This window comes from Orcinus orca, chromosome 16 (assembly GCF_937001465.1).
Source record: "Orcinus orca chromosome 16, mOrcOrc1.1, whole genome shotgun sequence".
In the NCBI taxonomy this organism is placed as follows: domain Eukaryota; kingdom Metazoa; phylum Chordata; class Mammalia; order Artiodactyla; family Delphinidae; genus Orcinus; species Orcinus orca.
The window spans coordinates 39,967,562-40,255,919 of NC_064574.1; the positions used below are offsets into that span (position 1 = coordinate 39,967,562).

At 42.2% G+C, this 288,358-nt stretch overlaps 2 protein-coding genes and 2 long non-coding RNA genes across 11 annotated transcripts; 3 read left to right on the plus strand and 1 right to left on the minus strand.

The window, feature by feature from the left end:
- Nucleotides 1–5,513: 5,513 nt before the first annotated feature.
- SPTLC3 (serine palmitoyltransferase long chain base subunit 3) lies at nt 5,514–134,019 on the plus strand. Of its 3 annotated transcripts, XM_004276475.3 has the most exons (13): nt 5,514–5,628; nt 5,758–5,931; nt 27,125–27,307; nt 33,741–33,895; nt 34,535–34,683; nt 54,102–54,226; nt 56,695–56,788; nt 81,157–81,262; nt 90,083–90,302; nt 98,848–98,974; nt 122,164–122,299; nt 127,396–127,525; nt 132,883–134,019. In XM_004276475.3, the coding sequence occupies exons 2-13, from the start codon at nt 5,824–5,826 to the stop codon at nt 132,994–132,996; spliced, it is 1,647 nt and encodes a 548-aa protein (XP_004276523.1). In that variant the 5' UTR covers nt 5,514–5,628; nt 5,758–5,823; the 3' UTR covers nt 132,997–134,019. The 3 variants fall into 3 exon arrangements, with proteins under 3 accessions (XP_004276523.1, XP_033296215.1, XP_033296212.1); XM_033440321.2 differs by lacking the exon at nt 132,883–134,019 and adding an exon at nt 132,490–132,855 and having other exon boundaries at nt 5,557–5,931; XM_033440324.2 differs by lacking the exon at nt 27,125–27,307 and having other exon boundaries at nt 5,556–5,931.
- On the plus strand, nt 100,696–115,276 carry LOC117203900 (uncharacterized). The gene is made up of 2 exons (XR_004486851.2): nt 100,696–110,815; nt 111,188–115,276. It is a non-coding gene; the product is annotated as an uncharacterized LOC117203900 (long non-coding RNA).
- A 47,977-nt stretch (nt 134,020–181,996) lies between the features above and the next one.
- Nucleotides 181,997–273,665, plus strand: ISM1 (isthmin 1). 6 transcript variants are annotated; one of them, XM_049699220.1, is made up of 6 exons: nt 181,997–182,137; nt 241,486–241,725; nt 250,717–250,981; nt 258,908–259,051; nt 262,883–262,999; nt 269,088–273,665. In XM_049699220.1, exons 2-6 carry the CDS (start codon nt 241,498–241,500, stop codon nt 269,603–269,605), a joined length of 1,272 nt encoding a protein of 423 aa, XP_049555177.1. In that variant the 5' UTR covers nt 181,997–182,137; nt 241,486–241,497; the 3' UTR covers nt 269,606–273,665. The 6 variants fall into 6 exon arrangements, with proteins under 6 accessions (XP_049555177.1, XP_049555175.1, XP_004276524.2 ...); XM_049699218.1 differs by lacking the exon at nt 181,997–182,137 and adding an exon at nt 182,569–182,835; XM_004276476.3 differs by lacking the exon at nt 181,997–182,137 and adding an exon at nt 182,569–182,835 and having other exon boundaries at nt 262,910–262,999.
- Nucleotides 250,629–255,089, minus strand: LOC125961425 (uncharacterized). Its single transcript, XR_007472139.1, has 3 exons — nt 254,956–255,089; nt 251,612–251,744; nt 250,629–250,747 (listed from the first exon to the last, which is right to left on the minus strand). It is a non-coding gene; the product is annotated as an uncharacterized LOC125961425 (long non-coding RNA).
- Nucleotides 273,666–288,358: the final 14,693 nt, after the last annotated feature.

Here is a 288,358-nt window from a genome sequence, read left to right on the forward strand (position 1 = left end):
TGGTGGCACAATGGTTGAGAAACCGCCTGCTGATGCAGGGGACACGGGTTCGTGCCCCGGTCCGGGAAGATCTCACATGCCACAGAGCGGCTGGGCCCGTGAGCCATGGCCGCTGAGCCTGCGCGTCTGGAGCCTGTGCTCCGCAACGAAAGTGGCCACGGCAGTGACAGGCCCACATACCGCAAAAAAAAAAAAAAAAAAAAGTGTGAAATTGGGTCATTTGTAGAGATGTGGGTGGGCCTAGAGACTGTCATATAGAGTGAAGTAAGTCAGAAAGAGGAAAAGAAATATCATATATTAACGCATATATGTGGAATCTAGTAAAATGGTACAGATGATCGGGTTCAAAAGGCAGAAATAGAGACACAGATGTAGAAAAAACAAATGTATGGACACCAATGGGGGAAAGGGGGGTTGGGGGGTGGGATGAATTGTTAGATTGGGATTGACATATATACACTAATATGTATAAAATAGATAACTAATAAGAACCTGCTGTATAAAAATAAATAAATAAAATTCAAAGAAAAAAAGAAAACCTAGTAGGTAAGTCCTTTGCCTTTATACAAAGAACCCCCTATGGAAAAAAAGAAAATCATGTTGACAGAAATAAAAATGCTTGAGGGGTTAACAAAATTGGGTAGCTGTCCCCTGCCTCCAAAATACAGTGACTTTGAGAAGCTCATCCCCAAGTATCTAGAATTATGATATTGGCTTTCAAGTACTTCTTAGAAGTACCAAGTCTATGTTTTGAGAGAGTCTGAGCCCTAAAGGTTTTTGGGTTTCTTTAATAGATGTTTGGTTTCATAAGCAAGCAGTTGGGACATCCACTGGTAGGAGAAGCTGCCTGTTCTTTGGTAAGGGACATTCTGAAGGTAATTGCTACTATAAGGACTTGGGTGACACTTGTCCCTGGAGAATTATTCCAAGAAGAAAAGCAGAATTATCCCACTGTTGCAGACATTGGGGTAGTAATCAATGACTGGTTTGTGGTTTTTTTTAACTTAAAATAGCATTGTCATCCTATTAGCGAATGTCTTGATAGAAAAAAAAAAAAACAGACTAATATCTGATACGTGTAATGTTGGTATCTAGCCTCCTTCTGTCATGGTGTTTACAAACTATGGATAAGAAAAGCTTTGCAACTGAATTGTCTCTACACTGGTAATTTTTCCAGACTGAATTCTTTGAGAAATGTACTTCCTTGTAGAGGAATCCCAGAGTATCAAATTCCAGTAGATATTATGATGTCATTACATCTTTTTAATAAATCACAGGATTTTAATGGATCAAGAACGCAAAATAAAATATTTTTTATTATTTGGCCAATTCAATGAAATTTCCCAAATCATAACAATTTCTGTTTTCCTTTTCTTCTTGGTGGTTGATGATTTTCAAGATAACAGCTGAAAGAGAGATATCATATCTAGGACTTGCTCTGGACCCAGAAATTCTAGATTCAAAACATACCTCTGTCACATAACCATGTGGCTTTGGAAAAGCCACCTAACTTGTTGGAACTTTAGTTTTTGCATCAGCATCACCCTCTATTATATGAGTAAAGATTGAATCACTGAGAATTAATGGATTACTATACATTGTATAATTCTGACCATTTGCTTTGTTTGTTCCCTCCATTTTCTGCTAACTTTCCATCTCTAAGTTGTTCCCAGAGCTTTTTCAGAACACATGATCAAGCCTCTGAGCACCCCTTTCTTGTCTACCCCTAGAAGCTGGTATCTAGGCAAGAAAAAACGTCCCTTCAGGAAATACCACAAGGTCATCATTAACTAATTAGATCTTTGCCTCTAATACACTAATGGGCAGGTTGATTTATTTATTTTTTACATCTTCATTGGAGTATACTTGCTTTACAATGTTGTGTTAGTTTCTGCTGTATAACAAAGTGAATCAGCTATATGTATACATATATCCCCATATCCCCTCCCTCTTGGGCCTCCCTCCTACGCTCCCAATTCCACACCTCTAGGTGGTCACATAGCACCAAGCTGATCTCCCTGTGCAGTGCAGCTGTTTCCCACGAACTATCTATTTTACATTTGGTAGTGTATATATGTCAATGCTACTCTCTCACTTCGTCCCAGCTTACCCTTCCCACTCCCCGTGCCAAGTCCACTCTCTAGATCTGCATCTTTATTCCTGTCCTGCCCCTAGGTTCTTCAGAAACTTTTTTTTTTTTTAGATTCCATATATATGTGTTAGCATATGGTATTTGTTTTTCTCTTTCTGACTTACTTCACTCTGTATGACAGACTCTAGGTCCATCCCCCTCTCTACAAATAACTCAATTTCATTTTTTTTATGGCTGAGTAATATTCCATTGTATATATGTGGCACACCTTCTTTATCCATTCATCTGTTGATGGACACTTAGGTTGCTTCCATGTCCTGGCTATTGTAAATAGTGCTGCTTCGATTAAGACATCTCTTAAGTAGAAGATATGCAGGTGCTGCTCCTGGTCCTGTGAGGGTGGAGATTGCAACAGTCTTTTTCATTGTTGTGTAAAAGGGCTGAGCAAATAGCTTAATATATAATAGTTATTCAAACGTCTGTTGAGTTTACTGGTTGATCTGAAATACATTTAGTTATTCAGAGACACAGAATCATACTCAATATTTAGTTTGTGTTGATTGAGTTCTTAGCCTACTCGGGCTGCTGTAACAAAATACCATGAACTAAGTAGCTGTTAAACAACAGAAATTTATTTCTCACAGTTCTGGAGGCTGAGAAGTCCGAGATCAAGGCATTAGAAAATTTGGTGAGGGTTTGCGTCCTAAGCAGCCACCTTTCCGAGGTAACCCCAGATGGCTGAAGGACCAAGGGAGCTTCTTGGGCCTCTTATAAGGGGCCTCCCAAAAGCCTCACCACCTAATAGCTTTACCTTTGCGAGTCAGGATTTCAACATGTGAATGTTGGGGGGATACAAACATTCAGACCAATAGCAATTGATATCTTAAAACTGAAAGCCACCACTCACTCAAACAGACCTCCACACTTATTTTGACTGGAGGTGATATGAAACAATAGGCACACTGATTGTACACATCTACGGTACCTGATACCAGATGGTTGGAGTGTTAGGATGATTCTGTGCACACAGAAATTCACATATTCCAATATGGCAAGTAGACAAGTTTCAAAAGTGAGAACATGTAGTAGATACTCCCTGAAGGTTAATGTATGGTTACCTAAGTTTGGCAATTGAGATTAGGAATGGAAAAAAAAGAAGATTTCAGCATTTTGACATGCTTTCATTTCTTTCTTAAAAAAAATTTATCAAAATACAGTTGATTTACAATGTTGTGTTAGTTTTAGGTGTACAGCGAAGTCATTCAGTTATACATGTATATATAAATATACATATTCTTTTTTACATTATCTTCCATTATAGGTAATTACAAGATATTGACTATAGTTCCCTGTACTATAGAGTAGGTCCTTGTTGGTTAACTATTTTGTATATAGTAGTGTGTATATTTTAATCCCAAACTCCTAATTTATCCGTCTCCCCTCCCCTTGACATGTTTTCTTTATTTGTGGTTTTTGCCCCCTTGTAAAAAAAAAAAAGATAAAGAAAAATGAGAAGAATAAGATGAAGAGGAGTAAGAAGGATGAAAGGAAATTCAAAAGAGGACAGTGATGAGGGAAGAAGAGGGGGAAAAAAGGAGAAGGGGAGGAAGCATATAAGGTTCATAAGTTTTATCTCAAAATCCTTATTCAAAAAATAACTTTGTACGGGTCAGTAGAGCTCAGTCAAAATAACACCATATCTTCAGTGTGTCTTTCTAAATGGAGGCAGTCACGCCGGCAGTTATCAGTGCCCCCTCTTCCCTTTTCTTCTCTTTTTTGTGTTAAGTCTAGAAGGAAATAAGCCAACACAGGTTCAACTCCCAAATCCTACTGTAACGGCCACTGAAGAGACAAGTTCTGCTCTGATGACAAAGGTTGGGAGAAATGCAATAAAGATTCTCATCTTGAGACATGAAAGGGAGGGCACACTTGGTATTTATTCCATCATTTGGCCCAAGACCTTATTTTATTCCTCTAGGTTTCTGTGGGATGGGGGAAAAGGACACCTTCACAGGCTAATCATGCTTGGGAGAGGCATTATGATCATGTCCTCTGTTTGTCACATCTTCCTAGAGGGGAAACAAACCCTGCCCAAGAGAACCGAGAACCAGGAAATGAGGCTCTGACAACAGGACTATGTCTGTCTTTTTGTTGTGCTTCTTGTTTGTTTGTGCCTACTGACCCAATAAATGGGTTTCTTTTCTGAGTGTCTGATGTTAAAGAAGCCTCCATTCAGGAGAACCATGAGGGCGAGGATTCAACAGGCTGTAAATGATTGACACTGTCCAACCAACCATGTCACCACAATGCCTTTAGATGGTGAGAGGAGAAAACAGAACTCTCTGGTGACTGGTGCATTGAGAGAATAGGAGTTGATGAGTAAACCAGAGGTGTCAGGACTGGGATGCTACCTCACAACACCTATGTCTGTAACAAACTACTTCATCAGATGCTAGCCCACAAAAAATGTTTTATCTCATCTTATAGCTGGAGAAACTGAAGCAAAAAGAGAGAAAAATCGCTCTCCCAAGGTCACATGATCAAGGTGATGCAGCTATAATGAGAAACCAAATATCCTGTCTCCCAGACTTCTGTCTTACCGGAATTCTGGATGAGTCAGTACCTCTCATTGATGTCACTGGGTTTTTTGTTTTGTTTTGTTTTTTCATTTTCACCAAGAACTTTTTTTTAATTAATTAATTAATTTTATTTTTTGCTGCATTGGGTCTTTGTTGCAGTACACGGGCTTCTTATTGCGGTGGCTTCTCTTGTTGCAGAGCACGGGCTCTAGGCACGTGGGCTTCGGTAGTTGTGGCACGCGGGCTCAGTTGTTGTGGCACACGGGCTTAGTTGCTCCACGGCATGTGGGATCTTCCCAGACGGAGGCTCAAACCCGTGTCCCCTGCATTGGCAAGTGGATTCCTAACCACTGAGCCACGAGGGAAGTCCTGATGTCACTGGTTTTAACATAAGGTGGGTTCTGAATTGTCTTTTTGCCATTTTTGTATTATGGTAAAATATACATTACATAAAATTTACCATTTTAACCATTTTGAAGTGTATAGTTCAGTGGCATTCACATGGCAATCATCACTACCATCCGTCGCCCCAACTTTTCCCATCTTCTCCAACAGAAACTTGTACCCATTAAACAGTAGCTTCCTATCTCTCCTCCCTGTGGCCCCTGGCAACCACTTCTGAATGTTACTTTACCGCAAAAAGAAGTGTTGACTTTGACCTTGGTTTACAAACAAAAATGTAATTAGATGCAGGAGGGAGGTGAGAAGGGATAGACGTCAATTTGGCACTGACTGTCCTCCGTAGGAGACACCTGGGGAGTGTACAGTGGCGTGTGTGTGTGTGTGTGTGTGTCTTTAAAAGATTCTCCACCTCCCTGCTGGCCTCCTCACAGTTTGCCACTGGCTTTGCAGCCTCCTGGTTGCCTCAGTCCAGGCAAGGAGCTGGCAATCTCCTTTGTAGTTTCAGGAGCAGTTCTGTTACCATGGAGGCCACATTCTGATTTCAAGAGTGTAAAGGTAATCATTTGTTTTTAGCTTCAAAGATCTTCCCAAAAGATAGGCTGTCGCTCTTCTTCTGGAAAAGCCTGATTGGTAGGATTCCTTCAAGCACTCAGTCTGAAGTGCTTTATCCCATTCCCTCACCAGCTTCAAAAGTCAAGCTTGCCAAGAGCCTCTGGAGGAAAATCTGCCACTTCCATCAATTTCACACAAATGGTTGATCCTGGAGGTGGTGCTATTTGCAATGGAACACTTCACAATCAGAGTGACCACTGTCACAGAAAAAACTGCACAAGGAACGGGATGGTGAAAGAAGCCCAGGTAAGAGGCAATCCCTCCCCCTTACTCTGAAAGACCTGAACATTTCAATATCTGTTGTAAAGCTATTTGAAGCTGTCCTAGCTGAAAGTTCTTGGCAGGAAGTGTTTTCTGTGTTTTGACTCCTTACTTCAGCTAATTTCAAATGCTTGGCTATTAAAAAGTTTGGATGTGGGTTGAGGAGGGAATTTCTTCTCTGTACAAGACAGGACACACGTAGATCCAAGAGCCTTAAACCCTTAACATAAAAACGTCCCTGCTAGACTGTTGTTTTCTCTCAAGCATTTTGGAGAAAACAGTTGTGAAGGCTAAAACTCTCCAGCTAAATTTCAGTCTATCAGGAAATCACAACAGACTGCATGCATCAAACTTCATAGGGGAAAAAAAGAGGAAGTGAAAGTAAACGCTGCTGAGATTACGTGGAGTAGGTTTTCCCCTGGTACGTGAGGAGTGCCTCTCGGATTAAAAGGGGACTTCTTTTTGGTGTTTGGTGGGGCCTTGTCATAGCTTACAGCTTGATTCGGGGCCAAAGTCTTTCTTTGAAACTTGACATCACAAGCATTCCTTTTTAAGACACTTCAGAAAGTGCGGCTTATTGTTACAGGCTGCACACAGGAACCAAACAGACTTTGAATTGTTTTCCCATGTGATACTTTTTGTAAAAATTTTTGGCTCCTGCTCTGACAGAATGTTTGAGGGGAATGTACTGAGGAAGGGGAAGAACCCAAGAAATGTTGTCAGCTCATTCAAAGAGGGAGCCGGGTCTGCAAGCTGCTTACGAACAGGCTGGCCATTGCCAGCTTCCCATTGGATGCCCAGGTCCTCTGTTCTGAGCAGCAGGGGTGAGTTCACCTGCTTGGGAGCAGGTTAGCATAGCCAAACAGGCAGCTTCACCATTGCAAAATGAGAAGCTGGGCAAGGAATCTGTGCGGGAGAACTGGGGTCGGGGGTGGGGAGGTTGGGCAGTGAGATTGTTCTAAGATCACAGGACAGGTGGGGCTGGCTGGGGGACAGCCCACCATTCAGTGAAGGAAATTTGTGTGTTCAGTGGAATGAAAGAGGTGTGTGGGGGGGGGCACTCTGGAGCCTGGGTTGTGTGTGAATAGGCTGTGGTCCCCCAAATAGGTTCCCCTCTTAACAAAAGACATTGCCCTAGCCTTGGAATTGTCTACCTAAAACCTCAGGTCTGGCCTCATCGCTGTATCGAATCAGACCACTACCACTCAAGACACTCTTTGCCCCTAAAATGGCTGTAACACTGGCCACTGGCCTTCTCACCCTCTGGACCTTTCTGACCCTGAAGGCTCTCATTTGGGTAGAGATGCCCTCAAAGCCATTCTCTCTCTCTCTCTCTCTCTCTCTCTCTACTTTATCTTGGTTTTGTAACCACCTTCTAGTGTCTGAGGTTAGAGACTTAGCTAAATGGTTACAACCATTCCTAAGGACACGAGCCAGGATCCTAAAGGTTCATTACTAAGTGCTCCTACAAGACTGTGAATATCTTTGGACACTGAAGCTTCCCTAAGAGCAGCAGGAAATATCAGGGAGGCTACTGCCTTTTCCAACAGCTCTTTCTGAAGGAAGGACCATCCAGAACCTATTTGCTCAGATATATTTAGGTGTTACTTAGTTGAAATTGGCTCCCACTGAGAGCCTCAATTATGGCTTAAAAAGTATGTTCCAGAAAGAAGAAACCCTGCTGAGTTCTTAGTGAAGTCGGGCAGACAAAGGCCTGTTTTCCCCTCTGTGATATAGATGAAGTTGTCTTTACTGTCATGATCCTTAATCACTGGTTTTAGTCCATTTTGCTTTGAGGACCTTAAACAAACTGAGTCTTTACCAAAAACCTTGAAGCTTGAACCCAGTCCTCGTAGAACACTCACTCTTGGAACCCAGCCACCACATTTGAAGGAAGCCCAAGCAGCTCAAGAGAAGCCCAAGTAGAGAGAAACCAAGTATCCTTGCTGTGCGCCTAGGCAAGATGCAGCACCAGCTTGTAAACTGTGTGAGTCAGCTATCTTAGAAGTGGATCCTCCATCCCTGGAGTCTATCTGTTCCAATTATACTTCATACTATCTGTTCCAATTATACTTCATGGAGTATACATGACTTGTCCCCACTGGGCTCTGCGCAAATTACAGATCCTTAAGCAAACAAATGATTGGGTTTTTTTTTTTAAGCTGGGTTTGCTTATCAGACTTTTAATATCTTTATTTATTTATGGCTGCGTTGGGTCTTCATTGCGGTGTGCGGGCTTTCCCTAGCTGCGGCGGAGTGGGAACTACACTTCGCTGTGGTGCGTGGGCCTCTCATTAAGGTGGCTTCTCTTTGTTGCGGAGCATGGGCTCTAGGCACGTGGGCTTCAGTAGTTGTGGCTCGCAGGCTCTAGAGCGCAGGCTCAGTAGTTGTGGTGCACAGGCTTTGTTGCTCCGCGGCATGTGGGATCTTCCCAGACCAGGGCTTGAACCCGTGTCCCCTGCATTGGCAGGTGGATTCTTAACCACTGTGCCACCAGGGAAGTCCCAAGCAAACAAATGATTGTTGTTTTAAGTATGGTGGTGGTTTGCTAAGCAACAATAAACATGTAAACACATGTATATTCTATTTCTTTAAAATGCCTAGAAAAATCATTGTACAGTCTCATTACAACCATTTTCAGTGCTTTCATTTTGAGGAAAGAGTTTGTTTTGGCCATCAATCTTTGGCAAAGATGCCTTTCCCTAAGCTTTACACTTTTGTTGTGTTTTGTTTTGTGTTTTGCATAAGGACTGTATGCTTAAGATGAGTGTCCGGCTGGTAAAACCAAATACAATGAACTCAAATATCAACTATACAAAAGCACAATCACTTGGATGCTGTCAAAACTGAAGTGTAATTATTCAATCTGAGGAGGTCTGTAACTTGTTGCCTTATCTATGAAGAAAGAGCAGGCAAAGAAGCATGTATGTGTTCTGGTTCAGATGTTTTGTTAATTAAATGAATACGTGTTTTAAAGTATATTTAATATCTGCCAATTATAAATTAATTTTACCTATTGGTTAAAGTTTCCTAGAAAATGATTCTCTTTAGAAACACAAGTAGAGGTAGATTGACGTTAACCTAATTACTCTCAAGAAATCCACTACATTTATTTTGAAATACACTTGATTTAATCTTTCTACTAAGTATTGTCAACTTGTCTCAATTGGCCTGAACTAATGCAGTTTTACTGGAATTCTAAAGTATATCAACCTGTAAATTCATGTGAGAAGAAGTTGTTGCCACCATATTAGAAAGAAAGTCATTGGCCCAGTAATTCACAATTTAGATTAAACCTTTGGAAACAAACAAACAAACACTATGAACATAGTTCAGAGAAGTATTCAGAATTGTTCTCCACAATGTACTTCATCCATCACAGTTCCCTCTAAATCCTGCTTCAACCACATTGAAGATCATTTGATTACAGCAGAGGTTAAGATTACAAATGCCCAGCAGGCTGGTAAGGCCTGGTGTGGACAACAGGAAGTGGTAAGCATGGGTTTACCTGAACAAAGCTCATTGTCACCATGAGAGAAAGCAGGTCCTATGTTGACAGATCTTATGATTTTCAAAAGAAACTGGAAATCCAGATGGAGTGGGAGGGAGAGAGAATATCCTGATTTTTAAAGTATTGGCATCTAATGCTTCAAATTTCCAATAGTGTAGAGTTCAATGAGACATTGCTACCAGCCACAAATCTGTAATCTCTGAACTATAGGCAAATAGGATGAGAAAAATAAGAGGTCATAAATAGAGTGATTCAGGGAATTTGGATCTTCTTAATTTACTTTATATTTTCTAAAAGCAATAGATGTATCTTACATCTTAATTTTCCTGAGTTGTTACATTAATACTTGATCCTGGAGTATGGAAGTTTTAGGAACAATTATGACCCAACCAGTTGTACTAGATTTCTCTGACTAAACCTGATTTCAAATATTAGATGACAAAATGTCATAGAACTGATACCATTTCACTGCTCAAACTTCACCTCTCAGACTTTGTAGGAAGTGACACACAAACCTTTTGTTAGACAATGCACTCATATAGCTTGGTCACCATTATTATTCTCTAGACGTGGTATAACTGGGCCTTCAAAAGTTGCCCAGGAAAAGGCTATGTGTAAATTATGATTATCCAGTCAACTTCAACTTATACCTGACTGTTCTTTCTCTGCCATGTGGAGCTTATCCTTTTGGAAGTCAAAAATCCTTTGAGAAGCTGATAGATACTTTCTGTATTACAGAATTTTCCACGTAGAGGATTCATGTGTTTCCTGACTTTCTCAGATCCTCAGGTTAAGAACCTCAGCTCTCACACCCTGCTCAGAAAAACCAACAAATCAGGCTTTCCAGAGAAGACAGGGTAAAGGGATTAATAAATTGATCTACCAAGGAGAGAAAACCAAACATAAGCCAAAGTGACTCAGACCACAAGCCCACATGTATTAATTTATTTAAAAATGTATATTAGAATTTTGTACCCCACTTTATAATACTATTTTAATAATATTTATTTTACTATAAAACTACTTTTATATCCTCCTTGAAAACCTTGAGTATAAATGAACTCCCCAGGAAGATATTTCTTTCCTGGTGGCTTTTCATATCCCAGCACCCCTCAGGATTTCCCAGGGAACCACTTAAGGAAGAATGATAGCAGGAAGACAAGCTTTGACATCAGCAGAAATGGGTATGAGTACTAGCTTTGCTCCCTACTAGCTGTGCCACATTGGGGAAGTAGCATCACGGCTCTGATCCATACCTCACAAGGCAAAGGTGAAGATTGGATAAGAGAGTGTATGTAAGACTCCCAGTAACTATCACATGTGTAGTAGATACTTGATAAATAGTGACTATTATCTATTAAAGTCTGCCTGCAGCTCTTACCCCTCTACTGCTATTGTAAGACCGTTCAGTACAATGCCTGGCATGTAATAGGTGCTCAATAAATGATAGTCTTAAATCCTTGAATTCCCTCATCCAATGGTGGCTTCATTTTACTTGGTCTGTCAGCAGCACTTGACACAAGTAATTACTCCTCCTCCTTCAAGCCCTTTTCTCTCTTGGCTTCCAAGTTATGACCCTCCTATATCACCAGCTGTTCCTTTACAGTGTCTATTCCTGGTTTTCCTCAACTCCTTGATCTTTGAACAATAGAGTGCCCCAAGACTCAGTCCTTGTACCCGTTCTCTTTTCTAACTGCAGATTTCTCCTGATGATCTGACCTTGTCTCATTACTATATGTACATGTATATATGTGCAGCTGTGTGTATGTGCGTGTATGTGTATATATATATATATATATATATGTCATTTCCAACTGCTTCCTTGATCTTTCGCTTGGATGACCAAAGGCATCTCCAGCTTAACATGTCCAAAACTGAGCCCCCAATACTCCCTCCCTCCGTCCCTAACGTGTTTCCTTTATAGTCTTTCCCATCTCAGTAAATGACAACTCTATCCTTCCAGTGGCTCAAACCAAAACCCTGGGTATCGTTCATGACTTTTTCCTTCTGTATTCAATGAGTCAGCAAATTCATGATCCTACCTTCACAGGATATCCAGAATCTGACCACTCCTCACCTCCCCACAGCAACCACTCTGGTCTCAGCCACCACTGTCTCTCACCTTGATTGTTACAGGAGCCTCATGCCTTTTCCCTATGTCCCAGTTATTCATTACAGAGTGACAACCCATCCCAAAACAGAATGACATTAAACAACGACTATTTTGTTATGCTCATGGATTCTACTGGGTAGGAATTCAGAAAAGACTCAGTGGAGACAGCTCTTCCCTGTTCCAGGATATCTGGGGCCTCAATTGGCTGGACCTAGAACAGCTGAGCCAGGAGGATTTGCCTGCAAGATGGTGTCCTCACTACCATGTCCAAGCTGGGTCAGCTGAAAAAAAGGACAAGCCAGGATTGTGGGCAGGATTGCCTCAGACAACTTCTACAGCAGGGAGGGCTCTAGGGAGTTTTCTAGTAAGTGAAAACGTCTCAGGGCCTTTTGTATCCTAGCCTTGAGTAAAAGCTGAAATTCTTACAGTGACCACAAGGAGCCATGGTTTGATCCTCACTGACTCATCTCCTTTTTCCCAGGGCTCAGTGTATTCCAGCAGCCCTGCATCCTCCCACCTCAGGACATTCCCACATCCTCCCCCATTTGCACTTCCCAGAAATCCAGGTGCCTGCACCTCCCTTCTTTCAAGTCAAATATTACTCACAATCCTATAAAAATTGCAACATACTTTCTTCCTGACTCCCTTTCCTGATCTTGCTTGGTTCTTTAGTACTTAACACCATCTACACACACACACACACACACACACACACACACACACACACACTTGAATTTATTTCCTATCTATTGTCTGCCTCTGGCTCTAGAATGGGAATTCCACCCAGGCAGAGATTTCTATCTCACTGCCAAATCCCCAGAACATATACCGGAGCCTGTACACAATAGGTGCTCAATAATAGTTGTGCAATGATTAAAGACCACCTGTTTTTACTAATCTAGTGTTTGTTAAAACTCGGATTTCAGTTTGTTTTGTTTATTTCAATTGCCATTTGCTGTTCACAGGCCTGGTTCTTTAAAAGACTGAAAAGCCCCACTCATACGATACACAAGCTTCTTGCAGATTTCAAAGCGTATAACCTCTTATTAATTAATACACTGATTAATTACTAATTTATTAGTAATTTACCTAATATTAATTAAAGGTTTCCCACCCTTTGTTGGAGAACATAACCACTATTCACTGCCTTCTTTTTAAAAATCACTAAATCACTAGATTTTTGTGTGACCAGGTAACTACGAGCTTTTATATCGATATCCAGATATTATGTATACTCTAAGTTTGGGGTCAGGGAATATGCTTTAAGGAGGTGGAACTTTTTAAAGGAGATGAAAATAGAAATTAAATATTATTGATTTATCCTGATGATTCTACTACCTCTTAATAGGAGATGAAATATGCCTGGATTAGAAGGAAAATGACTAATACCTCAAGGTATATAGACCTGTCATCTGGTTTTAATAAAATTCTGCATTCTCAGGGTTGAATGTCCAAGAAAAATCAGAATAATCTGCTTCCCCATTCATGACCCTGTATATGAAATGATTTTTAAAATTTCATTTAACAAATTTTCCATCACACTATATGCTAGGAACTTTCTAAATACAAACTTATTTGATTCCCACAACCTTGTGACTTTAATGCTATTACTATCCCTATTTTTTATATGAGGCAACTGGTCATAGAAAAGTTAAGTAAGTTTGTCTAAGATTAAACCTCTAGTTAGTGCAGACTGACCCCAGGGTCTCTGTCTTTATCACTAGAAAAAAAAAAAAAAAAAGCCTTTTCCTCAAACATTTTATTGTAAATATTTGCAAACTTACAGAAAAATTAAAGAGTTCTACACTGAATACTCATATACCTACCACTTAGAAACTGCAGTTAACATTTTACTATATTTGTTTCATCACACGTTTGTCTGTCTATCCGTCTCTCTATTCATCCATCAAACCATATGTTTGGTGCATTTCAAAGAAAGTTGGAGAATCAATAGACTTCACCCCTAAACTCTTCCACATGTGAATTATTAACCAGATTTCAATATTTGTCCATCGTTCTTTCTTTTTTCTTCTTTTGAGACAAAATGTGCAGATAATTCCATTCAATGAATTTTGACCTACACTACCTTTCGATTTTTCTTGCTGGGAAAGGTTTCATTGTATAGTTTTGACTGTGCAAAGATTTTATAAAACCGTGAGCTGAATCAAGTGTAAATTCATCTATGAGATGAAAGACTCAGCAGGAGGCTACCTCACTCGAGAAACTCCCCTGTTGTACACCTAAAATCTGACGGGTTCAAGAGCCATTTTCCCTTTTTGTCTGGAGTATAATCCAGCTGGCAGGAAGGGAACTCACTGTAGAAATTCTTAAAATTCCATACCATGCCCTGTCTTCTTACACATGGAGGAATGAGTCTCAACAAAATGAAGTGACTGTCTCAGAGGTCACACCAGTGTGAGGCACCCTCCCCCACTCTGGTCTCTTGATACCCAGACCAAGGCCCTTTCTGGAAAGGTGCATTTGTTTCTGAAACCTCCAACCTGTGAAAGCAAACAGCCAGGGACTACAGTATTTGATGGCTCAGAGTGGTATCTGCTATTGCAAATTCTTTAGCTTCAATTTCAAAATTGATGATGCAAAGCTGCATTTGTCTCATGGAAGATGTAAAGACCTCTCGTATTTCCCAAAATAAGAGCCACGTGGAGAAAGCCTCCTTCTTTGCTTATCTTAGAAAAGCATGTCAGAGAAATCAGTATTAATTACAGTTAATGATTGCTGCCACACACAAGGTCCCACCACGTATTTACGCTTTTTGAAGTATTGTGAATTCTCACCTATCGCTTTCAAATTTCACGTATAAGCACCCAAGGTTCAAAGAGGTCAGATAATCACCCACACAGGCGGCAAGTAATAGGAGGATTTTCTGACCCCTAATATCACATAAATGGTTGCCATCTCCTGCCCTACTGTCCTAGTAAACTGAACCATCATATAGAGGTTGGGAGCCCGGCCTCCCCTTCGCACTGCCTGGGCTTGAATTTCAGCTTCACATCGGTCGCTCTATGACCTTGGGCAAGCAGCTTAATCTCTGTGCTTCAGTTTCCTTATCTGGAAGATGAGGATAATAGTAGTGCCTGACCAATGGAGTCGTTGTAAGAAGTAAATATGGTGGCGCATGCATGGCTTAGAATGATTTCTTTAAAAAGCAACCAACGTTTTGCCCCTTTAACCTTCAGCATCAACTATAATGATCCTTATATCCAACGTCTCATTGGACTCTCACAGCAATGCTGTGAAGTATTGAGTGCTACTGACCCATTTTGGGATGAAAAAAACAGAGCTAAGAAAGATAATGAGACCAAAGACACATGGATGATGGGGACAGAGCTGGACAAGAATCCCAGACATTTTTAACTCTAAGTTCAGGAATGTCTCAAAGGACTGGATACGTAGGTATTTTTCAAGCCCTTACTCAGTGCATACAACTCTGTCAACTGTTCCTTTACAAGAACAGGTAGGAAGTAAAAAAAAAAATCAGCACCTCTATTCTTCAGCAGATTAATTCACAGCAAGAGAAAAAGTGCTATTTTGGTTATTACACTTACTCAGAAGAGCAGATTTGGGAGTCAGTTTTAGTAATTTTTAGAAATCTGTAAGATTCTAAAAGTCTTGTAAAATGTTAGTTTCTACCTTAGATTTCCATAGCCAGGCAGCAAAGTGGTTTTACATGGCACACCAGACAGCACAACTTCCTATAAATCTTCCTTTAAAAATCATTGACCTTTGTCTTTACATCCTCACGGCATGTAGCATGTGTACTCCCCAGAATTACCTTCTTCTGAGCCCTTGTACAGCCTCAACTTCATTTTCAAACACAGGCCATCATGAAAGCTTGCTTCCAGACCCAGCAGGGGAGCACAAGTCAATTAATTTCTTGGTTCCTTTGCTGAGTCTCCCCGAGGCAATGACATTGATGATGCGTTAAGGATTCTTAGGTCTTGCAACATGGCATGTTTCCCAGTCACCTACTCTGATAGCCTGAAGGAAACTAGGCTCCAGATCATCTCAAATACTGGAATAATCATGGTAGAAATGATCTCAGATCTCAGAGAAGCATGTTATCTCATTTTCTAGATCTTAGTGACACATTTCTCACTTAATAGAATAGAGAACAGAACTGAGGCACACTTGCCCGTATCTCAAAATGGCCAATCCAGGGCAAGACGCACACCTGTCCACTGCCAGTTTCTAGAGCCTCTACACAATACTGCTTTTCATAGTACAGAATCCAAAACAAACCCCGAAGGAGCCCTTGGCAATAACAGCTTTTGCCAAACCATGCAAATAACTTAGGGGTACTTGGGAAAATCTCACAACCGACGTAAGTTTTGACGGATTGGTTTGTAAGTTTATGCAAAAGGGGCTGGCATTTTGTCTATGGGGCTGTGCTTCCCATCGGTCAGTTCTTTGCAAAACCACTGAATCAGGTGTCTACAGACTAAGATACAGAAGTTCTCCACATAGGGACCTGGGAAAATGAGACAATGGCTGAAATAAATAGGTCACGAATGTCAGTTTTCTCTTTTTAAGTGTAATATCAATCTTTATACCAATCAGATGACCCATGCCTTGCACCCAGCCATTACTTAAGGCTCATAAATTATGATGGCTAAAAAAAAATGCCTGGAATTTTTAAATGGTTGATTCAGGAGTACAGGTAAAAATTAGTCAAGGCTAGCACTGCTCTGGGAGAAGTTACTTTTATTTCAACATTATATGCCACGTAAGAAAAGTTAATCAGATAATTATAGCTGTGACCATGGATGTTATCAGATGTTTTGGAAGCAAAGAAACAAATTGTTATGTTGTCATACTCTTGGGCAATTGGTTGCTTGGAGACATTATGCTTACTTTCCCAAGAAGCAAAACGTTTTCATGGAAAATCAAATATGCTCTGCCTTCCATGAACACCAAAGATTCCAGCCAAAAAAACTGTATACATTCAACTAAGCATCATCTCTTTAAGGACACATTCTGTCTTCAAAGGCAAGCAAAAGATGAGTCAGGTTATAGGTTGAAGATGAACCTAGGCTGCTCTTGATGTGCATAAATTGTGAGTGGTTTTATAGGGTGATAGGCAGAGGAGGGAAGGAGGCAAGGAGAATAGGTCTGTACAGCCATGAGCCAAATCCTGATAAACACACAGGGAAGGAAGAACAATGGAATCCTCGGCAACTTTCTCTCTTTCTGGGTAGGGGGATTTTCTGCTCCTTCAGGTTGTTGAACGGCAGGCACTCTTTGGTCCATGTTCAGGGGATGAGAAGTTTTGGTTGGGGTCCAGAGATGGTAGTTCAGCATCATCAAGGTGCAAGAAGAAATTGTTTCAATTTGATTCGAAGAGAAAAACCATTGTTTCTAATCCAAGTTCAGTCCCCTGAGCTCAGCCAACCACGTTTTGTGTGCTTCCAGAGCCCCACCCTTTTTTTAACTCACCTATGAGTCATCAGCTGCCTGGCACGGGAAGGAGATGCTACAGTACACACTTCACTTCCATGGCAAAGCACATCTCTGGTGTTGGTTCATTCTCATGCAGCTCAGGAAACACTTTCCTTTTGATTTTTGATCATAGGTTCAAAAGTTCAGGATCAATGGAGCGAGTATGTTTCATCAAATATTCTTCTGCAAGGGATACAAGAGAAACTTTATTTTATTTTATATTGGATTACAGTTGATTAACAATGGTATGTTAGTTTCAGGTGTACAGCAAAGTGATTCAGTTATACATATACTTGTATCTATTCTTTTTCAAATTCTATTCCCACTTAGGTTATTACAGAATATTGAGCAGAGTTCCCTGTGCTATACAGTAGGTCCTTGTTGGTTATCTATTTTAAATATAGCAGTGTGTATATGTCAATCCCAAACTCCCAATCTATCCCTCCACCCCCTATCCTTTTTCCCCCAGTAACCATAAGTTCATTCTCTAAGTCTGTGAGCTCTGTTTTGCAAGTAAGTTCATTTGTATAATCTTTTTCAAGATTCTGCATGTAAGAGATATCATATGATATTTATCTTTCTCAAAATTACCGACCATACAGCCATGAGTCACTGTGAATCATTGGTATGTCAGGGCTCCCTGAAGACCCATTCACATGCATGGCTTTGCAGGGGGCCTTTTGAAAACACGTATCAGATCAGGTTTTTAGACCGGCATTTGCTTACAGCTCGTCAATGGCTTCCCTTGTCAGGATCAAGGCTATGGTCCTAAGCTCAGTTTACGAGCTCTGCACAACTTCCCCGCTGATTCGTCCATTGATTCATCAAAGATTTATTGGATACCTACTTCGTATCAGATGCCCTTCTAAGCCCTGGAGTACTAATGATGGACAAAGTGGATGGAGTTCCCCTTTTAGAACTGACCTACAGCCATGCCTGCCCCCTCACTACCCCTGCCAGCCCACCACCCTACCCGCTTCCCTCCCCACAGTTCTTTGGGTTCTTCCTCCTGCTGGGAACACTGCACCTCCTCAATTCCTACTGACTATTCAGATCTTATTTTAAGCATCATCTTCTTTAGGGAGGCCTTTCTCTTTTCCTGGACTAGGCCAGATCCCATCCTATCCGCTCCATAGGTCCCTGACTTATCCTTCATTTCCCTTTTTGTAAGTATTTGCTCTGGTCTGTATTTCCATCTAGACCAGGGGCTGGCAAACTTTCTCTGTAATGGGCCAGACAGTAAATATTTTCAGTTCTTTGGGACACGAAGTCCCTGTCTCAATTACTCAACTCTGCCTTTGCAGTGTGAAAGCAGCCATGGACAACAATAAACAAACGGGTGTCACTGTGTTCCAATAAAACTTTATTTTGAAAGAAAATAGCAAAAGCAAGGAGTAGGCCAGATATGGCTTGTGGGCCATAATTTGCAGACCTCAGAACAACGGGACCTGCTGTGATGATGGAAATACTGTGTGACTGTCCCACCCAGTAAGGTAGCCACCAGCCATGTGTGGTTGTCCAACATTTGAAATGTGGCTCATGCAACTGTAACCTAAATCTCTAAATGTATTTAACTTGAATGATTTTAGTTTGAATGTAAGTAGCCACATGTGGCTAATGATTATTGTTTTGGACGGTTCACATATAGACTATGAGTGTCATGAGGTCAGGGGTTCTGTCCTTCCTGGTCACCACTGTGTCACCTGGACAGAGCACAGCAGCTAGCACAGAGTAGGTACTCAATATGTATTTGTTGGATGAATGAATGAACAAATATGCCTAGAGATGATCATACTAAGTGAAGTAGGACAGAGAAAGACAAATATCATATGATATCACTTATATGTGATATCTAAAAAAGGATACAAATGAACTTATTTACAAAACAGAAATAGACTCACAGATATAAAAGACAAACATGGTCACCAAAGGGGAAACGTGGGGGGGTGGATAAATTAGGAGTTTGGAATTAACAGATATACACTACTATATATAAAATAGATAACCAACAAGGACCTACTGTATGGCACAGGGAACTATATTCAATATCTTGTAATAACCTAAAATGGAAAAGAATGTGAAAAAGAATATATATATATATGTGTGTGTGTGTGTACAACTGAAGCACTTTGCTGAAACTAACACAACACTGTAAATCAACTGTACTGCAATTAAAAATGTAAATAAATAAAGGAAGGGAAAAAATGAACAAATGTATAAATATGGAATGACATTAGACTTCTGGGATGTTGCCACTGGAGACTTCTTGCTCTCTAATCCTGAAGAGTTGTATTTCTGTACACACGTTTTATCCCCACCTTAGTCCATGAGTTCCATGGGGATGGAAGCCATAAGAGAAACTACCTGAATGACCCAGTGCCTAGCACAGGTACAAGCACATGGTAGTCAGCCGTCCCATGAGTGTTGACAGCTGCCAGTACCCACCTGGGAAGGACAAGGAGTCAGCCCCATGGCTATTTCTGAAACATGTTCCAATCTGTCACATCTCAAAGATCTAACTTAGAGCTTCTTTCTGATTCAACCCTGGTGCTGTGCACTTTAGAAATTCAACTTCATCCTGACTTTGCCTGCTTTATAACCTTGGGGAAATTGCCTAATGCCCTGTGACTATCTTATTAAGTGAAGATAATTCTAATTCTATTACAGTTATCCACAACCTACCTCTTAGGAATATCATGTAAGTAAATAAAATCATGGCCACAAAAGCTTTGAGCACCTCAGAGATAAGCGCTGTTCTCACCTGGACTGAGAACATCATAACTGAACAAGAAGATAGTAGGTAGTAGTTAATTTCAATGATATTAAAGCAACAATGCATTGTTTTCTCTGGTTTATCAGGATAACTTCAGAAAAGCTCTGTGCCTCTCAAGTGATCCAGCTGGTTGTGAGTAAAATTAGAAGATTGCAGTCATTGCAGGGTGGTGAAGGACAGCCACTTTGTTCCAAAGTTCAATTATGTCCAACTGACTTTAGGGCCTCCACCCCAGCTCTCATCCCAGGTAGGATCCTGGGATCCTACAAATCTTTCTTCCCTGCATTTCTTTTTCACTGCTCTTTGAAACAGAAAGTCTGACTTATCCTGCAGAGAAGGCCTGTTCAATTTCAGCAGGCACTACACACCACATCTCCAAGCAGGCAACACATGAGGTCCAGCCAGAAGTCCTTGCATGGTCCCATTCCCCTCGTTTCTACTCACTAACAAGTGCCCATGCTGGTTCTCCTGTCCTGGAAGGCCCTCACCTCCTTCCTCAACATTTTCCAGTCTTGGCTCTCTTTTTCTCTCTCATTCACTCAGTCCTACAACAGATTTTCATGGGGCACACTGCTAGGGACTCCATTTAGTCCTCTCCAAGCCATCCTACCTTTTCTGTGAATCCCTGACTTCCCAATCTGGAAGTGTGGAAGGTGGGACTCTTCATGGGCTTCCCTGACCTCTTTGCTAACTTCTCTGGTGGTGGATGGGAAAACCATGGGAAAGCAACTGAGCCTCTCAACGACTGAACTTGGGCATCACTACAAAGAAAGGTTGGAGTAGTTAATACATAAAGAACTTGTCCCCTCAAAAAGTTCCATGTTTATAATCTGTCTGTCTCTCTCGCTGACTTCTGTACTTCTTTCTGTCATGCACCACCTAACACTCAGAGATGCTCAATAACTCAAGAATTGAATCTTTGACAACTTCACCAGATTTATTGATTGACTGATTGATGATCCCATTCTATCTTTTTTTAAATTAAAGTACAGTTGATTTACAATGCTATACTAGTTTCAGGTGTACAACATAATGATTTGATATTTTTATAACTTATACTCCATTTAAAGTTATTATAAAATATCAGTTATATTCCCTGTGCTGTACATTACATCCTTGTGTCTTATTTATTTCATACATAGTAGTTTATACATCTTAATCACCTTCCCCTATCTTGCCCCTCCCCACTGCACTGGTAACCACTAGTTTGTTCTCTGTATCTATTAGTCTACTTCTGTTTTGTTATATTCATTTGTTTTATTTTTTTAGATTCCACATATAAATGAGAATATACATTATTTGTTTTTCTCTGTCTGACTTACTTCACTAAGTGTAATATCCTCCAGGTCTACCCATGTTGTTGCAAATGGCAAAATTTCATTATTTTTTTATAGCTGAGTAATATTCCGTATATATATATATATATAGAGAGAGAGAGAGAGAGAGAGAGACACTCATACATTGGGGTACATATATCTTTTCAAATCAGTGTTTTCATTTTCTTTGGATAATTACCCAGGAGTGGGACTGCTGGATCATATTGTTGTTCTATTTTTAGTTTTTTGAGGAACCTCCATGCTGTTTTCCATAGTGGCTGCACCAGTTTACATTCCCCAGATTTAAATTTGAATGTTGGCCAGTGCAGACAGGTCCTGATGCACCCTTTTGCTTGGGGAGGTAACTCAGTTCTCAGACTTCTTCCAAACGCTTCTAAACAAGATTTAGACATGAAAGAATTTTAACACAATTCTTATAGTATCTATTCATTAAGGTAATACTAGATGACATAAAAAATGAGCCACCACATCTCAGTGGCATAACCCAATAGAAGTTTATTTCTCACTCATATTAAGTCTTATGGGCAGTGGCAGGAAGCTGGAGGGGGAGGAGGTGAAGACTCTGCTCCACACGGTAATTCAGGGCACCTGGCTGACAAAACTCTGCAGACGACACTGTGTGGCTTCCAAGGTCACCTTGGCCATCAGAATTCAGATGACAATAGGGGAGAGAGAGAAAGAGATGGATCGTGAGAGAAGCTCTTGTGGGCCAGGCACAGAAATGGCACATTTCACTTCTACCAACTTCACATTGATCAGTCGTACACGTGTCTGCAAGGGACGTGGGGCATGTAGCCTGGCCATGAGAAAGAGGAGAGGGAAATGGTCTGATGCGCAGCCAGTCTCCACCGCAATGGACAATAGTGTGAAAATATTTGAAATATTCAAAAGGCCTGAGTGAGAGATAATAAAAGCTATTATTTTTTGCAAGTGATCCTTTATTTTCTGTCCTTTTATTAAATAATTTGTCTTCCTAAAAATAGTATTGTAATACAATGTTGTGAGTGTTATAATGGTATTATGTAGTGATAACGCCTAGCCTGGATCTTTTTAAGAAGTGAAGCCAGGAGCTTCCCTGGTGGCGCAGTGGTTGAGAGTCCACCTGCCGATGCAGGGAACACGGGTTCATGCCCCGGTCCGGGAAGATCCCACATGCCGCGGAGAGGCTGGGCCCGTGAGCCATGGCCACTGAGCCTGCGCATCCGGAGCCTGTGCTCCGCAAAGGGAGAGGCCACAGCAGTGAGAGGCCCACGTACCGAAAAAAAAAGAAGTGAAGCCAGAACTGGGTCTTAAACAGTGGATATTAGGCAAGCCAAGGTGTCTATGTGTGTGGGGTGGTGGTGGGGGGGGCAGCAGAGGACAGTTAGGAAAAGGACAGTTACCTGGCTACAGGGCCAGGTAAGGAAAAGAGGAAAACCCACTGATCCTCACAGGATGGCGTTGAACGTCCTGGAAGTTTCTCTTTTTATATGTGCCTATGTGACTTAGCCATCCTCTAAGTCAGCCCAAGGGGTTCATTTGTGAGCACATTAAATCAAGGTTCTGAAGTCACCCACACTGGATGCCCTTCACTCACCCTTCTTCGTCTACGGTGCCCTTAAAATCAGGGGGTCCCAAATTTTGGTCCCAAGCTTCCTGCTCTTCTTTTTATTTTGTGCTTTATCACATTTGCCTTTAACCGTGGTTCACGCTGGGCCTCAGAGTAGTTGAGTCCTAGATCGTATACGTCAGCTAGGCCTTTCTCTTTTCCTGCATCTCTAACTGCCCCCAAATACCCCCACTTACGCAAGCAGACACAACCCCAACTCAGCAGGTCCCGTGCACACTCATTGTCTTCCCCCACAAGCAGTCCTCCTTCTAATCTCCGCTTTCTTCTTATCCACATTCCTATAACACTCCTCGCAGATACTGTCATGACCTCTTCCTTGACCTCATACCGAACCAGTCACAAAAGTTAGTCAAACCTTTTTCATGAGGCTCTCAGCCCCTTTTGCTAGAGTCTGGACAACTCCAGGAAGGAGGTAAGCCCCTTGGGTATCCCCATGATGTGGAAAGAACCAGAAGGTGGAGCTTAACTGGGCCAGGAAGTCACCAGGCATGCTAGAGATGGATGCAGTTCAAAGGTCACAGACAGAACAGAACCCAGGAAGGGAGCCAAAGTTTCACACTAGACTAGGAAGATTGGCCATCCATCAGACCTACGACTGGTGTGAGGGCATAGAGGGAGGTCAAGAACTCAGGAGCAGGGACGGGGTCTGTCATCTTGGAATTCCCAGAACCTAGCATGTTGATGGTTCATGCAAGACATCCAATTAGTGCCCTATGTTCCCAAATACAAGGTATTTGTTATATTCTTTCCTTCACCTTCCATTCAAGACCTCATATTATGCAATGCTCTCTCACTTTAATTATTTTAAACCACCCGGTAGCATTTGGGGAAGATATTAGACAAAAGCAACATCCATTAATGTTAGCTTGGTTTGTCTGGAGAAGACATTGTTGCCAAAACGCGGCCTCTGTGCTCTGGTGCTGAATAGAAACGTGGAGACAGACTTTTGGGTAAAGTAGAAAATAACAGCTTTATTGCTTTGCCAGGCAAAGGGGGTCACGGCGGGCTAATGCCTGCCAAACTGTGTGTCCCACCCTGGAAGGGGTAGTGAGAAGTCTTACAGTGTTCAAAAAGCAGGGCATGGTCAGCTCATGGTCGTTCTTCTGACTGGTCGGTGGTGAGGTAATGAGGAATCAGCATCATCGACCTCCTGTTTCCAACTGGTCTGGGGTCTACGTGCTGTGGGCAGCATACAGTTAACTTCTCCCACCTGCTGGGGGCTTCAGTATCTGCAAAACAGCTCAAAGGACATGGCTCAGAATACTATCTATAGTCCTTGAGGAAGAACTAAAGGTCCTTGAGTTTGTTTAATGACTAAAGTATTATTATTTTGTCTTGCTTGACTGTTTTCCTTTCTGCATTTTCTCACTTCTCTGATTAAATTTATTCTTTGACTAAAGTTTTCCTACAGAAAAACAGCAGGTGGATGACATGGGATGGGTCTATTCTGGGAAGGCCGCATAGGGCCCTGCTCAGTTACAACACTGATATAATGGATAATAAGGAGTTAAGGAATGTTAATAAGATTTAATAATATTTTGTGGGTTTTTGACTGAGCAATTCAAGTGTAAAATCTCATTATAAAAGGGCTTTTTAAAAGTTACTTTAAAAACAAGTAATATAAATAAAAAATATTCATCTATCAGATAGATTGTTTTTTTGATTGTCACATATTTTGTGGCTTGGGATAAAACTTCCAGGGACTGTCACACAGATTCCAAAAATACTGCATCTCAAATAGAATAGAGGAAATAAAGGCAATATAGTCTAGAAAACTGTGTTTGTGGAATCTAATAGTGCTTACAGTATGAGAGTAGCAAAAACATTATTTCTAATTAACATAATTTTTATATAATACATCATTTAAAATATATATGTGTAAGCTAAATTAATAAATTAAGTATTAGTAGAAAAATGACACTGTAAATCACTAAAAATGGTCAAAACACTTCTTATGGATCATCTCATTGGGAAATAGGGAATCCAAGGATTGTATTATATTTGTTGAATAAAAATATGAATAAATGTATAAATATTTATTAAAGACAAAAACTTAATTAGCAGTGTTAAGAATAATTTATTCACTAATGCATTGAGCAAACATTGAGCTACCATGTGAATATCAATTAAGCAGGAATAAGAATGGTTTGATATTAAAAGTCTACTTTCCACCGGCATGGTGACACCTAAAATAAATGAGAGAAATATTTACTTTGACTTTTTATTATGAAAATTTTCAAACATGCAGAAAAATGAAAAAATAATATAACAATCGCCCACCCGTATAACCTCCATCTAGATTCAACATTTTCCCAAAATTGCTTTATGTATGTGTTTAATTTTTGATGAACCATTTGAAAGAAAATTAGAACTGTTATAACACTTCACCCTCCTTAATCCTTCAGCATGCATTGACAAAGATTAAAGCATCCTCCCACATAACTATACTACTACTCTCACTCTTAACAAAATTAACTCCTCAATAATATATATTTCCAGTACACATTTGGATTTCCACAGTTGTTCAAAATATGGTTTTTTTTACCAGTTTTTTTTACAAAAAACAGAAAAAGAGGATCTAATGAAAGAATACACAGTGCACTTGGGTGTCTCTTAAGTTCCCTCCCCCACTCTTTACTCTTTTTTTTTCCAGCTTGATTGAGGTATAGTTAATAACTAATAATTGTATGTACTTGAGGTGTACGTGACTTGATATATGTATACGTTATGAAATTATTACCGCAATCAAGCTAATTAACACATCTATCACCTCACCTACCTACCTGTGTGTGTGTGTGTCTGCGTGTGATGAGAACACTTTAGATCTACTGTTTTAGCAAATTTCAAGTATACTATACAACATTACTACCTATAGGTACCATGCTGTACATTAGCTCCCCGGAACTTCTTCATGTTATAACTGAAGGCTTGTACCCTTTGACCAACACCTCCCTGTTTTCCCCACCCACTGTCTGGTAATCACCAGTCTACTCTCTGTTTCTGTGAGTTCAGCTTTTTCAGATTTCACATATAAGTGAGATAAGGCAGTATTTGGCTTCTTGAGTCTGCCTTGTTTCACTTAGCATAACATACTCTAGGTTCATCTATGTTTTACAAATGACTGAATTTTCTTTTGTGTGTGTGGCTGAAAAATATTCATGTGTGTGTGTACAAAACCCACATTTTCTTTATCCATTCATCCGTCAATGCACACTTAGATCATTTCTGTATCTTAGCTGCTGTGAATAATGCTGCAGTGAACATGAAGTGCAAATATCTCTTCAAGATACTGATTTCATTTCCTATGAATATATGCCCAAAAGTAGGATTGCTGGGTCATATGGTAATTGTTTTAATTTTTGGAGGAAACTTCATATAGTTTTCCATAATGATTGTACCAGTTTACATTCCCACTAGCAGTCCACAAGGGCTCCCTTTTCTCCACATCCTCACCAACATTTGTTATCTCTCTTTTTTTTGGTAACAGCCAGGCTAGCAGGTGTCAGGTGATATCTAATTGTGATTTTAATTTGCATTCCCTGATGATTAGTGATGTTGAGCACCTTTTCATATAACTGCTAGCCACTTGGATGTCATCTTTGGGAAAATGTCTATTCAGGTTCTCCTCCCATTTTTAATTGGATTATTTGTTTTTTACTTGTATGAGTTCCTTATATACTTTGGGTATTAACCTATTATCAGATATATGGTTTGCAAATATTTTCTCTCATTCTGTAGGTTGCATTTTCATTTCATTGATCATTTCTTTTGCTGTGCAAAAGCTTTTTGGTTCGATGTAGTCCCACTTGTTTATGTTTTGCTTTTAAAGACCAAGCCAATTGTCATATAAAAAGTCCCACATTGTGGATTATCTGTTTCCTCATGAAGTCATTTACCTGATATTTCTTGTAAAATGGAAGTCAGATATTAGAGCTTGACTAAATTCAGGTTAAATATGTCATCAGTGTATTAAATATTACATCACGACAAGAGCATAGAGTGGTGAGTTGTTCTAACATCTGTGATGTAATTTGATCACCTGGCTGAAGTGTAACCCCAAGTTTGTGTTTGGGGAGTAACTAATAGGGTTATACATTGGCATCTTGCAAAAGCCCTATTCCTTATTAATTTTTCACTTAATGGATTTAGAATCTGTTGAGAATTTTTGCCTGAATTAATTATTTCATTAGGATTTGTGAAATAAAATGTACATTGCTGATTACCCTCTTCAATGATCAGTTTCCAATTTTCTCCAAGCAGTTTTTCAAATCTTAAATATGTTCTTTGAAATGTAAAAGGTCAAAAGTCCAAAATTTTTAATATCATAGTTTATTGTAATGGAAGAGTAGTAATTTTCCACTTTCTTTTGTCTTTTCAGCAAAATGGAAATTCAAATTTTTATAAGCCAATGGTTGAATCCTTTGAGGAAGCACCTCTACATGTTATGGTTTTCACTTACTTGGGATATGGAATTGGAACGCTGTTTGGCTATCTCAGAGATTTTTTGAGAAACTGGGGAATAGAAAAGTGCAATGCAGCCGTAGAGAGAGAAAAGCAAAAAGTACGTATGAACACCTCCCTGGGTCTTTGTCAATGCCAATTCTTCTGTAAAGTGTTCTCACAAGTGGTGATGTGTGTACAAATCCTAAAAAGAGTGATACTCTCAGGAACTATCCAGGGTAAATTCTATTCCTCTGCACCCCATAAACCCCCAAACATTCCCTGTGTATTCACGCACTTGTTTTTTACAAACATTTATTGAGCAACTACTATTTGCCAGACTGAACTAAAGGTTTTCTTGTACATTATCATATTTAATTTTTATAACGATCCCATGATATAGATATTAAAATAGCATTTTAAAGGTGAAAAATCAAAATATAAGAGTGAGGACACATGAGTGGAACTTTATTCTGGTCTTCTAGGTGTCAGTTGAGTATTATTTATGTTCTATCCTGGAAGAGGAAAGAGTGTTTGAGTGAAATGTGGGACTTTTATTTCATCTAGGTCAGAGTTTCTCAACTTTGGCACTACTGACATTTCAGACTGGATAATTCTTTGATATGGGAGACTGCCCTGTGCATTGTAGAAATTTTAACAGCATCCCTGACCTTTACCCACTAGATGCAATTAGCACTCTCCCACATACTTGTGACAATGAAAAATGCCTCCAGACATTGCCAAATTCCTCACAGATTGCAAAATCACCCTGTGTAGAACCACTGATCTAGATACTTTCAATAATTAACTTATAAAAATCTACATCATCCCCTTTTCACATAGAGCTAACAGGACAACCTGGAAAATATTAAGAGACCTGTGAGCAGCCTGCATCCTTTTAACATGTTTTCCAAAATTGGTTCAAATGATTTATGATGCCATGAATCTCTTTTTCCTAAAACTTGCTTTGGAATATACGATTGTGGCCATAGATTATTCCACATGATGGAGCCTTGAACACATCTGAGCAAAGAACATAGGTAAGGCATGAACTTCAATGTAATGAGAGAACCTCAGATCTTGTAACTTAGTGACTAGTACCCCTGGTAAGCTAAACTCTTGTTACAGTAACATAACCATGAACAAATCATGTAGAACACTTACTTTGCAATTACCTTAAGTCAAGCATATCACCTTCAGAAGAAAATCAGGCCCAGCTTTATTATTGTACTCTCTCCTACCTTTAGCAAGTATTTGAGTATATGCTGTCTACCAAGTAATGGAGGCTAATAGAGAAGAAACTATAGGTCCTTCCATGAGAGAATTTGAAGTCTGGTGTACAAAACGGACTCACCAGCAAAACAAATGATAAAAAGTGATGATGGGGTGGAAGGTGACAAAGGAAACAGGGATCTGTGCCCTGTGATTCTCTTAAGGAGTCAGGAAGGCATGATATTGGGGCTTGCACGGTGAGCAGGAGTTTGCCTAGTGAGCAAGGGTGAGAAGGAATACACTCTCTGAAGAGGGCACTGCTTGTGTCAAAGCATTCATTAACTCACTAATCAAGTCAGGTTTGTTTGGAGCATGTATCTTGTGCCAGGCACTGTATTACAGTCTTGGAATATAGGAATAACTAAGGCAGATAATGGTTCTTGCTTTCAGAGAGCTAACCATAAAAAAAAGTAGTTCCAATGGAATTTGGTAAGAGGTACCATAGCGGTAAGTAGATAACATCAAGGAAGCAAAGAAGAGAAACATTTAACCTGAACTTGGTGTTCAGGGAAGACTTCTGGGGGGAAGGGAAAGTTAAATTGACATCTAAGGGCTAAAGAGTAAGTAGTAAGGCAAAGGGTGAGGCAAGATGAGCTGGAAGGAGTCTTCAGGGAGAGGAAATGTGGTGCAAAATGGCCCAGAGGTCAGAGAAAGCATTGTACATTTAAGGAACCAATGAATTCTAATGACCAGAGTGTTGCGAGTGAGAGTGGGAGCATGTGGGGAGAAAGATTGCTTGAGAGGCAAGCAGGGACCATACTATAATGGGTTTTTATAAGCCATGGGCATTTATTCGAACAATGGGAAGGCATTGAAGGATTTCAGGCAGAGGAATGCAGATTTGCAGATTAGAAAGATCATGTTCACTGCCCTATAAAAAATGGATTTACAGGACAATATAGGGGCCAAAAAAACCAGTTAAGAGGCTGAGGCAGAAGTCCAGTTTGAAAAAAAATCTAGATGAGCCCTTGGGCTGGGACCAAGGTAGTGATAATAGGGATGGTGATAATAGGTGAGGCCAAGAGAGGTTTAAGAGATGGAGTTAGGACTACTCAGCTATAAGAAAGAAGGAAACCATGCCATTTGCAGCAGCATGGATGGACCTAGAGATTGTCACACTAAGTGAAGTAAGTCAGACAGAGAAAAACAAATATCATACAATATCAGTTATATGTGGCATATAAACAAATGATACAAGTGAAGTTATTTACAAAATAGAAATAGACTCACAGACATAGAAACAAACTTATGGTTATCAAAGGGGAAAGAGCCAGTGAGGGATAAATTAGGAGGTTGGGATTAACAGATACACACTACTATATACAAAATAGATAAATAATAAGGACCTACTGTATAACACAGGTAACTATATTCAATATCTTGTAATAACCTATAATCTGAAAAGAATATATATATATATATATATATGTGTGTATAACTGAATCACTTTGCTGTAAGCCTGAAACTAGTACAACTTTATTTATTTTTTTAATGGTGTGTTAGTTTCTGCTTTATAACAAAGTGAATCAGTTATACACATACATATGTTCCCATATCTCTTCCCTCTTGCATCTCCCTCCCTCCCATCCTCCCTATCCCACCACTCTAGGTGGTCACAAAGCACCGAGTTGATCTTCCTGTGCTGTGCGGCTGCTTCCCACTAGCTATCTATTTTACGTTTGGTAGTGTATATATGTGCATGCCACTCTCTCACTTTGTCACAGCTTACCCTTCCCCCTCCCCTTTTTCTCCTTGTCCCTGTTAGGAAGTTATATATAATATATCCGTCACTGTTTTTTTAATGGTTCTCTTAGAATCTTTAACACATATATTTAGAATTTAGTTACCATTATTTAGTAACTAGAGTCTTCCCCTGACCAGGAGAAGACTTTAATAAAATTGCACTTTCTTTCTCCCACATACCCATTCTCCATGTTGTCATTTATTTGTGAATTTTTAGTTTCTGTTTCTTTATACTACAAATATAACGCTACTTGGGCTAAACCATCTTCCATCAGTTTCTTCACTCACTATTTTTTCTGGCATCTGTCTTCCTCCATAGTTATTTCATTGTATTATTGAGGTACATGCTCAATTATTATAGAAATGGGAATTCAACTCAAGACTTCTTACATATATTGGAAAGTTTTTACCTGGATTTTCACATTTGTTTGCTGGTTTGACTGATTATAGGATTTTAAGTTCAAAATAATTTTCCCTCATACTCTTTTCCACCATTGTCACCTAAGAAAAGTCCGAAGCAGTCTAATTCATATTCCCTTGTCTATAAACTGCCTTTCCCCCTTCTCTGAAGCCTTTTGAGATTCTTCCCTTTGATTTCTGAAATTTAACCGGGATGTAGCTTGGCGTGGGTTTTTCCTTATTTGCTCTATTCAGGACCTGATAGACTATTTACATCTTAGGATTCAAAACTTCCTTCCTCTCTGGAACTTGCCCCTCCTCCTCCTCCTTTTTTTTTAACTTCCTTTTCCTCCTCTTTCACCTCATCTCCTCCTTCTCCTCCTTCCTTCAATCTTGCAAATCCTTCTAGGGAGATATTGGACCTTCTGAATCTGCCCTTCATATCTCTTGACTTTTCCTCCATATTTTATTTTCTCTGTCCTGGAATGATTAGTCTATGATTAGACTATGCTAGTTCATTAATTTACTTCTCAGCTGTGTTCATTGTACTTTTGAACGTTTAATTTTTTAAAAGGATCCATTGTTTCGTTGTGTCTTTCTAAACACGTTACTTACATATTTTTAAATTCTTTTTCTGTTTGCTCTATGAAGTCTTTTCACTAAATGTCAGTTCTACTTATTGAATTTGGTGCCTCTTATTGTGCTAGTTTTCCTGTAATAGTGATGACGTTTTGTTTTATGCTCATTTTTTAATTTAGGGATCCTTATTTGCTTACACATTCACCTGTCTTGAGTGATTGTAGAAAGAAAATGGAATGTGTTGCCTGGACCAGGGGCTTGTGTTCTTGCCGTGTGGTCTCCCCACCTCTCTACAGTGGGGTCTTGTTCTTCCAGTCAGTTCTTGCTGCCCATCACAGTGCTTTGTGCTGTGGACAATGCAACTGCTTCCTACTTATTAACCCAATAAAAGAACAAAGAGATATTGCTTCATTAATCACCCAGGGTATCAACTTCTTGTAGTTATCGACTCTTGGCTTTAAGGATCCCTACAGTTAGTGTATGTCCATACCAGTCTTCTCTGCAAATGTTTTAGGGCTATGGTTTCCTGTGGTCTTATTTCTGCATTGAGCAGATCTTATTTATGTTCTATCTTTTGTGATCCTTCAATATTTCTGATTCATTGATGATTTATAAATTTATAAATTTATTTTGGTTTTTAAGTATCTACTTTTTGTCATTTCACAGAGCTTTTAGATGATTGGTAGAATACATACAAGCACTGAATCTGCTATCTTTATTCAACCTTCCTCTAATTTCTTAATAAGAAAAATTAAATTTAGCCATCCTTACTTTGTGTTTCTCATACTTCGAAGAACTGTCTATAATACAGTTACCCTTCCCAACAAAAAGGAAAACACAAACATATTTTATTATTATTCTGAGCTCAACCCTGGTAGGAGAAACAGCTGTTTCTCAAGAGGAAATAATGATAAAAAAGAAATATTAGGTGAGAACAGAAGCGTCAATGTAGGCACAAATGAAAAACTACGATTGATAATGATTCTTTCTCTCTCTACAAATCCATGATTCTATTTGCTACTGAATGGGCAAGTAGTTAAACCAAAAAAAGAAGGGACAAATTTGGTAGCATTTTTCCAAATTTGGTAGTATTTTTTACAATGTGCCATGGATATGTTCTCTTCAATCCCTTTTAAATACCTATCCCTGCAGCATGATTTATTCAAAAGAGCATTGGTTATAGAACTGGGTACAAATCCCAATCTGTCCACTCAGATTTTCTGACTTTCTGTTGAATTGTCTATAAAAGTAGGATTGCTATATCTATAACACTTGGAAAATGATAAGGTACCCTACAAGCTTAACAGTGGAAAAAGAAAGAGTGTCATATTGTAGGAGAAACAAAGGCATTTTTGTGGCTGCATTATTAGGTTTTGTTCAACTCTCCTATATCCTGCTCCCAAAAATGATTGTGGCCTGGGGTTCACTTTCACACTTAGCCTTTTGTGTCAGGAAGAAAAATATAGTGAGTTGCTCATGTGACGAGTTAAATCTACAGCTAGATAAGGATAGACCCCATTGCAGTGCTTCTGTTTTTGCAATATCTAGTCCAGTTTCATTTTTCGGTATAGTTACAAAACTGTGGGAGGCTTACCTGAGACTAGAAGACAGTGACCTTTGGAAGGCATTGACTGCTCCTGAAGAAACCTCACTGGTGCTCAAAGGAATGGGTTGGGGTGAAAATACACCCACACAGAGGCAGGACGCTCACCTGTGCAGAGGAATAGGAGAACTGTACCCTCAAAGCAGGCCTTCTTCTCTGGACCAGATCTTTTTTTTTTTATTTCATACTGGAGTATGGTTGATTAACAATGTAGTGTTAGTTTTGGGTATACAGCAAAGTGGTTCAGTTTTATACATATACATATATCTGTTGTTTTTCAAATTCTTTTCCCACTTAGCTTATTACAGAGTATTGAGCAGAGTTCCCTGTGCAATACAGTTGGTCCTTGTTGGTTATCTATTTTAAATATAGCAGAGAATACATGTCAATCCCAAACTCCCAATCTATCCCTCCCCCCAACCCTTCCCCCGGTAACCGTAAGTTAGTTCTCTAAGTCTGTGAGTCTGTTTCTGTTTTGTAAATATGTTCATTTGTGTCTTTTTTTTTTTTTAGATTCAGCATATAAGCAATATCATGTGATATTTGTCTTTCTCTGTCTGCCTTACTTCACTTAGTATGATCATCTCCAGGTCCATCCCCGTTGCGGCAAACGGCATTATTCTTGAATTCTAAGAAGGTTCCCAAGCTCAATTCTCCCTCTCGGGAACACTGGGATTCGTTGTCTCCAGCACTCATTTGGGGACTTGTATTTTGCTGTCATTTTTGTTACTTTTATTTGCCACAGGTTTTACCTCCCCCACTAAAAGTTAAGTTCTTTGGAGGTGGAGGACTCACAGAGTTATTTGTGGACCCCACCCAACCCCTTACCCAAGAACCTTACTCAAAATATTTGCAGATGGAATATTTTCATGGTTCCTCCATGTCTTTTAGTGTTCAATTGCAAATGAACTACAAAAAGCGAGAGACCAAAGGTAAACTTCTGCCTCTGTTATTATAGGATTTTGTGCCGCTGTATCAAAGCTTTGAGAATTTTTATACACGGAACCTTTACATGAGAATCAGAGACAACTGGAACCGGCCCATTTGCAGTGCCCCGGGGCCTCTGTTTGATGTGATGGAGAGGGTGTCAGATGACTACAACTGGACATTTAGGTGAGGCGGCCACCTGGAGGGGCTTGGTTGAAAGAAATGCTTTCAAGGAAATTCTAGCATGGGCACCAGATCACAGATCTGAAAAAAGCACAAAGCAATAGAACAGCTGCTCTTCCATCATTCAGCCCTTTGCAAGCCCTCGTGATGCCAATGGGAGAAGTCACAGTAATTAAATTGCCAAGGGCAGCTTACTTGTATTGCGATTAAAGAGGAATCAGTGGCAGAATGTGCAGGATACACAGAGCCAGCCGGGAAGAGTCCTTTTCAGCTTTATTGACAAATTGTACCCTCCTACTTCCTGCTGAGGGAGCCAGTGATGACCATGGCTCTTTCTGATTTAGAAAGTCCTTGCTGAAATTTAAACCAGAGCACAGGTGTCACGAAAGCAAGCACCCGAGACAAATCAAGGCTGAGTAACACTCCATGGCCTGGAAACCTTTTCCCAATGCTCTACCCAGGTTCATTATGAGGTGACTCTCCTCTAAGGACAAATCATTTTGTGGTGACAACAAGGCAAATCAAAAAGAAAAGACGTGACTTGGGCCAAACCCAAGGTCTCTTTGTGAGAGTCTTTTCTGGAGCAGTAGGATGATATTAAATGAGAAAGCCCTTTGTGTTCACCTGCCCTTCTCTCTGCAGGTTTACTGGAAGAATCATCAAAGATGTCATCAATATGGGTTCCTATAACTTCCTTGGCCTGGCAGCCAAGTACGATGAATCTATGAAAACAGTAAAGGATGTTTTAGAGACATATGGCTTGGGCGTGGGCAGCACCAGACATGAAATGGGTACGTGCATTCACTATTTTGAAATTATTTTCCAGTTGGGTCTCAGATTCCTTGTGGCTACTTCTCAAATCTAGATCATATCTAGACGGTGTGCCTCAAAATGCTGTTATAAAACACAAAAAGGAAAAGGTATATAACGGTCTTTTTGGAAATTTCAAACATTATGCTCTTACTTGGCAGTTTTTAAAGATTTTAATTCTCCAGAGTAAAAAAAAAAATGTTCTTTCCTGACCACGTTATCTAAAAAAGCAGCTATAATGCCTCTTCCATCTGGTCCTTTTCTGGGTCTTTTCTTTTCCACTTTTCTTTTCTTTTTAACAGCTTTTTTGAGTTACAATTGCTATTCAAAGAAAACCATTGTACTTATTTAGTATATATAATTTAATGAGTTTGGACATATGCATATACCTGTGAAACCATCACCACAATCAAGGTGATAAACATATCCATTACCTCAGAAAGTGTCATATCGCCCTCCTTTTTATGGTAAGAATGTTTAAATGAGATCGATCCTTTTTTCTATTTTTTCCCCTAAATAAAATTTTATTTTATTTTTACTTATTGAAGTAAAGTTGACATAATATTATATTAGTTTCAGGGGAAACCCTAGTAATTCTGTATTTAGAGATCTACCCTTTTAACAAATGTTCAAGGGCACAGTACAGAATTGTTCCAGGAACTGTGTGAAAGGGCAGGTCTCTAGAACTTACTCGTCCTGTATCACAGAAGCTTCGTACCCATTGAACAACAACTTCTCCTTTGGATTTGGCTCTTTCTCCCACTTTTCTTAATGATGCCTATCACTTATCTTGCTTTTGTACTTGTATATTGCCTGTCTCTGCTCCTGCAACATAAGTTCCATGAAGGGAGGAATGGGTCCTATTGACTTGTGTTGAATGAATGAATGAATGAATGATGAATGAATGAATGGTAAAGATGAAACAGACTGCCTATTTATTTCTCTTTTAGCTGAAACATTTTTCTCTTAGAGGAGTAAGATCTTTGAGAAGGAAACTTCTGCTCCCCTCACTTCCGGGAGGATGAGCAGAGCAAGCTTGTTCCTGTGGCCTGCTTCGCTCTTCCTGGCCCACTCTCTCCTCCTATATTATCTCATGTGTTCCTCACAAAGCCCCATGCTGTGCAGGGCAGGACAGGTGGTGTTATTCCCATCTTCCAGAGGAGGAAACTGAGGACCACAGTGACTCAATGATGTGCCTATAGTGGCCGATGACCCATCCTAACTCCCGGGGTTGCTCAGCTTTCCTACTAAGCAGTTTCCCAACCAGGATAATACATGCAGAGCTCACTAGGTCAGTTTCAGGCCTAAGAATCAGAGGTAAATCTGCTAAAAATGGATTTACCATTCATGAAAAATGAGCCACATGCCTCTCTCAGATAACCCCTTGGCAGAAGGCCTTTAAAAGCATGTAATTATTCAGACCTGTGCAATAAATAGCCATTCAGATGAACAAAGTCACCTTCTTATCCACATAGCCAGTAAATACTTAACTAAAACTCCAGAGTGTATAAGTAGTTGCCCAGATTTCTTAGGAAAGACACGGTATCTTTATTTTGACTCATGAGGGCTGGAGAAATAAGCAGGGAGTGGAAGAAAGGTTCTACTCCTTTAGAAGAGCTGGGTCACCCACAGGACCCTACTTGGTGGTGGGACCGAGACTGGAAGGACACACCGTCAAAAGAGACACATAGGCAGCAACCTTTGGGGATGTTGCCTCTGGTGCTGGTGACACCAAATACAAGGGTTGTTCGTCAGGAAACACACTCCTGAAGATGAGGACCCCCAACTCACTGAGACAGAACAGTCCCCAGTCACAGCACCAGAAACTAAAGAGAGGCAGCCTGACACCGGCAATGGTTTGCTCCCAGTGAAGACAGATACAGAATAAGGGTCCCTGATTCTGCAGACTCAACAAACCCAGAGAAACCAGGCAGAGACGAAGATCCCTGTTTAGACTGCCTACAGCCTACATGCTTTCTCCACCTACTCATCCTTCTGAATCACTGGGCTTTTAATACTTACTTGCTTCATTGTGAGCTCTCCAGCTCAAGCTCTAGGAAGATTTTAACAGCTTCCAAGGAAACAGTGAGACAGCAAGGTAGAAACCACCCACAGTAATTTTAGGCAAATAGAAGAACTGAAAACAAGAATATAAGCAATCCAAAAATAAATGAATAAACAGGGTACATCTGAAAGTCTTCTGCAAGATAAATGGTAAACTGAACATAGCAGTCAAGAATTGGTAATATAGTTGGGTTTTTTTTAACATCTTTATTGGAGTATAATTGTTTTACAATGGTGTGTTAGTTTCTGCTGTATAGTTTTGAATGCCATTTACTTCAAGATATACAACTAACTTTTGGAAAATGTATACTACATAGCCTTAAGAAAATATTTAACAGGGCCAAAGGACTAACAGTGAAACTTTGGTAATATAGAGGCTTAAGAATTTTTAGTAACCAAAATAGCTTCTTGAGGAACCCAAAGTAAATGTTTAGGGACGTTTAATCACTTAAAATACTTCCTAGAGCTTTTAAAAGTAGTTTCCAATGTTCCAGGGGGAAAAGAACACAGAAATCATATTCCAAAATAGGAAAATTCAATGAAAAAGAAATCAAGAGGAAACACATAAAATATAGTAAAAGGGACTTCCCTGACGGTCCAGTGGTTAAGACTCTGCACTTCGATGCAGGGTGGGCGAGGGTTCGATCCCTGATCAGAGAACTAAGATCCCACATGCTGCACAGCATGACCACAAACAAAAAGTAACAAGTAAAAAATAAATAAATAAAAATAAAATATAGTAAAAGGATAAAAGATCACATATTTTATTTTTACCAAAAATACATAACTAGAACATATTTGCCTACTAGAAGCAAAGGACTGAGATTTGGCCAAAAACTAAACTCAATTATGTGCTGTAATCAAAAATAAATACAACTAAATTAAAGTTATTCCAAAGGATGAAAAGCAGAAAGATAGGTCCCAGCCAGGCAGCTGGTTCCACCTCCCCATTGTAACCAACAACAAAATACCCTCAGTGCCCAAGAGGGAGCTCAATTCAGTGGAAGGAGCAGCAAAAAGTGCCCTAGAGTAAGGTTGTTTGCCAAATCTACACCTGCAAATGTTAAAACTAGGCCCAAAATAGAACTGGAAATGACACATTTCCAGACAGATATGTACAGAATTTTAAGTGATATTTTAAGATGTAAAATGATGTGCTACTGTTTACTTTTCTGTACAACTAAAAGATAGCAGAATATGGAATTAGGGGAGGCTTTGACCCTTTTGTGGGTGGATTTAACATTTCACATGCTGATATGGGTGGGATGATTGCGCTTTTCATACATCCTAAATATGAGACAGAGTGAAATGGCAAATCGGAGTCACCATCAAGCATTTAAATATCTGACACATTTTAAATTCCTATCTTCTATACTCATGTTGGTTTTTGTTAAAATGCTCCCTGATCCGGGCTGTCTCCCTGAAACTGCATGCCTTATGTGACATCTTTGGTAATTACAACCTAGTTTTGTTTTGTTTGTTTTGTTTTAATAATGTTGTTAATGTGTTGTGAAAGATTAGAAATTTTTGAGTTTAGGTGTGTGTGACATTACATTGTGAATTAGGGACCTCTGGAGTGAACAGCCTATCAAGTGTTGAAATTGGTACTCTTTAAGCTGGCTTGCCTTCAAATTTTTAGCTGCAAAGTCTGTAGATTAACTGTCTTAGCTGAAAAACACTAGAATAACTACTATAATTTGTTTAGAAACAGATTCTAAAACTACATGGATGTTTAGATTTTTAGCACTAAGATTAAGAGTTGTGTAAAAATTGTTCATAATGTCTGAAAAGTAACATCAAACAATCAGTAGTATCTTCAGGAATTCCCTGGTGGTCCAGTGGTTAGGACTCAGCACTTTCACTGCCAAGACCCGAGTCTGATCCCTGGTCAGGGAACTAAGATCCCACAAGCTGCTTAGCCTGGCCTAAATAAATAAGTAAATAAAATGAAAAAAACAATCAGTAAAACTTCATTATGCAAGATATTTCTATATCTGATCTTTGAGTTTCGTTACTGGAAAGAACTATTTAATTTTGCTGTATGTGGAAGGTGCTTGTTTGAATATATTGATTTAACAATGGAAGACGTTCATGCAGCCACCCCTAACGTCAATGCAGAATTGCTTGTTCTTCCTTCATATGAATTAAGCTTTAAGTGAAGAATAAACTGAAACTTTAAAGATAAATAAACAAACAACCTAAAGGTGTGGTGCAAATGCAAACAGAAAGAAAAGCAGAAGTTAAGCTTAGTGTATGAATTATTAAACATAAGGAGAGATTCACCTTATAAAAATTATGTGGAGAGCCCATAATGAAGATTGATGCAACTCCTATAGCCTCTGTGCATTAAGTAACACAGCAGAGACATATATGGCTCTTTATTTTTCTATACAAACTGGAAATTAGTAGGACAATGAATTATGGGAGGCTTCAAAAATCATATGGGTCAACTTAACATACTTGATTAAAAACAAAAGTGAGAAAAATAAAAAGTGAGATAGTAATAGGAAACCCTAAAGTTCCTCCCAGTCCTTGAAAAATGAAGAAGACAAAAAAATAAGCAAATAAAGACACAGAAAACATCAACAATGTAATTGTTGAGTTTAGTTTAATATTTATATATTGAATGCTGAACTTTAAAACATATTACCAGTAGACGATATCTTTTTAAATATTTATTGAATTTTCATATAAATTTACTATATATTATGCACAAAGAAAACCTCATTGAATTCCAAAAAGTGAAATCTACATAGGTCACGTTCTTGGACCACTGTGAAATAAAGCTAAAAATTAATACCAAAATTAGAAATGAACCCTTTTTAAAAATCACTTGAAACTTTTAAAGCTCTCTCACAAGTAACTCTTGAATCAACAGGGAAATGAAGTTACAGTTACATCATGTTTAGAAACTAATTATGAGAACACCATAGGATCCAACTAGTTGTGAACTCAGAGGAAAATGTGTACTAAAAAATGTGTTACTAAAGAAGTAAGATCGAAGCTAGTAAACTAACAACCAATGGAGTAAGGAATAAAAGGAAAGCAAAAGTATTACACTATTAAAGATATAAACAGGAACTTACAAATTAGAGAAGAGTAATTTCTATTGGGCTGAGGCATCTAAATTTTAATAAGTCACTAGAGGTGATTCTGATGACCAGCCAGAGTTGACAACCACTAAGCTAGCATAACCCTGATCCCAAAATTTGACAAACAAGCATTTAATAAAAGGAAAATTATAAGACAATATTACTTGGGAAGAAAATTATACAAAAAATTGACATTGCAAATTCAACAGTATAGTCAAATAACATGATACCATGATCAAGTAGTTCTATGCAGGGACTATAAGGATAGTGAGTTCAATAAGAAAATTTGTAACCTTGAAGGATCCAAGAAGGAAAACATATGATTATCTTGATAGATGTCACTAAAACATTTATAAAATTCAATATCCATTCCTTATAAAACTTTTAATAGAATAAAAATAAGAGGTGCTTGAATGGAATAAAAAATATCTACTTCAAACAATGAGACTTGTACTACACTTTGTGATGAAACTTCTAGTTAGAAGTTTTCACTTTGAGTCAGGGAAAAGATGAAGATGTGTTTTTACCACCATTTTAATAACCTTTGGAAGTACTAAGCAATATAATTATTCATTTATATTTTACTCCTTACATCAATAAATATTTATTGAATAACTACCATGTGACAAAATAAGAAATATATGTGCAATAAAAGAAGAGGTGATCTAACCATTATTTGTAGACGATCTGGTTGTTCCTTTCTCTATTTTTTAAACCATGATCTGTGAGTAGTAAAGTGATCCTCAGAAGGGGCTGCTCTTGAGGCCACTGTAGAGATGAGGGGCTGCTGAGCAGGAGGGACAGAGTTTTAGTCCATTTTCTTCCATTTTACATATTAAACTATCAAGAATTTATTAGAAATAATAAACATTTAATAAAGAATTCAATAAAGAGCTACATTCAAAAACCACTAATTTTTAAAATTCCGAAAGTCTATAATCAACAATCAATAAGAGGATATACTGGGGAAAATAATATTATTAGTAAATATGAGGGAAAATGGCACAGACCTAGGGAATAAGCTTATTTTGAAAATGTTGGGTTTTTGGTTTTGGTTTTGGTTTTACATCTTTACTGGAGTATAATTGCTTTACAATGGTGTGTTAGTTTCTGCTTTATAACAAAGTGAATCAGTTATACATATACATATGTTCCCATATCTCTTCCCTCTTGTGTCTCCCTCCCTCCCACCCTCCCTATCCCACCCCTCTAGGTGGTCACAAAGCACCGAGCTGATCTCCCTGTACTATGAGGCTGCTTCCCACTAGCTATCTATTTTACGTTTGGTAGTGTATATATGTCCATGCCACTCTCTCACTTTGTCACAGCTTACCCTTCCCCCTCCCCATATCCTCAAGTCCATTGTCTATAGGTCTGTGTCTTTATTCCTGTCTTACCCCTAGGTTCTTCATGACATATTTTTTCTTAAATTCCATATATATGTGTTAGCATATGGTATTTGTCTTTCTCTTTCTGACTTACTTCACTCTGTATGACAGACTCTAGGTCCATCCACCTCATTACAAAATGTTTAGAACCTATTTGAAGAAAACTAAGATTTTTATAAAAGACCTAAAATAATACTTGAAAGAAACAGAGAGAGACACCAATATCCTAGAAGGGAATGGCTCAGTATTACAATTCGATCAAATCTTCCTTAAAATGAATATGTAAATTGAACACAATCCAGTGGCATTAATAGACAAGATGGGTGGTGGGAGGTCTCAACCGAAAGTCTGGAGACAGTTTGGTCCACTCATCTGTATATAAAAAGAACAACATTTCAAATCAGCTAGAAGAGGACCAATTATATCACAATTAGTTTTGTGATAACTGGCTGATCATATAAGGAAATAAGCCAGATTCCTATCTCACGCATTGTATCTAGGTAAGTTACACTTAGGTAAATTGCAAATGCATTTGCAATTGCAATGCAAAAGCAATCACCACCACAAATAACTATATAAATAAAATTGAAACTGAGTGAATGACTAAATGGATGAATGAATGAACAAATGAACAGAATAAAACTACTCAGACAATTCAAATACAAGATGCACTTGTGTGTGTTCCTTGGTAAAGGCCCTCCTAGAAATATCAGACTACATCTCCCTTTATGTGAGCAATGCTTGTGTCTTAGTCCATTTGGGCTGATATAACAAAATACCACAGACTGAGTGGCTTATAAACAACAGAAGTGTATTCCTCACCTTTCTGGAGGCTGAAAGTCCAAGATCAGGGAGCTAGCATGGTCAAGCGGGGCCTCTTCTGTGTTACAGACTTCTCCTTGTATGTGTCCTCACATGGCAGAAGGGGTGGGCTAGCTCTTTGGGCCTCTATTGTAAGGGCACTAATCCTATTTATGAGGGCTCCATCCTCAAGACCTAATCACCTCCCAAAAACCCCACCTCCAAATGCCATCATTTAGGACATTAGGTTTTCAATATATGAATTTCGGGGGGACACAAACATTCAGACCACAGCAGCCTCTTCTCTAGCTTGTCACTTCTGATCACCCCTCCATTCTACAACCTATAATGACCTCCAGTTTTTCCAGCAAAACTCACCTCACCTGGCAAGATGCCCTCTTACATGGCAGGGATGCATTTTAAATGATGCTCAGGCTCACTTCTTGCAACACAGGCCACTCAGGTCCATGGAAAACAAGCACTCTCCCTGTTAGGAGAGACAGCTTGTTCCCAACCCAACCAGTAGCCACAGCTGTTTGCCCTTCAGATTTCACAAGCCTGATTCAGACAGTAGTCTACTGTGTACTCACACTCCAGGGAACCAGAGAAAGCTCTCCCAGAAACATGGAGGGAAAAGATCCAACAAAATGAAAAATTTAAGCTGCTGTACAAAACAAAACAAACAAACGAACAAAAGCCAACAACAATGTCAACAAAGTTAAAAGTCAAAGAACAAAATTAGAAAAAATTATTCACATATATTTAACAAAATGTTAATATTCTTAACGTGTAAAGATGCTTACAAATCAAAAGGAAAAGAACATCCCAGTTTAAGAAGTGGGCCAAGATTTTGACAAAGTTCAAAACAGGCAAAACTACAGAGTAGGATAGTGTGATGTCCCTCAAGCTTTTTTTTTCATTATCACTTCCTCTCATGACACTTGAATACCACAGATACACTATATATTTGTTTATGTAGTACATGGATATCTCTGCTTTACACATAAATAGAGTAAGATATTCCCCCTCCAAAAACCAATTTTCACCTCTTTGAAAGCAATATCACCCCTGTTTAGAATGCGTACGTTGCCTTTGGGGGAGGTGGATGGTGACCAAAGAGGGCAAAGCTGTTCATATTGGGTTTTTTTAACCTTGATACAGTTATGTGAATTCACTGTATGAAACTTCATAGAGCTCCATATGTACAATTTGTTTCCCATTTTCTATGTATGTTCTAGTTTAAATGAAAGTTTTACGTTTAAAAGTAGATCCAGTACATAAATGGACAATTAAGGAAAATAAATAAATATAAATGGGCAATGAGCTTGTGGAAAATACTCTGCCCCTTAAATAATCAAAAAATTATTAAGACACAGAGTTACCATTTTCACCTAATTGGCAAAATAATATCCCAAAGTTTCAAAGGAGTGAAGAAAAGGGCACCCTTATATACTATTGACAGAGTAAATTGCAGGGCAATTTCAAAATGTATCAACTGCAAGCCATTTAACTCAGCAATTCCATTTTGAGAAATTTTGCTTTGAAAATTTTGAGTAAGTATTCAATGATGTATGATCGAGAATAATCATTGCATTGTATTTGATAATAGAAAAATTGGGGAAATGAGGCATTTCCAGCAAGGAAAGTGATTGAATATACTTGGTAGATCTGTTTAACATAATATTATTTAGCCATACAAAGTTATAATGTAGTTGCTCAGCACCATGATTTAGAGCAAAGGCTCTGGGATGAGGCTGCTGGGATTCAAATCCTAGTCCTTACTTTTAACTAGCTAGGGCCTGAGATAAACTATTATATATACCTTCCTAGTCTTCAATTTTCTCTTCCGTAAAATGGAAAATACATTGTTAATGAACTTATATACGAAACAAAAACAGACTCACAGACATAGAGAACAGACTTGTGGTTGCCAAGGGGGAGGGGAGGTGGAGGAGGGAAGGAGCAGGAGTTTGGGATTAGCAGATTCAAACTATTATATATAGAATGGATAAACAATAGGGTCTTACTGTATAGCACAGGGAACTATATTCAATAGCCTGTGATAAACCATAATGGAAAAGAATATGAAAAAGAATGTATATATATGTATAACTGAATCATTTTGCTGTACAGCAGAAATTAACACAACATTGTAAATCAACTATACTTCAATAAAAAAAGAAAATACATTGTTAAGAGACTAAAACAAGAGCAGTATGTATATTATGAGTCCACTTTTTAAAATATATTTTACATGAATATCTGTATTGATAAAGATGGTTATATTTTATTGTGTAGTATTTTCTATTTTTCCACAATGACCTCACATTTTTTGGTTTAATTATTTCCTTAAAAGTCACCAGGAGCCTAAGATGAGGGCACAGTCTTATGAAAATCGTTATAGTACTTCTAAGACATTATCACTGAATCAGACTGACCAGATTTTTTTCAGTGTACTGGAGGGTTTCTGCTGCAGGTTATGTGGATTTTTTACCTTCAACCAGTGGATTTCAAACTTTAGCTCACATTAGAATCACCTGCAGGGCTTGGAAAAACACAGATTGTTGGGCCCACCTACAGAGTTCCTGATGCAGTCAGTCTGGAATAGGACCCAAGATTTTGCATTTCTAACAAATTCCAAGATGATATTGATGCTGCTGCTCTGGGGACCACACTTTGGGAACCACTGGAAACTATCTAGCATGGCTGACTTTCTTGACCAAATTTTCAAAGATTTTCCAAAATGCAATGGTCTTTCACCTTGTGTGGAATGAATACCACATATACCTCGGGGATGGAGCTTATAAATAAAAACTGGAAAGTAGGTAAGATACACCCAGAAATCAGTGAAGCAATTTGATTTTTATCTCTGAGTCTATTCTGACACACATTGCTGGTCCAGATTTCCAAATTTAGGAAAGGATAAACTCAGGCAAACTAGAGAGAAGCTTTTGTTTCTGTTTGTTGATGGAAAGAATCAATAAACAATCTAATAGCAGGAATAGAAAAGAGTTTTATTCCAGCCCAACTGAGGACTATAACCAGCCTGGGAGACACAAATTCAAGAAGCACTAGAATTGTATCCCTCCAGACTATGAAATGCGGGAGACTTATAAAGGCAAAAACTGCAAGGTTCCAGTTAGTTACATGAGTTTTTTATCAAGAATTATAACTAGAACTGGCAAGAGGTAAGGGTGTTTTTAAGTAAGGATTGATTGAGGTCTGAAATGGTTGCGTAGTTACAAGGGCAGACCGTGAGACCATAAGTCTGCAGCTGGCAGCTCTTAGCTGATATTGTTTTGAGGATGGTTGGTGGTGTCCTTGAGTTTGATAAAGTTCAGAAAATTCAAGTCTCAGTGATGCGGGAACACGTCTGAAACCGCATCCACAATAGCTGCCTGGCTCCATTTTTGATGCCTGAACTACAGTTACTCCATTTTTTTTTAATGCATTCTTTTTCTAAATGGTTAAATCAGATGTACAATGCATGTTTGACAGGCCAGAGACAGATTGTTCTAGGTAGCATAAAGTTTGTTAAATCATGTATAAGCCAGAATGATTTCTCTATACCTCAATATGTAGAAATTTCTTCCTTCACTTTCTCCCCTCTTCTCTGCTTTTGGTCAACAAGGAAGTGTAGCTTCTTGGTCTTTCTTTCCCTAAGCAATGGATGGTTAAAAGTGGATGTCTAGTAACAGTACATTATCTAAATCTATATGCTCTATAAGTGCTGCCAGAGTTTCACCTAGCAACTGTTAGTCAGAAGTTCACTTCTAAGAAAACAGACTCATGGGACGCCAGAAGACTAATTCTGTGCCAATGAAAGATCATTTCTACGTGGAGACTTTTTTCCTTTGAGAAGGAAAGCCTTGTGCTTGAATCATCACATCAGGAAAACCTGATTAGTACGTCTACTTAAAAACTGCCTAGTTGAGAACCTTCTTTCAAATTATAGTTGCAATTTCAAGAAGTAGGCTTGAAATATTTTCATCTTAAAAACGTCAGAAAGAACACACTTAGGAATTAATGAAACTGGATATAATAGGATATTATTTTCCATTCTCAGCTTTCGGATGTGATTTTCACGTTAGTTATGTACAAATTTCCTGAAATTGCTATTTCTCAGTTTGAGAACATTGTTCTTAGCCGTTAGACAGTGTGTCTCCCTCTTTCTCTACATGACAAGTTCTCTGCTACTGTTTCATTCAGAGTACTTAGACTCTTCTTGGGTTTCTTTCTCAAACCTTTGTACCTAGATTCCAGGAATGTGCAACCTTGCTGACCTAAATATTGAAGAAGGGGTCAGCCTCAATTTGCAAAATGTGTAACTTAAAACATATTTCAAATAAATATCAGCTTCAAATTCCTATGGAAATCGCAGTTTCAAAGAAATTGCTACCAAGTAGAGATCTTGCTTCCTTTTTTAAAAAAAGCAATTTTAATTAACAGGATTTTATGCAAATCAATGCTATAAATACGCTTTAAAGCAGTGGATTCAGTTAAATAGGCTATAAAGGTCTCCATCTCAATTAGTATTACCTTCTTAATTTACACAGCAAAACCTTTATTCATAGACAGTGCCAGCTCCTTTCAGACTAAATTGTTGTAAATTCTGATCAATGAGATTTCATTGCATTTTTCTCAAGCCTTTTTATTTTCCTTTAAGAATATTTGTAAAGGAAGGTGGACCCTCAGGGGAATAGTTTGGGAGGAGGAAAATGAAAGTGTATCTTGGTTTCTGAAAGCCTTTTGGCAATTTCCTGATACCTGTTATAATTCTGACAAGGTAATTGCCCTTCTCTTGAGAGTGATAGAAATTACAGCACAGCCAAATTTCAACTAGCAGAGATATTTCTGCAAGTGAAGAATTTGGCCCTGTAGGTTCAACAAAGCCAAGCAAACACAACAACTTAACAAGATATGCCAGTGATTTTACATAAGTATAATACTTGCCAGCAGGGTAACACCTGGGATGATCGAAAAAAGTTGAAACTCACAGACTTCCAGAATACGTAGATCATCTACCACTTCCCTTCACGTAGGAAAAAACCATAAGATACATGAAGACTAGAGTTTTTTTTTTTTTTTTTTTTTTTTTTTGCGGTGCGCGGGCCTCTCGCTGTTGTAGCCTCTCCCTTTGCGGAGCACAGGCTCCGGACGCACAGGCTCAGCGTCCATGGCTCACGGGTCCAGCCGCTCCGTGGCATGTGAGATCCTCCCGGGCACAAACCCGTGTCCCCTGCATCGGCAGGCGGACTCTCAACCACTGCGACACGGGAAGCCCTCCTTTACTTCATTTAGACTAAAAATCCTGTTACATCCAAATATACTAAGGATATAGATTAACTTTCATAGACATCAGTACCTGTGTATATCCTTTAACCACTGGTAATATCAAACAATAATTAGTTTCAAGGCTGCCAAGAACAAAGAGCTTTATTTTGTGTGTTAAGAGTTGTAATTCAGAAAACGCAGATTCGGGTAAAACCGAAAGAGTGGGGGACTTCCCTCGTGGCGCAGTGGTTAAGAATCTGCCTGCCAATGCAGGAGACACGGGTTCGATCCCCAGTCAGGGAAGATACCACATGCCATGGAGCAACAAAGCCCGTGCACCACAACTACTGAGTCTGCGCTCTAGAGCCCACAAGCCACAACCACTGAGCCGGCGCGGCCCAATAACTGAGGCCCATGTACCCTAGAGCCAACGCTCCACAACAAGAGAAGCCACCGCAATGAGAAGCCTGCGTTCCACAACAAAGAGTAGCCCCAGCTCGCCGCAACTAGAGAAGCTTGCAGCAATGAAGACCCAACGCAGCCCCCAAAAAAAAAAACAACCCAGAAGAGTGTTCTGAGGAAGGGAAAGAGTTATCTCTCTAGAGTCACACATGCTGAATCTGAACCTTGGCTCTAGACTTACTAACTGCCTGACCTTGGGCAAGTGAACTAAACTCTCAGGCTTTGGTGTACTTATCTATAAAAGGAGATAACAGCAGTACCAACTTCAAAAATTTGTATGACAATTAATTGAGATAAAGTTTGAAATGTTTCAGCAGGGTAGGTTGTCACGTTGTTAAGTAGGTGGTCTGCACTTATTAGCTCTATCTCCTTTGGGTAAGTGGCATCACTTCTGCATCTATTTCCTCACTGGTAAGGACCAGGATGCCTATTTTATAGAGAGTGTGGAGGTGTAATGATTAAATAACCATATACATAAGTGGACCCTCATTATAAGTTGCTTCATTCCCCCTCCTTCATCTATCTTTGTTTCCAGAGGTGGGTTTTTTGTACTTGAACATTCGTTACTATTTTTTTTTTTTTTTTTTACTGTATTGGGTCTTCGTTTCTGTGCGAGGGCTTTCTCTAGTTGTGGCAAGCAGGGGCCACTCTTCATCGCGGTGCGCGGGCCTCTCACTATCGCAGCCTCTCTTGCTGCGGAGCACAGGCTCCAGACACGCAGGCTCAGTAGTTGTGGCTCACGGGTCTAGTTGCTCTGCGGCACGTGGAATCTTCCCAGACCAGGGTTCGAACCCGTGTCCCCTGCATTAGCAGGCAGATTCTCAACCACTGTGCCACCAGGGAAGCCCCAGAGTTGGGTTTTTAAAGTGAGAGAATCAAACATGAATTAGCTCTGTACAGTAGTACAGTAGATAATAGTATTATATCAATGATAATAGTACTGGCGTTACATAAGAGAATGCCCTGTTTTTAGGAAATACAGAGTGAAATATTTAAGAAAAGAGGGGGCATTATGATCGTAATTTATTAAATAGTTCAGCAAAAAATTTCATATAATTGTATATATTATATATAATTATATACACACGTGTGTGCTTATATATATATATACACACACATAGAGAGAGAGAGAATGATATTTAATGAAATGTACTAAAATGATAACATATGGGGAATCTGGATGAAAAGTGTTTGGGGATTCTTGGTACTATTCTTGCAACTTTTTAGTAGGTCAAAAATTACATCAAAACAAAATGTTAAAGAAAAAAAAGAAGGGTGAAACATGACTCTATTGAGTATGTGGTCAGAGGTGAGGTAGAGGTCATCATTTGGTCCACTTAAAAATTCTTCTCTTATCAAGATGATTTGTGAGAGGAAAGCTCATCATAATTACATATCCACGCCTCAAGGTTTTTGTTTGCATCAGATTCTAATTATCTATTAACATTTTAACCTGCCAAGAGATGGCAAGTGGTTTGCTAAAAATAAAGGCCTGGGAAGTTGGGCAGATAAAAATTGTTTCTGCTGTTTTACTGAACTTCATCAGGATGGGTGGTCTCTTGACCCAGCACTGGTGGCCTCTGCTCAGCGTGACAGTGTGTCCTAGACCCATTTCAGACAACCCATCTGGCTTCAAGACTTTTCTCTGAATGTTTCACAGGAAAACAAAGGTACTCAAGAGGCTTAGTAGCTCCGTAACCCCTACCAGACTGTACACAAGCGGAATAAGCAGAAGAACAGGGTATTCTAAGTGCTTTTGGGTGAAGAGCTGAAAGGTGGACTCCTTTGGGCAGAAGGGTTGATGCTGATTTTAATGCAGGAATCACCAGTTCAAGCAAAGTGGCTCAGAAGTGTGCTGAGAGCCATAGCACAGTAGGAACAGCCAGATGAAATGGCTGGCATGTTGCCACAATAAATGACCACCTACTCCTAGGTCACATCTAAGCAACTATCAACAAACAAGATATGCTGGATGAAAAGACACTACTGTCACAGTTTGGAAATTAGTCTTCACATGTGCTACACAGGAAGAATAGGTGGTTGTGAAACAGGCTTGTTAATAACACCTACACCCTTTACTATTAATCAGTGTCAATATGAAGGCCGATATCATTAAAAAATCAGCTGAAATGTAGGGTTCATAAACATAATATTGCTACTTTTTCCTGAGTCTGATTTTTATTGATTTGACTGATGGTGGCATACCCTGTGCTTGGCATGTGAAAATACTGCTGAGAGATCTGGCAAGAGGATACACCCAGCTTGTATTTATTCTTTTATTCACAAAGCAGATTTTCAGTATCCACTGGATAAATAAACCTTCAGGATAAGAACAAGTGTCAATATATGCACAACACTGAAATTCGGAGATCCGTTCTCACCAGCCTATATGTGACTTTCAGAGACTAAAGAAAAAACAAAAGTCACAGAGAAATAAAGATTATTGTGGATATATTTGTACCTTCAATTAGAACTATAGCTCTGCTTTCTTGAGATTTAAAAAAAAGGCCCACAGTTATATGTCAGCAACAAAATGTTGAATATGATTTCTAGAAGTCCTCAAGTACTCAGACCACCAAGGGCAAACTTGACAGGACTCAGGCATCTCCATTCAATCAGGGTATGGCTTGAATGTTGGTGGAAACAAGCTAGTTAAGTTTCTAGTGACAGTTTTGTTTCCCCAAGGTCCTTCTACATTTTCATTTCTTTTTTCTTCAGTTTTAATATTTTTTATTGAAGTATAGTTGATTTACAACGTTGTGTTAATTTCTGCTGTACAACAAAGTGATTCAATTATACATATTTTTTCAGTTTTGAATTTTTTATTGAAGTATAGTTGATTTACAATGTTGTGTTAATTCCTACATTTTTATTTCTTGAATTTGAGGAACAGGAGGCAGAAAGCAGCAGTCCATTAATATGAAAGAGACATATTATCTATTCTTCCTTAAAAACCCCACCCCATCCCAGACCAGCCCAGTCTAACGTTGCAAGGCATGGCTTCTTAGAGTAGAAAATATCCAGCCATCCTGGGAATCTCTCATATCTGTTGATGAAATCTGAGCTATGAACACTAAACAGAGAAACTCCATGATCATGGGGTTTGGGAGTGGGAACTATTATTTTCTACAAATTGAAGGTAAGCCCCTAGATGCAAAACAACTGACAACTCGTAACCCAGCTGTGAGACATCCATTTGTAGAAACTGATATATTTGAAAATTACTTTACTAACCACCTGACCACTGGAAATCCAGAAGAAGGCTGGTTTCTGGAGACCTAATCTGGTCACCTGCTTTCCCCCACCTTCTCCCTCTCTTTAAGTCAAGATAATGAAAGAGACCTCGTAGAGGGGGATTCCTCAGGCTGTTCTTAGACACACCCATGTCTAATTAGTTGGTTGGCTGTTTAATCATTTACAAGACATCCTGTATTATCCTAAGGACTTTTAGTGATGTAACTGTCATAGACAAGGCCTTGGAATGGCAGATTTGGGGAAGATGTAGGTGGAGGAAGACATCACGCAGATTCATCGTGAACGTCGACTCATGCACTTCCGGGTGACTGGGCCAGGACACAGTTGTCCCCTGACATCTGAGCAGGGAAGGCTCATGGGGAAAGTTACCAAGTTAACAAAGTTTGGGCACCCTCCATCCTTGCTGGAGACCTTCTTCAGGTATCGGTGTTTCCAAGCTGGTGCTCACTGCCTGGTCGCCTTGTTGCCCTGGCATCGCATGACTTCTTGACCTTTTTCCCTGTGCCATCCCCTCCTCTAGCCTCAGTCTTGGCCTCCTTCTCCATCAAAAGACAGAATGCAACTCAGCAAGCACCTACTACATGTCAGTACTGCAATAGGAGTTGCAAGCACCTACTACCTGTCAGGACTGCAATAGGAGTGCCAGTATCTGCACACCCAGTATCTGCACTCCAAGGGCTCTTTCTGTAATAAAGAAGGTGGCCCCATGAACATCCCCAATGAAACTTACTAAGTGCTATAATCATTATGTGATGAGGCTTATGCGACCTCAGAGGAGAAAATGACCGAGTTTGCCTGGGGAAGCTGAGACTGCATCTGAGAAAAGAGGCCATGTTAGGTGGCTCTCAAAGAGTGACTAGGAGCTGCCAGAAGACCATTCTAGGTGGAGGAAAGACCACTCCCAAGGTCAAAGATGCCTAAAACAGCACCTCTCCCAGTCTCTCCAGAAACTGCCGGAAGGGGCAGCCAGAGGCCACCCAGCTGTTTAGTGGAAGAGCTGGGGTCAGAACCAGCTCTCCTCACGGCCAGGCCGGTGGACTTTTCATTACCTGTTCTTGGAGGTGTTCCCTTTGGAATGCAGTCTCTGCTGGGTAAAAACAAATCTGACAAAAGATTATGTGCCCACGTTTTATCTTTAAATTTCAGTTTCTCTTTTCACACTATAGTGTATCTTGGATAATAAAGTTTTAAATTACAATTTAAATTTCTAACTATTCCCCACCCCCAAATCTTGAATACAATTGACTCTGCTAGAATGTTTGTTTTACTATGTTTTCTGACAGTTTGGAGCATAAATGAATTCTGATTTGAGAAAAAGGCTACCAGCCAGCAGCGTGAGAAGAGGGGAAGGGCAAAGATGGGCTATCTCATGTTCTCTTTTATGTTAAATGCAAAATAAAACTTCAACTCACCATGCAATGCCTTCTAAAGTTCAACTCCTCACCATTTTAGCTCAATAAGCAAGCTAATTTACCAATTTAAATAAAATTCTGATATCCCGCTTTGTAGTAATATATGTTAATCTTTAGATTAATAGAAGCTTGTTTATAATAGTCCTGAATATGCCAACAACATTCCTCTAACTTAAATCTGAGTTAAATCTGCATATGGATGGATACAAATTCCTGTCCACCCATACATTTTTTCTATTCTGTTAAGTGTATCATCTAGACCAATAAAAATATAATGCAAGACACGTGGAATTTAAAATTTTCTAGTAGCCACATTTTAAAAAGTTTTAAAAAATCAGGTAAACAATGTCATAATACATTTTATGTGATCCAGTATATCCCAAGTATTGTCATTTAACCATGTAATCAATAAGTGAAATATTAATGAACTATGCTGTATTATTTTTATTGTTTTTGTTCTCTCTTCAAAAAATGATGGGTATTTTACCCTTACAGTACATGTCAATTCAGACACCAAATTTTCACTGGTTAAAGTGAAATAAGTGGGAAATAATCCTACCAAAACAGTAAAGTTGTGTTTATTGGAAAAAAATCACTAAAATTAAATAAAATTTAAAACTCAGTTCCTCTATTGCACTAACCATATGTAGTTGGTGCCTACCATATTGGACAGTATAGATCTAGAAGTTAGAGTGATGGCAAACAAGACTATGGGAAGCATTAGTATTTACTCTCAGTAAGGCATGAGGGATTATTTATAAGAAGGGGTCAGAGAGTAAGCATTTAAAGGTAGTAGAGTCTTAAAAATATGAACTTTGGAGTTAGACTTGAGTATCTCTGTTGCTCTTTATCTGTGACCTCTTCCCACTTCAGTTTTCTTATCTGTAAAGTAATAATACCTGCATTATTGGGCCCTTAAAATTAAATGAGATAACCTAAATAGTGGGCTTTGAAACCTAGCACATTCCAAAGGTTCAATAAATTATAGCTCAATGCACGTATGGAAGTCATGAGCTCTGTTTGCATTTGAGTGTCGGGAACCCTCTGAGGGAGTTAGAATTTAATTAATTATTCGTGGGATGTAAGGTGGAAAGAAAGAGGAACTGTGGCATTTTTTATAAATTTTATTGCATTATAAATTATATATATAGAAAAGTGCACCAATCGTAAGTATAAAATGGATTTTCACAAAACAAACATACCCACATAACCAGCACCCAGATCTAGAAACAAAACAGCATCTCAAAGTTCTCTCCATGCTCTCAACAAAAGAAACCACTTTCCTGACTTCTAACACTACAGGTTAGTTTTGTCTGTTTGTAAATTTCATATAAATGGATTCATACGGTATGAGTGTATACATGTCTGACTTTTTTCTCTCGACCACATATTTGTGAGATTTTCCATGCTGTTGTGTGGGACATTAGTTTGTTTTTTCTCACTGATGTGTTGAATTCTACTGTATATGTATTGATCCATTCTACAGTGTGTGGTTATTTGGGTTGTTTCTAGATTCGGCCTATGGCAAATAGACCTGCTATGTGCACTCCTGTATGTGTCTTTTGGTGATGGGTAAGCACTGGAATTTGAGTTTTCAATCTTGGACTTGTTGAGAACAGGAGATTCACCCATCCTATCATTTCATGAGCAGGAACCTTGGATAAACATAAAGAGTTGGAGGACCTTGTAGCTGAGTTCCTGAATGTAGAAGCTGCTATGGTCTTTGGAATGGGATTTGCAACGAACTCAATGAATATCCCTGCACTCGTTGGAAAGGTGAGAATTTGTTAACATAATTGTCTTCTGCTGTGTTATTCCTAAGACATAACTGAGCAGGTCCTTTGTTAGACGTATGACTGAGAAGTTTCTTTTCTTAGGCTTGGATCTTCAGCTTTTTGAATACATGTACTGTTACCGACCAGGATGCCTGGCCTCCTTAATTGATAGAAATTGATAAGAGGCCAGACAAGAGATTCAGGCAAGGCTTTATTGGGGCCCCTGCTGCAGCAGCGGGGGAGCTCGCCCCCAAGGAGGGGGGCGAGCTAGTTCCTCATATGGGGTGAGGGTAGGGGCAGGTCCCAGGGTAAGGCCAGAGGGGTGGCTTAGGAGGTTTGCCCACCGCTTTGGTGGTGTTGTGTGCAAGAGGCATATGCGGTACCCTGCTTTTGCTTCCAGCTCTTCAAAAGTGGCAGTTGGGTTTTTTGGTCTTTTTGAATCTTGTTGTCCATAATTTGCCCCAACTGCACAAGCATACAGTTAATTTTAGTCCCATATAGTTTCTTTGTATTTTGTTGCACAAGGAGATGAAGCGGTTTGTCCAGGTGCAAGCATTGCAGCAAAGGGTCCCAGGTCCCAGGTCCCAGCCTGTCTAAGTACCAGCTGAGTCCAGCAAATCTCTTCATCGTGATATCTGGTTATAGAATTGCAGCCCTAGATGGGAGTCAAGTTTCCTCTTCAGTGACAGTTTTACAAAATCAATTAAATTTTTAGGCCCCCGAGTCACCATGTTCAGCATAACAAATGCTTATTAAGCATTTATTTTAACAAAACGTTTTTCTTGGGTTGTTTGTCCCTTTATTCATTCAGTAAGTCACTTATTGAGAATCTACTGTGTTCTCATATGAGGCAAGTTACAGAGTATACAGAGATGAACAAGACCTTTGCCCTGTAAATTCATGTAGTTTCTAATGGGGGTAATAACACACCAAGTAACAGAATAAATACCACAGAAAAGGGGTGCCCGTAAATGGGGAAGGACAAAAGAGTTGTCCCCTAACTCTTCTCGAGAAAGGCTGAGATGCTTGTGCAAAGTAGGTGACATGAGAACAGAATCTGTTACTTATCTGTTTAGATAAGTAAGTTATTTTCTTAAGACAAGGAAGAGTGAGCAGCCTGTGTGAAGCACTGAGGTTTGGAAGAATTAGAACGTAGGAGAGTGGATGAAGAAGAGACCAGAGGTGAAGGCAGTTACCAAACTGTAAAGAGCCTTACAGTGTAAATCATGCTAGAGTGTTGGGAATTCTCCTGGAGAAAAATGAAGAGTTGGTTTGTTCATTTTAAGTAAGCAAACGCCATAATCAGATTTATGTTTTTAAAACTCTGACTCATGACAACTAATATAATGCAGTGTATGATCTTTGATTGGATTCTGCATTGAAAAAAATAGGAAAGGAAACATCTGTAAAAGGCATCGAGACATTTTTAGGACAGTTGGAAAAATTTGGATTTGAACTGTATATTAGATGATAGCATTGTATTAATGTTTAATTTCAAAGGTGTGATAATTGCATTGTGATCATGTAGGAGAATGTCCTTCTTCCTAGTAGACACGTGCTAAAGAATTTCAGGGTGAGGTATCATGAGGTTTACAAGTAACTCTCAAATGTCCACCAAAAAAAATTATAAATACACACACAATGTCTGGGGTATGGAGATGTGAGAATTTTGCTGGCTTTGCCTCAAAAACTTAAAAGTGTATCATGTGTGGGATTTCTAAAATATAAGGGAGAACTCTAAGATTCTGGGTGGCCATAAAATAAAGGTCTTTATTTTTAATTTTTTTGCATGTCTCTGCATTTTGAGTCTACTTGAGCAATTTCATAATTTAGAAATCTTTAACTTAATAAAGAAAAATAATTTTACAAACAGTAACTTATATAAGCAGTAAATTAGAGTGACCTTCTCTCCTTGTCTCAGACTGAATTGCCATCCATACTTTTCCAGATGCAAAGTTTTTAACTGTAAAGCAGTGATGCCTCTGTCTACATGGATGTTAATATAGTAGGGAATGAGAATCAGAAAACAAGAGCTTGAAATGTTTTGCGGAAATTATCCCTGCCTACCAGTAAGAGTGCCCCGAAACCATTCCAAATAATCCAGCATGGGACTGAAAAGCCTCAGCAAATCCACAACCCACCCCAAATCATGTTAGTTTTCCTGCCAACCATCAATCCTTTAGACTCTACCCGGTGCTTAACCAAGATCTTGGATGACCTCCTCTGCTGAAAACTATATGCAAATGTTTCAAAAAGGTGTTAACCCTTAACAGATCCCCAACTCCATCAGCAAATTGCTCTAGAGGATTTTATCCACGAAGACACCAGTTTAAACTCTTGGACTTTTAAAATTAAAGAGGGTTTTGGAGAATCTGTGTTATAGATCTTAAAGTGAGTTCCTGTTCCCACATGTTGTTTTCCCTTCATTTTATTTATTGGCCTATGTTTCATGTGCTTGTTTTCTACCAGGGATGCCTCATTTTAAGCGATGAGTTAAACCACGCATCTCTTGTGCTTGGGGCCCGACTCTCGGGTGCAACCATAAGGATCTTCAAACACAACAGTGAGTATCAGTGTTTTTATCCAATAGATACCTCTTGCTTCTAGACAAAAGTAAAGATTATTGATGGGGCTTAGTCCTTGCTCTTCGACCTGGGAGCTTAGCTAATGAAACACAGTCATGTTTATACTCACTACTGGCTTGTTAACCTCTGGTGACCTGGAACAAATGGTTGAACTGCATTAAACACCCAGATTGCTAAGTGTAACCCAAACACATTAGTGTCTCTGTCATTAGTGATCTTCCAGCGCGGCCTCTGAAGCCATGACTGAGCTCTTAGACTGCACGTAATTATCAGAAGTGTGATAATGCCTCCTCTTTTGTAACTGCCTTGAGAAAGTTTAAAAAATTAAGTTCTTTTAAATTTATTTTTTCATTGAAGCACAGTTGATTTACAGTGTTGTGACAATTTCTGCTGTACAGCAACGTAACTCATTTATATATGCATTCTTTTTTATATTCTTTTCCATTATGGTTTATCTCGGGATGTTGAATGTAGTTCTCTGTGCTGTACAGTAGGACCTTGTTGTTTATCCATTCTATACATAATAGTTTGCATCTACTAACCCCAAACTCCCAGTCCACCCCTCCCCCACTCCTCCTCACCCTTGGAGAGCCACAAGTCTGTTCTCTATGTCTGTGAGTCTGTCTCTGTTTTGTAGATATGTTCATCTGTGTCATATTTTAGATTCCACATATAAATGATATTGTATGGTATTTCTCTTTCTCTGTTTGACTTACTTCACTTAGTATGATAATCTCTAGTTGCATCCATATTGCTACAAATGGTATTATTTCATTCTTTTTTATGGCTGAGTTGTATTCCATTGTGTATATGCACCATATCTTCTTTTTTTTTTTAACGCTTTTATTGGAGTATAATTGCTTTACAATGGTGGGTTAGTTTCTGCTTTATAACAAAGTGAATCAGTTATACATATACATATATCCCCATATCTCTTCCCTCTTGCATCTCCCACACTCCCACCTGTCAAGCTGGTCACAAAGCATGGAGCTGATCTCCCTGTGCTATGCGACTGCTTCCCACTAGCTATCTATTTTACATCTGGTACTGTTTATATGTCCATATATACACCACCACTCTCTCACTTGGTCCCAGCTTACCCTTCCCCCTCTCAGTGTCCTCAAGTCCATTCTCTAGTAGGTCTGCATCTTTATTCCCGTCTTGCCCCTAGGTTCTTCATGACTTTTTTTTTTTTTTTTAGATTCCATATATATGTGTTAACACACAGTATTAGTTTTTCTCTTTCTGACTTACTTCATTCTGTAGGACAGACTCTAGGTCCATCCACCACACTACAAATAACTCAATTTTGTTTCTTTTTATGGCTGAGTAATATTCCATTGTATATATGTGCCACATCTTTTTTATCCATTCAACTGTTAATGGACACTTAGGTTGCTTCCATGTCCTGGCTACTGTAAATAGAGCTGCAATGATCTTTGTGGAACATGACTCTTTTTGAATTATGGTTTTCTCAGGGTATATGCCCAGTAGTGGGATTGCTGGGTCATATGGTAGTTCTATTTTTAGTTTTTTAAGGAAACTCCATAGTGTTCTCCATAGTGGCTGTATCAATTTACATTCCTACCAACAGTGTATGAGGGTTCCCTTTTCTCCACAGCCCTCTCCAGCATTTATTGTTTGTAGATTTTTTGGTGATGGCTATTCTGACCAGCGTGAGATGATATCGCATTGTAGTTTTGAATTGCATTTCTCTAATGAGTAATGATGTTGAACATTCTTTCATGTGTTTGTTGGAAATCTGTATATCTTCTTAGGAGAAATGTATATTGAGGTCTTCTCCCCATTTTTGGATTGGGTTGTTTGTTTTTTTGATATTGAGCTGCATGAGCTGCTTGTAAATTTTGGAGATCAATCCTTTATCAGTTGCTTCATTTGCAAATATTTTCTCCCATTCTGAAGGTTGTCTTTTCGTCTTGTTTATGGTTTCCATTGCTGTGCAAAAGCTTTTAAGTTTCATTAGGTCCCATTTGTTTCTTTTTGTTTTTATTTCCCTTTCTCTAGGAGGTGGGTCAAAAAGGATCTTGCTGTGATTTATGCCATAGAGTGTTCTGCCTATGTTTTCCTCTAAGAGTTTGATAGTGTCTGTCCTTACATTTAGGTCTCTAAACCATTTTAAGTTTATTTTTGGGTATGGTGTTAAGGAGTGTTCTAATTTCATTCTTATACATGTAGCTGTCCAGTTTTCCCAGCACCACTTATTGAAGAGGCTGTCTTTTCTCCACTGTATATTCTTACCTCCTTTATCAAAGATAAGGTGACCACGTGTGCGTGGGTTTATCTCTGGGCTTTGTATCCTGTTCCATTGATCTATCTTTCTGTTTTTGTGCCAGTACCATACTGTTTGATTACTGTAGCTTTGTAGTATAGTCTGAAGTCAGGGAGCCTGATTCCTCCAGCTCCGTTTTTCGTTCTCAAGATTGCTTTGGCTATTCAGGGTCTTTTGTATTTCCATATAAATTGTGGAATTTTTTGTTCTCGTTCTGTGAAAACTGCCAGTGGTAGTTTGATAGGGATTGCATTGAATCTGTAGATTGCTTTGGGTAGTATAGTGATTTTCACAATGTTGACTCTTCCAATCCAAGAACATGGTATATCTCTCCATCTATTTGTATCATCTTTAATTTCTTTCATCAATGTCTTATAATTTTCTGCATACAAGTCTTTCATCTCCTTAGGTAGGTTTATTCCTAGGTATTTTATTCTCTATGTTGCAATGGTAAATGGGAGTGCTTTCTTAATTTCACTTTCAGATTCTTCATCATTAGTGTATAGGAATGCAAGAGATTTCTGTGCATTGATTTTGTATCCTGCAACTTTACCACATTCATTGATTAGTTCTAGTAGTTTTCTGGTGGCATCTTTAGGATTCTCTATGTATAGTATCATGTCATCTGCAAACAGTGACAGCTTTACTTCTTCTTTTCTGGTTTGTATTCCTTTTATTTCTTTTTCTTCTCTGATTGCTGTGGTTAAAACTTCCAAAACTATGTTGAATAATAGTAGTGAGAGTGGACAACCTTGTCTTGTTCCGGATCTTAATGGAAAAGGTTTCAGTTTTTCACCATTGAGGACGATGTTCGCTGTGGGCTTGTCATATATGGCCTTTATTATGTTGAGGAAAGTTCCCTCTATGCCTACTTTCTGGAGAGTTTTTATCATAAATGGGTGTTGAATTTTGTCGAACGCGTTCTCTGCATCTATTGAGATGATCATATGGTTTTCTCCTTCAATTTGTTAATATGGTGTATCACATTGATTGATTTGTGTATATCAAAGAATCCTTGCATTCCTGGGATAAACCTCACTTGGTCATGGTGTATGATCTTTTTAATGTGCTGTTGGATTCTGTTTGCTAGTATTTTGTTGAGGATTTTTGCATCTATGTTCATCAGTGATATTGGTCTGTAGTTTTCTTTGTTTGTGACATCTTTGTCTGGTTTTGGTATCAAGGTGATGGTGGCCTCGTAGAATGAGTTTGGGAGTGTTCCTCCCTCTGCTATATTTTTAAAGAGTTTGAGAAGAATAGGTGTCAGCTCTTCTCTAAATGTTTGATAGAATTCGCCTGTGAAGCCATCTGGTCCTGGGCTTTTGTTTGTTGGAAGGTTTTTAGTCACAGTTTCAATTTCAGTGCTTGTGATTGGTCTGTTCATATTTTCTATTTCTTCCTGGTTCAGTCTTGGAAGGTTAAACCTTTATAAGAATTGTCCAGTTCTTCCAGGCTGTCCATTTTATTGGCATATAGTTGCTTGTAGTAATCTCTCATGATCCTTTGTATTTCTGCAGTGTCAGTTGTTACTTCCCCTTTTTCATTTCTAATTCTATTGACTTGAGTCTTCTCCCTTTTTTTTCTTGATGAGTGTGGTAATGGGTTATCAATTTTGTTTATCTTCTCAAAGAACCAGCTTTTAGTTTTATTGATCTTTGCTATTGTTTCCTTCATTTCTTTTTTATTTATTTCTGATCTGATCTTTATGATTTCTTTCCTTCTCCTAACTTTGGGGGTTTTTTGTTCTTCTTTCTCTAATTCCTTTAGGTGTAAGGTTAGGTTGTTTATTTGAGATGTTTCTTGTTTCTTAAGGTAGGATTGTATTGCTATAATCTTACCTCTTAGAACTGCTTTACTGCATCCCATAGGTTTTGAGTTGTTGTGTTTTCATTGTCATTTGTTTCCAGGTATTTTTTGATTTCCTCTTTGATTTCTTCAGTCATCTCTTGGCTATTAAGTAGTGTATTGTTTAGCCTCCATGTGTTTGTATTTTTTACATATTTTTTTCCTGTCATTGATATCTAGTCTCATAGCATTGTGGTCAGAAAAGATACTTGATACAATTTCAATTTTCTTAAATTTACTAAAGCTTGACTTGTGACCCAAGATATGATCTATCCTGGAGAATGTTCCATGAGCACTTGAGAAGAAAGTGTATTCTGTTGTTTTTGGATGGAATGTCCTATAAATATCAATTAAGTCCACCTTGTTTAATGTATCATTTAAAGCTTGTGTTTCCTTATTTACTTTCACTTTGGATGATCTGTCCATTGGTGAAAGTGGGGTGTTAAAGTCCCCTACTATGATTGTGTTACTGTCAATTTCCCCTTTTATGGCTGTTAGCATTTGCCTTATGTATTTTTTTTTTTAATTAAAAAGTACTTTATTGTTACAAAATGCTAACCATCATTTGTGTCTTTTTTCTAGTGGAAGGTCTTGTTTTGATGTTGATGGCTGCTGACTGATCAGGGTGGTGGTTGCTGAAGTTTAGGGCGGCAGTGGCAGCTACTTATAAAAAAAGGCAACAATGAAGTTTGTCACATTGATCGACTCTTCCTCTCACACATGATTCCTCTGTATCATGCAATGCTGTTTGGTAGCATTTTACCCATAGTAGAATGTCTTACAGGATTGGAGTCAAATCTCTCAAACCTACTGCTGCTTTATCAACTAAATTTATGTAATATTCTAAATCCTTTGTTGTCATTTCAACAGTCTTCACAACATCTCAGGTTCCTTCTCAAGAAACCATGTTCTTTGTTCATCAATAAGAAGCAACTCCTCATCCTTTAAAGTTTGATCATGAGATTGCAGCAGTTCTGTCACATCTTCAGGCTCCACTTATAATTTTAACTCTCTTGTTATTGCCACCATATCTGCAGTTACTTCCTACACTGAATCTTGAACCCCTCAAAGTCATCCATGAGGATTAGAATCAGCTTCTTCCAAACTCTTGTTAATGTTGGTATTTTGACCTCTTCCATGAACCACAAATGTTCTTAATGACATCTAGAACGGTGAATCCTTTTCAGAAGTTTTCAATTGACTTTGCCCAGATCCATCAGAGAAAGCACCATCTATGGCAGCTCTAGCTTTATGAAATGTATTTGTTAAATAATAAGAGATGAAAATGGAAATGACTCATTGATTCATGGGCTGCAAAACGGATGTTGTGCTAGCAACAGTGACAAAAACAACGTTAATCCTGTCGTACATCTCCATCAGGATTCTTGGATGACCAGGTGCACTGTCAACTAGCAGTAATATTTTGAAAGAAATCTTTTTTTTTTTCTTTTTCTGAGCAGTAGTTCTCAACACTGGGCTTAAAATATTCAGTAAACCATGTTATAAACAGATGTGCTATCATCCAGGCTTTGTTGTTTGAGGGATAGAGCACAGGCAGAGTAGATTTAGCATAATTTTTAAGGGCCCTAGGATTTTGGAATGGTAAGTGAACATTGGCTTCAACTTAAAGTCAGCAGCTGCATTAGCCTCTAACAAGAGAGTCAGCCTGTCCTTTGAAGCTTTGAAGTCAGGCATTGACTTCTCCTCTCTAGCTGTGAAAGCTCTAGTAGCATCTTCTTCCAATAGAAGGTTGTTTTGTCTACATGGAAAAATATGTTTTTTAATGTAATTATCTCAGATCTTTTGGATAACTTGTTGCAGCTTCTCCATACCCACTTGCTGCTTCACCATGGTGCTTTTATAAAGATATCTTCTTTCCTTAAACCTCATGAAACAACCGCTGCTAGCCTTAAACTTTTCTTCTGTACCTTCCTCACCTCTCTCAGCCTTCACAGAATTGAAGAGAGTTAGGGTCTTCTCTGGATTAAGCTTTGGCTTAAGGGAATGTTGTGGTTGGTTTGATCTTCTATTCAGACCACTAAAACTTTATCCAAGTCAACAATAAGGCTGTCTAGCTTTCTTACCATTGGTGTGTTCACAGGCGTAGCACTTTTAATTTACTTCAAGAACCTTCCTTTGGATTCACAGCTTGGCTGACTGTTTGGCACAAGAGGCCTAGCTTTCAGCCTGTCTCAGCTTCTGACATGCCTTCCTCACTAGGCTTCATCATTTTCAGCGTTTGATTTTAAGTGAGATGTGTAACTCTTCTTTTTACTTGAACACTTAGAGTTCATTGTAGTTAACTGGCCTAACTTCAATATTGTTGTCTCTCAGGAAATAGGGAGGCCTTCTTCAAATAGTGAACTGCAGCATCAAAGACTTGAGTCAGAATCAAAGGATGGTCCTCTGTTCATGGTGAATGGGTTAGAGATGTGAATGGTTCTTTGTATCAGTTGATCAGCTATTTTTCTCTCCCAGTCAGCACATTATAGTTATTTTCACAAACATAAGACACTCCAGTGGGTTCCCCTGGTTTTTAAATCTTCTCTTACAAATGTTGGGGATTAAAAGGACTCATCCAATAGATTTCAGTAACCTAGCAAGAGAGACAAGGAGAACCCTCTTCTGCTTCAACTCAGCATCAGATGAGGAAAATTTCTCTTAAAAATGTATAACCATTGTCTTACACTCACATAGGATTCTGACAGAAATTTCATGATGCCGTCATCCAGGAATCCACAAATTAATTAAAATGTGAGAGGCTCTGAGACGGTGGTCTTCTACAGCAAAATGCAAAAACAAGCACAGGTGCTCTCTAAGGAAAACTTCCTCAATTAAGTTTCGTCAGGATTCCCACAGACAATGGTCAGCTTTATTCTTTAATGAAAGAATGGAGAGGCACGAGCTCACGCTCTAGCACACAGCGTCTCCCCCATGGGCCACGGTCACAGCCTGCCTTATGTATTGAGGTGCTCCTATGTTGGGTGCATAAATATTTACAATTGTTATATCTTCTTCTTGGATTGATCCCTTGATCACTATGTAGTGTCCTTCTTTGTCTCTTGTAATAGTCTTTATTTTAAAGTCTATTTTGTCTGATATGAGAATTGCTACTCCAGCTTTCTTTTGGTTTCCATTTGCATGTAATATCTTTTTCCATCCCCTCACTTTCAGTCTGTATGTGTCTCTAGGTCTGAAGTGGCTTTCTTGTAGACATAATATATATGGGTCTTGTTTTTTATCTATTCAGCCAGTCTATGTCTTTTGGTTGGAGCATTTAATCCATTTACATTTAAGGTAATTATCGATATGTATGTTCCTACTACCATTTTCTTAATTGTTTTGGGTTTCTTATTGTAGGTCTTTTCCTTCTCTTTTGTTTCCTGCCTAGAGAAGTTCCTTTAGCATTTGTTGTAAAGCTGGTTTGGTGATGCTGAGTTATCTTAGCATTTGCTTGTCTGTAAAGGTTTTAATTTCTCCATCAAATCTGAATGAGATCCTTGCTGGATAGAGTAATCTTGGTTGTAGTTTTCTCCCTTTCATCACTTTAAATATGTCCTGCCACTCCCTTCTGGCTTGCAGAGTTTCTGCTGAAAGATCAGCTCTTAACTTTATGGGGATTCCCTTGTATGTTATTTGTTGTTTTTCCCTTGCTGCTTTTAATATTTTTTCTTTGTATTTAATTTTTGATAGTTTGATTACCATGTGTCTTGGCATGTTTCTCCTTGAATTTATCCTATATGGGACTCTCTGTGCTTCCTGGACTTGATTAACTATTTCCTTACCCATATTAGGGAAGTTTTCAACTATAATCTCTTCAAATATTTTCTCAGTCCATTTCTTTTTCTCTTCTTCTTCTGGGACCCCTGTAATTCGAATGTTGGTGCATTTAATGTTGTCCCAGAGGTCTCTGAGACTGTCCTCAATTCTTTTCATTCTTTTTTCTTTATTCTGCTCTGCAGTAGTTATTTCCACAATTTATCTTCCAGGTTACTTATCCATTCTTCTGCTTCAGTTATTCTGCTATTGATTCCTTCTAGAGAATTTTTAATTTCATTTATTGTGTTTTTCATGATTCTTTGTTTGCTCTTTAGTTCTTCTAGCTCCTTGTTAACCATTTCTTATATTTTCTCCATTCTATTTCCACGATTTTGGATCATGTTTACTATTATTATTCTGAATTCTTTTTCAGGTAGACTGCCTATTTCCTCTTCATTTGGTTGGTCTGGTGGGTTTTTACCTTGCTCCTTCATCTGCTGTGTGTTTCTTTGTCTTCTCATTTTGCTTAACTTATGGTATTTGTGGTCTCCTTCTCACAGACTGAAGATTTGTAGTTCCCATTGTTTTTGGTGTCTGCCCCCAGTGGCTAAGGTTGGTTCAGTGTGTTGTGTAGGCTTCCTGGTTGAGGGGACTAGTGCCTGTGTTCTGGTGGATGAGGCTGGATGTTGTCTTTCTGGTAGGCAGGTCCACGTCTGGTGGTGTGTTTTGGTGTGTCTGTGACATTATTATGATTTTAGGCAGCCTCTCTGCTAATGGGTGTGTTTGTGTTCCTCTCTTGCTAGTTGTTTGGCATAGTGTGTCCAGCACTGTAGCTTGCTGGTCATTGAGTGGAGCTGGTCTTGGTGTTGAGATGGAGATCTCTGGGTGATTTTCACTGTTCAGTATTACATGGAGCTGGGAGGTCTCTGGTGGACCAATGTCCTGAACTTGGCTCTCCCACCTCAGAGGCACAGCCCTGAAGCCTAGCTGGAGCACCAAGAGCCTGTCATCCGTACAGCTGCTGGTGTTGGAGACTCCCCCGAAGAGGCGGAGTTCCCTGGGGACCAGGCACCAGTGGAACTCTTTCTACGCAGGAGACACTGGTAGCCGCACAATATCTTCTTTATCCATTCATCTGTCAATGGACATTTAGGTTGTTTCCATGTGAAGACTTAAGTTTTAAGTTATAGTCAGGTAAAAAGTGATCTTGTTCCTTAGCCTAAACGCCTCCTTTCACTATCCCAACCCCCGCCCCCCCACACACACACAAACCATCTAGTCAGTGTCATTGCAGTGCCCTTTCAGGCTCCTGGGTGTGAGGTTTTGTGATGAGGTCAAGGCAGCATGGGAAATATTAGGAAATACTTAAAAGGAGGTGGTGGTGAACACCTGAGTTCTCTCGTCCAGCTCTGCCCCTGACTTTTTGCATCACCTTGTGTAAATCCTTTCCTCTTTCTTGTACTCAGTTTTCCAACTGTAAAATGAAGGTGTTCAACTATATGATGTGTAAGGATCCTCCTAGTTCAAAGTTCCTGATCCTAATTCTTTATTACTGTCATCAGAACTCTCCTTTCTTTCTGTGTGCATGCATGTGTCCACACACACACACACACACACACACACACACACACACACACACACTTGTTTTCTCTCTCTTCTTTCTCACTGCTATTCTCTCCTGCTTTCCCTCCCCCTCTACTTTTCCCTGTTCCTCTTCCTTGGCACTCTCCCTTCATTCTCCAAGGAAGTAACAAAGATTGAAGTGAGAAGAAGAAAACAAAGAAGTGAGGAAGAATTGTTCCAGTTCTGTTATGCCCACCTCACAGAAACCTCAAACCGTAAAACAATTATCCCCCAGGAGAGGAAAGCCAATGCATGGGAGCATTCCAAAGTGACCCCCCTTTTCCAACTTGTAGAGTTATTCTGATGAAAAATTTCCTCTCACTGAGTGGAGTGAGTTCTGGTTATGCCTTTACTGAACCCCCTTCAGCGGCTGTGTGAGAAGAACACTCTGGAGTGAAGTTCAGGGCCAGTAACTCTGCAAGAACCAAACTTGAGGCCCCTCAGACCTACAGCTCAACTCTGACCATTAGCTCAATGCTAATTCAAAATATGTTGACTCCATTTCTTAATGTTGCATCAACCACTCAGTCTTTGCTTTCATCTCTGATAAGCCAAGTTTAGTTCCTCCAGTTCTGTTTCTTTTTCTTCATTTATCATCAATTGTCACATCCAGATTCAAATTATCTTCACAGTGCTGGGAATTCATATTTGGAGTAGACATCTTTCAGTGGTTCAAAAAATGAATTTATTAGGAGATGAAGGAAAATGCTTTTGACATTAGCACAGTGTGCTATGCTTTTTGATTCTTTGGCAAGGCAGGTAATTGGTGATCAAAAATTCTGTCTTCTTGAGGAAGGATAAAGGAAATAGTGGATAATTATTCAACTGTAGCTGCATCCATGGATATGATTAAACGTGATGATCTCACTCTTGGAGAGAAACATCTATCAATGGCAGCCACTCATTTCTTCACTCAATCCTACTGAGGGCAATGGAATGTCACAGTCCTAGTTGCACAATAGAAACATCTAAGAATATCTATGAAAGGTCAATGACTCGGTCCACCTACAGACCAAGTGAATTCAAATACTCAGGTTGGGACCAAGGCAGCTGCATTTCTTCAGAGTTCCCCATGTGATTCTGATGCATAGTGAGGGATATAAGCCCTAATATAAGGTTATTTTCTAACCTCATTTAGTCTAAGCTGACCCTAGATCTTGCCAGTATACCCGGAGATATATCACCAGACACACATTGTCACATTAACTATCCTCAGGCTTCCTGTCACCATGATGAGCACTTTTTTATACTCCTGGTCTAAAGTTGGTAAAGGGAGTCACAAAATGCAGAAAAAGTGTTCTAAGCCAAAACTCACTAAGCACTTATCGAACAACTTTCTGATTCAGGCACTATGTTAGGGCTTTGGAGAACTATAAAAATGATAAGGTAATAACTTAGCTAACTGAGAGCTTACAATCTAGTAGGAGGAGCAGATATATACAAAAGTAATTACCATGGGTTGAAGCGAAAAAGCGCCATGTGGTATCGTGCAGTGGTTAAGAGTAAAGGCTTTGACAAATGTACACTTTCACATCCACTGGAATAGTTAAAATCCAAAAGATGACAACATCAAATGTTATCAGAGGTGTGGAGCAATTAGAACACTCACCCATCCCATAACTGGAGTGTAAGTGGCACAACTCGTTTAGAAAACCCTTTGGCAAATCTTGTAAAGCTAAACACATCCCTATGCTATGACCCAGAAATCCCACAGCTCAGAATTCCCAGGAAAATGAAAGCATATGTCCACTAAAAGTTTTGTGCAAGACTGTTTCATAGGAACTTTATTCATAAAAGTTCAAAACTGGAAACAACCCAAATATCTATCAATAGGAGAATAGAAAAAAAAAAGCCTTATTCATATAATAGAAGACAATTCTACATAAAAAAGGAATAAACTACTGATACAAAGTGGATGACTCTCAAGAAGCATCATTTTTAATTAAATAAACCATATACAAAAGAGTACACACAGTATGAATTTGCTTATAGAAAACTCAAACCAGATAAAACAACTCTGTGGTGATATAAGTCACAACAATACTAGCCTCTCCTTGTAGGGGAGGAAAATTGGTAAGAAGAGGCATGAAAAACTTTCTGGGGTGATAGAAATGTTGTTATTTTGAGTGGGGTGATGCTCACGTTCTTATTAAAATTCATTGCATTGTGTACTTAAGATCTATACATTTCCTTGTAAATAAATTTTCTAACTTGTTAATTATCATACAGCATATATAAATTTAAAACCATCAATTTGGTATTTTTTCTAAAAAGTATAGGCCTTGATCCAAATGTTAGTGTCCTTGTTCTATAGCCTATTATCATGTGGTCCTAGGAAAATTACTTAACCTTCTTGGATCTCTATTTACTAATTCCAAAAATAATCTCTATTATGATGCCTGATTCATGGTATGCTGGAGAAGGAATATAAAGTGCTTAGCACAATACCTGGTAATAGAAACTACTGAATTGTTTGTACCTGCTGTGTTATTATGATTATTATTATCCTCGTCATGGTCATCACCAGTGCCACTAAGGGATAGTAGAGAACATTATGGTGACCCAGAAGAATGCAGAGGTCATCTCATTAAGGGGATTGCATGAAATGCATAGCATTTGCCATAGACTTTGAAGGATTGGGAGAATTCTAATCAGGGGTGAGGGAAAGGACGTTTCAAACAGAAGACTAATCTGCAGTGTGCAAAGATAGCAAGACCCCCAAGCGTGTCCTGAGTGTGGGGCTGAACTACTGGAGAAGAGCCTTAAAATTAAGGCCTTCCTTGGCCAGTTAATATAGAGCCACAAAGACATGTATATAAGCCAAGATGTATGTACTTCAAGAAGCAAGGAAAAGTGCCTGTTCTGCTGTGTGCCATGCTGTCCCTTGGAGGGATTAGCTTTGCTCACAGCATTTAGTAGCCCTCCCAGGTGTCCAGGGGAGATGAAAACAGAGATACAAGCACCTTTGAGTTAAAACTTTGAACAGCATCAGATGGAAAAGATGTGTCTTTATGGATTGTAAAGATCAGCTCTCCTCAAAGCAGTTCTCTTATCCCTTTAATGATTCAGGAACCAATTCGAATGTGTGTGGGGTTCTCTACACCACCAAGAAATTCTGCAACACCAGCTGGGCATCCAACAATTCAACTTAATTCTGATACTATCTACCTGGTGACCGCATCAGACTCCACAGGTCTGTCCCCATTTCAGATGCCAATCTCACGTCCAGGTTGTCACCTGTGTTTCTGAGTGACCAGCTAAAAATCAGAAGTTCCCATCACCCTCTCCTTTAGGTTCAACTAATTTGCTAGAGCAGTTCACAAAACTCAGGAAACTAGTTTACTTACTAGATTATCAGCTAACTATAAAAGGTTATAACTCAGTAACAGCCAGATGGAAGAGATGCACAGGGCAAGGTGGGTGGGAAAGCATGCAGGAGCTTCCACAACCTCTCCCTGAATCTCCAGGTTTGTTTCATCAACCCAGAAGCTCTCTGAACCCCATCCTTCTGAGGGCTTATGGAGGTCTCATTGGCACAATTGATTAAATCATTGGCCATTGGCCATTGGTGATTGAACTCAATCTCCAGCCCCTAACCCTCCCCAGAGATTGGAAGGAAAGACTGAAAATTCCAACCCTCTAATCACTGGTCAGTTCCCCTGGCAACCAGCCACCATCCTTAGGTGCTTTCCAAAAGTCACCTCATTAACATAACAAAAGACACCAATATAGCTTTCAGCACTTAGGAAATTCTAAGTGTTTTAGGAGCTATGTGCCAGGAACAGTGTAGCGGATGAAGACCAAATACATCATTTCTTATTACAAATCGCAATATCTCACCTTCTCTATCTGGATTTCATTTGGAATTCAGCCCAAATTGTACCATTCACCAGTCTTCCCTTGGAAATTCTATAGAGATGATGATGATGGTAGATAGATAGATGATAGATAGTTAGGTAGATAGGTAGATAGATAGATAATAGATAGATGATAGAATGATAAAGTAAATGGGATTCAGTGTTAATAGACGAATCTGAGTAAAATGTATCTGGGTGTTCTTTGTAGTATTCTTATTCTTGCAAATATTTTTGTTAAGTTTGAAATTATTTTCAGACAAAATTGTAATTCCTTAATCCTTTGCCGAAATTATAATTCAAGGATTTCATTTTATCTTCCAATTTTACACATCTCTTAAAACACTCAGTAACTTAATCCTCATGCTCTCTCTTTATACCCCCAGAGGACAGATAACAGTTTTTATCTATATCTTTACAGTACGTGTTTGCTGTGGTTATTTTATACCAGCAAATAGCACTTATTGAGAATTTACTCTGTGCCGGATGCTGAGCTAATAACCTTCTTTTATGTATTTATTTAACCCTGTGGATGGTCCTCATTTACAGGTGAGGAGATTCAGGCCTAAATAGGTTGTTGAATACCTGTCCAAGATCATAGAGCCCCTCAGTGGTGAAGCCTGGCACTGTCTGTACAAATCCTGCTTTTCCCAATTAAGAATAGCATGCGGTGAGGGTCAGAGTCCATCATTTAATCCATGACATTCTGTTATGCATGAACTGCTGTGGCGCTTTAGTTCTCTGTGGGAGGTAGAATAATGGTCCCCCAACATGCCTGTGTCTTAATCCCCAGAGCCTATGACCATATTATATTTTGTGATAAAGGGGAATGAAAGATCCAGATGGAATTCAGGTTGCTACTCGGATAATCTTAAAATAAAGAGATTGCACAGGGTCCAGGGTAATCACAAGGTCCTTAAATGTGGAAAAGGGAAACAGAAGAGTGAGTGTCAGAGTGATGCCACGTGAGAAAAACTTCAAGCCATTGCTGGCTTTGGAGATCAAAGAAACCACAGCCAATGAATGCCAGAAGCCTCTAGAAGCTGCAAAAAGCAAGGAAATGGGTCCCCCCCGACCCAGCTTCCAGAAAAGAAAGCACCTCGACTTGGTTTCAGCCCAGTAAGACACATTTCAGAGTTTTGGCCTCCAGAACTGTAAGATAATTTGTGTTTCGTAAAGCCCTACGTTTGTGTTAATTTTTTCCAGCAGCTGTAAGAAACTAATAAATACACTTTCATTCTCGGGTACACAGATCCCTTGTTCTCACTCACTAATGTGCTCAACAGGACTTTTACCCATGAACAACTCTCCCTGCTGTTGTATTTACACCACAGAAACAGCCACCTTTGAGAGCAAGGCTACCTCCAGGGTCCTTGAAACGACTTCTCACTTGAGAGGTCCTGGAGGTGAGATGGCATATGGAGGGGAAGATAATTAAATGGAGTCCTAATAGCTAAGGCATCAGTTGCTGCTGGCGCTCTTTCTTGCTTTACTATTCCCAGGATAATACTAAACACCTCAGTAAACAATGATGCTTTAATCCTTAATACATATCCACGCAGATTAAAATGATAACGTGGAGATTTTTTGAAGGATCTGGAGAAGATGAAAGTTACCTTCCTATGTGTACAGCAGGCATGCAACCAGCCCAGATAGGAGCTAATAACTTATGAGACGGAGTTTAAGAATGGCTTCCTAAACTGGAATGTTCTTAAACATCAGGATTACGGGATTTCATACAACCACACTTGCTCTGCTTTCCTGGACTTTGCTCCACCTGTGTCCTCTGCTTATATCTTAAGGATACTCTCCTGACTTTGGGGGGAGAAGAGGTCCTATTTTTACGTAGATCAATACTAGAGGATACCCACTTGTTATTTAGAGCCATAGTAAATAAATCAGAATTCTGGGCCCTTGAATTTTTGCATTCTGTATGCAAAAAATATACCCGAAGTGTAGTCAAACCATTGCAGACCATCATAATAAACTTTGAATCCTATGTGACCTGGATTGACCAACAACTTCAAGCGATTCATCATTTCTTTATTTCCCACAAAATCAGAATGAGGAACTGAACAAAATCAGAACACGCAAAAGCTATACTCTCTAAGGAAAAGTAGACAACTCAGAAGTGCAGTTTTAGCAGAATTTATCACCAGGGATTATTTCTTCCTGGATTGCAAATGTTGCAATTACAGTCAGCCCTCCATTTCTGCATGTTCCACATCCACCAGATTCAACCAACTACAGATGGAAAATATTTGGGAAAAAAATTCCAGAAAGTTACAAAAAGCAAAACTTTATCGCATGCTGGCAGCTACTTACACAGCATTTACGTTGTATTAGGTATTATAAATAGCCTAGAGATGATTTAAAGTATATGGGAGGTTGTGCATAGGTTATACGCAAACACTATGCCATTTTACATAAAGGACTTGAGCGTCTGCAGATTCGTGTGTCCACAGGGGCTCCTGAAACCAATCCCCCCTGGATACCAAGGGACGACTGTACTGAGATCCAAACTCTCATTTATTCAGCGTTCACTGCTGCCAAGCACTACATTAAGCCCTTTGTATAATCAACCGTTTAAATTGAACAAAAATCCAGATTCCTGTTTCTCTTCATTATTCCTACTTATTAAGAGAAAACAATGCTCAAAGTGATTGAATGACCTGCCCAAGGACACACGCATGACATATGGTGATGAGAGTCAAAATTCAAACCCAAGTCTGTTGCTCTTGTCTTGGTTCATTTCCCCTAGGAGCAGACCTGAGACATGGATGTGAAGGCAAGTCGTTTATTTAGGAAGTGATCCCAGGACGCAGGCAGAGAAGCAGGGGATGAAGACAGAGCAGGGGAGGCGGCCAATAAAGGGCGTGTTGTCAAGCATGTTAGCACAGTAAACACCTGGAGCTCAAGCTTACTAGGAAACTCTGGGTGCCAGTATAGACATGCCTCAGTGTTATCCCACCTGAGGGGTGGGAACTGGGGTATTTATGCACCAGTGCCCGCTGGTGGTTGGTTGAAGGCTGTCCTGACTCAGGCTGAGTATGCTCCCACAGCCAGAAAAATATGTCTTGGACAAAGAATTGCCTGTGTCTGCAATAAGGAGCTGGGCTGAGAGGATTCAGGTACCTGGACAGCTCTAGACGGCACTCTTACCCACTCGCTAAGTCCGGCTACTGCCAGACCACATGTAGAACACAGAGAGCTGTGGGTTCTTGTGTGAAAATCAATCTAGCGTGATGCCTTATCCTGTTAGTAACATGAATCTTAACTCAGAAGCTGAAGTTTGGCCTCTGAATGCCTCTGGCTACGTGCTGAGAATATCTCCTTGCACTTTCTTTGGGCAGCTTCAGGGAAATAGCCAACCCTTAGTTTGCCTTTGTGACTCATCGGTACCACAAAACAGACTCTCCAGCCATTTTACAGCACAAGCTGAGGCATCATCTCCAACCAGGGACCCACAGGCTTGGTCTCCTTCATGATTCTGGTGCATTGAGGAAATGGGTCCAAGCACCGTGGGGTACCCGGAGGCCTTTGCTAAACATGTCCTCTGGGCTGAGTATATTAGCACCCTGAGAATTCCAGGACCTCAAACCCTGGGTGAATTTTAACTCTCTGGAAAGGTCAACCACTTCTTTCAGAGATTTGGGGAAATCAGAACTGAGTTTTTTTTTCCTGTAACTGCTCACTTTACTGGTAAATGCTTACCATGTAGATCCTAGAACCATGTTTCCCAGTCTCTAAGGTACAAGGAGTCACCGTGGGGGTTCTTGTTGAAATGCAGACTTGGATTTGGTGGTTCTGGGCGGGGGCCTGAGCACCTGCATTTCTGACAAACTCCCAGGCGATACTGATGCGGCTGGTACAAGACTGTACTTGGAGCCGCAAGGCTGTAGGTGATCTCTGGACTCAAGTGAGTCACAAAGGGCTTCTTGAGCTGGTCTTGAAGAGGAGAAGCAGTCTTTTGAGCTAGGAGAGTTGCCATAAGGTCAGAGGAATGAGCAGGCCAAGAATTTGGAGTGGTTTAGGGGGAAAAAAAGTGGAGAGGAAGAACCCGGATTCTATCTAGAGGCATTTAAAGGCCAAGAGGAAGAAGAACAAAGGATGCAGTGTTTGTGGGAAAACTCTGAGCCCTACCTCTTCTGCGGAGTGAGGGCTCATGAGTGTCATTTGAGTGGAAGGTCAAACCCATAAACATCACTTAGATTACTTTACAAACCACAACATTTTCAATCTCAAGACTCCTGAACTAGGTTGTTTAACAAATGAAGCAATTGCCCCTATATCTTTTAACAGTAAGAGTATTCAACCCTTGTTGTAATGAAACTTTCACATGCACTCACTCCTTTTAGCTCCAACTTCACAACAAGTCACCTACCGATTATCCCCTTTTTACAGATGAAGAAAGAGGCACAAAGTGGTGAGGTGACTTGTTTAGAGACAGCTGGAAAGAGGCAGAGCTGATATTAAATAGAGGAGGTCTGACTTCAGAGTTCCAATTTCTAAACACAATGAACTTTGACCTCCTTTCCACTCCCTGCCTCCCCCAGATGGTAGAGTGATGCCTCCATCTCCCATGCAACTGTCCCGGGTCAGGGCAGTTGGGTTAGGCGGACGCAGCCAGCATTCACTGGGCGCCCTTGACTGCATCCTGACCTGAGACACAGGATCCAGGTGCTGAACCCTGGGCTCCCACAGTGCTCCCTGAATCAAGGCTCACCTTCCTGCACTGACCCCACTCCCCAGGGATCCTATTCAGCATTCTGTCTAGGCCCACAGGCCCTTCTCTAAGGATCAGAGCCCCCCATGCTTCATCAGGCCCAGAGTCTGAGTTCATGGGACCCTCTGTCCCTGTGCATTAGGCTCCACCCATTCTTCACCTCATGTGCCCAAGGCCAGAAGTTTCTGGGATGACCCTCTCCCCTGGGTAAGCAGGCCCTGCCCCTAGCACCTACCTCATCCTCTGCCCAGCCCAGCTCCTCTGCTCCCAGCTGCCTTTTGCCTACTTCCAGGAAGCTCACCTTGCTTCTTTGACCTACAAAAGGCCATGTGACACCTGCAAACATATTTGCAGACCCATTCAGAAGACCTGAACCAAAGTATGTATCCAAACTGCCTTGCAAAACTGAAGGCACCCATTTTTCTTTCTTTTTTAAAACTTTTTTTTAATATTTATTTATTTATTTGGTTGTGCCGGGTCTTAGTTGTATCAGGCGGGCTCCTTAGTTGTGGCATGCAAACTCTTAGTTGCGGCATGCATGTGGGATTTAGTTCCCTGAACAGGGATCGAACCCATGCCCCCTGTATTGGGAGTGCAGTTTTGTCCACTGCGCCACCAGGGAAGTCCCGCACCCATTTTTCAATGCATCAGAAATGCCCTATTGATCTCATGGAGGAGACTCTATAAATGTCCCTTTGAGAGAAATATTTGCTTTGCTGGCCAGAACTGGACATTATGATTATGTTTTCCCCCAAAGGCTACACAAGGGGGCAGTTCCCCACAAACCATCTTAAAAATAAGAATAGTTTATCATCATTCACAGTTGTTTAAGTACCTACTGCTTAATAGTTCACATTTGGGCTCAATATTGAAGGATGAAACTGATTATCCCTGAAGGAACACGAAGAACAGGAAAAAGAAGGGGGGAGGGCAAGGAATTAGAGTAACAAGTAGTATTTCTTCATCATCCAAACATCTTTTCACTTAAGAAATAGCTGTTGAGTGTCTATCCTGTGTAGGCATGAAAAGATTTTGGCAAGAAGCCCACGGAGCAGGGAACAAGAGGACATATCTAAATGCAGGTGGAGGCAGGTTTCCTGGAGCTCTGAGCGATGAGGGTGAACCAGCAAGCACACTGGGCAGCACAAGGAAAGTGGAGGCTGCCCTTCAGCCCTGAACACGGGCCCTAGATGGAGAGCAGGGCAGGGCACAGAGGGATGGCCAAGTTCTCGTGTCTCAACAAAAGCTCAGTTGCACAAGAGAGGAGGAAAGAGGCAGCCGAGGCAGGAGAAACAGTGTTTTTGCTGTACAGGAAAGTAAGAAAGAAGCCAGAGACCTAGTTCTTATCTTTAGGAAGACACTTTTTGAACTGCACCAACCTCCCTTCTGAGAAGGTTAAGGCTTCCTTGTTGACTTGGGCTCTCTTCTCACAGGACTGTATGTGTAGTTTCCACAGATCCCGGGGGCTTGCTGACATTATGAGGGTTTTGAATTTAAGGACAGGTGCAGGAACAGGCTCGCAGAGCATCATTGTCACCTAAGCCTGATTGGAGCTTTGGGCACATAGCTGGACTCTCCCTGGGATTTAGTAATTCCCTAACCCGTGGCAAACCAGGGCTGCTTTGCACCAGAACGTGGACCCCAGGCCATGTCTCATCACCCACCATGCCAGCTCCCTCCTCTCAGCCCGTCACAAACCAAAGGACCCCGCCTCGATGAGCCAGACTTGGTGGTGAATAATGTCTAAGGCGTTGTTGGTACTCAAATTTGTGGTGATTACAAATCCACAGTGTGTCATTATAACTTTGTAACATGATGGTACAGTTAGCACTGTGTGAGTGCATCTTGATGGCATCAACTGTATTCTTTTAATTTCTGTATCTCAGGATTTTCTGTATACTCCAACAAGAAGCTGGTTTGTTTGGGCTTAGGGTCTTTTTTTTTTTTTTTTTTTTTTCGGTTGTTATTGGTTTTACAAACCTTCTGGCATGAGTTTGCTTATCTGAAAAAAAAAACCAAAACCTAATCGTTCAGAGGTGTCATGAGGATTAACATAATGCGGGTATAAGTGCTTTAATAAGCATCATTATTTGAAAATCCCTTGCAGATGTTAGCATGTGATTTGCTGAAACTGTAGAACCTCATAAGGCCTGCAAGAACATAAACCACAATCCCCTGAATCCTATAGGTCTGTGACCCACACACTGTAGAATTATAGAGCAAGGACCTAAAAATCAGAAACTACCAGATGTTAACATGGGTCCAGAATCCCACAGTGAGTGAAGTCATATCTTTCTCTGTCTAGCTTCTGTGATTCTAAGAGGTTAGTGAGTTTGTCTCCCATGGCAGAACAATGGCTGATTGATCTTCCCTTTGCTCAAGGATCCCAGTGTGTGGACACTGAGGGTTTTCTGAAGTTCCGCTAAAAAACTCTCCATTCATGACAAACACGATGAGTTACTGCCATCTGCAAAATACAAAAAAACACATCAAGGTCTTTTGCAGGCTTGTTTTCTGTCCTGCCTGATATTAAAAGAATGGAGAGAAATTTATCTCTTTAGTGGGGTTCATTTAAACTCCCAAACTCAGGCTCTAACATGTATGTGACCCTCTTGATTGCATAAACAGTACAATAATCTCTGCATGTATAGATTTTCAAAAACCTTAGAATATTCACTTTTAAGTGACTGCTAATTTAGTTCACTGGGTTTGCTTTTGAGTTTATTTTTGTGTATGGTGTTAGGGAGTGTTCTAATTTCATTCTTTTACATGTAGCTGTCCAGTTTTCCCAGCACCACTTACTGAAGAGACTGCCTTTTCTCCATTGTATATCCTTGCCTCCTTTGTCATAGATTAGTTGACCATAGGTACGTGGGTTTATCTCTGGGCTTCCTGTTCCATTGATCTATATTTCTGTTTTTGTGCCAGTACCATATTGTCTTGATAACTGTAGCTTTGTAGTATAGTCTGAAGTCAGGGAGGCTGATTCCTCCAGCTCTGTTTTCTTGTTTGTTTGTTTTTTTGTTTTTTCTGTTTTTGTGTGGTACGCGGGCCTCTCGCCATTGTGGCCTCTCCCGTTGCGGAGCACAGGCTCTGGACGCGCAGGCTCAGCAGCCATGACTCATGGGCCTAGCCGCTCTGTGGCATGTGGGATCTTCCCAGACCGGGGCACGAACCTGTGTCCCCTGCATCGGTAGGTGGACTCTCAACCACTGCGCCACCAGGGAAGCCCTCCAGCTCCGTTTTTTTCCCTCAAGATTGCTTTGGCTATTCGAGGTCTTTTGTGTTTCCATACAAATTTTAAGATTTTTTGTTCTAGTTCTGTAAAAAATGCCATTTGGTAATTTGATAGGGATTGCATTGAATCTGTAGATTGCTTTGGGTAGTATAGTCATTTTCACAATACCAATTCTTCCAATCCAAAAACATGGTATATCTCTCCATCTGTTTGTGTCATCTTTGATTTCTTTCATCAGTGTCTTATAGTTTTCTGAATACAGGTCTTTTGTCTCCTTAGCTAGGTTTATTCCTAGGTATTGTATTCTTTTTGTTGCAATGGTATATGGTAGTGTTTCCTTAATTTCTCTTTCAGATTTTTCATCATTAGTGTATAGAAATGCAAGAGATTTCTGTGCATTGATTTTGTATCCTGCAACTTTACCACATTCATTACTTAGCTCTGGTAGTTTTCTGGTGGCATCTTTAGGATTCTCTATGTATAGTATCATGTCATCAGCAGACGGTGACAGTTTTACTTCTTCTTTTCCAATTTGTATTCCTTTTATTTCTTTTTCTTCTCTGATTGCCGTGGCTAGGATTTCCAAAACTATGTTGAATAATAGTGGTGAGTGTGGACATCCTTGTCTTGTTCTTGATCTTAGAGGAAATGCTTTCAGTTTTTCACCATTGAGAACGATGTTGGCTGCTGTGGCTTTGTCGTATGAGGCCTTTGTTATGTGGAGGTCGGCTCCCTCTGTGCCCACTCTCTGGAGTCTGGGTTTGCTTTTATTACTATAGCATCGGAGTCACACTCACCGTGTGTCATTTCTGTATAAAAACTTGTAAATTCCAAGTCCCAGAAGGAAAAACTCTGTAAGCAGGTATACTTATATTCATCAGCTCTTTATTCCCTTCAGAGACTAACGGGTCTGCGGTGGATTATAGAAAAGGGAGCTGCTTCCCCCAATCACATGGGTTACTTCAGCATTTTAGGAACCCAGCCGAAAGCAGAAGGTCTAAAGATGAACGTTTGTTATCCCTGAAATTCTCAAAATAAGAGAGCTGCTTTCTGTTTCCTTGGCTGCCATCTAGTGGTCAGTGATGTAGTGACACTAAAACAACACTACATCTTACGTGAAGACTCAGAAGATATAGCTGCCTGTCTTTAACCTAGAGGGGTGGGATAGGGAGTGTGGGAGGAAGACGCAAGAGGGAGGAGATATGGGGATATATGTATATGTATAGCTGATTCACTTTGTTATACAGCAGAAACTAACACATCTTTGTAAAGCAATTATACTCCAATAAAGATGTTAAAAAGAAAAGCTAAAAACACAGTTAATTAAAGAAATATTACTGCAGGTATGAGGCAATTATCCTTTCTCATAATTCTTATTTAGATCCCAAAGTGTCATTCCCTTTCCTGTTTCCTGGTCTACAATCTTTTCCATGAAAAGACAAGCGATTCAACTATCATATATCGCTTTAGCTCTAGCACTGTGCATTAGGACTAGGGCTAAAAGGATGAATAAGTTAAGGTCCCTGCCTTCCCTGGAGAAGAGACATGAACTCAAATAATGAGCAGTGTGATGAGTGCTTAAATCCAGAATAGATGAGTCATCAAGGACACAAAGAAGAAAGAAAGTCTGTTCTATTGGCCAAAAGAGTTTGAGTGGAGGCTTGCGTGGTGGGTGGAGGTTCTCCAGACAGACAAGAGCAGGGAAGCATGTAAGAGAGATGGGAGGCTGTGTGCTGGGGAATATTGAGAAACCATATGAGGAAGATAGCCAGGGTCTAGAGCAGGAACGGCCTTTGGAGACTGCATTCTTTAGCTAGTCCCGTAACAAACAACCTCGAAACCCCAGTAGCATCCAACAAATATCACTTATTTCTTACTCATGACTGCAAGTGGGCTGGGCTAACTGTGCCCTACTTGTCTCTCAGCCTCTCCTGGGACCCTCCCAGGACCTGTGGACTAGCCTGGGAGTGTTCTTTTCATGTTACTGGTAGAAGCACAAGAGGAAAAGCAGAAACGTGTAAGGCCTCTTAAGGCCGAGGCACGGAACCAACCTGCTCTCTCTTCCCTGGATTCTATTAGCCAAAGCATTGGCTGAACCCAAGCCAGAGGCAGGGAAACATCTTCCGTTCCTTTAGTGGGAGGGCTCTGAGGTCGCATATCAAAGGACTCAAATTAGGGGAGTGTAGGAATTGGGGCCAATGATGCCATCTGCCACAAGTTCTACCTTGGAAATGCTTATTTTGAGGTACCCACGGTTTTGTCTAAAATGTGGTTGGAAAACAGTTATGTAGCTCAAAATATAGGTCTGGCTTTGAGTGATGGACCCAGGAGTGCCAAGACCCCAAACCTGAACCCTTGTGGACCCCATCCCACACGAACTGGTCCAGAATCTCTAGGAGTGAGAGAAGGAATCTACATTTTTACTGGTTCCCCAAATGATGATTCTTTCAAAAGTTTCTTGAAGTTTTGAAAGAAACCAGGACTGCTTTGTACCAGAACATGGCCTCCACACCATATCCATTTACCCACCTCCCAAAACTTAGGCAGTGAGACCCTGCCAGCCCAAAATGCTGCCGTTCTGTGCAAAACCAGCTAAACTCTACCATGCTGGTGGCTAAACCATCGATTGGTGAGTGTTAGTTAATGATATCCCTCAGGGCTAATTTTCACCTGGCAACAAAGCTTAAGTTTAAGAAGTGCACTTAATGTAAAGCTGCAATCTCTGCTAAGGCACGTGAGGACAGCCTTTGAAGAGCCTGTGAAACTATGTGCTCCCACTAGAGGTTTATTCTGCTGGCTTTACAAACCTGACTACTCAGCTTGTCAGAGTTAACTTTTACTAAAAACTGGACTTGTCTGTCCCCCAAGGTGTTCTCTGACTTCGACTTTGCTCTCTGAAAGTTTGGGTCAGAGGCTGAGCCTAAAATATCTGCTGCCTTCTGCAAAAAGAAAGTGAAGGAGGAAAGGAAAAGCCCTCTCATGACTCAATTTTCTGTGTGTATTATTTAAAGACATGCAAAGCCTAGAGAAGCTCCTGAGAGATGCTGTAATCTACGGCCAGCCTCGAACCCGCAGAGCCTGGAAAAAGATTCTCATCCTAGTGGAGGGCATCTACAGGTATGTAAATAACCGGAGACCTATTCACACACTGAGGCCCACAGCGAGCTGACAGATGGCGCAAGGCTGACCTCTCCTAGTTAAATGGAAAAATGAGTTAGATATAGGTGTTATGAAGGGACCTGAGTCAGAGCTATCAATGTGAACCATCAGGTCTTGGGTCACCTGTCTTTTCAATGACCATACGTATGGCGGAGCACCCTGGAGGCTGGCGTACTTAAGAAGGTGTCTTCAGAAACGTCCTGACAGAGCATTGCTAACTTGTATTGATTCCACTACTTTTGGCTGCCCCACAGTTTCAAGGGCTTTTAGGGGATGGATTATTCAACCTCAGAACACTCTTTGCCTTTATGACAAAGGCAGGAAAGTAGATACTGCTGGTGGGCACCCAGCTGCCCCTAACTCAATAGTGCACCCAGAGTCCAGGCTTGCTGAACTTGGCCAATTGTTAGCATCAGACTACAAAAAGCTTGCACATTTTCTTCAAGGTAAGGCTAACCTGGAGTACAATTCTTGATGCAGAGCTGGGAAGAGGGGGAGACGGTCTTAGCACCTGAAGGCATGCTCAGTCTTCCCACAGCTTGTAGGCTGAGCAGACAAAACACCCACTAAGCCAGTCAGAGCTGCACTTTCATATTGCTGGTTGTGACTGAATTTGCTTCATTCTATGTCTGAATTGATGATCGTTACTAAGGTAGGAACTGCTCCCAAGTTTGTCTTCTGTTGGATGCCCTAGTCCATGAGTCAAGGAAACATTACTCAGAGTTACTCACTCCTAAATCAATTCTCAATCTTAATGTTAGAAGAAGCAAGAGCAATATTTCCTATGGGTTAATTATGGGAAAGTGAACAAGATTAAAAGGAAGGGAATGGGGCTTCCCTGGTGGCGCAGTGGTTGAGAGTCCGCCTGCCGATGCAGGGGACACGGGTTCGTGCCCCGGTCCGGGAAGATCCCACATGCCGCGGAGCGGCTGGGCCCGTGAGCCATGGCCACTGAGCCCGCGCGTCCAGAGCCTGTGCTCCGCAACGGGAGAGGCCACAACAGTGAGAGGCCCGCGTACAACAAAAAAAAAAAAAAAGGAAGGGAATGAGGGCTTAACTTCCCAACAAGGGGAAGCATGGCTGCAAAGGAGGCTTGAGATTAAGAGCAGCCTTTGTTCTGCAGCTAATGGAATCCGTCCCTGGGGCACCACACAAGCACATCCGGCAATTTTCATTGTCACAACTGCAGTAAAGTACTGCTGGCATCCTGGCATCTGGTGGGCAGAGGCCAGGGATGCTGCGAAGCCCCCTACAATGCACAGGATAGTCCCCTGCAACGGAGAATTATCTGGCTCAAAACGTCAACAGCGCCGAGTTTGGGCAACCCTGCTGTAGAATAATGTAACCACTCACTGGCCCTGAACTTGCTACTTTTAGGAAATAATCTCATCTTGACTCTGGGCTGTCATAGCCTCAAGCACGGGTCTTTCTCCCTGTGTGATTCGTGCCAGATGCCAGCCTGGGAGGGGAGAACTTATCTAAACACCTGTCAATCAAGCCTGGACTGGTGGGAGCACATATCAGCGGAGGGAGAGCAGACGGGCATCTCCTTTAACCAGAGTAAACAGAACCCAACTGCAAATAAACAGAACTGGGCTTCACTAAAGAGAAGTTGTGTTCTAAGTACTTTGATCATGGCTGAAATTAAGTGGACCACCAGCGTTTCACTGTCAAATATTCCTATCAGTTACACAAAGAAACCCCTCTGCTAATGGCTATGTTGGGCCTAGGTCCTACCATGATATCAGGAGGATAGGGGAGACAGGTGTGGACTTCGGCTCCAAAACAGGGTGGCAACAAACCACAGCTTAGGGTTCACTAGCAATGGTGACTGCCCAGTGACCTACTGCTGTGAAACGAGCCACCTCAAAGCACGGTGGCTTACACAGCAATGAGTTAGTATTTCCCATGCTACTGCGGGCTGTCTGGACCAACTGGGCAGCTCTGCTCCATGTGACATTGGTTGGGGTCATTCATGTGGCTGCTTTCTATGGGGTGTTTGGCTGGGTCTGGAACATCCAAAATGACCTCACTCACACACGTGGGCTCTTGGAACTGGCTGTTGACTGAGGTGCCTTATTCTCTCCTCTTCTCTGGGGTGCTTTCTCTATATGTAGGTTTTTCTCGTTCAGCAGTCTAGCTAGAGCTTCCTTACAACATGGTGGCTGGCTTCCAAGAGAATGAAAGCAGAAGTTGCCAGCCTTTTAAGGGCTGGGCCCAGAACTGGTACAACATCACTATGCCATAGTCTATTGGTCAAAGCATGACACCAGTCTAGCCCAGATTCAAGGGGAGGAGAAACAGACCCCACCTCTTGATCGGAGGATTGGCTTGTGTATACAGGGAGGGGAAGACTTACAGGCAACCATCTTTGGAGGCAATCTACCACAGCAGCTCCATCAACCCGACATGTATACAGGGAGAAGTCTCCACTGTCCATGGACTTGCCTCCTCAGAGATGTTCCTTTTTTCTCACCTGCGCAGGAATCTTGTCTTTAAATGAGACTGTGACCTAAAGGCACTCATTCATAGATAGGAAACAGGACCCTTCTTAAAGAGGCCTCAGTACCTTCTGGGACCTCAGTTTCCTCGTCCGTAAAATGAGACTAGCCTAGAGTAGAGTTCTGGAACATATGGATGTTCTCATTTGCTGCTCTCACCAGAAAATGAAATTATTTCCCACAAGATTTTCCAAAGGGCCAGGGTTACGAATGTGAAACCAGTGGTTCACAAATGTACTTTTACTTTCCAGAGATGTATTATGGATGTATACCTTGTTAGAATTTACACAAAACCTCCTTAGAGTTTCACTCCCAGATCTTTCTTCTCTCTGGCTGTGGTTTGCCCCCATGGGCAAAGTCTCCCTACCACAGACAGCTCCCATAAATCAATTTCTTCAAAACTCCAAAAAAGAGCAGTCAGCCAAATCAGACAGTTTCAGGTACGTATCGAGGTAGAAAAGGCTAGATACCAAATCCAAGAAGTCAGTAAACTCCACAAAAGCAGTTATGATAATAATAATAGCAATAATAATATCGTCATCCTTAGATCATGTATGTATTAATATTTATATACAGACTATAGGGGAGTCAGGATTTGGAGGGAAGCCTGGGACATAGGTGTAGATCCTGTGTTGCTGCCTATAACTATGTGCCCTTCATAGGGTTCTTTTGTAAGAATTAAATGAGATCGCATAAGCTAGTGCTTCGAGAAGCCCAGCGCATCGTAAACCCACAACCAAGGGTAGCTGTCTTCATCATTGAATTTATTTTCAGTTGAGGAAGTTGCAACTCAGAAAGCAATAGGCCATCTGCATGCCGAAGCTGTTTGACTCCTGAAGGATGGGTGTCAGAGGACAGGGTTCACATTTTTCATGTGTTATTGCTAAACGTTTCACATGTGCTGTTTTGAGTAAGCGCCTCCAGTACTCCTAAGTTTATTGTGAGGATGAAGAAACTCGGGTTCCAAGACCTAGATAACTTGCCCCTGGGCAGATAACTGAGATAAATCCGAGCTGGGATTCAAACCAGGTGGCCCTGCTGGGACAGAGGCCCAATGGAAACAGAAGAATCAGCCCATGTGTCCACATTCAATGAAGTCAATGTGGAAAATGCAAGGTCATCCATTTGCCTTTCAGCATCAACCTGTCTAGGGCTCGGTTTCTTCATCGGTAAAATTGGGAGATTGAAACTTGAAGTGTAGAGTTCCATGATTCCATAATTTGGGGTTTAGAAGTACAATAGTATTATTTTAGTGTTCTCACCTGCATTTTCTTTTAAGTCTTGTTTTAAAGTCACAGTCTTCTAGTTTTGTGTCTCTGAGAAGCCTAGTGGTTGATTCATGGTGGTCAAAAAATCTCAAAATTATTCAAAAATACACTAGAGATGGGCAGAGAGGTCCCAAATAACTGGGGGTATAAACTAGCATAGCTGGAGCCCAAACTTTCAAAATAAAATTAATCAAGAAATACTATCCAACCTTTTCCAAAAATACACATATAAACAAAGGTTGAAATCTCAGAATGCCATTTTCTCTAAGAATGTAAGCCATTCTCCTGCCCCAAATAATGTAAGTTTAAGGACTGAGATCTTCAGTGGTAAACTCTCACCTATACCTCTGTGGTTTAAACAAAGACAAAGAAAACAGTAGTTACTTTATTTTTAATTAAGCTTAGTTCCTTTTTTCCCCTTTCTTTCCACCTTCCTTTCTCCCCTTGGATTGTACTCAGGGCCCACCAAGGAGATTTTTCCACCATGTAAGTTGGCAACCCAGTGGTTTAAATCCCAATCCTGCCAGTGGGTAATATGGTTTATAGGTGGAGGAGAAGGTGGTGAGAGGGAGATTTCAAAAAGGAGTCTTGTTACTTAGCTAATACATTATGTAATAGAAAAGATATAAAGAAATTATTCACTGACTTGCTGGTTTAAGAATCATTCAAGTCCCTGCACAGAACTTCACATTAACTGGTGGAATTATCTTTACCTACAGTTGTATTTTAGTTGTTTTTTTTTTTCTATTCAAGTCAAAAGAAAACACAACCTTCCACTCAGGAAGAAAGAATAAAACACTGTTCTTAGGTTTGTTTGGGTTTTTTTTAAATCGTTTCTGGCACAGTGTTCTTTGACAGCAATCTGCAGCAATAACATAGATAGCCTTTTCATGTAAACACCACACTCAGTATCTCACTACAGGGAAAGGTTCAATTCAAATTTGGTCACATTGAGAGAATGAAAACTTAGTGTGGGTAAATATAGCTCTTTATGAAAACTGAATTCCCTCTAGGACTCATGTGTGCCCTACATTAACTCCTGAAATCAGCAGTATTGTGGAGTCATTAATCTTCGAGGAAGAAATATAAACCAGGTGAGCGGGCTCCTCACATCAGCTAGATCGGCCCAAGCAAAGATGGCTAATTAGCTGCCCGGAGTGTCTGCAAACTGTTCAACATTAACTCCGGTTCCTGCCAAACTCAGTTCCAGAACAAAGAATGGCTATTTGTGACATGTCAGGCTTTTAGCATGTTTGTGTTACCAATTTAGAACATTTTAAAAGATGAGAAGATTCTAGAATTTTGAGGGCATACAGCCATTTATTATGTGTGACACCCATATGCTTTCTTCCTGGAAAATTCAACACAGAGCGTTGTCAAGGGCTCCCAATTTCTCAAATTAGGCCTCGTTGCTACCATTTCCTCCTAAGCTCCACCTGAGAACAAGAACAACCCAATGGGAGCTCGTTATACGTCAGACACTTTACAAATATTATTTCTAGTCATTCTGATAAAGGCCTTATGAGCAGTGTGTCATCATCATGCTTATTTTATATCCGAGGAAACTGAGGCAGTGAAGAGCAAATAAGCTGCCCAAGTCCTCAGTTAGTAAGTGGTGTGGCTACCATCTCAGCTTAGGCAGTCAGCCGGCTGGACCTCCTCCCCGTCAATGGAAACAACTTTAACAAGCAATTACTCTAAGAAAATACTGGAATTAACTTGCAAACTTCTATAAGAGAAGATGACTCTATTTGGTCTTCATGTCATTAAAATCTGAAAACAGCCTTTCAGAATGACCTTGTGAAAAGCACAAGTGTAATAAGCTGGACTTCATTAAAATTAAGAACTTTTTCTCTGCAAGACAATGCCAAGAGCATTAGAAAGACACGCCACAGACTGGGAGAAAATATTTGCAAAAGATACATTGGATAAAGCATCATTATCTAAAAGATACAAAAAACTCTTAGAACTCAACAATAAGAAAACAAACAACCGGGTTAAAAAATGGGCCAAGGACCTTAACAGATACCTCACCAAAGATTTACAGATGGAAATAAGCATGTGAAAAGATGCTCCGCATCATATGCCATCAGGGAAAATACAAATTAAAACAATGAGATACCACTACACACTTGTTAGAAGTTCACAATCTGGGACACTGACAACAGTAAACGCTGGCAGAGAATGTGCAGTAACCCAGAGCTCTCATTCACTGCTGGTGGGAATGCAAAATGGTCCAGCCACTTTGGATGACGGATTGGTGGTTTCTTACAAGCATGCTCTGACCATACAATCCAGCAACCATGCTCCTTGGTATTTACCCAAAGGAGTTGAAAACTTGTGTCCACTCAAAACCCTGCACACGGATGTTTGTAGCATCTTTATTTATAATTGCCCAAACTTGGAAGCCACCAAAATGTCCTTCAGTTGGCAAATGGCTAAATAAACTGTGGTCCATCCAGACAATGGAATTTTATTCAGCACTAAAAAGAAATGATCTGTGGAGCCAATGAAATGATGTGGAGGAAACTTAAACGCATATTATTGAGTGAAAGACGCCAATCTGAAAACGTTACATAGTGTATGATTCTAGCTACATAATGTTCTGGGAAAGGCATTACTATAGAAACAGCAAAAAGATCCCTGGTTGCCATGGGTTGGGTGTGGAGAGGGATAAGTAGGTAAGCACAGTGGATTTTTAGGGCAGTGAAAGTAGTTTGTGTGATGTTATAATGATGGATACGTGTCATTATGCATTCGTCCAAACCCATAGAATGTATGATGCCAAAACTCAGCCTCTGTGCACCAATACCAAATCAAATCTTGGAGACAGAGTTTTGGGTGAAGTAGAAAAGAATAACTTTATTGCTTTGCCAGACAAAGGGGGACACAGGGGCTAATGCTCTCAAAACTGTGTGTCCCAACCTGGGGGGATTTGGTGAGGAGTTTTATAACAATGGTTCAAGGATGGAGTTGCTGATAAGGCTCAGGGTGTATGCAGGGCCTGCCTTCCTTTAATCTGGCCTTTGGTGGTCTTTTGATGAGCTTCTGTGGTTCTGGAGGTTATCAAACTGACCTCTCTGGAATGAAGAGTGCTTCATCAAGTAGTTAACATCTTCCATTGTTGGAGGTTTTAGTTCTGGCAAAACTTGGAAGCAACCAAAATGTCCTTCAGTTGGCAAATGGGTAAATATGAGAAGAGCTCGAAGATATTGTTATGTGTATCCCTTGAGGCAGAACCAGGACCCTGACCCAAGGCCGCACTGTTGTTTCTTGACTGCTCTTCCCTTGTCTCTACATCCCCTCTCTTCCCTGATTAGCTACTGTTTGAACCTGCCCTTTGGAACGCAGGGTAGGTCATGAAAACTGAAACCTATTTCCTACAAATGAGAAACAGGGGACAGAAGGCTTTTGTGCCCAGGAGCCCCACAGGGTCCTGCTTGGTTTCACATACAATGCCAAGAGTGAACCCTAATATAAACTATGGGCTTTAGATGATGATGTACCAATGTAGGTTAATCAGTTGAAACAAATGTACCACTTCGGTGGGTGATGTTGATAGTGGGGGAGGGTATGCATATGTCAGGCGGGGGTATATGGAAATCTCTGTACCCTCTACTCAATTTTGCTGTGAACCTAAAACTGCTCTGAAAAATAAAGTCCTGTAAAAAAAAGAAAAAGCATCCAACACCTGTTGGTCTGGGTAACTACGTAACAGCTGGACTGTTTTGACTGAATCGACCTAACACTTACATTATTTTTTAATACATTAAATAAATACATAAACTAATTAAGAAGAAGGGAGAAGTTCAACTCTGTTTGTGTCAACTGACTAGTTCTTGAACTAAATTGATGGGTTGCTTAAACTGTTTGACAAGCTCCTTCATGGGGGTGAGGGTGTGAGTCTGTGTGTTTTCATAGAACTCGCCTGTCAGTGCAGTCAAAACTGTGTGAGCTGTGGACACAGCTTAAGAAGGGTTCTGAGAACTGATTAAAGACAAGAGTTCTTCTAAATCCCTTGGGTTCCAAGAGGTGTCATGTAAATATCAATGTTCATTTCACTTGCTTATTTACTTCCTGTCTTTCCCTTTGCTGGAGGACTAGAAGTGTTTTTGCAATTTAAAATACCATGTAAATTTACCAAATTACAATAATACCATGAAAAATTAAGCACTTAGGCAACAAAAGTTGATCTATAGCAGTGGTTCTCAGAGTGCTGTCTCCAGCTAGCAGTAGGAGAATCTCCCAGGAGCTTGGTAGAAATGCCAATTGGAAGCCCATCCCAGACCTACTAAATCAGAAACTCTGTGGGTGGGACCCAGCAATCTGTGTTGTAACAAACCATTCAAGGGACTCTGATGCTCACTCAAGATGGAGAACCATTGCCCTAAAGGAAAAGAAGGGACACCACCAGAAGCCTCGAATAAGCCTTTGAGTTCAGTGAGGACTGAACAGGAGACCCTAAGGACTTTCTCCCATGCTTTAATAAATTTATGATGTCTTAAAGTTCTTTTGTGTGTTTTTAATTCCTTCTTTTAATCTTTGGCAATTCAAGCACTGAGTTTAGGTCAGACAGAACTGACCAGGTAGACAGTCGCAGGCTGATGAAGATACATCAACATAGAGCCATTTAATTAAAACTAGCAAAATACCTAGAATCCAACATGGTCAGTCTAGTTATGCTAGTTGGCTTTACTAATATTGATAAATTGATCAACAATGCAGTGAGCTGTTTACTTGGGAATTAGCTATAACAACTCAAAGCACTTAAATCCACTGAATGTAAATTCTTTTTTTTCCCCAAGTGAAATAATGCCAGAGCAGCCTTACAAGATTGAGAGGTTTGTCTCCACCAAATAAAATATGCCTTCAGAAGAAAGGAATGGCATGTCCCTGTCTTCCCCTTCTGGTGTCAGGGCAGACTGTCTGAGAAGTACTGAAAGGGAGAGTGACACAGAGTTTCCCTGGAGGGTACACACGGGTGATGAGCATTTCTCCTTATGCCCTAGCATGGAAGGTTCCATCGCGCGTCTATCCCAGATCGTGGCTCTAAAGAAGAAATACAAGGCTTACCTCTACGTAGATGAAGCTCACAGTATTGGGTCCGTGGGCCCGACCGGCCGGGGTGTGATGGAGTACTTTGCCATGGACCCCAGAGATATTGATGTATTTATGGGCACATTCACCAAAAGCTTTGGCGCCTCGGGAGGTTACATAGCTGGAAGGAAGGTAAGAGACAGATCCCTTGTGTCTGTTTAAAACCTGAATGCCCTCGGAAGGTAGTCTGCGGGGTCTTCTGATTTCCCTGAGAGCTTCAGTTCAGTTCAACACACTTGACTGATGAGGGCAGCCTTGCCACCGTGTGTTCACAGCCATGGCAGGCCCAGAAGGTCAAGGAGCTCATTCTCTGATAGCGCAGAGGAGCATGTGATGAGTAATCACATGACCATAAAAAGACAACAGCGGCAGTGCACACAGGCAAAGACAGTACAAAGGAAAGGGCAGTACCTAAGAAGTCTTAGAATGAATGTCAGTCTTGTAGACAAAGGATGGGGCAGCGGGGTTTATATTTCAGAAAGAGGGAATGATGTCTAACAAGCCACAGAAGTGAAGCTGCAGAACTGTAAGTCGTTTGGGTTTTGTGGCGTGAAAAACGCAAGGTGGGTGGTGGAAACAGTGAGCAGAGGTCAGATGCTAAGGACACTGACCCTGTGCTACAAGTTGTGGGTTTTCAGAGTTTTAATCAAAACAGTAGCAAGATCGGAAATGTCTTTTTTAGAGATTTTCTCTGCAAACTAATTCTCTTCCACAATTTTGGATAAGCCATGGGTCAAATCTTGTCATCCTCTGATACCTTATCTAGGTGACTTAAGATTCTGATCTGAAGGAATCAGACTGTTAAGTGTTAGCCCTGTCATTCCACTGCCAATGTCACCAAGGGGGTTGCTAAAATAAAACAAATGCTTGAAAGGATTTTAAAAGAAGAGGGAAGGGGTGGAGAGAAAGAAAATGAAATATTAAAACCTGGGTTTCAGGGCTTCCCTGGTGGCGCAGTGGTTGAGAGTCCACCTGCCGATGCAGGGGACACGGGTTCGTGACCCGGTCCGGGAAGATCCCACATGCCGCGGAGCGGCTGGGCCCGTGAGCCATGGCCGCTGAGCCTGCGCGCGACGGAGCCTGTGCTCCGCAATGGGAGAGGCCACAACAGTGAGAGGCCCACACACCGCAAAAACAAAAACAAAACAAAAAAAACCCCTGGGTTTCAGGGCTCAGAGAGCCAGTTAATCTGCTGCTTTATAGGACAGTCTAATCCAAATCCTGATAGCTGTCTCCCCCAGGCCTACACCTGTCCCAGAGAGACTGTGATAGTGTAGCTGGCTCCAGCCAGGAGGGCAAAGAAGGCTCAAAATCAGTGCATGCCGGTGGCTCGATGCCTTCTCTAAAATCCCTGATTCCTCACTCACTGTCCCCAGCAGGAACAGGAGTTCAGACTCCTGGTAAACCAGTTAGACAAAACCAGAGAGTATGGCGAAAACAGTCTGGTTGTGGAAAGCCTATGATTTAAAACAACAGATTTTATTACGGCCACTGACCCTGCCATGAGATGTGCAAATGCTTAAAATGTCCAGAGCTTTTAGTGGTCTTTACCCTTCAAGAAGCATCACTTTCTTCCGAGCTCAAAGCATTGTTGTTCAGCGTCCTTCCACTGGTCTGTGGGAATTCGCTGGGTGATGTTAAAAACATAGGGAATGCCCAGGATCTTACAAAACTCAGCTAAATCTGGAGAGAGGTTAAACTTTCCGTTTCTCAACTGTCAAAGCAATGGGATCAGAGGGTCTCAAAGGAGGCATGCCCCCGACTCAAGCTACTTGGCTTTGTGATTACTTTAGCAGAAGTTCTGAGCTACAAACTTTTTAACCAAGCGTAACTCTGTTTCCTGAACCAAAGGCACCTGAATAAACTGAAGCGAGTGGATCCTTGAAATGTCGTCAAACGTGGTAGCTGTCATCATGTCCCCCTTAGAGTTCCTTCAAGTGATACCCGCTTTAAACAAAGGCTCCTGACGGCCCCTTTAGGACCAGCTCAGTATGGTTCTCTCACATACTCTCCATCCTAAAGTCAGGTGGACTATTTTAAAAGTGTATTTGCTCTTGTCTATGTAACTTCTATTGATTTGGTGTAGATACTGAGCAATTGTGAAAATTATTTAGTATTTACATTAATCAAGAGGGAGATAAAAGTATGTAGATCATTTTTTGCTCTTTAAAAAAAACTCATTTTGTTCATACTTAGACCCAGAGGGCTTCATCATTTCCCCCTTTCCCCTCTCCCCCTCCCCGCCCTCCCCTTCACCTTCCCCTCTCGCTCTCCCTCCCCTTCCCCCTACTCCCTCCACAAATACTCTGCAGTCTCTGAATTTACCACTAGGTGGCAGCAAGAATTAGAGAGTGTTTGGCTGACCCATGCAGAGACCTACTGTCCTGAAACAGCAAGATGCAAAACCTAGAAAACACAGGGTAGTTTTCAAGATGTGGAGGGTGAGGAGGAGATAGGAGGTCACTTGAGAAAGTGTCTGCATGGGCCGTTCCCTGATGATTTAAAACTCAGTCACGTAAACACCTGTCTGGAATCGTTTTGGTGAGACTGTGGTAAACCCAGATAAACTGTGGTTTCCTTCTAGCCTAATAAGCCCATGAGTTAATGGAACTTATGCATCTGCTCCTCTGTGCATTTAATTTGTTAAATTAAGTTAATTTTATATTATGTATAGTTTCCATTTAAATCATAGTTTTTACGCCCCTGGACTTTGAAGAATTTTCACTTTCAGTTTGTTTTAAACTATGCTTTTTAATTGATAGGACATAGGATTGGGCAAATGCTACAGATTTGTTTGAAAAAATAATCTTTCTAGTATCTGTTTAAATAATTTGAGTTCAGAGTTTCATCATACATATTTTTTCTGGATATTTTAAAGTATATCCAGCATTCTAGATACAAAATACTACAAAAGCAACAAAATTAACCATAAAAAATGTTAAAGTGCACACACTAGGACTTTATATTTTTCTGGAATCTTAATAATTTCAAGTTCACTCTGCTCATGGGCTTCCTAGTAAATCTTGAGATTTGAAAATAATTACTTGAGTCCAAAAATCTAGAAAACTATAAAACTGTCTAGCTCGTAACTCTCTTTTGAAATGTCAAGGTCAGTGTTAGTGGCACAGGGACTATATTCCTAGTAATAGTTTCTAGGAGGCTCTAGAAATCTTTAGGGAGCAGGTGAAGGCAGATGCGTCACGTAAGAAAAAATATTCGGAAACGCACAAAAGAAAAATTGGTTTGCTGCTAAGATACGACTACAGAGAGTAGAGATTTTTTTTGTCCTCACTTCAGCCTTCCGGTAACAAAATGTCCTACAAATTCATCTCCACTCTTGGAGTTTACTGCCTTGGCCTGACCTACTCTCCCAACCTCAGGGAAACTGCTAAAACAGTCTCTCAAGGGCCAGCAAGGTTTTACTGTTTTGCCCACTGTGAGTTCGGAGCTGCTGTAGCTGATCCAGAACACCCCACCGTGAGTCTTTCTCTCCTTTCAAGACCTTCAGGTGGAATGTCAGGTACTTACTTCTCTCCACCTATCAGAGCTCCATGCCATGAACGGCTTCTTGGAAGAAAGCCTGAGCTGATGGGGCTAGTTTCCTTATTATTTTTTTTTAATTTGCATTAATTCCGTTGCTGAGGAGATGGGGTCAACACTGCAGACCCCAGCTTCTAGGATCCCGGGTTTGCTCAGGCAAGGATCCTGGGTCCTCTTGCATGCCTGGGGTTGAGCACTGGCTTTCACAGCCTCCACTGGTGACCAGAGATTTGCAAATGAATGAAGCAAAAGTGACCCTGCGGACTGATAGATAGGTTGCAGGGCTGAGATTCTGGAGGAGGGGACTGGGCAGCCAAGCTTGGCATGAGTGTTAGCCCAGAAGCCTGGGTGCCAGACGAAGGCAGAAGCCAGCTCTGCCCTGTGTGATCAGCCCTGGCTGTATTTAACAGCCTTTGAAGTAAATGGGGGTCATGGAATGAATGCCAAGATGTTTACCCTAAGAGCCTCCTGTCTAACTTTCTCAGAAAAGCCACCCTTGTCCTTGAACTCCAGGCTCAGGGTTTTGCATTTACTAATGGCCTTGGAAACCTCGGTCTGAAGAGACCTCTAACCCAGCCTGAAGGAAAACACAACATGGTCTCTCCTTAAGACCAAAGCTAACTCGTAATTCATGGCTCATGGCATCCAGTGGGCAAGTGATAGGAGGAAATCGGAAAACCAGGAACCGAGGCTTCCTTGGTGTCCTGCTGAGGGGACTCCAAGAGTCCCACTTTCTGAACCACACAGGTAAATTACCTCCCATCCACACACTCAGATTCTGAGAGAAATTGGACTCAGTCTGAAAGAAATAAGATTATGGGCAAGACAGTCTTACTGCTTAAAGGAAGTGATACTGTGCCGATGAGGCATCTATTCAAACTAAGGATGCATGTGACCTTGGCTTTGTGAAATTTCTCAATTTGATAGGAAAATTGGGGGTTGGGGACATAAAGACCCCTTTAGGGATCAAAGGCAGCTTTGTTTTGTTTCTTTGATCTTTGTCAGCAATGCCCCAAGGCTACGAGAATATTGCTATACCTGTTCCTAAGAATGTAGCTTAATACCTCCCTCTATACTTCAGGGACCCTCACCATCCTTCCTTAGCCCCTAAACCCTTCTGCTTTCCATTAGACCATCAGTATTTACCAGAACCCCACTAAGTACCCACCACTATGGATTATAAGAGAGTGTATAATAAAGTATATAACTCAGTTCTCTACTCTCAAGGAGGTTCCAGTTTCTTTGGAGAAATAAATGTAATAGACAGGAAATATTTTGAGACTGATACAATTCAATCTGTGGTTTAGAACTGTGAACACTTGAGTACATTAGGAATTCTCCTCTTCCCCTCCTCCTCCAGAGGTGCAATCTCTGTGGATTAGGGAAAGCACCACAGGGATAAGTAGCAGTGAAGGTGGTCTTCTCTGTGCTCCTTGGGCCATCCCCCACCCTGTGCCAAGCCAGCTCCTCTAGTCTGAAGAAGTAATACAGTGCAGAGCTAAGGGGGGTGCAAGGGGGGCGGTAATCTCGGGACAGACTGTTTGGGTCCAAATCCTTGTTATCCAGCCACTTTTTGCACTTTTTGGTTGGATAGTTTTCTGATCTGTTCCATGACTCAGTGATCCCACCTGTAAAATGGAGATAAAATAATACCTATCTCATAGCGTTATTGTGAAGCTGAGTTAGTACATGCAAATATACATGTAAAATACACATAAAATTCTCAAAATGGAGCTTCAAGCAGCCAGTGAATATCAGCTCTGGGTCTATCAATGAACTGTCAGCTCTACCATCTTTGCAGTCATGCAATCTGCCATCAGGTCTGGGTTCTCATTTCTTTAGAATGCCTCTCTTTTCCTTTCTTTTCACTCCTACTGTTAACCACCCAATAAGGATGGAGGAAGTGCTGGGCTGAAAAATCTTTGGTTTGATGCCCGGATCTACCAACATGCAATTATGTAACCTTATAGCATTACAAGGGAGCTGGAATAAAGACACTGTAAGAAGTTTTTACATTTTGGTCCCCTCCTCCCAACCCATGCTCCCAGTGTTAAGAACCTCTGAGATGGCAATCCATTAACAATAATTGCCAACAGCATCAGGTATTCACTAGGTACCAGAGGCTTCTTAAGCACTGTGTATGTATTAACTCATTGAATCCTCACAAGGACCCTGAGGTAAGTATTACCCTTATCTCATTTTTCAGAGGAGACGAAGGCACAGAGAGGCTTAGTAACTTGGTCACGGTCGCATATCACTAAGTGGCAGAGCCAGGATTTGAACCCAAGTGATCTAGTCTCCACAGCCTGTCTTGTAACTCTGCGGTCAGAACTCCCTTCAAGGGAACAACCCCTCATCACCTTTTCTTGGAGGCAGTAGCTTCTCCCTCTGCCCCCATTTGACTCCTCCATTCTGTGCTGATTAGGATGCCATCTTTATTACTAATTTTAGCACGTGTCCATGCCTCTCCCCTCCTCTCTCCAAATCTACCCATCCTTCAAGGTCAGATCATCTCCTCAAAACAGATCTTTCCGGACCACATGAGCCCCATGATCCCATTTCCTGCATCCCACCCGTTCCCTCTTCACTGGCTTCCCCAGCATCCTGCTGGAAGGCACCAGCTCTCAGCAGAGAAAGAAAACACCTGCTGCTGCTCACGGAGGATTGTGAAGAGCAGCTCGGCGGCGGCTACTCTGGAAAATGACCGCCTCTCTCTCCCTGACCCTCCCGCCACATCCTCCATCGTCAAAGTGAACTTCCTGGATACCATGTGGCCAGTGCCTTCGTTCAGGCCAACGTCACACACATCCTTTTCAGATACAGTGAAAACACTGTTTTTATGAGATTCACTAAACAAAATAATGGACAGAAACTTAATTTTGATTTTAATGTAAGTGGAGAATGGCTGCCAGGGACTAGGCTTTCTATCTTCCGCCTCTTCTTGGGCTCCGGCATTCAGAACATAGCCCAGAACACATCCTTGTACAAACTTGCTGAATGGAAAGATGGAAGGAGGGAAGAGGCGAGGGGTGGGGAGAGAAGGAGGGGAAGGGAAGGAAGGAAGGAAGGAGGAAGGAAGGGAGGGAGGGAGGGAGGGAGGGAGGGAGGGAGGGAGGGAGGGAAGGAAGGAGAGAGAAAGGAAGGAAAGAAATACTTAGAAATGGAAAGAAAAAGGATTTGAATGGAGAATTTAAAATTAAAATAACTAAAGAGAAGGAACTAAAGATGCAGACCTACTAGAGAATGGGCTTAAGGACACGGGGAGGGGGAAGGGTAAGCTGGGACAAAGTGAGAGAGTGGCATGGATATATATACACTACCAAACGTAAAATAGATAGCTAGTGGGAAGCAGCCGCATAGCACAGGGAGATCAGCTGGGTGCTTTGTGACCACCTAGAGGGGTGGGGTAGGGAGGGTGGGAGGGAGACGCAAGAAGGAGGAGATATGGGGATATATGTATATGTATAGCTGATTCACTTTGTTATAAAGCAGAACCTAACACACCATTGTAAAGCAATTATACTCCAATAAAGATGTTTAAAAAAGAGAGAGCGAGAGAGGGAACCAGAGTAGAAACGATGGGGATGGAAAAGAAGAAACAAACCAACAAAAAGGAATGAAGAGTGTGAAATGAAGGAGAAAGGAAGTCGGGGAAGCAGGAGCTTGGAAGAGGGGATTTAGGATGAAGGACATATTGAAGGAAGCAGGAAGGACAGGATGGAGTTACCTGTTCCCCCTGTGGGCCAGGTAGAGGCATCATGTCACCAACCACCTGTAAGGCAGGCCACTCACTTTACTATGAACGTTTAGGAAAGTTCATAGTAACATTAGGTACTCTCTACTTACTTACCTATTAACTTTAGTTACTAGTTCATAAGAAGATAAACTATGTACATTTAAAATGCTTGGGTAATGACCCGTGGTTGGGAGCAAACACGACACCCATAACCCGAGGGAGAAAAGTGGCAGGCGGGCACAGTCCCAGGCGCGGAGGTGGGAGTGGATGTGGCCGGTGAAGGGGAGTTAGGACGAGATGGGCCTGCTCGAAGCAGAGCTCTCCCCAGTTCATCCTCCAGGGAATGATCAGAGTAGATCCTAAGTGGGATCCTAAGCTGTGTCGTTATCCTGGGAGAGAAGGTGGCTGAGGCTTTACAGACCCCACTGCTGATGCAGAGCCACTATGGGCCCACTCGCTTTTCTGCAGCACAACCCCGAGGGTCCTGGGCTATGAGTCAGGAAAGGTGGGCCAATGGATGGTCTGCCTGGCCAGGGCTGAGTGCCTCCAGGTACCAGCTCTGAGTCCCCCACCATCGCTGTAGAATGAGGTGATTGGAGCTTCTTCAGGCTCTCAGCATGCTTACCTGGGACCTCAGGTTTGGCCTCAAGGGTCAGACATGCAGGTGGAGAATCATTCCTACCACTGTACGGGCCAGCATCCTGCAGTGGGTCAGCGCTCCAAATAGGGTTACACAAAAATCCCAACAGTTGTCTCCTGCTCAAGGCACAGCTAGAGTTTATCTGGTCCTCACCTCCACACTGGTTTAATTTCTCTCCTCTCCCTCCTGCTGCTCCCTTCCCCTGAAAGTTTTCTTTTTATCTTTGTCTGTCCTCTTTCTTCAAGACAATTCTACTTCCTCACTGGAGCCTCCCTTATCTGCTCCCGCTGGTAATATCCCCTCTCCTTCCTCGGCCATCTGGTAGCCCCACTGCATAAACTAGTCTGCATGTCTTCTTATTTTTCCTGCCATTACTCCTCCATGGGCACAAGCTAATGTAATACGCTCAAGGGCAAAAAACACATCCCGGATTTTTCTCTGGACTCTCCTGAATACTAAACCAGTGCTTGTGTGGGCTAGGTACCCAAACAAATGTCTAGGAAACCACTTTTCCTTTACACATCTGGTTTTGCCTTACAGAACTCCACTCCAGATTTGCAGCATCCCATTGTTGTATACCTTCTAGGTTGTTTAGGGAGAGACTAAGAAGAAGGGATAGAAAAAATAAAGAGTTTGGTGATGCCCATTGAAAATCAGACCACATTCGAGAATCAAATGTCTTGTGCGATGATGGGTGGGGATGGGGCCACTAACACTGAGATTTATTTGCCTTCTTTTTGGATTTCCCTCCTGTATTAAAGGACCTTGTGGACTATTTACGGGCTCACTCACATAGCGCTGCTTATGCCACCTCCATGAGCCCCCCGGTAGCAGAGCAAGTCATCAGAGCAATGAAACTCATCATGGGACTAGATGGGACCACGCAAGGTAAGAGGGTCTGCAGCAAGCACATCTCCTGTGAATTCCTTTCCTAGACCTCTCCCTGTCTCCCTTCTGCCCCATCAACCTCCCCCCTTTTCAAATATAAATTTCTGTCTTTTTTTTTTCTTTTTTTGGCCGCATCGCGTGCCATGTGGGATCTCAGTTCCCGGACCAGGGATTGAACCCACTCCCCCTGCAGTGGAAGTGCAGAGTCTTAACCGCTGGATCTCCAGGGAAGTCCCTATACACCTTTGTCTTAACCAATTTGTAAATCAAGCCATATGCACATCAATAGTACATAATACATAAGAGTACACAGTACATAAATGTACTAGAACTGCCATCAGCACACAAAAAAGCAGAGGATGCTCTTTTAAAGCAATGAAAACTTTCTCATTCACCTCTTAATGTGATCAGCAAATGTGGATAATTTTGTTTATGAAGCCAAACTTGGTGTTTGCCTGTGCTTTCTTGGAACTGTCACTTGTGTTTCCCTGGGAACAAACTAGTCAATTTAATATTCGTTTTTTTCATCCACCCACCCATCTATCTCATCATTCATTCATTCATTACCAGCCAGGAGCTGGGGAGAAGAAAGTCACCACTGCCCATTTAAGAATATATGGACAAAGCACTCACAACCATAACCTACCAGCCATTTCTTTGATGTTGGATCACCACAGCCAAGGTGTGCTACTTTGTTCAACTCAAATGAGCTTAACCTTTTTTTTGAAAAATGGTTTCATCAAAGGCTCTTGGAACTCTCCATCTTTCATATAAAGTTTATAGAGCTTCTACTATTTATCACAATGGGGAACAGTGATGGCTAGGGCAGTTCTTGCTGTCAGGCAGTCTAGTGAGTGTGTTTGTAGAAGCAGCAAATTACCCTGGCCTCAGACCTGCTCACTGGACTATACAATCCGTGTGCCCTGACCCACCTCTCAGCTGATGTGAAACCCTATACTGTCTAGTGCAATGTTCCAAGCCTACTATTTCAGTAGAAATATGGAGAGATCCATCATTTTTCAATTTTATTAAAACAGCAGAATACTTTATTCACATACACATTTTACCCAGAAGCCTACTATATATAAAGCAGATTAAAACAGGGCTGGTGCGGATGACGTAGTGTCTCTATGTACCTCCAAACCAATGGTCCCTGAAGCCATTCCACTGAGCCCCCGTGCTCCTCAGTCACTGGGTTGAAAAGGATAGACTTTTCTTTTTCACTAAAGCAAGAAAAAGGCTTGGAGGGTGACTTTGTTCCTCTAAGTAAAATGCAATGATTGACTGACCTTCAGGTCATTTCCAGCCATGTCTTTTGGGTTTTATGATTCTGTGTCTTATTGAATAGTCCGTGTGAAAAAGAAATTCGTCGCAAAACACCGAGCTGATCTCCCTGTGCTATGCTGCTGCTTCCCACTAGCTAACTATTTTACATTTGGTAGTGTATATATGTCGATGCTACTCTCACTTCGCCTTACTTCCCCCTCCCCTTCCCTGTGTCCTTAAGTCCATTCTCTATGTCTACATCTTTATTCCTGCCCTGCCACTAGGTTCATCAGTACCATATATATATATATATTTTAGATTCCACATATATGCATTAGCATGTGGTATTTTTTTTTCTCTTTTGCTTTGCTACGACCTCGAGGGGTGGGATAGGGAGGGTGGGAGGGAGGCTCAAGAGGGAGGGAATATGGGGATATATGTATACATATGGTTGATTCACTTTTGTACAACAGAAGCTAACACAGTATTGTGAAGCAATTATACTCCAATAAAGATCTATTAAAAAACAAACAAAAAAAAAGGAAATGCGAATCCAGTCCATCCATGGTGCAATGCTTAAGGGCATAACCTGAAAGCAGCTGCCTGGACTTGACTCCTGGGATACTACTTAACTTGCTGTGGTCTTAGGCAAGTGATTTCACTGATCTGCTCAACCCTGAGCAAGTTACCTGTCTGTGCTTCAGTTCTTCCAGCTGTAAAATAAGGAAAGGGATATTGATGAACTAAGGTTTTTGTGAGAATTAGGTAAAATAAGACATATAAAATGCTTCATTATGAGTGAAAACAATTCCATCTATAGTAAGCATTGTATAATTTCTTGCTGCATTACTTGGTATTACTCCTGAGGTGTTCAAGAAGTATTTGGACTATGTCTTGGAGAAGCTGTAGGAAGGATTCTTGTGATGCAGGTGAGGTAAAGCTAGATTTCCTTCAAGGTCCTGGATTAGTCAGGATAAGCTAAATTATGCCAGTGTAACAAATAAACCTTGAGAATCTCAAAGACTTACCTGAATCAAGGTTTACTTCTTGCTCGCAGATCTAATACCAGATCTAATACAAATCGGACATCTCCCTGCACACTTCTTCTCCGTAGGAAGTGACTCAGGCTTCTGCAAGCTTGAGGCTTGGCCATCTCAGCAACTGGCCTCCACAGTCGCCATGGTAGAAAGAAAGATCAGCCTGGAAGTGACACATCACCTTGCTTACCATGCATTGGCCAAAACTAGTCACATGGCCCACCTGAATTTGGGGAAATGGTGGTGGTAAACTAAGAGATATGGATATAGATATGAATAAGCAGATATCTTTAAACCTTCTAAAGCTGAAACTCTAAATAGACCTGTCTCCATTCCCACATGAGCTGTCCAGTTGTGTGAAAAAACTGGTCCGGAACCACTGGAACTCTCTCAAAGTCATCTTAATGATCTTCTTGACTATGTGCATTTCTTAATGGAAAACAATTATTTGAGACTAAAGCTAAAATGCCAGTTAAATGAATTGTCCTATGATGACCAGAATTATCCATTGGTCATATTTTCAAGATGAATAACTAGAAAAAAGTTACCCTGAAAATTAGCCTATGTCTTAATAAAGATCACTAATTTCTTAAGCCCTGTAGTGTATATATTATCAGCATCCGTTGATTAACATGTCCCAAACTTGACAATTTTTTCCTTCCCACCTCTGGATGGCTTTACCACTTCATCACAGACAGAACTCACTCTGTTTATCTGACCAAAAAGATCTGCAGAAAAGTTACATTTAAAGACATGATCATAAGAACTTTGATAGCTATCTATCGTCAGTTTTTCTTCCTCTGAGGGGAGAGATATTTCCCTTGGTTCTCTCTCTTACCTGGTCATTATTTTTAACCTCCCAGTTAAAGGGTCTCACTTCACCCTTCTTGCCATCTTAAGAGAAAAAAGAAAGAAATGAGAGAAGGATACGTGTTCAGTCTGTGTTCTCAGAGTCAAGTTAAGGGGAATCAGGGAGAAAGATCGGACAGTTTCTTTTCAAAGGAACTAACAAACGAAAGTGATAAAAAAGCAAACTGACTGAATCATCAGCCAAGTTTCAGATGGTTCAGCCTGACATGGCTTTTGAAGAATTCAAAAGCACACAGTGAATCATCACGCTGGCCTCATTGACAACAATGCCTGCTTTAAATAAGATAAACAAGTCTGGTTGGGAACGTTGCAGTAACTCACCCCTTTCTGCAAAGACAGAGCAACTCTCAGGGTAAAGTTGCCCAAAGCTCAAAGGGCTGCACTTCATGGAGCCAGAGCTGCCTTATGGGATCTGAGAAAGCACCCTGCTCCGAGCCTTGATCTCCGGCTGCTCCCCTGCCGCTGTGATTGGAGCCTTTCAAGGCTTTGTTTTGGGTTGAGTTTGGGGAGCGGTTGGCCAGATCTGTTGCTTGATGAATGTCTTCACTTTAATCTGCAAGGCAAAGCCATACGCTTCAAAGAAAGGCAGACTACAGGAATAAGGTCAGTGTTCTTTGAAGCCAAGGTTCAAAGATGAAATAGCAGTCCCAGTGAAATGACAATGTTTATGAACACACAACCACCTTGACTCTGCAGCCAGGCTGCTCGTGGAGTTCATGCACCACAAGCTGAGGGGCTGCAAGCCACCCAGGCCTTCCACAGGCACCGAGGCCCTTCTCGTCTCCTGGCCTGTCACTTCGTGCAGCACAATGAACCCAAAGTGGAGATTTGGTTTCTCCATCCTAATGGAGGTTGGGTGGTCCCCCAGCCAAACCAATGCTGTAAGCCCTTCAAGGGCAAGAGCTGTGTCATGAATTAATGTGGTGTCCCTCTGAGTGCCAAGCCCAGTGCTCAGCTTAATAAATATGCCATGACTCAAGTTCCATCTTGCAGAGCCACTCGATTTCAGGTCAGCGTTTATGCTAAACAAGGACCCTTGAAAGGCTGCAAGGTGGAGGGAATGTTTATCTCATAGGACTGGGGGCTGAGAGTCAGTCCCACACCAGTTGTGGCAGCTGAAGGGATGACTCAGTGATGGGGATACCTCAGTGATGAACACCACTTTTGAAGAGGTCCAGAAAGATGGCAGCTCTGTCATTTTCTTCATCGAGACATGGCCCAGGCAGGAGGGTGAGGCCCAAGCGACACCAACCACTCCCCTAAAGAAAGATCGTCAACAATTGTCTTATTATTTATTTAAATCTTTGATGCATATTTTTCAATTAATAAGTCAACATTCTTTTTGAACCCCCAGTTTGGGGTCTCTGTCCCCCAACTCTGGGTAACCTTTTACTTCTCAGAGAAAATAGAAGTTGTATCGCGTGGAGGGGTTAGGGCGCGTGCTTTGCAGCCAGACTGCATGGGGCCCGGTCCTCGACCCACCACGTGCTCCATGAATGGCAAGTTGCTTACCCTCTGTTAGCTTCAGTTCCTTCATTGTAAACTGGGGTTGTAGGGAGGATTAAGTGATGTGATGTAGATAATGAACTTAGCGTGATGCTTGATGCAAAGTAAGCACCCAATAAAGGTGGAAATTACTATTATTTTTAACTCATCTGCTTTCCTTCTTTAATTTTTCCAATAGTTTTTATGCACCCTGAAATCTTTCTGTCTCTCAGGCCTTACACCTACTCCATCAGCAAATCCTGCAGCACTTCCTTTGACATATCCCAGGAATCAGGTCCCTTCTCACCCTCTCCACCATCGCCTCCATCACCTCTCACCTGGATCACTGCAATGATCTCCACTCCCCACTCTTGCCATTTTATGACTTGTTCTCCACACAGAAGCCAAAATTATCTTTTAAAAAAATGTAACCCAGACTATATCACCCCTTCACTCAGAACTTTTCATTGTTTTCCATCTTTCCCAGTGTAAAGTCCAGACTTTGGCCTTCCAGGCTTCGCCTGATGTGGTCTCTTCCATATTTCCCACCACTCTTTCCCTTGCTTAGTCCACTCCAAGTAGCTGGCATACTTGTTTTTTCTTAGAACGCAGGGAACAGCTCCCACAAAGGGTCTTTGCACTTGCTGGCCTTTCTAGAACGTCATGTCCAGCCAACACATGCATAGCCCAATCCCTCACTTTCCTCACGTCTTTGCTCAAAATCAACCTTATGAGAGGAGCAGCTGTATCCTTAATTTCACACCCCTTCTTGTCCCTCTAATTCTCCTCACCTTGCTTCAGTCTTAGTAGCATTTATGAGCACCTGACAAATTATACACGTATCTGCTTATTTTCTGCTTTCCCACTAGGATGTAAACTCCAGAACAAGCATTTTGTCTGTCTTGTTCCTGACACCAAGAACAGTGCCTGGCAATGACAAGTTCTCAACAAATATTTGTTGAATCCTTCTCTCTTTCCCTCTTAGCTCAGCAAATAAAGGACCCTTATCTCTTCCACATCTCTGTGCTTGATTCTCTCCCTTCCCACCTTCTAAAGGCACCGGCCCCTTTTCTCAACCAGGAACCTGTTCACCTCCTTCATCGTAAAAATCCTCCCCTCACCCCTTCTGTTTCAATAGCTGTCAACTCGCACACCTTCCATTGCTGCAAATCTTCTCAGAAGAATGGCCGTCTGCCTGCCCCCCTACTGCTCCCTCTCAGCCATCAGCCCTCATCCTCTGCCCATTTCCATGGACTCTGTTCCCTCAGAGGTCGCCGCTGCCCTCTGACCCTGTTAGTCCTCCTCCAGCTGAACTTGACTGACCTTTCCACCTCGTCCTCTCTCCTTGAGAACAGTCTTCCCTTAGTTGTGGAAGATGCTGTTCTTTCCTGGTTCTCTTTTATTTATTTGTCTGTTCTTCCTCCCCTTCTCTGCTAGTTCTTCTTCCCATTTGCATTTGCCAGAATTCCATCCTCTGCTCTCTTTACATTCCCCTCTGCACATGTATGCCCCCCTTTTTCTTTTCTGTGATGTAGGAACGTGCTTCTCAAGCTTGAGCCTGTATCAGTGTCTCATGGAAAGGTGATGAAAACTTCTCCACTTCAGAACAGACAATAGATCACTCCACTGGCTAAGGCATTACTTATCTGACCAAAATGGCTCTAGGAAAAAGAATCTCTGTGATTTCATCAACTTTTCCTACTGTTTCTTCAGTGCTAGGCTGATGGGATAATCACCAATGCTGTGAATCACAAAACCGTTTTTTGCTGTCATATACATGGAAATATTTGATTTGTTTATAATTGAGCGGCCAGTAGTGTTTCCCTAGAGAGGAAAAGAGTAGTGGAAATTTACTTACAAGTGAAAATAAATACAGAGTTCCAATTCCTAACATACAATATCCAACTTCAGTAGAATACACCTTCATCTTTGCTAATAAAATCTCCTGTGCTTAAACAATAAAGTTAAGAAAAATAGAATTTTCTCTTTTTCTTCAAAGTCACACTTGTCCCTCTTTGCCTGTAAACAGAAGGAGTTTCTGGGTGACAGGGTGGGGGACATGTCTGGATGTTGTATAGGTAGAGAAAAACTAAAGGTAAAATCAAGGCGGAATAATGAATTGTGTTCTTCTGGAACTAAAGGAATTAGGTATACAGGATCCTCAAAAAATATAGGAATTTGACAGGATGGAATGCAATAGGCTGTTTTTCCTTTTTAATTTAATATATTTTCTGAATATAGTATTCTGGGATTATTGCTACAAAAAGATGACACAAATAGTATTACCATCATCCTTCCTCAATCCTATTAGATATTATCCAAATAAGTTCCTCAATTCTCCGCTTTCAATATTTCAATATGGAGACACAGGCTTTGGTGAACTATAGCAGGAAGACCAATAAGAGAAGGATGGGGAAACTGACTAGAAAATTAGAGCTCAGTACCCCAGCCATTGTGCCAGTACAGGAATTTTGCCTCAAGCTGAGCTTCCTTTGCCCTTTAGAAAATCAGAATTGTGATGAGCCCAAGATCTGAGGAGGAAGTATTAAATAGACATGCTCCCCAACAGAGGGCCTCCTCACACTAACTTTGTGAGGTTTTTTTTTTTATTTCTTGCATGACTTGAGAGGTATTCAAAACATTCCATCTGTGAAGAAGCTGTTACTTTGGCCCTAGAATTCTGCTTGCACATCTCATGCTGCCTTTGGTGAGACTGAGGAGTGAAGACCCTCAGCTAATGGGATCGTTCTTTTTTCTTCTGAGTATCGGCCTCTGGGGTAGCGAGGCTCTCCATTCCTGAACTGGGGAGGTGATGTCTTTTAAATGTGCATTTGGTTATATAACGGTGTCACTACTTTACGGTGACATTGCCCATTCTAAAATTAAAACTGAGTATTCTGTCCCTTCACTGAAAAATCCCTGGTTCTAGTCCCTGAGAATATCTGAGGGGTTAAAGATCACTGTGGTTTCTGTGCAAAAAGGAACAGCAGTGGAAAAGGGGGGATGCATTCTGTTAGTGGATGTAATTCAGATCATGTTCAAAAACACAGATAAGTCAAAATCAAAGAAAACAATTGGAGTCCTCTCTGATTTCCAGCAGCTTCCACCTTCCCTCATTTTTCACGCCTTGACCACCACCCAGACCTTCTTTGTTCCCGACCCTGGACACAGATGCCCTTGTATTTTCTGCTACTCCAGCTCACCTCTCAGAACAGGCTCAGACCCAAACTTGGAGACCAGATGAAATCTGGGCTCAGGACAGCTTGGAATGGGGGTTCATGCTGGAGTGACCCTTCTAGCACCTGCCACCAACCCAGAGAGACCATCCCTAACCCCCCTTTCTAAAATACCACACCCTCCCTTGTGGGTGACTATCTACTCCCTTATTCTGCACCATTTTCCTTCATAACACTTACCACCACCTGGAATTATGTACTTGTTTCCTTGGTTATTTTCTGTCTCCCCAGGAGAATACAAGTGACGTGAGGGCAGGGACACTGTCTCCAACTTCAAACAGTATATGTTGGCTGCATGAATGATCCCATTCAGTGTAAGGTTTGGCCATATCCCAGCAACGATTCATAAGGCATTGGTACCACCGATTGGTATTCCCTCTATCTAGAAGATTCTCATCTCTCCCCACAAACCCACTACACCCATTCTTTATCTCCTGAATCTCTGTTCAGCCTTCTAAGTCCTCTCACAGTGGCCACAGTCAAGAAATAATCCTTCCTTCCTCTGTCTCATGAAATCTTTGGCTCTTACGTTAGTCACACATACCCTAATCCAGTCCTCCAAATGGGTAGTGATTAATTAATTAATTGTGCCTTAAGCATCAAATATGTGAATGAATGAAAACTAAATGACCGAATTTGGGGCTAAGCAGATTTCCTGGACAAGGATTGAATTCTAATCACTCTCTATAAACAACTACAATATCATTTCTTTAGAGGTTACTTATGGAATTATTTTGGTTCAAATACTGGAGTTATAATCACTTCCTTGGTAGATATATGCATAAGCCAAAATGTAGAGTTCCTTTCCTATTCTTTTGAGAAATGAATGGTTTTGCATTATTACATGTGCTAAGGCTTTGTCTAGACACCATCTAATACAGAGGTGAGTAAGGCAGATAATTCAAGCCATTACTACCAAATAGCAGAAGCAAAAATGGAGTTTTTCCTTTAATTATCCAAGCAATTAGCTGAATCCCTCACTTAAGGTTTCCTAGGGAGACACCATCCAAATCTCATAAACGCATTTGACTCACACAGTAGTCAGCAAAGACTGGGCACCAGCTAATCCTCTCTGTCCGAGTTGAAGCACATTTCCAAAACAGAGGTGAGCAGGTGTTCTTAAGCATCCAAAAATGGCATTTTCCACTGAGTATGTTGGAGGGACCTCCTCCCCTCCTCTTTTCCATCTTCATGATGATTTGCACTTAGGGTCTTTTTCAATCAAGAGACTTCACGTTTTCATGACATTATTTGGTGACTAGTAATGAGAGGTTGAAAAAATAAAATTAACACTGAAAAATTAGAGTTTCCCTTTATCAGGGCACCATTTAGCCAATGAAAAGTAAAAGGGCATTAGGATTTTGAATCCTTGAAAATTTTTCATGGTATCTTTCTTACAAGGTCAGTATTAGTTAAGGTTAATTAGTTGTTGTAACAAACTCCAACATATAACACAATAGACATTGTTTTTGTTGCTCATATAGTGCCCAAAATGGGTGTAAACACGGCCTCTTTTCCATCTTGTGACTCCTCCAACTTATGGCTTCCAAGGTTGCCATCAAAGGGGATCGTGTGTATGAAGTTTTCAGGGGCCATAACTGGAAAGGTATGTTTCGTTTCTGCCTACATCCTATTGCTGGGACTCAGTTACAGGAACTTGCCTAACCACAAAGCATCCTGGGAAATGAAGTTAACCGCCTGCCTAGGAGGGGGAAATGGGATTGGTCTTTGCCACAGTCTTTGCCACAGGACTTAACCTCAGCCCAGGACATTCTTTCCCCGGTCTTTCTGATGGACGTATACTGTGGGAAGACATTGTATGTTTTAGACAGTTTCCCAATCTTTCTCTATTGACTTAAAAAATAAACTCTTGACCTGGAGTGGAATAAAAGTAGCTCAAGGAAAAAGAAAAACAAAGTCCAAAAGACTGAAGACAAATCTCTTCCTTTTATAGGGACTCTGGGGGCTTCTAGTCTGGCTTTTACATAACCACTTCGGCTTCTTTCTCGTAGAACATAGTCCCAGGCCATGGCAGGTACTGAGATCATTATCATTATGATGGTGCTCAATTCCCCAATGCTATGTACTTTTTGGAGGCAGAAAATGGACCCTGGGCATAATGCTTCCCCCGAGGAAGCTAAAAAGACATGAAATTGGAACAGCTCTGGAAGTCAGACCAGAACAGGAGAGAATGTATATTTTGGAAGTAGTAACACACACTCAGAAAATCAGGCCATTTTTCTGAAAGAGAGGATGTGATGAGACAGAAAATTATAAATTGCATCAGTATCAGAAAATTATAAATTGCAATGGAAAACATACAATTTAAACACATGGACATTTCGGTTCATTATCTGAATCAGATGGGTTTATTTTGAGTCACCCCAACTCTCTTATTCAGCCACACTTTGGTACTTTTGAGACCATGGACTAAAAGGAGGCTAAGAGGCTTTAAAAAGTATCAAACTTCTGATGTTCATCACATCAGCACCCAGCATGTGACTAATCAAGGTAAACTAGTCACAAGGGAAAACTGAATTGTAAGCGCAGGTAGAAAAATAAAACTAGCAACTTCGTATCGAGATTGAATTTATATGAAAATATGATTCTACTCAACATTGCCTTAAGTATTCCATCTACTTTAGGAAGCACTAAAAGCTGTGTGCTTCTGTTATGTACATGTGGGCAAACGCACTCCACATAATTCATTCTGTACCATATCTGGGATTTTATAAAAATGTTTTCCAAAGGCTTAAATTTCTGTTCTGTATTCAGTTCTTAGGAGAAGGAATTGAATAAAATGCCAAGGTCTTTCAAATAGCTTCATTAATTTATGAACCTCAATCATTTTTCTTTTCTTTACCCTCTGGAGAGGAAACTGAAGATAAAAGAAAAAAGAGTGAGACTTAAAATATAATGCATTCGCACTGGAAAATACGACCATGCCTCATTTTTAAATTATTTTGTCTGGATTATTTCATTCATCCTGATCATTTGTGAAATTTTATCATGAGATTGGCAGGTGAGGTACTGACCCTGCTTCTAACCCAACATGGACTTGGAGAAAGTGGCCCCCGCGCCTTCCAGCTGTGACCTTGGACCTTTGCTCTGGTCCCTGGAACAGGGCACACATATTTTTACACTTGAGTTTGATAGGTTTAAAAAACGGGAGTGACTAACTGGGAAGATTTAATGCTTTGAAGGGGGAAGGAAAGGAGTACACTGGGTGACAGCAATTCACTCTCCAGAGTGGAATTTTCTCACTTTCCTACTGTTTATATTTGACACGAGATCCATTCACAAACATCTCTTGTAAGATGCTGCTTCTCGGCAGGGCAAGCTCTTTGGGGGCTGCAAACTACACTTATCCATCCAACTATCAAGCTTATCTCGTGGCTGTTCTTACTGACTTACTCTTCACCCAGAATCTCTGTGAGGACGAGACAGTGAGAACCAGAAAGGACTGTGATTAGGGAGATGATACTGTGATAATTAGACACGGAGTTTTCAAAGGTCATCTCAGCATCTACCTTGGCATAGAGTTCAGCGAATACAAACTTGACTTCCTCCAAGTTCTTTTCTCCCCCTAAACCCAGCCACACATCGTTGGTTCTGTCCCTCTGAAGTCCCTCCATGAATGCAGAGGAGCCCATAGAGAATCCCACCCATAATGGGCCGTCTGAGGCCCCTGGCATCCAAGGCCCATGGCATTGTTGAGGGAGGACCCAGCCGCTGCTTCCTAAATATATTTGCCACTTGGTTACCAGCTGGAGATGCAAAGAGAGGCAGAGAAAGAGACAGAAGGCACGGAGGGCTGCGTTTTCTAAATGGTTTCAAGCCACTGGCCTTTCAACAACAGCTAACGCAGAACAGATGGCTGTGCTACGCTCGGCTGGCTTTCAACTGAGGGGCTGCCTCTGTCCATGATTAATCACCTGTGCTGGGGGGTAAGAAAGTTCTACCTGGTTTTTGTGGGGGGGGGGACCTAAGGTTGGGGTCAGCAAGCAAAGTGACAGGTGTTGCCTCTCTGCCCTATTGCTGCTCACGTGCTTGTAGGACCACGCTGCGGGGAAGCGGGTGGGCATCCAATAAACACAGAATTAGCCAACCTGTGGAGCCCCAGCTAGGAGGGGACGTTTGTCTGGTTGTGCAGAAATGGCTTGAAAAACGTTCCACAACGTTCTGTCCCTTCATTTACTTCGCCTTAAGGGTTAGCCAAGCGTAGAATTTTATGGCAGTTCAGTAACTTCTGCACTTGCTTTGAGGCCTTTAAAAGATTTCCCCAGCAAGAGTGTAAAGAGAATCTGTTTGTCTTTTAGATGGCACTGGGGCAAAAGGATAACATGGCCACTTCCTTCCTCCCGTCCTACAAACAAGATATCCTTTTACACCATGAGTCCTACAGAAGTTACCTCTTCACTCTTGTTTCCTCTGTGTGGATGGGGTCTGAGATGGGGGAGTTGTGATGCAGCACACATGGAATTCTCTGCTGGTTCAGCCCAACTGGAAAAGAACATGATTCCAGCTGCAGGATCTTTGAGGGTGAAGGGGAGTTACTCTTCCACATTGATCTTTGTTTTCTCCATCACGGGTTCATTTTCAGCTCAACAGCAAAAACCCCAAAAGCGGGGGAGTGTCGTACCCCATACCAACTCTTGTCTGGAGAAGTTTGGGGAGAAAATCAGGTCAGCCACAGCCAGGGAGGATTAAGCAGGTGGATTTGTGGCTGGAGAAGGCCAGCGTGTGCTCTAGGCTAGACAGAATGTATTAGTTCTCTATTTCTACGTCACAGATGACGACAAACTTCGGGCTTCAAATGACATCCGTTTATTATCTCACGGTCTCCTGGGGTCGGGAGTCTGGGAAGTTTCTTCTCTGCTCAGGCCCTGGCAAGGCAGAAATCAAGGTGTCAGCAGCTTTTTTCTGCAGTTCACACTCCTCTCCCAGGCTCACATGTGGTGGTGGCAGAACTCAGTTTCTGGGGGTTGCAGGACTGAAGTCCCTGTTTGCTTGTCAGCTGCCAGCTGGGGCCCCTCTCAGCCCCTGGAGACTTGAATTTCTTACCACGTGACCCCCTCCATCTTCAAAGCCAGCAGTGGAGAATCTCTTTCTTCAGAAAGAACCCAGTCCTTTCTAAGAGCTCATGTGATTACGTCTTAAGTACTGGTTAATGTCGCTAAAATGTATTTTGTTTTTGTAAATTAGGACTTTATGTAGTTAGATTTCCAGTGGTCATATGCTTCAACTTGAATACTGAGAATGAACATTATTCTGGTGAATATTTAATTCTGGGGGTTAAGAAAATATCAAAAGGCATGTCCTAGGCACCAAAACAAAAAAACAAAAGAAACTGAGGAGGGTACAGGCACAACCAGATTGGCTGTAGACACCACAGGTCACTTCCATTGATCACAGAGGCCCAGCCTTAGAGGGCAAATCCAAGCAAGTCAGTTCAGTCTTTGGTGGAGACTGGAAATGAATAGCTTTCAATATGTGTTTGAACCACAGAATTTTTTTTTTCAAATGAAATGTACGTGGAAGTCCATTTTATACAAATTTTTTAAATTTTACAACAGTCTTATAGGACTTATTGTGTGCCAGACACTGTCCAAAGTGCTTAAAATCAAATCCTCATAACAGTATGAAATGGGCATCCTTCTCATTATTGTTGTCATTGTCATTATTCACATTTTACAGGTAAAGAACCTGAGCTGCAGAAAGATGAAATGCCTTGCCCAAGATGGCAGAGAGGATTTTGAACCCAGGAAAACTAGGCTCACGGTCCTTGAGCACTTGGCAGAGATGTTGTTGTCATGGAGACAGCTTGGAGGGTGGAGTGGTCCGATCTCCTAGCTGCTGAGCCCCTCCCTCCGTTTTTCCCTGCACCCCCTCCCTGAGGCTTCCTCAGTGCACACCCCGCCCAGCAGACACTTTGAAAACCAGAGGTTTGAATCACGCACACGCTGCCTCCATGGGGCCTCCTAGAGGCTACTTTCGTTTGCACTGTTTCTCAGAGCGCTTTCAGGGGACCCCCATTAACCCAATTCCTCAGCCAGGACCTCTCCTTTGCCTTCTTGCCACAATCTTTGCTGAAGCACATCTCACCCACTTCTGCTGCCACTCTGGCCTCCTTACGTGTCTGGCCACCTCTGGTTTTCCCCTTATCCTATTCCACGTACTATACACTATGACTTCCTCTTCCTAAACCCCCTCAGAACATGGCATATCCTGTTCGTGATGCTGCCCTGGTTCCCTAGTGCCCACCACCTCTTAGATTGGCATCTGCAGCCCTCTGGGTCTGATTCCACTGATCTTTCTCATGACTGTAAACCAAATGTTCTAGGCAAGTGAGATAACCATCCCTCCTGGCGCACAAGGTGTTCACTTACCACCTCTAGGTCTTTGCTCCAAACTCCCAGAGCATTTCTTCCATGGGGCGTTCAATTTTCTACCGGCTGTGATTATTACATACTTTTTCTAGGCTACAAGCTCCTTGGAAATAATAGACATATTCATCTTTTAATTCTCCCCTGAACACAACAGCCACTCACACGGAAAAGTATGAGACAACATTCTCCCCAAAGTCCTGGGAAATAGATTGTTATCATCCCCATTTAACAGATCAGTAAATTAAGACTCAGATACGAGTGACTTCCTCATCTCCATAGAAAAAAGAAAAGGGCAGATGGGAGCTGACACATGGACCTGTTGATGGAGGGGAAAAATGCAAAAATACTTGGAGACAAATTGCTCTCTGGAGGCTTCAGTTAGAATCAGCCTTATTATCTTCATAGAATCAACAACCACAACAGTTTATGACTACGAGTGATGGTTCAGAACTGGGGTGCACACCGCAGTTACCCAGGGGTAGCTTTTGTAAAAGGTCCACACCAGTCCTTCTGGAGCAGAATCTCTGCAGAAGAGGCTTACCTGTGAGTGTTCCAGAAAAAAAAAATTATTCCCTGAAGACTCTGGTGTGTTCCCCTGTTTAAGAACCACCAATTCGCAAGGGTCCCAAAGGCCCCAGTCTCCCAAATTACCCCATTCGATGTGTAAAACTCCATCATTAGAGACTTGCTAAGATACTGCTCTCTACTTAAATGCAAGTTAACGTTAAATCTTATCACTTATTCTGTAAGGATTCAAGAAGCACTACTATGTGACAGGCCGGCTGACTCTGTCTATATCTGTCTTATGGCTCTTCTCATGTGTATATTATCTGATATCTGCTCTCTCTACTGTTAGGTTATTTCTTGCCAAATAGCCCCAGAATTTTTTCATCTTCTCCTCCATCTTAGCAGCTGGCTCTTGTACATAGTGAGTGCTTTTCATTTGTGAAATGTATGAATCCATGAATCATGGGACTCACACCTCATCAGGAATGAGTTTACAAGCTTCTTTCAAGGAGCAGACTTTGATAGACTCAGGCACCGCCAATTTCCAAGCCAGCTGTGCAAGGCATGAACAGTCTCCCAGCCTTGGTTTCCTCATCTGTGAAGGGGGCCCAAAAGCACAGCTCCTGGCTCATCGTAGGTGCACAAGACATGTCCATTGTCACCTCTCCTTGTGGATTAAGCCCCTGATGGTGTATCTGAGCAGTGGGTGGGGAGGTGGAAACAGGGGCGTGAAATCCTGTCGTGTAGACAGCCGTCCACCCTGACGTCCGGCCTGCCCACTCCGCTCCTGTGTGCATTCCACAGGGGCAGGACTGAGCGGCCTGGACCGTCCTTGGCACACGAGTATGTGACTATAAAGCATGCCGTAACCTTGGAATCCAGACATCAAAAGGGAGAGCTTCAGTGCCTGATAAAAATATGTGTTCCTCTCAGCAAACCACTCCAAACGCCGTCTTCTCCATCCCACTGGGAAGCTTGTCACTGCTAATGCGATTCTTATGATTCTCGCTGCTCAGTACCCTCTTGATCTTTCCTGAGATCTCTCTGCCCCGAGTGTGTAGGAAACAAAATGTCCTGTCTGCTGTCCAGAGCTTAAAATAACAGATGCTGGGTTCCTGCTGCCACATTGAAACTTTACTCCAAGGTCTCTCCCCAGCACCCCTGCTCCCGCCCCTCCCCATGCCCGGAGCAGAAGTCTAGTGTGAGCACCAGACAAAGAAGGGGAAGGAGGCAAGGGGGCAGGGGTGGGGGGAGGGAGGCCTTCTCAGACCACCGCGGGCACTCTTGAGGATCAAACTGGTTGTTCAGAAAGATCGACTTCTTAAGTTGTGAGACATGTTTTAGGGAAAGATTCTTCCTATCTCTAAAGAAGAGAACCGCATTTCCCAAGCGTCACTGCCTAGGAGCATGTTCGAGGTTGCCCAGCCTGTATTCCGCACTGGTGAAAGGAGGGCGGTGTGTATTTCTGTATGTGCCTTTTTCTGCCTGGGGAATAATAAAATAAGTCCCCCCGTGCCATCTGGGCCTATGCACGTTTCCTCTGTTAGAGAGCAAGCTTGCAAAGTCTGCAGAAAATAGAGTGTCGTTGGTATTGTCTTGCAAACTCATCAAATCCGCCTCTTTCACTCAGTCTTACAGGGGGAAATGCCTTTGTCCTCTTTTGCCAGCAGGTGATGTTTCGATGGTTCGACAGAGAAGATATTTTCCTTCTTTAGCTTTTGACAGGTCATTCTGGGAGTGTCTACTGTCCACAATTCCTTCTGGCCCTCTGGAGACTGAGTTTACCTGAGCATATTTTTGGAAATGCCACAGATGATTGTTTTTATTTGGGGACGGCATGGCTTTGTAGTGGTGACACTTTGGGTTTTATTTGTTTTCCTTCCCCTGCCCCAGCTGTTTTTGTTTTAATAACATTGGAGAGAAGGTTAAACCTAGTCCATCTCTCAAGTTGGCAGAGCTAGAAATCCAAGTGGGAAGAATGGCAACCTACAGGTCATCCGCCCAGCTGGGTCCATCCCTGATTTTATCCAGCCTCATGAGAGGGGCGAGGTTGACAGTGAGGTTGGTCTCAAGTCGAGTGAGCACTTTGGAGCCAATAACTGTCAGGGGAGCAAGTGAACCCACAAACATACCATTGGAGACCTCGAGCACTCAATAAATGCTGGGATGTCATCTTACCCAACAAGAGGCTAGGATATATGCCCATCTTTTACTTTCCATGTCCAACCAAGGAGCATGACTCAGCAAGACACAGTCAGGCACCTAACACAGCCATGCATGGCCTTGGGGGTGAACTGGTAATGGCCATTGTTTCTGAGACATCTGAGTCTCCGTGGCTGCACCTGGTGAAATCCGAAACTCATGCTTGATCTCATTACCAGAGATGCTGATTTCATTGGTCTGGGGTACAGTCTGGGCATGGGATTTTGCCAAGCTCTCTAAATGATTTCAAGGTGCCACTGAGGCTACCCAGAACTATTGCTAACAGAAAAACGTAACTAACCTTTCAAGTACCTTTTTCCCAGACACAGTACTAAGCATGTTCCTGCATTAACCCTTTATTTCTCCCAATCTTCCTGTGAGATAAGCTTACGTATCGCTAGGTGAAACTGAGGTTTCAAAGCCTTACGTTGTCCAGGTGGAGTTTGGTTCCTAGTCCATTTAACTCCAAAGCTTATTCCTTTTCCAGAGAACCCAGAATACAGCAAAATAAGATACTCGTATAAACTCTCCAGCACTCTACATAAGAGATCTGATCCTTCACTTATGTATCTGTGCGGAGCCTTCCCTGAATTCTATGTATTATAATAGGTGGAAGGAGAATCAGAAACTAATTAGGGACTTTGTGTATTGCAAAGGGAAGGTCACTGCCTTGCCCAGTCCCCATGCCATGCGTGGCCATCCCCGTACGAAAGAACAAGTGCTAAAAACTCCTTCTACTTTTATAAAGCACTCTTCAAACAAGGATCTCAAAGCACAATATAATTAATAAAATCACCCACATCCTGTAGGTGAGTAGCGTTTTATATGTACAAATTTCTCTCTGCCCCCAGGCCCTCCAAGAAGAGGAGAATGTTTCCAATTTTCCAGAGTGAGCAATAGAGTAATTGAAAGGAGCTGTGTCTTGGCCAACTCAAAAGACCTCAAGGCATTTATAGTGACCCTATGTGAGAAAGCATGGTGACCACGAAGTGTGTCATAATGGCTTGTCAGCCATGCTGTGCTAAATGGTTCAAAGAGGAAGAAGACAGGGCAAGAATTAAACATTCAGTTCTCAAGAGTCAGCTGCCCCTGTGATCGATATTCTGATCTGTTTGGTCAGCTCTCCAAAGGATCTAGAAGCAGTAAAATGATGACATTAGCTAGTGATCCAGTTACTTGGGTTAATCAAGGCAGAGAGGACAGACGGGGCCAATTAAGTAGCTGGGCAGCCCAATGATGGATGAGTCATTATGGGCAAGTGCAAAGATAATGCCACTGGGAAAAGCAATTTAAGTCATTCATGCACTTCCAGGCCAGGAAATCCTTCTAGTCTGTGAGGGGGATCATTTAGGAATCATCAGACTCAGACTGATGAACTCATCTATTCATTGTGCAACTAACAATCAACAGAAGAGCTGAACACACAGGGGACAAGCCATATGGAATACATTTTGGTAGCTGGGATGTATATCTGTGCCTTCATTTGAATCACCTTCTTTACTTTTGTTTGTTTGTTTTTAATTTTATTGGAGTATAGTTGATTTACAATGTTGTGCTAGTTTCAGGTGTACAGCAAAGTGATTCAGTTATACATATATTCATTCTTTTTAGATTTTGTTCTCATATAGGTTATCACAGAATATTGAGTAGAGTTTCCTGTGCTATCCAGTAGGTCCTTGTTGGTTATTTTGCTTATATATAGTGGTGTGTGCATGTTCATCCCAAACTCCTGGCTTATTCTTCCCCCCCCACATTTCCTCTTTGGTAACCATAAGTCTGTTTTCAATATCTGTAAGTCTGTTTCTGTTTTGTAAATACATTCATTTGTATCTGAATCGCCTTCTTTAAAACAGGTCATGCTCTAGCCCCTCTTCTGTTTTTTTTTTTTTTTTTTTAATTGGAGTATAATTGCTTTGCAATGCTGTGTTAGTTTCTGCCGCATAGCGAAGTGAATCAGCCTTATGCATACACACATCCCCTCTTTTCTTTTCCTTCTCCGGTCCCCAATCTCTCCCTACTCCTTATGTTCTCATCTTCCTAAACACACACAGTTTCAAAGTGTATGGATGATAGTTCTATTTTTAAGTAATGACAAATATTTTCCTTCCTCACTGCTAGTTCTGTCCTTCACATAGGTTGCTCTCTGTACACATACAAGTTTCCAAGGGACACTTCAGCATGTTACAAAACTGTTCTTTTTTTTTTTTTTTTTTAAGCACAAAAGAGGCTTGTGTCTATGCAACAAACTTTATGCAAATGGGAGGTTGGGGGGTGGGATGAACTGGGAGACTTGGATTGACATATATTCACTAATATGTATAAAATAGATAACTAACAAGAACATGCTGTATAGCACAGGGAACTCTATTTCACTTTGCTGTACAGTAGAAAGTAACACAACATTGTAAAACAACTCTACCTCAATTAAAAAAAAAATTTACGCAAATGGTCTACACTTCTCCAAATCCTTTACTTGTATTCATGTTGCAAATCTGGAATTTTAGGGGAGAGGACTTATCTTATTTTTAAGGAGGTGGGTAGGAAACTAAAAGCCCATATGAATTAAAGTAAACCATACTTGCAACTACCTGTTTCTTTAAAACGAAAGTCCTAATCAGGAGACCCCAGAAAAAGGTTATCCATGACTGCCATGTTGATAACTCTAATGAACGCTAGTTCTTCTCCTGACTTACCTTCTCCCTCTCTGATTTCTCCTGTTTGTCCCCCTTTTAAGCTCATCCTCTCTTACCAACCATTCAGTGTTGGATTCTCTAAACACTGTATTCCTGGTTTTTTTAGACAGTTGACTCATTGTTCCATTCTTGTCTTGCCCTACACTCAACCACATCTTGCTGGTTCCCAGCCACCCTGTTTTCTACAAACTACAGTAGCATTGCATCTGTTTCCTGTGCCAGGAATTCTCTCCTCTGGTTCTTTATCTTGTTAACATTTGTCCATCCTTCAGATCTCAGCTCACTCATCATATATTGACTTCCTCACACTTGGTCCAATCTCTCTACTATGGACTCTCATAACACCACATAGCATTCTTTACCACACTCATCAGAGTTGCAACTTTATATTCATTTGTGTGATTTATTTGATTAATGTCTGTCTCCCCCATTAGCCTATAATCTCTTCCCTGTTTCTGTTTCTTCTCTTCCTGTTGCTATTGATCAACGTTGCACTGCCCACTTCTCTTCTTCACGGGCTACCATAGCTTCTACTGACCAATGGCTTCCTCTATCTCATAGATTCTGATAATATGCTTTTCTCTCAGTGCCCCTCAATTTCTAGTCTTCCTCCAATTGTTGGTTGTCTCTAAATTTTTTTACATTCACACTCTACCAGCAAAACAATCTTATTGGTTTGATTCATATGTACAATCTCTTCGGCAAACTTCTCATGACAGACCAACTCATGGCTCCCTGGGCAACACTCAAATGGACTTCCCTAGGGTCAAGCATGTCCTGCATCCATGGGCTGTAGCCAACATAGTAGACAGGTCAGCTTTCCTGAGAGAGTACAATAAATCAGATACTTTCTCCATCACAGTCTGCTTGCTGAGAACTGGCAGAGCTGGGGAGGGATATTCCTGGAGAACCAGGATTGGGGAAAGAGTAAAGAGTAGAAACAGAAAACAAGCAGGGACAATTGAGGCATTCAACAACCTCCTCTTTGGTTGGTGTTCTACTCAATGAAACCACCATTCCTTGGCATACATTGCTAACAATTTTAAGATGTCACAGGAGTCAAGTCCATTTATATCTGATGAGCAAAGTAAAACTCTCAACGGAAGATCTGAAGTATTTGGGGAGTGATAGAACCCAGTGAAAAATGTCAGATGATTAGATTTTAAAAGTACCTTGGAATGGTAAAGGCCTGTCTACTTCTGGTTCATCGTTACTCTTTGGGAGCAGCCCTTCAGGCCCCAAAGTGAAGGGGTTCACCGGTCCTCCCTTGTGGCAGGTCCTGGACTCTAGTCTTTGGTGCTGTACCCCACACCCTTACAACATGAGGCTGCCAAAATCTTGTTCAGCCCTCAATCTCTCAACTGGCTCTACTAGAAAAAATTGGTATAACAATGATCATAACAGCTGTTAGAAATGAGTTTTACTGAGCTTGAGGAGAAGAGATGGCCACCATCCTTTATCTGGGTGGACATCATCAATTGCTTCTCTTGGACAGAGCAACATAATATAGGGTTAACAGCACAGATTTCAGAACCAACTGCCTGGGTTCAAATTCTGGCCCTGCTACCTACCAACTATGTGAACTTGGGTAAGTTACTTGTCTCCTCCTCATGTATGACATGAGATTATAGCATCTACCTCAATATAGTTGTTGTGAGGACTAAATAAATCATTAAATGCCAAGTGCTTATAACAAAGTTTACATTACATATCTGTGAGCTACAATAATTATTGCTGTTGATATTACTATCGTCCTTAAGAAGTCACCTCATCCAATTATTGGCCACCTGTATTACTCAGGACATATCAGCTCATATTCTACTGACATATCAGTAGAAATTCAGCTCAACGTGCTTCAGTAAGAAAAAGAAATGTAATGGTTCACACAGCAGGGAAAGTCCAAAGGATGGACTCACTTAGGCACCGCTAGACCCAAGAGTTCCAATGATGCCATCAAGACTCTTGCTGTCTTGTGCCTTGGCTTTCTTCTGAATCAGCATCATTCTCAAGCAGGTTTCCTCCATGGTGGCAAGGATGTAGCTTGAAGATGACCTTGTTTTTACACTTCTTCCTCAGTGGATTTGAAAGATTGGTAGGCCCTGGTTGTGTTCCATCAATGAGCCAATTATCAGGGGGGTGGAGTATTCCAATAGGCCAGGCCTGGGTCACACAATACCCCTGTAGCCAAGAGGAAAGGTGGAGCCAACTCTACCTGAACATCATGGTCCCCTGGAGGAAGGATGCTGAGCAGGAGATACCGACTGCTCAACCCTTTGTCAAGGCACGGTCTGGGGCCATGTCTCCAAGAAGAAACTAGAAGACTGTGATGACATGTTTATTGAAATTTTTATCCATTTTCCATCTAAAGAGTTACAAACACACTCAGGAGTGATATTCAAAATATTGAATAACTGGTAGAGTAAGAGTTGATCAGTTTGAATGGATGCCTGACCAATCAGAATGGAGGTCAGCTGTATCAGCAAATTCCTGCTGAATGGCAACACTGCATCAAATGCAAACATTGGACTGATTTCTCAGGGACTTAAATATCCAATCCTATTCAATCTTCCTTATTAAGCAAACACTCTCTAGCTTTGGCTAGTTTATTCACTTACCTGATTAGAGGTAGAACTGAGTAGACAGATATCTCCAGAACTCTTTCTACTCTTCAGTTCCCTTTGGTCATCTCATAATGTGTGTGACCTTCCCACTGGGATACGCACTTAAGACAGAAGATAAGCTTTTGAGCTGAAGTACCGATAACCTTGAAATGGGCACATGTACCTTGCTTGACCTTCTGTTGGGGGCCAACCCTGTCATTTTTTCTGTCTGGAGAAAGCAGAGGGCCCCCTCTTCCCTTTCCTCTATTACTCTATCACCACTGAATGCCTCACAAAATAGTCCCAGTCTCCAATGGATCTATCTGTCCAAGGATATGCTACCCCTTCAAATTCAGATTGGATGAAGTGTTCTTTGATTAGAGACCTAGATGAAGGGTTACTTAAAGGGCCAGCTCAGCTTGGCTAAAAGGCCACAACCAACAACTGGTATGGGGTGGAGTGTATGTGTGTGTGTGTGTGTGTGTGTGTGTGTGTGTGTGTGTGTGTGACTTCTTGTCACACTCTCTTCCCCTGAACTAATGTGCCTATAGTACTTAGCAGAATCCACACACAATAGGTGTCTAGTAAATGATAGTTCATCTCCTTCCTTCTTGCTAGACACCCTTCCTGCTTTCCTACTGCCATGCAGCCTAGCCTGGCTTTGGTTGCCAGCAGTACCCAGCAGCATCATTCCCCCGGATCCTGCCTTCTAGGCTCAGGGCAGATCCCAGGCATCAGTGCCCACACCTGCTCACCAGGAGATATTTCCCTACCCTACTTTGACCCCCTTCCAACTCTTAATGCAGGACTGCAGAAAGACTTAGGAACACTTGCCAAGACAGTCTGACCTTTGCTTCCCTCTTCCGGGTGGGAATTGATGGATTTCATGCCTGTTTCCTTTCAGGGTTGCAGAGAATACAGCAACTTGCAGAAAACACAAGATACTTCAGACAGAGACTGAGTGAAATGGGATTCATTATCTATGGCAATGAGGAATCTCCCGTTGTTCCCCTGCTCCTTTACATGCCTGCTAAAGTAGCGTGAGTATCCAGCAGACTCCCAGAATAACACCTAAGCTCCAAGGTGATCTGACAGAGATGGTGCTTTTGACACCACAGGGCTCTTTCAGCATAGGTATTGCTTTGCACTTTGAGCGGGACGCTGAGTTCAGAATTCACTTGTCCAGCTTCTCAGAAGCTACCTGCCTGCCCATCAGCAAGACCTTTTCACAGATCTTGTGGGAAGGGAGCCAGGTACTGCGGCCCATCATTTCCAAGCTCTGTGAATTGGGTGGAGTCACTTATCTCAGGCCTCAGCTGTAAATTGATGATGATCCTGCACTTCTTCCTGCCCCCAAGATCTTTCTCAGGGAGAACCTCAAAACACCATCTCTCCCAACATTCAAAAGCAACATTACCAGGCTCTGTGCTTTCTCCCAGTGCACTCTAATGGCCATCCTCAAAAGAAGGCACCCTCATGTGTGGGGAAACTGAGGCTGAGAGCAGTTAAATAGCTTCCCAGTCAAGCAGTAGTAAAACCAAGAGGCAAACCCAAACCTAGGCTTATTCCAAAGCTCTTGCTCTTAACAAAAAATGTTAACACCACTCCTGTAAGCTTATTTGGGGTTGTTTTCCATCGATTGCAACTCTGAGGTTGAGCATTAGTAAAAACTGCATAAAGAGGAAAAATGACTTTTCTCAGTATGGCACAGATGAATTTATACGTGAGCCATCTCCAATCTGCTAGAGAATAATTAACTCTGTTGTTAAAAGGAAGTTAATTAAACTCTTTTCTAGTATAAAATGTTTGTGTATCTGATGAAGCACATGGTAGAAAGTAATTCTCAACAAATGTTTATCAGATTCTAGACATCTTGACACTCCTTTAACACAACCCCGTTGTTGGAACTTTCCGTTTGATTCTCTTAACAGTCGAAGTAGATTGGCAGAGTATTAGACGTAGTATAGAAAAGAAGTTCTGGAGCTATTAGTTGAAAACTCATGATGGATAGGACTGAGTTATATGTTCCTAAAAGATGGATTTTTTGGAGTACACTTTTGGGTCATTTCACCACAGCAAAATAATAAGCAGTTAAAACACACACATGAGTTGCCCCATGCACCACAGCCGTCCACCACTCAGCCCTTTGTTCATAGACCTGGATCAGGAAATCAATGCCTGGAGTAGCCAAGAAGACAGTGTGCTTCAGAAATGTCATAGGATACTGCTCTGTGCTAATGGCAGGAAGGAGTGACAATGGTGATTCCAACTGGCAGATAACCCCAAACCCTTTACCATCTGATCTTGGATGACAGGAAAGAAAACCCACGTTTACTCAGAGTGGTTGGGGAAACGGTATGTTCTGACCCTACATGTAGTCCATGCCTATCTAATATTTTATGATTAGCTCAAATGAAGACACCAAAAGTAAACTTGTTTCATTTTAGAGAGTGTCAACACCAGAGGGTGGCGGTAGGGAGTGTGCTGGATACTTCTGACTTTGATGATGGAAGCTGGAATTAGAACCTCAACAGGCTGGGAACATGAATCCATCCAATGATAAGAGTCCATGAAGAATAAAAACAAATGCATTTCAATGTAAGAATTCAAGTGCACGATGACAGAACAAAAGAGAGAGTTCCCCTCCTCCTTTACATGCCAGGAGTCCTAACTAGACAAAGCTAATATGAAAAAGGAAAATTAAACTGAGAGGGAGTTTCCTGGAAAACTTATGTTCTAAGGTATAATGAGATGTTTGGAATGAAAAAGAAATTTGACTCTGCCTCTTCCTAGCTGGGGGATCTAGGACAAGTTAACCAACCTTCTGAAGCCCCACTTTTCTCATATTGAAAATGGGATAGAATAGGACCTATTTCCTAAGACCATTTGAAGATTAAACAAGATGAAGTCTATCAGCATTTGGCATGTCATGTCTTAACATAGGAGCTACTCAGTGTTGGCTGTTATTATTAATAGTATTAATAATGTATATAAAGCACTTCAAATAGTAATTGACTAAGCGCTCAATCAGTGGCAGACATCATTATTACTACTACTACTACAGCTACAATGATGCTAATTGTTCGTTTCAACAGAGTATAAGATTGAGTCATCGTGGTTGCATGGCTAAGGAGGCGCTAACATTGCTGGATGTTACTTATATGCTAAGGAAGGCTCTTAAACCCAGTTGTCACCCATTGAAGGTGGGATGCTTAGCCCTGGTTTATAAATGAAGACACCTAGACACCCCAAAGTCAATCTACTTTCTCAGGGTCACTCACATTGTAGGTACTAGAGGCCAGAACTCAAACCAGTTGCATTTGCCTCCTAAACCAGTGCTCTCTTCAACGCACAACACAGCCCATAGGGGAAAAATACACATCTCTTTAAAGCAATGCAGAGTATAATTTAACCCTCTTTAATGTCATCACTGGTGAATCAAAAGGCATCCATTATGACAATGGGAAAAAAATCTAATTATTTGGGTTGTTAAGAAAACAAAGAACAGGTTAGTTACAAAAGGTAATATTATCTAATGTTGGCAGGAGTTACTGCTGCCCAATCTTGTTTCCTGCACTAATATTTCTTCAATGGAAAGTTGAAGGCAGAGAACCTTTTGAAACGGAGTTAATTGGCTAAGCCAGTGTATGAGCACTTGTTTCAATTTGCTTATTTAAAAACTTTTGATTTTTCTCAAAGAACTGTGATTACTCCATATTTCCACCTACTACAGAATGGAGACATTATCTCCAGCCAGGTATCCTTTTGGATAAAGTCCTGTTTGCAGTTCTACCACTGGAATCTTCTATGGAGTTTAGTATAATGCGATTTCACCCATAAAACATTCACTTAAATAATCAAGAATATATTGTATTTACTATTTGGTACAGGGTTGACATTTTCCATCCTCAGGCCTCATCATACACTCGGAGGATGGTGGTGCAGAAGATGCAGTGATGCTGCGTGCAATGCAATGCTAATGTTGTATTATTATTATTCTTATTCACATAGTTTAGCTTCTTTCAGCCTATGCCAGCTCTAATTTGCTTTGGGGAACACAAACCCAGAGGCAATCGCATACATTAGCTGAAGGAGGCTAGGTTTAGTAGTGTAAGTTTTAAACTTAGAACTGCTCCGGGGAGGCCTCAGGTTAGCCTAATGAATCAACAGTCATATATTTCGCTCCACATTCTTTGGCAAAACTTACTTCCTCTGGTACAAAGAGAAAAGTGCAGACAGTGAAAATGGTCTTTGGGGAGTTCCGAAAACCGGCCCGATCATGGGTCAGGTGGTTTGGACTCTAGCAATATAATAAAAGCACTTGACTTGTTTCTCAGACAATTACGAGCTCTCACCCTGTGCAGTTCCGTGGGCAGCCTTCCATAGGGTGATCAAGAAAAAGAAAGAATGGCTGTTTTCAAGCTTCCTCAGTTAGAAAGCCCCATCTCCTTGTAAACTTCGCAATCCAAATCAAAGGCTATATCTTGCCATGGCCAAGCCAGGGGGCCAGAGAGGCTGTGTGTTTGGTAGTTCTTGCAATCTCCATTGCTTTCTTTGATAACCTGCGTTCTGCACGAGGAAACCAAAAGGCAGACAGCTAAACGGGAGGAGAATGAAAGACCCCTGCGTCGCGGATTCTTCCTGAGTTATGACTCAAGGTTTCTGTGGTGCTGTCAGCTTCCAGCCTAAAATAAGACACCAGCAACCTCTTAATGCTAAGAACAGATCTGAGACATTTATCCTACTTGAGGGCAAAGCATCTTAGTGATTAAGGATTCCTGCGGGGAGCGACGGAGCACAAAGGGGAAAAGGCTCACTTGGGTGCACATGCCTGGGTCTGACATTGGATCTCAGAGCAAGAAGTTTACAGACTTTGAGAGCTGGGTATTCTAGAATCGTTACTGAGATTAGCTCTGAAATAAAAAGAGGCTAGAAGCAGTTAAGGGGAAGGAATCATAGCTTAAAAAGGTTTTACTCAGTATCAAAGAGCTTTGTAATTCTATGACCTACAGCTTCCAGGTTGCTTCTACCGACCAGCCTGTGTGTGTGTGCATTTCTCTCCCTCCCTCCTTCCCCATCCCCCCTTAATCCAGCCAATGGGTTTATTATCCCTGAACATACACATAACAAATGAGGAGACCCTTGCTATTTCCTGTCTTTGGCTTGATGGAAAATAAAATCTTTGTCTCTGGAAAGATACCATGGCTTTGGGATTGGCTCCTGCAGACCCTCTGACCCTGATCCTGAAATTATAGTCACGAAGTAGAGGCTTCTTAAAATTTCCACACCGTATTATCAGTATTAAGTTTTTAAAGCATATAGGTATGCATCTAACATATTCTTTCTTCAGGTAATTGCATTGAGTAATGGTTTTTATTCCTTAGGAACCCTGCAGACAAAAGATTTTACATATGTGCAGACTTGTTAAACCAGGGTCACGTGCACCAGCATTTTCTGCTCAATGTCAAAGACTCTGTGCACCTAACTGTCTAATGAGTGCGCCATACCCCACAGTACACACACTCAGTTATGGGTACCATCAAGTGACTGGCTGCCACATTTCCTTATCGGTTGTATCTGAGAGAAGTTTCATTACTTCAGTCATCTTCTACTTACTTTAAAAAAGTAGGGACGGGCTTCCCTGGTGGCATGGTGGTTGAGAGTCCACCTGCCGATGCAGGGGACGCGGGTTCATGCCCCCGTCCGGGAAGATCCCACATGCCGTGGAGCGGCTGGGCCCGTGAGTACCACAAAAAAAAAAAAAAAAAAAAAAAAGTAGGGACTTCCCTGTTGGTCCAGTGGGTAAGATTCTGTGCTCCCAATGCAGGGGGCCGGGGTTCAGCCCTGGTCGAGGAATTATTGGGTTGGCAAAAAAATTCGTTCACGTTTCTCCGTTACATCTTATGGAAAAACCCTAAAGAACTTTTTGGCTAACCCAGTAGATCCCGCATGTCACAACTAAGAAGCCTACATGCTGCAACTAAAGATCCCGCATGCCACAACTAAGACCCAGTGCAGCCAAAATAAATATTAAAAAAAAAAAAAAGTCAATTAGCCACATTCCTTTTTCTTTTTTTCTTTTTGCAGTGTAATTTTGTCATCTCTCAGTTAACCTCCTTTTAAACATTTCCCTTAGGGCTTTTGCAAGGCATCTATTAAAGAGAAAAATCGGCGTGGTGGTCGTTGGATTTCCAGCTACTCCCCTTGCAGAGGCCCGGGCTCGGTTCTGTGTTTCAGCAGCACATACACAGGAGATGTTAGACGCAGTAAGTACTCCATAGCCCAGCAGAAGCGACAGGATGGGGTCCTCGGATTCCGAGCACGTTCTTTTACTGAGCTTGCTTGGGTTTCCCTGGGTTTCTCTTGGATGGTTTAAGAAAACAACACTAATAACACTCACTGCTAAAAAATAAAAATAAAAAATAAGGGTATCCTAACAATGCCCAACAATGTGATCAACTCAGCAGATAGAAAAGGAAATCAACTCAGTGAAGACTTGAGTCAAGTCGGTGTTTTGGTTTCATAGCAAAGACCCACTGAGTAGCCAGACATCTTGCTCTTTGCTTGTTCTTAAAGGCAGACGCTGATCTCACGTGCTATTTCAGCAGTAACTGCCTGCATCCTGGCACTGCTCACAGCCACCACGTCCATCATAAGAAAATATGACCCAAATAAGCCACATGTTGGAGAAACAACAACAAAGACAGATCTGTCATATAAGCTCATCCTACGTGAGGTGTAAAGGATTTCAAAACCCCATTTCATTGTCCTTGGATTTCGATCTCTGTGTGAATGAATAATATCAGAGAACCAAGCCAGGTCAGTCAGTTTAGGGTTGATGAAACTGTCTTATAAAATCAATGCAGTTTAGCAAACACTATCAGGTGTCTGCTCTATGCAAAACCCTGGGGCAAAAAGTCTAAGAGAACATACTATAAATAAGCACTTCACAATAATATCAGACAGAATAAATTCATCTCGAAAAAGAAATATAGACAACTGCATGAAGGTGGAGTCGGTTATTATGGAGCTATTTGAACAAAACAAGAGACGACAAGGTCAAGGGCAACGGAAACAAAAGGAATGGATCTAGGAATAGACGTTATGCATGCATGAAGCTGCCAAGACTTGGCAAATATTGGATGCAGGGCACATATGGGGTGAGGGAATCAAGAATAATCCGAGGTCTCTAGCCCTCTAGCAAATAAAGAACGGCAAAACTAAGCACGTATATGAGCTAAGGTATATGGCAAGGAACAGCATAACACCAACAGGACTGGGGGAATAAAACGAGCTCACTTCTAGACATGTTGGGGTTACAAATCTATGGGCCAGCTGTGAAAAAGCAAACTATTATATATAGGATGGATAAACATCAAGGTCCTACTGTGTAGCACAGGGAACTATATTCAATATCCTGTGACAAACCATAATGGAAAAGAATATGAAAAAGAATGTGTGTGTGTGTGTGTGTGTGTGTGTGTGTAACTGAGTCATTTATACTTCGATAAAATTTAAAGAAAATAAAATCCAATTCTGGAGCTTAGGAGAGTATGCAAGGCTGGAGCTGCTGTAATCTGAGGAACTAAGGGATCATTAAAGTCAGTGGTAGAAAATATAATTGTCCAAATATAAGTGAACGGGCCAAGCGCAGACTCCCCCTATATCCCTGGTTGGATACAGGAATCACAGATGAGGAACTGGACTTAGATGGAGCTAGATCAATTGGAAAAGTCATAAGCTAGTGTAGTGCTCAACACAGTAAAAAGGAAAAAGCTTCAAGGACGGGGAGGATCAAATGTCCCTGCGATTTTTTTAGATTCTACGTGTAAGCAATATCATATGATATTTGTCTTTCTTGTCTGACTTACTTCACTCAGTATGACAATCTCTAGGTCCATCCACGTCACTGCAGATGGCATTATTTTGTTCTTTTTCATGGCTAAGTAATATTCTATTGATGAACCTATTTACAAAACAGAAATAGAGTCACAGATGTAGAAAACAAAGTTATGGTTACCAAGGGGGAAAGTGAGGGGAGGGATAAATTGGGAGATTGGGATTGACATATACACACTACTATATATAAAATATATAACTAATAAGAACCTACTGTATAGGACAGGGAACTTTATTCAATACTCTGTAACGACCTATATGAGAATAGAATCTAAAAAAGAGTGGATATATGTACATGTATAACTGATTCACTTTGCTGTACACCTGAAACAAACATAACATTGTAAATCAACTATACTCCGATAAAAATTAATTTTTAAAAATGTCTCTACAAAACAGCAGAACATCCAAGTGGGGTGAGAGATGAGAAGAAACCATTGGCTTAGCAGTTAGTAGGATCTTGCTGTTGCTCAGAAAAGAGAGTTTTAGGGGAGTGCAGGGAACAGAAATAAGAATACAAAGAATTAAAAAATTGAAGGGATACTTTGAGCTCGAATTACACACAGACACTCACACGGGTCCATATCTTTCTGCATCACCATTATATTCTAGGACTTAAACCAATGTATAGAACATAGTAGGTACACAATAACAATTTATTAGGTAACATGTTAATAACTGAGCTAACTCTAGATTTTGAGATGATGGGAGAACTTTGCTGTTTTTGTTCTATATATTGTCCAGATTCTCTAAAATGAGTATATTTTAGAGAATATTAATTTTAACAAATTGTTTCTTCTAAATGTAATGAGTGGGTGGTAAGAAATGGTAGGCAAGTCTTTTGAGAAGTGTGTAAAGGCAAAAAGAATAGGTTTAGAAAAAGCCCTTGAAAGTGGGGGAAGACTTGAGCATGTTTACACATCAAGGGAAAAGGGAGCGAAGAGAGGGGCACTGCAGGCATGGGGAAAAGAGGATGTGCCCAGAAGCACGCTCCAGAGACGGCAGGAGGGGATGCACAGCTTGGGTCAATTTGCATCTTTTTTCTGATCCAAACGGCATGGAGGCACTCACGAATACCCAGTTCAATAGATATCAGACCTTGTGATTGTTTTCATGAGTTAATTCCTGCGGAATACTTGGTTTGGAAGGAGCACGGAAACCTCATCTAGACAAATGCCTCTAAACTTTTGAGATCGTCAAATCAATACAAAATTTTGAGCAAGTTTCTTACTCTAAGAGAAGTGAAAAATGACCCCTTGAACAGTCAGGGCATTAAGGTAGCAACTGAACATAAATGACAGTCACAGAAAATATACAATATTAGAGAAGTCTCTTCAGTGACCACGTTTGGAACAAGACAAAAAGGAGGACAACTTTACAAACACAAAATGACTTAAAAGGTCCCTCTTCTAACATGAATGGCAGCTGCTCCGTTACCAAGGAGAGCTCTAGCCTTGCTATAATCCTCCCGCCTTCTAGATAAGTCTACGTATAAACAACACTGAGCTGCTCCAGCTTCTCGACAGCATCCAAGCCAGAACTGGCCCCTGCTTCCTTAGAATCATCTCGTGCACAAGTCCAGATGTGATACGTAGCCCTTCCCAACTCCCTGTTACGAAGATGGTCCTTCTGGAGTGCATATTCCCTGCTGCAGCAAGCTGAATAAAGCCGACTTTGTTTGAGTACTGGTGTGTTTCAGGTAGTTGATTAGTGGGCCTCAACATAAATCCATTTAGAAACAATACATGCATTACCAATATATTATGTACATTTTATAACAGACACAAAAAAAGAAGTTAAAAACGTTGAGATACCACCTCACACCTGTCAGAATGGCTATCATCAAAAAGAACACAAATTACAAATGTTGGCAAGGATGTGGAGAAAAGGGAACCCTCATACACTGTGGGTGGGAATGTATATTGGTGCAGCCACTGTGGAAAACAGTATGGAGGTTTCTCAAAAAACTAAAAATAGAACTGCCATATGATCCAGCAATTCCATTCCTGGGTATATATATGAAAAAAACAAAAACACTAGTTCAAAAAGATACATGCACCCCGATGTTCATAGCAGTGTTACTTACAATAGCCAAGATATGGAAGCAACTTAAGTGTCCATCAATAGATGAATGGGTAAAGAAGATGTGGTATGTATTTGCAATGGAATATAACTCAACCATAAAAAAGAATGAAATTTTACCATTTGCAGCAACATGGGTGGACTTGGAGGGCATTATGCTAAGGAAAATAAGTCAGACAGAGAAAGACAAGTACTGTATGACATTGCTTATGTGTAGAATATAAAAAATACAACAAACTAGTTAATATAATAAAAAAGAAGCAGACATAGAGAGCAAACTACTTGTTACCAGTGGGGAGAGTGGGAGGGGTAACATAAGGGTTGGGCAGCAAGAGGCACAAACTATTGGGTATAAGATAGGCTCAAGGATGTATTGTACACAACACAGGGAATATAGCTGATACATTGTAATAACTGTAAATGGAAAGTAACCTTTAAAATTGTATTAAAATTTTTTTAAAAAAATTTTTTAAAAGGTTGAGATTAAAATGAATCAAAATCCTATGTTTTCCTCCCACATCTTTCATGAATTGTGGTACTTCTCCCCCAGGTGTGTGGGTCCTTCACTTTCAAAGCCACAGAGCTACTCCATCCCCCACCTTCAGGAAAAGCAACAGAAACTACCCCAGATTGATGCCACTTAAAATGTAAAGCCTGATACTTTTTCCTAGGGCTTATATTTGGTATAAAAATTAAGAAAATAAATTGAAGTAAAAAGAAAATTTTAATTACCCATAATCCTACCACCCAGAAATAAACTATTCTTAACATCTTGGTAGGGATCTTAACTAATGTCAGTTTGGAAGATTTCCCAACGGAGAAAATCCATAAGCCCCATGAGTCATTCATTCTGATGGTAACGATTCTCACTTTTCCTTTTTCAAAACATTGGACTCTAATATCATTTCCCTTTTCTTTTGACTGGTTGAGAAAAACAGGCCCAAAAGGTTAAAAAGGCATGTCCAATTCAGTAGGATTAGTGATAGACTGGAAGGAAAAACTTAACCTTTTGTATGTTCTGGATCTCAGTTGTTTCATTTGTAAACTTGGAGCTACATTTACCTGCCTGGATTGAGAGAATTGAAACAGATGAGTTCTTGGTGTCTTGTGGTTTTAAATTCTATTATTCTATGGAGCATAGACATGAGTATTTAAAAGTTGAGGGTGGGAGGAGGGGGGCAGCAGAAGAATGGGAGAGAGAGGAGGAACCTAATTAGCTCCCATAATGTTCCGTTTTCTTCCTGGCCAGGTTGGTTTGCTGTGTCATGAAGAATTAACACAAATGTAATCTGCGAAGTTTTCTTTTTCTTCCACAAGTTTATATATGTCATTAAACTTTAAAATAAATCCTTCAAGGGTAAGCATGGATCAGATGATTTTATTCCTCTCCTCTCACCCCCAAAATAAACTAAAGATTTGTAATGTGGAGTTAGACTATTAAAGAATATGAAAATAAAATGCATTAGCCTCTAACATTCCTCTAGGGCTGACTTATGAACCACAGCTTAATGATTTGGATCTTTCTCCTTTTCTTTAAAATCGAATAAGCTGGCAAAAGAAGAGTGTGGTTCTCTGTGAGCCCCCCAGAGAGCAAGGCCACTTGGGGATTTAAAGAGAACTGATGGAAGGAATCTCTTTGCAGGTTTTGGAAGCCCTGGATGAGATGGGTGACCTCCTGCATGTGAAATATTCCCGGAACAGGAAGTCAGCACGCCCTGAACTCTACGACGAGACGAGCTTTGAACTTGAGGATTGAGTTTCCTGGACCTGAATGGAGCCTAAAGACTTTGCCAGAAAGACCTCCCTCCTTGCCTCCAAAGAAATATGAATAGATTTCTTCTCCTTTCTAAGGACAGTTTTGGTTTCCAAACCAATTTCATTGAGCCAAGGGAGACATGATTGTTGTGCTTTTAATGTCTCTGCAGAGACAAAACGATGGTTCCAGAGTTTAGTTTTCTCTTCCCCTAAGTATCCTGCTGCAAATACACACACACACACTTCTTAGAATAGTTTTAACAGCACAGAGCCTGTATTTTAGTTGCTATTGTGCAGCCTCTTTGGTCCAGACCCTTGCAGGAGTTCCAACCAAATAAGAGGGTTTTGATTTTTTAGTTCAGTAGATCTTATTATGTGTTTGCTAATTTCATCTGCAGATGAGGGCAAGGGTGATGGGCAGTAGGTGGACTCCTTGTTACCCATGAAACACCAGCTAGAACTCATCCGTATCACGGGGAGTTCCAGGCAGGAGGGTAAAGAAATGTTGCCTCTACCATTTGCCACATTTGGACTTTTTCCAAGGACAAGTGTCAAAAGCCATAGTTAATGTTTCAAGGGAGAGTGCAGGCCTGGCCAGCGGCGACCAAACATCTTTAAAGGAAATTTTCTTTTTCCGCTTGCTGGTCTCCTACAGTTTTACAGCTGAGTTTTGAGGTTTGGAAAACTCAAGACTTTTGTTTCATCAGGAAGAGGGCAGAAAGCAAGCAAGCCAATGATAGGCCTAGACTAAAACTGTAAAGTTATAACAACTTGAATGTTGTTGGTGCCATGCAGACTGAATGTTTAGCATCGCTTTTACTACTTTAACGACTGAGTGGTCATTTTCCTATTAAATTTGGAGTACATGGGGGAAATTCAAGTTCCTTTAGAGTTGCCTCTCAAGACTACACTTGAAGAACATATTGATTCAAAAATGACATTTAAAAGTAAATGCTATTCCACTTTTCAATTCTGACCCCCTTCCCCAGTCAGGCTTATTAAATACGACTATCCTCTGGCATAAGCATTCCAATTTGGTGCTAAGTGGGCTTGCACACTATTGGGCAACTAACTGGAATTTATTTGAGTTGTCTCTGTCTCTCTTTATCTCTCTGTCTGTCTCTGTATGCCTGCCTGTCTGTCTCTCTCTCTCCTAACGTGAGCACAAATTTCTCTGCAAAAGTAACACTTTGCTAATTGGATCTAGTTGGTATGGAAGAAGCCAGGGGAAAACCTTATCTTTATCAAGCTTCCAGATGGTGCCCAGATTGGGAAACACTAAAAAGCAGTGGTGACCTTTTAGCAAAGCTTCTGTAATAGTTCGAATGAGTTACAGAACATTCCACTCCATCAAATGACACTATAAACAAATCACTTCAAGAGAGGTTTGACTTTGCATGACACAGATGGACCAAGGCTTTCATGCTGTGAGCTGGGATAGAAACTCCACTCACAGCTCCCGTGTTGGATGGAGAAGCATGGAGATTGGTTCAAGATGGTGGAGTAGAAGGAGGTGCACTCACTCCCTCTTGTGAGAGCAGTGGAATCACAACTAACTGTTGAACAATCATCAACAGGAAGACACTGGAACTCACCAAAAAAGATACCTCACATTCAAAGACAAAGGAGAAGGTGCAATGAGATGGTAGGAGGGAGCAATCACAATAAAATCAAATCCCGTAACTGCTGGGTGGGTAACTCACAAACTGGAGAACAATTATACCACAAAAGTCCACCACTGGAGTGAAGGTTCTGAGCCCCATGTCAGGCTTCCCAACCTGGGGATCTGGCAACAGGAGGAGGAATTCCCAGAGAATCAGACTTTGAAGGCTAGCAGTATTTGATTGCAGGACTTTGACAGGACTGGGGGAAACAGAGACTCCACTCTTGGAGGGCACACACAAAGTAGTGTGCGTAATGGGACCCAGGAGAAGGAGCAGTGACCCCAGGAGAGCCTGAATCAGACCTATCTGCTAGTGCTAGAGGGTCTCCTGCAGAGATGGGGGGTGGCTGTGGCTCACCGTGGGGACAAGGACACTGGCAGCAAAAGTTCTGGGAAGCACTCCTTGGCGTGAGCCCTCCCAGAGTCCACCATTAGCCTCAACAAAGAGCCCAGGTAGGCTTCAGTGTTGAGTTGCCTCAGGCCAAACAACCAAAACCCAGCCCCACCCATCAGCAGTTGCCTCAGGCCAAACAACCAAAACCCAGCCCCACCCATCAGCAGTCAAGAGGATTAAAGTTTTACTGAGCTCCGCCCACCAGAGCAACAGTCAGCTCTACCCACCACCAGTCCCTCCCATCAGAAAACTTGCAGAAGCCTCTTAGATAGCCTCATCCACCAGAGGGCAGACAGCAGAAGCAAGAAGAACTACAATTGTGCAGGCTGTGGAACGAAAACCACATTACAGAAAGATAGACAAAATGAAAAGGCAGAGGACTATGTACCACATGAAGGAACAAGATAAAACCCCAGAAAAACAACTAAATGAAGTGGAGATAGGCACCCTTCCAGAAAAAGAATTGAGAATAATGATAGTGAAGATGATCCAGAACCTCAGAAAGAGAATGGAGGCAAAGATCAAGATAAAGGAAGAAATGTTTAACAAAGACCTAGAAGAATGAAAGAAAAAACACCTAGAAGAATTAAAGAACAAACAAAAAGAAATGAACAATACAATAATTGAAATGAAAAATACACTAGAAGGAATCAATAGCAGAATAACTGAGGCAGAAGAACAAATAAGTGACCTGGAAGACAGAATGGTGGAATTTACTGTCACAGAACAGAATAAAGAAAAAAGAATGAAAAGAAATGAAGACCGCCTAAGATACCTCTGGGACAACATTAGACACACCAACATTTGCATTATAGGGGTTCCAGAAGGAGAAGAGAGAGAGAAAGAAACCGAGAAAACATTTGAAGAGATTATAGTCAAAAACTTCCCTAACATGGGAAAGGAAATAGCCACACAAGTCCAGGAAGCACAGAGTCCCAGGCAGGATAAACCCAAGGAGAAATATGCTGAGACACATAGTAATCAATTTGAAAAAAATAAAGACAAAGAAAAATTATTAAAAGCAACAAGGGGAAAATGTCAAGTAACATACAAGGGAACTCCCATAAGGTTAACAGCAGAAACTCTACAAGCCAGAAGGGAGTGGCACAATATATTTAAAGAGATAAAAGGGAAGAAGCTACAACCAAGATTACTCTACCCAGCAAGGATCTCATTCAGATTCAATGGAGAAATCAAAAGCTTTACAGACAAGCCAAAGCTAAGTGAATTCACCACCACCAAACCAGCTCTACAACAAATGTTAAAGGAACTTCTCTAAGTGGAAAACACAAGAGAAGAAAAGGACCTACAAAAACATACACAAAACAGTTAAGAAAATGGTGATAGGAACATACATATCAATAATTACCTTAAATGTGAATGGATTAAATGCTCCAACCAAAAGACATAGACTCACTGCATGGATACAAAAACAAGACCCATATATATGCCGTCTACAAGAGACCCACTTCAGACCTACGGACACATACAGACTGAAAGTGAGGGGATGGAAAAAGATATTCCATGCAAATGGAAATCAAAAGAAAGCTGGAGGAGCAATACTCATATCTGATAAAATAAACTTTAAAATAAAGAATGTTCCAAGAGACAAGGAAGGACACTACACAGTGATCAAGGGATCAATCCAAGAAGACGATAAAACAATTATAAATATATATGCACCCAACATAGGAGCACCTCAATACATAAGGCAACTGCTAACAGCTATAAAAGAGGAAATCAACAGTAACACAATCATAGTGGGGGACTTCAACACCTTACTTACACGAATGGACAGATCATCCAGACAGAAAATTAATAAGGAAACTCAAGCTTTAAATGACACAACAGGCAAGATAGACTTAATTGATATTTATAGGACATTTCATCTGAAAACAGCAGATTACACTTTCTACTCAAGTACACACGGAAAATTCTCCAGGATAGATCACATCATGGGTCACAAATCAAGCCTCAGTAAATTTAAGAAAATTGAAATCATATCAAGCATCATTTCCAATCAAAATGATATGAGATTAGAAGTCAATTACAGGGGAAGAAAACATAAAAAGCAAAGACACATGAAGTTTAAACAGTATGTTACTAAATAACCAAGAGAAATTAAAGAGGAAATAAAAAAATACCTAGAGACAAGTGACAATGAAAACACGATGATCCAAAACCTATGGGATGCAGCAAAAGCAGTTCTAAGAGGGAAGTTTATAGCAACACAATCCTACCTCAAGAAAGAAAAATCTCAAATAGACAATCAAACCTTACACCTACAGGAACTAGAGAAAGAAGAACAAACAAAACCCAAAGTTAGTAGAAGGAAAGAAATCATAAAGATCAGAGCAGAAATAAATGAAATAGAAACAAAGAAAACAATTGCAAAGATCAATAAAACTAAAAGCTGGTTCTTTGAGAAGATAAACAAAATTGATAAACCTTTAGCCAGACTCATCAAGGAAAAGAGGGAGAGGACTCAAATCAATAAAATTACAAATGAAAAAGGAGAAGTTACAACAGACACCTCAGAAATACAAAGCATCATAAGAGACTACTACAAGAAATTCTATGCCAATAAAATGGACAGCCTGGAAGAACTGAACAATTCTTATAAAGGTTTAACCTTCCAAGACTGAACCAGGAAGAAATAGAAAATATGAACAGACCAATCACAAGTAATGAAATTGAAACTGTGATTTAAAATCTTCCAACAAACAAAAGCCCAGGACCAGATCACTTCACAGGTGAATTCTATCAAACATATAGAGATGAGCTAACACCCCATCCTTCTCAAACTCTTCCAAAAAATTACAGAGGAAGGAACACTCCCAAACTCATTCTATTAGGCCACCATCACCCTGATACCAAAACCAGACAGAGATACTACAGAAAAAGAAAATTACAGACCAATATCACTGATGAATATAGATGCAAAAATCCTCAAAAAATACTAGCAAACAGAAGCCAACAACACATTAAAAGGATCATGCACCATGATCGAGTGGGATTTATCCCAGGGATGCAAAGATTCTTTAAAAATATGCACATCACTCAATGTGATACACCCTATTAACAAATTGAAGAATAAAAACCATATGATCATCTCAATAGATGCACAGAAAGCTTTTGTCAAAATTCAACACCCATTTATGATAAAAACTCTCCAGAAAGTGGGCATTGAGGGAACCTACCTCAACATAATAAAGGCCATATATGACAAACCCACAGCAAACATCATTCTCAAATGTGAAAAAGTGAAAGCATTTCCTTTAAGATCAGAAACAAGACAAATGTCCACCCTCACCACTATTATTCAACATAGTTTTGGAAGTCTTAGCCACAGCAATCAGAGAGGAAAAAGAAATAAAAGGAATACAAATTGGAAAAGAAGAAGTAAAACTATCACTGTTTGCAGATGACATGATACTATACATTGATAATCCTAAAGATGCCACCAGAAAACTACTAGAGATAATGAATGAATTTGGTAAAGTTGCAGGATACAAAATTAATGCACAGAAATCTCTTGCATTCCTATAATGCAAGATCAATGAAAGATTAGAAAGAGAAATTAAGGAAACAATCCTCAATACCTAGGAATAAACCTACCTGAGGAGGTAAAAGACCTGTACTCAGAACTATAAAACACTGATGAAAGAAATCAAAGATGACACAAACAGATGGAGAGATATACCATGTTCTTGGATTGGAAGAATCAATAGTGTGATAATGACTATACTACCCAAAGCAATGTACAGATTCAAGGCAATCCCTATAAAATTACCAATGGCATTTTTTACAGAACTAGAACAAAATAATCTTAAAATTTGCATGTAGAGACAAAAGACCCCGAATAGCCAAAGTGACCCTGAGGGAAAAAAAATGGAGTTGGAGGAATCAGCCTCCCTGACTTCAGACTATACTACAAAGCTACAGTAATCAGGACAATATGGTACTGGCACAAAAACAGAAATATAGATCAATGGAACAGGATAGAAAGCCCAGAGATAAACCCATGCACCTATGGTCAACTAATCTGTGACAAAAGAGGCAAGGATATACAATGGAGAAAAGACAGTCACTTCAATAAGTTGTGCTGGGAAAACTGGGCAGCTGCACGTAAAAGAATGAAATTAGAACACTCCCTAATACCATACACAAAAATAAACTCAAAATGGATTAAAGACCTAAATGTAAGACCGGACACTATAAAACTTTTAGAGGAAAACATAGGAATAACACTCCTTGACATAAATCACAGCAAGATCTTTTTTGACCCACCTCCTAGAGTAATGGAAATAAAAACAAAAATAAACAAATGGGACCTAGTGAAAATTGAAAGCTTTTGCACAGCAAAGGAAACTACAAACAAGACAAAAATACAACCTTCAGAATGGGAGAAAATATTTGCAAACAAATCAACGGACAAAGGATTAATCTCCAAAATATATAAGCAGCTCATGCAGCTCAATATTAAAAAAACAACCCAGTCAAAATGTGGGCAGAAAACCTAAATAGACATTTCACTAAAGAAGATATACAGATGGCCAAGAGGCACATGAAAAGCTGCTCAACATCACTAATTATTAGAGAAATGCAAATCAAAACTACAATGAGGTATCACCTCACACCAGTTAGAATAGGCATCATCAGAAAATCTACAAACAACAAATGCTGGAGAGGGTGTGGAGAAAAGGGAACCCTCTTGCCCTGTTGGTGGGAATGTAAATTGATACAGCCACTATGGAGAACAGTATGGAGGTTCCTTAAAAAACTAAAAATAGAATTACCATATGACCCAGCAATCCCACTACTGGGCATATACCCAGAGAAAACCATAATTCAAAAAGATACATGAACTCCAATGTTCATTGCAGCACTATTTACAATAGCTAGGTCATGGAAGCAACCTAAATGCCCATCGAAAGATGAATGGATAAAGAAGGTGTGATACATACATACAATGGAATATTAGCTATAAAAAGGAAAGAAATTGGGTCATTTGTGGGTGTAATTATAGACTGTCATACAGAGTGAAGTAAGTCAGAAAGAGAAAAACAAATATAGTATATTAACGCATATATGTGGAATCTAGGAAAATGGTACAGATGAACCAGTTTGCAAGGCAGAAATAGAGACACAGATGTAGAGAACAAACGTATGGACACCAAGGGGGGAAAGCGGGGGGCAGGGAGATGGTGGTGGTGGTGGGATGAGTTGAGAGATTAGGATTGACACATATACACTAATATGTATAAAATAGATAACTAATAAGAACCTGCTGTTTTAAAAATTAATTAAATTTAATTAAAAAAAAGAAAAATATAGAAGCAAATGTTACACTCCTATACTATTCATTTCAAGCTGAGATAATAAGACTAAGGAGTTCAATAAAAGTATTTTTAAAACAACACAGATATAACTGGGCTAAAGTTTAAAATAATACTAACTATAAAATAATAATCACAATAGATAGCACATATTGCATGTTTACCATGTATAATGTACTATGTTAGAATCTTTAGGTAAATTAACTTCTTTAATCTGCAAAATAACTGTAATTTTGTTTTATTTTTATCCCCACAGTAGAGATTAGGGCACTGAGTTCTCCTCTGAGATTGAGAATAGCCTGTGTCCTACTAATCACTATGTCTTCATCACGTGGGGGAGAAGAAATACAAACATCACCAAGAGGCATCAGGGGCACTTGCAGGAAATTCACGTGCCTCAAACGTTTATATATATATCCTGTCTAGGTGGGGTTCCTCCTGGTTCTAAATCACTACAGTAAAGAGCTACTAATTGGAAAATGTTCTGTCCCTCAGGTGTGTCAGTTAAGGAAAAAAGTTTAAATCATTTTTTCAAAGAAGACATACAGATGGCCAACAGACACATGCAAAGATGCTCAAAATCACTAATCGTTAGGGAAATTCCAATCAAAACCACAATGAGATATCACCTCACACCTGTCAGAATGGCTATTGTCAAAAAGACAAGAAATAACAAATATTGGCAAGGATATGGAGAAAAGGTAACCCCTATGCACTGCTGGTGGGAAAGTAAATTGGTGCAGCCACGATGGAAAACAGTATGGAGGTACCTCAAAAAATTAAAAATAAAACTAACATATGCTGCATCAATTCCAATCCTGGGTATTTATCCAAAGAAAACAAAAATACTAATTCAAAAAGGCATCTGCACCCCTATGTTCATTGCAGCATTATTTACAATAGCCAAGATATGGAAGCAACCCAAGTGTACATCAATAGATAAATGGATAAAGAAGATGTGGTATATATATACAATGGAATATTACTCAGCCATAAAAATAATGAAATCTTGCCATTTATGACAACATGGATGAACCTAGAGGTTTTATGCTAAGTGAAATAAGTTGGACAGGGAAAGACAAACACCGTATGGTTGCACTTCTATGTGGAATCTGAAAACAAAACAAATGAACAAATAACAAAACAGGAACAGAGTCATAGATACAGAGAACAAACAGGTAGTTGCCAGAAGGGAGGGAGATGGGGGAGGAGAGAAATAGGTGAGGGAGGGTAAGAGGTACAAACTTCCAGTTGCAGAATATATGAGTCACTGGTATGAAATGCAGAATGTGGAGAATATAGTCAATTATTATATAATATCTTTGGTGACAGATGGTAACTAGACTCTTGGTGGTCATTTTGAAATGTATAGAAATATTGGATCACTATGCTGTAGACTAGGAACGAGCAAACAAACAACCTCACAGAAAAAGAGATCATATTTGTGGTTACCAGAGGTGGGGGTGGAGGCGGGGAAACTGGATGAAGGCAGTTAAAGGTATCAACTTCCAGTTATAAGATAAATAAGTACTAGGGATGTCACGTACAACATGACAAATAAATGAACACTGCTGAATGTTACATATAAAAGTTGTTAAGAGAGGAAACACTAAGGGTTCTCACAAGGAAAAAAATTTTTTTCTATTCCTTTAAATCTGTATCTGTATGAGATGATGGATGTTCACTAAACTTATTGTGATAATCATTTCATGATGTATGTAAGTCAAATTATTATGCTGTACACCTTAAACTTATGTGGTGCTGTATGTCAATTATATCTCAATAAAGCTGGAAAATATATATTAAAAGGTGATCAGCTTTTGGAAAGCTTTTTATGGGGAGATTATAACCCCCCAGTAGGTACATCAGTTTAAAAGTGGATCACATGGTAAAGCTACTCCTGGACATTTGCAAGGAGTCCTATAAGCAGAAGAGGAGAGGAAGGGGGTCCTGAAAACGCAGTTGCCCAATCCAATGACTGATTTTGATAACTAAATTCCAACAGAGACTAAATTCCCACTCTTCTCAGTGAACTGCAGCTTTCCTTGTGCAAAGAAAATGTATGTTGTATAAATGTGCCAAGAAAAGCAAGACACATAGATCTTTTCTCTTGAAAATGTACATTTAAATGAAATTGATCTCAGTTAATTGTCCAAAATGCATCTTCATCAAGATCCTGGAGTCCTGGGAAATTGATTACATTCTCCAATACAAGATCAAGGACATACCTCTGTCAGAAAGTCTGTGTTGAATATACACTTAGGAGAACAACTTTAATCCAAGTGGAATGTTTCCTGAGCATATTAGAGGGGCTCGGGTCCCAAAGGGCTGGTGATATAAGAATGTATGTCATAATAGGGTAAGGTTGGTCAAGAGGGTGCTTGTGAGAATTTTTTATAAGAAAAAATCTACTGCTAGGTTAGTAAAACCATCATTTCAATTCAATAGGGATTATTGGGTCTCAAAAACGATACCAGAGACAAAAATGTCCCATTGGTTGGTTCTGTTTGGAAAGGTAATTTTCTAACAGAACATAATGTTATGCACCCCCAACCCTCCCAGTTGTGGTGTGCACGCATGTGCGCGCATGCGCGCACACACACACACACACACACTTTCCCCTTCCTTTACAGATCAAGCAAGAGTATAAAGATACAGAGATGAGAATTTGGTTGGCTGATAGATAGATGGAAGATGCTGTCTCTGAAAAGACCTTCAGGGAAGCAGAAGATAAAAGATCCAGACTGATATTTGTAAGGAGGATACATTTGCAAAATAGCAAAATAGTGTAGACACCTTCCTAATCTTATGGAATGCAATATCCTAGGTGTTTGGCTATCTTCCCTTTCAGCATGTTTTGGCCATGGACTTCAGGCCATGGACTTCAGAACATACTAGTAAGCTTGTTAAAATGCAGATCCCTGGGCCCCAGACCAGACCTCCACTGAATCAGAACGGCTACAGTGCCCAGGAATCTTTCATTTCAGCCAGCCTTCCCAGGGGATTCTCATCCAGGTCATAGTTTGAGAACCACTATTGGAACTTTTGTTTTGGTAGATTGGTCAGTGCTAATAACATACAGGGAACTTTGTTCTGATTCTCTGTTGATGGTTAAGAGTGTTTATTTTACTAAAATAAAATGAATTATTTCAAACTTTCACCTCAATGGGACATTTGTTCCCATTTCCAGGTACCTTCTCTTTCTACAAAAAAGGACCCAATATTGAAGAATAATCTGCCATTCATTTGAGCAAAATTATCTCTTCTCTAGTTCTCCCTCTGTGTCATTTCCTACAAGATGTTCCTTTTCCTTTTCATGCCCTTGTTCCGTTGAATGCGATACCTTGTTTCTTTTTTTTCTTCCTACCCCTTAAAAAAATCTTCAACCTCTGATTATTTATTTATCCCAATAATAGCTCTTGAGTTGGGTGAAAGTCTTAACAGTTCTTCAAACATGCAATGCTCCTCTGTATTTTTCATCAGAGATAACAAATATTATAAATGGGTTGCTCTGACTTCAAAGTTCCGATGAGAAAACCTTAGCTCTCTTAAATATACCCTCTGATTTATGGCAATAATAACAATTGTAATTTGAACTTATCTGATGCTTTCTTGGCAGTTTTTCCTGGTCTCAGTAAGAACAACATATTTGAAGTCTGTTTTCTCAGAATGCCATACGCAGCTGTGTAATGTTTAGGAAATTAAAAGGAGACTGTATTTTAAATGTTTCTAAGCAGTTATTGTGGGACGTTGTCTTATGGTGTTGTGGTATGTTGTGTGTGTGTGTTTCACTGAAAGATATGAGGTGACCAACTTCATTTCATTCTGCCTGCAATGTGTTAATTTCTCTAATAAACAAATCAGCAAAATTGGCAATATAAAAAATTGATGGTTTTTGTGTTGATTTAGTTTGGGTTGCCCTAAAAAAAGACTGAGGTGGAGATTTGCTTTCAAGAATTTCATTGAGAAAAATTGGCACAGAGTGGAGAGCCCTGGTTTGCACTGTGTCACAAGAACCAATTGCGCTCATCTCTTCGCAATTCTGTTTTCAGTGACATCACATTGGCCATATTGGGAGTATTTACATCACAGAAACTGGCAAACACTGCAAATCAGTGATCTGGAGAGCTGGCGGTTAGACATTTACCAGCACACCACTGAGACCACATACAATGGTGCAATATCTAGGTTGGAGTGAGGGAACAGGATTGGAAACAGGAGAAGTTGCACTGTGATGTCATCATAAGGAAGGCTTCAGTAAGCCCCAGGGAAGCTGTGCAACTGAGATGGGCCTCTAGAGTCATCTCAAAAGGAGGAATGAGAGCCAGGTCTTTTCTCCCCATCGACTATTCACGGGATGCAAGCTACCAGGGTAGAGGTGTCGGGGAGAGTGTTACGTTGGGCAAGACAATTCTGTTCAGTTGAAGGCAAGTCAGTTCTTGGGGAGGGACTCAGCTTTGAGCTGACAACAGTCCATCCTCTTAAAAAATTTATTTCTAATCTACATACTTAAAAAAATTTATAATGGAAAAACCTAAACATATGATAAAATAGAAGAGTATAATGAACCCACATGTGCCTATCACCTAGCTTCAAACATTATCAATTCATGGCCAATCTTTTTCATCTATTTCCCTTCTCCCCACTTCACCCCCCTCCTACCAGATTGCTTTGAGGCGAGCCCCGGAAGTCTTATGATTTCAACAGTATATATTTCACTGAGTCTCTCTAAAAGGTAGAGATGTCTTCATTTGTTTCAACCTCATTAAAAGGTAAGTCTTCAGGATCACGAAGGCACCAAAATGAGTCAAATTTTCTTTCTCCGTCTCATACCATGCACTCTTATTTCCTGGAGTAAGAGTAGGAATTATTTCTAAAGTAGGTATATGGTGTCTTGAACGATAATAAATCAATCCTTTTGGGACATTTATCATGTGCCAGACACTGTACCAAGAACTCTGACATACATTATCTTCGGGGGACTCCCGTGGAGACAAATCATGGACTCATCTTGGACAGCAGCAGTGTTGAAGATGTCAGGGGGTTAGCAGTGACTAAAGAGGACTTCCAAGACTCCGATGGGGCGTTGCTTTTTTTCTGAGGATGCCCTCTTCCTTATTGAATCAAGTTTCTTAAAAATTTATTTCAGCTAAATTTTATGTATCAGCAGGGGTGATTCAAGCAGGAATAAGAACTAGTGAGACCAGCTTACCCATCTGAAAAAGGGTGATGCCTGTGAGGGTTTAAGGTAGAACCTGTCACACTCATTCTTGTTGTACCCCTTTGTCCAGATGAGAGGCTTAAATCTGATGGTTGCAAGTCAACTGCTCAGAAAAGTTATCACTGATACAAATCAATGAAATATCGAACATGAGGAGTCAGAGTAGAAGAAAGAGATGTTTTTTTTCCCCCTCTGGCATGAAACAGTGCTCTCTTTTATTCAGCCCAGATGCTAATTTCTATATCAAAAACATTGATTGAAGGGGCTAGTGATTTTGGCTCGCACCCAAGTTTATTCAGGATCTTTCTTAATTAGGTTTGGGTGCACTGCCCGTGGCCAGGGTTAGGTCTGGCTCCAATCACCACATGCTCTCCACTTCATCACCGGCCAAGGAAAAAGGCAAGGAAATTGCTGCTTCTTTGTTTCTCCAGCCCATGAGTCTGTTTTTTTTCCAGATTTGAAGCTTGCATGGACCAAATGTGCAAGGAAGACCAAAAGAAGTGTAATGGCTTCAGTGAGGTGAGATCAATCTAGCCTACTTAACTAGTGATCCCCACCATGAATAAGGCTCTGTGTGTGAAAAATGAACGGGTAGCCATGTGAGATCGTGGAAAAAGATCTTGGCATCTGGTGTTTCACCAGGTTGATGCAGCCAATCAGACTACGAGTTTTTTTAAAGGGAAAAATAATTTCTTTTGCCAACAATACACGATTTCCTCATAATTCATCTAGTTTGTACATAATTGTAGTTGTCATGCAACTATTTTAATAATGTTCATATCAATTTCATATACTTTATACTAGTCTTTTAAAAGCATCTCTGCACACATAAAACATCAATAAATCTCGGTCACAAATTATAGACACTTATGAAAAGAGGGGTTTTTCTTTATACATAAAGTAGTGTGTTGATATTAAAAAGTATAATCCAGGTCCCCTAAAACATTTTCAACTAAATATCTAAGAGTTTTTAACTCAAAAAAATCTTAGATAAAACTTCAAAGTATATATTTGTAAGATTTTATATTAATGAGACAACTCATTAAGTTGGATCAACTAAATAGGATGAACCAAATGTTAAAGATTTCCTACATAGACACTTCTATAAGCCCTATGGATTGTTAATGTTAAAGGAACATTATACAGAAAAATTAAAATATTTTATTAAAGTGGGTCTATTTCTAATAAAATGAACACTCTTTTGAAAATTGCATTTTTTACTATGTATTTCTTACTTATAGTAGCCAAGTAGAGAAGAAACATGCCAGCTATTCAAACTGTTAACATGTACCTCGACTGTGAATATAGATGGAAGATAGGGATTACCAGATATCTGAAGAAACCCAACAACACCAAAATGAGTAGCAAAGATGAAAACAGAGAAAAACTTTCACCGACAGCAACAATCATAGAAAAGGGAACTTTTAAAATATTCTAATTATCATCCTTGTGGGTCAAGCTGATTGTTTGATGATATCACACCCACAAAACAAAACTGGGTTGATATGAAAAGGAACCAGCATTCATGAAAATTAAAAATACTATTTAAATGTTTGGTGAAAATAAATCAATAGAAAGAAAATAATAAAAAAATTTTAAATCTCTCTCAGAATATAAAGCAAAGGACAAAAGAGATAGAAAACATGAGAGAAAAATTTAAAGATATAGCAGAGTCATACAGGAGGACCAATAACCATCTAACAAAAAGTTGAGAAAGAAAAAATAAGGAAAACTGAAGGCAAGAAAAATAATCTAAGAAATAACATAAAAGAACTAGTTCCCTGAGGCTGAAACAAAACAGAAGGTAGGAAAGGCCCAGTAAGTACTGAAGTGATGAACAAAAATAGATTTTCACCTAAAAGCATCTTCATGAAACTTTGCTACACCAAGGATAAAGAAAACTAAAAACTTTCCAACTAGAAAAACAAAACAATCTCACCTACAAAAGTAAAAGTACCAGATTTTATTTCTGAATATTACAAACGTGTCCTCCAAAAAGTTCGTTCCAATTTTCACACCCATCAAGCAGTGTATAAAAATATTCATTTCCCCCATCTGTGCCAATGCCGAATATTACCATTTTTATAATCTTTGTCAACCTGATGGAGAAGAAAATGGGTTCTTATTAACGTACGAGTGATACAATTTTTTCATGTGTGTATGATTGTATGTATTGGTCTTTTGTGCATTTTTTGTTTGTATCCCCTGCTGCTTTTTCTACCATGAATGTCTCATTAGCATTTCTGGATGCTAGAAGACAATGAAGCAATGCCTTCGAATTCAGAGGGAAAATAGTTTTGAGTCTAAAATCCTATATCCAGAAAAATATGTCTAATCAAGGGAGGGACAAATAGGGACTTTTTTGAACGTAAAAGGTTCACAAGGTTTACTTCCTCAGTACTCTTTCTTTAAAAAATTCCTTACCCAATACTCCAATAAACACATCCAAGGAAAAGAAAGACATGTTATCCAGAAAAGAGCAGAATTAACCCAGGAATAATTTTTAAAATCCCAAAATGGTAAAAAAAAAAAAAAAAAATCCCCAAATAGTAATTTATTAGTTAAAGTAGATTAAACATTTGTAAGAAAAGGCGATGGGTGGCAAGCACCCTCCTCCACATGGTACTTCAAGGACCCAGGCTATTCTCAGCCACCCACCTATGGCTCCACCAAGCCCTAGGACCTTGTCATGTCATGTGTGGTTGCGGCTCCAGATTTCAACCTGTGAGAAAGGGATGGTGAGCATGGAGGAGGCCCACCTCTTAGCTCTGTCTGTTGCTAGACTTAACTCTGACCCTTTGGACACCTTCCAAGGAGGATGACAGGCCCTGATTCCACAATCCCAAAAGGAGCATCCAGAGATCTCTAAGAAGCAGAATTGCTGCAGAGAGCACCCTGATTTCTCAGTTCCTAGAGACCCAGCCCTCCTCCCGCAACCCTGCTCCAACACTAACCCCCTTTAGCCTTATAGATGAGACCTTATAAGCTCTATCCATACTCTGGTCCTAGAGTCCAGAGCCATGTCCCCACAGCCCCTGGTGAGAAGGTCAGCCAGTCCCTTATCCCATGTCTCATTTCCATCATTTCGTGTCGTGTGGACACATTCACTTCACTCCTCAGAAAAAAATATGTGCAACAGTCTCAGCTAAGGCATCTTTGAAACGGCTGGGCTGGGCCGCACTGGAGGAGGGGGCGTCGCAGCGGTGGGTGTCCATCTACACGAAGCTCTCAGGCAGTGGGAACTTTGTCCTGGCCACCAGAACTTTGAGCGTGCTAAGTCTGGCCCATATGCTCCTCAGGATATGAAAAGAGAGGTGGTAGGTTTCTCACCTCTGTGATCTTCACTCTGCCTCTCAAATTGTCACACCTCACTTAGGGACCCTCCTGGGTTTCATTAGTGATGGGGAAAGCCAGCCAACTGGGGATTAGTATAGGTTTGTTTGGGGATGGTTCTTTTAAAATTCCACTTTCACAGGGGAATAGCCTGGGGTCAGCTCTTCAGTGAAATGCTGGAAACGAGAAAATATGGTGCACTTTATGGCTTGTTTATCCAACTGCATCTTCCCTGGTGCACGTTCCTGGGGTCTCTTCCCTCCTGGGTTATGACCTTTCAGGGTTTTGCAGCTTGTTAAAAGCTATTCTTCAGTGACAGTTTAAGGACGATGAGAGGTAGCCACTAAAAATAACAGCATGCACAGCAATTCATTCCTGCCCCCATCTCTATGTGGTATCCTCCATGTTCACCATTCAGCCTTAAATATGAATATATGTGAGTGATGTGAAAATGGAATTTATATGTGGTAGGTCCTCACCTTGCAGAAGTAAAGGTGGGGTGACAGACTATCAGAAAACACTTGTTCATCAGAATTCCAAGAGCATTCATGTTCAGTTCTTTTAAATTCATACTTCCAAAGTTCATGATGAGACAGATATTCTATAAAAAGGGGAAGGTACTAGAAACAAAAATCTAACAGTGAGCTGCACGTTTTGAAACTTGCTTTTTTTGCCTCTGGGGAAAAAATTAAAGTTTTAATAAAAAGATGCTTAAAAGGAGAGACAGGCAAGTTGAACAGAGATTCAGTAAACCAAAGAGCTAAGAAATTATTTAAAAGCTATCCTGTGTTCATTATTGTGTTCTTGAATTATAAGATATCCCAGTGAGGACAAACTTTAGTCCTGGCAACATTATGGTCTAAGTAACCAGGCACACTGACAGCTTTCTATTACAAGCATCTGCATCTTTCTGTCTAAGGGTTTTCTGTGGACCCAGGAGTCCCCACCTATAGGAAGCGAGAGTTGATACCCCAAGAGCAACCCTCCTCAGTGAGTGATGGGAGTTGGCAGATGAGAACCTTGAGCTCTTCGCCATCTGGGGGCGTAATTTGAAGACATGTTCTACACAGTCTCTCAGACTGTCCTCAACAGGCTAGAACTCCAGCTGCCCACAGTGGTAACCTGCTGATCAACAAACCCATTATTCGCTGTCTTCTTTTCCACATCTCCCTTCCCCACTCTCTCACCATATTTCTGGAATCATCTCCCAAATAAACTCCTAGCACCCAAATCCTTGTCCCTGTGTCTGCTGTCGGATGAACCCAAGCAAGACACCTTTTCCCTTTGACCCACCAACACCTAATCTTGAGGTCTCTGGTCTTATTGGAGTCACAAGAACTTGCCCAGTTGAGTATGACATTGTTACAACCTTCCCCAAGAAACCAAACATTGGCCTTTCCAGAGGACCATCTTTCCAGAGATGCCACCAACTACATCTGCCCAGGCTAGGTCAGCTGTATCTCAGCTCACTCCCAAACAGATGAATGAGAAATAAATGCTTAAGCCACTGAGTTGTCACACCAGCAGATGGAAAGACCTATACATTTAAAATAACTGAATGGTAAGAACTAATTTTTTTTAATTGAGGAAGATTTTTTTTCCCTCAAATAGTAATAATATCACAAAGAACCAATACATAAAAGACATGAGATAATAATTTCACATAAATAAATAAAGTACTGAATTTGGACAGCAATAAAAAGAAATACAAAATAAATTCATAAGAAGGCACCATTTCCAGTTTCTACGTATTAAATACGAGGATGATAGAAATTGAGTTTTGAAGATACTAGTCCACTGCTCTTAAAACAGAGTCCAAGCTCTCCACAGTGATCACAAGTCCTCCCCTCTGACCACCTCTGTCCTATTCCAACTCCACTGCCATACTTCTTTTTCTTGCGGTACGCGGGCCTCTCACTGTTGTGGCCTCTCCCGTTGTGGAGCACAGGCTCCGGACGCGCAGGCTCAGCGGCCATGGCTCACGGGCCCAGCTGCTCCGCGACATGTGGGATCTTCGCGGACCAGGGCCCGAACCCGTGTCCCCTGCATCAGCAGGCAGACTCTCAACCACTGCGCCACCAGGGAAGCCCTTCAGCGCCATATTTCTTAAATGTTCTTAGCTTCTTCCTGTCTCAGGCAGCCACCCCCCACCCCCCGCCACAATACATTGTTCCTTCTGCCTGGAAATTTTCCTTCCTCTTCCTCCTCATTCCTACTCCCCAGCTCTTCACTGCTCCTTTCTTCTAATTGACACAAGTGTACTATGATTGACAGAATTGACCACATTATTTAAATTATTTTCTCTCTACTTGTTAATTTTTGTTTTGAGCATGTCTAGTGGATTTCATGTAATATTAAGTGTATGCATGGTTCAACTCCACTTTGTTTCTTTATGACATTGGAATCCTCTCTAAAATTTAAGTATGGAATGCCACTTTATTGATCATCTCCTCTGGGTGCTCCATTACTTTCTTGTAGATTATTGTCTCATAAAATCATGGCAATAACATTGCAAGGTAGCCATAAATGTACTCATTTTTGGGCTTCCCAGGTGGCGCAGTGGTTGAGAGTCTGCCTGCCGATGCAGGGAACATGGGTTCGTGCCCTGGTGCGGGATGATCCCACATGCCGCGGAGCGGCTGGGCCCGTGAGCCATGCCCGCTGAGCCTGCACGTCCGGAGCCTGTGCTCCGCAACGGGAGAGGCCACAGCAGTGAGAGGACCGCATACCGCAAAAAAAACAAACAAACAAACAAAAAAAAGTACTAATTTTTATAGATGAAGAAAGTGAGATTAAAAGAGTAGACAGGAGGACTTCTGGTTTGGCTCAGATATGTAAAGAACTTGGAAGTTGTCACTCCCACCCTTGCAACAGGAGATAGCTAAACAGATAGAAAATTACTTGTTTTTTTTGGACCCATCAGAGAACTGAGGTGGCAGGGCAAAGAGTCAGTCTGAAATCTGAAGAGACAAGGGCATCCAGAAAGTCACGGTCAAATCTGCTTACCTGAATCACAAGCTGCTGGAGCCATAAAGCAGTAGGAACATTCAAATGGTAATTTTGATGAATTGCTGGAGGCTGAGTGTAGACTAACAAGGGAATGAGAAACTACTGAGGTCCCCAATATTGCAGGGGGCAACTTTCATGGCTTTTTACCCCCATGAATTCCACCAAAATCCTCACAATGAAGATCTGAGAAGGATCTCCTCCTGGCTCTGGCCAGGGAGAGAAAGAGGAATTCTTGTGAAAATATGTCCAGAACATTTTCCACCACAAAGATGAACCCTCCATGGGAAAAAATATTGCAAGAGCCTTGTCGATCTGGGGAAGGGGCATGTCTGCCGATCCAGTCCCCTCTAGCCTTCCTGTTCTATCTAATGTGGGGGAGAGGCAAGGTCAACAGAGGTCAGGGCTCTGAAGAAATAGATTGGGAATGCTACAGCCAGGGAAGGAAGTAGAGGGCAGAGGAAATAGTAGCTGTACCACTAGTAACTCACTTGTGAAGGTCACAGCCCAAAGACACAGGATGACTAAAACATTGAGATGTAATTGCAAGATTATAAAACATTCCCCCTTCTCAACACATAATCAGCACACCAATAAGACTCCCATATAACAACAGTGGGTTACAGCTGAAAGTGCAGACCCAGAATTTCTCTGAGAAGGAACACTTAGGGAAACCCAAAGTCAAGACAATAACAAGGACACCAGAGGAATTTAAAACCTCTTGAACCTATAGCTACAGCAAGCTTTAAACCAATTCAAACTCCTAACCAGAAAAATGTAAATCCTCACAGTAAAGGCTTATTTACCTCAGGTCCTATAATCCAATAAAACATACAAAAAAACCACAAACAAACAAACAAAAAAACCCCACAGTCCGAAGAAACAAAGCAATCATCAGAACCAGACCTAGATATAACATAGATATTTGAATTATAGGACAGGGAATTTAAAATAACTATGATTAATATATTAAAGGTTCTAATGGAAAAAGTAGAAAATAGGCAAGAAAAGATGGGTAATATAAGCAAAGAGATGAAAACTCTCAGAAAGCATCAAAAGGAAATGTTAGGGAAAAAATTGTAACACAAATAAAGAACAACTTTGATGCGCTCATCAGTAGATTTGACATGACTAAGGAAAGAATGAGTAAGCTTGAAGATAGAAACTTCCCAGAGCAGAACATCCAAAAACTGCAGGGCAATTTTGAAAGGGTAACATACAGGTAATTAGAGTACCAGAAGTAGAAAGAAATGATGAAGCACAAGAAATATCAGAAGTAAGAGTGGCTGACAACTTTCAAAAACTAATGACAAACAGTAAAACACCACAGATCCAGGAAGCTCGCAGGTAAAGAATATATACAAACAAACAAATTAAAACCTTATGTATGTCATATTTAAACTGCAGAAAAAGAAAAAGTCTTGAAGAAGCTAGAGAAAAAAAAAAAAAACACCTTTCCTAGAGAAGAACTAGCATAAGGATTACAGTGGACTTCTCATCAGAAACTATGCAAACAAAAGGAGAGTGATATGAAATATTTGAAGTGTTGAAAGAAAACATACCACCAACTTAGAATTCTGTCCAGTGAAATTATCCTTCAAAAATGAAAGAGAAATAAAGACTTTCTCTGACAAACAAAAATTGAGGGAATTCATCACCAGTGGACCTGCTCCGAAAGAAATGTTAAAAGTTCTTCAGACAGAAGGAAAATAATACAGGTAGGAAACTTGGATCTGCATAAAAACAGAAGAGTGTTAGAGCAGGAATAAGTAGAGGTAAAATAAAATATTTTATTCTTATTATTCTGAAACCAGTTTGAATGATAACTTTTTAAAAGTAATAATAGTAACAATGTGTTGCAGTGAGTATAGCATATGGATAAGTGAAATTAATAACAGCAATGTCACAAGGAATAGGAGAGGTGAATTGGGAACATTCTGCCAAAAGGTACTTAGACTTCATGTGAAGTGTTATAGAGTTATTTGAAGATGGATTTAGATTAGCTCTTTTTTAAAAGGTGTATTTTACACTACAGGGAAACCACAAAAAATGTTTTAAGTATAACTGATATGCTAAGAAAGAAGATAAAATAGGATTAATCATGTAAAATGCTCAGTTAAAACAGAGAAGGAAGAAAAAGAGAAGGGGAAACAGGCAAAAAACAATACAATGAAAAGAAAACAAACATGGTAGATGTTAATCCAATTATACCAATAATCACTTTAAATGTGAATGCTCTAATACATCAATTAAAAGACAGAGATTGTCACAGTATTTGAAAGATCAAAGAGGTGGTAAGTGGAAGAGCTCAGATATGCTCCCAAGACTGAATCCACAATAGAGATTCTTCCTGCTTTACCAGAGCGGGTGTTTCTTTTATAAAAAGAAAAAAAAAAATTTTGGCACTGACACATTTGATACACAAATATCTGCTGAGTTAAGTTACGTCCACCAAAACATTAAAAAAAAAAAAGAGTAGAAATCCAAAATAAACCTAGATATTCAAAAAGTTGTTAAAGTGACTGCATGTACTAGTTAGGAATGCATTAGGCCGAAAGTAAAAAAAATACCCAATAAATACTGGCTTAAACAAATAGGGTTTAGATTTCTCACCTAAAAGAAAGTCCAGAGACAGGCAGTTTCTAGCATGCTCAACAGTGCCATCTGGGAGCCAGATTATTCCTGTCTTTTCAACCCACTTCCCTTGGCTTTTGTCCTCATGTCTGTTGCCTAATTAACACAAAATGGCAACCATAGTTCTGGATTTCACATCATCATTCAAGGCAGGGAACAGAGGAAAGAGGCATGCTGGTAGTCTATGGCCCATTTTAAAAGGAAAGAAAATGCTTTCCCTGAAATTCTCTCGGGAGAACCTGCTTACATCTTTTTGGCTGGAACTGTATCAGATAACCACCTGTTGCTGCAAGAGGTAAGAAGATGAGAATTTTGTTTTTCCAAGGTATATAAGTGAGGTAGGTGAGGGAAAAGAAGGTAAACAAACTCCCTTATAGTGGCTACCATTGCATATCCAAATAAAAAAGAGAAAATCTGATTTTCTAGCTATCATTAGGTTTACTTTTTCTTCTTTTGTTTTCTTTAACTTATGATTTCTTGAAAAAAAAATGGATGCATTGAATATTTGCCATATGAGTCACAACTTCACTTAAAACTAAAACATCTTTCTTTTTCATCTGTTTAACTCTTTTGCCCTTCATTCCCTGACATAGAGCTTGTCTCCAAGCTATAACCTGGACTGTATTAATGCTTCCATGGGTTATGATATACACTTCAAGTGAAAAGATATAATTTAGGTGAACATGTTGTGCAAATGGTAAGTAAAATGTCTCTAGGTTCTGAATACATGAGGTTTAACTTATTTCATCCTAAGATGACATGGGGCGTTTGGTGTGGAGAACCGAACCAGGTGCTCTCAGAATATTCTCAACTGTAAGTGTTTGAAAATCCAACTCAGACGGCTTTCTTAAAAAATAGATGGAGTTTCTCAGCTTCAGGAATTTTATCCACTGAATCAAGAATGTCACCATGGACGCTGTTTTTGTTTTTCACTTTGGGGTTTTGTTTTGTGTTTTTAATCTGTCTTTTCTACAACTGATTCCATTGGCTTTACCCTCAGGCTGAGTTGCCTCATGCTCACATGATGGCTGCCAAGAACTACAGGGCAACATATTTTCTGATACATATGTAAAATATAAAAAAGATGGAGTTAAAGATATCTTTCTCTTATCCTGGCCATTTAGTTTGCTACAGTCCTTCACTTTGCTCTGACTGAAACTGAACCAGTCACTGTATTGATTAAGAACACAAAGATCTGGTTGGCTTCAGCCAATCAAGGCCCATCCCCACAGCTGGGGATGGGGTCAATCCCACACAAAGTGCAAAGTGCATAGTTGCACAGTGGGAGAGAGAGAAGAGAGAAGAGGGGGGGAGCCAACTTGTGGTTGCTGAGGAGGGGGAACCACAAGTTCCACTAGAGCCAGATCCCTGCACTGCTTCCTTACCATCTGTGAACATGGGTCTTCACGAACCTTAGATCCCTCCTCTATAATATATGACAAGTAAAACCTGCTCACCAGCTCAACCCATCCCTCAGGATCCTTGTAAGGATTGAATAAGATAAGATAAATGAAGGTCTTTGTAAGCAGTAAAGTATTCAATGCTACAACATACACAAATTATTAAGTACTAAAGGTAAGCTTCTGGATGAATTTCCCATTATACACGTTGAGCAGCTACTGTAACTGACCTGCTTCTTTTGGCCCTTCCCATTCCTGTTCACACCATCCACCTTCCGACTGGCCACACCTTTGCCTAAGGTTTTTCTCTGGGCACCAGAGCCCTCTCTGTCCATAATGGTTGTCAGGTCACAAGCGCTGGGGAACTAACATCCTTTTCTTCAGCCCAGAAGCAGCCCAGCCTGTGACTGACGAAGTTGGGGAATAAATTCCTTGCTCCTGGGGAGGGAATCTTCTGGGGCGTGTTCTGCACAAATCCCAGAGTGGTGTCTCCAGTTGTCTGCTCTTGTAACTGGCTTGCTGATGCACCTTGTATTGGGTTTCTTCCCTCCCTATCTCATTCCTCCCACGAACCCCTGCTTCCTGGGATCACCTCTCAAATAAACTCCATGCACTCATATCCTTTTCTCCGAGATGCCTTCTAGAGGAATCCAAATGAAGACATACATCAAATTCGTATCACGCAAATACGAGAATGCTTATTTGCCATGAAAAGTATATTCCAGACATTGTATTTTAAAATACATTCAATGATTCTTTTAGAGTGATTTCTGTGTGAGTTTTCATTTTCTATGTATAGTGTACCCTTGTTGCTAATGAATTCATTATGTTGCTAAGCTCACTGAGGGGTCAAACATGGCCTGACTCCAGAGAAAGATGAAACACAAGCAATGGTCCCCAGATGTATTTTTTACAAAGTCCTGTCCTGAAGATAGATAATGCTATTAGAACCCAGAATCTATAATTAGTATATTTATCAGTAAAAGACACACTAGACTGTGATGAATTTGCATGTTTGAAGGCAAAAGAAAAAAAATATGTTCAATATGCATCCACTTACCCATTACTATTTTTTTGAAAAGTTTTGTTTTGCACTGAGTTCATTTTTATTATAATCAAGTGATTAGACTGAGCTGAACAGACCATTTCATTTAGGCTTGTAAGAAATGATGGCCTGTTGTGTTATGTGAGCATTTTGAAAAAATAACTTGGTTTTAAACCATTTAGCAGGGCTGCATACAAGTGTTATAAATTGAATGTCTAGCTATATTTGTTTTCTTATTTTTCAGTTGAATTCAAATTTGTTTCAAAACTTAACCCTGCCTCAGGGCCTTTGCACTTTCCTTTTTTTTTTTTTTTTTTTTTTGCGGTACGCAGTCCTCTCACTGTTGTGGCCTCTCCCGTTGCGGAGCACAGGATCTGGACGCATAGGATCAGCAGCCATGGCTCACGGGCCCAGCCTCTCCGCGGCATGTGGGATCCTCCCGGACCGGGGCACGAACCCGCGTCCCCTGCATCGGCAGGTGGACTCTCAACCACTGCGACACCCGGGAAGCCCCTTTGCACTTTCTGATCCCTCTATCTGGAGTGCATATCTCTGCATGGCTGGCTCTTTGTCCTTATTTAGGTGGTAGAAAGTCCCTCTTCACCCACTATCTAATACTACGCTGTCCCATATAGTAGCCGCTAACCATAGTGGATGCTGAGCACTTCCTAGGTGCCATATACGTGCCATATACAGAAAACATATGCTGGATTTTAAAGACTTAGTGTGAAAAAAATCTATAAAACATCTCATTAATAATTTTTATATTGATTACTTGTTGAAATGCTATTTTGGATATATTGAGTTAAATGTATATTATTAAAATTAATTCCGCCTGTTTCTTTCTACTTTTCTTAATGTGACCAGAAAATTTTAAATGTCATATCCGGCTTACATTTTGGCCCACATGATATTTCTGCTGTTCAGTGATGACCTAAAGTCAGGCCCACACCGATCTCAGCACTCTGCTTTATTGTCATCACAGCACTTTATCACTCCTACACAAGCCAATTCTAAACTAGTTACTTGTAAATGATGCCATTTGCAGCAACATGGATGGACCAAGAGATCATCATACTAAGTGAAGTAAGTCAGACAGAGAAAGGCATACCACATGATATCACTTATATGTGGAAACTAAAAATGTGATACAAATGAACTTATTTACAAAACAGAAATAGACTCACAGACATAGAAAACAAACTTATGGTTACCAAAGGGGAAAGGTGGGGAGAGATAAATTAAGAGCTTGGGATTAACTGATACTTACTACTATATAAAAAATAGGTAACCAACAAGGACCTACTGTATAGCACAGGAAACTATATTCAATATCTTGTAATAACTTATAATGGTAAAAAATCTGAAAAAATTATATATATATATATAACTATGTATAGTTATATATGTACTATATAAAGTTATATATGTGTCTGTGTGTATATATATATAAATATATATATATATAAAACTGAATCATTTTGCTGTATACCTGAAACATTGTAAATCAACTATACTTCAATTTGAAAAATAAACTATTTTCTTGTATACTAGAATTATACAAGTACATTCTAAATTGTTTACTTGTATACTGTAAGCTCCGAGGATTTCTGTCAGCCAAGCTTACCCTACACCAGTGCCTAGAACACAAGAGAGTTGAAAACATACTTTATGAAATGAATAGATGAAGGAATAAAGGAATGAGTGGACCAGGCACTCTGTTGTCCTGAGAGCTCCCCTGTCAATAGCAACCCAACTTCATTCAGTCCCTACCAGGTTGATGAGCTAGACCAGATCCCCCTGGAGAGAGAGAGGGCAGGCACACAAAAGAAACAGAACTTGCTCGCTGGCCATTTCTCAATTCTATTTTGTGGTTTTCTTCATAAAATCGCAATCAGAAATACAAGACCATTTGGCTCATCTGGTAAGAATGACCAACACACCCAAGTTAGACCTAGCTGAGCAGAGGATTTGCTGGTTATTAGGAAACTAATGACTCAGTAACTAAGGCTATTGACTGGGATCAAAAAGATTTTAACTGACCTTCTGCTTAACGAACAATCATTACAACAATCAAGAAACTGGAGGTACTTCATTGGGCAAGAAGTCACCGTTAATTGCTGGCCTCTAAGTCCCATAACTGCCATTAAATGGCTACCAGTGATATAATTAAACTTCATAGTTGACAACCCCATTAGGATGAATGGGAAAGTTCACATTTTACTCACTACTATTATTTTTAGATTTACCTGTCTAAAGACTCAAAGACTTTGTCCAGACCAAGTCAAACCTACTTATCCTTCATTCACTGAATTGGCTCTGTCCTGTACAGAAAGTCAAGACTTAGGCAACCATCATGCAACCATCATGCTCTATAAGTTACATGATAAATTGAACTTTTTCTCCTTATTACCCTAGAATAGAGATTTCTATATTCAAAGAACAGAGAAGGTATGTAGTTTTCAGCTCAGATCCAGAGAGTCTAGGGTTCACATTTTATCCTGGCCAACGATTTACAGGAAGGTTTTAAACACATTTTGAACACTTTTCTGTTTCTATTTCCTGATTTTGGATATGCCCACACCAAAATTTGGGTTGGCCAAAAAGTTCATTAGGGTTTTTGTGTGAGACCTTACTTTAGTTGCCATGGAAAAAAAAAAATTGATTTTCATGTAATAATTATGCCTTTCCTAAGATACAAATTATTTCCAAAAAATTAATTGAAAATATCATCTAGCATGAATATATAAATAGCAAAGCCTGGAAAATTTCAGCCTAATTAATATTTTGATATTATTCTCCATATATCACAAATATTCAGTTGCTTGGGAATGTCTGAATTTTTAAATTTTTCGGTTTTAATTAGATTCTCATTATTAAGTAGACATGACCTAATAAAGTGCAACTCTCTCTTCCTACGTCATACCTAAATGCCTGGAACTTGGCCCCATGCTCTCTTTTTTGGGGGGCAATAACTCCACCTCATCCACAAATCCACAAAGCTACATATTAATTTTCATTCCTTTTCTTGTCATTTTCCTCCACTAGAATGTTCTTCCTTTTCCCATCTGTTTCTCCATCCTGCCATTAGATGATTATTCATCACCTTCCTCTTAGAAACCTGCCCATGTTAACTGGCTTCTATTTGAATAACAACAGCATGGAATGGATAGTTTAATTCATTTTCTTCCTTCCTTCCTTCTTTCCTTCCTTCCTTCTTTCCTTCCTTCCTTCTTTCCTCGCTCCGTTCCTTCATGCATTCAAAAACATATGTATTGAGCTTCTACTATTCACTAAGACGCAAACAGTGAGTGAAACAGAACTGGTTCCTGCCCTCCTAAAGCTCCTCTAGTGGAAGAGACAAACATGAACACGTTTATCTCAACTCCATAGCTCACTCACCAGCCCCTTGAGGCAAGGAACGCTTTTCATGCTGTGGGACAGAGGAGATTCTGAGGAATGCCTCTTAAATTGACTGAGATCCTGTAAGTGAATTTGATATTTATGTTGATAACTGACATGTGTATTTGCCTCTATAACTCTAACTCTGGTTTTCAGTGAACAGTAGCCCACCATCCCCGAGGCAGCGTCCTCAACCTTTCTGGGGGATACAAAGGAAGTGAAGAGGGGAGAGGCTGTCCTCAAGAAGCCGCCAAGATGGTGCCCAGTCTAGGGATTCACAAGTCAAGACATTGCTTGCACTCCAGTTCCGGGGATTCTTCCTCTTCCGAGCGAGGGTGGCCTGTGCTGTAGATGAACTCCTTTAACCAAAGGTGTTAGAGGCCACTCTGTGCACGGCCCAGTCCCGAGGCCCAATTTGAGAACTCTTACACTTAGGTAGATTTACCGGCAGTGATAAAACCCAGTTTCAAAAGCATGTGAATTTATCCTTACAAGATCCTTTTAAACTCCATTGTCCCTCTTCAAAATGATTGCAAATAAAGCAGCAAGTTTCTCCAACTTGTACAAATATGAGTTGATTTCCCAAAACTCAAATAATAAATCATTTTAAAATAAATTCACAAAGGCACGGTTGCATCCTTCCTGATCTCCAAAACCAAGCAAAGGAGCTGAGACATAAAGAGAAGAAATGAAGAAGGTAATTTAAAATTTTCATTTGCACCATAATCTGTGTTAATGAAACAGGGCTCCTTGTGAATGCTGTTGGTTGTTGAGTTTCCCACTTGGAGATGATGCATCTTTTCCGTTAAACTGTAATTTTCCCAGAGTAGAGACCTACTGAGGGTGTCTTCTCTAGTGCAGTGAGCACTAAATATGTTCCCAGAAGTTGGTCAACCCCAAGACTAAACAATAAACCTCAATATGATAAGAACCATCATTATAAACTCCAAGTCGCCTTCTAGTAAAAGCTTCTCTCTCTCTCTGTCTCCGTCTCTCTCTCTCTCTCCCCATCCCCCCTTCTCTTTCTCTCTCTCTGGCTCTTTGGGTCTCATTTCCCAACCAAGGAAACAGTGGAATCACAGGGTCTGAGGCTGGAGAAAAGCACTGCGTTTAGAACATATTTTGCTTATTTTACCATAAACCCAGTTAGTCCAGCTACATCCAATGCGTACTTAAAAAAAGAAGAAAAAAAAACTGAAAATACTAATAGAGTGACCAAAGAAGGAAAGTGACATTTGAGTTAAATTGCCACCTTCTCTGGATTATGTTACCAGGGCAGCTCTCCACGCCCCCAGTGAGGGGGAGGGGTTGGCATGGGGCTTCATTAGCCATAATGATAATTACATGCACTTTCAAAGAGGCTTTTATCCCCCAAGCTTGAAGTGCTCTATAAACATTAATTAATTTAAGCTCCTGGTAGCTCAGTGTCATTATGTCTTTTGTAAAGAAGAGTAAACAGAAGTGCAGGAAGTTAAGTGGTTTCACTAGGCTCCTTTGGCCAGGGCCAGCCGGTTGCATAGCTGTGAAAAAAATCGGGTCTGAACGGCAGCCTCCCAAGCCAGTCTCAGGCAAGGCAGGCTTGGGGCGAGAGGGGGCGGTGTAAGGGGGAGGTAGGAGAGATTCAGCAAAATCAGGGAAAGTGAGGAAACGGCTAAATTTTTTTTTTTTTTTTTTTTTGCATTACGCGGGCCTCTCACTGTTGTGGCCTCTCCCGTTGCGAAGCACAGGCTCTGGACGCGCAGGCTCAGCGGCCATGGCTCACGGGCCCAGCCGCTCCGCGGCATGTGGGATCCTCCCAGACCGGGGCACGAACCCGTGTTCCCTGCATCGGCAGGCGGACTCTCAACCACTGCGCCACCAGGGAAGCCCGGAAACGGCTAAATTTTAAACAAAGTCACGGGTAAGCAGTGCAGCTCAGCTGATAAGATGGACATCAGCATTTAGACCACTGGCCCTCATCCTTTTAAGGCGGGGCTTCTCTAAATTTAATGTGCAGACAAATCTCCTGGGGCACCTTGCTGACCTGTGGATCCCGATGCAGCAGGTCCCTGGTGAGGCCTGAGTGTCTTCGCGTCTAAACAAGCTCTCAGGGAATGCTGACGGATGCTGCTGGCCTTGGACCCCATTGTGTGATAATTGCCTCTGTAGGTTTTTTTTTTAATTGTTAAGTTTTTTTCTTCATTCCATTCTGTACTACTTGACTATTTTCAGTACCCATGTGTTATCTTTTTTTTCTCCTTTTAAAATTGCTGTATGATATTTGAAGGGGGAAGTACATAGGTCTTGAAGTACTTGATTCTATGAGTTCTAACAAACACGTGCACCTAGGTGATCCACAATCCTATCAGCATGGAGATCATTGCCATCACCCCAGGAAGTTCACAGCCCTGTTCTTTGTAGCCAAGGTATAGGATATTTCTGTAAAAGGTCAAAATAAAAAGGGCTATTGGAACTTCTAAAATGAGAGGCAAGTTACTTTTCCAAGCATTTTAAGTTAAGAAAATGGAGTCACACAACCCCACTCATTTCACGGTGACCTTCTTTGGAATTTGGAGGCAGAGCAGCAAACACATTATGCTGCAAAAATCAGGCTGGAATCTGGGTCACCTGCCCTTTGATCCTGACACGGAGAGACTGCCAGTCCTTTGAGCAGGTCTGCCTTGGCTCTTCCTACAAAATGTGCAAAAGGAATTTCACTTCATGACATTTATTATTCAATATTAGTATTTGTAGTGTTTCTCAGCCTTTCCTTAAAGAGGAAACCCTAAATTTTTTAAAGATGGTTTTTAAAGAGGAAGCACTAGACTGAGGCAAATTTGTGCTCCTGGAGCAAGGGAAACTGAAAAGAAACAAACCAGGTCTCTGTGTTTAAACAGCTCTAAACCACCAAGATGAAAAGGAAAGACATCTAATCATTCATTCAGAGTTTTCTTTTTTTCTTCCATGAAGATAAACACCTGGACATTTGGAAACATTTGGGTAATTAACTCAGTTTTTCAGTTTTTCATCATAAACAAATTAATTGATCAACTTTTACTGAGAGCAGGGTTATTTACAAAGCGTGCTGCTAGGTTCCTCGGGGATGTAGGGTTGTTTGGGCTCTGGAAAATTTCTGGTCCACTTTACAATTGCATTCAGCAAGGTAAGAGCCTTTAAGAAGGCACCAGAGGGAGGAGGAAGGTTCGATAAAGGGCACACCATCAGGGAAGACCAGGGGAACGCTCATGGAGGTGAGCTCACGGGAAAGCATTTGCGACGGGACCTTGTGGACAGCAGGGGGTGGAGCGGCAGCCGATAAGTAGAGATATAGAAGTGGGAAGACATGCATGCAAGTGTTGGGAAACAAATTCTTGTTATCTTGTCAGAAGAGAAAAAAGTAAAATGAGGGTTATTTTCATTTGAAAGTGGTAGTTACAGTAACATGTAACTCTGGGCTTAAAGAAATCTTCACACGTGGCCACACTTCCATCTTTCATTCAGGAAGTGTTTCTGAGAGCCCACCGTGCTTCCAGCACTGTGCTCAGCTTTGGGTGGGCTCGGATGGAACGGACGTGGCCCCTGAGCTCACGGGGCTTACAGACTAGTTAGGGAACCATACAAAAGACAAGTAAGTAAATTAATACACATTGACAAATGATGAAAACTGCTGTAAATGAAGGAGATATAGACTTCTGGTGAAGACATATCAGAGGAGGGACATATTTTATACTGAATGATCAAGGAAGACCCCTCCGAGGAGGTGACATTTCAGCTAAGATCTGCAGGACTTCAGAATTGAGAGTTCGAAGTATAGTGGCTTTTCATTGGCTGGGTTGTGACAGTCTCATTGGCTGAGCGCTTGCCAGGCAAGGAAAGGAAGTCTTTCTTCTTTCTCTTGGTCTTGGTTACTGTTGTCCTAGGGCATGAGAGCTCCCCCTTCTGGCCTCCAACTCTATTTTAATTGAAGTTTCTGTTTATTAATTTTTACAGCCCCAGGACAGAAGAGAATGGATGTGTTCCAGGAACTGTCAGAAGAACAATGACCCTGGAGGTTAGAAAGCCAGGGGGAGAATGGCCCAAGATGAGGTGGGGCAAAGATCAGATCTTGTAGAGTCTCGTGGGCCACGGCAAGGAATTTGCATTTTATTCTAAGTGCAATTCACAAACCCAGTGGGTTTTAAGAGGGGAGTGACATGGTCCGATTGGCATTCCTATAACTAAGTCCTAGAGATCTACTATATAGCATAGTGCCTATAGTTACCAATACTGTATTGTAGACTTTAAAGTTTGCTAGAAGGGTAGATCACAAGAGTGTTCTTATCAGACACACACACACACACACACACAAATAATAAATAAAGAGGGTGGGAGGAAACTTTTGGAAATGATAAATATGTTTATGGCATAGGTTGTGGTCATGGTTTTACAAATGCATACTTATGCTTTTTTGTATGTCAGTGATTACTCAATAAAGTGATTTTTAATGGAAAAAATAGGATTAATGTATTCTGAAAAAAATAAAAGGTCATTCCTACTACTATGAGAGAAGGGGATTGGAGAAGGGGAAGAATGAAAATGAGGTCAAGACTGTTGGAGGAGCCTGGATGAGAGCTGATGAAGGTCTGGCTGAGGGTCTGGCACTGGGGGTGAGAAGTCAGTGGATTTCAGATGTATTTTTGGAGGTAAAGAACCAGCAAGGCTTGCTGATGGATAGGCTGTGGAGGGTGAGGGGAAGGATAAATGTGAGTACCTGGGTGGATGGTGGTGTTTAATTCGATGTTATTTTGTATTTTCCATGCCATAGCTCCCTGTATTAGTACACAGCTTTAAACATTATCAATCAATTAAAAAAGAAAGAAATGTAATATCCAATTCTCCTCTGAATTCCTAAAATGCTACTCACATGCTACCAAAAGCTAACGATCTAAATGTTTATGTGCAAAGAAAGAAAATAAGGGAAAATACATGCAGATTTCACTCTGAGTTATCAGAAATATCACGATATGAGTTCAGTTTTCCCTGATGTAATGACCTGTGAAAACTTAAATGTGAAGAAAAATTAGGGATGAAGCAATAAAACATTGTAGACTCTTTTAGATGATAAACTTTTTGAAGATATCCACCCCTCCCAATTCCCCCTGCAGCCCAGACAGAGTCAGTGGTGTGCTGATAAATATTTATTTTGGGGGGAGGGAGGCTTGGTGGGGAGAGTAGAGAATGGGGGGAGCCCTGACTTGTATATTTGCTGATTTCTATGGTATAAATATGCCCTCCATGGCTGATTTCAGTTACCAACATAAATAATGTCACTGAACACAGAGCTGGGAGGAGATGTACAAAAGCATACCATTATATAGTATTTCCACCGTATAGCTGCAACAGATAGGAATAAATTCAAGACCATAGGTAATTGTAAAATGGAAAATAATGAGGAAATAAATTTTGAGCATTACCTTTGCTTTTAATATAACTTATTTAATTGTTCATTTATGTAATTAAATTCTTAAAAATGGCCGTGTTTAAAAGCAAGCTTACAAAATTCCTGGAAATTTAACACTTGACTGTCACACGTCAGTCTGTCTTTCTCCAACACAGCACTGATCGTTCACTGTAACTCGTGACACATACTAATGAATGTGTGTTGAATGACCACTGGCCTCCCTGGACTAAGAAAACATGTCACTATCTTCTCATTCAAATTCTAGAAAAGGTCTATCCTAACTGAATATTCATTAATAAGCAATTACTAAGCATTAGCTACATGCTCAATAACTAGGGGATGGAGAATATAAGTGGCATATATTGAATGTTACTGTGCATAGATTTTTAACTGAATTAATACCTGCAACCGTAGTAACTACAAGCAGATACTATTACTGTCCCCATTTTATGAGGAAAATTGGAGCACAGATGTCAGTAGATTGAAAACATGACAGTTTGAACCCTTTCTCTAAAGTTAAGATAAATAAATAAAAATGAAGCGAAATCTCTTCTTCATCCATGTGCATATGTATCTATTTCATATGTAAACACTCATCTTAACGTCCACGGATCAAACTTTCCTATCTTGTTCAGATACTGGAAGTGTTTTTGCATCTTTAACTGCCTCAGTGCTCTTGAAATAGTGGTCTATTTTCATAAAATGTGCCTTTATGGATTGAAAAAACGAATTTAGTTAAATGACAATATGAAAAAACAATTATTGGATTCAGTTAACATGACCAATACTTGCATTTTTAATCAGCAGCGATTTATCATACATTTTTTATAGCCTTTGACTATTTCTCTTCATGCCACAACTTGTAGAGATTTAGGTTATAAAAATAGTTTATATGCCTATAAAAACCAGAAGCTCTGTTCCATGGAAAACAAAGAAAGTAATTTGTACTGTCAAACCATCCTTTTAAACTTCAGAGTAAGGCTGGGGGCTGGGAGCTTCAGACTAAGAAATGCAAGAACTACAAGGATAAGCTCACCTTTTAAAACAATTTCTGACCCAACTCTTTAAATCCGTTTTGAAACGACAATAAATGGGTCTCTCAGAGGGAAACACAGTGTTTACCCAAGTGCTTGTCGCTTTGGCTCACACCAAAAACAGCTTTGCAAAATCATTTCGCATAAACCTTAACAGCGTCGTAAGGCTCTCAGAACCCTCATGAATATAATAACTCAAATATTACCCCAGCATCTATACGTTTAAAGATAGATTTAATCCATCTTTTGAGTACTGACTGGTTTTGGATTTCCATAGTTTTATTTTAATTTTGAGACGTCTTATTTCCAAGTCTTGAACGACCTAATTGCTTTCATAACAGAATTCCCCACCTTGGAAGGGAGTGTGGTGACAGAGGCTCCCCTCAGAGCACTAAGTCGGTCTGGGCCACTTTTAGTCAATTATTTTACATCTACAGCTCACAATTCCCCCCTCCCCAACCCCCCCCACCCCCGCCATCTCCAGGATCCCTTGTTGGAGTTTTCAAGGGCCCATTCTGTCGACCTTTGTAATAGAATTCTTCCCCTGGGCATGAAAATATGGCCGGAGCCTCCTTTAATAATTTTAACAGGGTGTGGTACAAAAAGATAATTATGTCTTGTGAGGCCTAGCGTGGGGGAAATGCCTTTTTAATCATGGCTCACATTTTCTTCCCCATTGAATTGTGCCCACTTTGGATTTGGTATGAGGTAGCTTGCAGTTCAAGGGGCTTAAGACAGAAGAGGGCCCAAGGTATCAGGTTAGAAAGCAGTTGGGGTGTCTTTCCCCATCCACGGCCACTTTTACTGCCTATTCTGGCTGGAAGGAGCCCCAGACAGACCGCAGTGAGCATGGCAGACAAGGAACAGGGGGCGGGGGGTGGTCAGTATGTGTGGAGCTGCAAGTGACGGCTGCCTCCCCATCAAAAGGGCCAGTGCCTTGGGTCCCACATCTTCTGGAAAGGTCTGTCACTGAACTTCAGAAACGTAAATCAAGTTAAATGGCTCCTCTGCTTGACCTGAGGAGCTTTGCTGGCTTCCCATCTTTCTTAGGGCACATTCAAACCTCTGTGCAGCAGTCTAGCCCATACCCACCTCTCTCAGAGCTCCCCGCACCGTCCACCCGCTTGCTTCTGCCATACAGGCCTCCTTGCTAGGCCTTGGGTGTGCCAGGCCCTTCCCACCTCCAGGACCATTTTAAGTGCCTGACACTGTCTCTCCTCAAATTCTCGACTCTGTTCAAAAGTCACCTCCTCTGAGGTGCCTTCCTTCATGCTGTCTGCCATGGCCTGTGGGGAAGGGGGGAGTGAGAGTGAGGGCAGGGCGTGGAGAGTGGTGTTAGAGGGCAGGTACCCCTGGGGGCTGCGGGGGCTCAGCCCCTCTGAACACCCACTGGGACACTGTGTAGAAGAGGTCTCGAAGGAAGGAAGTGGTGGTATTTGCCCACCACCTCCTGTGTGTGCTTTGGTGGACGGCAGCTCCCAGAGACACAGGGAATCAAAGCGGGGAGTCCCCGGCATCTGTCAGTGGCACCAAGGAAATACGGGGCATCGGCAGTGTCAGTGACCGACACTTCCCTAATCCTGAGGGGACTAAATCCATGGACAGCGTTCCTGGAATATATCCAGTCTGTGACTTGAGCTCCTGCTCTAACTCACTGTGCATGCTTGGGTGGCACCTTCCCTCTCAGGGGCTCAGTTTCTTTGACTGTCAAAGGGGGATTTGGATCAGAGCGGTGCTTCTAAAGTGGGGCATCTGAATCACAGGTGGCACAGAGGTAAGCTTAGGTGATAAATGGATGGATATGTTCTCATTTTAAGGGTGATGTATTTTTATTAGATAGGTACCTCTAACTGCTAAAACAAATACCTCCTGAATTCCCAGTAGCTTAACACAGTAAGCACTCATTTCTCACTCCTGGATGGTCCAGGGCAGGCTGGTGGGGTTGGAGGAGGGGTGGAAGGGATGTGGGAAGACCTCTGACCTACAAGGTGGTTTAAAAATCAGGGTTCCTTCCCTCTACCGACTCTGCCATTTTCAAGGACCCTAGAGTCCTAAACTACATTCTTTGTATCCGGGCAGTACACAAGAAAAGAGAGAGAGATAGTGCAGGAGATTTCGGGAACTGAGTCTAGAAATGAATAAATCAGTACCGCTGATCCTGACTATTCTTGATCTAAGTATTCTTGGCCAGAATTCAATCACATGGCCCCAGCTAGCTTGGAAATGCAATCTTTCTATGTGCCCAGGAAAATAACAAATGAGCTTCGATGGATGCACACATAGAAGGATAACTGCCACAGTATGTATCAATAGATACATATACGTATACACATAGGTACAGGTACCGATATAGATGTGAAAAATTTAACACATCAAACTTTAATTTCATGAATGTTATTGCTTGGATATGGGTAGGTGGAAATACTGATCTAAATGACTGATTTAAAATTAAGTCAAAGAAAGGGATTAGGTTAATACTAATGGAGGAGTTATGTAGATGTGACAAATTGTAAAGATGGGATACCACTATCTTCCAGCTATACAATTTTACATATAATTTGTTTATTCAAAAAACTTTTTTTTTTTTTTGCGGTACGTGGGCCTCTCACTGTTGTGGCCTCTCCCGTTGCGGAGCACAGCCTCCGGACGCTCAGGCTCAGCGGCCATGGCTCACGGGCCCAGCCGCTCCGCGGCATGTGGGATTCTCGTGGACCGAGGCACGAACCCGTGTCCCCTGCATCGGCAGGCGGACTCCCAACCACTGCGCCACCAGGGAAGCCTTATTCAAATTTTGTGTCAGTAATTGTGAACCTGAGTCAAGGACAAACAATTCGGGTCATTTTTCTGGAAATTTTAGGAATCAGGTAACTAGTTCTACGCTAATGCTGGATAACAATCCCCCTAAAATTCAGTGGCTTGAAACAATAATCAACAATTCACATGTCTGCAGAGCAGGTGGGGGGTGCGTGACTTACTCAGGCCTAGCTGGCCCTGGCCCCAGGGCTGCTCTGCTCCCATCTCTCACCCTCCTTAGGGCAGTAGCTGCCCCAGGGCAGAAGCACAAGAGGGTGAGAAGAAACACACAGTATCTCTTAAGGCCCAGCCTCAGAACTGACACACCTCTGCTTCTGCCCACATGCCACAAGCCAAGGCAAGTCACACGGCTAAAGTGTGTGTAATAGAAAAAGAAATTATAGACTTTTAGAAAAAAATATGCTATTTAATTCAAAATAGGATTTTTTTAGAAATTATGAGATTACTGTATACTATGGAATTTATAAGAAATGTAGTGCCAACCTATCTTCAAAGATGTATCACACAGTATTTTTTTTCCCTATGTGTGTTAGTAAACCTTTATTGTTTAAGCTATTTATTTATTTATTTGTGCGTGTGCCTGGCCGCACCGCACGGCATGTGGGATCTTAGTTCCCTGACCAGGGATCGAACCCGTGCCCCCTGCAGAGGAAGCGCTGGAGTCTTAACCACTGGACTGCCAGGGAAGTTCTAGTCACACAGTCTTTTCATTCTTATTTCTGTTTATAGAGGTACAACTTATCAGCACCCAGATCAAAAAATAGAAGACTTCTAGTATTCTGAAGGTTTCCTCGGGCTCCTTCCCAGTCTACACTCCTCCCAAGACACTATTCTGATCGCTCATCACTTTAGATTAGTTGGACCTATTCTTGAATTTCATATAGATGTAGTGATATAGAATGTATTCTTTTGTATCTATTTTTCCAATTAATCATCATGTCCGTGAGAATCACCCATATTGTTTACATGCAGCAGCCAGCCACTAATGCTATTCCACTGTGTGGATATATTGAAATTTGTTTATCCATTCTAAAATTGATGCACATTTGGATTGTTTCCAGTTGCAGATTATTAGGAACAAAGCTGCTATGAATATTCCTACATACGTCTTTTTGTTGATATAAGTGCTTATTTTGTTGAGTATATCTCTCTTAATGAGCATTTTAATTAAGGGGATTTTGTACAACATGTGTCCAAAACTAGAAGTTAGGCTAATTAAATTACAATATATTCATACAAGATAATATGCTGCAGCCATTAAAAGTTTTCTTTTAGAGGATTTTTAATGACCATATGCAATGGTCATTAAATAGTCTCCAAACTATGTAAAAATATCTAAATAGGTATGCGGGCTGTGTATATTTGTGTGTGCATATATATGTATGTGTTTGGTGTGTGTATATGTGTGTGTAAACAGAAAATATCTATACCAGAAGGCTAACAGTGATCATATTTAGGTGACAGAAATGTACATAATTTCAATTTTCCTTTTTTTATAATTTTCAGCCGTGAAAATATATTACTTTCATAATTACAAAAATGTTTAATAAAAGAAATGATTAACAGTAAGAACAGAAATCTACTCATTAGTAAAATCTTGTACTACAAACCACATTTTTGCAATGCTCTTTTTTATGTATTACTTTTACTTAATCTAAATGATATATAAAATCTTAGCCGTTATCATACCAGCTAATGAGTCAGGATTGATGTGGTCAAGCCAAGCAGACATCCTCCTCCGTGGCTCTTCCTAGACTATTCTGTGAGTCCAGATTCTCATTATTTATTATACAGTTGTATAATAACCAGGAAAAATAACCATCTTAACACTAGGAGAGAAGGAAGAGCAAGAAGAAAGGCAACATCTGAGTGCTTAATTGAGGTCACAGGTTAGTAGATGAATCTCAATAAACATAGTCATTACAAAGTGCCTAGAAAATCTTAGCATGATATAACTGTGCATTATGTTACAGAAGCAAACCCTTTTATAATGACCTACAGGTTTACTATATTTTGAAATATAATCGAGTATTTCCTATTACTATCCAGTTTAGAGTAATTTTTTTTAACTGCTATCTCCTGTAACTGTTGTCACACAAAACTGTTGTTTAATTCTGCCTAATCTTCATAACCTCAATTAAGTCTATATTCTCCTATAATTTGCCGTAAAAGGTTATCTGAAAAACTCAACCAAAGTCAAAATCAGCTTAGGAAGAATCTGAGAAACAGAAAATCCGGCAGTGCTGAATATTTCCTTTTAGAATTTAACTAGACCAGGGGTCAGCAAACTATGGCCCACAGGCCACAACAAGCCCACACTGTTTCTTTTTCTACTGTCCCTGAGCTAACAACGGTTTTCACATTTTTAAGCAGTTACATTTTAAATGGTTATAAAAGTACATACATAATGTACTTAATATTTCTTCTTTTCCCACAAAGCTGAAAATGTTTAGAATCCAGCCCTTTAAATAAAAATGTTAACCCCTGCTCTATCTAACCCACCCATGACACTACAAGCTTTTGTTCACATACTGGTGAAAATGAGTGGTATTTTGGCAGAGATAATTCTGTATGGAAACAGCACCATGCATTCAACATAGCCATTTTATTTTTCTCCTAGACATACAGGAATTCTACATTTCCCAGCTCTTCTTGCAGTTAGGTGGAGCCATGTGACTGAGTTCTGGCCAACGGCATAAGGTCTGGCCCTTAAAGCTTCCTGAGCGATCTTCCATGTATCCTTTCTCTCTTCCCTTGTCTGCTGGATAAAGGTTCTAGAAAACGCATAGCCACCAAATAGAAGGAGCCTGGGCCCTTTAATCAAAGGTATTCATAGTATTACAGTACAAGCAAGAAAATAAATTTTTATTGTGTTAAGTCATTGAGCTTTGGGGGAATGTTTCTTACAGCAGCCAATGTTACTTTGGCTGGTTATACCTGGCTGGAATACATAGATTTTTTTTTGTTTTTCAATATTGCTGGGCCTGATATCACTGTATTTACTCACAGGCACACACATACAAATGTGAGAATAGTTTATCCTTCAGTCTTTGTGAGTAACCAAAACATCCCTTGAAAAGATTATTTGGCTTTCACATCCCCAACAAATAAAAGCTTTATTCCCAAATGCTACTTTTGTCGCATGGATAAAACCGAACTACAATTTGAGAACCAAATTAGACACCAGGTAAATAAAGGAAAAATCCTGATCTTTGTAAAATAACAACCGCCCCAAATCTGATCTCCAAAAATGTGTAAACAGCTTTTCCATGCTCATTCCTCCACAGGGCCATTTCATATCTAGCTTTCATCATCCTGTTTACCAAGTGAGAATTTTCAGATTTCAGTTTAGACACATCTGGTTCACAAATGAGCCACAACATCCCCAGTCATTGTGAAATCCTGGCCGCAAGCATCAGTGATGAGCTCTCGTGTTTATTAGTAAAGATGTGAGAACCAGTCGGTTGCAAATCTGTTCTGAGTGGAGAGGCCTCTGATGTGGCTTCTTAGAGGTGTCAGCTTGATCTTTCTCTGCTGAAGAACTGCTGTCATTAAATTCACTTCTAAATGCCAATTAACCAGTTTTAGCTTTCTTGCAGATATAACCTCACCTGGAGCTGTTGAAAAACTATTTCAACTACTCTTTAGTTGTTAAAAAAGAGTTGACATGACCCATCTGTTGGTGTTTTCTTCATTTCTTTTAAACTTCCCTAGGTATTTTTAGATTCCCTGCAATTTTTTAAAAGATGCCTCATAAAGCTAAGTCATCATTGAAGTCAAGGGTGATGAATAATAAGTATATTTATTTTTTGCCTTATATCAAGTCTGGCTTACTCACAAAAAGAAAAGGAGAGAGAGGGAGAGAGAGAGAGAGAAGAGAGAGAAAGAGAGAGAGATTGAAGCTAAACTATTAAGAATTAATTGATAATGACTTTTGATCAGAGCAAACAAAAAAATAACTGATTCAAAAATAGATATATATCTCTATATATATGTATAACGGAATCACTGTGCTGTACACCTGCAACTAACACAACTATAAATCAACTATATCTCAATTAAAAAAATCAAACCTCGCAAAAAAACTCAGTCAACATTACTACATGAAGAAGTTCTTATTTTATGTAGTTTCCAAACAAGCGTCTTTATATTCCACAGAATTTTCAAGATGTTTGATTATGACCGTTAAAGGGCATATTTTGACTAAATAAACAAATACATAAATAACTGAGTCATATAGGAAAGTCACCTTCTAATATGGTCACAAGGGGGCTGGACAAGGTTAACAAACAATTTAAAACAAAGTGGACTAGGTTCCCGGGAAATTAGATGAACTCCCTTTCCACATAGGACAAATATAACACAAGTAACACACCAACAGATTCTCAGTCAGGAACTCTTCCCATTTAATCAAGACCACTGCATCTTGAGAGGGATTCCCCAACAACCAGGCAATTAGGACGTGGACCCTGTGATGTGATGTACAGAGAAGAGGACACCACTGGGGCAGTATTCCTGCCCAAAGTGCAGAATTGGAAATTAATCCTGAAGAAATAACCACACAAGTATAAACTGAAGGCCATTCTGCAAAATCAACTGACCTAGACTTTTTAAAATGTTAATGACATGGGACTTCCCTGATGGCGCAGGGCTTAACAATCTGCCTGCCATTGCAGGGGACACGGGTTTGAGCCCTGGTCTGGGAAGATCCCACATACCGCCGAGCAACTAAGCCCCTGTGCGCCTCAACTACTGAGGCTGCACTCTAGAGCCCGCGAGCCACAACTACTGAGCCCACGGGCCTAGAGCCTGTGCTCCGCACCAAGAGAAGCCACCGCAACGAGAAGCCCGCACACCGCAATGAAGAGTAGCCCCCGCTCGCCACAACTAGAGAAAGCCTGTGCACAGCAACGAAGATCCAACACAGCCACAAATTAATTAATTTTAAAAAATGGTAATGACACAAAAGACCAAAAGAAAAAGGGGGTGGGGAGGAAATGGGGATTGTTCAAGACAGAGATAATGAGACGAAATGGAATAAGGAATTCTCACCTGAGTCCTGAATAGAAAAACATGAGCTATAAAGGCTATTGTAGGAACAACTAGAAAATTTTGAATATGGATGTGAATTAGATAGTATAATTGTATCAATGGTAAATGTGCTGAGCATAATTACATTGCAACGATGTAGGAGAATCTCTATTCTTAGGAGATATGCACTGAAATATCTGCAGTAAAGGGCTGTATTGAGCACCTTTCTGTGTGACAAACCACCACAACAGCAAACATGTATTTAGTTTATTTTTCCATTTAGACTCACCTCCCCTGGGGGGTTCCTGTGATCTCTATTGGGGTCCCTTATGTGATCAGCAGCCGACCAGTTGGGTGGCTCCGCTTCTGGGACTAGGCTGGCCACTGGCTGCAGTGACTGGGACCCTATCCCTTTCCCTCCAGCAGGCTCGTCCTGGCTTATTCACATGGCAGAGGCAAATTCCAAGACAGATAGAGAGAGAGAGAGGAAGCCTGCAAGGCTTCTTGAGGCCTGATGGCAGAACAGACATAGCCTCACTCGTGCTGCGTTTTCTTAGTCAATGCCAATCACAAGGCCTTCACAGCAGAGTGGGAAAAGCTGAGAAGTCACATTGTAAAGGGCCTGGATATGATGAAGGGAAAACTGTGGTTGTTTGTGCCATCTACCACAAGGATGGACCGGTTGTCCCTTCAATGTTCCTATAGGTTTGAAAGTTTTCAACATAAAAAGCTGGAGAAAGTTGAAAGTTTTCAACATAAAAAGTTGGAGAGAGGGACGGAACATAGCACAAGAAGCCAGATACCAAGAGAATCTCCTGTAAAACTAAATTTATATTAATTGTCTAAGTCAATTCAAATGTATGGTGATGGAAGTCAGAATACTGGTAACATGTGGGCTTCTGGGGTGCTGGTATTATACTGTTTCTTGATCTGAACAGTAAAAATTCCATGGAGCTGCATACACTTAGGATATGCACCCTTTTCTGTATGTATGTCATACTTTCATTTTTTAAACTTTACTTTGGAAAATAGAAAGAGCAATGGCCTTGGAGCTGGGAAACCTGATGCTGCCACCAAGTCCCTCTGCAATACTGAAAATGTCGATTTAATTCCCTGGGCCTCAGTTTCCTCAGCTGTAAAAGGAAGCTGGATGAACTCTGGTTGGCCCCTTCCATCCTCTAGACTCTGAGACTCAACTCTGACTGAATAGTTTGCTCTCTTTTTGCCTGGAAATTATTTGTCAGGATATATAACATCATAATCATACAAATTATATATTTTCTCCTCCAGCTATAACATGTCCCTGAGATTTTATTTTGCTTTCCAGAATTTGCACAGAAATAATTATAGCAAAGCAGAAGTATTAAAGGGGTCTCTTTTAAGTACAAATGAGAGCTACAAGGGCTAGCTCTTTGCAGAAGAAGTCAGTGGACAGGCAGGACATCACATTATAATATCACGCTGGAAATGCAGTAAAGGACCCTGCCACATAAGGAAGAACCATCATGAACCCTTTCAAAAAGCAACCCTGTTTTGCCACCACTCCTGCCCGTGCCTGGGAAGGACAGCCCTCACCCGGGAATGCAGCTTCTCCACCTCCTAGGTCATACACTCAGGGGAGTCATGGGTCCTTTGTAAATAGGGGCTCTTATGATGAAGTGAAGAGAGACACAAGCATCCCCTTGGTTCTCACATGTGTGTGTGTATGCGTGTGTGTGTGTTAGAGCCTTAGAAATTGGAACGATGCTGGAGGTCCAGGTGTCCCACCAGCCTAGCTGTTGCTTTAGCGGGTAGAGTCCCCAGGAGCACCTCTGAGCCTCTGAGGGTGGTGATTTTCTCACTTGTGAGCACTGTGACCCCTGCACAGTTCAAAGGACTCTAATGGAACATTTTGGAGTTTTTGTTTGTGTTTCCTCTGGGGCTTAGAGTTTACCTCTTGGGCTCCTTACAGCTACATTTTTCAGCAGTTTTCTAAAAGTTGCCTCCATGGAACAAATATTTATGAAGTGATGTGACTTCAGAAGTGAATGAGACAGACCAGCTCCCTGCCCTCATGTCCTTCGTCTATTGGACAGAGAGACCTGGAACCACTCATCTTGTCCTCTGTGGGAGTGATAGTGGAAGTTCACAACAGCCCTAGAGGAGGCATTCTTAGCTCCAATTTACAGATGAGGAAACTGAGACTCAGAGAGCTAAAATAACTCTCCTGAGACGTTACACGGCTAGTAAGTAGAATCCATTCAACCCCATTTTGCTACAATTCCTCCATGTATGGCCCCTGAGATGAGGTGGTAAAGCACGCCCATCTCTTAGAACAGGCACTGGCGAACTAAGTCATGTGGTCCAGCTGTCTGTTTGTGTACACAGAGTCTTATTAAAACACAGCCACACCCACTCGTTCACACATTTTCTTTGACTGCTTTCCCACTGCAGCAGCAGAGCTGAGTAGTGGCAACAGAGACCTGACTGCCCACAAAGACAAAAATCATTCTGGCCCTCCAAAGAAAAGATTTGTCACCCCTCCTTCACAGAACGTATTAGTCAGGGCAATGTAAGCACCTGGAGCAAACCCTCCAATTTTAGTGGCTTAACATATTTTTCTAAAAGTTTATATCTCCTTAAAAAACTAAAAATAGAGTTGCCATATGATCCCGCAGTCCCATTCCTAGGCATCTATCTGGAGAAAACTCTAATTCGAAAGGATACATGCACCCCAATGTTCATAGCAGCACTATTCATAATAGCCAAGACATGGAAGCAACCTAAATGTCCATCAACAGATGAATGGAAAAAGAAGATGTGGTACATATAGACAATGGAATACTTCTCAGCCATAAAAAAGAAAGAAAGAATGCCATTTGCAGCAACATGGATGGACCTAGAGATTATCAAATTTAGCAAAGTAAGTCAGAAAGAGAAAGACAAATACTATATTATACCACTTATATGTAGAATCTAAACTATGATACAAATGAACTTATTTACAAAACAGAAACAGACTCACAGACATAGAAAACAAACTTATGATTACCAAAGGGGAAAGGGGGTAGGGGATAGGAGTTTGGGATTAGCAGATACAAACTACTATATATAGAATAGATAACCAACAAGGTCCTACTGTATAGAAAAGGGAACTATATCCAATATCCTGTAATAAACCATAATGGAAAAGAATATGAAAAAGAATATGTATATATGTATAACTGAATCCTTTGCTGTACACCAGAAACTAACACAACATTGTAAATCAACTATACTTCAGTTTTTTTTTTTTAAAAAAAGCATATTTCTAATTACAAAATAGCCTAGATAGGGTGTTCTGGGCAGAGTTGGAATGGGATGCCTGTTCCAACTAATCATTCCTCTCAGGTCATCCCGGACAGAAACATCCAGCCGGCAGACAAGGGAAAAAAGAGAGGCTCACACACAGGAGATATTTATGGGCTAGATATGAAAGTGGCATCCATCACTTCCACCCACATCTTATTGGCCTGAACCCAGTCACGTGGCTGTATCTAACTGCAGAGGATATTGGGCAATGTAGTCTACTGTTAGGTCGAGGAAGAAGAGGAAACAGGTTTTGGTGAACACCTAGCAGCCTCCACCACAATCCCTAAATGCTAATTGTTCTTACACCCAGAAAAAGTCTCTTGTTTTGACTTTGTAAATCTGTTTTACACCTCACATAGAGTACGCACGTGTTTAACATTTTTCTGATTCAGTCCTTATCTTTTTGGGATACATACTGAAATATGTACCAGTGAAATGATATGATGTCATGGATGTGCTTCAAAATAATCTGAGAATAGAGAGTGAGAATACAAATGAGACAAGAATGGTCATGAGTTTTGTTGAAGCTGGGTTATTTATTATATTCTCCTTAGTTTTGTATATATTTTTTAAATTTTCCATAATAAAAAGGTTTTTTTTTAAAGAGTACACTAAAACTACTCTTTGCTGTCTTCCAACAGTTTTTAGAAAAAAATACATAGTAAAAACAATAAAATCCTGACCATAATAGACTACAAGATTGTCTTCAATGACATTTACTATAGGTACACTGGCTTATTAATTTCTCTTGCTTTACCCAACTATTCCAGTAAAATAAGCTTGTCTGCAAAAGAAATGGACCGATAATAAAAGATAACGTCTGTGAGATAATAGTATAATCAAGACAGAAGAGTTAATATTCCTAGGTCAGCTACTTATAGTAGGAACAGTTTAAGAAGAGTTAATTTACTGGGTAGGTCTGTATAAAAACCACATTTGTTACCTTCATTAAATAAACATGGATTTAGCATCTACTCCATGCAAGGCACTGTGCTCAGCACTAGAAATATAATGATGAGGAGGCAGCCGTCCCTGTCTTGAGGATTGTACTTGTCAGGACGGGTTGAACTAGCTGCATAGCAAACATCCCCAAATCACAGTGGCCTTGAACAACAAAGCGTATTTCTCACTGTGCAAGGTTAAATGCAGGTATTCCTGGTAGCTCTCTTTTGAGCAGTAACTCAGAGATTTGGGCTCCCTCCACCTCAGAGTCCTCTGCCATGTAGAAAGCAAAGAGAGAGTGTGATAGATGATCACTCGGGTTGTTTTATGGCCAGACCTGAAAGTGACAGAGCTCTCCACAGTCCCATCTAGACCCAGTGTTGCTGGAAAATGTCCTCTAGCTGTGAACACAGGAAGAAGAAAACTGGATACTGGGGTAAGGGGGATGCACTCTGGAATGTTCTACCATAAAGATGACACAGGTTTAGTGAAAACGCAAACATGCAAACAGACCCATTCTACTAGGGCATAGTAAGATCAATAATAAAGATATGAATAAGGTGCTGTGGGAACTCTGTAGAAGGAGGTAGGATTTTAAAACTTTTATCAGCTATTGGTATATGATTTCCTAAATGTGCTTGAAACTTAATTTGCTTGGGCTACTAAATTTGTAATTCTTTTTTCCCAAAAATTACAATCCAGTTTTCCCTAACTCCTCAAAAGTAGAGCACTGCTGGTAGCCTGTTTGGCAATGGTAGTCACAGAGCATGGAGGTTTATCAATACTAGTTATGTGTACTTACTAGAACATAAACTCACCTGGAATCTGGATCTCACAGCATGTAAGAATTTTAATAGGATTCATTCATACATTTGTTCAACATTTTATAAAGACTTCTGTCCCCAAAATTCAATTTACAATTTTTACAACGTTTTACAAAGACTTTGATCTCCAACCCTCCTTTTATAAATTTACAAGAATTTACACTCACTGCAAAGATTTCTCTCCAAGGTTTTTTTAAAAGTTATTTTTCCTTGGGTTAGAAAAATGTTAATTTTAGATGAGAGTAGAGGTCGTTGAGGCTCACATGTGGGGACTGTGTGTGATGGAAATGCAGGATAACAGCAGTAGCACCTGGATTCTAGTTTAGACCAGCCTGCCTCAGGCAACAGGAAAGTCATTTGTCCCTGTGTGCCCACATCACAGTCTGGCACAACTGGGGGTGAGAGCCAGCATTAAACTCTCTCTGCATACAGGATTCTAGTTTGCCATCTTAATTTATATATTCCATCCATGTGCTGATTATCCTGCACTCCCCCACCCTTTTCTAAGTGATTCTAATTAGAAAACACGCAGGAGGAACCTTGTGGGATCGCAAAACCGCTGCGATCTCCTCTTTGATCTGCCATCTGAACCAGGGACCGCGTATTGTTTCCAATTCTTCCGCAGCGCTGCAGTTGACAATTATTGGCATCTTAGAGCCTGGGGATTGCAGTAAGATGCCTGACAGGACCGGCTGCCTAAACATTTAAAGCACTCACTCCCTCCAAACATCTCCCCCTTCCCAACGTCCCCCACAAAAAAAAAAAATTACTGAAAAGGAAAGAAATCGAATGCTTTAAAAAGCTGTCCATTTCTTAATAAGATGCTAGGGTTGGTTGGGGTTTTAAAGATGCTCACAACGCATCTCTAGAGTAGCAACTAGCCCTTCTTGACCCTGACACAAATAAAACCAACCAGCATACCATACCTTAACCACTGCCACGGTGGCCCGAGGAACTTTCGGAATGATGAAAGTGTATTTTTGTCTTAATTTGGGTAAGACTTGGGTGAGGTGCCTTGCGTAAAGACGTGAACTCGGAAGGTAGTTGACTTAAGAACCTTACTTCAGTTTGTAGGGATGGGGGCGGGGGGAGGGGGCGTGCCGGGGAGAAAGGTTTGTTTATTTATTTAATTTCAGTCCCCAAGGGAGAATGGAGAGGATCCATTCCGGGGACACTGGATTCCAGAATGCGAATTGGGCTTGGAAATTTGCGAAATTTGTGAATGCCTAGGCTGAAGGCTCCGCTCACGGGGAGGAAAGGACTGGGCGGGCACAGGGGAGGAGGGAAGGAGGAGGGGGAGGCGGAGGAACAGCAGTATAAATGGCCCCAGCCAGAACGAGCGCCAGCCACTCCGAGCCTCCTGGAGAAGGCGGGAGCCCGAGCAGGACGCGCCGGTGCCGCTGCGGTGATCTGAGCCCGGCACTGGACCCGGTTCTCTCTTGCATCCGAGGAGAGGACCCCTTGCCCTCTGCTCGACCCTCGAGCCCTTCCACTCGCCGGCTGCCCCCTGCAAGGCATGAGCTGCGCTCGGGAGCCCGAGGCTTCAGCGCGGTCATGAGGCGCTGGCCCGGGAGCGGCGGCTGTGCGACGGCAGCCCCCAGGTCCCCTCCGGGCGCGGCGCCTCCGGGATGAGACCCCCGACACGCGACTGCCTGAGCTGAGATTTACCCCCAGTGCCCCACCTCCGTTCTGCGCGCCTGAGCCCGCGGGCACTCGGCCCCTGCAGCTTCCCGCCGAGACACCTGCGCCCTGGACCAGACGGACGCCCAGCGAATCGGACTCGCCTGCCTTCCCAGGCTCTACCCCGCGCCGCGGGCGCCTGAGCAGAGGTGCTCAGAGAGCGGGCGGCCCACCGTGCGGGAGCGAGTGTCAAGACCTTTCTGGAACGAAACTCTATCTTCTCCCTCATACATACGCACGCCAGCTTGAGGGAGGGGCGCACAGTCGCAGACAGACACCTGGCTGGTCCGGCACCCTCTCCGTCTCCAACACCACAACTCCCAACTCCACCTTGTCAATAAAGGTTTCTAAACTCGCCCAGGCATCCCCCCCTCCGCCCCGCTACCCACAGCCCCGAGGCGCAGTGCGCACAGGACTCGGCCCTCGCCGCCCACAGCGACCTCGGCAGCGGTGGCGCACAGCCCAGCAGGCGGACGCGGACTCTGGAGGGGCGCGCAGGTCACCTCCAGACAGTGACAGCCCCCGGGTGCCGGAGCCCCCATCCAGAGCCGGCTCACCCTAAGACTCGGCGGCGGGGCGGCGCGGCCCGCGGCCCGAAGGAGCGCAGGGAGGAGGGGAGGTGGTTCGTCGGGTGAGTGGCTCCGGGCGGCAAGGGCGGGGGAGCCCAGCGTGGAGGTAACTCTGGGCCGCCACTGAAGCCCTCCTCCTCCTCCTTCTCCTCCTTCTCCTCCTCCTCCTCCTCCCCGCGCTCCTCTGGCGGCCGCTCCCGCTCCAGCTGCGGCGCCGCGGCCACATCTGGGGCGCCCATGTGCGCTCGGGGGCTCGGCTGCGCCCGCCCCGCCGTCGCCCCCGCTGCCCCCTGCCCGCAGGGTGGTCCCCGGCCCGGCCCGGGCCCCTGGCGGCCCGTCGTCCCCGCCGCCGCCGCCGCCGCCGGGGAGCGCCGGGGTTTGCTCCGCAGCCAGCTTGGACGCCCCCGGCCCCGCCGTGGCTCCGCCGTGGTGCGGCGGCGGCGGCGGCTCCTGCTCCCCCGGCCCGGCGCGCCCCGGCGCGCCCAGGGCCAGCCCCGCGGGCTCGGGGAGCGGGGCCCCGGCGGGGGCCGAGGCGGGAGCCGCGCCGCCGGGCTCCCGGGCTCCGACTCCTCCTCCCCCGCCGCCGCCGCCCGCCGCGCCGGGTCCTAAAGCCGCGCGCCTCAGGAGGATGGTACGCCTGGCGGCCGAGCTGCTGCTGCTGCTGGGGCTGCTGCTGCTCACGCTGCACATCACGGTGCTGCGCGGTTCGGGAGCCGCCGACGGGCCGACCGCGGCCAACGCCAGCCGGACGCAGCTGCAGGTGAGTGCGCTGCTGGAGAGGGGCGCGCGTGGCGCGGGGAGCCGGGTGGCGGGGAGCTGACCTAGCTAGCACCTGATGGTAGCGAGGAGGCGGGTCCCCGCCCCACCGAAGAGCATCTGTTTTGGCAGCAGTTTTGCCGGGGCCACAGATCTCCGGCTGAGGCGGAGCGGGGTACGTGCCTGCAGGCTGGACCGCTTTGGAGGTCTGGCAGGCACGCTCCTCCAGGTCGTCTGTCACCAGGTACCTGAGGGTGCTAGCTTGAGATGGGCGGAGGAAGTGTGGAGTATGTCTGTGTTTGCTTTGGGGTGCTGCCACTCTTTGGTTACCCTTTAGAGACTGAGTAACGTTACTCTGGGAGGAGGGGGAAGCGGAAGGAGACTTTAGGATAAATCCCCAAACTGGGTTTGGGAGGAAGAACCCCAGTGAATCTGCCCCCTCACAAAGCTACGCAAAGGTCAGCAAATAATTTCCCCGAAGAGAATGGCCAGACATCCCCTGTTCGCCCACGTGGTCCCCATGCCTCCCTGATACCTCCCCAGCCAGGCGGAGGGCGTGGAGTCAAGCCACCGGTTGTACTTTGGCCCGGCGTTACCTGGGGCTTTTAAACTTACAGCAAAGACTTCTTCCAGCGTTCTGCCCCTGTTGAAGGTCTCCTTAGGAATGGAATTCTGATGGTCTGTGCAGCTCCAAGGCAGGGGAGGGGGTCGCAACTGGGGAGCGGGTAGTGGGCGTCAGACACAAGAGGAATTCTCTGGTTTCCAAATAAAGGATTGTCCAGGTAGGGATTTCCTGCCGTTGTCTTGGGAAGAAGCGCCTTTCCTTGGCTCTGTCAGACGTGTGACAACTGTCAACTTGGGGCATGGGTAGAAGTCAGCAGGGATGTTCCCAGGAAGCAGCGGGAATTCTCTCCTAAAATCTCCTCCTCAAACAAGCCCCTCTAAAACTCTTTATGTCTAGATAAGCATTATTCATTGTTCCCAAAGGGCTTTAAGACCATTGCCCCTATTAGTTCATTTCTCACATCTTTATGTAATTTGTTGCCTGAAAACCCTACTGTTGTAGAGAGAAGGAATTCACTTAAACACTTCCACAGTGCTTACCATGTGCTAGTTTTAAGTGCTTTACAGAACTTAACCGATTTAATGATGTACTATGCTGTTAATATCCTCCCCTGATAGATGCAAAAACTGAGGTACAGAGGTTAAGAAACTTGCAAGGTTTACACATTCCAAACTCTTGATTAGTTACACCATGTTTTCTCTCTGCCAGGATGTTATATAGACTAAAGCAAGGTGATCCTTACACACAAATGCAAAACCAGGAATGAAAAAGTATGCACCCCAGAGCCTAAAGTTCTTTTAAATTGGGAACATTTCCGAAAATGTCCTAACTTTATGAGGCCCTCTTCTCTTCTCCTGTGGGCAAACAGGTACAGTGACAGCCTGACGGGATTCCTTTGGGGAAATTGAAGACACCCCATTCTGTAGATGGTGGTACACCGACACACTCTAACACTGTAAGAACAATTCCTAATATCTTCGAGATTTCTGGAAGTCACATTTTATACATGATGCTTTCTTTTCTCGTGGACTCATGAAAAGCTGTAAAAATGATGTTCTATGGAAAAGTAAATTCGGCAGATTCCTTTATGAGGTGTTTGCTATCATTAGAATAACCTAGGCTTGGCCTTTTCTGTTTGACTGGTAAGGTGATGAGAGAAGCAGCTGGTGGATGTGGCAACTGCAAAGGGGAAGTGGATTAAATTCTCAAAAGAGCGTGTGGCTGAAGAACTGTCCCAAGAGGGCAGAAGAAATGGGGGATTTAGAAAGAGTAACGCTCCTAGGAGTATCTTGGGTCCCAAGTAGCTGCTAATCCATCAGCTTTCAGCTTGTTTTGTAATTGTGTTTGGTTATTCTGTCCACTCAATGAACTTATTCAGGCAGAATGATGAGTTTAACAGTTTAGTTCATAATTTTACTCTCTTTTGTAATTTGTTATTATAAAAGTTTTATATTCTTCCTGACTGAAGTTATTTCTTTGGCCCTCTGACGCTCCAAAGGTATTATGATTCAAATGGAGAGAATATATTCCTTCAAGTGAGGAGGTCTGCAAAAGACATTTATTAGTTTATCGTTTTCAGGGCCCAGGATGTTAATTAGCTAGTAGCAGGTGTATTTGAAAACAAAATTGTGGATGCCATATTCTTTCTGTTTACCGGTCATGTTTAACCTATCTTTTTTTTTTTTTTCCGCTTCATTGGGTCTTTGTTGCGGTGCGCAGGCTGCTCATTGTGGTGGCTTCTCTTGTGGAGCATGGGCTCTAGGCACATGGGCTTCAGTAGTTGTGGTGCTCAGGCTCAGTAGTTGTGGCCCACGGGCTCGAGAGCACAGGCTCAGTAGTTGTGGCACCCGGGCTTAGTTGCTCCGTGACATGTGGGATTTTCCCGGACCAGGGATTGAACCCGTGTCCCCTGCATTGGCAGGTGGATTCTTAACCACTGCGCCACCAGGGAAGTCATAACCTATCTTAACTAACTACATTTAAACTTAAGTTTGCCGCCTCTGGGTTATCTTAAGCTGCTAAAATCATTCTTTGTAACCGGAAAGTTCATCAATCCTTATATTACATTATTTGTGTTGTTATCTCTGTTTAAAATATTCTGAAATATGAGGTTGGAGTCAGAAATACACAATGGTAGCTTTCTTTTCCCAAATTGTAGTATATTTGGGAACATTTAAAAGAGAATGCACCTTTATTAGAGATCTGGCATATCAAGGGCACCCAACAGTAAGAATAACAATAGTAGCTAAGATTTGTCAAGTGCCTTTTATGTGTCAGACACTGTTCTTAGCACTTTTCATATATTTTCTTTTTAAATCCTCACAAAAATCTCGTGAATTAGGCATTATCGTTATCCCTGTTTCAAATGAAAAAACTGAGGTTGGGTAACTTGCCCACAGCTGCAGAGCCAGAAGCTGCTTAATTTGTTGTTGTTATTTTATAAGTTTAAAAATCTTTGAAGAATATTTGTATTCCAAGTTCTTGAGAAAGTCATCCTGCTGGCTACAAAAGAGAAAAAGTCTTTTAAGAATTTACATTTTCTTTCTTTCTTTTTTTTTTCAGGGCTTAGGTTTTGGGGGTTTATTTATTTATTTATTTATTTATTTTTATTTTTGGCTGTATTCGGTCTTTGTTGCTGTACTCGGGCTTTCTCTAGTTGCGGCGAGCGGGGGCTTCTCATTTGTGGCGGCTTCTCTTGTTGTGGTGCACGAGCTCTAGGTGAGCGGACTTTAGTAGTTGTGGCTCGCAGGCTCGAGAACGCAGCCTCAGTAGTTGTGGCGCCCGGGCTTAGTTGCTGGGTGGCATGTGGGATCTTCCCGGACCAGGCCTCAAACTCGTGTCCCCTGTGTTGGCAGGCGGATTCTAACCACTGCACCACCAGGGAAGTCCCTAACAATTTACATTTTCAAACACATCTTGACAGTCTTATTGTGTCAAATATGAGCATATCTATCTATCTAAATTATATATACATACATAAACACACATATATAAACATGATCTAACATGATTTTTTTGGTAGTTTCAACATAGTAGGAGATATGTTTTTTGACTCTGTAAGTGACTGTCTCTGTACTCTTAGGTATACTGTTATGAGGTGGTAGTAAAATGCTTTGAACACACTATTTCTAGTGGTTATGTGGCTCATAAAAATAATAAATAATGATGTTAGTCTTTGTACTGTTTTCAGTATTTTAAAACATCTAATAAGAAATTTTACAGTGGTCAGCAACAGCTGTATACAAATGCACAGAAAAATCAACTTTTTTCACTTTTGAATGAAATCTTATCTCCTCTGGTGTCATGTTGATCAGATACTCAGCTTAGTTCTTTCATATGTCTTTAATTGATAATAGTAAGAAAACAAATATATATATATTAAAAAAGCAGTCTGGAAGACAGAATATCCCAAAATATAGAACCACAGGCAATGATAAGAATAATGATAATAATAGTATCCCTTTTACTTGAAATTCAAATGAGTGTCTCTCTACTAAATCTCAGATTCAGAAGCATGAATTTCTACAGATTTTACATAGTAAAGCTAGAACTCATTAAAACAATGAGATTTAAGGAAGTGTTAGAAATCATCACATTGATCATTTTTACAATAACATTAAAGCAAACCAAACTCTGAAATGTAACTAAATGTCTTTGTTCTCTAATTCCTAACTACCATCTTTATCAGTACATTCCTCCTTCATCCCTCTACTTGCCTTCAACAAAACTGCTCAGCATCTTGTACTCTCTGCTTCAGACTCACAAGTTGATCTGAGCTATATTAATAACAGTAAAAGCAAAAGCAACATTTATTTGTACTTAATGCTACTGAGTTTCCTTACAATGACCCTATGAGATAGATAGTATTTATATACCCATTTCACAGATGGTGAAATTGAGACCTGGAGAGATTTGAGCAACTTGCCCAAGGCCACACAACCAAGGTTGGCAGGGCCAGGATTCAGACCCAGGGAGGCAGGAATTCTTGTTCCAGTTCATCAACAAGATGCCTCCAGCTCTGATACAAGTCAACAACCATTGTGTTTCTCGTTTCATGACTTGCCTTGCCCATTTTCCAGGCAGGCTGTCTGCTTTTATCTCAGGTATTCTTTATAAATTATGAATAACTGTCCCACTTAGCTATTGCTATATAACAAACCATCCCAAAGCACAGTGTCTTAAAACAATCACATTTTATTTGCTCATGACTTTGTGTGTTAGCAGTTTACCCTGAGCTCAGCTGGGTGGTTCTTCTGCTGATCTTGCTTAGGATTATTCATGTGGCTATAGCTTTCTGTTGGCTTGACGTGGGCTAGATGGTCTAAAAGGGCCTCACTCCAGACAATATAAAACTCTTAGAGGAAAACATGGGCAGAACACTCTACGACATAAATCACAGCAAGATCCTTTTTGAACCACCTCCTAGAGAAATGGAAATAAAAACAAAAATACACAAATGGGACCTAATGAAACTTCAAAGCTTTTGCACAGCAAAGGAAACTGTAAACAAGACGAAAAGACAATCCTCAGAATGGGAGAAAGTATTTGCAAATGAAGCAACTGACAAAGGATTAATTTCCAAAATTTACAAGCAGCTCATGCAGCTCAATATCAAAAAAAAACAAACAACCCAATCCAAAAATGGGCAGAAGACCTACATAGACATTTCTCCAAAGAAGACATACAGATTGCCAACAAACACATGAAAGGATGCTCAACACCACTAATCATTAGAGAAATGTAAATCAAAACTACAATGAGGTATCACCTCACACCAGTCAGAATGGCCATCATCAAAAAATCTACAAACAATAAATGCTAGAGAGGGTGTGGAGAAAACGGAATCCTCATGCACTGTTGGTGGGAATGTAAATTGACACAGCCACTATGGAGAACAGGATGGCGGTTCCTTAAAAAACTAAAAATAGAACTACCATATGACCCAGCAAACCCACTACTGGGCATATACTCTGAGAAAACCATAACTCAAAAAGAGATATGTACCACAATGTTCATTGCAGCACTATTTACAATAGCCAGGACGTGGAAGCAACCTAAGTGTCCAACGACAGATGAATGGATAAAGAAGATGTGGCACATATATACAATGGAATATTACTCAGCCATAAAAATGAATGAACTTGAGTTATTTGTAGTAAAGTGGATGGACCTAGAGTCTGTCCTACAGAGTGAAGTAAGTCAGAAAGAGAAAAACAAATACCTTATGCTAACACATATAGATGGATCTAAAAAAAAATGGTTCTGACAAACCTAGGGGCAGGACAGGAATAAAGACACAGACATAGAGAATGCACTTGAGGACAAGGGGAGGGGGAAGGGTAAGCTGGGACGAAGTGAGAGTGGCATGGACATATATACACTACCAAATGTAAAATAGATAGCTAGTGGGAAGCAGCCACATAACACAGGGAGATCAGCTCAGTGCTTTGTGACCACCTAGAGGGGTGGGATAGGGAGGGGAGCGGGAGATGCAAGAGGAAGGAGATATGGGGATATATGTATATGTATAGCTGATTCACTTTGTTATAAAGCAGAAACTAACACACCATTGTAAAGCAATTATACTCCAATAAAGATGTTAAAAAAATAAAAGGGCCTCACTCATATGTTTGATGGTTGGTGCTGGCTGTCACCTATGCTCTCTCTTCATCCTCAAGGAAGTTATTCCACATGTCTTTACATGGTGGACTCAGAGCAGCAAGAGAGTAAATCAGAAATTGCAAGGTCTCTTGATGAACTTGGACAACTTCAGCCACATTCTACTGGCCAAACATACCACTTGGTCATCTCACGTTCTAGGGGACCAGAAATAGACTCCTCTTGATGGGAGGACCAGCAAAATAACATTGCAAAAGAGTGTGTATTCAGTGATGGGAGGAGTCATTGTGGCTGTCTTTGCAAAATAGCTACCATATTGACCTTTTATCTCATATACTTTGCAAATGTTGAACCAATCTTTCACTCATTTTTTAACATTGTTTATGCTACTTTTGGCCATGCACAAACTTTCCACTCTAAATATAATCAAATCTGAATCATTTCCATTATGACTTTTTGTTTTCTTGCCTTACTTGAGAAAGGGTTACTCAAATAAGGATTGTCAAAATCTTTAAATATATTTTGTTCTAACAGTTTTATAGTGTTTTTGTTGTTGTTGTTGTTTAGAACTACAATCTACTTTGAAGTTATTAGTGGGTTTTAGGTTTAAGATAAAGATATAACTTTGTTTTTTGTCCAAGTGAGTAGCCACTTCTATCATATTTGGTAAATACTCCATTCTATATTTGTTGGTACAAAATATCAGTTTTATCACATGTTAAACAAATTTTCACATATATGTTAGTCTATTTCTTTACCTTCATTTTTCTATTCATGTACAAACACCACACTTTTATTTCATGTAGCTTCACAGTATTTTTTAATAGGGCAAATGCCCTGTCATTAACATTCTTTTTCTTTTTTTTTCTTTTTTTTTTTAAGTATTAAAAAACATGTATTCTTGAACAGAAACTTTTTTATTTATTTTTTTTAGGATAACAAAGCTATTTTAGTATTATTTAAAATAAGAACAACCTTTAAACCGTATGAAGTGGGCAATAGGGGAGAAGCACGCCTTCCTGAGAAGGGTCCTCTGAAAAGGGTCTTCTCAGGGGCAAAGGCAGCAAGGGTGGGTGGGCAGGAGGGAGTGCAGGCCTGGACGTCAGCAGTGCTTCCTCGGGGTGGGCTCTGCAGGTAAGAGAGGTGGCTCTGGGGCTTGGCAGCTCCTGGCTGGAGTGGAGGGAGCTGGCCTGGCGGTCTGTGCCAATGACTCAGGCAGGGGTAGGGCAGGAGTCAGCTGGGTAAAAGAAATGTGGGTTTGAGTGTCAGGAGGAGGTGGCCTTGGCTCTCAGGACTCAAGGGGGACGTCAGGCTGCAGGAGGCCGAGGCCCAGGAGTGCTGATCCGCCCCCATCTCTCCAGCGAGGCTATGTGACTGTGCCCTGGGCGGGTGGGGGGTGGGGGGCCTCACAGCAGGGTGGGCGGCAGACAGGGAAGGCTCAGGCCAGGGCTCAGTGTCCTCTTCTCGGAGGCGCTTGCACCCGGGGCAGATGCTTCTTCTCAGAGGCCCCGGCCTGGGCACAAAGACAGGGACCACTCCATTCCTCATCACGGGCCGGAAGGCCGACAGCCTGGGCTCGGGGCTCTCAGACCTGAGAGGCCCGTCGAGCCGCCTTTGTCCTTCCTCGCATCGGCTGAGGGCCCTCAGCGCGGTCTCCTTGGCACAGGGGTCCGGGGACTCCTGGCTGGGCGGACACGTGGACAAGCTGCTTAGACTTTCAACGGGGGCGGTATGGATGTCCACCAGGCTCTGCGTGTGGCAGAAGAGGCGGGCGTTCCACTGGGACCTCATCGTGAAACCGTTGCTACATGGCCGGAAAACCCCAGCCCCGAGGAGGTGCGGAGGGGCGGCCCGCTGGGAAGGCGCCTCCAGCCTTGGGGCACCGAGGACCCGCGGACCTGGTAGTACTTCCAGCTGCGCAGGGCGGCGGGGAGCGGCTGCCTGCTGCGGAACCAGAGCCCGTGATCCTGGTGGCGACGGCGGTAGCACAGGATTTGGCACCCGTCCCGGCCCATCGGGAGGCAGGTGCTGCGGGCGGGCCCGATCCATGGGAACCATGGGGACCAGCGCTTCCGGGCGTGGGCTGGCTACATGGCCTTGGCCGTGCCCAGGTACATGCTCAAGTAGCTGCCCATGCTCGCGGGTCAGCGGGGTCGGACCTTCGACGGGCTTTGGCTTCTGGGCGGCCCCGAAGTCTGTAGACGCGAAGCTTACGGCGCTGAGGCGACCGTTGGCATCGGGGTGTGGGACGGTTCGTGGGGCGTCGGAACCTCTGGGCACGAGGTCCTGCGCGCGCTAGGCCGGGGCCTCACGGACTCATTCGGGGCCTCGCGGACCCACCCGGGGCCTCGCGGACCCGGGGCCTCCCGGACCCGGGGCCTCGCGGGGCGCCCCTGTGTTCTGAGCACAGGGGATCCTTCAGCTCCCACTGCTGGCCCAGGCGCTTGGCTCTGGGTGGCGGGGGAGCCCTCCACATTTTGCCCTTGACATTTAAAGGGAGAAAATATAATAATTTGTACCAGGTCCTGAAAATTGACTGAAGGGCACTCTCTTTCATTACTGTAAAAATGAACAAAATGCACTTGAATGCTCCTTTAAGGAAAAAGAGCGAATTTACTTGTATTTCTACAGAGGCTGTGTGCTTCTTCTAGAATGGTTGCTAATGTCACTTTTTGTAATTTTATTCTTTTTTTTTTTTTAACATCTTTATTGGGGTATAATTGCCTTACAATGGTGTGTTAGTTTCTGCTTTATAACAAAGTGAATCAGTTATACATATACATATGTTCCCATATCTCTTCCCTCTTGCGTCTCCCTCCCCCCCACCCTCCCTATCCCACCCCTCCAGGCGCTCACAAAGCACCGAGCCAATATCCCTGTGCCATGCGGCTGCTTCCCACTAGCTATCTACTTTACGTTTGTTAGTGTATATATGTCCATGCCTCTCTCTCGCCCTGTCACAGCTCACCCTTCCCCCTCCCCATATCCTCAAGTCCATTCTCTAGCAGGTCTGTGTCTTTATTCCTGTCTTACTCCTAGGTTCTTCATGACATTTTTTTTTCTTAAATTCCATACATATGTGTTAGCATACGGTATTTGTCTCTCTCTTTCTGACTTACTTCACTCTGTATGACAGACTCTAGGTCTATCCACCTCATTACAAATAGCTCAATTTCGTTTCTTTTTATGGCTGAGTAATATTCCATTGTATATATGTGCCACATCTTCTTTATCCATTCATCCGATGATGGGCACTTAGGTTGTTTCCATCTCCGGGCTATTGTAAATAGAGCTGCAATGAATATTTTGGTACATGACTCTTTTTGAATTTTGATTTACTCAGGGTATATGCCCAGTAGTGGGATTGCTGGGTCATATGGTAGTTCTATTTGTAGTTTTTTAAGGAACCTGCATACTGTTCTCCATAGTGGCTGAACCAATTCACATTCCCACCAGCAGTGCAAGAGTGTTCCCTTTTCTCCACACCCTCTCCAGCATTTATTGTTTCTAGATTTTTTGATGATGGCCATTCTGACTGGTGTGAGATGATATCTCATTGTAGTTTTGATTTGCATTTCTCTAATGATTAATGATGTTGAGCATTCTTTCATGTGTTTGTTGGCAGTCTGTATATCTTCTTTGGAGAAATGTCTATTTAGGTCTTCTGCCCATTTTTGGATTGGGTTGTTTGTTTTCTTGTTATTGAGCTGCATGAGCTGCTTGTAAATTTTGGAGATTAATCCTTTGTCGGTTGCTTCATTTGCAAATATTTTCTCCCATTCTGAGGGTTGTCTTTTGGTCTTGTTTATGGTTTCCTTTGCTGTGCAAAAGCTTTGAAGTTTCATTAGGTCCCATTTGTTTATTTTTGTTTTTATTTCCATTACTCTAGGAGGTGGGTCAGAAAGGATCTTGCTGTGATTTATGTCATAGAGTGTTCTGCCTATGTTTTCCTCTAAGAGTTTGATAGTTTCTGGCCTTACATTTAGGTCTTTAATCCATTTTGAGCTTATTTTTGTGTATGGTGTTAGGGAGTGATCTAATCTCATACTTTTATGTGTACCTGTCCAGTTTTCCCAGCACCACTTATTGAAGAGGCTGTCCTTTCTCCACTGTACATTCCTGCCACCTTTATCAAAGATAAGGTGTCCATATGTGCGTGGGTTTATCTCTGGGCTTTGTATCCTGTTCCATTGTTCTGTCTTTCTGTTTTTGTGCCAGTACCATACTGTCTTGTTACTGTAGCTTTGTAGTATAGTCTGAAGTCAGGGAGCCTGATTCCTCCAGCTCCGTTTTCCGTTCTCAAGATTGCTTTGGCTATTCAGGGTCTTTTGTGTTTCCATACAAATTGTGAACATTTTTTGTTCTAGTTCTGTGAAAAATGCCAGTGGTAGTTTGATAGGGATTGCATTGAATCTATAGGTTGCTTTGGGTAGTAGAGTCATTTTCACAATGTTGATTCTTCCAATCCAAGAACATGGTATATCTCTCCATCTATTTGTATCATCTTTAATTTCTTTCATCAGTGTCTTATAATTTTCTGCACACAGGTCTTTTGTCTCCTTAGGTAGGTTTATTCCTAGATATTTTATTCTTTTTGTTGCAATGGTAAATGGGAGTGTTTTCTTGACTTCACTTTCAAATTTTTCATCATTAGTATACAGGAATGCCAGAGATTTCTGTGCATTAATTTTGTATCCTGCTACTTTACCAAATTCATTGATTAGCTCTAGTAGTTTTCTGGTAGCATCTTTAGGATTCTCTACGTATAGTATCATGTCATCTGCAAACAGTGACAGCTTTACTTCTTCTTTTCCGATTTGGATTCCTTTTATTTCCTTTTCTTCTCTGATTGCTGTGGCTAAAACTTCCAAAACTATGTGGAATAAGAGTGGGGAGAGTGGGCAGCCTTGTCTTGTTCCTGATCTTAGTGGAAATGCTTTCAGTTTTTCACCATTGAGGATGATGTTGGCTGTGGGCTTGTCATATATGGCCTTTATTATGTTGAGGAAAGTTCCCTCTATGCCTACTTTCTGCAGGGTTTTTATCATAAATGGGTGTTGAATTTTGTCAAAAGCTTTCTCTGCATCTATTGAGATGCTCATATGGTTTTTCTCCTTCAATTTGTTAATATGGTTTATCACATTGATAGATTTGCGTATATTGAAGAATCCTTGCACTCCTGGAATAAATCCCACTTGATCATGGTGTATGATCCTTTTAATGTGCTATTGGATTCTGTTTGCTAGTATTTTGTTGAGGACTTTTGCATCTATGTTCATCAGTGATATTGACCTGTAGTTTTTCTTTGTGACATCCTTGTCTGGTTTTGGTATCAAGGTGATGGTGGCCTCGTAGAAGGAATTTGGGAGTGTTCCTCCCTCTGCTATATTTTGGAAGAGTTTGAGAAGGATAGGTGTTAGCTCTTCTCTAAATGTTTGATAGAATTCACCTGTGAAGCCAACTGGTCCTGGGCTTTTGTTTGTTGGAGGATTTTTAGTCACAGTTTCAATTTCAGTGCTTGTGATTGGTCTGTTCATATTTTCTATTTCTTCCTGATTCAGTCTTGGCAGGTTGTGCATTTCTAAGAATTTGTCCATTTCTTCCAGATTGTCCATTTTATTGGCATAGAATTGCTTGTAGTATTCTCTCATGATCTTTTTTATTTCTTCAGTGTCAGTTGTTACTTCTCCTTTTTCATTTCTAATTCTATTGATTTGAGTCTTCTCCCTTTTTTTCTTGATGAGTCTGGCTAATGGTTTATCTATTTTGTTTATCTTCTCAAAGAACCATCTTTTAGTTTTATTGATCTTTGCTATTGTTTCCTTCATTTCTTTTTCATTTATTTCTGATCTGATTTTTATGATTTCTTTCCTTCTGCTAACTTTGGGGTTTTTTTGTTCTTCTTTCTCTAATTGCTTGAGGTGCAAGGTTAGGTTGTTTATTCGAGATGTTTCCTGCTTCTTAAGGTGAGCTTGTATTGCTATAAACTTCCCTCTTAGAACTGCTTTTGCTGCATCCATAGGTTTTGGGTCGTTGTGTCTCCATTGTCATTTGTTTCTAGGTATTTTTTAATTTCCTCTTTGATTTCTTCAGTGATCACTTCGTTATTAAGTAGTGTATTGTTTAGCCTCCATGTGTTTGTATTTTTTACAGATCTTTTCCTGTAATTGATATCTAGTCTCATGGCGTTGTGGTCGGAAAAGATACTTGATACAATTTCAATTTTCTTAAATTTACCAAGGCTTGATTTGTGACCCAAGTTATGATCTATCCTGGAGAATGTTCCATGAGCACTAGAGAAAAATGTGTATTCTGTTGTTTTTGGATGGAATGTCCTATAAATATCAATTAAGTCCATCTTGTTTAATGTATCATTTAAAGCTTGTGTTTCCTTATTTACTTTCATTTTGGATGATCTGTCCATTGGTGAAAGTGGGGTGTTAAAGTCCCCTACTATGAATGTGTTACTGTCGATTTCCCCTTTTATGGCTGTTCATTTTTGCCTTATGTATTGAGGTGCTCCTATGTTGAGTGCATAAATATTTACAATTGTTATATCTTCTTCTTGGATCGATCCCTTGATCATTATGCAGTGTCCTTCTTTGTCTCTTCTAATAGTCTTTATTTTAAAGTCTATTTTGTCTGATATGAGAATTGCTACTCCAGCTTTCTTTTGGTTTCCATTTGCATGGAATATCTTTTTCCATCCCCTGACTTTCAGTCTGTATGTGTCTCTAGGTCTGAAGTGGGTCTCTTGTAGACAGCATATATATGGGTCTTGTTTTTGTATCCATTCAGCCAATCTGTGTCTTTTGGTGGGAGCATTTAATCCATTTACATTTAAGGTAATTATCGATATGTATGTTCCTATTCCCATTTTCTAAATTGTTTTGGGTTCGTTATTATAGGTCTTTTCCTTCTCTTGTGTTTCTTGTCTAGAGAAGTTCCTTTAGCATTTGTTGTAAAGCTGGTTTGGTGGTGCTGAACTCTCTCAGCTTTTGCTTGTCTGTAAAGCTTTAAATTTCTCCATCAAATCTGAATGAGATCCTTGCTGGGTAGAGTAATCTTGGTTGCAGGTTTTTCTCCTTCATCACTTTCAGTATGTCCTGCCATTCCCTTCTGGCTTGCAGAGTTTCTGCTGAAAGATCAGCTGTTAACCTTATGGGGATTCCCTTGTGTGTTATTTGTTGTTTTTCCCTTGCTGCTTTTAATATGCTTTCTTTGTATTTAATTTTTGACAGTTTGATTAATATGTGTCTTGGCTTATTTCTCCTTGGATTTATCCTGTATGGGACTCTCTGTGCTTCCTGGCCTTGATTAACTATTACCTTTCCCATATTAGGGAAGTTTTCAACTGTAATCTCTTCAAATATTTTCTCAGTCCCTTTCTTTTTCTCTTCTTCTTCTGGAACCCCTATAATTCGAATGGTGGTGCATTTAATGTTGTCCCAGAGGTCTCTGAGACTGTCCTCAGTTCTTTTCATTCTTTTTTCTTTAGTCTGCTCTGCAGTAGTTATTTCCACTATTTTATCTTCCAGGTCACTTATCCATTCTCTGCCTCAGTTATTCTGCTATTGATCCCATCTAGAGTATTTTTAATTTCATTTATTGTGTTGTTCATCATTGCTTGTTTCATCTTTATTTCTTCTAGGTCCTTGTTAAATGTTTCTTGCATTTTGTCCGTTCTATTTCCAAGATTTTGGATCATCTTTACTATCATTATTCTGAATTCTTTTTCAGGTAGACTGCCTATTTCCTCTTCATTTGTTTGGTCTGGTGCATTTTTATCTTGCTCCTTCATCTGCTGTGTTTTTTTCTGTCGTCTCATTTTGCTTATCTTACTGTGTTTGGGGTCTCCTTTTTGCAGGCTTCAGGTTCCTAGTTCCCGTTGTTTTTGGTGTCTGTCTCCAGTGGCTAAGGTTGGTTCAGTGGGTTGTGTAGGCTTCCTGGTGGAGGGGACTAGTGCCTGTGTTGTGGTGGATGAGGCTGGATCTTGTCTCTCTAGTGGGCAGGTCCATGTCTGGTGGTGTGTTTTGGGGTGTCTGTGGACTTATTATGATTTTAGGCAGCCTCTCCGCTAATGGGTGGGGTTGTGTTCCTGTTTTGCTAGTTGTTTGGCATAGGCTGTCCAGCACTGTAGCTTGCTGGTCGTTGAGTGAAGCTGGGTGCTGGTGTTAAGATGGAGGTCTCTGGGAGATTTTCCCCATTTGATATTATGTGGAGCTGGGAGGTCTCTTGTTGACCAGTGTCCTGAAGTTGGCTCTCCCACCTCAGAGGCAGAGCCCTGACTCCTGGCTGGAGCACCAAGAGCCTTTCATTCACACGGCTCAGAATAAAAGGGAGAAAAAGTAGAGAGAATTAGTAGAAGTAGGAAGAAAGAAAGAAAGGAGGGAAGGAAGGAAGGAAGGAAGAAAGAAAGAAAGAAAGAAAGAAAGAAAGAAAGAAAGAAAGAAAAGAAGGAAAGAAAGGAGGGAGGGAGGGAGGAAGGAAGGAAGGAAGGAGGGAAGGAAGAAAAAAGAAAGAAAGAAGATACAGTAAAATAAAATAATGTTATTGAATTAAAAAATAATTATTTAGAAAAAAAAAAGGGACGGATAGAACCTTAGGACAAATGGTGGAAGCAAAGCTATACAGACAAAATCTTACACAGAAGCATACACATACACCCTCACAAAAAGAGGTAAAGGGGAAAAAACTATAAATCTTGCTCTCAAAGTCCACCTCCTCAATTTGGGATGATTCGTTGTCTAAAGGAGGGAAGGGAGGAAGGAAGGAAGGAAGGAAGGAAGGAAGGAAGGAAGGAGAAAGAACGTAAAGTATAATAAAGTTATTAAAATTAATTATTAAGAAAAAAATTAAAAAAAAAAAAACAATGGACGGATAGAACCCCAGGACAAATGGTGGAAGCAAAGCTATACAGACAAGATCTCACACAGAAGTATACACATACACATTCACAAAAAGAGGAAAAGGGGAAAAAATCATAGATCTCGCTCTCGAAGTCCACCTCCTCAATTTGGGATGATTGGTTGTCTATTCATGTATTCCACAGATGCAGGGTACATCAAGTTGATTGTGGAGCTTTAATCCGCTGCTTCTGAGGCTGCTGGGAGAGATTTCCCTTTCTCTTCTTTGTTCTCACAGCTCACAGGGGCTCAGCTTTGGATTTGGCCCTGCCTCTGCGTGTAGGTCGCTGGAGGGCGTCTGTTTTTTGCTCAGACAGGACGGGGTTAAAGGAGCCGCTGATTCGGGGGCTCTGGCGAACTCAGGCCGGGGGGAGGGAGGGGTACGGTGTGCGGGGCGAGCCTGCGGTGGCAGAGGCCGGCGTGACGTTGCACCAGCCTGAGGCCCGACGTGCGTTCTCCCGGGAAGTTGTCCCTGGATCCCGGGAACCTGGCAGTGGCGGGCTGCACAGGCTCCCCAGCAGGGAGGTATGGAGAGTGACCTGTGCTCGCACACAGGCCCCTTGGTGGTGGCAGCAGCAGCCTTAGCGTCTCCCGCCCGTCTCTGGGGTCCGTGCTTTTAGCCGCGGCTGACGCCCGTCTCTGGGGTTCGCGCTTTTAGCCGCGGCTCGCGCCCGTCTCTGGAGTTCCTTTAAGCAGCGCTCTTAAACCCCTCTCCTCGCGCACCAGGAAACAAAGAGGGCAGAAAAAGTCTCTTGCCTCTTCGGCAGGTGCAGACTTTTCCCTGGACTCCCTCCCGGCTAGCCGTGGTGCACTAACCCCTTCAGGCTGTGTTTAAGCTGCCAACCGCAGTCCTCTCCTTGAGCTCCGACTGAAGCCCAAGGCTCAGCTTGCAGCCCCGCCCGCACCGGCGGGTGAGCAGACAAGCCTCTCGGGCTGGTGAGTGCTGGTCAGCACCGATCCTCTGTGCGGGAATCTCTCCGCTTTGCCCTCCGCACCCCTGTTGCTGTGCTCTCCTCCGCGGCCTCGAAGCTCCCCCCTCCGCCTCCCGCAGTCTCCGCCCGCGAAGGGGCTTCCTAGTGTGTGGAAACCTTTCCTCCTTCACTGCTCCCTCCCGCTGGTGCAGGTACCGCCCCTATCCTTTTGTCTCTGTTTATTCTTTTTTCTTTTGCCGTACCCAGGTACGTGGGGAGTTTCTTGCCTTTTGGGAGGTCTGAGGTCTTCTGCCAGCATTCAGTAGGTGTTCTGTAGGAGTTGTTCCACGTGTAGATGTATTTCTGGTGTATCTGTGGGGAGGAAGATGATCTCCGCGTCTTATTCTTCCGCCATCTTCCCAGCACCCCTCAACATTCTTTTTCTTGGAAATTTTTATAAAATGTTTTCTTTCAAACAGACTTTAGAATTATTTTGTTTAAAAATTCATTGAGCTTTTATTAGGAATTGCTATATATATTGGGGGGGTAAGTTTAGAAGAATTGAGAATTTTATAATATTTAATCCTCTCATTAAGGACATGGTTAAGGTATCTATTTCTTGAGTAAAGTTTTAGATTTTCTTCATCTTTTCACATTTCTTTTGACAAGCTCTTTTCTAGGTTTGATTGCTATTGTGAATTTTCTGTTTTATTTTCTGTTATATTCTCCAATTTGTTAGTTCCAGAATCTAGGAAAGCTATACTTAGCAGTATATGCTTACATTTTTCTTGGTGTGTACATGAGAACTAACAGTATCCATTTCAGTAGTGATATCATTATAGTTCCACGGCATTAATTGAAAACCCTTCTTTTTCCACTTTTGCACTTTAAATAATAAGAATTATCTGTTTCTTATAAAATTGTTAGAATTCACTCATTTTAGCTGTCTTGGGCTTGGTACCTCTTTGGTTGAGACCTCTGATTAATGTTCCATGTTATTCCATGGTCAGTAGCCTATTCAGATACTATAACTTTTCTCTAGTCATTTTTGATAATTTATATCTTCTCAGAAAATCATACATTCTACTGGAGTTTTACTTTATCAGTATAAAGTTTGTATGTAATACAAGCATATTTTAAAACTATTTCATGACTGCATATTGTTTATGATGTACTGTCTTAAATCTCTTTATAATACCTGTCAGATCACGATGGTTAATTATATTATGAAAACCCTTCAAATCTTGATTTATTTATTGTTTACTTAATCTGCTGGTTCCTCAAAAACCTTAATTGCATTCTGACACTACCATTGTGGGTTTGTTTGTTTCTCCTTATTATCCCCTTAATTTTCACTTTACTTGTTTAGAATCCATGGTGTTAGGACATAAAATGTCTTTTTTTTTGATGGTTGTATTTTTATCAAGGTGAAATTCCTTTATATATATCTTTTTATTGACATTTGTCTTGAACACATTTTTTTGTTTGATAGTAATTTTGCATCTCCTGCTTATTTTTTTTTCTCTTGCCATTAATTATGTGTCTTTTTCCAACCTTTATTTTCAACTTTTCTCTGCCTTTTTGTTTGAATATCTCTCTTATTAATAACCAATAGCCAAATTTTCTTTTGCCATGTAATAGGTCAATGAATATAACCCATTTATATTTATTGATTACTAATAGATTTGAAGGTATATTTTCAATTTTATTTGGTGTTTTCAAATTTCCAATTTTCTTCATTTTGCCTCCCACCTTCCAATTTATTATCTCGTACTTTGACAAGAGAGTTAGCCTATGTCTAAACTTCCTCATCTGTAAAATAGGTATACAAAGACTATCTCCCAGTGTTATTGTAAGGATTAAAACACTGAATGCATGTAAGTGCTCTGTTAGAACTTGGCACTTAAACATTTAATAAGTATTTAAATATTATTTACTTTGCTCATAACCCCTCAAGTTTGGAAATTGTTCTATTTCTCTAACTCTTAACATTTTAACAAACAGATTTGAACTTACACTTTTCTATCAATGCTGAGAGCCAGTCAGTATTTATAACGTAAACCTCCCCAAAACAAAATTCCAACATGCTTTTTCTTTCTCTTATCTCTATCTCTCAAATTTTAATCACATTATCTGAACATTTAGTGCTAGATCATTCCTTCTTTGTTTCTTTTTTTCTTCCTTTTTTCTTTCATTCTTTTTCATTATATCTATCTTAGGAACAATTTCTTAGCAGTAGTATATTCTCCCAATAATTATTTAGACTTAACTATAAGATTTATTTATTTATTTATTTATTTATTTATCTGCTGCTGCTTCTGGAATCTCATATTCTCATTTTTATTTTGCTGGAATACATTCTCAATAAGTTCTCTCAGAAAGGTTTTATCAAAGGATAAGCTCTCTGAGATCCTAAATTTTTAAGCACATCTTTATTTACTTCTCACATTTAAATGCTAATTTGGCAGTTGGCTATGTTCTATCTTGTTTCCCCTTAGAATTTTGAAGATATAATGCATTTTTTTTTACACCGTCTCATGTTTCAGTGAAAAGTCTGATGATATTTCTTTGCAGGTGATTTTTTTTTAAGTGGAAGACTTTAGGATTTTTCTCTTTATTCACAATGTTCGGAAATTTTATCTGTTTGTGTTTAGATTTAAGGCTTTAGTTGTTAGTCCTGTTCAGCACTTGGTGGACCCTTTCAATCTGAATCCTCAAGGTTGTCTTCAGCTTATGAATATTTCTTCAGTAATTTCTTTGCTTATTTCCAATATCCTTGTCCTCTCCTTCTGGAACTCCTGTTAGACTTTGAAACTAATATTGGGATTTCAAGATCTATCAGTCTTCCATGTCTCAATTTTTTTCTCTTGTAGTTTTATCTCTTTGAATTTTTCTAATGTGTTTTATGTCTTACCTTAATCTTCCAGCTTTTGCCACCCTAGTGCTAGCTTTTTCACTCTCTATCAGTTTCCTGTCCTCATCCTTTTCACCCAGCTTCTATAGCTTCTTCTCTTTTCTTCCCTTCTTTTCTCTTCCTTCACCCCTCCCCCTCCTCTCCTCCTCTTCTTTTTTCTCTCTTTACATTTTTTAAAGTTTTTTAATTATGAATAATTTACATACAATAAAATGAATGCATCTTAAAGATTCAGTTCCAGTTTTTCACAATTATATATACCTATGTAGCACCATCAAAATTAGAATATAGAACATCTCTATCATCCCAGAAAGTCTTCTGGTGCACCTTTGTATGCAATTTACTCCTCCCACAGGCAACCAGTCTCTGACTCCTATCACCATGGATTAGTTTGCCTCTTCTAAATCTTCATGTAGATGGAATCATACTGTGTGCATTTGTGTGTGTGTGTATGTGTGTGTGTCTGGGCTTCTTTTTCTTATGTAGTATTTTTGACATTCATTCACATTGCTGTGTACATCAGCAGATTTCTCTTCTTTATTGTTGAGTGGTATTCCATTGTATGAGTATGTCACAATTTATTTATCCATTTCCCCATTAATGGACATTTGGGTTGTTTCTAATGGTTTGGATATTATAAATAAGATCATGTTAACTTTCTTGTACAAGCCTTTCTGTAGACATAGGTTTTTATTTCTTGTGAGTAAATACCTGCTAGTGAAACTGACACAGGCTCAGTTCTTTATATTATTATGGGAATTCCTCTAAAGAAACTCATGTTTTTGGTGATCTTTCTCTCACTTTCTCAGCTCTGTAATGTTTCACTTTCAATTGGTTACCGTTGGTTTCATATCTACCAGAAATCATTCCTTCTTCTGTAGATGTTCCCCTCTCAGCTTTCCACTTCTGTTGGGGATTTATTTTCATATTTCATCTCCTTTTTCAGCAGAATTTGGAGAAAGAAAAGAAGTAAACAAAAATGCTTAGTCTGCCACCTTGAACAGAAACACTATAATTTTATTCCTTCCTTTTATTTTCCTGTATACAAACCAGAAGAAATTTCTATTATTTGTGTAGCTGTTTCATTCATTCTTTTCCAGCCATGTTCTAAAAGGCATTGATTTTTGAGGCCTGGGGACACCCTCAGAAGTCATGAGAACTGCCCATTCAGTAAAGAAGAATCTATTGTGGTTTTAAACCCTCCAAAGGAAAGAATCCCACTTGTATTGATTTGGCCAAAAAGTTCATTCGGGATTTCGGAAAAACCTGAGCAACCTTTTTGGCCAAGCCAGTACCTGTACAAGTACTTTTTAACAACCTTCAATGACAGAACATTTTTTTCTCTGATGTGTCCTTTGAATCTTTTATGATACATCTTAATTTCATGTTTGCTTTTTTTCTTCCCACTATTCATTCACTTTTCAAGAAACATCTCATTCAGGACTTGAAGATTATTATTTAATAGTTCCTCTGTCTTCTCCAGATTTAATTATCTCAGTTTTTTAATTTGTCTTCACTGATCTTATTTTACAACGTTTTAATGGTTTCTGTGGTCCTCTTATTTCTCTCTCATCTGAGAACATCTTTCTTCTGCAATCCTTGGCTCAAGATTTTATGATTTATAAAGAAAAGGATGGTGATGAAGCCCCTTTCTCCAGTGACAGCTAAGGGTGTCCCTCTGTCTATACTCATCCCCCAAAAGACAGAAGATTATTTAGAGAGTGGGAATGAGGTTGTCCATTTAATTCCTGGGATTGTATGCAACAATGTTAAAGAAATAGCAAGGGAGTGTGTTACTGAAAAAGTCTCATTCTGCATTTTACTTAAACTTCGTCTGTACTCCTCTTCCATAAGAACTTCATAAGAAGCCCTGAACATAAAAGATATAAAGCCTAATTTCTTTCTTTCTGTGGTGTATCAGTGCAAAGGTTGGATGGGGCACAATGCTAATAAAATGAAGTCAACATGCTAGTGCCCGGTGTTCCCCTTGGGATTAAGCACTCACGGCCCACTCTAGTCACAGACTTGATAACATAAACTTATGGCTCTTTACCTTCCCTACCCTCTTTTCCCTTTCTCCTACCAGAGCTTCCTGGGGGCATCTCCCAAGTATACCACTTCCTCTTTGTCCCAGGGTTTGATTCTGGGAGAACCCAAACGAAAAAAAGCACTACTCAAACATTTGCCGTGGGAACATGGCCATTTCTCTAGGTAGTGATGACGTAGGAAAGGTACAGGGTGGAGTTTCCATGAGACACCTGCTGCTTCTTGTCGCTGTTAACAAAGCTGAAGTCTGTTAGCCTCAGAAACAGGTGTGCTGCAGCAACAACAGAATCAGGTTATGCCATCTTCTCCCAGAGCAGCTGGGAAGAGAGGAATTCCAAAATTGTAGGAATGGGAAAGTTCAGGCCTAGGGAAAGCCTACGAATTGCTGGTGTTTAGAGAGATGACTGTTGTTTTTCTCCTGAGAGCCTCGTCCGTCCCGTGCTTGTTTGCTATTTTAAGTGGGAGGATGAGCGACGATGGGAAGTCATCAGCGGCGTGTGGGACTGTCTTCTAATGCCTAGAAAAGGCAGAGGCTAGGGTGCTTTGATAAATGTAGCTTTGCATCAACTCCCCAGGCACAGACCAGCATGTGTCACTGGAAAGTTGTTTCTGTAAACTGAGTAGAAGTAAAAACAGTAGGTTAACTATCCCTTCTTCCTGTTGACCTGACCCATGCACATTTTAGTAAACCAAGTCATCTCACAGAGAGCATTGTCTATGGCTGACATACCTCCTTAGAGAGCAACACCCCTGGGCCCCCTGAAAGGAACAGTGCTGCAGGGCCAATGGAATAGGAGAATTCCAGCTTCGAGTATGGGGCTCTGGGCTGCCAGACTCACAGTTTGGGACACCCTGAACCCCAGATGTGCACCAGAAGTGACCTGGAAAAAGGAAGGTCAACTGTGAACTCAAGAGGCTACTTCCTACTGGATACCTCATCTCTATTTTTAAAAATAACAAGGTGTGGCTAGAATCCATATGAAGGATACAGGGAGGCTAGAAATGATGTCATAGGCCACCCAGATGTTACCTTACTCCCACCATCATCCAGAGAGAGTATTCGTGCCAAAGCCAATGAAACAAATAAAACACATGCCTTGGCTCCCAGCCACCTCTTAGAGATAGCGATGGGGAGACAATGAGGGGGAAAATGGCAGTTGTGTTATTATTTTTTAAAATACAGCTTTACTGAGGTGTAATTGATATACAATGAACTGTGCATATTTAAAGTGAATAGTCTGAGGAGTTGACACCTGTGAAACCATCACCACCATCAAGATGATGAATAAATCTACCATCTCCAAAAGCTTCCTTGTGCTCCTTGGGGATTTCTCCTTCATTTCCCATAAATCTCTACCACTGATCTGCCTTCTGTCATTATAGATCGGTTTTTGCATTTCCTAGAGTTTTATATAAGTAGACTCACACAGAATGTACAGTACAGTGAGCTCCTTTGCTCACCATAATGGCTTTGGGATTCATCCATGTTGTTCGGTGCGTAAGAGTTTGATCCTTTTATTGCCAGTTATTGTTCCATTGTATGCACATACAATATACTTTTCCATTCACCCAATGAGGCACATTTAGGTTGTTTCCAACTTGGGCCTATTAAAATAAAGATGCTACCAACGTTCGGGTATAAGTCCATGCATGAATATACGCTTTCATTTCTTTTGTGTGAATACTTAGGAGGAGAATGGCTGGTTGTATGTTTACCTTATTAAAATTGTGGCAGTCTTTTAAAGGTACTCACATAGCATGTTTAGGATCTACGACAACCAACGACACTGTTAGAAAACTTAAGAGAATTTGGAAGTTGAGCCTCAGGATGATATCTTCCTACAGCTAATACATAGGTGTATAATCTATAATATATTATGAAACGCTGAAGGAAGCGGGGAGAAGATACTGTTTCCTTGGGAAGAATTCTCCTATCTTTTCAGGATTCTCCAAGTACAAAACTCTCATGGGGCTCAATTCTCCAGGTGATCGTGGTGCTGGTGGTGGTGATGGTGATGGTGGAAAGAAACGTAGTTGCTGGACTATGTTTGGAACCAGCTGGAAAAGTCTCCCAGCAGAAGGCTTGGCTTCCTCCGTAAGCTGCTGTCTGATGTCCCAAGCCCTGCCTGACTGGAAATTAAGAAAACCAGAAATAGATTTTGTATCTCTCCTGCCTGGAGACTCAATTACATTGTGAGCTGGAAATCTGGTATTGGTTATGAGCCCAAAATTAATTGGAAGCCAGGTTTATTGCTGGGAACCTTCAAATTCCAGGAGGGGCAAAAATTACAAAGGGGAGACCTCATTAGGTGTTCCTAATCCTTAGCCCATGAAACAGGCTGCAGAAATGTTAACATGAGCTGACCCCCTGACCACACTAGATATGAGGAGAGTGATGATTATTAGAAACCCACAGAGGATTCTCACTGGAGGGCAAGAACTGTCCTTCCCTTACACTTAAGGTGGCTCATCCACTGCCCCGAGTTCACCAGGTGCAGTCGTGACCCACAGGTACAGATGAGAAACTCGGGGTGACTTCTCCGCACTTGCACCCACGGTGTGGTCCATACAGTAGCAGCGGCAGCATCTCCTGGGAACTTGTTAGAAAATAAGAATCTCAGGCCCCACCCAGAATGACTGAATCAGGATCTGCAATTTAATCAGGGTCCCAGATGAAACATATACACAGGTTAAGAAGCACTGGTTGAGATGCATGCTTTTCTTGCAAGTTACAAGTCCCAGAAAGCACTCAGTACAGATCAGGTATTATTTAGCTATTATCCAATTATGCTTCACAACAAACTATCCTAAAACTCAGTGGCCTGTAACAATAAACACATATTCTCATGCTTGTGGGTCTATGGGTGGCTGGGGTTCAGTAGATCTAGGCGGGCTGGGTTCCAGGCTGAGGTTTGGGTCTGGGTTTCTTCCGTGCATCTCCCAGATTACTGCAACCAGCAGGCTACCTGTCCTGCATTTCTCTCACGGTGATGAAAAATCACAGAAAGGCAGAGTCAAGCCCGATGGACAAGCACACCCCAGCCTTTGCTTGGGTCACACCTATTAGCATCCCATCAGCCAAAACTAGTCACAAGGCCCAATAAAGTGGCCAAAGGCATGGGCTTTGGATTTGTTTCAACTCAACAGCTGCTTCTTATGTGTGTGCCCTTAGGCAAAAGTCTCACACTTCTCTGGGCTTCTGTGTCCTATTCAGAAAAATGAGATAATGAAAGTTATATCCCTGGGAGTTTATAATGTTGTAAGAACCATCCTTGGTGCATAGGAATGGTTTAACTCATGGATGCTGGTATTACAGAGCAGTAAAACCTTGGACAAGTCACTTCAACTCTTTGCATTTCATTTTCCTTATCTGAAAATAGACATCCTAAAAAAATAAAATTAAAAGAGACATCCTAATGGGACAATTCTACTGATTTTTGAACTTCACCTTCAAACCTGGTGATAATGATGGTGATGGTGATACAAAAGCTAACGTTGAGCGTTTGTTCTGTGCCAAGCACTGCTGTAAGAACTTTAAATGTATTTGCACCTTTAATTCTCATTATAGCCCAATGAAGATTCTCTTCATTTTGCAGCTGAAGAAACTGAGGCAGAGCAATGTCAGGAAATCAAGGTTTAATGTCTGATTGTTCTGAGCACCTCCTATGCGGGGAAACATATCACAGAAGGGATGCAGTCCAGGCTGGCTCCATGTGCTGACACACATTGTGCCTCATGCCAATCAGCAATGCTTCTAAAAAGGTTATTCCTGGCTTCTTCTGTCATGTGGGAGAAGGAAAGGAAAGAGCAGGGACAGCTAAGGAGAAGAAACTGGGAAAGAGCTGGCCTCCCGGTTAAACAGCCCCTCTTCCCACCCCACCCACCATGTGGCCACGTCCAAGTCCACATCCCGGGAAGCGGATGCCGGATGGACATGTGAACATCTCCAGTGGGAGCCAACCATTGCCCAAGGCTGTGTTGTGGAGCTGCTTAGCCTGACTCTGGGCTGGAGTCGAGCTGAGGGGAAGGGTGGGGCCCAAAGGACCCTGCCTCTGAGAAATCAGACCCAGAAAGGCCATGGGTTGCTCTGTCAGCACTGGATTCCACCAAAGGTTGTTTCTGAGTCAAGATACACACGTCGGGCTTCCCTGGTGGTGCAGTGGTTGAGAGTCCGCCTGCCGATGCAGGGTACAGGGGTTCGTGCCCCGGTCTGGGAAGATCCCACATGCCGCGGAGCGGCTGGGGCCGTGAGCCATGGCCGCTGAGCCTGTGCGTCCGGAGCCTGTGCTCCGGCAACGGGAGAGGCCACAACAGTGAGAGGCCCACGTACCGCAAAAACAAACAAAACAAACAAACAAAAAAGATACACACGTCCCTCTCTTTCCGTCTTCCTTCTGAATGGTTTCTCTTGTGCAGTGTTACTGCTTAAAAATCGTGTGTTCCATGGTAGGGATGGAACCGTGGCCACAAATATGTTACTCATCACCCACTGAGCTTTAACAATCGAAGCCTGCAACCACTTTCCCTGACGAAGGGGCACCCTTTCCTACCTTCCTTTCCCAGACATAACAAGAGAAACAGGACATGCCTGGGGACAGGAGTTTCACAAGCTCTCTGAGCTGTATATTCTGCTTTCTAATTATGGTTGCTGGACAGGAGAATCTCTTCCTTGTGACTAATCAGATTATCCCTTTCCTCAGTGTGTCACAAAGTCTATTTCCTCAAGGTCTTCTGAGGAACAAGTGGTCAGGGTTTTTTAAGTGTTTCCCATAGTTGAGAGGAGTATCATATTTCCTTTTTTGGTTATGGCATTACATTGCTAATATCTGATCAGCTTGTGGGTGACTCTGGTTCTAGATCTTTCTGTCATTCTTCCCAAGTCTCTGACTGCCCTGTACCCCCAGTGAATTTTATCCTTTCTTTTGCTTTGGTTCTGACAGAACTTGTCTCATACTTTGGATATGTTCTATAACACCCTCTCTCTTCTCCCTTTGCTCCCCATATGTTGAGCTGGGACCAGTCTCATTTCAACGATCTTAATAGCTTATTAATTTTGTGATTGTCACAGGGGTTTGAGCACTGACTGGGTAGGTCGCTAAAATAGAAAAAATAACTTTTAATACCATATGACTGATAGAAATGTGAAATCACTATATTATCCCACCAGAATGGCAAATTGAAAACAAAAACAAAAACTGAAGACACCAGATGTTGGCAAGAATGTGGAGCACCCACAGTGAATATAAACTGATATGAACACTTTAGAAAATTGTTTTTCCAGAGTAACTACTAAGACAGAATATATACATACCCTCTGACCCAGCAATCCAGTCCTGGGTATATACCCAATAGAAATGTATTCATCTGTGGACTTAAAAACTGGAAAAAGAATGCTCACAACAGTGCTAGTTAAAATAGCCCCAAACTAGAAACATCCAAAATGCCAGTCAACAGTAGAATGGATAGTAAGGCAGTAAGTGTAAGCACTGGGAAAGAGCAAACAACTGCACACAGCAAGTACAACTTCACAAATGTAGCGTTGGGTGGAAGAAGCCAGCCACAAGAGTACATGCAGGATAATTCTGTTTATGTTGAATAACCAGGAAAAGCTAATCTACGCTATTGGAAGAGAGGACGCCGGCTTCCTTGCCAAGGAAGTAACTAGAAGGGAGTACAAGGGGGCCATCTGGGTGCTGGTAATGTTCTGTTTCTTGATCTGAGTGTTGGTGACACAGGTGTGTTCAGTTTGTGAAATCTCATTGAGCTCTATGGTTATATACGTGCATTTTTCCGTATGTATATCATACTTCAATTAAAAATACAACAAAGAATGCAGCAGGCAGGGTAGATAGTTGAGAAGAGATGGCCATTTTTCACTGAGAAAGGCACCCGGTAGCCTGGAGTTCACTCCCTGTGCTCCCTCATGTGTGCTACCCCGCAGACTGGTCTCCAAATTTTAATGAGTGTGGACTAGTTTCAGTGTTAGGGGGCATCCTCCTCTGCCTCCGTAGCCCAGGGCTATTGTTATGACATCAAAGACCAACTGCTGGCTAAGATACAGTCCGTATGAAAAGAGTGACCAGCAAATTTACTGCTTGACTTCACTCCCTTTAAATGGAACTGGCCCCACGGTCCTCTTTCAAAGCTCAGTTGTGAACATATATCTTCTTTATAGGACACCATGTACAATAAAGTGAGGCAGTAACTTAAATTTTTTTTTAAAAGAATACCTTTGAGAGCACTGCAAGATGGGCATTCCATCACTGTGGTTACATGTGCCCAAACACTCCCGAAAGTCTAACCATTGGTCTGAGAGCCTTCTATTCAATATGGTGACTTTTTTGACTAATTGAGTTATATTTTTATGCTCCAACCCTTTCCCTAGGGTCTGCAAGGTCTTGGGAAAGTCATTCAAGAGAGGGGATCTGCCTCAAATCAGAGGGCCGCCTCGCCCAACTTGGGCAAAATGGCAAAGTTCATATACCGTTACTCATTAACTTATTTGAAGTTATCCTTCATGGAGTAAACATTTTTTAAGGACTGAGGCCAGACTAAGTTCCTGGATCAGTTCTATGCAGTCCCCCAATATCTACACGGACAGCATTTCTTTATATCACCCTGGTGCGGAAATCTCAGGGAGTTGTTAGCATTCACACATACTAGAACTGGGCGAGGAAGGAATGGAGCTGTTTGTATGACTCTCAGAAAATGAAGCACCTTATTCCCTAAGAGGGAAATATAGAGGGAAAATAACTCCAAGCATACAAGTAAAATGACTTATAATTTAAAGGATGTCTTTGGCTTGACTTGGAGTCTTTCTCCAGGTGGTGGAGACTGAGGCACCTGCAATCAACATTACCAGCCCAAGCGGAACCATCTAGAACGGACCTTCCAATATGCGATCACTTATTACAGCAGTGAATCTGTCCTCGGAGGTTACAGCATTTTAAAGAATGGCCAAGTCAACCTGGCTCGGAGCTTCCCCTTCTGTTTAATCCATTACTCTTGAAAAGTTCAGCACGCCACACTTGGCTGGAAAAAGGCTAATGACTGGGCAGAACCTTTGCTTTCTGCTCCCCTGGCTGGCACGTTCCGGAAGACACACCAACCGTATGAATGGCTGCAATCTTCTTGCTGAGATTTTGATGGAGGCCAAATACTCAATTCCAAAGACACCTAGGAAATGAGATCAGTCTCACCTTTAAATAAGAATGAGCATCAACTGGAAGACATTGGAAGTATTTGGAGAGGCCGTGGAATCCCAAGAAAGTGACCGTGATATTGAACTTCAGGTGGGAGTGATGAGAGCCAGGCTCCCTGGAAGGCACCTGCGCAGGCAGCTTTCCTGTTCCAGGTTCTCCCCGCTGGCCTCGCCACCCCGAAGCGCCATCCAGTGTGGTCCCCAGGCCCCACAGGGCTTCTGTCACTGCGTATTCTCTGCCCCGTGCTAGGCTCTGCAATAACCCCAAAATGAACGTCAATATCCTTGGCCTTAAACTTGCTCAGAAATGGGGAAGGAGGGGAATAAGAGAAGGGAAGTGGGCCTGCTCAGACCCAGTAAACTCAATTACAGAATGATGTGGCCCCGAGTCAGGGGAGACGTGTGTGCCGCGGGGCCAGGAAGAGCATGATTCACATCATTCTCATGTGAAGGAAGGACGGGGATGTGAACACAGGGGAAAACAAAGAGATAGAATCACAGCTTCAAAGAGCTACCCTCTAATTAAGGAGACGCATCTTCTCCCTGGGCCTCTGAATGGTTGCTCCAAGATCGCTCAAACCACTAACTCAATTTACTTTGCTCGGAGGGCTCCCGGGTGTGTCCATTGTTCCTTTGGGTTGGGGTTCTTCGTGCCACTTAGGATGGGGTATACAAGCGCCGTGGAAACCTGCCAGTGCAGTGGGGGCTGCCTGGATGCCGGGAGCTGCCAGAACACTACACAGACTCCACGTGTAGTGTAAAAGAAAAACTTGGCGCCCACAAAACCCCACGTGTTCAGCCTGGAGTGACCTCGGGGGGCCATCTGTGGGCTCCCCCTGGAGATCCAAGGAAAGCTGGATGCTGGCAGGGAATGGCTATGGCTGTGCCCCTGGAAGTTTCTGTCTTGGTCCTACAATATGACTAGGATGGCTTTTGTGTCGACAGGATATGTGGGCACATGGCAGGTGCTCGTGTATACAAGGGTCACTACACACGGCTGCGCACATGCTCAGTGCCTTGCTCCCTGGGCTGAACGGGCTCCTCTAAGTTCAACGCCAGCCCCACAACCACGGTGAGGCGCTCTGCTTAGGAGGCAGGTTGCAGACACTCACCAAATCCTAGAATTTCGTTGTTGGCAAGAAACCTGGAAAACTGAGTCCTGACATCTCTTATATACGAGGAATCAAAAACCCAGAGACATGAAAGGACTTGCCCAAGACCATAATACTGATTCCAGGGTGACTGACCCCGTTCCTCCTTCACAAAGCTGCACAACCCCATTTCTGAACATCTGTAAGAGTTTTCATGGTCTTTTTTTGCCAAAGGGAATTGGAGCAAATGTCCATCTCAGATGCCCAGACTCTGCCATGTTACAGCTGCTGTTTGATTGTTAAGGGTGTTGAAAGGAAATTAAATGAACATGAATTGTGTCTCTTATTTCAGAGACAACCAGGTGGCAGTCAAGTAAATGAAATAATGTACGTATAAGTATAGGACACGACCCAACCGTATAGTAAGCATTCCACGATTCCGTTCATTCATTCAGGACTCACATACTGAGTGCCTACTGTATGCAGGTGTTGCACCAGACGCTGGAGATTAATAGAGAGCAAGCTTATGTTCCAGATGGGGCGATTGAAAAAAATTAATTCATAAATAAAGTAATTATTATAGATTGTGATAGGTGCTTATCAGGACATAAATGGGAGCAAAGATAGAAAATGCCCGGGGGTACCTACTTAAAGAGGGTGGCCAAGGAAGGACTTGGTTGAAAAGTGACACCTAAGTCCTGAGCTGGGGAAGAAGAAAGAGCCAGATCTTCAAAGAACAAGGGGGAGAGCAGGTCAGGCAGGTGGAATCACAGGTACTGAAGCCTTAAGGTGGAAGGGACTTCAGCTTGACTAATGGACAGAAAAGAGACTGAAGAACACTGTGTTAGGAACTTGCAGAAGAGTGTGGGGCCTTGTAGGCCACAGTAGGAATCTGCCTGTTCTTTTGAGATCAGCAAGAAAGGAGCCATTCAAGAGATTTTGAGTGACGGCTCTGTCTGCTTTGTGGAGAAGGGAAGGAAGGATGCAGACATGTCAGTAGGCAAGAGAGGAAGGGACATGGACCAGGGTGGAGAGGAGTCGATGGCTAACAGATGCAAGATACAGTTCTGACGCAGAGCCAGCAGGATGTGATGATGAATCGGGACTTCAGAGTCCCAGACAACTTCCAGTTTTAGCGGGGGCAGGACGTACATGTCAGTGGATCTATATTGGACGTATGGCATTTGAGATATTTGTGGATGTCTAAGTGAAGATGATGAGCAGCGAAGTGATCAAATGGACCAAGGAATTGAGACTGGGACGTCATGACCAAAGTGGTAGGAGGAAAACCAAGGGTTGTGTCACAGAAACCAAGGGAGGAGACTGCCTTCAGGAAAGAGCCCTCCCTTTGAATGCTGTTGTCAGAGCAAAGAAGCTGAGGATAGAGAGGTGTCCGTGGGCAGCATGGCCATGGCTGGTGTCCTTGATGAGAGCGGTTTCAGAGGCATTATGGGACGAGATGTCAGCCTCTCCTGGGTAAAGGAGCACATGGGAAGTGAGGAAGTAAAAATAGAATCTAAAGGAAAGTCTTAGGAAAGTTCTGCTATGAAGGGGAAACATATGGACATGGGATTGAAGGAGGGGGTTTTGGTTCATTTGTTTTAAGATCAGAGATACCAGGGCATCATTGATGCTGATGAAACTGAGCCAGTAGAAAGGGAGAAATTAATGATGCCAGATAGAGAGAGGAGGACTGGGGAGTAAATTCCTCAAGAAGGCAAGATCGTGAGTGTGGGAATTGGCCTTTGATAGAAGCAGGGATGATCATTCCATGTAACAGCTGGGATGAGGGAGAAGGTGAGCGATGCCGCTGGGAGTGCAGACCTAGTGGCGGGAACGTGAGCATTACCATCCAATGGGTGACTCCTGTTCCTTCAATGAATATGCAGTGAGGAAGAGTAGGAAATTTGGAGACAGAAGGTACTAAGCAGCCATCTTGGATACTGGAGAAGGAGAGGTTCTGAGGAAAGGGCAGTGGACTTTGGAACAGTCCTGAGTGCTCCCTTGAGGTCTGAGAACATGAATCCAAAATGGACCGAGGTTTTCAAGTTGGGCTATTTTTCCCATCACCCATCTACTTGCCCACTAACCTAGAGAAGTTGAATAACTGGGTTCAACCAGAACTGAAGTTTTGCTGGGGAATAGATCAGAGGGAGAGAAGGGGGCAAGGAGAGTTGAGGGCAGTTGCAAAAGAATGGTTACAATGAAAGAACATGTGTTGTATAAGCACAAGTAAGAGAAAGCTGAAGGATGGTGAGAAAATGGTAGTGGAATGAGGATCTCATTGAGTTTGAAGACCGGGGAAATGAGCTGATAGAGCCTCTGATGTCTTCTTAACCATATCAGCTCAGAAGGGACACACATCGCTTCCACCCGCATCAATCATACTTGAGGCAAGGTGGCTGGGAAATTCATTCCCTGGGGGTTGGGGCAGGGGGCTGCCTCTACTTTGGAGCAGGAGTGCCTATGTTTGGTGGACAATTGGCCCTCTCTGCCTTATTGCTCACGGTGGCTCGTGCTTTCAGGACTTTGTATGTATACTTCTGGGTACCATACCTGGGCCTGGACTGTCATCTGTTTGCCTTCTTCCTGCCTCACCTCTCGGTTCTCTCATCACATGACCAATAACTGACCATTACCTGCCATGCAGCCCATCACTTCTCAGAAAACAAGGCCTGAGTCAAGAAAAAACCTAGTCCTTCCCCAGTGCCAAAACCCAGGGAAGAAATTAAGCATGCCCAGAATTTGAAGCCATATTATCACCTGTAAGCATCTATTTGCACCATGAATATTTATCTGGATACTAATCAGCAAAACACAGTTTGGGTAGGACTTGTTATAACCCATTTGATAGGGAGTACAAGACTTAGAAATTCACAGTATTTCTGCAATTAGAGTAGCAGGTGCAGTTTCCCTGAATTAGTCAGGTGTTTGAAGGAAAGATGGACTTATTTCCTCAATTATCCAGATAATAGGTTTGCTTTAGTGGAATGGAGGTCAAGGTGTTTGCAGAAGGGAATGTTTATCTGTTACCACAGCTGCAGTGGAGGTAGTGCTCATCCCACACAGGTCAGGAAGAGAGATACCCCCTTAGCCAGTTTAAAAAGGTAACACTTATGAACAAGCGCAAACAGGGTGCTTTTCTCTTTTCCTTCACTCACGGACAGGGGAGGTAAACTCAGGCAGAGAGAAAATTGACCTCAGTCTTGGACTAAATGCAAAGATCTGCTCGCCCTTTCAAAGGTTGAAAAGTCTACGTGAGCAGATGATTCAGAACAGCTCACCTCTGACTGGTTTGCAAGTGACAGTCCCTCAGCACATCTCACTGAGGTGTCAAGCTCAAGTACAGAGGCTCTGTTTTCCACTACCATGCAAAACCAGCCTTAGCTGATGAAAAGAGTGTGGTTAATTATTTGGACGTTACATATCTTTAAGTTCTACAAATTATGTGGCAAGACAGTTCTTCAATTTCTTTTACTCACAGCAAAAAATGGGTGAAAAGAATTTAACTACAACTAATTATGCTTCATATAAAAAACATAATAGAAAGGTTAGCATGGAGGTTTATCTCACAGTTCACAGGCACGATATTTTCTAAATACGTCTATAATTCAAACATAAATGAAGAGATAATGAGATTTCTTAAAAATCCCTTGGCCAAGTTTTTTTTAACTATCATTCAACTATTTTGGTGCCACTCATGCATTTCTGGAATGAGTCATTTTTTATTGAAAGGATGTGTCCCCCTTTCCCAGGCCTCCCAAAACAAATACCAGTGTAAAATCAAAAGAGTGTAAGATGTGTACAAAGGAAAGGTGTGCTTCACCTACGTGTCAGCTTCAGAAGCATCTGCCTTGCCTGGTGTGTATGGCATTAATTTCCTGACGCTTTTCTATTGAATGCCCCTCTGAGTCGCTTGAAATTGAAAATCAAGTCATGTTTCTTTAATCAGCCCTAGGAAACAGTGAAAGAAAGGGGTGGTGGAGAGGTTTCTTTTTATGAAAAGTTTCTAAAATCAACAAAGTCTAGAAGAAAGAGTGTGTACAACTTTGGCCCATGAGTCTGGGATTTTAATCTCAGAGAGCATCTGTTCCTCAACATCCAGGTCAGTTAAGTATCTTCCTCCCTGTATTGGTTGTCTCTTGTTCCAATATTTAGCAGCTTAAAAAACAGACACTTAGAATTTCTGTGGATTGGGGCACAGCTTAGCTGGTCACCCCCAGTCCAGGGCCTCTCCCAGGCTGATCCAGTGTATCAGCTGGGGCTGCAGTCATGTCCAGGTGTGGCTGGTGGAAGACTGGCTTCCGAGCTCACTCGTTGGGTGAGGACTCCGTTTTCTCCATTTTCTTGAGGGCTGTTAGCCAGAGGGTACCCTCAGCTCCTTGCCATGTGGGCCTCTCCATGGGGCAGCCCAACTATGGCAGCTGGCTTCATCAGAGCCAGAGAGTACTAGCAAGATGAAATCCATGGATTTCTGCTGCCTAATCTCAGTGACCTCCAATCACTTTTGCCTCGTTCTGTTTGTTAGAAGCAAGTCACTTGCTCCATCCCACACTCAAAGGGAGTGAACTGCACAAAGGTGTGAATTCCAGGAGATGGAATCATACTCCCCTCCAAACAGACATCGGTCCCTACCCATTTCTGTTGTCCCGATAGTGACAATTCCCCTTCGCTCTCTGGCGTGGCGACCTGTGTCTTTACTTTCTCAGATCTCCTCTTCAATTCCAGTGTCTCTCTTCTCATACTCATCAAAATATAATAAATACTCAGCTTCATCTTCTTAAAAGTTGTTGCCCTTCCTGCTTAAGAAGTCCAGTGGTTTCCCCCACCCCATTTCTTGCCAGAAAACATGTATTGAGGAGCTGCGTATCTGGAATTAATCAACTTTTCTTGCCCTTTGCTTTATAGGCTGTATTTGCAGCCAAATTAGACTCTTACTAGACTTTGTGCCCTCCCCATGCTCTGTTGCCTCTCTGCTCAAGCTACAACTAACTTCTCCCTCTTTCCAGCTGCAAAAATTCTGGACAAGCCACAGAAACTTTCCTGTGAACTGTCGACGTAGAAATGGCTCATTTCTGAACACTTACAGCATTGTACATCCATGAAGCGAGGGTTCCATTCCTCCTTATATACAGTTATCTATCTATCTATCTAAATCTATACAATGCAATCATAGATATATGTGTATATATAGTTGTATATATACATATATATGTATATACATACATATATACATATGTATATATACATATATATGTGTATATATAAAAGATACAAAACATCCCTACTCCCCACTCTGCCTTCCAAAATGGAGTAAGGCAACAGGATGGTAACTTACTTCTCTTTCATACCCCGCGGCATATACTGTAGCCCCTGGCATATAGCACCTCTTTGGTAAAATCAGATATGTCACTTAGTGGTGTGCTTTCCAAAATGCCTTCCCCACATTTGGGGAGTGGATATTGGTATTTTCATTTTATACATGAAGAAACTGAGACCTGGAAGGTTTACCTATTTGCTAACAGCAGACAGGGGCAGAGCCCTGATTAAATTCCCGAGTTCCAAGGTATCGCCCAATCTCCCAGTGACCTGGCCTATAAGCAGGAAGTGACTGGTTTGGGCTTCTCTGTTCATATTTGTTTTTTCTTCTAAATGTAAAACCACCTAGCTTGGCCTGATTTTTTAATGGAACGATTCAGTCACTCAGCAACCCCTGCACTGTAATGAATATGCTGCTTTTTGATCTTTTCACCATTCCAGGGCAAAGGATGGAGTAGAACAGAGATTTTTTTTCAATAAATAAATAAAAGACCATCAGGGCAGGAGGAGGGCCTGGATCTGCAATTCTTGTTCTTCTGTGAATTAACCATTTCAGCTTACCCAAAAAAGCAATGTCAGGAAACATCATGTTTTAAAATGTCATTTTGTATGTCTCTTGCTGTCCACTGATTCACTTCTGACCATGAGATGAAGTAAGGTGTCATGCAGCTCGTAGCCTGCACAGGTCAGGAACGTTCTAGTGACTTAGGATCCCTTTGCCAGATGCCTTGGCAGGAACCACAGGCATTTTTGTCAGGAACGTGCTGTGTGTGTGTGTGTGTGTCTGTCTGTCTGTCTGTTGGTGTGTGTGTGTCTGTATGTGTCGATGTGTGTGTGTGTGTGTGTGTGTGTGTGTGTGTGCATGTGCATGCATGTTCACAGGAGGAAGAATAATTTAAAAGGGGGACTAATGCATGAGGGATAATTATTTCCTTTTTTTTTTTTTTTTTTTGCGGTACACGGGCCTCTCACTGTTGTGGCCTCTCCCGTTGTGGAGCACAGGCTCCGGATGCGCAGGCTCAGCGGCCATGGCTCACAGGCCCAGCCGCTCCGCGGCATGTGGGATCTTCCCGGACCGGGGCATGAACCCATGTCCCCTGCATCGACAGGCGGACTCCCAACCACTGCGCCACCAGGGAAGCCCAGGGATAATTATTTCTTAAACCCCACTGTCCAGACTCTGTGGGCAACATTCTGAATTCAAAATGACTTTCAGTCAAGTCATCTTTGCACCTGGGAACTGTGAAAAGGATTGAAAGCTTCTAGAGGAAATGAAACTTGACCACGACAGGAAGTGACTTACAGCCCCAGAGGCTCAGATGTACTGACATAAGGTAGTGAAGTAGGAAAGAATTATGGTTTTCAAAAAGAAGTCGCTCTTGGCCTTTCTTTTATTGCAGTATGATGTGTGTGTCCTAGAATAAAACCCTGTAACCACAGCGCAAAGTTGACATTCATACAGCAGGCGTGGTTTGAATCCCTTGCTTTTGTGCATCTGACACTGAGGAAAGTCAGAATTTCCTCTACGACTTTTTCATCCTGTGTCAGTATTGTGGTTTCCAAACACTGTGTGAATCTGATCTTCCAAGTTGCAGGTGGGCGATGTGTTGCTTATGGCAGTGGCTGAAAGTGCTGAAGGAATTATCTCGCCTCGCTGGGTTACTCGGAGACTGAGGCTGTGGCTGCCCAGTCCATATTAGAATCTTTTTTTGTACATGAATCGTCAGAAACCTTTATTCCCTAACATTTCTTCACTCCATTCTCCTTCAAGAACATTTCTTATTGCTCCATTTGAATTAGGGGCCTGATGTCCAGTAGCAGGTGATTATCCAAAAAGCTGAGCATGAACTGTGTAGCTGGTATATGAACTGACTCAGAGTGGCCATGGCCAATTGGCAAATTAGATAGAATTTTGACAAGTGGGTGTATCATTCATCTTAGCAGTGAGACATCTACACGCCATAGGAAGCTATTTTTATGTTACCTTTTGCCTGACATACTGCTGAGGTCTGTTTCAGGAGGATCTCAGGTTTAGCGAAAGTATGCTCCATCATTTCCTGGCAGGTGACTTCATGATACACGACACCGTTGAACTTCACCTCTTGAGCCAGGTCCCGTAACCCTAATAATTTCTACCACTGTTCTTCTCATGCTCCCTGGGTGAACTGCACTGATTCTGTTTCCCCTTTCAGCCCACTTCTTTCCCCCTCCTTCACCCAATCCCAGTGCTAGAGGAAAAACTTCTGATATCCTAAAGGGACGTCACATGATGACTTTTGATGCCATCCCTTAGATCCCACAAGATGTTTTCCTGTTCTGCATTACCAGCTGTTTGGAAGGAAAAGAAAAAAAAAAAAAAACTGTGGAATAAATATATTTTCATCTACAAAGCATAGCACTGGCTTTGAATTTGACGTGAAGATGCAAATGGAAGGCAGGTTAAAAGTAGATGATGTAAGGGAGAGGGTTGATAAACATGAAAATGGTAGCAAACCTTGTTATTTCTTAATCTGCTTGTATATGAGAGAAAGCTATTTATATTTGGGTGAGATTGGCTTAACACCATGGGCCAAACTCTGGTCCCAAGTACGTGTGGCAAGCCCATGAGCCCTGGAAAAAAGCTGGCTTTGCCTTTATCCAAATATTAGTCATTTCTGGGTGGATGTGTTTAGGATGATCTTTTCGGAAAAGATCAATAAAATAAGGATGCAAAGACCTGGAAGAAAAGCCAAGTCTCACAGGGAACAGGGCTCCTAAGACTCTTCCACTCTCCCCACCACTGAGAGGGATGGGAACAGGCCTGAGTGGGAGCCAGCGGTGAACCAGCCCATTTCACAGATGGACCAGAACTTGGGAGTGGGTGCAGCCAGTCGAGGCGCAGCACCTCCTGCTTCCCTGTCCCTGGTTCTGTCCCCTAGACTGCTGCCACCAGACCAGACGTGAAGCAAGAGCGGGCCTGCTTGAACCCCTCCATGCCCCGAGTGGATGGACACGGAGGGACCACACAGAGTCCATTCTTCCCCAGCAAAGCAGTGATGTGTTCCAGGCAAAAACCCAATCTGGGATGTTTTGGCCCAAAGGAAACATTTACAACCAAATCATACACCTCAGAAAATAAATGAGCTTTCATTTTGGAAGGAAATCCGGCCAGGCTCTTTATTATTTGCACCACAGTCATAAAGTTGGTTTTAATCTCTATAGTGGAATGCTGCTGAGTTAGCCAACTGGCAGCTCTGGTGGCTTGAGTGGAGACCACTTCACCCTTAAGAAGGCGCGATGGGAAGCAGGGGGACGTCCTTCTCCTAAAACATTTTTCTCAAGATCCATATTTGTTTTGTTTTGTTTTATTTTGTTTTCTCGTGTGGTCATTGCAACTTCAAAGCAGACTCCTCTTTTCTTTCTCTTTTCCTTTATTCTCATTTTTGAAAATTCCTGGGGACTTCCAGAAAAAAAAAAAAAGACTTATTGTAACATTTCCTTTCTAAATTGATGAAAATCCAGGAGTAGGTCCAAGAAAGTCTATAATGGATTTCCATTGGTCACTTGAAGGATATCAAAGCTCAGAGAGAATGGAAGGCAAAGGCTTAAGAAGCAAGTTCTCTTTTTCAAACTTAACAAAGAAATCATGTGATTTAAGCCTGCTGGGAGTCTGCTCCCAGGATTCATACCATGAAATGACCTTGTCAATACGGCAACCAGGGGACTTAGGGCTTCTGGGATGGCCTGGGTTTCAAATATTTTGTACCATGATCAGATCAGGTGCAGGGTAATGTGTCCTGATTTGGGGTTTGGATTAAGGAAGTTTCCCTACCAGCGTGTAAGGATGTGGCTAGTCCTTTCAGTTGGGAAACTCCCTAGGAAGAGCTCAGAGAGGATTGAGCTTACAGAGAATTTTGCCCTTGCACTAAAGATGTTAGGATGCAGTCTTTGCGGCACATGTCATTTCACAGAGCTGAGGAGGAGCTGCCGTGGGCCAGGCTTCCTTGCTCACCGATCAGGCCAATCATGTCGACACAGTTAAAACTCCTATGTTGTCCCCAAACTTTGCACATTGGAATCCCCTAGGGATCTTTTAAAAGTGCTAGTACCTGGATCCTTTCCAGACACCTTGATTTAAATAGCGTGGGGTGTGTGACCTGGACATCAGGAGGTGAGCAAAGTTTAAGAACTGCCACTGGAGACTATAAACCCCATGAGGGCAAGGACTGTCCCTGTCTCCCCTCTGTTGTATTCCCAGCACTTGGAACAGAGCAATTGGCTCTCAGTAATTATATGTTGCATGAATAAGTGAGTAAGTGAATAAGGTTTCTGATGCTCATCTGCCCACACACCATCAAAATAAATCCCAGCTAATTAGATGATTTCAGCACGTAAATATTTGACATGGTTGAGGGTGGAGTGTGGCAGAAGTTCAAGGTCTTCCTTGCCTCCATCTATTTCACCCTCTGCTTCTTCCTACTTATAGCATCCTGAGAATGATTGTATAACCTCTTCATGGACCACTTTTAATTTTTGCGATCTCATAACTTAGGACCATTGATGGCTTTGTGTTTTTCATAGGTCAGGAACTTATACCTGAGCTACCCGGCTGCTTGAATTTCCCTGTCTCTCCCTGTAATCCTTTAACTCTCCAGGGATGGATCCACGCAGGTCTTTGGCAGCCACACCATGGGGGCATCCTTCACCCAGCAGCTGGATGTTCAGCACTTGTTCTCTTGTTCTGATGCTCAGGGTTTCCACGTCCCCCTCCCACAGACACCGAATGCTGGCAGTGGATAAGTCGGCTTTTACTGTAACAATGTTTATGGAGACTGTCAGTTCTTAACCTTAAAACTGAACCATGCTGTTTGTATTTTTCCAAGTGATGGAGAGTGTGAAGGACTAATGAGAACGGAGCGTGAAGAGATCAAACGTGTGCCGGGGAATCTTTCTTCAAGACCTGGAACGAGCGAAATTCTGCTTGGGGCGGGGAGTGAGGATTCCGAGGACAGGAATCTTCTATTCCTGGGGCTTCAGGCCTGAGATCATGATCCGGCAGAGAGAGAGCAAGGTGTGAGGGAGGGAGAGAACCAGGACCGGGCAAAAAATGCTTCCTTTCTCTTTGGAAAAGCTAGAAACTATTTCCTTTGGTCAGAGAGGGAACAGATCCACTTGTAACAAACTGTCTCCTGACCTTCTGGAGCCTGCTTTCAAAATCAGAATTTTGAAAGAAGCCATTCATAAGTTCATGAAATGGGCCACGGTGGAGAACTTTCTGCCGACAGCGTGCCTTTTCTGTAGGCCCTGGGGAGGGTGTTTGGAGCTTTTAGTGACTGAATACCCAGGGCTCTGGTTAAAAATGGGTTTGGCTCTATCTAAAACCAGTGCTTCTATGTGCAGACGTGGAGAGTGAATAGGAAAGATTTGGAGTTCAAGCAGACACATGGCGTTGTCAATGAACGAGGGATAAATTTGCTAGCGGAGAGCAAAGCTCTGGTCGCTACATGAGCCTTTCCAGTTGGGGCCTGTGTGGCTTGTTTGAAGAGACCATTTTGTAGGGGTGGATTCCTTGCAGGAGTGGACACTGCCTACAGGGACTTCAGACCCCCAGGGTGAAGGCGTCCATCAGGCTTCTGTTTGCCGGAAGATCACCCTGAAGAACCAGGAACAGGTGTGCAAGTTGGTGAATGAACGCTCTCCCTTCAAGAAGGAACCTTTGGCTTAGACGGTGACTGATGTGGATGTGTTGGGGACAGATAGATTTTGCTTCTTCAACTTCACGCGAGTCTTTGCTTAAATCTCCCAGAAAACTGCAAGTTAGGAGTTGTATGGACTCTGATTGATCCTTGCCAATGGGTTTGCGGGTGGAAGGGCTTGATGGGCACCACGGAGCTCTCAGGTGAAAAAGGAGTCATCTGCAAACCATGGGAACAGGCACGTGGCATCGCGGCACCTGGAGAAACTCTTTGTCCGACTCTCTATCTCCCACCATCTCTCTTCCACATGTCTCATAAACTGATGGATAACTTCTCTCTCTTAGGCCTGCCTGAGGGCCCACTTCCAGGCCTTGTTTAATCCTCTGCCAGCCCCCTGAGCTAGAAAAGTTTATCCAGTTGCCAATCAGGACACAAGCCTGTCCTTCCCCACGGACCCATGCAGCTTGTTTGGAGACAGACACACAGTGAGGGAGAAATCAGCCAGAAACCCTCTGCTGCCCCATGGGGGGCACTTGCTACCCAAGCGAGCGTGATGAGACAGGAAGGCACGGATGCCGGGGAAAGCGGGAAGCCAGTCGAGTTGTGTGGTTCACCCTCCATCTTCGGGGCTTGGTCTCTTCACCTTGTGTGTTGGTGTCGAATGTCACTTGACTCAGGGACCCTGGAGGGCGAGGGGCTCTGCCCTTCCCCTCACAGTGTCCTCATGGTGGGGGGATCCCTGACTGCTCAGAGGGTCTCCCCAGGCTAGACTTGGTGCTTGGGGCTCATTTGCTGTTTCCCTGCTTACATTCCCCCTAAAAAAAGTACACCAACCCTTTGAGAGCCCTTCGTTTTCTGGAAATCTTTCCCTTTGCCAAAGTGACCCTCAGAAGAATAGCTCTTAACTACTGCTCCGCTGCCCATTCCTCGTCTTCCCCTGGTTTGAGCTGAGGGTCTCAGATGTTGGCCTGCGTCAGAATCACTGGGAGAACTTGTTAAAACACAGGCTACTGGGCCCTACCCCAGAGACTCTGATTCTGCAGGGTGACGGTGGGTCCTGAGAATCAGCATTTTTAACAAGTGTCCAGATGCTGCTGTTCAGAGGATGGCACTTTGAGAACCACTACGTTAAAGTGATAATTCTGCATTATTACCATATTTTCTCGGAGCTGGGTTAGGAGAGAATGGGCTACTTGGGATATCTTTAACTTAAACATTAAAATTAAAGCACACCTATCCATATGCGTATGTATAAATATGTGTGTATATTTATACACATATGTGTACTTATATACGTGGTTATATACACAAATAGATATTTATGTACACATAAGAACGTGCATTTATAAATAAATACGTATATAGATATACATCTATATAAAGTCTTTGAATTATTTGATATTGAAGAGAAGCAAGTAGATTCAGAGAATGTTCAGGGTCAGAAATGAGTTCCAAAGAGCAAAATACACGGGTCCCTGTGCTTTGTCTCCTTCAGAGTCTCCTTTTGGCCCCTGCTTCCCAATCCCACTGTCCCCTGAGCTCCACCAGGGCTGCTCCTTGCTGCACTGGCTGGGTGTTGAGCGGTGAATTGGTCCCACCCAGGCGGCTGTCACCATTGGTCCCCCCAGCGCAGTCTCCACATTCTCTCTCTGGGCAAAGGGAGGCACCAGGCATTGCTCATGACATGACTTGGCGGGGAGTGACTGTGCCAGGACTTGCAGTCACCATGCAAGTGCAGACCAAGCCAGGAACCAAGCCAGGGAGACCTTCCTCACTCCCACACCCCGGGACCCAGATGTGGTTCCAGACATGTAGGGTGAGTAAAGTGTGCCTAGCCTATCAGACTTTGAAATCCTGTTTGTCCATTTATTCATCCATCCATCCATTCATTCAGAGGGCAGCAGTGAGGTCCTACTCTGTGCCGGGCTCTGGACTAAGTGCCAAGACATGGAAGTGACAGAACAGACACAATCCCTGCTTCAAGGAGGTGACACTCTGAAGGGAGCCGACAACAAAGTAGAAAGCCTATAAATGGAAACGTTTTGGCTTGTGATAAATACTAGAAAGGAAATAAGCAGAATGATGGAAGGGAACTGTCTGGGGGGAGAGACACTACTTAGATGATTAGGGAAGTCCTCCCTCTCTGGAGGTGATATTTAAGCTGAGATTTGAAAGACAGAGGAGAAAGTGATGATGGTAGCCTGGACTAGGGCGATGGCAGAAGACTTTCAGAAATAGACAAAACACTCTTTGTGCTGTCAACAGGGATGAATGGACTTGAAGAAGCTAACATGGCTAATATAATTTACCCCTTGTGCAGCTGAGTTTGCAGTTCAGTCACTTTTTGTATGCCTTTATTAGCCAGAAACTGGACAAAAATGAAAAAATTCTAATAACGTATAAAAATACAATAAAAAAGTATGTATAAGGTATGGGAAGTAATGCAGAGCAAGGAGAGACTAATTCTTCTGAAGCTCAGAGAAGCCTCACAAAGAAGGCAATATCTAAACAGGGTTTTTAAGGATGCATAGGAGTTTTCTATGTAGCCAAGGGAAAGAAAGTCTTTGCAGCTAGAGGAGACAGAGAGGTTTGACCCAAAGGCATCTATGAGCACCTCTTAGCCTCTATATGAGTTACACAGCAAGGCACTCTGTCTGGGCAGACAGAACCCCTTCCTCCAGTCTCAATTTCAAACCCTACTTGCCCCCAACCAGACTCTTTTCTTCCATGCACAGATTACACCACTTGCATGGTGGTCCTGAATGAAACCACAGGGAGTCAGCTGTGCCCACACCTATTAGGCTTTGAAATTCTGTTTTTTCATCCATCCATGGATGGATATCCATCCATCCATTCACTCAGAGAGCATTTAGTGAGGTCCAGATTTTTTGGTGTGACTGCAATTCTAAAGGGAAAGGCTAACGTTTTGTAATTCAATCTTGGGAAAGCGTGGAGGGCAATGGGACAGCCGGAGCAGCCAGTTCAATAGGAAGAGCACCAGGCTGGGAGGCAGGAACCCTGTATCCCGGGGCCAGGCCAGATACCCTCTCATGTGCCACCCCTGACCAACGAACCCCCGCACCATGTTCTGTAAAGATGGGGCATTGAATCCTGGGACCCACCTTGTGTCCTGCTCCTGCCTGGCAGGTCTGGTGTAACTATTCTCAGGACTAGCTGTATTTTAGCATGGATTGTAGAGATGAAAATGGCTTTAAAATTCAAAAGACTAATGCACCGGCCTCCCCATCCTTCCTGAAGTCGGGCCTCTTTGGAGAGAGGCCAGCGTCTAGGTCCTCCCTCTGTATCCTGGCCACTCTTGACACTGGGGTGGTTGAAAGAGGTATCGACATTCTTTCCCGTGGCTTCAGCCAACACAGGCTGCTTTCCCTTGTCTCCACTGGTCCAGCATGAACCCCATCAGCACCTGCCTGTCGGCCAGATTTCACAGTCATGGTCAGTCCCCACTGGACCCTTTAGGAGCTGGTGACTTTGGTAACATTCTTAGCTTTGGTTTTCTCATCTGTACAATGGGGGTGAGGATAATTGTACCCATCTGGTGGGGAGCTTCGGGAGACATTGAGATGATCCATAAAGAGTGTTTGGACAAGACTATGGGACAACACTGGGAAAGATGGTGGAGGTGGAGGTGCAGGTGGCGGTTTGGACTAGGGAAGGTGGGAGATGGGCCTGAGAAGAAAACATTCAAGAGAAAAGATAACAAGGTAAGAGTGAGTCCTAGGAAAGACCAATGGGAGAGGGGATAATAAAGGGGAGAAAAGAAGTGTTTTTATTACAGAGATGCTCCTCATTTTAGAGGTGAGAACACTAGGTCATAGGGAAACAATGGGCGGAGTGGAGGCCCTCGTGTTTCAAATACCATACTTTCCTGCATCGTTTAATTGTTCAGAAAATAGCAGTAACAGAAGCTTCATGTCTTTAAGAAATCTCTGTGACCTCGCCAACTGCCATTTCTCTATGATTCCCTTTCTATTTTATTTTCCCTTGTGTTTTTGGTAGTTATATAAGTTCTGTAGATAAGTCGTCTTCATACAGAAAGGAGCACAAATCATATGTGTACAGCTCAACAAATTCCCCTAAGCGAACACCTCATGTAACCAGCTGCCAGATCAAGAAACAGAATATGGCTACTCCTCCCAGACATCCCCCTCCCCGGGCTCCCCTCTGGTCACCAGCACCCCCAGGGTCACCACTGTCCTGACTCCTAACAACATCAGTTAGTTTTACCTGCTTCTGAACTTTATATAAATAGAATCATATGTTTTATCTGGATTGTTCAACATTTCATTTGAGAACTTTATTGATAATATTTCATTCTATAACTATTGTATGCATACACCTTCCTTATACCTTCTACTGTGGATGGCCATTTGGGTCCCTGTCACTTTCAAAGTTCACCCCAAATGCTTAGCAAATCTCAGGAGGAATGTGATGACCCCAAAAGCTAATATCCAAAGCGATAGTTTGGAGCCTGGCTCTTTGTGACCTACTTTCTCCATTCTCTGGCCCACCGAAATGACTCCCATAATGTTTGCATGAAGTGCTATGTGCCATTTCATTCCTGTCTTCTTCCATCACGAGTTTGCTGCCATTATTGTAATTCAGCCTCGTCATACCAACCGTTTTTGTTGACCAGCACTAACTGGACCTGCGAAGTCATCAGCCTGCACGGGCCAGGAAGCTTTGGGCTGGACTGGTATCTAGGTAGGAGTTTTCCTAAGAAAATGCGGCCAGGACCCCCCTACCAAACAAAGTAGGGGAGCAGAGTTAAGGATTAAATCAACAGTGCACTGCAGGCCAGTGTGCCTGAACCAGGCCTCTTGGACCTGTTACCTGGGCGAGGGCTGCAGCTGGGGGAAGATGGGAACTCCAAGGGGGCTGCAGATCCTTTTACTCTAAATAACACGCCCAGGAGAGAAATTAGGACAGCACCGTGCAGTGGAAGGAACGGGGCTGTGGTGCCTACTTGCCATCCAGGGGCCTGGAATTTGTTGAGCTGTACACGTATGATTTGTGCTCCTTTCTGTATGCAGGTGACTTATCTACGGAACTTATATAACTACCAAAAACACAAGGGAAAATAAAATAGAAAGGGAATCATAGAGATTCAGTTTCCTTCTCCCTGGAACACGGGTGCTCATGTCTCCTTCAAAGGGATGTTGTGAAGATTAAACTTCCAGTGCCTGGCCTGGGTGATAGTGTGGTTCCTCGCAGACATGTCCTGTGTGCTCAGTATCTTCCATCCACCTCTCTAGATCCACCTTTCACCCTTCTCCATCCTAACTTGTGCCTCAGATGTGTGATTGGACTGTGTCCCATCAATGGGCTCCCTTGCTCTTGAGCTTCTGTTTGGACTTGGCCAATGGTAAAGGTGGCAAGAGAGGAGAGGAAGAGGAGAGGGAGGTTGCAGTATTTAGTAAGGCCCCAATGTGCGTGTGCATGCACACACACACACAGCCACACCTCTCTCTCCCTTTGGGGACCAGTAACCTCTCCCTTTCCTTGCCTCTTCAGGCCTGGGAGTGTAAGATCTCTCTGGCTTTCCTGGCCATACTGTAGCATCTTTGGTGGTTCCCAGCCTCTTTGTCCAGACATCTGTCAATTGTTCCTTCATTAAGCTCCCTTGGTCACCCATACATACCTCAGTGCCGTCCATTTGCTGCCCAGATTCAGATAGATACACCCTAGTACTGTGATGTTTATCCTGGGGAGAGTAGTAACATGTAAGTATGTGCTCTATCATACCCCCCTTTTCATGACCATCCCCAAAAGAAAGCCCCTGAGAAACTTGCTCTTCTCTTTCCTTGAAGCTCAGCTGAGTTCTAGTGGAAGAATGATCTTTGTTGAGAAAAAAACTAGTAGGTGCTTTGTTTCTCTAAGGTCAGAGTAGGAAATTGTATGGGGGAAGGGAGGTAATAAAATGGTTGAAAGTGGGGAGGGCGGTGTGCCCTCTGTCATCTGACACTTGACCTTCTGCCCTCCCCAGTAAAAGAACCCCACAAAAAGTCCTGCTCACAAACCATTCTTCTCCATACTTATTTCAGCTTGTTATTTCATTGGACCGGTATCTATTGATAGATACAGGTCTTTTAGAGAAAATGAAAGAAGAATATGTGGTGATTGTTAAAGATTCAGTAGATGGTGAGTTGTGGAATCATAATTAGAAGTATGGATACTTTCACTTCCTGACGCTGAACTCTTTCACTCCTAGAGAATTTCCCACTTTCTACCTGGCATTTTATATGTAAGCATTTCTTAACTTCCCCACTGGGGTCTGAAGTCCTTCAAGACAAAACCTTCTCCAAATATGATTTTCATAATGTTAAAAATGTCTCATATAAAATGAATACATGTCAAAGCCTTATTTAACTAATTAGTGAGGGAACTAGGGACATGCTAATTCTAGTTCAGAGCATGTGAGGAACAGATATTTATAAAATTAGTGGGGTAAATCATGACAAAGTAAATTTGCAAGTTAGAAGCAAAACTGGTTAATGTCCTATAGGGCAATAAAACAGTAAGCTTTGAGTTATTGTTTCTTTTTCTCCCAGTTTTATTGAAATATAATTGATATATAACATTGCATAAGTTCCAGGTGTACAACATAATGATTTGATATATGATATATTTTGAATGATTAGCACAGTACGTTTAGTTAACATCCATCACCTCACATACTTTCAATTTTTTTCCCTTGTGATGAGAACTTTTAATGAGTTATTTTTTCTATCAGACCCCCCAAAAAATTTTATATTTCTACAAGGTGAAAATCACCAAGTTAGCATGTAACTTTTACCCTAGGCCCTAAGCAGTAGTAAATAATAAGTGAAACAAAGGTCCATTCTCCTAGAAAAGTAGGACAGTCCTGTCATACTATGTCCTGCTATGAACTAATCAACTTGCAATGATCCTTTTGCTTTATTTCCAAGTTTTGGATCATTTCTCTTAACAAGGTATATGCTGTTGACTGTCTCATCCCAGCAAGGCACCTGGCACAAAGTGTTGTGTTGGTCAAAACATCCGTTTGGTTTTTTCTATAAGATGGCTCTGGTACCGTTTAGTTGTCTTTAACTTCATTCGAAACAATTTTGTTAGACTGTATTGTGACAGCTGTCATATTAGCGTGCATTTAAAAAAACCTTATCAAAAGTGGTGAATTTTTGTGTAGCCATTTTAATATTGAAGATGGAAAAAAAAAAAGCAACATTTTCGGCATATTGTGCTTTATTATTTCAAGAAAGGTAAAAACGCAACTGAAACACAAAAAAAGATTTGTGCCGTGTATGGAGAAGGTGCTGTGACTGATCAAACATGTCAAAAGCGGTTTGCGAAGTTTCGTGCTAGAGATTTCTCGCTGGACGAGGCTCCATGGTCGGAAGTTGGTAGAGATCAAATCGAGACATTAATTGAGAACAATCAACGTTACACCACGCGGGAGATAGCCGACATACTCCAAATTTCCAAATCAAGCATTAAAAATCATTTGCACCAGCTTGGTTATGTTCATCGCTTTGATGTTTGGGTTCCACATAAGTTAAGCGAAAAAAACCTTCTTGACCGTATTTCCGCATGCAATTCTCTACTGAAACATAACGAAAACGTTCCATTTTTAAAACAAATTGTGACAGGCGATGAAAAGTGGATGCTGTACAATAATGTGGAATGGAAGAGATCGTGGGGCAAGCGAAATGAACCGCCACCAACCACACCAAAGACTGGTCTTCATCCAAAGAAGATGATGTTGTGTATATGGTGGGATTGGAAGGAAGTCCTCTATTATGAGCTCCTTCCAGAAAACCAAACGATTAATTCCAACAAGTACTGCTTCCAATTAGACCAACTGAAAGCGGCACTTGATGAAAAGCGTCCGGAATTAGTCAACAGAAAACACATAATCTTCCATCAGGATAACGCAAGACCGCATGTTTCTTTGATGACCAGGCAAAAACTGTTACAGCTTGGCTGGGAAGTTCTGATTCATCCGCCATATTCACCAGACACTGCACCTTCAGTTTACATTTATTTAGGTCTTTACAAAATTCTTTTAATGGAAAAAATTTCAATTCCCTGGAAGACTGTAAAAGGCAACTGGAACAGTTCTTTGCTCAAAAAGATAAAAGGTTTTGGGAAGATGGAATTATGAAGTTGCCTGAAAAATGGCAGAAGGTAGTGGAACAAAACAGTGAATACATTGTTCAATAATGTCCTTGGTGAAAATGAAGAACGTGTCTTTTATTTTTACTTTAAAACCGAAGGAACTTTTTGGCCAAGCCATAGATGCCCGGAAAGTGTTTGTTGAGTGACTCTATAAACAGAAAAAAACTCCATCCATTTATAGAGAAAGATTAGCCAAGCTAAGTCCAGGGCCCACAATCACATCAGCTTCCAGCTTTCCAAGCAGGGATCAAACAGTTTCCCTGGAGGAGAACAGACAGGAGTCCAAATAAGAACAATCTGTGCGGACAGGTGGGAAAGGGAACCGGGCCTGGTGGTGTACAGCTTTCTCTTCACCCTAGGCTATAGCTGCTCTGTGATGGCTCTATAATTGTTTTATAGTGTCAGTAGGGTTTCCCTAATAAATGAGCATTACTAGTTTCTGAGAGCCAACAAAGCCATACAGGTGCATCATGAAAGTGTGAGGGAGAATTGTTAAGTCTCAGCTCCGAATCTTTGAAACACTGACCTTGGAGCTGTTAACAGAGCAGCACATGTAAATGATGGAAGCAGTAGGCAGAGGGATGTTTTCCAACAGATTTGACCCAGCTTTAAGTCAGCAGGTAGAAGGATGGGAGAAAGAAGGAAACGTGCTCGACATTGAAGATAGTATTTGCACTTCATGCATTTAGAACCATCACATTTTTGTTTAATTTCCCTACTCTCAGTTTGATGTTTTTAGCATTTGGTATCAGGTTTTTTTCTTTAATTGTTAGAAAACACTTTCTCCAGGACAAGTGTCTCTTGAGGCTTCCAGTCCTAGGAGGTCAGAACTAGATGGATTGAGAGGTTTTCTCTAGTTCCCATCCTATGTCGCCACACCCATTTTACAGAAGAAATAACTGAGGTCCCGTTATCAGTTAACTTTTGCTAACTGATATCAGTTAGCTTTTGCCATGTAACAAACCACTCTGAATTCATTAGCTTTTTAAAACCACCACTGTTTATCATTTCTCACGATTCCATGGGTCAGCTGGGTGGCTTTCCTAGTCTGGACCGGCTCAGCTGGGTCCAGATGGTCTAGGATGGTCTCCATTTGAGCGATTGGTCATTGGCAGGCTATTCAGTCTGGGGTAGATCGTCTCTGTCCCACATGTCTGTCCTCATCCCACAGGCTAGCCCAGGCCTTGAGATTGCAAAGAGCAATAAAAAAAAAAAAAAAAAGGCAAGCTCTAAGACACACTTATCTCTGCTTATCCAACAGCCAAAGTAAGTCACATGACCAGATGCAAAGGCAGTGTAGGAGACAACTACCCAAAGCATAGATATTTACAGAAAGAGGACGTTTTTGCAAACCCTACCAATCTAGGTGCAAAGGTACAGGAACTTGCCTAAGCTTATAAAACTAGGGAGGGGCAATGCTGAGACGTAGACTGGGCCTCATACCTCCTATCCTAGGACCCTTCCTCAACACCTTGAGCCCTTCTCTAGGATTCCAAGGTTAAGGTCCAGTTCCCGTTAAAATCTAGTTTAGAGGTACTTGGAGCAGAAAGATCTGTGGTAGGTTTCAATGATGGGTCTTAACTTTGCGTGTTGAGAGAAATCCATCTTCTTAATTAGAACAATAAGCTGGGCAAGGGTCCCCAAGGCCACCAACCCCCACCCAGGCCAGTCTGAACTCTGCCAGTCTTTGCCCTTTGACTTGTCTTCCAGGTTCTGCCTCGTGACAGCGGACACCAGCCTTGCCTTGGCCTTGGGTGCCCCCCAGGCCATGTGGGGAGGCGCAGAATCACTGCAGGGGGCATTCACCGCCGGGGTCTCCTTGTCCTGTTTGACACTCTCCCTCTGGTCAAGGGAGGACTTAGATCGTTAGGCCATTTAGGCACGCTAATAATTTGGTACCTCTTCAAACTGGGCTCCAGAAAAGGATCTGGATAGCTACCGCTCTGTTTACTTCCCAGATATGGAGAAAGCACAGTTTGAAAAGTCCACAGTAATCCACACTCATTCAATATTTGCTCAAAGTTGGACTTAGAGGGGAGGCTGAGCTCCACGTGGCTGAAGCCCCCTGGTGGCCACCCTTCACCTGTTCTCTATAGCCCTGAGCAAGTTAGTGCCGCCCTCAAATTCAAATACCCCTCTCAGCAGACAAAATCTTCCCTCAGCTTACTGGGGAGCAGGTTTGTCTCACACCCCAAGAGAACTTACACACGCGTCCCTTCTAGGCAGTTCCACCATTTGCCCGGAGAAGGAGTCCGGAAAATACCATTTCTCCATCCCCCTCCGTTGGCAGAGACGGTTTAGATGATGGCTGAAGGTTTCTTTAGCCAAATTGGCTTTCCAGCCTTGGACTCTACTTCTCACATGTTTTCTTAGACTTAAAAGAATAATTTGCGTCTCGTTTCTGTTCATTCTTTAGCCTAACAGGACATAAAGGAAATGGGGCCCGGGTGGTTCTCACTCTGTTTTCTTTGCCAGCAGTGGAGAAAGTACAACTTGAAAAATCACCAATAATCCGCACATTTTCAAGATCAAAGCTGTTTACAGAAGTATCGGAGACGACGAGCTAGTGGGGCGTTGACTTCCATTTTGTCAGCCGGCCCCCGGAGACTTCGATCAAGAAGGAAACACAGGGGTGGGAGACACACACCAGCGGCCCCTTCCCCTGTGGAGGCAGCTCCCTGCCCAAGTGCAAGGAGTCGGCCATTCTTCATTCCTTCCAAAGCATCGCCTGAGATCATAAGCAAGGTCACTCCCAAGCCCTAGAGTAAACAGCCTTCTGATACATTCTGCCCCCATAACAGAAGATTCCTCAGCTATTAGTCAGACTTTCAACAGAGGGCTCCATTCCCAACCAAGATGAAACGCTCCTGCATTCTTGAAACACGACGTGCCTATGTCACTAGCTGCCAGGATTGTCTTCAGGATCTGACAGCAAAGATTGAAGCACAGTTCTGGCCACTTTCCTCTGCCAGGAATTTGTACTTTCCTGCGAAGGGGCATTGCATGTTCGTGCTTGCCATAAAATAGAGCCACGGATATTTGCTCTGTTCCTGCTGCCTGAAGGGGTGTGATTACCATCACACACCCTAGAGAGAAAAGAAGGTGGCTGACCTCACCATCGGTGTGTTCAACAGTGCGAGGACCTCCCCATGGATCCTGGTTCCTCCTCTCCAACACTGCACTGAACAAGCCTCCGCCACCTCTGCTTCCGTTCCTGTGATCACCATCTCTCCGCCATCTTCCCAAGCCCTAAGAACGAGCACACCCCCTGAGAAAGCAGGCTTTCCCGTCTGAAATTCACATTGTTCACTCTCCTGGTTTTCTCTTCCTGGGAGCACTTGCTCCCTAGTCATGTGTAAAGATAATCAGAGGACCCTTTTATTCTTTCTTTCTCTCCAAACAGGGAAATTTTTGCTCTTCCCTTTGAAATACCACCCATGGCATTCTTGAACTTATTTTTAGACGTGTGGAAATATTCCAGACAAAAATCGATGCCCAACACAGATAAAGCCCCAAGTGTGTTTATCGTGGGGAGAAGAATATGGAGTGTTTTAATGTGGAAGGAGTGTGGCCATATGCCTGGGTGCAGCATGGCTGCCTTTAATCTGGAAAAAGGAAACAAGCATTGTCGATAATAATATGCAGATGTCCAGCCCCAAATGAGGACATATTGCTAATTAGCTATATTGTTAATATATTTTAAGGAGAGAGGCTGCAGTGACGTTAATTATAATCTTTGTTGTTTGTTGTTCAAAGTCTATGAGACCAAAAGCATTGCTAATAATATCTTCTTTAATATCTTCAATATAAGAGTCTTGGATTTTTTTTTTTTTCTTTAGAATCCCACATAAAAGCCACATTAGGGGTAATGAGGCCTGTAGCCTGAGCCTAATTAAAACAAAATCTAACTAGGCCCATGGCCATCATTATCATCAACTAGTACTTATTGGGTGCCCCCCGAGCTTGTGGAATTGGAGGGTGTGGGGTTTGAGATTGTAGATATGGCCTGTTCTTTGCCCTCCAGAAATTTGCCATCCCATCTGCCTCCAAGAAGTCTGCCTGGTTGTGTTAATCTGGGAATAGTTAACCACAGCCTTAAAAAAAAAAAAAAAGCACTAAAACTGTCCAAGCCAGCCACAATTTGGTACTAGCTTGTGCCTCTCCTGGGGGTTCTGGAAGTGGTCACATCAGCCCGGTTTTTCATACTCCAGCCTTTGGTTGATGTTTGTGGAACAGGGCAGGTGGCTGGCTGCAGACTTGGGACAATGATGCTTACTTAGCACGCTTCTTCCAAAGGTGGACCCATCGCCCATTTTCACACCTTGATTGTCCCCCTCGAGCTGATCGCCCTAATTTCCCCTGTGACTCGGTTCTCCAAAGAACCCCTCCCTCTCTCGCTCGCTCCTATGTCAAATGACCAGCTGGCAACTCTGTCCACTATGGCCATGCTGACCTTGATGTGGCCGTGGTGATCCACCTTGGTCACAAGGACAGCCAAAATGAGCGAGTCCGCGCCGCAGGGGCTAAGGGCGTTTGCTGGGCATCCTTGGTCTTGGGCCAGGGATGTCCTGGGGAGAAAGGACATGAATGACAAAGTGCCTGGGCTTGTTATCTTAGAAACTGTACCTGGTCTGCCGAGGAGAGGTTTTCTCTTCTCAGCACATCTTCACAGAGCTTTCCCAGGGGCATCCAGGGCCAGCCGATGAGAGCCAGGGAGGCGATCCCCACCCATAAAGCTTAGCAAGACTCCAGACGACCCAGAGAATGCCAGTGGGGAAGTGGGGACCTAATGGAAAAGTCACAGTACAGTAGGATAGAAAGCTTTCAGACCGAAGGCTGGTGGGCCCAGACGTCTGGGTTTGGGCCTAGCATTTGTATTATTTACTCAGTGATCGCTTACTAAGACAGCAGACTGGCACTGAGCCTAACACCCACTCCATTCCAGCTCTGATAGCCTTTGGGCCTCTGCGCCAGGCCCTGGGAGGCCTCAGGGAGTCTGCACCCACCGTATCCTTTGCCAGGATTGCAGTGCTCCCTGGCCCATCTCCCCCTCTGCTCCGTCCTCTTCACCTGCTTCACGGGCTTCATTTTACCTGTGTTTTTCAATCTCAGTTCAAACTTTATTTCCTTAGACAAAACTCTACTTCTTTTTAATACAAATGTTCAAAGTAAGGAGTTTTATAATCCCTACCTCGAACGGGGGTGATGGTTTTTCTGGCTTCCTCTCTTTTATGAGTATCATCATAGGCTCATGGAATGTCACAGATGCAATGTATGGCAGTCAATGACAACCTTTTTTGTTTTAACGCCCAAATTGTCTAATCCTGGTGCAGGGTGGGCCCTTCAATCTGGCTCCTGTGTTCTTTCAAGAGGACACCATTAATCACTGAAGTCTTCCTGGCTTTCTGACACAGCAAAATATCCCAAACTCACCTTGACTTCCCTGCCCAAGTTCTGGGATCAGCCATTTGTCTAAGGATCTCTGGATCCTTTGAGGGCAAAGTCCTTGAACTTTAATGATAGTATTTTTGGATAAATTAAAGGAAATATTACATTACCCAGTGAGTAATAGATTTGAGAAATGTAAGGTATAGATGCTGAAATAATAGAAGATTCTATACGTATACAGAGAAGGGGGTAGAGGGCAGATTTGGAAAAGGATATTATGAAAATTAGCAGCAGAGCTGAGTACCCATAACCTGGCTGCCATTGTGAAGGTCGCGGTGATGATTCACTATATGCCCTGTTGGTACTTCCTACAGCTGGGGATGGTACACAGTCTTGAGTCACTTTGCTAAACAGAGCTTTTCCCTTTTTATTGGCAGTCACAGCTCTCAAATTAGGATCGTACAGGGAACATTGCTACTAGGGCTGCAGTATTGTCAATACTACTGTTTGTATCAAGGGTACAAGAAGTTCAGAGGTCATCATTCCAGGACTAGTATGAAGGCTCTGCCATGCTATCGGGGACCCCGGTTCCTCTATCTTTCCATTCAGCCACCTTTGGCGTGTATCTTCAACCTCTTGCCAGTGGCATCATTTCACTTCCAACACTACTATCCACAGTTCAGCCAGGAGAAAATGGAAGACGGAAAAGAGGCAAAAGACAAACTGACTCTGCCTTCTGTCCAATAGTACCATCAGGCACCTTCCACTTACATCTCATTGGGTAGAACCGTGTCACATGGTCATCCCTAGCTGCAGTGGATGCTAGAACATGTAGTTTTAGCCAGGCACGTTGCCACCTGAAATAAACACTGAGTAAAAAAAAAAAAAAAAAAGTGGGGAATGGATATTGGGGAGGAAACTACAATGTCTGCCACAACAATACTGCCATCTAAGGCAAAACTCCAGGCTGCATGAGCATGGAGCCTAGTTTATAATTTTATTATTATTGTTAACACTTTACAATATTAGTACTTTATTCCTATTTTAAACAAGAATAAGTTGTAAAACAATGGAGGGACAGGAGCTATGCCCAAAGATGGGGAGCGTTAAGCAGCAGCTGGACAATTTGGCCACCACAGGTCACCTTCCTTGGCAGTGGAACACTGCATGCGTATAAACCGCTAACTAGCTTTAGTTCTTCTATCTCGCAGATTAGAGAGAACGTGGCTCCTGGAGCTGCAGCACTGTCACAGATTGAAAGTCAACTCAAAGACACATTGTGGGTAAAGACATATTTTCCCAAACTGAGCAGATGCCCTCATGTCACTTGAATTTAAACAAAACGAATCCTGCAGCACCTTGGAAAGAATGGTGATATTTCTTTCCTTCAATCCCTGGACTGTCCAAAGCTCACGTCTTCAGAGAATAATGTCTGCTTTTCTGAATAACATACCAACTGTTTAAATCTTCATTCTGAGATCCACCCTTCCTGAGAATCTTTACTCTGCTAGAATAATTAAGTGGATCTCTTGGTGAGTGAGCTCGGCGCATCAGCCATGACCTCCAGTGGGGCCTCTACAAGGAAGCTGTACAGTGGGTCTTTGAGAAAGAATGAAGAAGCGGTGTTTTCCTGCCTTGTTAGCAGACCCTGTCTACTGTCTCCCGCCCCAGATTTAAATTCTTGATTACCAAAATAACGGTGACTCCCTGAATCTTGTCGTTGATTGAATAAAGTGGAGCTTCATTTTATATGATTCACTGTAAGGCACCCTCCCCCTACCGTCGAGCTTCCAGTTTCTGAACAGTCTGGGGGCATGCCACGGTTTCGAGGGAGCCAAGATTTCCAGATAACTATGTTTTTGTAAAAATGCAAGAATAATTCAGATATTCAGAGATCGTGATTAGCATTTTTTATTATTCCCATTCTCATCTTCCAAATGTTGTTGGAGGGGTGGGAGGATGAGGATTGGGGAAAGATGGAGAAATGCCACAACTGTGTCCATAATTCAAGCCAAAATGTACTTTAGCCCCCGTCTTCGCGGCAGAGGCACTTGAGGCCTGAATCGTCCAGCCCCGTTGCCCTAACTCTACAGTTCTCTTTTCAGGTATAGTCACAACCCACCCTGAGTTCTCTTGACCATCCTGCTGGCACAGCATGGGATTCTCCTTATCGTCTGCTTTGTTTTACATGGAGGATTATTGAGCCACAGAGAGTTTGAGGGGTTTTCTTGGTCCCTGTCTAAGCCAGGATCACTCTGGGGTAGTGTATCTCCTCTCAGTAAAAATTCCAGAGTCAGATCAAGAAACCCATCATAGTCAGTCCTTGTTTTTTCAGCTGTCTAAGTGAAATGCCAAATAAGCAGCACAGATACCTTTCCTATTCTTCTTCTAAAATACAAGTTTTTCTGGAATTCCCTAGCAGTCCAGTGGTTGGGACTCTTCACTTCCACTGCAGGGGGCATGGGTTCAATCCCTGGTTGGGGAACTAAGATCCCACATGCCATGCAGTGTGGCCAAAAAACAAAAGTACCAAATATAAAATAAAATATAAGTTTTCATAGTAGAAAGAGTGCTTCATCACAGGGAAAAGTAAAAAGAGCTCCATCTTTAATACAGTTAAACAGTATGTCCCAGTTGCTATAATGACGTGAGGGCTGGATTTGCTGGGGATCCCTCAAGCCATGGACAAGCAAATCCTGGGTCCCTTCTGAGACTTAGATTCCCAAACCCTGTGCAATAAATTCTCCATGAGAAGTCAACTGTCCTTACTAACACTGTTGAGGATCCAGGGAGAAAAACAAGGGAACAGTTGCATTCAGTTATCTTTCCCTGGGCTATGATAGAAAGGTCTTACGTTGAGGAAAGAATTAGCATGTCTCTGTCTCTGTCTCTGTCTCTTTCTCTCTATGTGCTGGATAATATAATCTCAGCATAATACATTTGGCCTCTGTTGCATTGAGCAATGCCTGGGGATGGCAGGGCAACTCCCCCTAGGAGGAAGTGTCAGGAGATGAAAACATGGCAGAAAGGTGACAGGAGAGGTGAACAAAGACACTGCCCCTGGCCACATCTCCTGAGCAGAGGAGAAGGGCAAGCAAAGACATGATGAAGAGCAGCCCGCTTCCCCTGCCGTAGCTGCACATGTTAAGGAAGAGACAGCAGACATGCTTCTTTCTAGCTCAGCCTCTTCTTGGCCTCTGGGAACATTCACATGGTCTCTGCACAAGTGAGTTTATTCCTCACAGCCCCATGTCTGTTCAAAGAGAGAAAAATCCATCCCCTCAGGTCAGCTCTCTAATAAGATCATTACCCACTGCATGTGTTTCATCCTCAGGCCATTCTTGACCTTGGGTACTCAGAGTCGGGAGTGTTTTGATACCAGGTGTAACCCCTTGACTGGGTCAAAGACGCTGCTGTGAGAGGGGGCAGGGAGTGTGTGTGGAGGCAATGTGCTGGAATATTCACTCCAAAACCCCCAAACATGCCCAAGAATAACAAGAACATTAACCACTGACCCAAACACTGGTGAAATTCTATCTCCACATCTCCCTCCACCAGTAAACATGAAAATGCTATGCCTGAAGGGATGGAGGAAACATCCAACAAGAGGTCCAGGAAGAATGAGAGCAGAAGAAGGGCTGCTTTGAGAAAGAAGTCCAGCAACTACTACACTCTTCAGTCACTGGAAAAAATTTCCCCTAGTGACAACTAAACACGGACATTTTTTGCTAGTTTGGAAAAACAACAGACTTGGACTTTTCTTTCCGGGATAAAGGCATTCAATTTCAGAATGCCTTTTTGTCACTTTTTCTTGGCCTGTCTCCACCTCTTCATCCCCATCTTGGGTCGTTCTCCCTTCCTTCACTCCATCCCAGCCTCACTGGCCTTCTCTGTGTTTCTTAAATGAGACAAGCCATCCCTACCTCACTGTCTTACTTGCTGTTCCCTCTGCTAGAATGTTCTTCCCCCAGATAATTACAGGTGTTCAGGTTTCACTTCAGATGTCACCTTCTCAGGAAGGTCTTCCCCAGCTACCTATCTAAAGTTGCCCTGACCACTCTACCTCATTTTCTTCTTCCTTTTCTTCTTAGCAATCACCATTCTCTGACCTGATCTTATTTATGTGTGTATTTATTGTTTATTCCCCCCAACTAGACATACTGTCTAAGAGAATAGGACCCGTGTCTGTCTTGTTCATGGCTTTCCTGTGCCTAGCATGTGGTTGACACTTGTTGATTGTGTGGATGAATGGACGGATAAATGGATGGAAGGATGGATGAGTAGATGAATGAAAGAATTGAAGGAAGGAGGAATGAAAGTTAAATAGGTTAGTGAGTGGATGGATGAAAAAAATGGTTGGATGGATGGATGGATGGATGGTTAGAAATAATCAATGATTTGGCTGAAGTATTTTACCCAGTTTGGTCAGATCTTCTGCTGACCCACACCAAATAAACAAACACTGGATACTGGGGCTATAACTCAAGCCAGAGTGGTTAATCGATTGAAGCTGTGATAAGAAAACCATAATTTGATTCCAGTTCTAAATGAGCACCTAGTCTCCTTCAGATTAGCACTTTCTGTTGATATGCTTTGATGTTTGATTAATATCCAATCACACATTAGCCCTCAGAAAATTCCCAAGTAGCAGGCTAGGAAAATTTCCTGATGATTTAGCTTTTTGAAGATAGAAAAACTAAGCCATGGAAGGAAAACAAGTTGGGAATACCATCCTGGCTTAATTCCAGCCCCTGAAATTGTCCTTGTCCTGAATTTTTAAGGGTGGCATTTCTAAATCATGCTTCTCCTATTTATTTGTTCATTTGCTTGTTTGTTTGTTTTAGAATAACCTCAACATGGAAAGTGCCTCGACATCGGAAACCAGCTCTCCTCTCTCCAAAGAAACACCAGGGGAGCATTCGGACCACCAGTCTGCACACCAACCATTCCCCAGACAGCAATTCCAGCAAGAGGCTGGGCCCCCTTCATTGCAAAGAGATGGCCCCAGATCCTTTCTCCTTGATCTACCAAACTTTCCAGATCTTTCCAAAGCTGATATCAATGGGCAGAATCCAAATATCCAGGTAATGCTTAGCAACTGAAAGGTGAAAGAAAATGAAACAGCCCATGTCTTTTGTTTCCTGATCTGATTCCAAAGCAACTGCTGCCTTACCTCACTTTTCTCCTTGACCCCTTAATGAATCCTCCTGACAAGCATGTTATCTCTATAAGAGCAGCGTTGTATTGCATCTGTGTAACACCCTGGATTATGAGACACATCATTATTTTATCAACCACTGAAAAAAGAAAGCAGTGCTACTTAGAGTATGACACATCAATGATTATAAGATACATCCTGATTTCAGAGCTGTTGAAATGTAAAAACAGGGACTTCCCTGCAGGTCCAGTGGTTAAGACTTCACCTTCCAAGGCAGGGGGTGCGGGTTCAATCCCTGGTCGGGGAGCTAAGATCCTACATGCCTCACAGCCAAAAAAACAAAACATAAAACAGAAGCAGTACTGTAACAAATTCAATAAAGACTTTAAAAATGGTCCACATCAAAAAAAAAAAAAAAAAAGAAATGTGAAAACAAAACAAAATAATATGCCCTGAAATTGATGAAATATGTTAGCTATAGGGAAAGGCCAATCAGACACATGAGTAGATGAGGCAGATCACAGTGTGATTTCTAAGAGTCTCAGGAAGACACTGTCTCTCAAATGCCTCTCTAGCTTGCCTTAGACACCAGAAATTCCTTTAGGTGCTGACAACACTTCAGTTGCTCCAAAGTGTAAATGACTGATACAAAATTTTTGATAAGAGAAAAGGAGGTGATAACAGAAGTTTCTAGGGGAGAGAGGAATACGTATCACTAAGATGAGCTGGGGTGACGCTGAAGGAAATGGGAGATTAGGAAAGAGGTACCTGGAACTGAAAATAAGAACTCTCATCTGCACTGAAATAGCACAATTTACTTTACAGAGTAAAGGTGGATCCGATTTGACTCTCCCAATGCTCTTATGGAGCCCACGTCATTCCTCCAATATTATCAATAATGCAACTGACTCTCAGGAAGTTCCCATTTGGTTTGCCCAAGGCCACATGGCTCGTAAACAGTAGTTGGGGCTCAAACCCAGTCTCTCAGGCTCCCAAGAATACTCACCCTTCCATTTCATGTTTCAAAAACAAACTCCTCATTTTGAATTTTGCTTGTGCCTCCCACTGTTTCTTCCCAGAGACGGTACCCATGGCTTCCGAGGGCAGCTCATCCCCCTGGGCAGCCTGGCCCTGTGCAGCCCGAGTCCTCAGGTGCCTGCCTCCATACTTTTAAGTTTATCCTCAACTCTTTTCATTGGAGGAAGGGCAGCTTATTCTTTCTCTGCATCAAATTCCAATTAGCTTCCATGGCAGAAAGTTCCTGAACCTGACCTTGGAACAATTGATCCATAATTAGGTTAGTGGTCTCTCTCGCAAGACTAACGCTGTCTGTGTGACACGCTTTTAGATCAGATTTCCTTGGCCAGAGTTGTTTTGTTCCTAACACCAGTGTTGTTATGACTACTGAATGTCCCTGAGAATGCACCTCAACGCCGTGTTAGCTTCTGGGCAGTTAAGAAATGCAAGGTGTTCTCCCTCCAGGAAATGACGTAGGTGTAACGATCCCGGCTACCACCCAAGACAGTGCCAGAAGGATTGTGGAGACAGAGGCAGAAAAAGCGCTGAGTTCCATGGAGGACAGACCTGAATAGATGGGATATTTGGGAAGATTAGGGCAGGGCAGCGTTGAGGGTACATAAGTGAAAGATGTTTTGGAGGTCACTCTTTGACAACCCATGTGCCGAAATCACTGCATGGACCAATTAATATTTCCAATAGGTCTTGGACTGTTCTAATTGATTAATGGGGAAAACAGGCCTTTTGATCCACTGCCCTCTCTCCGGGAACTGGCCACATGGCTCTCTGATAAAGAACAAAGGATCCACTTGGGGGAGGTGCAGACTGGCAAAAAAAGGTACAGACATCTCTTTACTGTTGCTCAGAGGCTCCCCATCACGCCTTCATTGACAGGAAGTGATTTTTCCTTGTTGATAGATTTTACGGTTTTAGGACTAAACCACCCTTATCCCAAGGATGCTTAGATCATGCCCACAACAATTTTAGGTTTGCTGTAGCTTGCATTTTTTTTTCAGAGATGGGAAATGTCGCTGTGGGGCTTAATGCTGAGGACTGAGCTATTAATATAATCGATTTAAGAGTTACTAATATAAACTTACAAGAAAAGACCTGGATGCAGGGGACTGGAAGGCTGCAGTCCCCTCATTAGAAATTTACTAAGCGGATGGAGCTCCACCTAGAACCGAATTTCTAACAAAATTTCTCAGGATCCCCTTTCTCTCTACCAGATAAATCCATCCATCAGGAAGTCCTCAGACCCCACTTGGGCCTTTTTAAAACATTAACCTGACTGTCAGGGAAGAACAGTGGGGCAAAAGTGGTTGGGATCCTCAGATCTGGGGAACCCAAATGACTTTTCCATAAAAAGAAAAGGGCAGCCATGAAGCGATGGATTTGTGCCTGAGCTCAGTAAAACCCCCGAGCCCGCAATACATTTTTCATCAGAATAAGCTGTGTTGTCTAGCCAGACGCGAAGTGAAGAGTGCTTTGGAACAGTTCCGCTGGGCTTCCTGAGGGATGAGAGGGTGGTTGGAGTTTATGGGTGTGGAGAGAACTATAAAGTGAGACAAGGGAACAGAGGATAAGTGGAGGATGAGTTATGAGATCACACCACCCTTGAGACTCTCCAACAAAGCCTCTTGGACTTTTATAAAACGCAGCTTCCCCTTGTGCCGTCACAAGGATGGCAGCGGAGATGGGACAAAAGGAAATCGTTCGTCCTTGTCCCCTCTGAGCCCACAGTCACCTGTTTGTATAGACTTCTAACAGGTGCAAAGGAATCCCCACTTTGTCTTCACTCTGTCTCAGCACCGCCCCAGCACATACAAGAAGTTTGCCTCCAGGAGCTGCTTCAGAAAGGGATGCTTCGGAGCACAAGGCGGGAAGGGGACCAGGCGACTCCTATGAGGTCCCTATATGTTTCTTGAGTTACCCTTTGGACAGAAGAAATCACTATACCTCTTGAGAGTGTAGGTTTCCCCGTAGCTCCAAATATCAGGGTTTCTGGCAAAATGGACCCGAAACGAATGAGGCTTCAACCCAGATGCCATCAGAATCAAAGACCAGGCCAGTGCTGTCCTGTTGCCCGCCGGCCAGTTGGTTCATCCAATTTCTGCCTTGCACAAGCCCTGTGTCTGTTAACCTTCCGCAGGCAGTCGGCGGGGTGGGGTAGGGTAGCCTATGTTTTATTGATCTGATGATGGAATGCTGAACTGCATTCCTGTCCTTTCTCTTTCTGGAAGATTATGAAAGGGGAGTGTTACTGACTCAGAAAGATGCTCAAAGAAAGACTGACTCAGCTGCTACCCCTGGGAGCCCCAGCCCTAGGTCCGAGTGTGAGTGTGTGTGAGGGCACGTACATACACGCAAACTCACACACACACACACACACACACACACACACACACACACACACGCAGCACTGGCCGCTGTAGCCTCATGCCCCACTGCACTTGAGTAAACCAGCTCCCCGGTGGTCCTTTAAAAGATGAGGTGCTTTCTAAAAGGGGTGATGGTTTTCACGTTGTCAGCCCTCGCCCCTTCCTCAGAGCTCTGGTCTTTTGTTGAAATCCACTGGTTTGACACAGGGCCGATTCAGCCAAGCAGACAGTCCCACCGGTCACCCCGGGCCGTCCAAGCATTGTCTCTCCCTGGGGAGTGGACTGAAAACAGGTGAAGGCATATCAGTGGGTCGGCTTCCGCTGCTGGGGCCCCTGGCCTGGTCTCCCCCCATCCCCTGGCAACCTGCCCCTCACCCCCACTTAGGCAGCCCTCACTGGAGCCGGGAGCTACCCAGGAATCTGATACCCATCTCTCTGAACCTCCCCCCAGCCCCCCTGTGTCTGCAAGCATTTCCCACGCTCCAAGGCTGGGGTCTGCTGTGCCCCCCTGCCAAACCGCCCACACCTTTCCAAAGTGACAATGCTGAGCTCTTGGGCCTCTTGACTTTTAGGAAGGGAAATCCTTTCAAAAGCCCAGCTTTTTAGAGCTTTTTTTTTTTTTTAAACCCCTGAAGCCAGGTGGCCTCTGTCCCAAGTGGATTGGGCTCTCCATTTTAAGACTGGCTTCAGGCTGTGGAAGTGAGTGAGGGGAAAGAAAAAAAAAACAACAACAATGCACAAAAGAGAAAGAAATAGCCTCAAACTCCTGAACCCAATCTCCATATTAAATTTAAAACAAAACTAGAAGTTGGGGTTTTGGCAACGAATAAATAAATAAATAAATCACTCAGGAAAGAAAGTCAATCTCCCAGGAGAAGTTCAACTTGAACTTCGGTATCCTTGGCGAAGTTTCTGGTCTGCAGCTGATGGTCAGATAGCAAAGACAAAAATCTCTAAAATAAACTCATTATTAGGCGCACTGCATCAATTCATGACCGCAGTGGCTATTCACCACCAAATAGTTCTCTTTTCTGGGTCAATCTGAGATCTGTATTCATTTCAACCAATGTATTTATTTCTTTTCTTCCATTGAGGGAGACACAAAAATAGTCATCTAAAGGCCTTTTTTTTCCCCTCGCACAGACTTATTTACACGGCCGTAGACCTCTTGATACAATCAGATGAGTTGGCCAGGGCCGCAGGTGTTGTACGTGCTTCTACTTCTGATTTCCCCTCCTCCGTTTTTCCTAAAATCCTTTTGGAATGGCAGGCCTGGCCAAGTAAGAACCAAGAAATCTCTGTGCCCAAGAGATGGGCCCACACACTCCAGGGGACAAGCCGGTATTGTTCAGATTCTTATGGCGGCCCTGCAGTCCCTGTCATGAGCGAGAGTCCACCAACCTGCCCTTGGGCTCCGGTACCACAGTTTTGTTGACCAGGCTTGGCCTCTATGGCTGCGTGCAGGTTACTCGACCTCTCTATGCCTCAGTTTCCTTGTCTGTACAATGGGAATGATAACACAACCTGTGAGTCGTACCTCTGCAGTACAATACTCTGTAGGAGTAGGGCTGTTGTGAGGATTAAATGAAATCATCCACGCGAAGCCCTCAGCACAGAGACAGGAATATGGGAAGATTCCCCAGACTGGTGGATGCTGGTTGGTGATGTCAGTGAGCATGAAGATGACGGAGGAAACGTATAAAATAATTAAGAATCAGGAGTTTTGAGTCCAGCTCTCCATCTTCCTTGCTGTTCGCCTCAGGAACGTGAATTCTCTAGGCCAGTTTCTATGCCTGAAATGTGGGTTTAACTTGTGTAGAACAAGCAACGATATTTGAACGAGCACGCTGCAAATCTCAAAGCATTAACCACACTTACTGGAGCTGCCAGAGTTGTTTTTAGAGCATCAGTGGGTCTGAGAGGGAGGGATTATATATCTACTTAGTCCTTTGTGTTCTTTTTTTGGCAATTGTCAAGGAAGAAGGGGTGCATAGTCGGGGGTCTAACCCTTTGCTGGAGACTGTCGCCCTGTCCCCGGATGCTCTGTGCTTTTGAGGAATCATTTCACCTCCCAGGCCTCATTTTCCTCTCTGGGAAATAAATACGAACCCAAATCTGCCTAGTCACCATAGCTCTTAAGGCTTAGAGGACCAAGTTAGAAGCTTCTAGAAGATTCTCCTGAGTTCAGAAAGTCAAGGCTTCTGTATTCCCAGTGTCATTAGTTTATTATCAGTTAAACTAAGAAATGTGTTAGTTTCCCAGTGGAAAGTGCTTTTCAGAGCAAGAGTAAAGAGTTTATTTCTAATAAATGTTTAAACTCTCAAGAGAAAGAAAGAAACAGGTAATATTACACAGGATTTTATCCTCCTTTACTAATTGTGGATGGAATTCTCCAAATTGGCACCTATTCTAGACTCTCTTTCTTAGAGCTGACAAGATTCTGCCAGAAGTTGGAGTTGGGTCTTTTGGAAAAGTTCTCTTTCTTTTACTATCTTGATTCATGGTATAGAAAAGTCCAGAAGAAACCAATGTACTAGAGATGCTTCAATTCTGTCTATTAAGGATGCAAAAAGATGGTAAGATCTATCAGCTTGGAAATCTGCTGTGCTCACTACCACACCTTCAGCTCATCACACTTATTATTGTTCAAGACATTTTTAGGAACAGATTCTTTGATGCTAAAGAACATGTAAATATAATAAGAGCAACAGGAAACATAAAACTAATCCGCACCATTCGAGAAGTCATGATCGTGCTCATTAAGTCTTTTTAATTGGATGCCTATGAAATTTCAGGCTCAAGATTACATTTCTTCATTTGATGTCTGTATGAGGTTTCCATATTCTTAACTGCAGGGAAGGGTGGATCCTAAGGTTTGTGTGTTTTTTATTTTGCATGTGTGTGTGTGTGTGTTTTATTTTTTAATTCAGTTGGAGCAGTGGCTAAAAATGAAAGGGGAAAAAGAAACCTCTAAACTGATGAGATTTAGTCATCAATATAGTTTTTGGAGTAAATTCATATTTTGCTACTCATTGCCTGGCCAAGGCAACAAATCTATTTTGTTTGGATCTGAGCAGTAGTTTGCGGGGGGAAAAAAATCATATTGACGGTAATAGCTTAAAACATGAAATTGTTTTGATTCCCAGCTTGGAGAAATTGCAGGGCACGTTTTGTTTAGGCAATCCCTTTGACTCCAGTCTGGATACAAATGGAATACCAAAACTGTCCAGCCCATTCCCCCTTATCTCCTACCCAGAGTCTGATTTCATTACCATAATTGCAGGCTTGCCTGACTCTTGGCGGCTTCTCCCCTCCAAAACCCTTAATAGCCTCGCAGACGATTGTTGCGGCTCAGTTGTTCTGTCTGCAGGCACAGGGGGCCTGGACTGCAGAGGAGAAAGGTTGTCGTCAAAGGCTCGGCATCACCGTGTCACTGCCCAGCTCAGGTCTGCACAGCCCAGCTGTGTATTTCTTGCGTTGCCCTTACAGCGTTGTGTGTGGGTCCAGGTCCTCGTCCCTTTCCAACAACCATCCCTTCAGCAAACAGCAATGATACAAGGCAAATGCTGTAATTCTTTCTTTTCTTTTTTCCTTTTCGGGGATTACTAAACGTCCCGTAATTATTTACAAATACGCAAGGGATGCTTATGAGACTGGGGTGATGGTGGTGGCATGGAAGCAAGCCAGTGGTGCCCTTCTAGGCATCCCAAACCAGAGGAAGAGATGCACTCGGCCTGCCACAGCCCAAGTATAATCTGGGATGGAAGGCCACACCCTTAACTTTGTGTCTGGACCACACAAGGCCACAGCCCAGGCCCGCCATGAGCTGGGCAACTTCTTTAAAATGTCAAAACAAGTAGAATTCAAACCTTCCAATTCCTAAGACAAAAGGAAGGGTCTGTTTGTCTCAGGGATTGGCACGACCTGGTGCAATGTGACAGAGTATGTCAGCAAATCTCTCAGATGTCCAGTTAGGGCAAAACTGGAAAAGCATCTGCCCAGTACATCTTGCGCTGATTACTTGGAGCGCACGTTTCTGATTCATTTGCACATAACTCATCCAGGGGGTGTTGCAAGAGCTATGCGATGGCCAAAGGAACCCAAGGAGTCTTTTATTATGTTTTTTAAACAAGTTTCTCTATGTTGATTGTCTCTCGAAGCCAAGAAGCTGCATTCCTTCAGCCCCATGACTTCCAAACTAGGCTCCATAAATCCAAGAGCAAGTTCTGACCTTGACTCTGGAACTATCTGCTCTGACCCTGAGGGTCGGTTAAGGAGTGTGTGCTGGGTCTGGACTAGGGATGAGTGAAACTCAAGCTGTGACATCCTGGACCTTGAGGACCTTGTGCTCACATCTCTACACGACTTGTGGCATCCAGCCCCCACCAGCATCAGTGGCCTCTTTGCTCACTTGGTCACAGGAGGGGACACTACCTCGGTGACTGACTTTTTGAGAGGCAGTACGGCAAAGTCGGTAAGAGCGTGGGCTCTGGAGCTAGACTACCCATGGCTGCCAGTTACTAACTAGCTCTGTGACCTTAGGCAAGTTGTTAACTTCTCTGTGTGCCAGTTTCCCTGTCTATAAAAAGCTGTCTAGCAACCATCCCAAAACTTAATAGCTTAAAGCAACCACCACTGGATTGCTCACGGTCCCGTGGGTCAGGAGTTTGGGCAGGGCTCAGCCAGGAGAGCTCATCTCTGTTCCACGTGGTATCAGCTAGGGTGACCCAACTGGGCCTGGAGGATCCAAAATGACCCCACACACAAGACCGGGGCCTCAGAGCTGGCCAGTGACTGAGAGGACTCTTTGTCCTCCTCTATGTGGCTCTGTGAGCAGCGGTCTAGGCTGGGCTTCTGTACATAATGGTAGGAACATGCCAAGAGAATGAAAATGGAAATTGCAAGACCTCATAAGGCTTGTCACATTGTCACACCTAACACATTCTACTGGATACAGTGAGTCACAAGGCCAGCCCAGACTGAAAGGGAGGGGAAACAAACTCCACCTCTTGATGAGAGGTGTGGCACACACATACCAGAATGGGAGGAATTGCCGGGGACATCTTTGGAGATCAGCAGCCACGAGGGCCAATCGATAGAACCAACCTTATAAGGCTGTTCTGAGGATTAAATAAATTGATATATGTAGAGCCTTTAAAACAGTCCCTGGTTCAGAGTTAGTACTCAGTAAGTGTTCAGTTTTATTATAATTATTCTTGTGCCACTTCAAGAACATACAGGGTACATGTTTACTCCTTGAATTAAAGGCTTCCCAGCAACACAGTCGTCAGTAAATCAGGGACCCTAGGGATGCATTGCTTCCTCCCAACCCGAGGCCCGTGTGCGTCCGTTCCTTTGGGCGTCCCTGGAGGTCTTCCATTCTGTGTCACCGTGCGGCCTCAGCTTTCCTTTGTGAGGGACGCACATTTCCCTCCGTTCTCTCAGACTGTCTTCCAAGGGTCACCCGGCTTAGAGGCTGTTGACTCCTCATTGACCCTGGCCTGTTCTGAATTCTTCAGGTCACCATAGAGGTGGTGGACGGTCCTGACTCTGAAGCAGATAAAGATCAGCATCCGGAGAATAAGCCCAGCTGGTCAGTCCCATCCCCCGACTGGCGGGCCTGGTGGCAGAGGTCCTTGTCCTTGGCAAGGGCCAACGGCGGGGACCAGGACTACAAGTACGACAGTACCTCAGACGACAGCAACTTCCTCAACCCCCCTGGGGGGTGGGACCGTCCGGCCCCAGGCCACCGGACTTTTGAATCCAAAGAACAGCCAGAATATGGTGAGTCTACCACCCAGTAATATAAAATTGGTGCGGAGAATAAATGAGACGATGAGGCCCAGCGGACGTGGAGCCAAACAAAACCCCGTTTACCGTGTGTGGCTTTGGGTCTTCAATGAGGCAGACCTCATACAGACTCTGTCCGCTCTGTCCACAGAAGCCCCAAGAGGCCCCCAAAGCCACATTTTTCTGGAAAGACTATAATTTTAAAATAATACCAATTATCCTAGGAGAGAATTTTTTTTTTCAGTTAGGGGTCTTAGAGGTTCTGCCTTCTTTTTCCCAAAAATTTTCTTTTCTTTTTTTCCAAAATGACAGAATCACCAAGTTCACTTCCTCATATGTTTGACTGTAAAAATTCATACTCAAAATCAACTTAGTAAAAGAGATGTACCCCGCTGTCTCCTTTGACCAGGCAACTGTGTTATGTTTATCGTAGGCAGTGGAGTGGCCCTTGGAAACCCTCATGGACATGTATGTCACGAGTTGTCAAAGCGAGGCCTCCCCACCAATAAATTTCAAGACCCCAAATTGGGACTTATAGTTTCCCCTGCTTTTAGAGTAGGATAGTTGAGATAACAAGCAATTTCTAAGTTCAATGACTTAAAATCATGAAAGTTCTTTTCTCACTTAAGCTGGGATGGGAGACAGGGTCGGGGGAATTCTGCTCCACTCAGTCATTCAGGGACCCAGGCTCCTTCCATCTTGAAGCTCCACCAACTGTGAGGGCCTGCAAATTATCCACTGGATGCGCTGCATCTGGCTGGAAGACAGTAGAGAGCTAGAGCCTAGAAAAGGCACACACGCTCTTAACCCCCTCAGCCTGGAGATGACACACATCACATCTGCTCAAATTCTATCAGCAAGACCTCATCCTATGGCCCCACGTAGATGCAAGGGAGGCTGGGAAATGGTTTTTGTGTGTCCTAGATGAAGAGGAAACAGATTCAGAAAGCATCTGGCCAGGCTTCAGGAGGAATCAGGCAGTGTACCTTGTGTTATAATGAGAGTATTTGATATCTTACAAATGCATCCACCATCGTGATGTTCTTGTGGTTCAGCCTCAGCAGACTTAAGCGAACACTCTATGAGGATGACTTGTCTAGCACCATTTGCATTCTCACCCTTACCCCCATTTTTCAGCAGAAAGACCAGTTGTATATTGGAGAGTCATTTCTACCTGCTAATAGATGATCCTAGGCAACTTCCAAAAGAGTAAGACCATTTTTTTCCCAGCCACATCATTTAGTTGTTCGACTGACATTGAACACGTCTTATGCCCATCACTGTGCTAGGTTCTGGGAATCCAAAAATGATTAAGACACAGTCCTTCCCTAAAGAGCATCTCACCTATCTATGGATAAAAGGAGAAAAGTTAACTGATAGAGCAAAGGGTGCCACAGCAGAGATATACATCAAATGCTAGGGGAGCAGAAAGAGAGTTCCCAGACCCCACCCAATCAGGAGGCTTGTAAAACCTTCTCCTTTCCCAGAAGTCCAATTTATTTTCCAAGACAAAGGATTGGGAACAGTAGCCAACCTTTCTACAGCACCTGCCTTTCACAGTTCCTCTTCATAGCAGCTCTCACAGATTAGCTCATTTAATCAGCTCACTGAGGCAGGGACCCATTTTACAGATGGGGAAACTGAAGCCTGGAGAAGTTAAACAACTTTGACCTCAAGGGTCAAGACCTAGGATCCATCTCAGACAGTCTGGGTCCAGAGTCTGTCCTCTTAACTACTATGTTATTCTGCCTCTCTGGAAAAATAAATAAATAGCACATCTTTTAGGACAGTAAAGTGTATTTAGAAATGGGACAGTTAGATTGGAAGATAGGAATGGGAGGAAAAGGTCAGGGTGGAACTGAACCTGGGCTCAGGACTAAAGCTGAACCTGTCTGCCCAAACCACATGGAACAAGGTCTCTCTGACTGGGGCTCAGACCCTGGACCTCAGAATCCCTCCTTTGCCTGTTAAAATTTAACACCCATCCTGGGCCCCAGCCCCTTCCCTATATACCAACGGTTTTCCAGGTATGGCTCCCAAGCCAGTTGACCAGCATCACCCAAGACCATGATAGAAATGCAAATTTTCAGACCCCACTCCAGGCCTACTGAATCAGGCTCTCTGGGGTGGGTCTCAAAAATGTTTGAACAAGCCCTCCAGCAGGCTCTGCTCTGGAACAGTGGGGTCCAAAGCACCAGTGTTTCTTAGTATGGTTGCTCATACGCACCTAAGCAATTTTTTAAAAATCCCGATGGCTGGACTTCTCTCTAGATCAATTGACTTGGGATCTCTGGGGGTGGGGCCCAAGCATCAGTGTTTTTTAAAGCTCTGTGGGTGACTCCAATGTGCAGTCCAGGTCAAGGGTCACTGCCGTCCTTCTACTGAACCAGAATATGCAGGAGTGAGACCTGGGGTCTTTCTTGGCTTCTTTGTTTATTTCTTTTTTCAACCAAGGTCACCAGGTGACTCTCATGCTTACTAAAGTTTGGAAACCACTACTTAGAAACAACTTTTTCCTCTAAAGCTTTTATAGATTATATTCTGCCAAATGTATGAACATTAAGAATACTCCCTCCATTTCAGTCTTGAGGGTAGAATTTGCTTCTGCTGGGGCAGTTACTGTGGCTACCAGAGCCACCTTCACCCCAGCTTTCTAGATCTATCATACCTGGGGAGTGAGTGCCCTGCATCTGGATCTCACAGCATCCCTGGGTCATGGGGAAACTCCCAGCTTTGATGATTTTAGAGTCTCTTTTAGTAACGTCACCGTCATTAGACTAGACATCAGGATGGCTACTTTATAAAGAAAATCTTGTCCCTTATCATACCTCTGAAGCAGTGCTTCTCAGACTTTTATGTGCACACAAATCACCTGGGGCTCTTGGTAAAGGCAGCTTCTGAAGCCGTAGATGCCAGAAAGGGCCGGGAGCCCTGGAGAAGCTGACACTGCTGGCCCCCGGACCACACTTTTGAAGCGAGACCATAGGTGTGTAGCTTACACGCTACAGTAACTCAGTAGCATCTGCAACATGGATGAATAATTACTGCTTGTCAGTCTGACTCACAGGGAACATGTGATTTCCAGAATTCTTTACAGCATCAGATGAGCTAAGTCCTCTTTTATTTCAATCAACAAGAAAGTATAGAGCAATTTCTAAGTATTTATCCCTGTGTCGGGTGCTGTGGAGGACACAAGGAGAGAATATACAGCCCAGGAAGGTGAGGTCCATGCAGTGGCAAAGCAGGGCACGTCACTGAACCTGAGGACTTGCTGCCTCGTCTGAGACCAGGTACAATTGCCACAGGAACTGGGCTTAGTGGAAGATGTCTATCTCAAATATTTGAAGGTAGGATTTTTGATAAGAATGTAAATGTCTGTGGCCAAAGAGTATTTAAAAAAATCCTAGATGAATAAGTAGAACATAACAGCATCTGTAGAATAAATTATAAAATACACAACAGAAGATAGTTAGACCGAATTTGTGATTGAGTCTGCTCAACTTTGGACCGTATGTGTTTGAGATACTTAAGGTATCATCCAGGGCAAAGAAAGAGTCCAAATAAATATTTTTCTTTCAGATAGTAGTATACCATTCCCCAGATTGCTCTGAATAACCTGCATCATGAAATCAGATGGACACGGCTTAGTGTGGGCTGGGACTCAGTCCTCTGCAATTCTCTGATGGGTCATGGTCTTATTTTAAAAGATCCCACAGTGATTTTTTGCAAGGGTTTTTCTTTGTAACGTTAAATTATGGCCACATAAGTGAGTATCTTAAGGAAGAGCTGCTGGAGCCGGAATCAAAGTTGCTGGAATGTCAGGGTATAGAACAGGATATGGCCAGAGTGGGCAGATCTCAGATCTACTCCCAGCTCTGCCAAGTTTGAGCTATGTGACCTTAATCAAGTACCTTAACCTCTCTGAGCCTCAGTTTCCTTATCCATAAAAGGAGAGTGTTTCTACCTACCTTGCAGGAGTGTTATAGGAGTTCAATCAGGGTGTGTTGACAGAGGAGCTGGTTAAGGACAGGCCCTCAATAACTGGCAGCCACTATCATCTAGGATTAGGGTAGAGGCTTTCCAGTGGCCGAGCCAAGACCCAAGTCACTTCAGTTGCCCAAACACTATAACTGGCCCACAGAACTGTAGTGCCCTGAAAGTATATAATGACCACTTTAAAATTTCAAACATCCCTGTAACCCGGCCCTCAGCCCACTGCCCTGTGGGTTGTTCTCTGCCCTCACAAAGCTCTTTGATGTCACAGATAGGGTCTGTCCAAGCACCACGGAAATGTTCACAGGGACTGTTTTCTGCTCTTTGTTGTCATCTTTGTAACTACTGCTGCTCAAGTTCATCTTCTGCTCTGAGTGATGCCCTGGTAGGTGAGCCGATGAGAACAGGCTTATTTTATTATAGCAGAAAGGAATACTGCCCTCAAAGCTTTGTCCCCCAGTCAGAAATTCCCTTTCTCTCCCGCAAACACATTAAACAAATAGAAATCCCCATGAGGAGGGGCTTGGATGGGGTGTTTGTCGGGGGCTGTATGCCACAGACACTTCCAGAGAAAGGGCTGACGTGCCCACTTTTCCCCAAGAGGTTGTTTCACTTCGTTGCTAGCCCAATAGAAATGATCAGCCATGTGGCTGTATACATGTTCTGTGCCTAACTTTGGGGGACCAGTATTTTAAAATGTTTGGAAAATAAATGACTTTGTGAGCATTTAAAATAAAGACATGGCCTTGGTGTGGTCTTTTCCATGTTTCTTGTGCTAGGGGGTTGTTGCATTTCTTGGATCTGTGGGTCTACAGTTTCCATTATATTGGGGAAATTTGGGGCCATTATTTCTTCAAATATTTTTTCTATTACCCCCACTTCCACCCCTGCCCTCCCACTTTGGGGACTATAATTACATGTGTATTTGATGCTTTAGGTTCTTCCACAATTCATCAATGCTCTGTTCACTTTAATCCATCTTTTTCTCCCCGTTTCATTTTGGATAGTTTCTATCGTTATGTCTTAAAGTTTACCAATCTTTTTTTTTTTTTTTGGCCGTGTTGAATCTGCCATTAATCCTATCCATTAAAAAAAAATAATAAACCTCAGGTTTAGTCGTTTTTAATCTCATTAAATGTGATTTGGATCTTTGAAAAGAAAAAAAATTAATAAATAAATAAAGACATGGAGACAGCCACTTAATGAAGTAATAAATCTGTCATGGTTCCAGGGTCTGCTAGCCATCCAGAGAGCATAGCATAGGAAGGGTTGTTATAGTGTATTTGTGACAGTTAGCTTTTGCTGCTTTAGAAACCGCCCCTAAAATTTAGTGGCTTGAAAGAACAAATGTCTTCTCTCTCAAGAGTCTGCAGATCGTCTGGACTGCTGTTCTGCCCAGGGCTGGCTTCGCTGGGGCTGCATGGTTTAGCATGGATTCGTTCACAATGATGGGGTCCCAGCTGGACAGCGGGGGGTGCTGGGATGATATCTGGGCCTCTCTCCTTCTGGTCCCTCACCCTCCAGGATGCTAGTCCAGGCTAGCGTGGAAGACTGAGGTTTTGGTGGTGGAAGCCTTCTCTACAGTGAGAAGGCAAGCCCTAATGCACAAGCACTTTTCTAGCCTCTGTTTGCATTATATTTGCTATTTTCTCATTGGCCAGAGCAAGTCACATGGCCCAGACTGGGGTTGGTGTGAAAAGGTAGTAACCAAGGGGGTGGATACAGGGAGAAGAATTACGGAAGTCATTTTTCACATCATCAGACACAGTATTAGCATTCAGTAATTCAGATCCAAGAAACCAAAACAAGACATTACCTCCGGCAGAGATTCCAAAATGGTGTGTTTAATGCTAAAATCTCAAAGTTCAGGGACGATATTTCCCAAAATTATTGCACTGGGGGGAAAGGTCGCCAGAAATTTCTAGATAGTTGAGGCCCTGTTGCTTCTACTGAGCCAAGCAGGACACCTCCTGGCATCATTGGATCATGTCTTAGGCCGATACCCACCCCACAGGTGACAGGGACTCTACCTGTGTGATTTAATCAGCTTTTTCCGACTGACCCACTGTCCCCTTCTTATGAGTCTAAGAACAGTACCATCTTTACTGGAGACTTTTTGGTGTGGTGGTTGTTCCCTTTAACAAAATCTGGTACGGGTGATTCACACAGGAGGCTCTGAGTGTGTTCACGTGTGCGTATAACCCGCTACACATGGCTACACTGGCTGACAGGAGTGCTATCCTGTGATTGTTCCAGGCACATCCCTCATGTTCTCGGAGAGTTTACCAAGAGGTCTGGGAGGGAGTAGCCATGGCCCCCTCCTCAGCGGTCTGTCCAGTTCCACTGCGTTGATGCCCAGGAGGAGATGGGAGAGACGGAGGCAGCTGATGGGGAGAAGCAGGCCCACCTCCCTCACACGAGGCAGTAGTTTCAAACAGCTGCTTGTCCCTGTGGTTGGAAAACCATGTCTTAGAAAGAAATCAAAGTTTGGAAAACTCCCTTTTGGGAAGTGGGGAGAAACGGATGGGGCCCCTGGGAGCAGGTGAGGTGTGAGCAGACTCTTGGCTCTGGGTTAGGAAAGAGGACCAGGAATCCCCCCACCAACTTTGCATGATGGGCTGAGACTTGGCGGCCCTGGGTTTGCCTGAGTGGCGTTCAGAGTGATCACCCTGTAAACGACGGGCTGGGAGCCTGGCACGGGGCCCAAGTTTCAGGTAGAAACATGTGTGGACTGCATTCTTGCCAGACCTAAGTAGTAACAATCACCGCGACCTGTTCTGAGCAGAGCGGACCCCTTCCCTGTGATGCACATGTCTGGGGCTCTGTGCTTGGCCCTGGCAGAGGCCCCAAGTCTGGAGGAAGATTTGGATAAAGCAGGAAAATGTAGTTCAGAGGGGAGTTGCTGCAGAAAAGGTCAAGCTTTAGAGATCAAGGATTTAGCACCAGGGCCCAAGCTTTCCTTCCTCTTACCCTTATGGCCTTGAATGGGTCACCTAAGCACTCCAGGACTTAGTTTCCTTACTTTTAAAAAGAGGAAGTTAGTCTAGATAACATACCAACCTCTCTCACGGCTCTCACATTCCCAGGCACCCCTAGCCTGGTCCACTTCTCCTTTTTCCATACCACTCATCGATTTCTGATATATTGTATAATTTACTCATTTTTTTGTGTTTATTGATTATTGTCTGAATCTTCTCACAAAAATATTAGTACCACAGGGCAGAGATCTTTGAAAGCTTTATTTAATGATATATTTCACATACACTGATTTGTGCCTGGCACATAATAGGGGCTCAGTATTTGTTGAATGGATGTTGAGTGATGACCTCAAGGACCATTTCTAGCTTTACCATTATGTATCAGTTATCTACTGCTGCATAACAAACCATTCCAAAATTTGGTGACTAAAACATCAATAGTGTATTATTTCTCATGATTCTGTGGCTTAGGAGTTCAGGTGGGGCCCCACTGGGCATCTCTTCTACTGCCAATGGCATCAGCTGTCCACTGAGAAGTGCCTGGAAGGTCCAGGAAGGCTTCATTCCCATGTGTAGTGTTTTGGGGGCCCTTTGTGTGACTCCTCTCTTTGTGTGTGAAGGAACTGATGGTGGTCATTTTGGAAAATCCCTACCATATTATTCCATGGCTCCATACTCTGTGAACGTACACATTCTCAACAAGCACTTACTGGGCACCTTCTAGGGGGCAGGCCCTGGCCATGTGCCCAAAACCTCAGACAGAGTTCCTGCCATTACTAAGCTAATCCCTAAAATGAACCCTGGAGCCATAGGCTTTTGACTCCAGCTGGCATCTGGCCCCCTCTAACAGTGGGAACGTCAGAAATGGACAGTTGGCTGGCAGTTCAATGGGGGAGATTTGGGGACTCTTTGGCGAAGGCTGGTGACCACCTCCCTGGTTCCGTTCCAGATTCCACAGACGGTGAGGGAGACTGGAGTCTCTGGTCTGTTTGCAGTGTCACCTGTGGGAACGGCAACCAGAAACGGACCAGGTCTTGTGGCTATGCGTGCACTGCAACCGAATCTAGGACGTGTGACCGTCCAAACTGCCCAGGTGGGTTTACGCAGGGGTGTGGCTCCACATTAAAGGGCAGCTTTTTTTTATTTTATTGTTTTATCTTTTAATACAATTTTTAAGGGTTACACTCCATTTACAGTTATTACAAAATATTAGCTATATTCCGCATGTTGTATACAATATATCCCTGTGGCTTAGCTTATACCCAATAGTTTGTACCTACACCCTTCAACCCCTATATTGCCCCCCCCCCACTGGTAACCACTAATTTGTTCTCTATATCTGTGAGTCTGGGGAAGCTTTTAGTTTATATTTAAAAACTTATAGAAATTGACTTCCTACAGGGCAACTATTTTCCTAAGAATTCTGACTGGACTGGGAAAAGAGACGAGTAATGAGCTTAGTGGATGAAAAAATGGATTTTCTGAGCCTTATACACAATTGCAGTAACTGTGACTTAGAAGACAATGCCACCATGTACTTAATTTAAAGGAGGGATTCTGGTTAATTTGAGCCTTTGATGTGGGGTGGGTTGTACCTTGAAGAGACACATGAAGACAGGTGTTCATGGTCTAATAAGGAAGCCAGGACCAGAGGCTTAATGGCCGTCTATAGAAAAACCATGTGTTAGCCTGAGAGTTGCTGAAGGCTCCAGAGGGAGCAAATTGGGGCAACTTGGCAGTTAAGTATCACTTTAAACTGCATTGTCAGTGTTTTGAAAACTTACTAATTACAAACTTGGTGAGAGGCCATATTGGGGTGAAAAATAATTGTGTCTATAGCAGTAGTTATCAAACCACGGCCCATGTCAGTATGGCCCACACATTTTTAAAGGGTTATGAAGAAGGAAGAAGAGGAAGAAGAGAGAGAAGAGGAGGAAGAATATGCAACCAAGACCGTATGTGAAATGAACTTATTTACAAAACAAAAATAGACTCGGAGACATAGAAAGCAAACTAACAGTTACCAACAGGGAGGGATAAATTAGGAATTTGGCATTAACAGATACAAACTACTATATATAAATAGATAAACAACAAGGACCTACTGTATAGCACAGGGAATTATATTCAATATCTTGTAATAACCTATAATGGAAAATTATATATATATATATATATATATATATATATATATATATACACCTGTATATATATATCTGAATCACTTTGCTACGCATCTGAAATTAACACAACATTGTGAATCAACTATACTTCAATAACAAAAGACCATATGTGAACCACAAAGCCTAAAATAATTACTTTCTGACCCTTTACATAAAAGTTTACCAACTCCTTGGTCTAGAGTTTTCCATCTACCATGTGTTCCCCATGGTCAGGTAGAAAACCAGCCTAAAATACTATCTCGGGCTCATCCAAGAAATCACACGCTCCAAATGGCTTCCTCCAAAAGAAATTTCAGAGGCAGAACATTTGAACCCCACACCCCAGACTTCCTTTTTCTACCCCTAGAAACTCTGTTCTAAATCTCTCAGGCTGAGATTTAGAACAAAAAAGTGGAAGAGCAAAGGGATTTCTGCGGAGAGAGAAGATCAGTTGGCGATGTGTGTGATAGCAAAGGGGTGTACGCAGAAAACAGGGCTGATGGTATGAGAAGAGGCATTTCTAGCCCCCGTCAGCCATGCAGGTGGATTTCCAAAAGTGGAACAACCATCAAGATGCTTGTCCTGAGCTTTCCCAGGTTCATCATAATGAAGCTGAGTTAGAAGTCTGGTGGGATGGGATTTGGATGGGTAGAAATCAATAAATAATAATAATATGAGAAGGGAGAAGAGGAGGAAGGCAGGAAGAAATGAAGAAGAGAAGGAGGAGAAGAAGAAGAAGATGTTGATGAAGATAAGATGAAACCAAAGAAAGTGAAGATAAAAATGAAGATTGGGAAGATGAAGACGGGAAAAAGATGATAACGAGGTTCATGAAGAGGAGGACCTTTTGAGTATTTAAGTATCAAGCAAATTTCTAAGGTCTTTGCATGTGTTACTTCATCTAATCCTCACAATAACCGCATGAACTAGCTATTGATGATGGTACTCATTTGGCAGCTGTGGAAACTGGGACACACAGGCTAACTTGCCTAGTCACACAGGCAGCAAGTGGTCCAGCTGGGATTTGAATCCAGGCAGTCTGAACAAGAATCCATGTTCTTAACCATTAGACTCTTACACCTCTGTCAAGGGGAAGGGTATCGGGCTCAGCCACACGTGAATACAGACAGCATTTAATGTCAGGGCTTGAGCGGGCTTGCTTGCTGCTTTCTCTCCCAGAGCTGGCACCCAGACCTAAAGCAGTAGACCTAGATATCTTGAGAGCAGGTATCTTCCCTGCCGCCATTTTGAATGTTTCCTTCTCGTTTTCTCTCACTACTGAGAGCAGCGTGGCCAGCAGCCCTGTTCATACATTTTCTTCTCATCTGAACTTGCCCTCCTTCCATCCTTTCTGCCTTTCTGTTCTTGACTCTTCCAGCTTTTCAGGGCTCCCTTGAACATGAAGGATCTCCTTTTGCAGGATCTCTTTCCTTTTTTGGTGTCTTGATTCTCAGCTCTACTGGAAAAACTCATGGGACAGGCCGTCTCCCTGGCCTGGCAGTGATTACACTGTAAAAGTTTGTCCCTTAGGCTGACCACACAAGTTCTAGGGGCCTCACATAAAACCAGAGAGAGCCCCTTAAAGGAAATCAACCCATGCTTAGCAAGACAGTCAAGGTTCTCCAACAAATAGCACGTTCCACTGCTCCTCTCTCTCCTGACTGGCCCCATCTGCAGGAGATTCCTGTTTGCAAAGGAAGCCTGGGTGGGGGTGGTCATTTGAGGAAGAGAGAGAGCCAGGAAGTTTGAGGCAAGCTAGGTTCAGTTGCTCAGAGCAAGTAATAACAAGCCCAGGTTATTCTTTTTTTTTTCAACGTTGAATTTGGGTTTTTTTAAAAAATTTATTTCATTCAAGTATAGTTGAGTTACAATGTTGTGTTAACTTCTGCTGTACAGCAAAGTGACTCAGTTATACATATACATACATTCTTTTTCATATTCTTTTCCATTATGGTTTATCACAGGATATTGAATATAGTTCCCTGTGCTACACAGTAAGACCTTGCTGTTTATCCATTCTATATATAATAGTTTGCATTTGCTAATCCCAATTCATCGCTCCCCCAGCTTATTCTTTTTGAAACATCATCAGCAATGCTAAAAGTCCCAGCATATGAGAGATCTGGTCTTTAGCTATGGACTGCTGTATCCTCAAAATGAACTAGACAAATGTTCAAGGGGAAAATGTCAGCCAACACTTACCACTTGGTACTCTATGTGCTTTCTTTATACATAACTCATTTAATTCATTCAACACTATGAGGTGGGTCATTGGTCCTCCCCATTTACGAATGTGAAAACTGAGTCACACAGATGTTCCAGGGCTTGCCCAAGGTCACACAGCTAGTAATGATTTGGACCCAGTGAGTCAGTCCTTAAGACTGGTGTTGACCACGAGACAAGTTGTTAACCACTACGCTCTACAGTCTCTAGTTTAGTTTGCCATCCTGACACCTCTAGATAGACAGCCATCCTGACGCGTATCCCGCACCGCCCAAAATCCCATTCCTAGGCCCAAGGAATGAGTTCCTTAGGCACATTCAGGCACTTTTGGATTGGATTTCATGCTGCAAATGGTATCTGGAGTTTTAATATATTTTACGCTCTATACCTACTTTTTACTGTTTCCTCTGTTGGCAAGTTTCTGCCCATGAGTAGTAATGGATACAAAAAAGGCTTTATTCAAGTGTATTTGTTTTTTTTATTTGCCAGTGGGGCGGGGGTGGGGTGGGGTGGAGGGCTGACTTTTTCCATATAACTAGGGAAAATGAGCTCCTGTCTGTGTTTAGGTATCGAAGACACCTTCAGGACAGCTGCCACCGAAGTGAGTCTGCTTGCGGGAAGTGAAGAGTTTAATGCCACCAAACTGTTCGAAGTTGGTAAGGAAAGGTTGTTTTTTTTTTTTTTGCTTTTCCATCCAAATATTGATATAGCGTTTTGGAGATTCCTTCTGCCTTTGCCGTGCCATCCTTGGATCCATTTAAATGTTTCGTTTTCCTCTTATGGGGTCCAATTTTCTCAGCATACTTCTTGCTCACTGAATATACACCAAGCAAGAGAGAGCAGCCGCCCCATTCCTTCTGCACCAGATGGAGCCCAGCAGCCCTGCTGTAGCTGCCACGCCAGCCACGCAGCATCTATAGCACGTGGGTGGGGCGCCCTGCCCCTAGCTCGGGATCCGTCCACACTCGGGCCTCGAGCCTCAGGGCATCTCTTTTCCCAACTCTCACCCAGTGTCCCCAGTAAAATCAAGAAATGGTGATGTCAGTTTTCCAGCAGAAGGACGGGGGGAGGAAGGAAGAGAACGGGAACTTTCTCGACATTATGCCTCCCCCATCTCACTCCCCGCCATGGGAATCTTTCGTAACCCTTTGGTACACCCTGCTACTCATCTGCTCGAAAATGCTAGCTCAAGTACACTGAACGTGGACCAAACAAAATTGAAAGTGTCTGTTCAGCAAGGGGGAAGCTTGATGAATAAAAATAGCTCCACGTGCTTCTGGATGTAATTCTATATTACAGAACAATAAGACTCCTTCTGCCCCATTTCTTTTTGCCACCCCCACAAAGCCCTTTCCTCACCTCTTCACTCTGCCCTCCTCAGCCACACTGGAGTCAGTTTGGAAATTCTGTTGCCCGGGGTTTCCATCACAGTCCTTCACATGCAACCAAAACGTTAGTAGAAGCCTTCTGCACACACAATGCGTTTGACCAAAAAAAAAAAAAAAAAATTAAAGACTACATGTGGGAATTTTGCATAAAATGATAAAACAACAAGATGGGCTTTTGGGGAAGAGAGTGTCTCAGACCTCCCCATATCTCACCCCACAGGCAGGCAGCTATTTGCCCTTTCACAGGGAATGGGACCAGCTGCACCCAATGGGCAGCTGAGAACACACAGGGATGAGGGGGGATGGTGGGTCAGGCAGGTTCTGGGCAGGAACAGACAAGGCTCACACGCAGATCAGGTAATAGAGGAGCATTTGATGAGGGCCTTTTGGCAAAGGTGTGAGCAGGTAGATGGAAACCAAGAAGGGCTTGTACAGAACCCTGGGGCTGGCAAGCGTGGGGAGCCCTTACCTCCCACTGGCCTGAAGGGACCAGGGGAAGGATTGGTTCCCAGAGCCACTGTGTAGAGAGGGCTGCCTGACAGCACTTCCAGCTCCAAGAAGGAAGTAGCTAACTTGTAACAGTGAGGGAGGAGCCTTGGGAACAATACCCTGACTTCGCTCCTCCCTCCCTCTGGTCCCTCACCCGGTCCTCCCATTGGCTCACCCCAATTAGAAACCAGGGCTCAGGGAGCCCACAGATCTGGTGCATACAGGGCAGCCTTCCATGGCAAGGAAAAATGTGGAATAAGGATGTAGAAGGACAAACGGAAGATGCCCAGCAGAGATGAGAAAAGCTTGACTAGCACAAGGTCAAGTTTCTTAACCTACTTCTGCCTCAGTTTTCTGATCTGTAAAATGGTCTAAGGTAATGGTGCCTACCTCCTAGACCTATTTTAGAGTGAAATGAGTTAATACTTGTAAAACATTGAGAACATTCACACTGAATACTCCATGTAAATTTGATAAAATATAAGTCGAAGGACCTATGTCCTGTACATGAATTATGATGACCTTCTACTCTGGAGGAAAAATACAAAGCTATTTTCTGGGACCTCGCTGAATTTTGTTTCTGAAAACCCTGCCCTCTGAGGGAGACCCCCACTGGCTTTGCAGACACATACTTCCCAGGATGGACCCTCCAATCTCTATGCAACTGCTCAGTCAGGGACTCTCAGGGGTGGAATCACAGCACTCAGCCCATACCCGCAGGCAGCACCCTCAACCTTGTTCTGTGTACTCCCTGCTTTCCCTCTGGTTTAATCCTCATTGCACTTTTTGAGATCGGTGTAATTTTTATACCCAGCTTAGAGATGAGAAAACTGAAGCACAGTGAGGTAGAATACCTTGCTCAGGGTCACAGAGCCACTAAATACTTGAGTTGGGATTCGATCCCAGGCAGTCTGGCACAAGAGCCCAGGTGTTTCATCTTAGACCAGGCCTTTCCAAGCTCCTGGGAGGTGCCCCAGCTCTCCCTTTCTCATATCCCTCAAGAGAAACCTGAGCACCCCTGCAAGCTGCCCCACGAGCCCGATCGTTTGATTTTCACTCATGACACCACCAGCCTCCCAGGCACCTGGGTCAGAGCTGGAGGGTCACTTCTGATCCCTTCCTCCCTTCCCCCCAAGCCCACCAAGGCCTGGCAGCCCTACCTCCCCGACTACTCTTGAGCTCACCAGCTGTTCCCTCCCAGAGTATCTCACCTGAACTCTTAAAATTGGCATCAGCACTGAATCTTTCTTCCTACTGCATAGCTCAGTGAAGAGCTCACTGTCACTCAGAAACCTTCAGTGGTTCCCTAGTGCCCTCTGAAACAAGCCTAAACCACACCGAAGATCCCACGACCTGACACTAACAACCTTCCTTCCCTATGTCCTCTGCTCCAGGGAAACTGAACATGCACCCTGCCCCCAGACTTCTTCTGCTTAACTGTGGTTTGCACAGTTAATACCAACCTGGATGGCCTTCCCCTCGCCCGGCCCCATCTCTGCTCTTATATGTAGTCTGAGTCAGGTCCAGCCTTCTGAGATGGGATTGGACATTCAAAGATTCACTGGGGGGCTTCCCTGGTGGCGCAGTGGTTGAGAATCTGCCTGCTAATGCAGGGGACACGGGTTCGAGCCCTGGTCTGGGAGGATCCCACATGCCACGGAGCAACTAGGCCCGTGAGCCACAACTACTGAGCCTGCGCGTCTGGAGCCTGTGCTCCGCAACAAGAGAGGCCGCGATAGTGAGAGGCCGGCGCACCGCGATGAAGAGTGGCCCCCGCTTGCCACAACTAGAGAAAGCCCTCGCACAGAAACGAAGACCCAACACAGCAAAAATAAATACATTAATTAATAAATTCCTACCCCAACATCTAAAAAAAAAAAAAAAAAAAAAGATTCACTGGGGAAGCGCCCGGGAAGGATAGAGGGGAAGCAGCAGAAGTAGGCAGGGAAGGCTTTCAGACCAAGATGCAGGCCTGACCCCTGCAAAGGGAGGGAGGGAAGGAAGGAGGACTGGGAAGCAAGGGCCTCAAAGCAGCTTGAGAAAGTCTCGACCATGCCAACGGGCACCCCCCCCAGCAAAGGCTGCCTGACAAAGGGGTCCCCCGTCGGGCAGCACCCACACCAGGCTCAGTCATCGACTGAGAGCAGCCCCGGGGGAGCACAGCCTGGATGTGGAAACCACAGCAGATCCACAGCCGCTACAGCTGGAGGCCACCAGGCAGCAAAGTGCCCCCAGCAGGCTTCCTTGCAGGAGCTCTGAGCAGGACACTTGTGGCCACCATGCAGACCTGAAGAGCCACAGGGCCAGCCCAGTGTCACACACTCCTTGAAGAACCCCCTGACTTGCACTGATAGAAATGACACTTTTTAGCACTGGTGGGACTTTTTGCTTTGGCCCCCTTAACGCACCCCACATTCCACCATGGTGGGCAGCCTTAGATGTTGGCTCATCTTACCCGCTGCAGCTTCCTGAGCCACACGCGATGGGAAAGCTGCCACTGCCCACACCACGTCCCTACACCCCAGCAGCCCCTGTGGTTCTTTGCCTGATGGCGTGCTCTGGCCCCCAGAGCCACCAGCCCGTGAATCCACGGTCATCCAGAAGTCCAGGAGCAGCCCCCTACCAGTGATTGATGGGAACTGGTGGATAATACCCAGATCCCGCCAAATAAAAAAACAACATCTCTCTTCAAAGACTGTATTCAAAGGATCATTGCAAAAGGGAAAGGGCCGATTTGCAATAGAGAAAACACTGTGTCTATAGGCCTGCAAGCCTCTCAAGGGTTAGGCAAAAGGGTTTTCTTTTACAGCGGAGTAAATAAGGCTAGAAGAACGCCAGTGAGGCAGTGGGATTGAAGGCTGGTGAGATCAGATAGGGCATCAGAGAATGTTCTGCCCTGAGACCAGCCTATTTTCGGTAGGGACCCCTAAGGAGAGCCTATATGCTGGCCCAGGCAGAGGGTAGGTCAAAGTTCAGGGGCTTGAGAAATATAATATGATATCGCTTATATGTGGAATCTAAAAAGAAATGATACAAATGAACGTATTTACAAAACAGAAAGGGACTCACAGACTTATAGAATGAACTTATGGTTACAGGGACAGAAGGGTGGAGGAAAGGGATAGTTAGGGAGCTTGGGGTTGACATGTACACACTGCTATATCTAAAAAGGGCAACCAGCAAGGACCTTCTGTATAGCACAGGGAACTCTGTTCAATGTTATGTGGCAGCCTGGATGGGAGGGGAGTCTGGGGGAGAATGGATACATGCATATATATGACTGAGTCCCTTTGCTGTGCACCTGAAACTATCACAACATTGTTAATTGGCTATACTTCAATACAAAATAAAAAGTTAAAAAAAAAGGTCAGAGGCTTGAAAGAAGGGGAGAATATTAACTAAAGTTTAGTTGGGATGCGTTTTGTTCTGATTGGGGATGAGCAGTTTAGCTAATCGTTTATGAGACCAAGAAAGGGAATCTGGAGGGTCTGTGTCTGGTTGTGTCATAGGTAAACAAGGCAGCGGCTGTGAGTCTTACCAAGTCCTGTGGGGAAGAGGGTTCTTACAGTAAGTGGTTTTCCAGAATGCACAAGGGCGGGGGAAAGTCTTAACCTTGGCTGTTTCCCAGAATCACGGGGCTTGGGTAAAGTTCCACCCTGTCACTGGGTGGGTTTCCGAGGTCCAAGGGGAAGATGCTGCAGTTTCTACAGTGGTTGCTTGTTTGACCCACATCCCATATTGCCACCCTCCCTTCCCTGTCCCACCTCCATGCTCCCTGCTGGTGTTTCCCAGAATCACTTCCCAAAGAACCATTTTCACTGGCATCTTTGTCTCAGGGTCTGGGAAAATACAAACGGAGACATTCACTAAACCAGAGGTCCTGAACTCTCATGACTAAGGGACCAAGAGCAAACACCCATGAGTGACGGGATCAGGTAGAGACTGTGGGGAACTAGGGACCTCCTGTCTTGACCAAGGAGTGGTCACTGGTTACCTGTTCACAAGGCAATGCAGGACTGACGTCCACCTATCTTTGGGATTTTCAAATGAAACCAGGTATCTACATTAATAAGTGGAATCACATAATTCTTAAACGTTGGCAATTAATTCCATATTTTTTAATACTGTTAAGGCCAAACACTACACACTTCTTGGGGCAGGTTCTGGCTCAAAGTCTGTAGGTCAGCGTCCTCTGGCCTAAATATTAAATTCCCTAAAAGCAGGGACCACCAGCCTCTTCCTCTTTGAGACCTCTTATCACAGGGATTTGCAAGTAACGGTTGTTAACTCTTTCCTGCCTAAGGTTAAGAGGTTAGGCCACTAGCCTAGTTTAAACCAGTCAGTGAGTGGCAGAAATAAAACTTAGTCCTACAAATATCCCTTTGAGGCATTCTCCGCCACTCATCGCTTATTTGGAGAGGAGATTCAAAATGGCCCTCTGAATTATTGTTCGTTTTGTTATGGGTGATAATGGGGTTACAGTTATCTAGGAAAACATAGAAAATATGGTTTAATTATCCTCCTATTTTTGTAGATGCCTACTAAAACTTAGGGGTAATAATATCATATCTTTCCAAAAAAATTTTAATGAGGGAAATACAATGATTAAGTCTAGGTGATGGCATCTGGGTAGTCATTGTATACGTATATTCTCTCCACTTTTCTATGTATGTGAAAAGTTTTCATAATATAAAGTAAGGAGTTGGTGGGGCCGAGAACAAAGTTCCCAAATTCAAGGGCCATGATCGTGTTCACCCATGGCCTGGGGGTTCCAGGGGCTGCCCGTCAGGGAAGGGAGAGGTGGACTTTAAAGTCATCAGGCAGCCGGTTTTGCATGCGATCAGAGGGTTTCTCTGGCCCGTTTCAGACACGGACAGCTGTGAGCGCTGGATGAGCTGCAAGAGCGAGTTCCTAAAGAAGTACATGCACAAGGTGATCAACGACCTGCCCAGCTGCCCCTGCTCCTACCCCACCGAGGTGGCCTACAGCACGGCCGACATCTTCGACGGCATCAAGCGCAAGGACTTCCGCTGGAAGGATGCCAGCGGGCCCAAGGAGAAGCTGGAGATCTACAAGCCCACGGCCCGGTACTGCATTCGCTCCATGCTGTCCCTGGAGAGCACCACACTGGCCGCCCAGCACTGTTGCTATGGCGACAACATGCAGCTCATCACCAGGGGCAAAGGGGCGGGGACGCCAAATCTCATCAGCACTGAGTTCTCAGCGGAGCTCCACTACAAAGTGGACATCCTGCCCTGGATTATCTGCAAGGGCGACTGGAGCAGGTATAACGAGGCCCGACCTCCCAACAACGGACAGAAGTGCACAGAGAGCCCCTCGGACGAAGATTATATCAAGCAGTTTCAAGAGGCCAGAGAGTATTAAAGAGACACCACCTCTGTTGTTCGTGACACAAACACACTGCACTGATCCGCCACCTGGCCAGAGTCCCTCTTACCCGCATACATGTATATGTACATATACCACGTGAGTATTTGTCATAAGTTACACTAGGGGTGTGCGCCAGGCCCTTGTGACTGCCATCTGAAGCCACCGTTGCCTCTTCAATGTCAACGGCTTCCTTGGAACTCTTCCTAGGGGGCATGTCCTCAGGAAGATGGGGAGAAAGGAGCTGGAAGAAGAACCTGGAGGTCATAGCAGGTGGGATTCAACTCACACCCCGGATCCAGCGTTTCCGAGAGAAGCAAAGGGGCAAAGAGAAGGAAGTTGTAAATGTGATAAGCAGTTTTTATATATAACTTATTTAATATGAATGTGACTTATACGTCACCTTTTCTCTGGAGTTGTCATCGTGAAACTATTTAATCACTTCTATGAGAGTTCAGAAAGGGGCTTAGAGAGATGGAAGAGAGAGGGAATTTTGTAGTAATGACTTCTTTAAAAATAAAGAATTCAACAGAAAGATATCAAAACAAGAAAACACCCACCTGAAACCAAGTGTTAGTTAGCCAGTGAGGTACCTTGATGAAGTCTCAGCTTCCAAATGCCCTTGCCTCAGCCTGGGTAGGGAGTGGGGGGCAAATGGGTATTTTAGGAGAAAATCTGAGGCCTGGTTTTAAGTGGACTTTAAAACAAAGGCCAGTATTAACACAATGCTATGATTCTATTAAAAGACCCCAGAATAGAATTTCTGCTCATGCCTTAATAGGTTCAGAAGGCTACAGGAAGGTCAGACATAAAAACAAGGAGTAGCACTTTTCCAAAGAAAAAATGCAAAACAAATGGGGGGAGAACATGAACTTCATCTATTTTATTTTAATACCATCGTAACAATTCTTTTCTCCACAATATATCCTCAGTAAATAAATATAAAAACAAGGAGAGGAACTCAAGTATAAAACCCTAATTTTTTTATGTTTTAAGAAAGAAAAAAATACGTTATTTTTGTAAAGTATTTATTGAGTCACTGAGTCTTGTGCATCAAGCAGTTGTAACATGGCCTGGTTCTGTAGGGTGGAACTTAGGACAAATAAAGAGTCGGTTCTTATGCAATCTTTACTTGCAAAACTCCAGGAAAAGAGATTACATAATAAAATCATAATAAAATGTGTTACCTACAGTAAATGTGTTACCTGCAAATGTTTATGATACAAATTCCATAAATAGCCCTCGTAAAGCAGGACTTCAAGGCAGGGGAGAGGAAGGTTCAAACCAGGTAGAATAAAAGGCTCATTGATTGATGTGATGGTGGGTGATATAAGTCATAGCATCTTTGGCACCAAGAATATCAACCCTGCCCCGAGGAGGCTAGAGCTCATTGATACACGTGCAACTTTTTGCCCACCCAGAGCTAAGAAAGAGCTAAGAAATCCAAGCCAGAGCAAAGGCTTAAGACAGCCCAGGTGAGTGGGACTGCTTCCAGACAAAATTCTGCAATGACAGTAATAAGTAGAACTCCTCATTGTGCAAATAATTCCATTTCGAGTTGAGGAAACCAAAGCTCAGAAAAAAATAGATCACGTTGGATCTGTCATTCATTTCCTAGTCCAGTGCTCTATCCACTATATCAGCCTACCCTTAGGTTCTCATAATAAAATCTTGTTTTAATGGAAAAGCTCTTATCAGTCATTTACACTTTAGAATGAGTTATCCATGTATTGCCTGCTCTCAGGATATTTATATTTAAGACCTATTTCTAATTATGGAATGAGAATCCTTATTCACACCTGAAGGAAGTTTAGGCAAGTGAACTGGGAAGGAGAAAATCAGTAGGTCCGTGTATCAGGGAAGCAGATTTGGTTCCTAATAATAGGAAAGCCATTTTTGCCAAGAGAATTGGTTGCAATGGAATGCATTGCCTTTGGGATGGTGAGTACCCTGTCAGGACAGGTATTCAAGCAGAGCTGGAGATGAATCACATGAGAAGCTCATTTTAGTGAGCAGGAGAGACAAAAGTGTACAGCAATAACCCCGTCCGATAAGTGTTCTATAAAGGGTAAGTGGAAAGTACTCTGGGAAAATAGAGGCAGGAATCAGGGAAGTACCTGCTAGACCTAATGGAGGAGTGGTATTTCACAAAGCGGAGAAGTGGGGGGGGGGCAAGTAGATGCATTTGGAGTAAGAAAACAGTATGGGCAAAGGCAAGGAACTACGCAAGAGCTTGGTGTTTTCTGAAAAGTGGGATGTTTACAGTGATGAGCCAGAGGGACAAGAATGGCAAGTTATGGAGTTGTGTCTAAGGTGTTTTTGTGAAGGATTTAGCATGGAAAATTAAAGCTGTTTCCTAATACAGTGAGAATGACTGATATGAGCCATGTTTCCAATGGGCTATTTGCCTCTTTATATCAGACCTTCCTGACATAACGAACTGAGAGTTGGAAGGTAGGGTGAATTAGGAGCTGGGGAGGGCTCCTGGGCTCTTTGCCTAATGAGAACACCGCTAGTTTCCCATCCATCATCCAGATGGTGCCACCCCTCTGGAAATTTGCTGAGCTATAACCTGCCTCTATGCAGTCGTATCTCATTTACTATAGGGCCCCAAGCCAGCCCCAGTGTAACCCTGGGTAATTCCTTCAAGGAAAGGGGATCATGTGAGCAAGGGCCAACTTTGCCCACCGCAGAGTAGGCTGTCTGCTCCCTCACCTGCAGCACCTGTTTATAGGACCCCTCAGCAACTGCTCTACAGACACCTCTCATCGAATGCTTTGCTCCTTTGCTGCTCCTTGGAAAGAGATCCCTTTTTCTAGTGACCCACTGGGCCTCTCATGTGCCACGTCTGAACAAGCCAATAGTGGCAGACAGAGAAGTCAAGGCCCTCTGGTGGCCGCACATGGGAAGGATGAGGGCAGGGCCCCAGAAGAGCTGGGCAACCTCCTCACCCCATTCAATTATTATCCACCATGATTAGTCTCCAAGCCTTTCCATCTTTGTAGCTCAGTGGGCAGGGGGTAGATTTCCCCACCCTAAGACCCGGGAGCAAGGATCAAAGAATAGGTACGATACCAGCCACCCTTCCTGAGCACACACTTTGTGCCTCTGTGCTAATCACTTTACCATGGGAGGCAAGCAGGTTACATCCATTTTACAGATAAGACAAAAGAAGCCCAACAAGTCTTCTAACCTGCCCAAGTCATAAGGCTCTGTACATGGCAAAGCTGGTTGAAGACTGTGTTCTTAACCTTAACCTCTACTCAACTGTCTTCCCAACACACAGGATCAGGATTTTGCCTCCGACTCACTCTGCCTTTGCTCCAATTGTTCAAATCCACCAAATGTCCCTGCACCACCATTTACGTGTCTCACGTTGGTGACAGTGGATCTGGCTTTAGCTCTATATAGTCTGCTCAGTTCTCTCATATTCCATAAGAGGATTTGAATCCTGTATCTGTGCCCTTGCTCAGGTTGGCTGAGTAGCAGAGCCTAACTTTCTAGAAGATAGCCTGCTCCATGGATAAGAATGAGACTGGTCTGTTTTCCCTGCTGCACTCAAGCCCCATGTCAACTGTTGCCTGTTGGGTCGACCTGAAGGGCAGGTGCCATGTCTCATGCTTTCTACACCCCCAGCCCCTAGCTCTGTACCTGGCAGATATCATCAGGCAAGGTACAGAGGGCGGAAGAATTTGAGAGTTGAGTCAGACTACCTAGATTCCAATCCTGGCTCCCTCAGTTGCCTGCTGGGTACCACTGGATAAGTTAATCAGCCTGTGTATATTCCAGTTTCCCCATACAGTTTTTCGGAGAATAAAATAAGAGATATGAAGTTCCTAGCATAGGGCCTGTCATGTACCATGTGCGTCGGTGTTGAGTCATTGGAGAAATATTTATTGAGCGTATACTAGTTGCCAGGCATTGTTCTAGATGCCGGAGATACAGCAGTGTACAAATCCAAGTTTTCCTGGTGGAGGGGAGACGGCTGATAAATAAATAAGTACATAATCTGAAATAATGGTAAGTGATATCAAGAAAAATAAATTATTTGATCACACGTGTATGTTGCATTATTTAAAGTAATGCTAGTTGCTGTAATAGATAAGCCTTAAAATCACAATGGCTTAACACAAAAACCTCTAAAGGTATGTTTCCGGTCAAGTGGCTCTCTTCTAAGTGATGACCCAAGGACCCAAACTTTCCATCTTCAAGGCTTGACTCTCTAGGGTGCCCTGCAGGTCATCTCTATTCCAGGAGGCTTAAGGAGTAAAAAGCAGGGAGGATATGGGCAATGACTTATATAGGTGGCCCAGGGAAGTACAGCTGTTTCATGCCACACTCTTCTACAAGGGAGACTGGGAAATGGAGTACAGTCGGGGGCCCAGGAAGCAGAGATCGGCTGTGTGAGCACCCAATCAGTCTCTGCCACGTAGGTAGACCACCAACTAATTAATTACACAAGGCAAGAGAGAAAGCTAGTGAAAGGGGTTCTGGATGGGCCCAAAGTTAGTGTCAAAGGGAGTGATCCTTTTCATCTCATTTAGACCAGCTCAGCTTTCAACTGGCAGCTCCTGCAAGCCCTTACCTGATGGTTTTCTCTAACCAGGGCCCACACAGCTCGCACAGATGGGGCTGAAGTACCAGGGAGTGAACAGTGCCTCCCAGGAGGCTTAACAGGACCTTGGTGGATGAATACCCCATCTCTCTCATCCCTCGAGTGGGGCAATTCTGAAGCGTGTTTTATACCATTCCCGAGCTCCCAGTGAGACTGAGGTCCTGCCACCCTCGGTGGGGACCTGCTTGCTAACATGCCCTGTCTTTCCTCCCCACTCCCCTACTGTCGCTCACTGGTATTGTCTCCCAAATAAGCTACTTGCCCAGATCCTTCTCTCTGGATCTGCTTCTGAGTGGTCCCAAACCAACACATCACTTCGTGCTTTAATATTCAAATATAAGTTCGTTATTCAAATATAAGTGTATCATAATATTATTGCCATCGAGCTCATGTGAGACGAGGTCTTGTGTTGCTGACAGCTCTTCCAAAAAAGAAAACTCACTCTCATCCTGGCCAGAGATAGAAACTCTATTGGATTTCAATTCCATTTAGTTTTTACAAAATGAAGATAAACACCCAGTTTTTATGATTAGGTCCAACAGGGAGAAAAGGATTCCACCAAATACCTCTAAACATTTATGAACGTCTTTTCTTAATTTTTGACTTCATCTCCTTGCTGACTAAAGACCAGTCCTGCTCTAAGGACCACACTTTGAGTAGCACTGTTCTAATTACCTGAGCGACAGTGATCAACACCCCAGTGAGCATTGAGTTGATTCTGGCCTGATGGACAGAGTCATGAAAAAGCTTCCCAGGAAGGGGGCGGGGGAGGCCTGGGTTCCTTCGTTGTCATCCATTTACAATTTCCAATGGAAAAATGTGTGGGTTGTCACCATTATGCCTGCACGGTTTCAGACAAATTAAAGGCTTGCCTCAGTAATTACTGGGTGGGTATATACAGAAACATACACCCATGTCTACAGATCCTGAATACAGTAGTGTAAATGAAGGCAAAAAGCTTACAGCCAGTTGATTTTCTGAGGTTTAGCATTGGTTTACTCTATGGGATTAGAAGAGGGACATTTTCCGGGACCAGAAGGTAAGACTTTTCAGGAACAAATTTATGGGACCAGAAACTTTTTGTTGAACCAGAACAGACTCTTTTTTTTTTTCCAGACCTTCATGTAGAGATTTAGAAAGCCAACATACAAAGACCAGTGCCTTGCCTGTAATGGCAAAAATAACATCATCCTTAACCATTTCAGTGGCAGGGGAATTGGTGGGAGACTGGATTGAGACACAGCTGCAATAGCAAAGCTGGGTAAAAAGTTTATGACTTTGCTAATTTTCTATCTGTTCTGGGAGTCATAAATGTGCCCTTATAGATATTCATGATTGCCCTTAAAATGAAAAAAACAAACAAACAACTTTTAAATGGCACAGAAAAGCCTTTCATTCCCGAGGCATGTAATCCATGGATGATTTTCAAAATGTCATGTTTGAATTGGGAAGGTAACATTTCTTGAACTAATCAGCCAATTGCTTCAAGAATATGACTCAAAGGATATAAAAATTTCAAGGCTGACTTTTAAAAAAGAAAGAGGAATTCTCTTTTCTATGCAAGTTCCTAAGTTATTTTTTCACAAAGGTCATGGCTAAATGTTAGGTTTATTTGCCATGGAAGAGAACAGTCTAAGTGAAGTAAACTTTTAATTCTTTAGTGACAGGGAATGGTAGCAGATCTTGAAAAGCACCATTTTAAAATTTTACACCATTAGCCAGGGAGTTTCTATTTGGTTAGCTGTAACCCCCTTTAGACCCCACTTGGCTGTGTTTTTGGTTTGTTTGGGGGGTTGGGTGTTTTTTGTTTTTTTTAATCTTTGGAGAGCTGAACAAATGGAGAAGGAGAAAGGCAAGAGAAAAGAAAAGAAAAGCAAAACCCAGGATCTCCCAGGATGAAAGTCTCTTTGGAACCTCTAGAATAACTGTCCCTGTTATTAACGTAACAAAGGTGGGATCTTCACAAACAGTAGATTGGAGAGACCCACACCATTGATGCTCCTGACCCCACAGAGCCTTCCAATCCCCCCTCAGGGATGGCTGGGTCCTGCCCAGACAAGACCAGGAAGAGATTTCCAAAGACCTCATGACTTAAAGTCACATGACCAGGACTCTTCCAGTCAAAAGAGAGCAAGGTGTCCTATGCTGATTGGCTGTGGAGGGTAGAATTTTCTGAGAGGAACATTTCAAGTCCCCTTTCCTGGGGACTCCTCTGAGTCAGGAAGAAGCCTGCCTCTGAGCCACTGTTGAGTGCTCCCTCCTACTATTACAGTATATTATAAAGAGAAAAAAAAAGGAGGAGGGCAGTGATCCAGTGCTAGAAATATAAAGCCTGGTTCACCACTCACCAGCAGCAAAGGTAAGAAGCTAAAGCTTGAGGTAAAACTGCAGACTCACTGTTTCCTTTTCACTGCTTTTTCTACACTGCACAGCCCAGTCACCTTCCTGACTGCTCCTCTCCCATCCCCTCTGCCACCCAGTTGGCCATCTTGCAGCCAATTGCCATTTTTGTAGCCAATCTTTTGTTAAAGATGCTTTTCGAACACAATTACAATTAAGCATGCATTCAGAAAAAAATGCACACATATCATAAGTGCACAGCTCAGTGAATTTTCACAGAGTGAACAACCACGTGTAACCAACACCCATGAAAAAAGTCAAGAAATGGAGCATAAGGCTCATGAGAGGCTTTCAGGGATGATAGAAATGTTCTAAGTGTTGACTATGGTGATGGCTACACAACCGTATGCATTTGTCAAAACTCACTGAATTGTGCACTAAAGAAAATTGAATTTCATTGTATGTAAATATTACCCCAATATAAAGTAAATAAATAAAACATTACCAGCACTCTGTCCCCTTCCAGTCAGTACCCACTTCCCACCAAAAGTAATAAGTATCACAACTTCTGCACTAGATTAATTTTGCCTGATTTTGAACTTCAAGTCAGTGGAATCACACAGCATGTGCTCCTTGAGATCTGTCACCTTTTGCTCCACATCATATAGTGAGATTTTCCCACGTTGCTCTTTGCAGCTATAGGTCCTGCCTGCCCATCGCTGCCAAGTATGGCCCATGTCTATTTAACCGTTCTACCATGGGTGGGCATGTGGGCGGTTGCTGGCTTGGAGCTTTTACAAATAGTGCTGCTATGAACAGTCCAGGGTGTGTCTTTGGGGCTCATACACACCACATTTCTATTGGAAGTGAAATTGGTAGGTCAGAGGACATGCTCAGTCTAGCAGATACTGCCCCCAGGGTTTTCCAAAGTGGTTACATTGGTTGACACTCTATCCAGAAGTGTTTGAAGGTTCTGATTCTTGGATCAATCCTGGTTCTACCCCTTTCACTAAGTCTTCCCTGACTGTTCTGTTCTTTGATCTTTTTATTCTTATATTTAAGTCAACACATGTGTACTGAACACTAAGTAAGTGTGTGCCAGTCACTATTTACATGCTGGGTACCTACTGGATATACAAAAAAAAGGTGGACAGGAACCCTGTCCCATGGGGGTGACTAACTCAGATGACTATAATACATTGTGAGAGGTGCTATGGGAACAGATGAGGACATGATTAACCAGGGCAATTGTAACTAACAAGCCTGAGTTGCCACATTTTATTTAGGAAAACAAGTCTGATAATACCAAGTGTTGGCAAGAGGGTGTGAAAACAGAAACTCTTTATCACCTCTGCTTGTGGTGATGTAAACTGGAGAATAATTTGACTATACCTAGTAGAGTTGAAGCTGAAATGTAGCAAAATTCACTAATTTCCCTCCTGAGGGTCTTTTTTCTATTATCAAAAATAAGAGGGACTTCCCTTGTGGCACAGTGGTTAAGAATCCGCCTGCCAATGCAGGGGACATGGGTTCGAGCCCTGGTCCAGGAAGATCCCACATGTTGTGGTGCAACTAAGCCCGTGTGCCACAACTACTGAGCCTACGCTCTAGGGCCCAGGAACCACAACTACTGAGTCCGTGTGCCACAACTACTGAAGCCCACATGCCTAGAGCCCATGCTCTGCAACAAGAGAAGCCACAGCAATGAGAAGCCCATGCACCGCAATGAAGAGTAGCCCCCACTCACCACAACTAGCTAAAGCCCTCACACAGCAACGAAGACCCAATGCAACCAAAAATAATAATAATTTTTTTAAAAAAATTAGAAATAAGTAAAATTGTTCACCAACAGAGGAATGAACAAACACACCTTGTTACATTCATAGGATAGAATACCATCCAGCTATTAAATGATCTAGAGCTAGGCATAGGCTCACAGATGTGTCACAAAAATATAATGTGTATAAAAGAAAATTGCAAATGGATATGAAAGTATTATACAGTCTTCAACCATTTAAAAATTCACAAAACAATACTGTATTATGACTGGACACTGACATAGGGAATTAAAGTTTTAATTATGCATGGGAGGATTAACAGCCAACCTCAAGATAACAGTTACCTCTGGGTATGGCTGACAGTGAGTGGGTGGGGAAGCAGAGAAACTTTACAGATAATATTTTATTTCTTTTTTTAAAAAGAGACCTAATATAAAACTATATATATAACATAAAACTTGTATATGTACATATGGCAAAATGTTAATATTGGTTAAATCTGAGTATTGGGTAAAGTTCAACTGTTACATTATTTTCTGTATATGTGACATATTTAAAACTAATTACTGAGATTGGTTCAAGACGGCGGAGTAGAAGGACGTGCTCTCACTCCCTCTTACGAGAGCACCGGAATCACAACTAACTACTGAACAATCATCGACAGGAAGACACTGGAACTCACCAAAAAAGATACCCCGCATCCAAAGACAAAGGAGAAGCCACAATGAGACGATGGGGGGGCACAATCACAATAAAATCAAATCCCATAACTGCTGTGTGGGTGACTCACAAATTGGACAAAATTTATACCACAGAAGTCCACCCACTGGAGTGAAGGTTCTGAGCACCACATCAGGCTTCCCAACCTGGGGCTCCGGCAATGGGAGGAGGAATTCCTAGACAATCAGACTTTGAAGACTAGTGGGATTTGATTGCAGGACTTTGACAGGACAGAGGGAAACAGAGACTCCACTCCTGCAGGACACACACAAAGTAGTGTGTGCCTCGGGATCCAGGGGAAGGAGCAGTGACCCCATAGGAGACTGAGGAGACTGAAGCAGACCTACCTGCTAGTGTTGGAGGGTATCCTGCAGAGCTGGGGGGTGGCTGTGTCTCATGGTGAGGACAAGGATAGGCAGCAGAAGTTCTGGGAAGTACTCCTTGGCGTGAGCCCTCCCAGAGTCTGCCATTAGCCCCACCAAAGAGCCCGTGTAGGGTCCAGCGTTGGGTTGCCTCAGGCCAAACTCCAACAGGAAGGGAACTCAGCCACACACATCAGCAGACAAGTGGATTAAAGTTTACTGAGCTCTGCCCACCAGAGCAACAGCCAGCTCTACCCACCACCAGTCCCTCCCATCAGGAAAATTTCACAAGCCTCTTAGATAGCCTCATCTACCAGAGGGCAGACAGCAGAAGCAAGAAGAACTACAATCCTGCAGCCTGTGGAACAAAAACCACATTCACAGAAAGACAGACAAAATGAAAAGGCAGAGGACTCTGTACCAGATGAAGGAACAAGATAAAACCGCGGAAAAACAACTAAATGAAGTGGAGATAGGCAACCTTCCAGAAAAAGAATTCAGAATAATGATAGTGAAGATGATCCAGGACCTCGGAAAAAGAATGGAGGTAAAGATCGAGAAGATGCAAGAAATGTTTAAAAAAGATCTAGAAGAATTAAAGAACAAACAAACATAGATGAACAATACAATAACTGAAATGAAAACTACACTAGAAGGAATCAATAGCAGAATAACTGAGGTAGAAGAACGGATAAGTGACCTGGAAGACAGAATGGTAGACTTCACTGCTGCGAAGCAGAATAAAGAAAAACGAATGAAAAGAAATGAAGACAGCCTAAGAGGCCTCTGGGACAACATGAAATGCAACAACATTCGCATTATCGTGGTCCCAGAAGGAGAAGAGAGAGAGAAAGGACCCAAGAAAGTATTCGAAGAGATTATAGTTGAAAACCTCCCTAACATGGGAAAGGAAATAGTTATCCAAGTCCAGGAAGCGCAGAGAGTCCCATATAGGATAAAACAAAGAAAAAACATAACGAGGCACATAGTAATCAAAATGGCAAAAATTACAGACAAAGAAAAATTATTGAAAGCAACAAGGGAAATACGACAAATAACATACAATGAAACTCCCATAACGTTAACAGCTGATTTATCAGAAAAAGCTCTACAAGCCAGAAGGGAGTAGCATGACATATTTAAAATGATGAAAGGGAAGAACGTACAACCAAGATTACTCTAACCAGCAAGGATCTCATTCAGATTCAATGGAGAAATCAAAAGCTTTACAGACAAGCAAAAGCAAAGAGAATTCAGCACCACCAAACCAGCTCTACAACAAATGCTAAAGGAACTTCTCTAAGTGGGAAACACAAGAGAAGAAAAGGACTTACAAAAACAAACCCAAAACAATTAAGAAAGTGGTCATAGGAACATACATATAAATAATTACCTTAAACATGAATGGATTAAATGTTCCAAAAAAACCATACAGGCTCACAGAATGGATACAAAAATAAGACCCCTATATATGCTGACTACAAGAGAACAACTTTAGACCTAGGGACACCTACAGACTGAAAGTGAGAGGATGGAAAAAGATATTCCATGCAAATGGAAATCAAAAGAAAGCTGGAGGAGCAATACTCATATCAGATAAAATAAGCTTTAAAATAAAGAATGTTACAAGAGACAAGGAAGGACACTACATAATGATCAAGGGATCAATCCAATAAGAAGATATAACAATTATAAATATATATGCACCCAACATAGGAGCACCTCAATACCTATGGCAACTGTTAACAGCTATAAAAGAGGAAATCGACAGCAACACAGTCATAGTGGGGGACTTTTACGCCTCACTTACACCAATGGACACATTATCCAAACAGAAAATTAGGAAACAGAAGTTTTAAATGACACAAGAGACCAGATACATTTAATTGATATTTGTAGGACATTCCATCCAAAAACAGCAGATTACACTTTCTTCTCAAGTGCGCATGGAACATTCTCCAGGATAGATCACATCTTGGGTCACAAATCAAACCTCAGCATATTTAAGAAAATTGAAATCATATCAAACATCTTTTCTGACCACAACGCTATGAGACCAGAAATGAATTACAGGGAAAAAAACGTAAAAAGCACAAATAGATGGAGGCTAAACAATGTTACTAAATAAACAAGAGATCACTGAAGAAACCAAAGAGGAAATCAAAAAATACCTAGAGACAAATGACAATGAAAACACGACAATCCAAAACCTATGGGATGCAGCAAAAGCAGTTATAAGGGGGAAGTTTATAGTAATACAAGCCTACCTCAAGAAACAAGAAAAATCTCAAATAAACAATCTAACCTTACATGTAACAGAACCTGAGAAAGAAGAACAAACAAAACCCAAAGTTAGTAGAAGGAAATAAATCATAAAGATCAGAGCAGAAATAAATGAAATAGAAACAAAAAAACAGTTGTAAAGGTCAATAAAACTAAAAGCTGGTTCCCTGAGAAGACAAACAAAATGGATAAACCTTTAGCCAGCCTCATCAAGAAAAAGAGGGAAAGGACTCAAATCAATAAAATTACAAATGAAAAAGAAGTTACAATGGACACCATAGAAGCACAAAGCATAATAAGAGACTACTACAAGCAATTCTATGCCAATAAAATGGACAACCTGGAAGAAATGGACAAATTCTTAGAAAGGTATGACCTTCCAAGACTGAACCAGGAAGAAACAGAAAATATGAACAGACCAATCACAAGTAATGAAATTGAAACAGTGATTAAAAACTTCCAACAAACAAAAGTCCATGACCAGATGGCTTCACAGGTGAATTCTATCAAACATTTAGAGAAGAGCTAACACCCATCCTTCTCAAACTCTTCCAAAAATTGCAGAGGAAGGAACACTCCCAAACTCATTCAATGAGGCCACCATCACCCTGACACGAAAACCAGACAAAGATACTACAAAAAAAGAAAACTACAGACCAATATCACTGATGAATATAGATGGAAAAATCCTCAACAAAATACTAGCAAACAGAATCCAGCAACACATTAAAAGGATCATACGCCATGATCGAGTGGGATTTATCCCAGGGATGCAAGGATTCTTCAATATATGCAAATCAATCAATGTGATACACCATATTAACAAGTTGAAGAAGAAAAAACATATGATCGTCTCAATAGATGCAGAAAAAGATTTTGACAAAATTCAACACCCATTTATGATAAAAAACTCTTCAGAAAGTGGGCATAGAGGGAACTTACCTCAACATAACAAAGGCCATATATGACACACCCAGAGCAAACATCATTCTCAATGGTGAAAAACTGGAACCATTTCCTCTAAGACCAGGACCAAGACAAGGATGTCCACTCTTGCCACTATTATTCAACCTAGTGTTGGAAGTCCTATCCATGGCAATCAGAGAAGAAAAAGAAATAAAAGGAATACAAACTGGAAAAGAAGTAAAACTGTCACTGTTTGCAGATGACATGATACTATACATAGAGAATCCTAAAGATGCCACTAGAAAACTACTAGAACTAATCAATGAATTTGGTAAAGTTGCAAGATACAAAATTAATGCACAGAAATCTCTTGCATTCTTATGCACTAATGATGAAAAATCTGAAAGAGAAATTAAGGAAACACTCCCATTTACCATTGAAACAAAAGAATAAAATACCTAGAAATAAACCTACCTAAGGAGACAAAAGACCTGTATGCAGAAAGCTATGACACTAATGAAAGAAATTGAAGATGCGTAAACAGTTGGAGAGATATGCCATGTACTTGGACTGGAAGAATCAATATTGTAAAAATGACTATACTATCTAAAGGAATCTACAGATTCAATGCAATCCCTATCAAATTACCAATGGCATTTTTTACAGAACTAGAACAAAAAAATCTTAAAATTTGTATGGAGACACAAAAGACCCTGAATAGCCAAAGCAGTCTTGAGGGAAAAACCAGAGCTGGAGGAATCAGACTCCCTGACTTCAGACTATACTATAAAGCTACAGTAATCAAGACAATATGGAACTGGCACAAAAACAGAAATATAGATCAATGGAACAAGATGGAAAGCCCAGAGATAAACCCACGCACCTATGGTCAACTAATCTATGACGAAAGAGGCAAGGATATACAATGGAGAAAAGACAGTCTCTTCAATAAGTGGTGCTGGGAAAACTGGACAGCTACATGTAAAAGAATGAAATTAGAACTCTCCTAAACACCATACACAAAAATAAACTCAAAATGGATTAGAGACCTAAATGTAAGACCAGACACTATAAAACTCTTAGAGGAAAACATAGGAAGCACACTCTTTGACATAAATCACAGCAAGATCTTTGTTGATTCACCTACTAGAGTAATGGAAATCAAAACAAAAATAAACAAATGGGACCTAATGAAACTTAAAAGTTTTTGCACAGCAAAGGAAACTACAAACAAATCGAGAAGCCAACCCTCAGAATGGGAGAAAATATTTGCAAACACGAATCAACAGACAGGATTAATCTCCAAAATATATAAACAGCTCATGCAGCTCAATATTAAAGAAACAAACAACCCAGTCCAAAAGTGGGCAGAAGACCTAAATAGACATTCCTCCAAAGAAGACATACAGATGGCCAAGAAGCACATGAAAAGCTATTCAACATCACTGATTATTAGAGAAATGCAAATCAAAACTACAATGAGGTATCACCTCACACCAGTTAGAATGGACATCATCAGAAAATCTACAAACAACAAATGCTGGAGAGGGTGTGGAGAAAAGGGAACCCTCTTGCACTGTTGGTGGGAATGTAAATTGATACAGCCACTATGGAGAACAGCATGGAGGTTCCTTAAAAAACTAAAAATAGAATTACCATATGACCCAGCAATCCTACTACTGGGCATATACCCACAGAAAACCATAATTCCAAAAGACACATGCACCCCAATGTTCACTTCAGCGCTATTTACAATAGCCAAGTCATGGAAGCAACCTAAATGCCCATCGATAGTAGAATGGATAAAGAAGATGTGGCACATATATACAATGGAATATTACTCAGTCATAAAAAGAAACAAAATTGGGTCATTTGCAGAGATGCGGATGGATCTAGAGACTGTCATACAGAGTGAAGTAAGTCAGAAAGAGAAAAACAAATATCGTATATTAACACATACATGTGGAACCTAGAAAAATGGTACAGATGAACCGGTTTGCAGGGCAGAAATTGAGACACAGATGTAGAGAACAAACCTATGGACACCAAGGGGGAAAAGTGGTGGGGTGGTGCTGGTGGGATGAATTGGGAGATTGGGATTGACATATATACACTAATATGTATAAAATGGATAACTAATAAGAACCTGCTGTATAAAAACATAATAAATTTCAAAAATTCAAAGAACAAAAATTACTAAAGAGGAGCAAAAACCTGAGAAGGAAAACTAAATGAAGTGGTGAGGTTAGAAGACTTCCTACAAGTTCATGACTCTAACATCCCTTGGCATCTGTGGTGTACACACGTAGCAGGAGGTGGCCAGCTGTGCGGGTTGACGGCAATGATGCTGAGGCTGGGACGCTGCATTCACCTGCTCTCACTTTCCTTCCTCTGCCGACTTTTCCCTTCCTCTCTCACCTGTGCGTTCTGGGGTAAACAGAGCCCTGCACTGGGAACCTGGTCCCAAATCCAGCATTTTCTGGATGGAAGCCTCGAGCCTGTCCCGCCTTGTTGAGACCCCTTTCCACTCCCACTGCTGTCCTGCTCCAGGAGGTGCCTGGAGACAATAAAATCGCCAACACTGGAGCCATGGGCTCCCACCTGAGCCTGAAACGCCCGGTTACTGAGCATCTCTTTCGTGTTGGATACCGGAGTGGGAAATCACCTCCACCACCTTTTACAAATGTCACAGATGAGAATCCTGAGGACCCTGGAGAGATGCACCCTCAATCTCACACGTAGATCCATATTTAAACCTAGGTGTGTGGCTCCAAAGCCATCGTTCTTCTCACCATTTGGGCTTCAGACTTGGAGATGGTATCTCTGCCCCATCCTGCCTGCACCAAACAAACCTCTGGCTGGAGTGTGAGCCAGTGAGATTTGATTCTCATTTGAGCAACTTTCAAGTTCAAGCAGAGGCCCCTGGCCCCCATGGTCCTTCCTGCCACCCATCCCACAGGTCACCGTGGCCTCAGCACTCAAGTCTGCCCACAGATTTCTCCCACAGGCTGCTCCCCTGAAAATCAAACTGCAGAAAGGCAAACAGGGTAAGAACTAGACTATGGGCACCTTCTGGCTTCTGCTGGGTGAACCAGACATGAGCCCTGCACGGCAGGTGTTCCTGCTTCTAGTCAGAAACTGGAAGTTATAGGAATACCAGGCACTGCCAGTCCACATCATGTCGGGGTCTCCCAGAGGCCAAGGGCTGAGGACTGAGCCTCGCTTAATCCTAACAGGGAACAGTCCCTCGGAGAGTGGGAGAGGAGAAATGGACAAGGCACAGAGTAGAGAAGAGAGAACTAAAGGGGAAAAAAAGTTGAAACATGCCTTGAAAAAAACATCCCACATTCTAGCTCATCTATTTGTCAAAGAAAAAAAAAAAAGAGGGATGGTTTTCAGAGTTCTAAGCATGCCATAATGCCTGAAGATATGAAGGGGTTAAGTGTTATCTACAGGAAACTGATCACCACAAGTTAACCCCCTCCCTACCACACACGTGCACGTGTGCACACGCTCACACCATACACACACACACACAGATGTGGGAGAGGCCCATAAGGGCATCAAGGCCTGTGGTCCCCTGGCCTGTGGCCCCAGCAGGGCGCCTGGCACAGGCCTGGCTGGAGTCGGCTGAGAGGAAGGGGCTCTCTGACCAGCATTGTTCACATGGAGGTGGTTCAGGGCTCTTCCAGTGAAAGCACTGGCTGTTCTAAAAACCCCACCTAAGGATTGGGGGCTAGAAAATCTGCCCAGCCTGCTGTGAGGAGGTGACCCAAGTCCCCAAAGTCAGAGGCTGGTGGGGTAGCAGTAGGTGGCGCTGCAGGGAAAGGGCCCGGGGCTCCCCTTCCCGTGGGAAGTGACCCATACTGGGACCACTAGCCCTACTAATCCGGTCCTGCAGTGAGAGCCCTCACCCCACCCACCCACACCACTGCTGAGGGGCTCCGGGGCCCTTGAAAGCACAGTTGTCTTTTTTCTAGGAGCGAAGACAAATCCTTGGAAAGGATGATAGAGCAAAACTACTTTCCAAACTCCCGAGAGAGTTCAGACTTCACTAGCAGAGTTGTGTGTGGTACACTGGCTTTGTGTTTAAGGAGGTGTTTTAACCCTAAAAGCATTGGCATCATCCTGTGTTTGCAAACCCTAAGGCAGAACTTAGAGACAGATGGTACCAGTCGGGGCTCAAGGCTGAAAACGAGAACTTAACTCTGTTAATTTAAACAGAATGAAAGCATATTGGACAGATACTACGTAGCTTTAGAAAGATTCAAATGAATAAAATCACATCACATGTTAATGAAGAGGGAAGCTATATCATTCAGGATTAGGTTTAGCTCATTAGGTTAGAGAGAAACAAGGTAATCATGGCTTAAATAAGATAGAATTTTATTCCTCTCTTGTGAAAAATACATCTGGAGGAAAATAGTCCCAGGTAGGTGTGGGGTCCAGCGTCCCTCAATCTCACTGTTTTACATTTCTATGCCAGCAGTCTCACTTCATGGTCTAAGATGACGCCCCAAGCTCCAGCCATCACGTCCATATTCCTGTCAGCAAAAAAGAGGAAGAAGTAAAACAGGACCTCCCGGAAGTTGCAGACACCATTTCTCTTTGCATCCCATTGACCAGAACTTAGTCATCCAGCCACACCTACTTGCAAGAGACAATGGGGAATAAATACCACCTTCATGTGTGGCAGCCATGTGCCCCAGCTAATGCACAGGGATTCTATGAAGAATAAAGAAGATGCTGAAGAGAAAATTAGCAGTTTCTGCCACAGGGGCATTAACCATATGAACCCTGAAGGTGACAATTGTAGGTAAAGGGTCCCTCTGCAGCACACCACCAGGAACTGGGCTTCTTTCTGGGGAAGTGATGATGGCTGCTTGCAAGGAGAGAAACGCTCTGTTCCAGGAAGTTCCAGAACCCTGGCCCACAGCACATAAAGCCCTCAGTAATGTTGCAGCGTAAACGTGATGCTTGTCTCTTGGCCCAGACCTGGTGTCTTGAAGCCTAAGTTAAACACAGGGACCTACCACGTTCCAGTCCCCATTCAAACCCCAACACCGAGCCCGGGGCCTGGTTGGCTCTCAAAGAAATGTTTGTGAAGCCGATGAATAAATCGCTACATTCAACTGCCTCCCACATAAAAATGTGACTATTTTTCATATGTATGTAAATATTTTAAAATATTCTTGAATTCATAAATTCATAACTTTTTTACCCATGTGTGTTTTCTTAGTGAATTTCTAAGTGTGTGTGTGTTGGGGGGTGGGGGGTGTGAGCAGGCAGCAGAGTCAGATTCTTGGACCTGACTGCCTGAGTTTGAATCCTTAATCCGCTGCCCCACTATCTGTCTGACTTTGAGTAAGATATTTAACTTCTCTGTGCCTTAGTTTCCTAGTTTATCAAATATGATTAGCAAATGGAACTGTTGGCAAATGCTAATAGCAAATGCTCATTGGGTTGCCATGAAGGTTTAATGAGTTAATATTATATTATGTAAACTGTGTGTGTGTGTGTGTATGTGTGTCACTTAAAACAGTGATCAGCACAGATGGTTAAGTAAAATAAAATATTAAAAGTGCAAATCCTCTTGTGCAAAGTCTCATTTTTTAATGTCATAAAGAGATTCTCCTCTGAACAAAGCTAAAAAGCTGTGATCCAGCCTAGAAGATTTTCAACCTGGTAGGTTTTAGGTTCAAGCATTTCTTAAAATTGCCCGACTCCTAAGAGCAATTTACTTCAT

What these genes read in the sequence shown, in the direction of transcription:
- SPTLC3 (XM_004276475.3), top strand. Translation starts at nt 5,824, where the DNA reads ATGGTTGATCCTGGAGGTGGTGCTATTTGCAATGGAACACTTCACAAT. An exon ending in CTAGTGGAGGGCATCTACAG is followed by an intron (nt 81,263 to 90,082) that starts GTATGTAAATAA and finishes CTTATGCCCTAG; the next exon opens with CATGGAAGGTTCCATCGCGC. An exon ending in GTTACATAGCTGGAAGGAAG is followed by an intron (nt 90,303 to 98,847) that starts GTAAGAGACAGA and finishes CCTGTATTAAAG; the next exon opens with GACCTTGTGGACTATTTACG.
- ISM1 (XM_049699218.1), top strand. Translation starts at nt 182,704, where the DNA reads ATGGTACGCCTGGCGGCCGAGCTGCTGCTGCTGCTGGGGCTGCTGCTG. An exon ending in TGACCGTCCAAACTGCCCAG is followed by an intron (nt 259,052 to 262,882) that starts GTGGGTTTACGC and finishes CCATATAACTAG; the next exon opens with GGAAAATGAGCTCCTGTCTG. An exon ending in CACCAAACTGTTCGAAGTTG is followed by an intron (nt 263,000 to 269,087) that starts GTAAGGAAAGGT and finishes GGCCCGTTTCAG; the next exon opens with ACACGGACAGCTGTGAGCGC.